Source organism: Talpa occidentalis, unplaced genomic scaffold, assembly GCF_014898055.3.
Source record: "Talpa occidentalis isolate TD23 unplaced genomic scaffold, MPIMG_talOcc4v2.1 talOcc4.2, whole genome shotgun sequence".
In the NCBI taxonomy this organism is placed as follows: domain Eukaryota; kingdom Metazoa; phylum Chordata; class Mammalia; order Eulipotyphla; family Talpidae; genus Talpa; species Talpa occidentalis.
Window position 1 is genome coordinate 122,648,365 of NW_023602073.1, and position 243,617 is coordinate 122,891,981.

The window sequence follows — 243,617 nt, forward strand, 5'->3', positions numbered from 1 at the left end:
CTCACTCTATCCTCTAAATACAACTACTCTTTACTCTGTGTAAGTACAACACTTAGTTTTCATGAAGTCCTTTAGCTACTACCAATGAAGCATGGATTTAAGGCTCTGCTCCAGGCACTGCAGTGTGAAATTTCACCAGTGCCCTTTACACATGCCTGCTGCGGCCAACTCAGGCCCCTGAGGGATGACTGCAGAGAGGGAGCACAACCCCAGGTGACCTGATTCACAATCACAGGGAGAATAGATTTGGGACCTTAACTTCCAGAGACAAACCTATACAAGAAAACCCAGGAAGAAAACAAAAGACCTCCAGCATCCTCGACTCGCACAGCCTTTTGTGGCACCAAGTCTTTATTAGATTTGGTGTGTGTTCTTTTGGAATCCGCACATGTTCTCATTGTCGTTTGTTTAAGCCTGAAGCGGTCTTGTCTCTCCCAGCTCGTTCGCTTGTCAGATGCTGATGGATGCCAGTTACTGTTTAGTTGCTGGTAGGATGCTATTTGAGCGAACCACATCTGAGGACACTGGTGCTGGTAAAGCATCTTTTTAGTTGAATAATGCAAGACAGCACATTTGGGGAGGTGGAAGGCATGCAGTGGTAGTTCAGAAGGAAGACAAAGAGGAAACAGACCGCTGACTCTGGTGGGAACCAGGGTGGTATGTGGCGCCCCTCACATAGAGACAAAGATCCCAGCAAATTACCACAATGCTAAACAGAGGGCCATGACAGACATAATGCAACCGTATCCCTCCTTTGTCCAACAATTAAGAGAAAAAATCACAGCATTTGCTTTTGTTGTTTTCAGTCAAGAGAATCAAAAGACATGTTTTGCTTCCCTTTAATACGTGTCCCAAAAATCCTCAGGTGAAGAGATGGAAGATGTACTTCCTCTGGGATGCAGTCACTAACTCAAGTAGCTGAGTGATTTCCTTTTGGGGCTGAATCATCTCTTATTGGCTGTTTCTTCTGAATCCAGCATCCAAAGGCCACCTGTAGATCTCCAAGTTGCTCATACACCTCTTTCCTCGTCAAATTTCAATTTCTTTTTCAGCAATTCTATCTCCAGCACAATGGGCCTCCATGTAACCCTTGGAACTTGCCAACTCTGCTCTGGGTGTTGCTAAAAGTGTGGGTTACAGCCCTCCCTCTGCTGATTCATCTGGTCACATGCAGTTGCCTGACACAGCCACAGGAAGTGAGCTCTGCATGTGCATGGGTTCTGCAAATTCCCTTCTGCTTCTTGTTGATTTAATGGGGAATAGGGGAGGAAAGGTAAGGCACATCTGGACTTTCCTATATTACAAAGGTCCTAGATATTTTATAAAAACATATTGCAGCTATCAAGAACCTTTTGAATGAATAGGAGACTATTGAATGAATTATAAGAATTTCCAGTGCTTATTCTAAACACCCCTTCCCTCTCCCCCTACCCCGCAACATGCCTCAGTTGTGAACTTGACGTCAGAGTGAAGAGAGATCAGGACACTTCAAAAGTCATTTAGACAAAGCACATACAAGCACATGCTGCAGGGAACAGTATTTCAAAGGCACTAAGACAAAACTCATGAAAAATTTTCATGAATAAAAGGATGTTAATGAGTTAGAATGATGTGAAGTCACCTTTGAAAAAATTCAAGTCATGGCATTGACACTAAAGCAGAAAATATATACTTTTTTTTTATAGAGGCATGTTTTATTTGTTTGTTTGTTTGTTTGTTTGTTTATACACGCACTGGGTACAGTCAGAGGCGCGGGAGGGTGAGAGAATTCACCAGATCCAGAGCGGGGAGCAGAGCAGGCAGAAGGACCAAAGTACACTGCTGAGGGGAGCAGCAGGCAGCAGGAGAGGTCTGCGCGCCATGTGGGACCCTCCTCCAGTGGCCGGGGAGTAGCCGGGGATCGAACCAGTGCCGCAGAGGCAGCGGGCAGCTTCGCAACCCAGCACTCAACTGCTGCGCCACCGGGGAGGCCCCAAAGCAGAAAATATATACTTTAAACCTATCCTGTCCCACTGGCAACCCACAGGACATACCTCTGCTCAAAACAGAGCAGGGCTCCACTCAAGTGGCTAGAAGTGGAAGAGTTCAGAATATTTCTCAAAACATAGTTTTATATTATAAAACTCTGGGATAGTCTTCCTTGAATCAGTCCTCCAAAGGCTCAGAATGATTTGGGGACATAGTGAAACTGAAAATAAAGGAAACCACATAAAATCTGCAGTGTCATTACATGGCAGGAAGCCTATATAAGGCTGAAATTTAAGAGCTTGACTTCTGCCATGTCTAATTCCATCCTCTGTCCTCAATTTCCTGAATCTTGTCTTATGTAACATTCTATCTCTGAGGTGCCTTGGTGAGAGTCATTCATTCATTTATGTTTTGAATTTACTCAAGAAATGCTTACTTGAGCACCCACTATTTGAGTTTATAGGGTTGGATATCGTTAGATTTACCAATGGTAATAATCATAGCTAAGATTTACCAGATGACTATTATCCACTGTGGTGTATATATGCATTTGGCACACACTCCCCACAACCCTAGCCTATAAAATAGGTGTTGGGCTGGTTGTTGTTATTTCAGCTTACAGATGAAAAAACCTGAAATTGGGATTGGCTGATTTGCCCAAGGACATAAATTTATTAAGGAATTTATCTGGGATACAAATCCAGTCAATCTGACCCCAGGACTCACATTTTAACATCCTCACTACATTAAACAGAAACATAACTGGCCGTCAAGAATATACATTCTGGTAGAGGAGACAAAAAAGTATGTCAATATGTCTATACTCTGGGCACTGTCCATAAAAGCCACTGTGTTGTAGGAGAGCAGGGACTTGGAATGTCATGGAGCCAGACTATAAAGGTGAAATCACCAAAGACTGTGGTACCAGTAAATAGCTTGAGAAGGAAGTGATATTTGAGCCACATATTGAAGGATAGGTAAGATTTTATAACCGCATCATTATCTCAACTCAAACCTGAATATATAAGAACATGCATTTATATATATATAGGAACATGCATTTATATATATTTATATATATATATTTATATATAAGAATATATAAGAACTTGCATTTTCCCTGCTCTCCTTTAGACCTTTTCGGTTCCTACAACTGCCACATTGATTCATGGCCTGGATGACACTTACCTGAACTCCGCCTCCACTAGGATGCTGCCCCCTTCTCTTCAATTCTCTTCAGCAATAGAGCAGGGAGATATACCTTCCTGCTCACTTCTGGATTCCAAGAACTGGAAAAGTGATTGCCAAATTCAATGGATCTAAAAGGTCATGGGATGTGCCAGGCACATGTGTATCAATCATTTGGGGGCCTGCCACATGATTCCTGCCTGGGTAAATGAGGGAAATACAAACAGCAGACTGGGTTATTGACCCCAAAGTCAGCATTTTGGGCCTAAGAAGTATTCGGAGTAGAAAAACACCCTGATTACATCTTTATATGATTTCACTATTGTGACCCAAAGCATAAACAATGGATGAAACACTGGTCTAAGTACTAGAGAAGCTGGATAAACAGCACACATTAAATCTAAAACAGTTGTTATGAAGAGAGAAGGTCAGTTAGAGCTTAGATGGCTCAGTCCCAGAAAATTAGGTTTAAACAAGAACTTGAAAGTCATCAGTATTTAAACACATGGAAGGAAGTATAAAGAATATTTTAAAGATGATAATGGCATTTATTCCAGTATCTCTCGGAATGATGTCAATAAGTATGACATTAAAAAATTTAAGTGTTCAAGGGAGTGAACACAAAAGTGAAACAATATCTTCCCCCAAGGACCTCTTAAAAGTGCCAAACAATAGAGCATTCTATGAGAGAAAGTTTTGTATGCAATGTTTCTGTAAACTAATGTTAAGTAAAATTGTGTGTGCATGTGTGTGTACAATTGGAATTGGCCAAATTGCCAATATGTAACATGTAATATATAGAACATTATAGAAGATAAAAAATAACTAAATGTATTATCACATGGAACAGAAAGTCCAGAGGGAGGTCAAGCTTCAGGACTGGTTGATTTGGTGACTCAACAATATAAGGCTCCACCCATATTCCCATTCTGGTAACCACAATCTTGAAGCTGATTTTCCTCAAGATCATGGGTTTGGTCATCAGCAGGATGGAGACACTTGATTATCTTTCCCAGAGGTTCAAATAAGCTTCATTTGTGTCTCATTGGTCCAAAGTGGCCTAGATTTTCATGGTCCTATCCTGACCCTGGAAAAGAGAAGAATAACCTGAATCACCTAGAAAATGTGCACACACAAACTTGGGAAACTAGAACCTTCCTTCATTTATTTTTTTACAATCTTTCCTCTCCTTCTAAAACATACTTGCTGAGTAGGGACTATGCTCCTAGGTTACCAGTCCCTTCTTTTAGGAAATTCACCATCCGGTGAGAAAGGAGAATAACATTGTACAATAGTTAGTGTGTAAAGGGCATAATGGAGTCCAGATGAGGGGACCTAATAATGACGTTAGAGGGAATACTTAATGAGGATTGAAAAGGAGAGTCTTATGAGTACAAGTCGTATTTTGGTGTTCTGGAGAGAACATAATTAATGAGGAGAGGTAAAAAGAAAAGATGTTGAGAACAAACACTCTTGCAAGAGGAGTGAAAGGAAGATAATGTGGTACTAAAAAAGAACGTTTCAAGAAAATTGAAGCTCCTAATACAGCAGAAAGGTAAATGAGAAGAATAGCAAATTTTGAACCTCTCAATAGATGAGGAAACTGAGGTTCAAGTAACTTCCCCCACAGTGCAGGGTAACTAGTAAGGGACTATTGCACCACAAGCTTGTGTCTCCCTGAAATTCACATCTTAAAACTCTAAAAATTCACATATTGAAATTATTTTGTGATGGTATTTAGAGCTGGAGACTATGGTAGGTAATTAGGTCATGAAGGTGGAGTCTCATGATGAGATTATTCCAGTAAAAGAAGAGGCAGGAGAAAGCTTGACCTTTCTTTCTACACTCCACCACATGAGGACGCAGCAAGAGGACAGCCACCTGCAAATCAGGCAGGTGACACTCCCCAGAACTGGTCCATGTTGGAAACTTGATCCTGTACTTTGAGGCCTTCTGAATTGTGAGAAAAAAAATTTTGATTGTTTAAGCCACCCAGTCAGCGGTATCTTGTTACAGTAACCTGAACTAAGACAAAACACATTCTTTTAACATATTACTCCAACTTCCAGAGAAAATGGTGAACGATGTTTGAAAAGAGGAACTGTAGTGTCAGTAAAATAGGTGAAAGGCAGAGTGGTGAGATTATGAAGACATAACTGCAGATACTGGAACAGAGTAACTAGGCATGTGATAAAGAAAGCAGAAAGCAATACATGATTTAACAGCACTAGCAATATTGCCATTCTTTCAATAACGTCTTTAAAATTTTCTTAGCACTTGTCTCTGAGAATCTTTCTTTTTTTCTGATGCAAGTTTCACAGTTTAGTGGCAACTCTCCAGCTACTCCTAGGCTTGCTTATTGGTGCTTATTCTTTAACTACATCCTTTTCAGAAAGTCCATCTTGCTCATACAGTAAGCATCTTTTCATTCACACATCTACCTATGTTTTGCTTTTTATTATTTTATCTTGTGTACTTTTGCTTCTTATTATTTTATCTTGTGGACTTTTTGAGCCAGAATCAACATTATAGCAGGAGACATTAGTCACTGAGCTCAGAATTTGTGGCTTCTAGCCCAGTTATAATTCTGGCTGCACACATGAATCAACTAGGAGCCTTTAAAAAAATGCAGTTTCCTGGTTCTCACCTCACATCTCCTGAATGGGAACCTCCAGAGATGGAGTCCAGTTTTTTTTAAGTCACCCAGGTAAACAGCTGCCATCAGAGCAACTTGCGTAGAACCAGTTGTTGGGGACCCTAACTCTAGTTACTGAGTCATTCTACTATTCTTTAGACTGCTATTTTCTGGACACTAGAGCAAAGCAGAGTCACCCTGACTATGGCTATTTTATTACTGTATTTCCCTTACTACAGAGTTACCTCCTGTGGCTTGGGGACTTTGTGGGAAATTATCCTAGGTTGACCCTGTGTTTACTGCAATTTTAAAATCATGTCATAATTATATCCTATCTGTCTCCTACACTTCCTTTGTCTGGAGCTCAAATCTCTTCTCACTAAACTACTGATATTTTGCCTGAATTCAGAAAGAAGTACTCTTTTGCACTGATCTATACTTATAGTCATTTAAAATCAAAGCCAGTTTTCTCATCTTTCATTCATTTAGTCTTGTTCATTTTTCTCATATTACAAATTCACATTCACATCATAGGGAGGAACCTGCCAAGTTTGGGTTGAAGGAGTAAGGAAGACACGACGGGATTTCGAAGGTCTTCAGTTTTTTTTTTCTAGTCAATCTTTAGTGTTTGTGAGAATGATGGTTAATTAGACCTTGCTCAGTTACCTACTTCCATTTCCAAATTCAGAATTTCTCTATCAATAGTTGTGATGTCTGTCTACCTCTTCTAAGTGACAATATAATCTTACGTGAGTCCTTATGTATATGAAAACCATAGAAAAATTGCCTTTTCCATGTTTGCATTCTATGTATTACCCCTTTATAGAAACCTCTTAGTGACAGCGCTGTATAGCATAAGTCATTTCAGCTTTATTTTTACCTGTTTCGGAATTATTTTTTTACTCAGCTTGACTTAATATAATACTAATTTCAATGTGTAAAATATATAGATATCTAATTGAAAATTACTAATACAAAGTGATGGTATTCATCTCATAATGCAAAATGATTATCATGTGTTAGAATTTATGCACAAATACAATATCTTTAAAAAAAATTTATAACTCCCACCTCCAAACTCTTGAGACCAGACTGTGGAAATGATTCCTTCTTTCAGTACACCAGTGGTGTGAAGATTCAAAAAAATGTGGCTGAAAAATTGAGAAATTGAACATCTAAAGTGAAAATGCTTCCTTTTTCCCTTTTAAGAAAATGCTTCCTTTTCTCTTTCAAGAAAATGTTTTAATACATTCAAATGGTACAGGGAATTCCTTTACTCAACCACCACAAGGCTCCTAATTTGTTAAAGATGTCTCTTCTTATGATCGGGAATCATCAGATCCAAGAAAGTCAAAGCTAACCTAGGATTTATTACAAAAATGAGAATTGCCCAATCTTTATTCCCACTTCCTCTCCTTTTGGTTTCTTTAAGAATGAACTCTTTGGGAAGAATATTGCAGTGATGTTCTCAGATCTCTTGATAATATGGAACCAAGCCACAAAATTATTCTCCAGCCCATAATAATTTTCCTCTATCTTAAAATTTTAGATAAAACCAGCAGATCCTTTGTATTTGATTAATAAAGGATAAGAGATCTAATGGTTTACAATTACTAGCAGAATTTAATTATTACAAAAGTTCTTTGTCTTTAAACGATGGTAAAAATTAGTCATTTTCAGTTCAGCAGAAGTAGATTCAGCCCAGCTTTACACATTCTACAATTTGGGCAGCTCAGCTTTTCAGACTCACATAAACTCCTACAGCTGAAGAGAAAATGTATTTGAGATACTCACTGGTAAAGTCAAGATTATCATCATCACAGACACAATTTCTGAAGATAAATATCTGTGGGCATAAAATGAATTTCACGACATTCAACAGGTCCTCTTCCCTTCCTCTATAGTCACTTCTAGTAGTCTTTTAAATGGAAGTTGGTAACTCTATTAATAGCAAGAAACTCACAGCAGTGAATAATTACAGTATTCAGTAACTTGAAAATAGGTATTTTAATTAAAGGATTAAATTTTATAACCTGTCTAATCAGTAGATGGTTTCAATATAATCAATGGGTGGTTCACTTACTATTGGTTTAATTACATCAAATATAGAAAAATATCAAATAAAATTGTTCTGTTTTAGGCTCCATTGTGAACAACACAGACAATACAATACATCCACATAACTGGGAGGATAAGCATTAATATGGAAAACATTTTATTGATTCTCCATTGCCAATAGAAAGATTTAGGTTGAAAATTCTAACTTCAATTTTTTTGCAGAAGCTCTTGAGTGGTGAAATAAAAATATACCCCTTTGTTTCCAAGACTATAGTAAGTTGAAATTTGGGGATATATTTAAGAGTAATGACATACAACTCAATTCATGGATGTGGTGATTTTCCTTTTCCTGTATTCTCAACACTTTTATTCTCTTCTCATTACATTTCCAGAGAAATTTGCACATGACAGCACATGCGCACGCTCTTTCCTAGCATGCCCGTTATTGAAAGAAACAAAAGATAACACAAAATAATTTACTTTAAAAAGAAGCTAAAATTGAGTTCCACTAGATCATTATTAAGAATATACTACATGGGGCCTCCCCGGGGGCGCAGCGGTTGAGTGCTGGGTTGCGAGGCTGCCCACAGCCTCTGCAGCACTGGTTCAATTCCCGGCCGCTGGCAAGGATCCCGCATGGCGCGCAGACCTCTCCTGCCGCCCGCTGCTCCCCTCAGCAGTGTACTTCGGGGTGTTTCTGCCTGCTCTGCTCCCCGCTCTGGCTCTGGTGGGTTCTCTCACCCTCCCGCGCTTCTGACTGTACCCAGAGCTTGTATAAATAAATAAATAAATCTTTAAAAAAAAAAAAATAAAAAATAATAAAAAAAAAAAAGAATATACTACATGCCTAGCACTAATATCGATGATGAGGAGGAGACAAGGATGGATGAGACAGAGTTCCTGTCCTCAAGTATTTCAGCAAATACAAGTGTAGAGTCTTAAACAATAGTGTGAGAAATGCTAAAATAGTTATAATGTCCTAATTTTATGAGAAGACAATGAGAAGTACTATTTAATCCATCTGGCAAGGACAATAAGAGTATTTGGTTGGGGGTAGTGTGGTGACACACATTTGAGGCAGTGTGGACCTATTTCCCAAAATCATATATGGGCTGTAAACTAACATTCACCTGATAAAAAAAAGAAAGACAAAATGAGTGTGTGGTTACATTTCACAGAAGAGGAGCTATCTCCTAGAATCTCAGGATTGAAAGGAAAGTCTAGTTAAGAGGTTTCCAGGGCCCCAATTTTATAGAACAAGGAGGTTAAGAAAAAAAAAAAAAAAGAGGGACATACATCAGGTCACCCATTTTTATTTTGCCAAGAGTGGACATTTAAACATTAAAACAACTGGCTGGGGTCTATTGTCATCAGATGCTTTCATTGTCTATTGCTATATAGTAAGCCATTCTAAAACTTAATGACTCACAACAGTAATTCATTATAATCCACAATTTTTAGGTTAGGTGAGAATTCATGCATCATATGTTGACACGTGGGTGGTTGGAAGATCAAAATGAGCCTCACTTACACATCAGTTTGGCAACTAGCAGGAGTCTTCTCCTCCAAATGGATCTCACCATAGGTCTACTTCAGCTTCCTCACCAAATGGTGGCTAGATTACAAGAAAAAAGATTTTATGAAATGCCAGAATAAGTTGAGATATCTTATAGCCTGGCCTTGAAAGTTAAACAGCATCATTTCTGAATGCAGTTTATAGGGCCAGACAGATTCAAGGGGAGGGGAAATAAATTCCACCCTTTGATGGAAAAGTGACAAAGTCACATTGCAAAAGGTCATGTGAGATGGGCAGTTATTTTTGTGGCCATGTTTGGAAATATTATCTACCATCCTACATTTTATAAAAAGACAGAACATTTAGGACATAATCTTAGACTAAAGGATGATCCTTTAAACTGAATAAATCTAGATTAGTGAAAAACACTAAGTGGTTTATATTTTTCTCTATTCACTAAAGAGAGTGTGTGGTTGCATTTCACAAAAGAGGGAATATCTCTTGGTTGGTTTAAAGTCCAACTAAGATTTGGAGACCAATTACTTAAACCAGCAACTTTTATATATACATAATTACTTATAAGAAATATGTCTTAGCAACCCAGTGAGCACACACACATACATTAAAAAAAAATTAAAAGTTTCACAAATGTTGTATTTCAAATAATTTCTCTTCTTCTTTTTCTATTTCATTTAAAAAATAGTACTGTTACTATCCCACTAAATATAATTTTATAATCTAATAATTGAGAAATAATCATGGTTTAAAAGAAGTTTTAAACCATTCCCTTCATATTCTTTCTCTATTGAACACCTTGAGTAATGGCAATTAGACTGTTGACAAAGACAGTTTCCTTAGCTTGATCAGTTCTCTGTTAGAAAATCATCCTTTCAGTGAAATTTGCATTTCTTATGGGTTTTCAAATGTTCTTTTCCTTTTTTAAAAAATATATATTTATTTATGCATACAGGAACTGGGGTACAGGCCAGAGGTGCAGAGGGGGGTGGGGTGGTGAGAGGATTCACCAGAGACAGAGTGGGGAACAGAACAGGCAGACTGACTAGAATACACTGCTGAGGGGAGCAGTGGGCAAGTCAGGAGAGGTCTGCTGCACCATGGGATAGCTCCCTGGCCGGGGGATCGAACTCATGCTGCAGAGGCTGCGGACAATTTCATAAGTTGCATCTTAACCCCTTGCACCACCATAGAGGGAGGTCCCTCTATGTTTATATACCCACATTAGTCAGGTTAATTACAGTTGTCATTGCAAAAAGAAAAAGGAGGAAGACAAAAAAAAAGGAAAGGAGAGGAATTAAGCAGAAATTCAAATCATCAGTGGCTTCATGCAATAGAGTGTCTGATTGGAACTGCTTAAAGCATGTGTCTCTAGGTAGTTGGGAGCTTTCTTCACTACTGTGTTCCCTGAATCCACAACAGTACCTTGAACTAGAGTTTTTCAACAAAACAGTTTATCAACAAGTACTTTTGGCATGCATCAATCTAAGAATGTCACTTTTTTGTGTAATTTTAGTTCAATGGTATCATTTTTATGAAGAACCTCAACCAGAAAATGAGGATAGAGCAGTCTCGCTCACAGAGTTGCTATGTGATGTAAATTTAAGGAAGAATCAGTGTAAGAATCAGGGCCAAATAGAACTTCTGAAGGTGTCTGTGTGGTCAGAGGCAAGTTTCTGGGTCTGAGTCAACAATTCATTTAATCTGAGTCACACATGCTAAAGCAGAGAAAGCACAGCTAGAAGACCTAGAACAGACCTGAGTTTATCCTGACCTACATCACTGACAGTTTCAAGTGAGATATTTGTATTTTATAATATTCAAAAATTCTTTTAATTTTAGGATAGCTTTAAAATTCCAGAGAATTTCTATCTGCCCCATTTCCAATTTCTTCTGTTATTAACATCTTACATTACTATGGTATATTTGTATATTTGTCACAACTTAATGAAACGATATTAACATATTGTTAACTAAAATCAGTTATGTATTTGTATTTTATTAGCTTTCCCCTTTTTCTCTTCCAGGATTCCATCCCCCACCCCCACACCACATTATATTTCGCCATTATGTTTCTTTCAGTTTCTCTGGACTGTAACAATTTCACAGACTTTCCTTGTTTGTGATGGCCTTGGCAATCTGAGGAATACAGGTCATGTATTTTGTAGAAAAACCCTCAGTTTGGATTTGTTTGGTGTTTTTCATCATAATTATACAAGGACTGTAGGTTTTGGGGAGAAAGACTACATCGGTAGATGTCATCCTCAACACAGCACATAAGGACATGTGCTACCAACATGACTTGTCAATGATGATGTTTACCAGGTTTCTCTTTAACCAACTCTTTAGAAGCAAGTCACTGAGCACAGTCCATATCTAGATTGGGCTGTTAATGCTCCATCTTCTTGAGGGTGGTGTACAAAAATTACATGGAGTTCTGTATAGATTTGTGTTTCCCACAGCTTCATAAATTAATTAGGTAATTGAATCATATATCTAGACTATGTGCAGTGGTTTTTTTAATTTGTTTTGCATGTTATAATTCAATCTATTTATTTTGATCCATAAATGGTACCATTTGGCCTTTAAATCTCCTTTAGTAGGGGCCTCTCTAGTGGCGCAGAGGTTAAAGACAGTGCTATCAAGCTATCACCAGGCACTGTAGCATGAGTTCGATCCCCAGCCGGCAGCAGACCTCTTCTATCTCGCTAACTGCTCCCCTCAGCAATGTATTTCAGTACATCTGCCTGTTCTGTTCCCCACTCTGTCTCTGGTGAATCCTCTCACTCCCCACACCCCCACCTCAGGCTTACACCTCAGGTCTTGAATGCATAAATAAATAAATCTTTAAAAAAATAAATCTCCTTCAGTAGACTCATATGTCCCTTTGACATACCCACATCATTTCATTTGATCATTCTCTTATTTATGGGCACTGTAAGATGATTCAGGTTATCTTGTATATTCCCTAACCAAGCTCTAGGACCAATTATTTCTCTAAAAGACCAGAGATTAATTTTTTCAGATAATAATGTTAGAAACCATGATTTGGGGGAGGGCTTTGCTCATTGATACTGAGATATAATGCTTCCATCTCCTCTTAGCAGACAGATCCTGGATCGATCTATCTATCTACACACTAAATATACACATATGTGTACATACACATACTAAACCATGGCTGCACGTGTCTATTATTATATTTACATGGATCCATCAATATCTATATTAAGCTAACCATGAGTTCATAATCATGTTTCTAACTCTAGTCCTGTTATCTCAGGGTTCATTCTAGTCTACAATGCAATGTTTTTAAATCTTAAGCTGTTCATGCCTATGTGGCATTGACTAGTAAGGGAAAAACAGAAGACTAATTAGGAACCTCATCAGCCCAGGAGAGAGAATTTGGGGTGTTATTTTGAGCAATCTCTGGAGATGCAGTGAAGGAAGTCAAGTTAGGAGCAGATGGAATTACTGATGGCATTCAGCAGTAACAGTGGCAGATACAAACTAAATGCCCACTTTATAGCATTGGCATTAAAAAAGAACTATGATAGATTCAAAATGGTAGACCTTACTTTCTTTCTCATTTTTTCAAGCATAGTTCTGCGTTTGCAATGCAGGCTTCTTGCCATTGGGGCACTAGACTATAATGAAGTGATGAGAAACAAATAAATACATGTATAAATAAGTATATGGTTAAAAACCCTGCTGTGGGTTGTGAAGAAAGAGATTACGAGTGAGATTAAAGCAGGAACCTAACTGGACTAGCAATCTGTTTTCATGTTCTTTGTTTCCCTGGAGCACAGAGGAAAAGACTTCAGCTTAACAGAAAGATTTAGATTTGAACATTTCTAACTATAAAGGATGCTGAATGTTGGAGTGTTTACCAAAGAGAAGTCGGGTGCTTTCTACTCTGCCTTTTTGAGGCGGGCTAATTGACAGAGATGGTTTCCTTTATTAATTCTTCTACTACAAGTCATTTTCAGTTCTGCATTTCCATGATGGGGGAGGGGTCCAGATGCCACTCTGGAGCCTGGGTTCTTCATGTGGTTTGTCTCAAGAAAACTCAAAAACAAGCTCTTTCTCCCCAGTGTTTACAGGAATCTCAAACTGGGTTACATAAAAGGAGCGATTTATTTACATGCAGCAACACAGGAATAAAAATGGCTGTCCTGTTTGCTGACAGGAATACTTTGCCTAATGTCACTTATTACAAACAAAATGCCTTTCGTAAACTCCCCAACACATTTATTAAATATATATCTTAGTGTTTTGAGAAAGCGTGGGAAGTGGTTTAGTAATTACAGCTCAGAGTTAACGCAGTTTACCCCCCACTTACTCAATTCCAGTTTTCAGATTCCCACTGCGTTGCTGGGACCCCTGTGGACCTCCTAACCATGTATGCCTCCTTGATAGTTATCTTTCAAACCTAGCAATTATCAGCCAAGTCTTCCCTGCCGCCATAGTGGCCAGAACCTCCTGACCTTAAAGACTTGCCAGGACCCAGCCTCTGCTTCTTCTTACTGTGTTGCTGACAGCTGTGTCCCCCACATTATGATTGTGCAAACCACATTCCAGAGAATCCGCTCTCCCAAGCTGTGTGCAGCGTGTTCCTATTCATAATTTATTTAATGAATCCTCTATCTCCTTTTTCTTTTCTCCCATGTCCTCTATCAAACTCATATTTTTTACCCACTCTGCTCTTCCAAATTACCTTTCCCTCTGTACTATTTCTAAGGACTTTTATCTACTCTTTTCAGTGATCACATTTGAGATCCCATTCACTGGCTTCCCTGTGCTATCTATCTTAACTCCCTGATTTTGCTGGAAGGCAGTGTAGTATGGTAATTGAAAGCATGGACTTCAGGGACAGATTTCCTTATTTGGAACCCTGACTTCTCAGTAGCTGTGAAACCTGAAGCCTGCTTTAGCTTCTCTGAGCCTCCATGTTCTCAACAGTGTAAGGGCAACAATAATAGAACTGACCTCAAGGTCATTGTGAGGATTTGCTATGTTGTTATATGGAAAGTGCTTGAAAGAGTGTCAGGCATATAATCAACCCTATAAAAATGTTGACTGCTGTTACTGTGTAACCATGCACTTCCTAGGAGCAAGATGACTTCATAGCTACAAAAGCTCATGGCGTTAGACTTCTTAGCTTTGAATTCTAGTATAACCAATTCACTGCTGTGTGAAAATTGGCATTTTCATCTCTTGCTGAGTCTATTTTTTCTCCTCTGAAAATACAGATAGTAATAGTAACTAACTCATAGGTATTCATAAGGATTCAAATGAGATAAGGGATATAAAGCGTATAGCATAGGGACTGCTACATGGTTAAAAAGAGACAAAAATGGAAATTCTTTCACTGAACAATAAAATCACAAAATCTGAGTACTCACAAGAAGGACTTAACAAAAGATGAGCTAGAGCTGAAGAGAGAATTTTTTTTAGCTAGATTGCAAGTATTAGAATGTATCAGAATGAGCACTTAAGAAAGAAGGATGGACTATATAGAAAAGCACAAAAGACAGATGGAACACAGAAAAAATGATATGATGCACATAATGTGGAATCCCCAATTGAGGAGAAAGAAGATAAGGCCAATTTAAATTTCTAAAACTGATGAAAGATGTAAAATCTCTTCAAGAAACTCCAGCAAGTCAAAGAAAGTTAAATACTAAGAAATTTAAACCTGGTCATCTCAGTAAAATTGCAGAAAAATCTAAGACAAAAATTCCAGTTAGTAGCCAAAGAGACACATTACCTCTACAGAAACAACAATAAAGTTTCTATTTGATTTTACAACAAAAATTATAGAAGTCCAGAAAATGGAATTGTATCTTTCAAATGAATTTCCAATCTGGAATTATGTATTTGGAAAAAAAAATTCATCAAAATTGAAAGGAAAATAAAGAATTTGTTACCAGTGTACCTGTTCAAAAATATAGTAATGGGGGTCTCCCTGATGGTGCAGCGGATTGAGCGCAGTGATGTGAAGCTATCCACAGCCTCTGCAGCACGAGTTCGATTCCCGGCCGGCCAGGGAGATCCCCACATGGTGCGGCAGACCTCTCCTGTCTCGACCACTGCTCCCCTCAGCAGTGTATTTCTGTCTTTCTGCCTTTTCTGCTCCCTGCTCTGTCTCTGGTGAATTCTCTCACCCTCCCGTGCCTCTGGCCTGTACCCCAGTGCTTGTATAAATAGATAAATCTTAAAAAAAAATTATAAAAAAACCCACAAAAATATAGTAATGGAATTCTTCAGGTAAAAAGAAAATTGTTCCACAAACGAAATTCAAGATAAGATGATGAGCAACTAATAATAGTGAGGTTAGAAGACAACACTATTGGGATATGAAGATTTATTTAAAAGATACAGTAATTTAGACAGGATGGGTGTGACAAGAATATAAAAGTAGTACAATGAAAAAAAAAAGTAGAAACCCTGGGGATAAAATAGAAAGTCCAAAAACAGGTCCACATATGTATTATCACTTGATTTATAACAAAAATATCTTTTACAGTTTGAATTGTGTCCCCCAAGATATTCTGAAGTCTTAACTCCTGGTATCTCAGAGTATGACTTGATTTGGTAAGGGAGAGGTTGAAGATGCAATCAGTTAAAAGGAAGGAATTCCTTACAGGAATGGGATGGGCCTTTAATCCAGGGCTACTGGTGTCCTTGTAATTATAGGGACATTCAGTCACAGTTATGGACATATGGTGGGAGAAAACCAGTTGATAATGGAGGCAGAGATTGAAGTGCTGCAGCTGCAAGCTCAGGAATGTCAAACACTGCCAGCGCATTACCAGAAGCTAGAACAGGCAAGGAGGGAGACTCTGTAATGCTTTTCAGAGGCAACCTGGCCCTGCTGACAACTTGATTTTGGACTTCTAGCCTCCAGAACTGAAACACCAGAGTTCTGTTGTTTAAAGTCACACAGTAGGTATTTTGTTAGGACAGTTCTAGGACGCTCATATACCACATGTGCAATGAAGTAGAAGCAAACATCTTTCAACAAATGGTGCTCAGTCAACTGAATATTCATGTTTTTTTAATCTATCTTAATATTACACTAGAGGATAAAAATTTTACTAAAAAAGATAACAGTGTATCTTGATATATGAATGAAAAATACAAATGTCAATAAACTTATGAAAAAGTGATCAATGTCATTAATTTTTAGAATAATAACTGATCTGCAATGAAAGTCTACTGCATAGACTTAAGATTGACTAAAATTAAAAATAAACCTGACAATACCATATGTGAATTGGGATAAGGACAGGTTATAATTCTTACACACTACTGATGATGATCTAATTAGTACATCCACCTTGGAAAACAATTAGATGTATCTCCTAAAACACAATACATAGACAAACATAGCCACTGGCACGTAAATGCTATTCCCAACAGAAATGCAAAATACATGCATCAAAAGGCATGTATAGGACTATTCATAGCAGCATTACTTTTAACAAATAGTAAAAAAGCAAAAAAAAAAAAGTAAAAGTAGAAACCAACCACCCATCAACAGTAGATGGATTAAAAATTGTGGCACATGGCAAAAATAGAAATGAAATATTGCTACCTCAAGCGACAAGGATGATTATCAAAAACAATGATTAGAGAAGAAAAGGCAGGTACGAAAGAGTATATAAGGCTTGATTCCAAATACATAAAGCCCAAGAACAGGCAAATTAACCTATAATGATAGACATCAAAATAATGATTATCTTACAAAGGGAGTTAATGATTTGAGAGATACAGAGAGGCTTCTGGGATACTGACAATGTGCTATTTTGTTTTATTTGAATGGTAATTATATATGTCCATTTCCTTTATAAAAATTCATAAAGTGAACTGTGCTCTTTTGATTTGAATACCTTTTTTTATGTCTCTGTTCAAAGATAATATTTGCAAAAAAAAATGTATATGTATTAACTAACTATTGCCCTATAACAAATTATCTCACAATTTCTATCAGTCAAAAATCTAGACATTACTAGCTGGGTCTCCCAGCTCTGAATCTCTTACAAGGCTGTAGTCATCTCAAGGCTCAACCAGGAAAGACTGGCTTCTAGCTCACTCCTGGGGGAATTGGCAGGACTCATTCATTTCCTTGCAGGTTGCTGGCTAGAGGCCTCCCTCCATTCTTTGCCCCAGAGATTTGTCTATAGGGCACCTCACAACAGGGCAACAGAATATGCCCATAAAAGAGAGTGCTAGCAAGATGGAAGTCACAGTCCTTTGTAAGCTAATTGTAAAGTTTTATTCATTAGAAGCAAGTCGTTCGATCCAGCTCTCATGAAGGGAGGGGATTACACCAGGGCACGAGTGGAAGGAGGCAGACATCACTGCGAACCATCTTAGAAGTCTGCCTACCACTGCGTTGGACAATTGCACCAAAGAAAAACAATACAATAAATACAAATATTTACTTATGAGTCGCTACACTGCTTTATGTGTTTCCTGGTATACAGGATAAGGTCAATCAAACAGAACTCATGTGTTAAATGGAAAAGTCTCTACTCCTATTTCGCTTTGGTTATTTAGATGGATTGTAACTTTTAACTGACCACTGCCCTTCTCCCCAAAGAAGTTAAATTAAATTAAATAGAGAAAAAACTATCCCCACATAAAGAAAATTTTAGGGGTTTTGAAGAGACTCTGCTCTAGTAACAAATGTTCTTAGTTATCCCACCACCCACTTGAAAAGCAACTGGCATTAGGGGGAAGAACAGAACTGTCTGGCCTATTGCAGGGAGCCTCATTTTATTGGAATGCAAGCTTTACTGGGAATATGGAAGAAGAGAAAAAAAATGGGAATATGGTCTTCAACAACTGCTTTTAATGGAAATGGTATGATGGCCCCTCACCCTCTTCTTCATGGTTTTAAGTCAATGATCCCCAGAGAGCATATCTGAGGTTGCAATGAAAAGACTTCATTTCAGAAAGCCCGTATGCAAGTTCTGTCTTCTTTGATGCCGCAGTGAGAGGGAATGTTTCCATTGTGTGTGGGTTTTTGATATGTAGTTTTGAAAAAGAATACTAAATCCTGCCACGAGAAGGTTGAATGTTGTGCTCTCTGCTGAGTAAAGAGAGTTGTTATGGAGTAAGTCTGAAATCACACTCAAAATTTCCTCAAGAGACATATGGTGTTTGCTTGCTGCTGGCATCCATGTATGTATGTATTTTTTATTTATTTTCCATGGGAGACATGTACATTCTAGTCTTGAGTGAGAACAGAATAATCATATTGAAAGAGGAAAAAGAAGGACGTGAAGGTACAATTTTTTAAGATTGTGAGACATGTGAGCCAGTGATGAATTCTATCCCGAGACAAGAGGCACGTTATGCTAGAACTGCAGGTGTTTTGAGACTGGAGTGCAATAGACACTTCACACCAAATTTTCACGCTCCCAGGTCAAATTTTCCAGTGCAAAGTTCAGAACCATATTAACACATAGAAATGTGTGGTAGTCAACTGGACCTTTCAAGGAACCGGAGTTGTTTGGTTTCCACTACTGCTAGAAAAATACTAAGAAAACAAATGAGAACTGGGGTTTGTTTAAACAGCCCACTGCATGCCATATCCCAGGAAAAGACAATGGTTTTGTGTTCCCCAAAGTTGGCTGAAAATCAAAATTAACAAACTTAGATTTCTTGTCTCATCCCAATCTACTAAATCAGAATCTCCAGGTATGAGGCATGAACATCTTTATTTTGAAAAAGGTAAGGAGTTTAGAGCACAAGGTTTTTCAGCAAGGAGTAGAAACACATTTTCTCTATGGTTATTTTTACCCCTGTTAAGTGAACAGTTTTCCAAATTCTGGTAATAGTCTAGGTTCAAAAATCTGTCACCTGAGAGCTCCGATAACTGAGGTAAGTAGAAAATTTCAGGTGTGCTGATAATTGCCTGAACTCGTCCAGTCACTTGATACATACAGGTCCAGAGGAAATAGAGCATTCCTCATTGCCAATGTTATGCTGATAATTTCTTTCACAAACAATTCTATGCAACTCAATGATATGTTGTTACATCTTCTACCTTTTCTAGAAGATATGTTAGAGTTTGGGCTGTCAATTAATGAGAACAATTAAACCTTCCTAATTATACTTTCTATACAGTTGTCAACTCTTACTCTTCCATTTTCCAAATGAAAACAATCTGTGCTTCTGTTTTCTTCCTGAGAGTAATTGGAAATGGGCAATCTTCCATTCCAAGAAATACTTCCTTTTCAACATTTAGACTTCAATCTCCTTACAGTATTAAGTTTGCTGTACCTAGGCTTGTGTCTTCAGGGCTGGTCAGAGGAGACCCCCTCTCTTTTCTCTCCCTCAGGGGGTGAAGAGCCATAAAACTGCAAAACTTATTCTAGGACATTTTTCTTAACACATGGGTAGGATCCTCTTTCTGTTAATCTAGATCACTGAGTTAAGGAAACCATCTCCTCTGCTTCCTCTAAATTATTCCCATTCTCAAGTAATGCACACAAAGCATTTAAACATAAGACACAGGGTTGCACCTGTTGATAAAGAATCTCCCTCAACATTCCCATTCATGTTCACTCATCATCAGATTTCTCCCCGCCAGACATTGCAGAATGTATCCTTCAATCACTGAAGAAATTTGTGTTCTGAATTACCGTTAACCCAAACACTCATCATTACACACACAGGCACTACCATAGTAGTGTTTCTACACCAACAACCACAATAAACCCCAGATCATTTTTCTCTTGAATTCAGCAGATGCACCATCCTAAATCTTTCTGGCAACTTTGGTTCAGCTGCTCAACTAAGAAAAGCAATAGGCTCCGCTTTTACGGAGCATTTTAATTAGTGTTCATGTGCTTGATGTGATGGGAGAAGGTAAGGAACTTGGGAGAGTCTCAGATCCATTTGAAGTTCTCACTTGTCATTTTCCGGCTGTGTGACCCAGTGAAGTAACTTTATCTGGCTAAACCTAATAGTCCTCGTTTTTAAAATGAGGACAATATCAGTGTATGCAGTTGTCGGTTTCCACCTGTTTGGTCTCCACATCCAGTGTTGGTGAATGCATTGCTTCATGTGATAGTCATATTTGTCAAGACTTTCTTAAAAATTTCAGCTACAAATCATGAATTGAGTAATAGGGTGAGACCTAGAGATATGAAGGTGAAAAAATATCCTCTACCACTTCACTATTTCTTTATTTTACAGTGTGTCCTCATCATGAATCTGCCCTTGATGGACATTCATTCAACAAATGCTTTATCGAACATTTACTATATGCTAGGTGCTGTCTTAGCTCATGGTTTGGGTCAACGATTTAAATACAAATAGTGGTAAAATGAGATAAGGCCAAAAATAACGACAATAGACAGTTCCACGGTGTTTGATGCAGGGTAGGTATAGCCGTCCTCTCTGACAATGTGGAATTTGAGCAGTCTATTTTTTCTTTTTGAAGTTTCATGGTTTTATTAACACAACAGAGGTACACACGAGCTTCCTGGCCATTCGTTGTCTGCGCTGCTCCGGCGTTGGGACAGTTGACTCAGTGGTCAGCTGCGCTGCTCTTTCCGGAATGGCTTTGCCTTGTTTGGAGGAGGCTTGGTGAGCCCTCTGAGCACATGAGATTCGTTGCAATCAACAATACTTCATGCTCTTTGATTTGCGCACCAGGAACCTGCAGAAGCCACTGAACAGTGTGTTCTTTGTTTTCTTGTTGCTCCCATCACCTGTTGGGCATCAAGATTTGGCTCTTGAACCTTCTGCACACCTTATTATGGGTGCCTCTGGGCTTCTGCTGGTGATACTTAATTTTGACATAATGGTCTGACTGCTGCTGGATGTACTTCTTGGTCCCGTCTTTGATGATCCTCTTCTTCCCGAGGTGTCTGAGGGCAACCAAGACACTAAATGAAAGATGGCAGCCACCTCCACAGGCAGCGCCCAGGAAAAGAGGAGAAGAAGGTGGAGTTTGAGCAGATGCGTCAAGTAAAGTGAGTGGGACAGCTACAGGCTATCAGAAAGAAGCGTGTTTAAAGCATAGGAAACAGCAAAGAATGGAGCCTGTTACCTTCAAGCATCTGTGACAGGGTTGTACTAGGGATGTTCTAGGAAAACCGGGATGCCTGAGGCTGGAATACAGTGAGTAAGGGGGCGAATAACAGGGGAGAGGTCAGAGAAGTAGCTGGCGCCCAACTGTGTAGGGCCAAATCAAACTGTGTGAAGCACTTGGTTTCTAATCTGAGGATGAGAAACCACTAGAGGGTTTAAGCAGAGGATTGATATGATCAGAGTCAACTTGCTGTAAAATCCCTCTGGTTGCTGGGAGGAGAATGTTTGGAAGCTGAAAGGTTAGTTAGGAGCTACTATAGTTATCTAAGCAAGAGGTGATACAGGTTTAGAATGGGGTGGTGGTGAAGGAGGTGATGAGCAGGTGTCAGACTTTGGATGCCTTTTGAAGAGTAGACGGGGTTTTCTTTTCTTTTCTTTTCTTTTTTTTTTAAAGATTTACTTATTTATTTATACAAGCACTGGACACAGTCAGAAGTGCGGGAGGGTGAGAGAATTCACCAGAGCCAGAGCGGGGAGCAGAGCAGGCAGAAGGACCCAAGTACACTGCTGAGGGGAGCAGCGGGCGGCAGGAGAGGTCTGCGCGCCATGTGGGACCCTCCTCCGGTGGCCGGGGAGCAGCCAGGGATCGAACTGGCGCTGCAGAGGCCGCGTGCAGCTTTGCAACCCAGCGCTCAACCGCTGCGCCACCGGGGAGGCCCAAAGAGGCGAGTCATGGGTAACACTGTGATTTTTATCCTGAGAATTGAAAGTTTGAATCTATAATTGAATCTAAGATACATAGATTGTAAGTCTATAAAGTGGAAGGAACCCAAAAGTTCCATTTGGGACATGTTGAAAATGAGATGCCTATATTCTCATCATGAGGAGTAAGCAGATAGATATATGAGTAGGGGTCTTTAGCAGGTGGACACCTTTAAAGCCATAGGACACAGATGATGTCAGCAAGGACTGAACATAGATAGGGAAGAAGATGCCCAAGTACTTTTTCCATTTCTAATTCCAACTTTCCCTTTAGCTTTTAATCAGAAATCTTTAGAAAACAGTCACCATGTACTCAGAGACCCTGTATCCAGCATAAGTCCTTCGCCACTTTGGTACAACCCAAGTTCCCAACCGTACCTCCTTCTTAATACTTGTTAAAGTATATTCCAAAAAACTATCATTATTTGCTCAATCTTATCATATATTTTTCTGCCTCTGAATCTTTGCACCTTTGTTTGTTTTATTTTCTCCACTGTGACTGGCCCCCACATTTCTGTCTATTGAGATATGATCATCCTCAAATCCCATGTTCACCATGGATGGAGTGGAGCCTATTTTTCCACAGCCAAAACTGACCTCTTACTCTTTCTTACAACCATCGTGTTCATTTATACCTGTGGCAGATATGCAGCTTGGATCACAGGGCACTCATTCCAGTCCTCTCCCAACTGCCTTTTAGAAGCTAGGGAACTAAAAACCACTAATTCCAGATTCCTCTTTACCTAGTTTTCTGCCTTTGTTCAAGTCCCCACAAGTAACGATCTGGACTCCTATGAGAATGAGACTTGGAAGGCAGAAGATGCCAAGGTGAGGTCATCGTGAGGTAACTGCTAAGCTCAGGGAGGCATTTCATTCTTCTGAGGCAGCTGTGTACAGCTGTGTGCAGTCCCTGGGATCCCAGGTGCTGAGTGGAGGACAGAAAAGCCATAAAAGTGAGATTTTTCACTAAATAATTTTGCAATATGGTCGAACAGTTATCCTAGCTTGTAGCATCCAACTTTGCTCCCTTGATCTTTCTAGAACTCCTGTAAGCAACACAATATTCTTTAGGGTTTTTTTTAAAGATTTATTTTTATCTATGCATGTAAGAACTGGGGTATAGGCCAGAAGTGCAGGGGGTGAGAGGATTCACCAGAGATAGGAGTAGGGAGCAGAACAGGTGGATCTACTGAAATACACTGCTGAGGGAAGCAATGGGTGAGACAGGAGAGGTCTGCTGCACCGTGGGGGTAGATTGCTTCATAGTGCTGGCACTTAACCCCTTGTGTCATCAGGGAGGCCCCAGAAACACAATACTCTTTAATAAACACTTTTCTTCTCAAAGTAGGTGGAGTAGATTCAGTTTTCTGCAATTAAGCACCCTAATTGTTATAGCATTGCTGTCACATGTTTTACAGTATTTTTATTATTTTCTCCCCCTAGATTGATTCAATCATTTAAAAGCAGCAATAACTCTGTCAAAGTCCCACTTATGTACAGTACTGCAACTACCTGTGTTGTTAGAGGCCCCGTGGTGCCACAGCAAACTCACAAGGATGCTACAAAGTTTGTTAACATAGTGACGAGCTCAGTGGTGAGCTCTGAGTAGACTACTATTATTAAGTTCTTTAGACCTTTCTACTTATTGAGCGAAGCTGAATTTTTCACATTATTAAAAAATGACTGAGACACCGAGAGAATCATGAACCAAGAATTTTCAATGAATTCTGTACTGGATACTGAATAGAATCAGCACCTCATCTGTGCTTAGAGGAGACTTTAGGAGTATAGTCATTCTCAATTCCCAGATGAAGGACTATCTGGCCCATATGAGAATCAGTCAATGAAAGAATGATTGAAAAATAGAACTTAATTTGGACTTCACCTGGGTAGCATCTCAAATATTGTCCTTTAATTTTGGTCAAAATTCTTGGGAAATGCACCAATGTCTACAGCAGGCAAAAGACCCTCTGCTTATCTCTGCATCACAGAAGCTATGATGTTAGCTCTCCAGGAATCTTCTTGTCAGTTCTCTCTTCATCTTTAATGCCACTGCATCTTAGCATTCTATTGGCTGAAAGGAAGCAAGCAAGCCCAGAAAAGAGGGCAAACAGAGAGAGACAGCCCCACTCAGGCGATGGTGGAGATGAAAGACTGTATTCTGATTGTTGGCATGCCAGCTCATATATTTTGCCAAATGATATTTATACAGCTGAAAGGAGTATGTTAGTTTCATGTTCTTTCTGCACAGGAGTCAGAGCTATTCTCAAGCACAAAGTCCTAAATGGAATGCATATGTTTTAAAGTATCCAAATGAACATCCCATCCTCAGATCCTTGAGCCCCTAAATACCACTACTTTGGCTAAGCTGGCAGGCTCCTTTGCGCCAGAACTCCAATTAGAATCTAAACTCTAGACGACTGTACTCTGGAATTAGACTTGAAGGACATTGGGATTTTGTGATGTGTGAATTCAATTCATTATAGTTACTCAGGTTTAAGATCCATCTGAAAGAGGACACATTTTATCAATTTTCAACTCAGTCAGATTTTCCTGAGAACTCAGAGACTGTGGTCCAGACCTGGGACCTCATTACACAGAGCAGCAATTAGGCAGCTGAAAGACAACCCACCAAGTCAACTTGGATTTGCCGAGTAGAACATGAGTTTATGTTCTCTGGGAAGCAGTGGTCAAGTCTGTGGGTCAAGGAGGAGATAGAATGAACATGTAAGGCCATGTTCATATCATGGAAAGAAAGTTACAAGCTCTTTGTTCTACTATTCAGAGATCTCCAAAGAGAAGTGGCAGCTCTTACAGCAATCTTTGCAGAGAGAAAAGAAGGGAGAAATCACATATTGTATAGAAATTAACAATGATATAAGAAAGTACTACATTAAAATAGAGAAAGAAAACAAACTTTAAACTGCGCACTTATGGCAAAAGACCCTGCCACATTGCACAATATTTTTTTCTCTGATAAGTAACTCATTTTTATTTTTACACTATTGGCCTGAGATTGAGTTCCAAGCCCATCTCTTATCTCTATCCAGTGTGTTCATCCCTGCCTTTACACCAAGGAAGTGGGAGGAGAAGAGGAACTGCCAGCCGAGGCTCACGGTAGACTTTGATGTGTGAGGAACAGGCCCTAAAACCAGTACAGGCCCTGAAACTGCTACATCCTGCCTCTATGAGTCTCTGCTTACAAGAGACAGGACACTTCAGGGGAGGCAGAACTGAGGAAACAGAAAAATCTCTCTGTATTCTGCAGTATCCTTATTCATATTAACAACAATCTCTTAAAAGGAATTTCTGACTCATTCAGACAATGAACTAAAGAATTACGAAGTTTGCTGAATGAATTACAAACAGAATCAAGATTACAGGAAGAGAGAAATTGTGTGCTTTTGAAGGATCTCTTTTAAAAGGCAAGTTGCGATATTAATATTAGCTAAAAAATTGTAAGATGTGTCATGTACTCAACGTGTACATGTTAAGTGATTTGTTTACAGCGTCTCACTCAATCCTCAGTTCTGATTTGGGAGAAGACAAACATAGAACAATCTGGAAGGTATAAGACTTGTCTAAGAACACAAATTTGATATGGCAAAAGTGGGATTCAATTGTGCTCACTGTAATACATGGCCTCCTGACGGCTATGCTAATATTGTAGTTCTTCTTAAACAAATATTGTTAATGCTTTGTAAATGATTCATATCACTATACATACTTGAAAGTGATACAACTGTTTTCATTTAAAAATGAATGTAATCTGGAATTTTCACCACTTCAATCTATTCTATTTAATTATTTAGAATTTGTATGACTTTACCACAAAATTCACATATGCTAGCCAAAACACAGAAAGAAAAATAAATGAATTCCATAGAAGTAGTCCAAAAATGAGTATTATCTTGTTTTTCTTTAAATTGTATCTCATTGGCTCTAATAGCCAAGTATAATTCAATTGTCCAAATACACACAGTGCAACTCAAACAGCTGTACTTATAATAGGAAGTAAAGTAGACAGGGTTCCTGTTCCCCAGCAGTTTAAAATCTTAAATTCAATATGGGGACATAACAATGCAAAGAACATAACCACATACTCCACCATTACAAGAAATGTCACAGAATAATAAATACACCAGCAGTACACAATACACTGAATTTAACATCTTCTCTGAGGTTTTCACTGTTGGGGGCATTGAACCAAAAAAACAAAAAGCAATTATTGCTCAGATCATGGAGGATCTAAGAAGAATGAAAGCAAGGAAAGGTCCTTTCCCAGTAGAAAGACTAGTGGATGACACCTGGGAATGGCTTAGATGAAAGAGTAAGGGCTGTTCAATAGAACAAGATGGGAAGTGAGTGCTGAGAAGAGATAGGTTTGAGCAAAGTGAAAGGAGTATGAGGGAAAGGAAGAGATTCATTACAGGCCCCAAGGATCAGATAAAGAGACCCATAATAGGGCCTGTGCAGCTTGGCCTACATAGGGAGAACTCAACTGAAAGTCACAAGAGATTTCAAAGGGGGAGATAACCTGGTGCAGGTGGTGAAGGCCTTGGCCTCACTCCATTACCTGGATTACCACTGTCTGAGGTGGACAAAAGTGGGCCAATGAGAAGTGGCATGGTCAAGCCTGGGAGCAAATTGTTCAGAAAATAGTTCTCTTTATTCACATAAGGCCACTTCTTCAGATGAAAAGAATGGAATTCAGCTAAATTAGGGCCCTTTTTCATCGATTTCAGATTTTCAGGCTACTGCCTGAAACTCTCAGTATAGGTTAGTGCAAAATTGGGGAGATGGAAGGATGGTATGGTTAAAGAGGAAGGAAGATCAAATAATAAAGGGGATGAGGTTACTTAGTAGAAACTGGCATAAAATAGACTCACTGCTATGTTTTAGTCTCTTCGCTATGGTTTTTGGTAATATTCTCTGTCTATTCTGGTGAAAGAAAAATATTTAAACTTCACCTCCAAAACATCATTATTACCAAATTGTGTTACTTTATTCTTTCTTTATAAAAAAAGATTCAGTCTGCACCATGTTTACACTTATTCCCATAACACTTGGACAGTTTTAATGCCCTTTGCTGTGGTTCTGAGGTAAAGAGGTGGGGCTGCATGCACATTGACCCAGGCTCTGGAGGGTATTTAATGTCTCTGTCTCAATTTCCTCAGTTTTAAAGTGACTAATGAAAATATCTACCTCCTGTGGTTGTTTTAAGAATTAAATAAAAACAATGCATATAAAACTCTTAATAGAATGTTGGCTAACAGGAAATGCTCAAAGAAGACTAAAGATTGCTGCATATCTCAGCAGATACATTTCAAGCTTCAAAGAAAATTCAAAGTTTATGTTACATCAAATATCCTCCTCAAATACCGAACCATACCTAACACAAGTAGTAGAGGGTTATGAAATATAAAGAATGTGACTGAATGTGTTTGTACACTTGACAATATCCAAGCAGACAATGAATAATTTTGCCCATCACTTACACAGCCATAAACACCCAGTTACATTTTTGACTGAACGGATTATTAGCTTCTAAAAAAGAAGTTTAGAGACTGTTATGGGTTAATAATCTCTCAGGAATTACATCTCTGGTGAAACTTACAGAGGTGGGTTGATATTCCTTATTGAATTATTCAAGCCCAATAATTCCTTCTTCCTCTACTTCTTTGTGACAATGTTCTATTTGAGATAACATTTCATCTGCCCATATGACCTGCTGATAAATTCAAGCATTTTCATCTCAATAAACTCAATTTTTAATGATGGTGTCCTATTTTGAATATACAGCATTGGAATCTCACTCTTGGCGCATAATGAATCTCTCTCTGTGGCCCTCCCAAGACTCTATTAAATCTTTGTCAGCCTCACCACAATGGTTCAGTTCAGTATCCCTCCACCACCGAATACATTAAAACCAAAACAAAACACTGTCATACATGGAAGAGTTCATAAAATCCAGCCTGTGTAAGACAGCCAGCAATCTGTCCAAGTCACGTCCTGGACTTTTTGTTTTACAGACTTTCCCAGAATATTGGCTCAATGTTAATAGAGAAACTGTACATAAAACTCTAAAAGGAATGGGTTGGTGAGTTCTTGGGAGACCAGAGTAGAATGCTGCCCACACCTCTGTGAAACACCAAGTTTGCTAAATCTGCTATTGTCAGCTAGGATCATATGCCTGATAAAAATCATGGGGCTCTAAAGTATGCATACTCAGCCTTTTGGGATAATTGCAAATAGGCCTATAAAGGTGCTTTTTAGCTTTTTTGCAGGAACTGCAAATGCACAGGCACCAAAAGCAGTCATCTGCTAATACATATTCCTTTTCCCTCTGGGCCATGATTTACTTGTTTTTAACCAAGAACAAAATTTTATGTAAAAATAACTATCCTGGGCCTCCCCGGTGGCGCAGCTGTTGAGCGCTGGGTTGCGAGGCTGCCCGCGGCCTCTGCGGTGCCAGTTCGATTCCCGGCTGCTCCCCGGCCACCGGAGGAGGGTCCCACATGGTGCGCAGACCTCTCCTGTTGTGCCCACTGCTCCCCTCAGCAGTGTGCTTCGGTCCTTCTGCCTGCTCTGCTCCCCGCTCTCGCTCTGGTGAATTCTCTCACCCTCCCGCGCTTCTGACTGTACCCAGTGCATGTCTAAACAAATAAATGAATAAATAAACATGCCTCTAGAAAAAAAAAAAAAAAATTTAAAAAAAAAATAACTATCCTAATATTCCTTGCTTCCCCAGTATCATTTCATGTATCCAGTGCTATTAACTATTTTTTAAAGTAAAAATTGTATAGCTTGAGAACTAAGAAAACTTCTTAAAGGAAACCCATGCTCAGAATTTAAGTGATCTTATCGAATCCCACAGTTAGTAAGAGGTAGATCTGTGATTCGAATTGTGTTCCCCTTCTTCCAAATGCAATGTTTATACCCCATCATGCAGCCCAGCTTCATACTGCACAGGAATGAATAATGGTCTTGCCTTTGCAGACTCACGAATACCCCAAATCTGTATAACATCCCTTTGTTTTTTATACAGGCATTTCCTGTCTTTATTCTGAACACCTTATATTCCAAGGTAATCAAATACAGTTCAAATAATTTCTTCAATACAGCTAAAATCCTAACTTTTCACAAAACAGCAGCCTAAAAGGCACAGATGTCCCAAAGCCAAAAAATATTGATGTGTCCTTAGCCTCCCAATCTATATGAGCATCACTCCCAATATGGGCCCAAGCCAGACACAAGAAGAGGGATCCTAAATTGATAGCATGCCTCCTGCAATAGACTTACTAAACTCCAGGAAAAGCAAGAGTCAGCCAAGGCAAGGGCTGGGTTGAGAAAATCACCCCTGCAACAGTAACAAGGTTTGGCTTTTATTTGATCACTAGCGAGCTATAAACCTGTGGACAAATTATATAATCCTTGAGCTTCAGTGTCTGCATCTGAAAATGGAGAGTCAATAGTAAGTATCTGAAAAGTTTTATGTGGTTTGAATTATACATTTTGAATTACACATTTTGTGTGGTTTGAATTGTGTGGTTTGAACATTACACAGATGTAATATTCTTATGACAGCATTAGGCACATTGCAGAGAGATCATAGATTTTAGCTATGATGTAGCACCTGCTGATGAACCAGATGACCAAAGAATCAAAGGTAAAAATTGCATAGGATTTTACTGAATGTTCCAGGAAAGCAAATGGTTCAGGCAGGCAGAAGCAAACAGGATGAATGCAGTTATACTGCAGTAACTATAGTTACTTCTCCCAGATGTGAGGCAGGCAAGGAATTAGACATCACCCCAACTAATATAGACTAATTAATACCCACCAAAGCTTATTTCACCTTTTCTTCACCTCTAAGGCAGCTCTCTTTCAAAAGGTGGATGGTGGGGTTATGGCAGCCTCATTAGAAGGTGTGTGTGAATGTAGAGTAGCAGCTCTAGAAGGACAAAAGGAATTAAGTGCTAAGAGAGTAAGTTGGAGCCCAGGGCTGCCATAGGGATGGATGGGCAGAAGGCACTGGGAAAAGGCCAGTGGATCTGAATGAGGGTAACTGGCTCCATGCCTGGGAGCAGATTGTATAGTAGTTCTATGGCCTGGGAAGCTCCAGGACCACTGACCCACAGAACCTCCTTGAGGAGCAGTATTTAAATGATCTGAATTTGTAGAACTCTAAAATGTACTCACAGCATGTGATGTAGGAATGAATTTTCTGAATGGGCTGTCACAGGTGAGTGAAACTTCCAGGGCCACCTGAGTGTCAGGCCTTGGGACAGCTCCATAAAGGGAATCTGGAGTCTACTTAGCCTGCAAATCCTGGAATGCCAATGAAGGGGCTGTTAAATGGACATGATAACATCACCTGTGGCATAGGCATAGCTGTTTATAAATAAGAGCTGATTTTGCTTCTAACACAGAAAAATGAGTGGTTTATAAATCAAAGTGAAATGCCATCTTTCAGGTGTCAACAATGCAATGTCAATTCTGCAACAATGCAGAATTTGGCCTAGAAAGCAAACATTTTACCCTCAATGTTTCAGAGCCATGGGGATTATCCTTTAGCAAGATAGAGTGATCAGTCCAAGCTACTTAAACAAGCATCTTCTCTTTAAAAATCCACAAGATTCCAAAGTCCTATGAGAGCTATCTGGTATAGAATAAATGTTTGTGTATCCTCCAAATTCATAGGCTCACACCTAACCTCAACATGACGGTATTTGGAAGTGGAGTCTTTGGGGGCAGTTTCGCTCATAAGGGTGAGTCCTTGTGGATGAGATTAATGCGTTTATAAAACAGACCACAGAGAACTCTCTAGCCTACTTTCATACAGGTAAGGACACAGTGAAAAGATGTGGTGTGGACCCTCCTCACACACCAAATCTGCTGTGCCTTCATCTGGATCTTCTCAGCTGCCAGAACTATGAGAAATGAAGTTGGTTGTTTAAGCCACCCTGTCTGTGGCATTTTTGTTATAGTCTGAAGAGACTCAAAGACCACCTGTCTTATAAACACCAAAGTAAACTTCGATCTTGCATCCTTGCTTAACCTGATGCACAGAAGGAGCTTGAACCATTCAGGCATCTGCAGGAAGCAGGTAAAGTGTGTCCATGGAAATCACACTTTGGCTCACATTCTAAGCTGATTCCTTCCACTGCTTATCCCTCCCACATCTCTTTATAAGAGTGTCTGGACTTCCTGTCCTGCTTTATCTTAAACTCACAGCAGATGCCCTACCTCCACTTGCCCCCATAAAAGGATTTTGTACTTGCGGCCCCCAGGTATTGTATTGAGCCATTTTTCACTTAATGAACAGGATGTGTTCATATAGCGATCCAGTGCATTATATAAAAGCCTTTATTAATCACTCCATGGTGCCATAAAATGACAGGCATTCGGTTCCCAAAAGCAAATACTGCAAATCAAGAACCTTAAGATAGTGGAGGATATAAAATTATAATAGCCAAGTGGCAAGTCCTTGGTGCATTTAGAGGATCACAAAAGGATAAAAAGAGCTTCTGGTGCCTCTCTAATTGTTTTTAAATTTTTATTTATGCTCATATTAAGAAGTTCCCTGAGATCTCGAGCCATTTAAATTATGGTGATTCTTTCGAAGGCTTTTAACTGTAAGGAAAGTGGGAATTAGTCCCTTTTCTGAGGAGACAAAGGTGCCTGAATATTTCTTAACAGTCTTCTTTAAATTTGCTGAGTGGATGCACTTCCAGCGGTTTACAATCATTAGTATTTGACAGAAGTTCCTGCAGAACTTATTAAAACTCAGATTTCTGGGTTGCACTTCAAGCATTTCAGATTCAGAAGGGCGGGGGTGGGGCCTGAGAATCTGCATTTATAACATGTTCCCAGTTGATGCTACTCTCCTGGTCTGGGGACCATGCTTCGAGAACCACTGGTTTAGAATGTATTTTGAGTTAAATGCACCAGGGAAGCTCCCCAGTTCCTCCACTGTCTTTATCCCCATAAGAAAGGAGCACTCTGTCCTCTCACTATGCTCTTCTAGCTGCTTACAGGTGAAATGTGAGGAAGGTGAAAACATCTCAAGTGTCCGTTCCTAGTCGTTACCCTGCAGTGAAGTCTAATATATACATTGGGCTCAGCCAAGTAATTGTGTGATGATGTGAATCCAGTAACATTTTTCCTGGAAAATAATTACATAGAATAAGTCTAGTAGTGTTTTTTTCTATTAAGTCCACACATCAACCAACATATTTCATTTTAGAGTAAATGAGGAATAACTGTATTTTATTTTATTTCAGCTATGAAGTGGCAAAAACGGTTTTGTTTTGTTTTTTTAAGATTTATTTATTTATTTATACAAGCACTGGGTACAGTCAGAAGCACAGGAGGGTGAGAGAATTCACCAGAGCCAGAGCGGGGAGTAGAACAGGCAGAGTGACCAAGTACACTGCTGAGGGGAGCAGTGGGCGGCAGGAGAGGTCTGCCACCATGTGGGACCCTCGCCCGGCGGCTGGGGATCGAACCAGTGCTGCAGAGGCTGCGGGAAGCTTCGCAGCCCAGCGCTCAACCGCTGCGCCACCAGGGGAGGCCCCGGTTTTCTTTTTTATGCCTAAACTCTGACATATCTTGATTTTATTTCAGTCAATTGTTCTTTATAAATAATGATTTTCCCAAAAGAATTTTTATTTATTTGTTTAAAGATTTATTTATATTTATTTATGCATATAAGAACTGGGGTGTAGGCCAGAGTTGCGGGGGTGGGGGGAGGTGAGAGGATTCACCAGAGACAGAGTGGAGAGCAGAATAGGCTGTTTGACTGAAGTACACTGCTGAGGGGAGTAGTGGGGGAGACAGGAGAGGTCTAGCTCCCCAGTGGGGATCAAACTCATGCTGCAGTGATTGATAGTGCTGAAACTTAACCCTTGTGCCACCAAATGATATCAGAATAATTTCCTTTATATTTATTAAACCTCAATCTTAGGTAATTGATTTAAGTTGATTTCCTATGTGTTGTACTGAAATTATTGATAATTAATTTTAATTTCTTATTTTGAAATACAAAATGTTGCAAGAATGGTACAAACCTCTAATATAACCTTGACACAGATTAGTCAGTTGTTCACATTTTATCTCCTCCCTCAATATATGTAACATAAGGCCTCCCTGGTGGCACAGAGGTCTCAGTGCTATCAAGTTATCACCATACACTGTGGCATGAGTTCGATCCCCAGCCATGGAGCTAACCCACATGTCATAGCAGACCTCTCCTGTCTTGCCCACTGATTCCCCTCAACAGTACTTCCGTTGATCTGCCTGTTCTGCTCCCCACTCTGTCTCTGGTGAATCCTCTCACCCCTAACACCTGTGGCCTAGATTCCAGTTCTTGTATGCATAAATAAATAAAATAATCTTTTTTAAAAATGTAATGTTCAAATGTGTACATATTCAATTCATAAATTTAAGTATATTATATAGGATATAATTTTATATATAATACATAAAAATTATAATTAATATATACAATTAACAATATGTTGTATATTTTAATATATACAATAATATATTTATGTATAACAATTCTATATATATTTTTCTGAATCAGTCAAGAATAAATAGCAGACATAATGCCCCATCATCTCTCAAGATTTTTTAGCATTTATTTTCTAAAAATAAGGATATTCTCCAACATAGGCACACCAGCATCAATAAATAAATATTGCTAAAAAAACTAGCATCAACTTCAAAGACTCCATTCAAATTTTACTGACTGTTCCAATAACATTCTTTATAAGGAAGGTCCAATCTAAGATTCCTTATTGTTTCATCGCTATGTCTCTTTAGCTTCTCCAATTTGGAACAATTCTTCAGACTTTCCTTCCATTTTATGTACTTGATTTTTTTTTTTTTTAGGAGCACAGGACTGTTTGTAGGAATATAGGACTGTTTATCTTAGTTTTCCTCATGACTTTATTCAGGGTAAGCATTATAACAGCAATACCATAGCAGAAATGCTATGTTATTCTTGGTGTATCATGTGAGGAAGCCCGTGATGTCAATTTGTCCCATTAAGTTTTAATGTTAAAAGTGCTATTAACTTTCACCTCTTAGTTAAGATGTCTGCCAGCTTTATGTACTATTTACTAATAGGTTATTAACAAGTATTTTGATAGGATATACACTGACAGTGTAAACATTATGATATTCATCAAACTATTTCCAGCTAATGTTAGCATTTATCAATGATTATTTTGTTTGAATAGAATACTACTATTTTACTTGCAAAGGGCAATTTTTGAATTCTATCATTCATTCTCCCTTAAAATAGAATTTCCCCCTCTGTTTCTTTGGTCTATCATTGATCTATCACATATTGATAGTTTTCTATTTCATTTAGAAATCGTTATAGTTCATTAATTTCATTATTTATTTTGATACTGAAATTGTCCTAGATTTGGCAAGTGGGAGCTTGACATAGAAGTAGCTGACATCATTTGAACACCTTCTTAATATCTGGCTCAGTGAGTTTTTCTAGATTCATGTTATACTCTTTTCACCCACCCCTGGAATCAGCCATTTCTCTAAGGAGTGCTAGCTCTTCTTAGTGATCCAAAAACTGGATTCTAGGTATGTTCTTTGGTACATATTGATGGTATGGACTGAGTATCTATGTCCGCCACGGTCATATGTTGAAGCCCTAATTCCCAGTGTGGTTACTACATTTGGAGATGGGATCCATAAGGAGGTAATCAAAGTTAAATGAAGTCATAAAGTCTGGCTCCAATAAGATTAGTGTCTCTCTAAGAAGAGATGTTGGAGATCTCTGTCTCTCTTTTCATGTACATGTACCAACAACAGGACACAAAGCTATATCAAGAAAGCAGCTGTCTGCAAGTCAGAAGAGAACTTTCACCAGAACATGATCATGCTGGGCCCATGAATTTGGACTTCCAGCTTCCAGGACTGTGAAAAATATGAAATTCTATTCTTTAAGTCACTCAGCCTATGGCATTTTGTTATGGTCGTCTAAGCAGACTACTACAGGTGTATCTTACTTATCTCTGTCTCTATAACATCTACATCTCCATAGACATAGTCACATCTGTATTTATCTATGGACTTCTATCTAGATCATAGAAAAAAACTAATGTGTTTTTTTGATAAACTGATAAAGCAAATTCCAAATGAAATGTTCATTCTGACCTTCTCCCTTTCCATATCTGTAACTTTGATCTCCAATAGTGAGAAGCTTGGGTCCCATTTGCCTTCATATATTTAGTTATTTCCTTAATTCCATATGTATAAACCAGTCCCCAAACTATATGGGCTAAGTCCTCAGTGCTGCCTCTTCTAAGCATAAATAAGTGGGTTACCTTTTTATTGAAGGCTAGCCAACCCCATTAAATGAATCCTCAGCCCCAGAAGGAGACTTCGCTAAAAGATTTAAAATTTTAAATGTAAATTTAACTGATATAGGGAATTTGACAAGTTTTATATTTTGAGGTTTTTCTACCCTCCCAACTTGTACAATACACAAATTTTGATAGTTATGCATTTTGTTCAACAATGAGATAATTCATCACTATATTTTTCATTGTGAGGGGTTTTGCTATTAGAATCAGTTTGAAGAAATGGAAGTCATGATAGAAATACATTAGAATTTTTTAAGAATTCATTGCATTCATTAAATTCATTAAAATTCAAAACTTTATTACTATTATTAATTGGAGTAACACTGGCTTATACCACTGTATATAATTTAGAGGTATTGGATCACACCTTCAAGGCACCAATATCCTTCACCATAATCCATTGTGCCCCTTCTCTATTAGAAACATTTTTAATCTCTTATAAAATATCTACATTAAATAATTTAAATTTGACGTTCAACAATGTTTAAAATTGAGAAGTTCAAATATTTAAAACTGGAGCATATCCATGATCAGAAGAAGTGACAAATGGTGAAAGAAATCGTGTCTCAAATGATGAAAAAAATAACAATGTCTTCTTTCAACGCATTTACCAAAACCCTCTTCCTGGGTACAAAAAAGCTGCCTTCTTGTTAACAATGAAGCAATTGTGAAATCTGATAAAATCTCACTCAGAACAAGTGGTATATTAGGTCCACAGGGCTGCAGAAAACCCATTTTGCATAACACAATGATACAGTCTATTCTGTGCACCTGAGAGTACATGCTAACAAAATAGTGTGAACTTAAATCCAATGAACTTGGACAAGTTAGACTTGTTCTAATAGTGATTTTGTGCTTCTCCAAGGTTTTCTATGTCATCTATTTAATGGAATATATGTGTCATCATCCAGACATTAGTATTTGGATCCTAAGACCTATCATGCATAATATAAATGAATATTTTATAATTCATCTTGATGTTATATCCAAACCAGCTCATTTTAAAAATATGGATCAAGTCACTTAGTCATTTTTTACAGTTATATTATTTTATATCTTCACCTCAGAGAGTCAAGTGTATAATTTGAAGGTGTGTGTGTGTGTGTGACAATTTATTATATTTCATTAAAATTCATCAGCTTGGGCCTCCCTGGTGGCACAGGTAGTTGAGCGCTGCACTGTGAAGTTGTCCACAGCCTCTGCAGTGCGGGTTCGATCCCGGCCGTCCGGTGAGAATACCATATGGTGAAGCAGACCTCTCCTGTCTTGCCCGCTGCTTCCCTCATCAGTGTATTTTGTCAATCTGCCTGTTCTGTTCCCTGCTCTGTCTCTGGTGGATCCTGCATCTCTGGCCTGTACCCCAGTTTGGTTCTTGTATAAAAATAAATAAATCTTTAAAAAAAATTTAAAAAATAAAGTTCCCTTTAGAAAAGAAAAAATAAAATTATCATCTTTATGGAAAATAATGCTAACAAATTAATCTAAAACAACAATCAACCCTTGAGTTTACCATGTAATTGGAAAATTCAGAAATAAATATGAGATAGAAAATAACCTATATGATGAAGTAATAGGCTGGTGGTGAACTAAAGTTCTAGAATCATTTTTTCAAAAAGATTTATTTACTTATGCACTTATGCATACAAGAACTCAGGTGTAAGCCAAAGGTGCACTGGAGTGGGGAGGTGGGGGTTGGTGGTGAGAGGATTCACCAGAGACACAGTGGGGAGGAGAACAGGCAGATCTACTGAAATACACTGCTGAGGGGAGCAGCGGGCAAGACAGGAGAGGTCTGCTGCGCCACATGCCCTGGCCGGGGATTGAACTTGTGCTGCAATGGCTGTCGATAGCTTGATAGCCCTGTCTTTAACCCCTGCACCACCAGGGAGGCCCTGAAGTTCTAGAACCATTGAGAAAAGTGTGACATGGAGGGGCAGGTTTAGGGGACTTGGTTTTTAAGCTGGCTGGGACACAATGAACATTTAGGCTTGTTAAGAGAGAGGGGAACTGAGGCAACTAGAAACAAAAATAATGCCGTCGCAGTGGAGATTTTTGTTAAGGAATTTGGAAAAAATAAGAATTCATGAAAAATAAAAGTTCATAAAACTGAAAATCTCACTGATTTTTAGGAACATGTGCCTTGACATATGATTATGATCACACAGTCATTGATAGCAGTCCTGGAATTAGACTACAAGTCTTGACATTAATCCAAAACCTCTTTCTTTATCTTTCTTCTTAGTTGAGGACTTTTTATAATCTAACTTGTGTTATTCTCCACTTTTCAATGTATTAATCTTTTTTCCCCAAGTATTCTAAACTCTTTGAGAAAGGGGATGTCATCTCCTTTTTTTGAATAGTAACAATACCAATATGTATAATGGCCCCTCAACAACGGACTCAGTGCTAAAAGTTTTGCAGACATTGCTCATGTAAGCCTTCCAACAACTTCATGAAACAGGTATTATCAGTCTCATTTCCAAATATATAGAAATGGTTATAAGAGATTAAATAATTTGAGATGTTAACATAGGTTTGATTAAGGGTCTGACTTCTCCAAAATCTTTGTCCTGCCCACACAGCTACATTGTCTCTGGAGTAGTCACTGAAAGATTTCTGCATTCCCCAACTTAGCCAGAGGATATAGTCCAATGAAGTTTTGAGGTCCTTTACCCTGTCTATTTTTTAGGAAGATAGAAGTAAAAGGAAAGCATGGGTATCTGTTTTCTGAAATCACTAGGTACTATAAAATATACTAAATTTATCACAGTGAACTTATGAGTCTCTTCTTTTTAATTTTACATGGCAGTTGAAATATATTGAATCAGAGAATTCTCATATTTCATATAATGTTCAGCATTTATCTCACTGTTTATTTTTAATCAATTTTGTCCTTTACAGGTAATTTTTCCTAAAGTAATAAGCTCCTGACTCACTTGGAATGATTCTGTTCATTGCAAAACCTAAATTGGGAATTTTTAATAAGCATGTCACTTCTTTTGAGGTTTTGAAAGGTTATCAGTTAGGAACAAGGGCACCGGGACTGACGTCTGGGGGACCATAGAGTGAGTTGAAAATCTTGTAACTTGAGTTGTCACTGAAATGCTAGCAAAGAGAGGGAGGCTGTGTGGGAAGGAGGGGAAAACGTTTGCACATGCAGGATTGTTTGGCCAGAGGAGCACCAATGGAGTAACAAATGTTGTCCATAGGTATATCATTGAAAGCTGGGGAATTTAATCCTGAGACATCTTGAGTTGGGGCTCACTCTCCTGTTTCCTGTCAGATTTGGCAGTGCCTTGTTGTATTATTGAAAAGTGTCCTGAAAGGGAGGTGTTTCAGGAAAGAGGGGGCATCTTTGCCTCATTGGTTTTTTTTTTTTTTTTTTTTTTTCAGGAGCTGTCATTAGCACCATAGAGGCCAATCCCAAAGGTTCCAAAAAGGCTTTCTCACAGTTACTGATGCATCCTCCCAAGCAGACTTCCTTCTTTTATTCCTTTCTTTTCTTTTTCTTTTTCCTTTTGTTTTGTGTCATGTATTAAAATCACTCCAGCATCCTGAAATTTCAGTCTGATTGGTCTGGAATGGGAAAGAAGCACCAGCATTTGTAAGCTCCCCAATTGGTGCCAACATGCAGCCTAAAGTGATTTGCAAACTGGAACTCCCAGGGATCCTCAGGAACTATTTTGAATATTTCAAAGAGCCTCCAGGATAAACTTCTTCAGGGTTAAAAGAGTCTCTCTGCCCTTGACTGGAATTAAGTCAACACCTTGTGGTAATAACTTAGCATTTTTCTCATAAGTAGAATTTCTAAAATAAAATATAGTTGGAAAATTAATTACTAGTCTATAAATACAATTTATAAACAAAATCATTCAAGAGCTGGCCATCCTGGGAAAAAAATAAATAAAAGGACACTTTCAGGTGAAAAAGTTGGGAAACAATCAGATTAGGAGATCTTTTAAAGTGGATTTGCAATTAGCCTTCGAACACACAACATATCAATGAAAGGTATACCATGCCAGAAAGAAAGCAGTGAGGGGACTTTATATTTGTCCATGGTAATGTTCACTCAGATTTGCAAAGTATAGAGTGGGTGATTTTGTTTCTGAATTCACTCGCATTCTCTCTCATGTAACAGTAGCCCAACATCCTCCCATCACCCCATCTCGCTTCTATCAATCCCATTACGACCAGACCCTTCAAGACCTGTCTGAGAAAAATCACAGAGGGAAGTACTAGAGATTATTTCTATTGTCTGCCAAGTTGGTCTCTTGCTATCATCCGGAAATGTTTAACATAAGTGAATCTTTAATTAACTTCAAAAAGTGCCTGTGCTTGGTTTCAGGTATGTAAACATGGCAGGACAAAAGTCACTAATGTTTGGCAAGGGGAGTTTTCAAAACATCAATTAAAAAGAGTTGGTATGCCCGATGAACACCCACCTCGAAAGTAGGAAAGAAATTAGGGCTAATTATGAGTGTCCTTCTTACTTCACCAAGCATTTGTTCATGATTATACACTGGGGAGGTGAAATCAAGCACATTTTTGTTGTTGTTGTATTTTATTTATTCATGCATTCACTAAATATTTAAAAAGAATAAACCATGTTGCAGACACTGCTCCAGGCACTTGAAATAGAGAAGTGAGCAAAATAAATAAAACTTTCTATCCCCATGAAGCTAAGATCCTAGAACTTGGTAGTCACCACTAGTGAAGAAGCGTGCACGACAATGCAGCTGTCACTTGACACTCTGTATTAAAACATTTGTAGTTCAGTCTTGTAAAGAAGAACATATGCCTCCTTTGGATAATGAAAATGAAGGCATTCCTCTCAACCCTTGACAAAAATAGTTTTAATTCTCAGCTTCCTGTTCCCTAAATTAATTAGGTCAAACCTATCTAACATAATTTTGTGTTCTTGTGCTCGCTGTCCCCAACAGCTTACAATTCAGCATTTAGCAGCCAGGAGCTTGGGTCATCCAAGTAATGCATGCTTCTTTACAGATATAAGCCAGACAATGCACTGAGTTTATGGACTTAAAGGTGAGAAGAGAAAGAAAAGCATTCTTAAGAAATCTGAAAAGAAGTTTGGAGAGCAGTAAAGTAATTTGGAGAACATTGACATTCAAATCAGATACTCCCATGTAATAAATATTTGCTGAATATTTCATTGGGGAGCTAGATTCCACAGATAGGCTGACACTGTGTCTCTTAAGACTTAGTGCTTTGTATGTACAATTGTATTGTATAAGATACATTTCAGCTCTCATTTCCAATTGGAAATCCCTTGAAAAAAATCGTATAATATGTCTGTAGCTGAGTGTAAAATTATCTTGGGTAGAGCTTCTGTGAGAGTAGTGAGGCAAATGCTTATTGTGCCACCTTCTTAGCTTGAGTGTTTTTCAAGGAACAGTTATAAAGCCTTTGAGACAGAGAAAGTGGTTGACAGTCACAAAGTATTCTAGCAGCTGAAACTCTACTCTTGAGATAAGACCTACCTTACCTAATAATACAGTGAATGGCAGCCTTGGGACAATGAATTAATGTGAAGAGGTCAACCAATAAGTCTCTGAAAGTCCTACAGCATTGCTACATTATTCTGAGTATTTATAAAAGCAGTTTTGCAAGAGTATAGATTTTTCAAACAAAGTTAACTGTGTAATTTATAATGGGGGCTCCATAAATATCTATTAAGGAATTGAGAATGCTTTTTCTTTAACTAACTTTCTCCATTTAAATTTATTTTAAGTAAAATACATATGTTTTGATATTTTAGGAAATAATGTAGTATAAATTACAAAAATGTCGTTGGTCAAATAAAAACAGAAACCTGCAATTTTGGTCCAAAAAATGGGAGAAATGACTTTTAAGGACTTACCCATGGAAATGTCAGACAAATGTAAAAACAAATTTTACTTGGATACTTTTGAAATACTTAATTGCGTTGCTCATATGTTAATTCAATGAACAATCATCTATGCTAGATGTTGTGCAAAACAATAAATAGGTAGGTATAATTCTTACATAGATGAAAAAGTAGCACTAGTGATTTTAAAGCATAAAAAGGATTGGCAAAGAATTTAAAGAACTCCAAGTATTGTATGGGGCACACAGTAAAAAAAATGGTTATTTAGCTTAAATTCAAATATAACTGGGCATTCTGTATTTTTATTTGCTAAATAAAGCAACCTAAAAGAGCACTTTCAAATTAAAAAGAAAATAACTAAAACTCTAATATTTTTTAAACATTTGGAGAAAATGTTCAACTAGACTCCGTCTTCTAAAATGTTCCCAAAAAGCTATGAGCTGAATTGCAATCCCCCAAATTCATATGTTGAAAACTTAACCTCTAATATGACTATTTGGAGACAGGGCTTTTAGGATGCAATTAAAGTTGAATGAGGTCATATGGGTGGGGTCTTCATCAGATAGAATTGGTGGTCTTATAATATGTACGCAGAGAAAAAGATCTCTCTAAGCATAGTCACGGAGGAAAGGGCCAGGTGATCACTGAATGAGAAGGTGGTCGTCACAAGGCAGGGAAAGAGTCTTCAACAAACCTGAACATGTTTGTACCCTGATCTTGGCCTTCCAGCCCCCAGATTGTGAAACAATTTTTTGTTGTTTAAGCTGCCCCATCTATGATATTTTGTAATGTCAACCTGAGCTGACTAAGACACAAGACCTATTGCATTTCTGCTTTGTAAAGTCATTACATGTGTAATTACAGCAATTTCAGGATTTTCTCTCCTGGCAGATGGTAATCTCCATGATGGCAGGAAGGGCAGAGCTTTTTACAATATTCTCTGGTTTTACAGTGCCTCTAGCTTAAATAGAGGCCAAGTTAGTATGTGTTGAGTAAATAAATAATGAGTTAAGTGACTAGAAAAGTGAATAAGAAATATGTTAATTGCAATGTTACTTTTAATAACAAAATATTAAGAAAAATCTAAACTCTAAAATTTCAGGAATTTTTAGACAATTGAATTAGTAACAGTGCAACCACATGACAACATATCATGGCATGAAAAGGGGTCTTAAAATGTTGTTTTAAATGGAGTGATAAAATTCACATAATCATGTTCAGTAAAACAAGGAAACACACAGCCACACAAACATATATATTCACAAGGCCAGAATTTTGGGAATTATATACCATTATTAACAGGGTTTTATTTTTTTTTTCAAATAGCAAAATTTTTTTTTTCTTTATGTTTTTCAGATTTGCTACAAGAATCCTGGATGCTTTTAATCAGAAGAGCAGCCATATCACATGAATTATATGGACTAAAAAGATGATTTCAGCAAAATTTTTATAGCAAGGGAAACAAAGCCAAGTTGGTCAGTCATTATTAGTGCAGTGTTTGGAAAAAACATATAGTCCCCATTCGGAAGACACCTCAGTATTGAAATTAAACTAAGCAATACCACCATGAAAACCTTGAGAGGACACAATTATTTCCTTTTCTTAAGTCCCATCCAAGTCTTCCAAAGTCCTTTCAACATCACACCTGATAGTATAATAATAACACATCACGGCCTACTTTATTCTTGAGTTTATCAAACTGGCTTGGTCACAATACCCTCCCCACCCCACTACCCTTCCACCAGGCAGTTCTCCCCTACTTCATTTGTCTTCCGAGCATATAATTTTTACAGATTCTATGACCTGAGGGAAATTTATTCAGGGACTAAGTCCTGGGAATTTAATTTACGATTAAATCCTCGTAGTTTAGAATTTAGGATTAAACCTTAGCATATAAGGCATTTCTGATTTTACCTCCAAAATGTTAGTATCTTTGGGAAACTTGGAAGAATCTAGAAATTGAGTTATTAATGAACTTCCAAGATATCATAAATATTTTTGGAGGATATTGTTTGACAAGAGCCCTAGAATTCTATTTGTGTTTATCAAAGTGTAAGGGTTTACAAATATGAAAAAAATGTATACTCTGCAACAGAAATAACTTGCACCTTAGTTTGTGTGTAGTATTTAATTTTTGTTTTGGAAGTTGATATTATTTTGTAGGTATACTGCTGACTTTAAGTCCCCACAAGATGAAGAGCTGTATATTATATTCTTACTACATCAATCATTTTATTGCCTTATTATTATTGGTGAGAATTCAAATCAACAAGCATCTGTTGAATACCTGCTATTAGAAAGACATTATCTTAGGTTTTAGGGATACAGAGATAAATGAATATAAATCTTCCTAGCTTCTCTGGAAAGAACTTTAGTTCCTATGATGATAAGATTGATGGGAAAGCATATGATCTTGCATAATATACATAACTAATGGAAGTATGTCATGAATAGATGAACTGAAGACTAAAGTCGGCCACCTCAATGGAAACTCATGATCCTTTGTTCAATTTTCAGACTCAAACTTTTTCTCAGAAGTAGTTTTATTTCTTGGAGTACTGGTCAAATTCCTATTAGGAAGGATCTTGCAACACCATGGAAAATTTATACCATAGTGATTCCCCTGGTCTTACAACAAAAGGACCAATGTCCATTTACTCTGGTAACCACACATTAGGTAAGGTAGTTGTGGTGTCTGGTGTCTGAGTATCCAAAGTACAGCCGTGATCCTATTGTTAGAGAAGAACTATATGTGGATCAGGAATTCTAGTACAGGTCCATGTCAACGTAGATTCACAGGATTCACTGTGTGATTATTTCCTGACTAATTAAATCTATAATCAAAATAGGTACACTTAATATTTGGGAAAAAATTCACAAGGATTAGTAGAGAAAGAGCTGTTACAGTGGGAAAGACCAAAAGAATATCCCTGAATTTTTCAGGATAATATATCAAAAATGATATTACATCCCAGATAGAAAGGAAGAGAATGGTTCCACTCTCAAAGATTTAAGGGATCAATCTATCAGTGTCTCCAATAGTCCATTTTTATTTTAAGAATTATTTTGAGGGCTTCCCTGGTGGCGCAGAGGTTAAAATCTCAGTGCTGTCAAGCTATTGCCAGCCACTGTGGCATGAGTTCCATCTCTAGCCAGGGAGCTGACCCACATGGCACAGCAGATCTCACCTGTCTCTCCTGGTGAATCCTCTCAACTACTTCCCCCCTCCCAACACCTACCCCCACACCTCTGGCCTACACCCCAGTTCTTGTATGCATAAATAAATAAATAAAAATGGTACAGAGGGGGTCTCCCCAGTGGTGCAGTGGTTGAGCACTGGGCTGCGAAGCTGCCTGCAGCCTCTGCAGCGCCAGTTCAATCCCCGGCCACCAGGCGAGGGTCCCACATGGCACGCAGACCTCTCCTGCCGCCCACTGCTCCCCTCAGCAGTGTACCTCGGTCCTTCTGCCTGCTCTGCTCCCCGCTCTGGCTCTGGTGAATTCTCTCACCCTCCTGCGCTTCTGACTGTACCCAGTGCTTGTATAAATAAATAAATAAATAGTTAAAAATAAATGAAATAAATAAATAAATAGAATAAATAAATAAATAAATAAATAAATAAATAAAAAATGTTACAGAGAGTGTGGGGAGCAGAACAGGCAGATCTACTGAAATACACTGCTGAGGGGAGCCGGGGGCGAGACAGGAGAGGTCTGCTGTGCCATGTGGATTAGCTCTCTGTTGGGAGGGAGTGGGATTGTACTCATGCAGCACTGGCTGGCCATAGCTTAATAGCCCTGAGAATTTAACCCCTGCGACACCAGGGAGGCCCCCCAATAGTCCATTTTTTTAACCAGTCATGAAATAAATGTGCACCTAATGACTTAGCCAGCTGATATCAGTCAGCCTCTAAACATCACCTCTATGGCTAATCAGATCCTGAAAATCCTGTTCCTGGATGCAATGAATTTCATGTGAAAAACCACTGGACATGAATGGTATGAGCCATAGACTGGTGCAACTACTCTTGGTACCTTGACACCATCCCTTTCTCCCAGGTAGTGTGCTCATCCCACAGCCACTGTGTTTTCTAATGCCTCACAGCTGCTCCCTCACCTGTGCAATTACCCTTGAGCAAATGGGAAGTTCCTCTCCTAAGAGGTCATGTAACCACTCTCCCTGGTAGGCAACCTGCAGTCGATGACTGATTAACACGCGGTGCAAAAGGCTAACTCAAATCTGCAGAGCAAATCATGCCCAAAACACTGCATGAAATCAGACAGAAGAAAGCCAAATGAGAGATGCTCTTTTTAGCTCATTCCCTGTCCATTCCAGCTTCTCTCACTCCCTTTCACCTGAGAGGACCCCCACAAATAAGTCATAGGCAACAAAATTTTTGCCTCTCAATTTTTCCATTGAGAGAGAAGGTAATCCAACTGTTCTTTTAGTGGTTGTAGGGACAGGAATGACACAGTGCAGGTTCTCTGATCCCATGCAGACCGGGTGAAGGAGGAGTCAGAGCCCTCAGGGAGTTTGCAGGTCTTTTATTTGGGGTTCACCAGGCATATGCAGGCAGGAGTGCTGGGGGGCCAGGAGGTTGGCAGTCCTCCCAGGCCCCAGCAAGTCTTCACTCTATCTGGGCTCTCCAGTGATCTCTCTCGGCTTCTCTTTCAGCTGCTTCTGCTTCTGCTTCTGCTGGCGTCCCCGTGACGCCGCCCTTAAAAGCCCAGTCTCAGCCCAGGTGAATCCCATCTACCTATGCCCACACCCTACTCCAGGTGCCCGCCATCAGGCACGCATTCAGGACCTCAAGGATCCATCATCTATCCTGATGGCGGGAGGGCAGAAAAGCCTGACATTTTTCCTTACCCTGCAGTCGTAGTCTGGGATTTATTTTTCAGTTAATTGCATTTTGTGGAGTCATCTTTCAGTCAGAAAACCAATTGACCATTACTATTCGTTTAAGAGCAACTTTCTGGACACTATCAGAGACAAACAAGCACTCTTACCTTTCAGGGACTCAAGAGAGAATCAAACTGGCTCCTGCGCCTGCAGAGCTCACAAACTAGGGTTTGTGTTAATTAATAATGGAAGTGGAATTTCCCATGTTCTACTACTCACCATCAATTGCCCCAAACAAGAAGTTTTCAATTACCCCCAAACAGTAAGAAACTAGCATCACAGATCCACTGGAAGAGATGGACCTTACATTGCTAAACAGACAGTGCAGCTACTATACAAAGCCAGTCAGTTTCCCAAGATGCTGGACCAAAGGAAGGGCTGCAGCTCAGCTAGTGAGAAGTTGTGCTTGCCTGAACGCTTCCTTTTCTCTGCTGAACTTTCATGTCTCTCTTGCTAATGACTTTCATGTCCCACTCTCCTTTATACAAGAGCTTTATATCTTACATAACCCCTTGGGATATCTCTCTGCTTGCCAGGTGAGTTGCTGCTTGATTTGTAAATTGTTTAATAAAGCAAATTCTGCTGCACCTCCCCCTGCAGTGACCTTCAGGGCTAATGGCTGTTGCCATGGTCCCTGAGGTCCGGCGTGGGCAAGGAACCATGCGCGCAGGGGGAGAACAGCAAACTCCCTGAGATGCAGAGAAGCCGAATGCCTGCCAAGAGATAACGACCACCAGAAGCTGCCACAAAGATGGTTAAAAGAAATCCTGACCACCTGGAACCTTATCTCGCTTTCTCAAGGCCCACAAACTTTATTCTGCTACAACTGCCTTTCTAAAATCTTTCCTTTTTCTGGTCATTGGTTGCTAATTAAAAAATGTACGTAATTTAATAATTAGGCTAATGCAAATGAAACATTACTAAACACTGTGTTATAATAGAATTGTTGGTTTAATAGTCTTTCTATTATGTGCTTGACTTTAGTACCTTTGATATTAACTGCATTATAATATAAATTCACCCATGACAATTAATTATGAGTAAACATGAGTAGGTAGTAGTAGTAGTAGTTAGTACAACAAAAATATAAAAAAGAGTTAATAGCCTGTCTACTTAGGAATGCGGCTAGGTCCAGATGTATTTCGGACATAGATCACTGCCCTGTCAATGATAAGCTAAACCTATGAGCAAGCTGATTGCGTTGATGCTCACTGTTTCTATGCTTTTAGAAAACATATATATACTGACCACTGACTCAAATAAAGTGCACTCAGATTTACACTCTCTCTTGAAGTGTGTCTGTTTGTCATTTCTTTAGCCGAATCCCTGACCACCCTGCGCAGTCTCTCAACCCTGAGACGGCCTCATCGTTCACTGCTGTGCTAGTCCGCGGCAAAATTTGATCTTCAAATTCACCCAGTTAAGCTTTGCTTTTTATTATGTAATTTTTTAAAAAATTTATACAAGTGCTGGGGTACAGGCCAGATGTGTGGGAGGGTGAGAGGATTCACCAGAGACAGAGCAGGGAACAGAACAGGCAGACTGACAAAATACACTGCTGAGAGGAGCAGCGGGCGAGACAGGAGAGGTCTGCCCTGCCATGTGAGATTCTCACAGACCAGCCCCCTTGGAACCCACGCTGCAGAAGCCGCGGACAGCTTCACAGTGCGGCGCTCAATCTCAATCGCCTGCGCCGCCAGGGAGGCCCAAGCTTTGCTTTTTTAATAGGTTGCATCTGAATCTCCCTCGGTTTCTCTGAGAGGGTAAGAACAGGCTATGCTTCTGGGTACAGAAAGGAGAAAAACAGCGGTTTTCTGAGAGGAAGGTGAGGAGAGTAGTTCCCCAAATACAGGAGACAAGTGGATGCACCATTTGTAAAGAATTTGAAACAGTGATAAAATCCAACTAAAAGTCAGTCTGCTTTTTACTGTGTGGTGTTAGTGCTTGCTTGCTCCCAGCAACCATGTGCCACTGAAGAGAACCCCAATATTATTCCCCTTGTGGAATCTCTGGCAACTATCTATGCTTAGCCTGTCCCTAAATCTGGCAGCTATTACAGCTTCAGTCACCACTTTAGGAATGGTTGGAAGGAGGAGTTTAGAACAACTTATCCTAAAATAACCTTAAACTCTCCATTCCTCAGTGTCCCCAGGAAAGCCCATGTAATTATGATCAGATTCTGCCCTTTTTGGTGTGCAGGGGCTGGGAGTACTGAACCAGCCCACGTAGAATTTGCCTCATTATGAGCTTGTGTATTTTATCTGGAGTGAGGATGCTGTTTAGATAGTAGAAGGAAGTGAATGAAAAGTGGGGGTGGGGGTGAGGGGGTGGGGACAAAATCAAACACCTTCTGCCTGTCAGAGGAGTTTGACTTCTGTGGGTTTTGAGAGAAGAGTTGATCTCTTAACCTGTGCTGGCAAAGATTTAAAGTCACTTATTCTGGCAGAGAAAGTCAAAAGACCAACTGTTCATTCCGAGGGATTTGGAGGCAGTTACCTGCTTAGCTTTGTCAGTAAAAAGAGATAATTAAAGTTCTAAACAACTACAGACTTCTTCCTATTCAGCAAGCTTACAAAACAAGGCTATGAGTTTTAAAATTTTTACAATGTACCTGAGGAATTAACATTCTTCAATCTGCATTCATCATCAGAATGAGACAGAAATGATCAACTACTTGATTTTTTAACCCTGACATTTATTATGCTCTGATTTTATACAGTATTAATTAAGAGACATTTAAATAATGTGGATTATTTTTTTTGTGTTGGGTAAATTTTTCATCATTGAAAATTTCCTGCAGGATCAAAGGATAACGAAGTGGTTATTTGGTAAACTGGGGATTGGCCCTATAGTCGAATACTGTTTGGCTATTTAAATTAATGAAAATTAGGGCCTCCCTGGTGGCGCAGAGGGTCCCGCATGGCGCGCAGACCTCTCCTGCCACCCGCTGCTCCCCTCAGCAGTGTACTTCAGTCCTTCTGCCTGCTCTGCTCCCCACTCTGGCTCTGGTGAATTCTCTCACCCTCCCGTGCTTCTGACTGTACCCGGTGCTTGTATAAACAAACAAACAAATTAGTAAATCTTTAAAAAAAATTAATTAATTAATGAAAATTAAACAAAACTAAGAATTCAGCTCATCAGTTGCTTCAACCACATTTTTAAAAAGATTTTTATTTTGAAATAATTTGTTTCACACACAAGTTGCAGAAATAGTACATTTACTATATGTCTTTTACCCAGTTACCTCCAGTACTAATTTTTTAAAAAGATTTATTTATGCAGACAAGAACTGGGGTTACAGGCCAAGGGTGCAACGGGGGGCGTGAGAGGATTCACCAGACAGACTAGAGAGCAGAACAGGCAGGCTGACTGAAATTCACTGCTAAGGGGAGCAGCGGGTGAGACAGGAGAGCAGCAGGTGAGACGGGAGAGGTCTGCTGCACCATGTGGGTACCTCCCTGGCCAGCCAGGGATGGAACTCGTGTTGCAGAGGCTGCAGGTAGCTTCACAGTGCTGACACAGTGCTGTGCTTACCCCCTTGTGCCATCAGGGAGGCCCCAAGGAAAGTATTTATTATATAACATATATACATTGGCTTTTTATCATGAAGCAGAATGTCCTAGAAATTCATCAAGTTGTTGATGATGTGTCAACAGTTTTGTTTTGTTTTTTTTAATCACTGAGCAGTATTTCCTTGTGTGGGTGTCTTAGCTGATTTGGGCTACTTTAATATATTAGTGTCATAGACTGCATGGCTTATAAACAACAGAGATTATTTTTTTCCTCAGAGTACTGAGGGTTAGCAATTTAAGATCAAGGTGCCCTTAGATGCAGTGTCTGGTGGGAGCCTGCTTCCTGGTTCATAGACAACTTGTGTCCTCACATGGAGCAAGGAACAGTAGAACTCACTGTGGTCTCTTTATTAAGGGAACTAATCATGTTCCATGTTCCAAAGTCTCCACCTCTAAATACAAATATTGGGCATTAGAATTTAATATGAATTTTAGGAGGTCACAAGCTTTCATTTTATGAAAATGATTATACCCCAATTTGCTTATCTATCTACCTGCTGGAGGACATTTAAGTTGTTCTTAGTTTTTCACTCTTACAAATAAAGCTGCTATAAATATTCATGTCGGTTTTTGTGCTGTTTTCTATTTTAGTGGTTTATTCACTACTCAGAGAAGACCCCATGATAATTGTGGATTTGTCTAATTCTCTGATCAGTTTTGTCAATTTTTATTTAATATATTTTTGAAGTTGTTGCTGAAGCATACTTAGTTGTGCTATGTGTTTCTGGTTAATTTACCCTTCAGATAATTTTAGCACTCCTTTTTGTTCTTGGTAATTTTGTTTGCTCTGAAGTCTACTTAATCTGATGTTAATATAAATACCCTCTCTTTTGATTGATGTTTTATAATATATCTATTTCAATTTGTGTACTTCTAAGCTATCTATACCATACCTATATTTGAAAAGACAGCATATATAGGTAAATCTTTTTTTAATTCATTTAATTCAATCTCTGTTTTTAAAATAGTGTGTTTTAAAGAATTTACTTTTTAAGTAACTAATAATAACTTAGAATATAGGTCTACTCTTTTAATTTTGTTTTTCTGTGCCTTCACTTTGAGTATCTATCTCCTCTTTCATACCCTCCTATGGGTTATGTGAGTGTTCTTTGAGGATTCCATTTCAATTTACATATAATGATTTTTTCTCTTTTTATAGTTTATAATGTCCATATTTAACTTGTCACAATCTATACTATGTTTTACTTAGAACATGAAGAACAAGGTGTGGAAGGGGCCCAAAAGACTATGTTGGAGAACTATGTTGGGTACCTTGGTGGTGGGTGTGATGTGATAATAAACATCTGAACAGCTATGATCCTATAACTTTGAATCACACAGTGCTGTGAACTAATGTTATCACAATAAAAAAATACATTAAATATTTAAGAAATGTGTGAATCTAAGAATTCAAGTGAAATGTACAAGCTTTTCCCTATTCACAACTTTTTGTCTTCCCCACCCATGACATCTCTGTAAAAGTTACTCCCATATATACTCTAATCAACATCACAATGTTTCAATGTTTTTGCTTTTAACTATCATACAATATTTTTTAATTCAAGAGAAAAATATCTACTATATTTTCTCAAGAGTTATTCTTCTCTTGTTATTTTTTTCCTCTTCATTTCTAATAGTAAAAGTTTTTTTCTGTATCCTTGTCTCTATCTGAAGAATTTCTGTCAGCAATTCTTTTTGAGCAAGTCTGTTAGAAACATATTCTCTGAGTTTCTTTCATCTAAGAATGTCTTTATTTCTCTTGCATTCCTAAGGGATATTTTTGTTGGATATATAATGCTAAATTTACAGGTTTTTTTGTTTTTAAATTGCTTGAAAGATGTACTATTTGCCTTTGTACTCCATAATTTCTGGGAAGAAGTCAATGTATTTCAAATTATTGACTTCTTTAAGTATTGTGTCTTTTTTTCTGGTTGGTTACAAGATTATGTTTGCCTTTAGCTTCGGAGAACTCATTATTTCATTGTCTAGTTGTGGATTTACTTGCATTTATTATTGTTTGAGATTTTCTGATTTAATTGAACCTGTAGGTTATTCACTAAACTTGGAAAATTTTCAATCATTATGTCCTCAAAAAAATTGTGCTTTCACTCCTCTTCACCTTCTAGGATTGACACAAATATTATACTATACATTTTGTTATTATCTCATAGGTCCTAAAGTTCTGTTCATCAGTGATTTTTATCTCTTTTGTTCAGATTGCATAATTTCTATTGTTATATCTTCAAGTTTCCTCTGCTCTGGTATTTCCATTATGTTTTTAAATTTTAAGTATGGGTTTTTAAATTTTAATTATTAGATTTTTCTGTTTTAAATTTTCTATTTTCTTCTTTATACCATTTTTTTTTCTGAGACTATTTTTTCCATTCATTTCAGTAGTGTTTGCAATTTCTTGTTGAATTATTTTATGACAGCTACTTTAAAACTTTATTCTTTAATTTCAACCTCTGTGTAATCTTGGTATTACAATTTTTTTTTCTCATTCAAGTTAAGACTTCCCTGATTCTTGGTATAAAGAATGATTTTGGGTTGATTCCTGAACATTTTGAATATTATGTTAAATAATCTAGTTTTTTTTTTTAAATTATGTATTTTACTAGACAGTCAAATGTAACACATATCTTGACTCACTTTTGTGGACTGTGGTTTGAATGTCAATTTAATTTCAAAGCCTTGGTATTGCAATTTTGGTCTGCCTCATCTGTGTTGTTCTCAGAAGCCAATATGAAACATGAGTGGTACTCCACATTATAGTTTATTTCTCAATGTTGTTGTATTGATTTGGGTGGAATTCAAGCACATGAGCCATGTTTTAGCAGGGTACAGTAACAATCCAGGAATGTAATCATAGAATTAAAGGATTCCTTTTTTCTAACTTGCTCTTCTCCATTATTCTGCCTCAGTCTCTAGTTTGCTGACACTACTTAGTGTCACCCTATTCACATTTTAAGCTGACAGTAATCACATATGGTTAGCGATCTGAAAGTGCAGATATAGAAAAGTTTCATCCTTTGAGGACAATCTATTGAATGAGGGCAATATAGATGAAAATCGTTCCTTTTCTGAGTTTAAATCATTCCTGTTTCTTTTTTTTAATAAAGATTTTATTTATTTATACATACAAGAACTGGGGTACAGGCCAGAATTGTGGGGGTGAGAGGGTTCACCAGAGACAAGAAGATAAGTTATAAAAAGAAACAGAAGTCAAAAAATAAAAAGAGAGAAAGGTAAAAAGAATTTTAAAACACGAAGATCTTTTAAAAAGTGGCTATAACATAAGATAGCTGAGAAACATTGAAAGTGCCCAAGTGGAATAAGTCTGACTGAAAAAAGGCAGAGCAAACTTTTATGCATTATCTCTCCCTGATGCTTCTGGTACTTAAATAGCTTTCTGTGTCAGATACCAGGATTTCTTCTCAGAACAGTATTTCTAAAGCAGTAGATTTTGACTTTACATTGTCATTCCCTTGCCTCATTCTCTGTAGTAAAAAGAGATATTTTTAGTCAGAACCCTAGACTTCCACAATGTGGAATTAAATGCTACTTCAAAACAATGTGGACACACATGCACACATTGTATATTGGGGTATGGCAAAGCTAATCTCCTTAATGGTTTTAGACTTGAGAGAATGTATGAAAATTAAGCCACTGCAGGGATGTCCATTTATCTATCCTTTGCTGGTTAATAAAGAGACATCCTGCAGGGGAGGAGGAGGGAGAGGGAGCAGAGGGAGGGAGGGAGGAGCACAGGGGACTGAGGTGATGGTGCAAGGGTGCATTGGTGAAGGAAATTCTATGGGGACTACACCTAGAATTGTGGTGGTGCGGGGGTGGTGCGGGGGAAGCACCTAGAATTGTGGTGGTGCGGGGGTGAGCAATGATATAAAAACTACATAATTATAAAGAGCTATCTTATAAAATAAAAGTTCTCATTGCAAACTAAAGAAAAAAAAAAAGATACAACCAGTGCTTTTCTGGTTACAGAGGAAGAAACATTGTGGAGCCCTGTTCCCATTCATTTTTTGGTAATGGATGAAAGAGAGCAGCCCCAGACAGTGGCCTGAGAGTAGGTCAAAGTGTGGGAGTCTAGTGCAGAACCAAAGGTAGTGGTAGCCTCCAGCTACAGGGGAAGAGATAAACTTCAGGCAGGGAACTGAAACTAAGCATTTGAAAAAGAGATTATCTAGAGGGAGGTGGAGAGAGTGGCTTAATGAAGTACTACTAGGTCAGGAGATAGTTTGGGGCTAATCTCACAAAGATAAATTTCCTTCTAGAGACTTTTTGGAGCTAGACATTGATGTATAAGTATGGTAGTGACAAAATTGCTTTCTTCAGATCATGCTAGACACTAATTCAACCCATGTAATTGCCCAGAACTAAGGTTTTCCTTCTCTAATACATAAATACCAATTTCTTAAAAAAAGATATTTAAAACATGGTCTCTTCTTATATCTTATACTAACATTTCTCTAAACTTCTCCAATTTTATCTCAATGCCGCTCTACGTTCATTGTCAAGACAGAAAAGACAGCAAGCTTTTTTTCTGATAAGCTTGTACTATTAAACTCGTATTTTAAACATAATTTGCCTTAATTATTGAAAGGCTAGGTTCATACACAGCTATGATTTTGGAAAAGAGAATATGACTACAAATAAGTGAAAGAAACGCATGAGGCCAAGATGAAAACTAATAGCATTATTTTGATGTGCTTATTAAGTCATTAAAAAAAGCTTAATAATATTTTTCTGGATCAACAGAGTTATTTCTCCAAATGGTGCTGGGATATGATATAAAGGGCTGGACTGGGAGTTTTATGAAACCAGGTAGGAATTCTTGTTCTATCATGAAGTAGTTCCATTACTCTGAAATAAGCTTTCAGCTTCAATAAAATTAAAGTAATCACAGTGCTGTTCCTATAAAGTCGTTATTGGAATTAAATGGGATAGTGCTTAGCATAATGTCCGGCTCAAAATTAGCACACACTCAATGTCATCTTTCTTCCTTTCTCCCTCTAATCTGTGATGCCATCACTTCTGTTGAGCCACCTCCACCCTTTCTCCTGTTTTTCATCCATGTTGCTGAGCAGGTACCCCCTTTTCTTCTGGGCTTATTCTATTGAATGAAGCCCCACTTACCATAATCATCAGTTGTAACTGAAAACTTTCTATTCATTAAAATAACATGTTTAAATAAAGTGCCTAGAGCAATAATGGGTCAAGTTCATCACTAGCTTGTCCTTTCTTGTAGTTTCTTCACATGTCCACTAGGTTTGCTGATGAACAGTTGATTTAAATTCACTTCATTGGACTAACTCAGGGTTCATGTTTATTTTGTAGTGTTTATCTTTATTCCCAATTATTCTAACCCACAGAAAGAAAGCATTGCCCTTAATAAAATGGAGCATGAAGTTTCAATTTTCACATGAGTCACACTTGTGAATAGTATGTTCTTTTGTCTTGGGCTCAGTGCATGTTGAAAATCAAAAGAGGATGGAAAAACTTTTGAGCATGTAAACAGCTGGAACAGAGTGTTAAATTGATAGTATGGAAGAATCTGAAGCTGTCTTTTCAGTCTGTGTAAGGAATAAACTAGGAAGAATCATGTTACACCCATGGGAAGGATTTACTGGTTTATAAATATGATAAACCTTTCTTAATACTGGTGCTTTGAACTTGCTGAGCGCCTTTCAACGATGGATTCCAAAGCACTTCACTGACAGTAAGCCCCAGACCCTCGGGATGGAGGCATTATTTCAATTTCATAGTTAGGGTAATCAATGCAAGGAGTGACTTGTTCAAGAATACAAAATAAGTCCCAATCAAGTTTATATCTCAAGAGTTCAGACCAAATCTAACCTCTAGGCTACTCTAGCTTCCACACATTTATTTTGTAAAAGGAAAACAATGATTTCAAATGTATACCCAGTTAAGCATAAGGATATATCCCTTTCCACCTGTTTTAACATGTTTTTGAAGTTTTGCTTGTTTTTACTTTGGCAGGATTTTCAGATGATTAGCCCTGAGTGTCTTTTGTTTAAAGTGTCTCGTGTAGGGGATGAGAGAGATCGGATGATCAAGGATCTTCCCACTGCTTAGTCACTAGTTCATGTTCAGTCTAGTTGGTTGGTGACCCATATGGTTAGAACGATTCTCAGAGAGGAAAATATGCTGATTGCCTTAATCTGGTCTTTGGTTAAAAAAATAAATAAATAAATTGTAGGTCAAGTCAGGAGAAGAAGAAGTAATAGAGGCAGATAGAGATTGAGAAGAGAAATATGACACCAGCAAGGCTGATACACCCAATGCCAATTTGCATACAGCTTTTAGAGGTATGTCACCTTGCTGGGCCAGGAGAGTCAAAGGGAATAGGCAACTAAATGATAGGGTAGTTGCTAGAAAACTAATTTTATTACACTAATGTTCTAGAGAAGAAGATAAATAAAATATATCCCTAGTTGCTAAGTGAGCATTTGCATCTACTTAATTGTCAAAAGGGGGTGCAATAGATCAGAAGATGACTGCAGGGCCTCCCTGGTGGCACAAGGGGTTACGCATCAGCACTATGAAGCTTTCCACAGCCACTACAACACGAGTTCAATGCCTGGCCAGTGAGCTACACACATGGTGCAGCAGACTCTCCTGTCTCCCCTACTGCTCTCCTCAGCAATGTATGTCTATCAGTCTGCCTGCTCTCTTCCCCACTCTGTCTCTGGTAAATCCTCTCACCCCCACACCTCTGGCCTGTACCCCAGTTCTTGTATGCATAAATAAATAAATCTTTAAAAAAAAGATTATTGCAAACATCATTAACATAAAGGTCAATATTCAAACTATCAATATGTTGATAGTTGGACATTATTTATCCATGCAGGGTACTGCATTAATAAAGGCTTTTTTTAAACAAATCTACCTCACCACACATACAAATGTACAAAAACCTTTCTGAAACAATGTATAGCCTCCACCCAATCTTCATCATCTAGGGGAAGCATCGGCTAAGGCGCTGGCTGCTTGTTCCCTATTTCTTCTTTCCTTCCTTTCAGTTTGTACAACATGGGAACAGGAAGTGGTATTTACTCCTTGGTGTTAATAGAACAATGATGGACACTGAGGATAAACTCCACTCTAAATATTAAGCACAGCAAGGAAACATTCCCACAGGAATATTTACAAAGTTGGTGCTTTTGTTTTTTGACATCTAAGTGATTTTTGTGTGTGTGATTTTAAGGAACCAGGATGAGCTAGGATTTGGGTTAAAGGATAAATAGCCTCACAAGACCAGAATCTAGATGACATTTGTCCAGCTACACATATGGTTTTGAGTCTAGGGAAACTGGAGAATGAAATCTGACAATGATTTTACAAAAGAGACTTTATGAGTAAAATGAGTAAATCATGATCTTCTAGAGACCGTCTTGCCCACTGTTCTCTATCACACCCAGTTGTATTATAAAACACTTCTGTCTGTGTTACTATGCAAAATACTTGTTTGGGGCTTATGTTTCCATTTTTATCTAGAAATGTTGAAAATAATACTGTTTTAAACAGAGCTTCCCTGGCACCCCAGCTACTTTCTGCCCACCCCATTTGGAGAAAATGACACAAGAAGCCATGGTTTCCATACTTGTTTAAAAGGGCTTTATGACCCAGTATATTAAAAAAAAATCATTTTATTAATGTATTTCAGTTATATAATTAATTTACAACATTGATTTATGAAATCAGTCATTGAGCACAACATATTAACATGGTTGTGTACTTACACAGTGCTTTGTGTGTGCTCTTGAATAGGCCTGACCTTTTCAAGAAACAGTTAAGCACCATTATATGCCTAACAATTTAGAAGTAAAAATATTTTTAGAAAAGTTTTGAGAAAGTGCAATCTGAGGCTGTATAAAAATAATGAGCCTGAGAAAAGAAGTTAAGGCATCAGTGGTACCTAAAGAGTTAAAATCTAATGTATAGTATTTTAAACATTCCTGTCATTTCCTTTTTTCAGAGAGTCCAAGTATAGTTCTAGAATAAAATTGAAATCAAACGTTTGTGGTTCCCTGAAGCTCTTTGCAGAATTCCTCTGGAATCTGACACAGAATCAGTAACAAATACTTATTGATGGGATAGTAGATTCTAGTTTGAAAATTCACTGGCATATTTAGTAAAGGCTTCTCAGAACTTCTTCAGTTTCTCAAGGGGAGGTAGAACGGAAAACAGAGTCATTCTGAAGTTACCTTTTCTTGATACTTACCCATCTTTATTTTTCATAACTACTTTATATGTGTAACTGAAAGTTTGTAACAGAGACTTCTATCTCAGTATAGTTTAAAAATCAAAGCAGGCCCTCCCTGGTGGCATAAGGGGTTAAGATGCAACCTGTGAAGCTATCCACAGCCACTGCAGCACAAGTTCGATCCCCAGCCAGGGAGCTACCCACATGGTGAGCGGACCTCTCCTGTCTCGCCCACTGCTCCCCTCAGCAGTGTATTTCAGTCAGTCTGCCTGTTCTGCTCCCCACTCTGTCTCTGGTGAATCCTCTCACCCCATGCACCGCTGGCCTATACCCCAGTTGTTATGTGTATAAATAAATCTTTAAAAAAATAACAAGAAATAAAAAAATAAAAATCAAAGCAAAGTAATACTTGTTGAGGTCTACTGAAGGCTAAGGTATGGAACTGAGATTGAGAAGCTGGGCCAGAGTCCTCTATTCCAACCTTCTATCTTTGGCTTTTTCTACCTTTCTTTCCTCTCCCTATCTCCCCCACAAGCTGAAAGTATTACATATTATTTGAAAGTCAAGTTTATATTTTGTGAAAATTTTACATGAGGCCGACATCAATTTTGTGGTTATTCAGGAAAAACCCCACTCTGTCTATTAGCTTCATTTGTCAATAGATGAAAAAATTAAAATAATAATGTATCTTTTATGTACTGTATAATAAAATATAAATATATTGTTATATTTACAGAGATAGAATGAGTTTCATAAGCCTCGGGATAAAGCAGACTTCTTATCCTATCAGACCCTTTCATAGTGAAAGTTTTCTTCAGAAATGAGAACATTATAGGCATTCCTCTAGCTTTTTGTTTAAAGAAAGTTACTTGAGTGTTTTCTTCCTGTGGAAAATAGATCCTGTGCTAACCAAATAAACAGTGTATTAAAATTGCCCTACTGATCATTTTTCTAAACCTCTGAAAAATCATCTCTGTGCATAAATAGGATGGAGACAATAGTCAAGGCTCAGGGGTTCTCAGTACACAAAGTAAGCTTTGTCCAGTGTCTGTTTTCGTTGGGTTTTTTCTCCTTGATAGGGTGGTAACAAAAGTATAGCTTTCCCACTTTGCCCCAGAGAAGGGGGGTTGAAGTCTATTGAGGGTAACTTTGTGCCTTATCTAAGACTTTCACCACGGGTCACTTAGGAGGGGAACCCCAGCTTCATTGGTCCCTGGACAGGAAAGAGGGGCCACAGTAGGGGAGAAGGAGCAGTTCTCTGCTTAACGGGATCTGGCAGTTTGCATAAAGGAAGATGTTTATCCCTGTTTATGGCATATCCCTTCTCCCTTTTTAATTCCCATGGCTGATGTTACTTTTTATAGCACGTCTGACTGTCTGGGAAGGAGTCACGTTGTTCCACGCCTTAGAAAGCAAAAGGGAAGGGTGAGAAACCTTCTCTGCAGAAGTTTCTTGCTGTTAGAATCTACAAAGCAGATAAACTCTGTGCATGCATGTGTGTGTGTGTGTTCACTCTAACACATGCTTTATAGATGATATGGAAGCTTTTCAAGTAGATAATTTAATTGAAAGAATCAACTTTTTCTTCACATATTCCCACATTTTTGATGTACTGATTGTACTGTCAAATGAATATTGATTGTTAGTAATCAGTTGATTTAAAATTATATTCTCATTGTAATTTTTGTGGTACAATAAGTTGGGAGGAGCCCACTGTTTTTGTATTTTAAAAATACCAATGGAAAACACTAAAATACCTGTGATCTATCTTTACTTTTATCATTGGTTCTATGATTTTAGTAAGAAAAAGAAACTTCCTTGAAGACCTTAATTTTAAAGAGGATGCAGGGTATCTTTTAGGAAGATTTTCTTAATCATCTGGATTAATCCTGACTTTCAACTCCAGATAAGAAATAGGATATCCCCTAAGGAGGATTTACAGCATGCTGGGAGTTTTTGTCAACCAGGGACGCTCCCGGGGTCTAAGTTATTAAAGTTACATTTATTGATGATTATGTATATTTCCTGTACAAAATGAAACTTCAGAACAAACACTTGAAAAGTCAAGAGAAATCAACAAACTGGCATGTTTTTTTGTTTTTGTTTTTGTTTTGTGTGTATGTGTGTAAAAGAAATCGCTGTTTTCAAAAGGCCTTGTGGATTGGCAGATTGAAAAAATGAACATGAGCGCTTAAGATTAACTCCTGACAAATGCTGACACAATTGTAGACACACACACACACACATTTTTCACAAGAAATAATAGAGAAATAGCCAGGAGATACACAATGTAATACAATTCATAGGTACATGTGGCACTGTAAACCAAGAAACTAGAGTTTGAGTAGTTGAGTCTGTCCTTAGACATTTCATATAGGATTAATTCCATGTAATTCACAATAACCCTGTCTAACTGGTTAAGATGTCTGGGATGGCATGGAGGACAGAATCCACTTAGCTATTTGCATCTCACACAAGCTAATGCAAATGAAAAAAGAACAATTCTCCTGAGAAGAGAATGGCCAGCAGTTGGTTCTGCCCTGCAGAAATATATTGCCTGCCCTTCTTCCAGACACAGAGAACACCAACGCTGTTATGTCACATCCCACCTCTGGTAGAAGGGCCCTGCACTATACATGAGCCTGCATGCTGCAGAACTGGGCGTCTCACTCTGTATGAGTTTTGATAAAAGTAAATACCAAATCTTGAGCCAATACACAGACTGGCTTCTCCTTCTATGATAGCTCTTCAATAACTTTAGTCATTAACAAAAATAGCATACACCAGAGATTTGTGCAACTGAGATCAGATATGCATCTGTGTTTCTAAATCAGCCTAGAGGCTGGGAGACAAAACATAGGGGTCTTGTGTCTTTGAGAGAGCTAAGTATATTTAATTATCTGGATGCTGGTTTTCTTTGGATTTGATGATTGGAAAAGGTGTGGGAGAAAGGGTAATTTTCTTAGCAAATAGGGCTGGAGGTTACAAATGACATGCAGGAACACGTAATAAGATAGAGGCAGGGGAATAAAGCCAAATTATTATTATTTAGTTAACTGTATGAAGGTCATTGTTACTCATAAAATTGAACTTCTATAATAAATGCATTCAAAGGAAGTATTTGAAAAATATGTTCCTTGAACCACAACTGTACTTACATTCCAGAGCTTAATATAGGGTCTAGCATTCATTCATGTTGAGTGAATTAATGCTGATTTTTTAAAGTGGAATTTTATGTGATTTCACTACTAATTTGAAATAGTTAATAGCATGGTCTCATATATAGAGTGGGTCTGACAATGGTGTATTGCACTATGGCCAGAATATTGAGGCAATTCTCACACCCCATTCATAGAGGGACAGGAAACCAGCATGCATCAGGCGCTAGCTATGCATGAGAAATGAGGATAGTGTCTCATTTAAGCCTTACAATAACACTAGAAGAAAAAATTGCTGTCCATTCTAGAGCCAAGGTAGTAGACACTAAGGAGATAGGTTGCCTATCCAATTTCTCAGAGTGACAAAATGGCTAAAGAAAGAACTACACCCAAGGAATTATCTGCCCACTATTGTTAGTTGGAATCAAATGGATTTTATCCATGCCAAAGTATCTGATTTGATCCTAAACCTGCCCTAGAATTTAAGAAAATCCCAAGACAGGGAAGCTGGTTCAATTCCCCATCTCCTGGATTTTCCAATTAGGTCAGGCAGACTCTTCAAAAGTAGTCATTTCCACAGCACCACTAGTAGAGAGAATGGTAAGAGATTTCCCTCCCCCAACCCTCATTAGTCCCACCAGGCTGCAGCTGGGTCCAAGCCAGAACACCAAAGGGCCACAGGGTCATTCCAGAGCTCCTAGCTTCAGCCAGATGGCTCCTCAAGTCTGACACAGAACCGAGATACCTTTCGCTGACTGGAGTTTTAATGGTCAAGGGTCTGTTACTCTATAAAGGAACAAAGAGACCATTAAATAGCCTGAAGCTATTTTCCAAAAGATTTGGAGAAAAACGGAAAGATGTTAGTGGTCATAAGCAGAGAAAAAAATAAAAGCTATATTTCTAGACAAGTATGTATGTATGTATGTATGTATGTCAGCAAAGATGTATGCACATGTCATGTATGCACACACACACACACATATTTAATTCCAGGAAGAGAAAAAGTTTCCTTCTTTTGTTTAAAACTCCTTGTTTGATGAACATGTAGCTGAATTATCCATTTATACTTGACACATTTCCTGACTGTCTCAAAGGTCCTAATATATATGGCCGAGATCCCTCATGGGCCAAAACAGGAAGTCTGAAAGTGCCCTAGGTGGTCCCGCCTATCCTTTGCAAAGATCTGTCAGGTGGGATGAGAGTGAAAGGAATGTACCCAAAAAGATGGGAAGAACAGAGGACAGTTTTTATGTCCCTTCTAAATGTCATTTTCCCTTATTGTCTTATGAAAATGAAATTAAAATATCTTTAAAAGGTTGATACTATAAAGAGAAATCAGGTTCAATCTTAATATGGACAATGACTCTTGAATTATGTGAAAACTTATTAAAAATTGCTTTTCTGGATTTAGCCCTCAGGAAATGTCTGTGATTCAAGTTTCTCAATTTTAGGAATACACCATATATCAAAACATGAGGCTCACTCCACTTACCAATTTTGCTGTGTACTTTTTTTTTAATTGCACATACTTTTTTGAAGTTATCCAACTCTATTTATATAGGGCTTTGGGAAGTAGTACACAATTGCAGGGAATGGAGAAATGTACCAAATTTTAACAGCAGTGTTTTAACAGGGATTTAACCTGCCAAAGAAAACTCTGATACTAGCAAATTGTTGACTAGTAAGTTGTCAATTTGCAAGCAAAGAGGAAAGATGCTTTCCACCCCTGTACCTGAAAGGAGAAATCTCCTTTGAGTTAATAATGAACTTAGTACAGGAAGGGCTTCCCATCACTAGCAATCCAACACCCTTTTAAAATTTTAGTCTCCTTCCAAAATCACTTTGAGTGTCATAGAAGAATTCTAAATAACAACTGTTTCCTAATCCTAGAGCACTCACCTAAATCAAGGCCTATAAGATATTTTTTTTGTAAATTTTGTTCACCTCCCTCCAAAGATGCAAAACCCAGAACTGGCCACCAAACTGAAAAGCTCCCAGCAGCAGCAGCACAGCAGCACAAAACCTCCCAGCCAGCACAACCTGGCACAGGACAAGCTCCAACACTGGCTTCCCTCTCCTGTCTCCTCGCCTCTGAGAGGAGGTGCAGCCATCAACCAAAAGCACTCCTGGCCATCCCTCCTCCTTGCACGTGCTATCAAATGAGTCACCACCCACGAAGGCAGTTCCCTCTTAGAATGCTTTTCCTTTACGGATGTTGCTGCTGAAATATCACTGTTATCAGAAAGTCCTTCCCTGACCTCTCTTTGTAAACTAACTCACACCACCATCTCTCCCTCTACTGTCTCACCCTGCATCATTCTTCCTCATAGCAACCGGACTTGCTGTATTTGTTTGTTTGCTGTTTTTCCCCTATTACAACTGCAGATTCTTTTTTTTTTTTTAAAGTGACAGTCTTTTTTTATTTATTTATTTGTTTGTTTTGTTTATACAAGCACTGGGTACAGTCAGAAGCGCGGGAGGGTGAGAGAATCCACCAGAGCCAGAGCGGGGAGCAGAACAGGCAGAAGGACCGAAGTACACTGCTGAGGGGAGCAGCGGGCGGCAGGAGAGGTCTGCGCGCCATGTGGGACCCTCCTCCGGTGGCCGGGAAGCAGCCGGGGATCGAACTGGCGCCGCAGAGGCCGCGGGCAGCTTCGCAACCCAGCGCTCAACCGCTGCGCCACCGGGGAGGCCCACAACTGCAGATTCTTGAGGGGGACAGGACTTTGCACATGTTGTTTCAAGCCCCATCCCCAATGTCTGGAACGATGCCTGCCATGCAGGATCCATCTGTGAGCTGTGCTTTATCAACTAAGACATGATGGCTGAGAGTTTCAGGAAGGGTCCAGACCACTTATTGAACTTCAAGGTGTGATGCTGTTGTAGAGCAACCCCGATACAAAACGGGGTGCCTGACTGTGGGTCCTCACCCGCGCGCTTAAAAGGACTTATCAATGCTCTACTGCAGGCACACGTGAAAGGTTAATAAAGGTTTATTTACAAGGGAAAGGGAAATGAGGAAATGTACAGCTCTGGGAGAAAAGTGGGAGACAAAGTTTTAAATGAGTCCTACCCGATCCGCCGATCAGGAATCCCAAAATGGCGCTCTGAGAGCTGGCCGCGAGCCAGGAGGCGAGCGATCGCGAGCCAGAGAGCGAGCAAGGCCCACATGTTTGGTTTTTATATCCAACCTGGCTGCCCAACTCCACCCTCCCAGCCACCCTCCCCTTGGTGGTGATGGGATTTGTCTTTCCCAATGTCCTGATGGCTTTAGTCTGGAGTGGGGGTGGAGTCCACAAAGCCTGTATGAGATTATCTCAGGACATCCTTTCCCCCTAACAATGCCTTCAAACTTTGCATGTGGCTCAGTAAGTAGCAGGGCATCACACAACAGGATCTGGGGAACTTCAGGTGGTGGGAAGGTCTATGGTTGGTAAGTAAGGAGTGAAAGGGTAAAACCCCCACTAACTGTAGCCTGATCCCAGATTTAAAGTCCTTACTGAACTCTAGAGAATGGCTCTACTTTATTTTCCAACATTGTCTCTCTCAGAGTAAACATAGACATTCCCAGTCACAGCAAACTGTTTTCTGTAAGTATGTTCACCCCTGCCACTATGTTCTATTTATGATATTGTATTTACCCACGGATATTCATTCTACCCTTCCCACCCTTCTGGACACATCTTGCCCATTGCCATTAAATTTCATCTCATCCTTCTAGGCCTCCTCTGGGAATCTTGCCCTCTGGGAAGCTCTTCATACTCACCCTCACAGTCCCCATCAGCCTGATTGAATGGACCTCTCCTCTCCCCTCTCACTGTTAAACATCTGCAACCCCCCCACTACAGAGCACGCTTTACTGTGCATTTGGAAGTTTTGCTTGTTTTTATAGTTGTTGTCTGCTTATTCGTTTGTTTTTAGATGGGTCTTAGCTTTGCTATTAACCAAACAGCAGCTTCCCTTGTTTTCTTTAATCTGCCTCTTCCCAGTTTACATGCCCAAAGCATTCCTAGTTCACAGCGATTCTGCACTGCAGGGCACACATCCCGAGTAGGGAAAGGCAGAGGGGCAGGCAGTTTCTGCAAAAATACACATAAGCCAAAAGAGTACTCCAATCTTTCTACTCCACTCTGCAGTTTCTGGCATCCTAAGTAACTTCCCCACACCTGAGATTCACTCATCAGGCTAGAAACAGTGTATGCATTACTCGCTGGTATAGCCCCTGCAGTGTCACGCACAGGGCCTGGAACGTACTGGGTGCAGAACAAATGTTTGAGTGCATACCTGGGAAAACATTCTGTTCCCTGTACCTAGCACCTTCTTGATTCCATGCTTGAAACATACATCCTTAAGGCAGGCTATAAAACACCTTCATCTTTAATCCTTATCCCCTTCCACAGCCACCCACACCCTCTGACCAGGCATTTATCTCAGGGCACAAAATGCCATTTGCCTGCTGATCAAAGGCTGTGGGAATGGGCGGCGTGAGCAGAATGGCAGCTGCTCTCAGATCCTGCCCACGCCCTTCCTGTTTGCAGCAGCCCACCCCAGGGGCTATTATGTTTTCAGCAGGCTAAGCAGAGCCCCTCCTCCCCCTCTTTGCTCCCTGGTCCTTGCAGACACCCACTCCATGGGTCTGAAGTGGCAGCCCCTCACCCGTGGAGCCTGCTCTCAGTGTTTCATTGTCCCAAGCAGGGCGCAGATAGCACACCAGACGCTCCTTTCCCCTTTCCTGGGACGCTGATAAGGCAATGAAAACAGTTCTCTATTTTCCTGCACAAAAGCTGACTTAGAAGAATGGGGTGGAGCATAAGTGATAACCAGCCAGAATTTGTTGCTTTTTGAAAAGAAATGTGGTAGGGAGGGGTAAAGGAAGACTGAAAGGGTTTGAGTTTTTGCTTTGGATGGTAAAAGGCACCTTCTCATGACTCTGTCCCCTTTCCAGCCTCAGAGCCTCATTTCATTTCTGTAATAGAAAACGCTGCCCTCCTGTTAGAGGGCCACCAAGTGTCTCCTCGTGAGGGTGACCAGGGAGCCTGTCTTATGACCTGCTTAGCCAGAGTGTAACTTGCAAGTCAGAATTAAAGGAGAGAGCAGAAGACGAGAATGCCTTCCTTGCATTTAACCCATTTCTTACCCTTTTGAACCTCCTACTTGGTCAATTTCATCTCAAGATGTATATGCATTCATGTGGGATATTTCATGAACTCCACATGATCTCAGTTTATACCAAAGTGTTCATATTCAAGTACTCTTTAAATAAAACAGTCTGGAGTTTCCAAGTTATTTTGCAAGAGGAATCCTTCAAAGACTTACTTGGCATTTGGTGAAAGCGGAGGTGAAGAAATGGAAGATAACCATTTCCATCCAAAACTGAAAAAAATGGCATGAAGGAGAAATATGGTACTTAAAATGTTTTCTAGTGGGAGCACACTTCCTGAGGCCCTGAGGTGGTGCTGACCTCCTCTGGAAACTGGTGCGATCAATAGAATCTGAAGGGCTGACTTTCTTTGTCAGAAAAATAAGACAGTTTCCATGAGGCCAATTCAAGGAAATTGATTGACCAAAGATAGAGTTCAATATTGTTCCTGTTATTTAAAGCAACCAAGATGGTTATAATGTGAATTCAGGGTTAAGAATCAGTAAGCAAGGCAATCTCTAAGGTATCTGCTGGTTCTAAAATTTTATGGTTCTGTAGTTTCAGGTCCAAAATTCTCTCTTATCTCTAAATCCTTCTCTCATTCATCTAAAGACTTGATTCTGAGTTTCTTATGAGCCCCAACATCTTTCCGAAGTTGGTGGGGAAGGAAATTCAGTAATTAACCCTTGCTGCTATTTATTTCAATCTGGGAACATATGAGCAGATGATTGAACATTGCTCAATCCCCAGGGGACTCCATTTAACAAGGCATGTAACTTGGGAGGGCTCTATGGGAGAATTAAAGCAGGACCATATTCATGGGCTGAACTAATCCAAGGAAAATATAAAACTCCATTGAATAGTAGCAGTGAGAAGAAGAGGACACAGCAGCAGAAAAATCCCACTAGGAAACTTAGACTCTAATCATCTTTTCACAAACACATTCATTGAACAAATTCATTTCATTGAACTAATGCAACCCACTGATCACAGACTCCCATGTCCCTCTTCTGCTTTACTTGAGAAAACACTAGTCTTTACAAATCTCACTGTCTTAGCTTTTGCTTCCTAAATTTGCAATCTACATCATTCCCAGATTCTACATGCCTCCTTGCATGAAATTCCCTGCATTGAGTTTCTAGTCCACCCAGGACTGGCTCACTGTCCCCTAGGGAGGTTCATCCACCAGGGAGTTGGCAGAAGCTTTTGGTAACAACTGCCTAAGATATTACCAATAATTCTCAAGTGGCCTTAACATCAAGTATGCAGCTACACAAACAGGAAAGGAATATGCACACAAAATAAATAAAATGCCAACTATCTCATACAAACAGAACAGACAGACAAAAAGGGCAAAAATAAATATGATTATGTTGCCTTAGATCTGTAGACTATGATCTCAGGCACTGAAAAGGACTCCTTGATTGGCCACAGCGCCCATCTCCCTAAGGATAGTCTCCTTGGCATCTTCAGCAGCCAGGATCTGGCTAAAAATCCAGTGACAGAGTTCATTCATTCACAAGACATCCCATCCAAGTTTTATCTATTTTATTTAAAGTTCAATCGAAGTCAAATACCAAATCAGAAGCACTGTAATAGTAGGCCTTAAAAAAAAATCAGTACATGGCACGAGGAAAGACTCAAATTGGGGAGGAAATTTGGAGAATGGGTAGTAATTGTTTAAGATATTTACTCAAAATTTTTCCTTATTATTACCTTAAAAACTGTACACTCCAATGGTCTTTGCATGTCTCCACCTGGAGCATCAATATTTGCATTCAGCAGTTTCTGCTGTTAGATAAAAAATGGACACACAGCTCTTCCGAATGTGAGTTTTTTTCTGTAAGGATTTGTTTTTTGACACTTCAACTATATGGCAAAATTAATTCATTTTTGTGTTCCCATTATTTAAATGCTATGTGTAAATAGGGAGTATCATTATTCTTTCTACTCCTTCCAAAATCTGGACTTGTAGAAAAAACATGATTATACCAAAACCATTGCAGTCATGCTGTATAACTCAATATGATCTTTAAAAATGAAGTTTCAACCCAAGATATTAGAAGGTAAATAATTTAGATAAAGAGAGATGGGAATTTGTTGAGGAATAATATTTGATCTTTGGGATTAATTTCAGATCTTGATGCATTTTACTCCTCAACCTGAAAAAAATACTTTTGGACTTTTGTATTAGTCAAGATAAAGACATCTCATGCACTTATTTTCTCTGTAAACTGAGACAGGTTTATGTTTAAATATATTTTCCAGTGCCCTCAATGATTGTATTTTTCAGCATGGAAAGAAAGAAGTAATAATTATAACAAATATTTATTGACCATAGACCTAAGACTATATAAAGAGCTTTATGTATATTATGTCATTTCCAGGAATATTCATGATTTGCTTAATATGAAAGCACTTCCTAGATACTAGAAAACTGAATCATCATCCACCTAGTTTTCAGAGACATGATATTTATGGGGTACTTTAACTTCTCAGAGTGCTTTTATATCTATAATCTCTTTAAAATCCTAATGGTAGGGCAGATACTGATAAAAGTAAAATGTTAGGTGGAATTGCTGAAGGACAACCAAATATGGACTAGCAGATCTAAAAATAGAAGCCAACTCCTTATTTATAAAATGAAAAAATCTTGCATGTTGTTTTTAAATTTCTTTCTAGTTTCGAAATCTCCACCCTATAAGTCTTTGGCTAAGACTAAGAGTAATCAACTTTATTAACTTGCAGAATTTTCAGAAAATGGTGCTGAGCTCATCAGCTTACCACCTGCCCAAATCTGGAGCTAGCTCTTTACTTCAGCAATTCACTTTAATTCAACAAAACCGGGCTGTAGCTGCTTTGGGAGTTTGGAAGATAAAGGAGCCAAAGGCCCTATGAATCCCAAGTCTCCTTTGAAAAGATGAAGGAAAGAGATAATTCCAACTGAGACAGGGAAGTTCTTAATAAGTCCAATGAATGAGTAGTCTATGGAAGGGCTGTTTCTCAGCATAAAGAATGAAAATAAATTTGCAGGGCTAAAATCTGTGGCCCAGCTCTTTAAATTTTGGAAACTAGAAAGGCATATGCTAACATGGAAGGTTTCCTCTATCTTATTCTCAGAGTCTGTCTAGTGCTCCCCCAGAGGTAAGAGTAGATGTAATTTTGTAGGGTTTTTAAAAAATGATTGAATAGTTAAATAAGAAACTATTAAATCAGCAGTGTTACAAATATATTTTTCAAATATATACTCTGCAAATATGTATTGAATATAACTCTGAACATAGTCCTGCTCACATGAAGCTTGTAATGTAATAAGAGAGACGTTACCAAAAAATTAATGATGCAATTATCTTGTGATGCCAAAGGCTTTTTTTTTGTTTGTTTTTTTTTCATCTACTTTAGGATCACTTTCCTTTGTCTTACACCTGTTTGCAACTCATTTATTTGATCACAGCTCCTTGAGCTGAGGGCTCCTTCCTGCTCCACCACAGGCCAGGAGCCAAGATTCAACTGGTTACTATTTACTGAGGATCCCTATAAAATTCAGCTTCCGCCTCCAGTGACCATGAGAACACCACCAGAGGATGAAGCAGGCCTCACCTGCATTTGCTGCCCTATCTTAACCTTCCTCCATAAACTTACCACACAGAGATGCATAGGTGTGTGGATGTTACTGAATAGTTGGGCAAAATTAAGGGAAATAAAAAAATGTCAAGAAGGCATGTCAAACTGCATGCTAAATACTGGTTTCAGAGTTCAAAGGGATATTAACCCAAAAGTGAAACCCTCTATGAGGTAATAAACTTGTTCTGAAGCACATTCTCTTGAGCTTAGCTAGCCTTTTTTTCCCTCTGAGTATGTTTTCTTCAAGTCTTCATCTGCCTTTTAGATTCCAAATTAGATTGTATAGATTGATATTGATACCACATTTAGAAAGCAGAAAACATCATACCAAAATAGTGCATATTAAAAATGTTATCTTTATTCCTGATGGCTTAAGAGAGAGGGCGGTAGAGATTATAGGTCTGCTCTAGCCATCGCCAACCCCCACAAGACACCCTTGGGAGCGGCCCTTGGCTGAGTCATGTCCTTTGGGGATAGGAGTGAAGGGGGAGATACCTTCCAAGACTAACCTCAGAGAAGAATGTTAGCAATGGCAAGAATCTCCAAACAGTGGTCCTATTCCTCCCCCCTTGCTACTCCAAAAATACTTAAGGAGTAGGCAGAAGGGTTTCTTATTGCTCATTAGAATCTCACTGGCCCCTTTCTGAAAGAAAGTTCTAGAAGAAAGAGCAAATGAATGCTACAAGTAGCCAAGAACTATCACCAGGAAAGAGCCAGCAACACTGACCCAAGGACAGAAGTATTGCATCTGGGAGCTGGAGGGCAGACAAAAAGTTCAATAAACTTTATATCAGCTTTCCTTTCTTGAGCACCTACTAAGCACAGGCCTGTGCAGAAATGATGGACCATAGTGATGGGCAAGGATAAGATAGCAAGCAAGCTCTGGAATGAGAATATCCACATGGATTATGGGAATGCAGACACAGGAGCAACTGTATTAGTCATTCATTGAAATGAGCTCCTGACCCAAGAAGCCCTAAGCAAGGAAATGGATAAGGTTAGAGAGGCTAAGAATTTCATCTTGTGCCAGAAGAGAACTACGAAGCAAGCCCAGTCTCAGGTCCTGGGCAGTAGTTGTGCACTGGGCCTTCCATATTCCCTGCTGTTAGAGGGAGAGGCAGAAAGGGGCAAAGCAGCTTATCCCAGCTTCTGCAGGGACTCCTGACACAGAATGTTAGTATGTTCTTCCGTTTCTTTCTTGGCCTCTCTACTGCCTCAGACTTCACAAGCCCCTGAAGACATGGTCACCAAAGAGCCACAGGCACGAGGGTCCCTGGTTCCGCTGCCTGGAGACCCCTACCCTGACCACATTCTCCCAGGGGCCCAGAGGCTGCCTTCTCTAGGTTTTACCTTTGTTTTACTAGCCTGCTCCTCCCTGGGTTTGTTTGTGTAAGAAAACTTCTCTCCCTGTTTCCTGTGTCTCTGTCATTTCCTCCCTTGGCCATTCTACATGATGGCACTGAGGGGCATTGTTTTTCTTTCTAACCACATTCTAGTCTCTGGGAACTGAATGACCAGTAGGTGCGCATAGAAAAGGCAGGACCTCCAGACTGTTTCAGAACCGCTCTCAAGCACCAGAATATCTCAGAACATTGTTGGGGGTGGTGTTTACTTGTCAGCGAGGGAAGGAAGAAACTCAATATCAGGAGACAGCTTCTTGCCAATTAATCCTCAGACACTATCTACATGACAACGCGTTCCCAGGAATAAAGACTGGAGAAGTCTGATCGTGCTGATAACCATCGCTGTGAAAGGAAGCTATGACTGTCCCATTGGCACTCTGTTTTTTTTTTTTTTTTTTTGACATGTTCTCACTGCTTTTAAATGAACTAAAAAATAACCTGAGTCTTATTGAAAGGTGGGCTGAACAGTTCCGAAACCAGGCACAGGGCCCATGGATGCCAAATAAACCTCATTTCGGAATGGACTTCCTTGTGGTTCTATTTAGTGTCCTGATCTGTTATCCCTTTTGATCAGCCCCATTATTCACCCAGCCTCACTGCAGTGTAAAGTAAACTACTTCATGTTTTTCTGGCAGAACTTAAGTCAGACAGGTTCTCACAGGAGCTCAGATCCTGGGTTGTCTTCCTAAGCACCAAGGGAAAAAACTGAAAAAGTAATTGGTCTGGAAAGAGAGCAGAGGATATCTTTTTATTTATCATTGAAATGTCATTGCCTAGTTTATGTGCTGATTTCTGAATATAAATGAGGAACACTGTGGTTCATTTCCCATTGAAATACTAAGAAACAAGTGGGCTCAGTTTTGTAATCCAGGCTGGGCTTTTTTTAGTGCAATCCCAACAAAGTGAACTGAGCAAAATTTGATGTAGGGCTTCAAGTTGGTTTCATAGGAAATGCTTTGGAAAATATTTATTTTGTTGACTGTCACCTAGTAGGAATTTGTGTTTGGGTAGCGTTTATTCCAGAAAACACTCATGGTTTTTGCCAACTCCTTTCATTACACTCTCCACATAATTTTGACAATAAGGGTCATTCGTCAAAGAGTTTTGAAGGACAACATGTACAGGAATACCTAAATGTCCAGCTTTCTGTTAAAACATTAGAAAATTATACAGCACAAATGTAATAGAAACACATCCAATTCCCTTACTTCAAATAAACTTGTTTTTCATTAAAGGATTTTAGTGTGCCCTTTGCCACTCCCACACTGCAAAGCTCCTAATCTTGGGGCACAGTTGAAAAATAGATTAGTCTCCATTTACAATTTGAGAAATCAACAGAACCTGCTACTTAGGACCAGGAGCAAATTTAGGTTTGTAAAGTCCTTCTCAATAACCTCTCTCCCAAAAATCAGATCTGTGAGAGTCAGTTGAAGGAGAGGGACTTTTTTTTTTTTTTTTTAAGATTTTTATTTATTTTTAAACAAGAGCTGGGGTATAGGCCAGAGCTGCGGGAGGGTGAGAGGATTCACCAGAGACAGAGTGGGGAGCAGAACAGGCAGACTGACAAAATACACTGCGGAGGGAAGCAGTGGGGGAGACAGGAGAGGTCTGCCACGCCATGTGGGACTTTCCCTGGCCGGCTGGGAATTGAACCTGTGCTGCAGAGGCTGCAGAGAGATTCACAGTGCTGCACTCAACCCACTGGGGCACTGGGGAGACCCAGGAGAGGGACTTTTTTTAAGTGGAAAGAGATTTCTTTTTCAAGGTTTTTTTTTTGTTTTGTTTTGTTATGTTTTGTTTAAATGATTCTTTTATTGCTGGAATGAAACTGTTGTCCTGTCTTGCGTTTAAATACCCTCTAGAACATACTGAAATATTTAAGGATGAAGTGAAATGATTTTTGAGTTCTGTTTCAAAGAGATACTAGTAGAAGTGTATATGAAATGAGACTGATGAGTTAAGTCTGGGACTGATGGATATAGGAGGGTTCATTATAGTATTTTTTATGCTTTTTCTTGTTTGAACTCTTCTATAATAACAATTAACAAAATAAAAAAGAGCAGCGGGAGGAAGATTAGGCATGTTTTCACCATAGAATATCAACTGGTACTAATTCTCCACTAGTTGCACTACTCGAGTAACACTTCGCTAACATGTGGCTCTGATTGATGTTTGCTTCTCACAGAGGTAAAATGTTGATACTATCAGAAATCTAGGCATCAGAGCAGGTACATCATTTTCTCAGGTACCCAATAACATAGATGCAGACCACATAACTGTATCCAAATGACATGACATCAACAACACAGGCAGCAGCCCATGCTAGACAATTTCCAATCCAGACTCTCACTTACTCCTTAGGCTGGGGTGACCTCTTCCTTCAAGATATTCCTTAAGGGTCTGTGATGACAATATTTTGAGAGTCAATTATTTTCATCACTTTACATATTTCTAGCTAGACTAAAGTTAATAGGGAAAATCTGAAAATCATAGTGTTGGTGAATAAATGTAAGAAATGGGGTTTTCCATCTCTGACTCTAACAAGCAAGTACACACAAGTTTTAGCTGGGAGTGTTCTAGAATTTGCTTCAACAGGAGAAGGCATTTCTATGAAAAAATAAAGCTTTTTATAAATATATGAGCCATTTTCCTGCCAGAGACCACAATTCTTGCTCTCTGCAAATCGTCATTTGCTGGAACTACAGCTCAGACTCTTGTCAATGTTTCTTCTCTCTACTGCTGAGGACAGTCTTGCAAAACAAAATTTTTCCTCCACCCTTTGTCAATTGGTTATTAGCACATCTCCCTCCTGAAATATTTCATTTTTCCCAGTTTATCTATTTTATTTTATTACAGTTTACATACACATATGCAAAGAAAGCATTTAATAATGAATCACTGAGATGATTTTCTTATTTTCAAATTGTCCCAATACAAAGTTCTCAAAAATTCCATTACCAGCCAATAAACTGCTGAGTAAAGTAAGTCAGCATCCTGGTCCAGAAGCAGTTAATCGATTTCATTATGTGGTCAGAGGATAAGGAGCAGATAACACAGTACAATATTTTTTAACTAAATATTTATGCTATTTAGAGTTTGCCCTCCCAGAGGAGGTTCAAGAACCAGCCTTGCACATTGCATGGGGAAATAATCATACTTTGGCATCTAAGTATTTATAGTTCAGGCCTTTAGAGAAACAAGCTGCCCACTAAACTGAGCTGAAATAGAAAAGAATCCCTACTTCTGTGTGGGTTAAAAAAAGAGCCCAAGTCACACAGTCAGTCTCAAAGGACTGAGCAGACCTCTCCCCAGACACTCATTCTGCTTATCTGGAATCTTAATCCCAGTCTGCACCTTTTGATCAGGCAAACCCCAGACCACCGACGACTTATCAAAAGGGCAAGAATTTGCACTGTGCCCCATGCACCCCATCTTACTGGCCACTTGTAGGCTGGATTATGGGACTAACACTTCAACACTCACAAGTGGAGGCCTGGGAGTGGCTCATGGTGTCCATCACAGGGGAGGTGCCACCAGTCAAGTGGGAGGTCAAGCAGAACTCACCAGAAGGCTTCCTGCCGCCCCTGTGCCTCTTCCCAGCGCTCAGTGTTAACAGAAACATCCTTCCTACTGCACAGCAACGGGGGTCATTTTCCTTTCGAATAGAGGCATGAAACAGTTTCTGAGTCTTCCTTCCCTTCTCACATCCTTTTCTGCTCAGGGTGGTCTTGTCCTGCTGGCACACAGACTTCCCATTTCACCCCAGGAGGTGGCTCCTACCTAGAAGCAAGTCTTAGAAACCTTCTAATCTGTCGCCTTGGGGAGGCAGCGTGGGAACAGTGCAGGATCAAGGAAAGACAATTCAAAGTCCAAGTAGAGAGAGGTCTGAAGGGGCTTATACCTAAAAAAGTGCAGCCCTGATCTATGAATTTATGGGAAATTTCATATTTATTTACAACCAGGTTCAGAGAAGGTGAGCTACCATTGTTCCTGCTAATCTAAGCATATTATCTCTATTCCATTGCCTGCCTGCTGTTTTCAGCAGACACTGGTTTCCAAGTATATTCCTCATACCAGGACTTTTGGCACTGGGAGAGGCCCCCTGCGTGATTCTACACCTAGCTGACAAGCAAGACCTCTGAGCACCAAGGCAATAGTCCCAAGAATAGTAACGGCTTCTGGTCTTGCCAAAAAAATATTAATTGAGGGGCCTCCCTGGTGCAAGTGGTTAATATGCAGCACTATGAAGCTATCCGTAGCCACTGCAGCATGAGTTCAATCCCTCCCCAGGCAGGTGACCCACACGGTGCAGCAGACCTCTCCTGTCCTGCCCACTGCTCCCCTCAGCAGTGTATTTCAATACATCTGTCTGTTCTGCCCCCCACTCTATCTCTGGTGAATCCTCTCAGCCCCCAGTTCTTGTATGGATAAATAAATAAACCTTTAAAAATATATTAATTGATAAAGGTGCTCTCCTCAATTGCTTTAATTAACTGTTGCTTATTATCTGATTTTAGATAATTTTTATGGCTTATTTGATTCTTGATTCACTATTAATATCTCATTTCACTTTAGAGTTGGCAAAATAATTTTCACATATATTATCTATTCTAATTTCTTTCAAAAACTCCTGTGGTAGGTTGTGTTTATATTAACCTTAAGAGAGGAGATGAGAAAATTAGGCCTAAGAAAAGATGTCATTTACACAAGAACTAAAATCCAGATCTTCTGCATACAATAAAAAAAGGAGCTGTTGCCATGATATAACACTGTCCCCTTTAAAATAAAGACATTTATAAAAGCATGACAATTTGGAAGCAGGTCTGGATCCATATGAACTCATTGTATGCAGTGTTGTTTTGTTTTTCTCAAATATGAAAAGTTCTATAATAATATGAACACAAAAATAAGTGCTGCATTCTACTAAATCCATCATAGTCTAGATTTTACTCAATTAAATTAAATTAACTTACTTGAGCACATAGGATGTATCTCAGATGCTAGGGAATCAAATATATTATATATGAGATCCAATCTCTAATCTCACATAGTTCAAATTAGGCCATCTAAAATAAAGAGAAGCAGGGCCTCCCCAGTGGCGCTGCGGTTGAGCACTGGGTTGTGAAGCTGCCCACAGCCTCTGCAGCGCCGGTTCAATCCCCGGCTGCTCCCCGGCCACCAGAGGAGGGTCCCACATGGCGCGCAGACCTCTCCTGCCGCCCGCTGCTCCCCTCAGCAGTGTACTTCGGTCCTTCTGCCTGTTCTGCTCCCTGCTCTGGCTCTGGTGAATTCTCTCACCCTCCCGTGCTTCTGACTGTACCCAGTGCTTGTATAAATAAATAAATAAATCTTTAAAAAAAAAATAAAATAAAATAAAGAGAAGCAGATATCTAAATAAATAAGTATAATAGAGATCTTTAGGAACACTGAATTTTAAATGTCTATTTACTTGTATTCCCTAGCCACCAGACCTCTTGGGATCAGGGATCCTGTCCTTTTTGTATTCCCATCCGTTCCCAGGACTGCAAACAGGTTCTGAGACAGAGTGCATTCTCAATAAGCATTTATAGAACAAATTAATGAAAAGATATATATATATATAATGAAAAGTTGACAGTTTTATTTTCATTGCTGCATCAAGAAAGGCTACATTTGACAAATAATAGGATGAGTTTTTAAAGAATCTGTGGAAAGGACTAGTCTGCAGGCTGGAGTTTTGCTGTGGACCCACATGTTCTTTTTCATGCCTATGACTGAGATGGTCTCAGCTCATCATCAGAAGGACATTCTTTGTCTTATAGAAAGTACTTTGTGTTGTTCTGTCACAATAAATATGGACATTCTTTGGCCTATAGAAAGTACTTCGTGTTGTTCTGTCACAACAAATATTTCAGTTATGCAAACACACACTTGAAAAAGTAGTTTTATTTCCTTTAAGACTACCTTCATATAACCCTATAACTGTTGCCTTTAAATCTAGTACTGCTCCAAACATTTCCACATTCTTAATTTTCTCAAATTGTCCATTTCTAACATGTAATTGGCAAACTGGGATATCTTATCTTTTCAGTTCTCATGTGATGAACACATTCATTTATTCAATAATTCACTAAGCATAGGGTAATTTACTATATTCACTCTGTGATTCTGAAAACTACACCCCTCCAACTCAAATATAAAATGTCCCTTCATTTCTCTTTAACTTATTCCCTCCCTTGGTATTAACACACTGATCATCAGCCATTCAGCCTATTGCCTGATAACTGACAAACTGACAGAAGTAGTTATAAGTACTACTTGTTGTCTTGGCTTCCGTCTAGCACAGGGCCCAAGTGATACATCCACTCCTTGGCAGTCAAAGGGGCAAAACCTAGGGAAGCTATAGAAGCAATTGAGAGTCACTTGAAATGGTATTACATCTGATGCTAGCTCACCAGGTAGAAAAAGGGTTTCTTGACATACCTAGATCTGGAAAGCTTGGGAGTCCCATCTATGGGATCCAAAAGCAGGCCACACAAAATTAAGCTGTCATTTGGACACACTTTGAAGGAAAATATTTCCTTTACATGGTGGTCGACTTAAATGTTTGTCTTTATTCAAAGGTCCTATTGATCCTAGGCTATGTTGAAATATGTGTCCTAAATTGCAAACAAAGCTGTTAAAATACCCAGGATGACTATGGGTTGGGGAGTAATTTTCAGAGGCAGGTCCAAAGGCACATATACAAGCAAAGGCCTGTGGCTACCTTGCAGAACTCTAATGAATCAACATCAACCCAAAACATAAGGCAACTCAGGGTATGAAAAAAGCCTTTCACTCACTGGAGAGATGCCAGTTTTCCACTGGTAGCACTGGGAAGCTCTGCCACAGGAGGGACTCATGGGAAAGACACAGTGGACTATGTTAAAACATTGGTGGTCTGTCTCCTTTCTAGTTGCCATATATATTAATGGTGAAAACTGTCCACTCAGTTGGCATGAGTTGGCATTTTATGTTGTCTAAAGAAGCTTGGAAATGACTTTATTCTCATCATTCAGATGTAAACCTTCTCATGTGGGAGACTATTTGGGGCCAAGAAAGATCCACTAATTAAGTAATTATTAATAAAAATGTAATTCCTTAAGTGAATAAAACTTGTAGCCACAAGATTGCAAGCCCTAAATGGTCCATAAAGATGGGAGACTGCTGTTGATTGGATCTTCTATTTTCACAGTTATGTATAGCCCATACATAGACCAGCAATTTCAAAAAATTAGAAGACAATATGCTCACCTAGTATTTAAACCATATTGAGCAAGCCATTCATATTCATAAGGCGCCTTAAAATGTAATGTGCCTCAGGTCACCATTAAGCACATCATTTTTAAGAGCTATATAAGAATACACTTACACTCCCCACAGACTTACCCTGGGATGTGCACTTTTAAACAAATTCCTCATATTAAATTAGTTACTTAGTATTTATTTATTTCTCATAAAATGGGGCTCAGTGTATGAAAAAATAAAAAAAGAAACCCTTTTGATTTGATTGTGGGAATCTGGATGTGGGAAACTGAGTTATGACCAGTCTTTTTTTTTTTTTTCCCTGTACATATTTTACATGGTTGATATGCAAAGAAAACTATATTCTCTTATCTTGTGTATGGTTTTAACAAGAAATCCAACTTCATTCTTTTATGTATGGCTTCCAATTATCCCAGCATCATTTATTCAAGATTTCCATTCTATGGTCATGGATGTTTTATCATGGATTAGGTACTGGTATATGTGTGGATTTATTTCTGGACTTTGATTCTGTTTCATTTGTCTATATATCTATTTTCGTTCCATTACCATATTATTTTTAAAATTGTTGCTTTATACTTTGAAGTCAGGTAATGTAATATTCTTTTTTCATTCAACTGACTATCATGAGCATTACTACATGTCATTGAAATCCTTCATTAGAAATTATAATTATGTTTCATACTCTCAAATATATCAGTTGTAGTTTGCCGCTTTCCACTTTTTCACAATTATTTAAATTTGTTCTATCATATAATAGCTATTAAGTAAATATTGTGATAATGTGGTTTTTTTTTTTTTTTATTTATTTATTTATTTGTTTGTTTTGTTTATACAAGCACTGGGTACAGTCAGAAGCGCGGGAGGGTGAGAGAATCCACCAGAGCCAGAGCGGGGAGCAGAACAGGCAGAAGGACCGAAGTACACTGCTGAGGGGAGCAGCGGGCGGCAGGAGAGGTCTGCGCGCCATGTGGGACCCTCCTCCGGTGGCCGGGAAGCAGCCGGGGATCGAACTGGCGCCGCAGAGGCCGCGGGCAGCTTCGCAACCCAGCGCTCAACCGCTGCGCCACCGGGGAGGCCCAATATTGTGATAATGTTAATGTTACTTTTTGATTATTTCCTTGAAATAATCCCCTTGAAATAATCAAAATATCTGGTTCTTAAATGTAAATAAACTTATCATAGTAATCATTTAATAGCACATATATACTGTAACTATAAACTACTGCAATGCTTTATGTCAATTATATCTTAATAAAACTGGAAAAAAGAAAGTTATATATATATATATATATATACACACATACATATGTATGTATATAGAGATATAAAATCTCCCTATAGGCTTGTTAATTTCTTTCTCTCTCTCATATAGATATGTATATATGATATATATATAAATAAATGTATTGTATATATAATTTTTCCACACATTTACTGATTTATTCTCCATTAGCAATATTTTTCAGAGTTCATTTTATGACTATTAACAGAACTAAAAATTCATTTTCATTGTTTTTTATTTTAAGTTTTAGTCATTTCCCTTAGGCTTTCCTTGTCTAATCACTCATATGATTGTTGCCAATTTCTTCTGAATGTAAACATTAAAATAATATACTATAAATATACAACATGCTCTAAGACTACATCATCTTTCTTCAATTAAGTTGAGTTATAATTCTATGTGACTGGGGAAGGAGGTTGTCAAATAAGTGGAAAACAAACACTCTGCTACTGTCTAAGTTTAAAACATGACAAGTAAAGACTATTACATTGTAGGGGGAATATATTTGAGTTTTCCTTATGCTTAGAAAATTTATCAAAAAATCCACTTTCTTTTCAAATTATTATATTCAAATATTTTCAGACAAAGAGAGAATATGAAAAACCCAAGAAAAAGAATCAAAGTAAATATGTTTCTTGCTTATAATTAAATTGATATTTCAGGGAGGAAAAATCTCAAACCAAAGACATAGCTTTGTATATGCTTTGCTTCTGTCTCAATCTCTGGCTTCTCCAAATAGGGTAGAGCTGGCTCAAAAAGCATGGAGAAAAAGTTCTAGAGATAAATGGTAGTGAGGATTGTACAACAATGTAAATATTCTTAATACTTTATACTTAACATGGACACATATAGAGCACTATACCTGCAAAAAACTGAATTCACATTTTTCTCAGGTACACATGGAACATTCTCCACCAGTGACCATGTAATGAGTCACAAGACAAGTATCAACAAATTCATGAAGATTGAAATCATACCATGTATCTTCTCCAACAATAAAGCTATCAAGCTAGAATCAACCACCAAAAAAGAAACCAGGAAAAACTTCTAATGCTTGGAGATTGAACAACAAACTACTGAGGTTTATGAGGAAATCAAAGAAAAAATTTAAAAAAGTACATCAAGACATCATGACAAATGACGGTGAAGATATAACCTTTCAGAACTAACGCAACACAGCAAAATCAATACTAAGAGGGAAATATGTAGCAATACCAGCCCAGATCAAGAAACAAGAATGATTCAAATAACCTCACCTTTTGCCTCTAAGAACTAGAAAAAGAAGAATAAACAAAACCAAAAGTCTATACAGGAAATAATAAAAGTTAGAGCAAATACAGATGAAATGGAAATCAAAAACACAGTCCTAAAGATCATGAAACCAAAAGCTGATTCTTTGAAAATATAAACAAAATAGACAAACCTCTAGCTAGGCTCACAAAGAGAAGATGGGATGGGAAAAACTTGAATAAACAGAGTCAGGGAAAAAGAGGAAAAGTTACAACAGACTGCAGAATTTCAGATAATAATAAGAGATTACTATCAATATTGATCTGTGGGTAAGTTTAATGACCCAGAAAATATGGAAAAAATTCTTAGAATCTTACAACCATGAAAGTCTGCATAGAGAAGTAGAAAACCTGAATAGATTGTTCACAAGCAAAGAGATTTAAAAAGTAATCAAATCTCTCCAAAAAAACCAAAAGTCCAGAACCAAACCTTTGAAGAATTAATAGCATGCTCCTCAAACTCTTTCAAAAAATTGAGAAAAAGGGAATAATTCCAATCACATTTTATGAGGCTAACATTATTTAATACCAAAACCAAACAAAGACAACACAAAAAAGGAAAACTACAGACCAATTTCCTTAGTAAACTCTGATGCAGAAATGCTCAATAAAATCTTAGCAAACTGAATGCAACAATGTTTAAAGGATTATACACCATGGCCAAGAGGGTTTATACCAGAGACACAAGGATGGTTCAACATATGGAAATCAATCAATTAATTCACTACATCAACAAAAGGAAAGATAAAAATCATATGATCCTATCAATAGGTGCTGAGGAAGAATTTGGTAAGATTCAACATCCATTTACATTGAAAACAGGAAAAGTGGAACATATGAAAGATTGTATGGATCTTCCATAGAGAGAAACATGCATTCCCACTTTCATTGCAGTACTATTTACAATAGCCAGACTATGGAAACAACATACAGTTGAGTGGATCAGGAAGATATGGTATATATACCCAATGGAATACTACTCAATTAGTATTAGAGTTGGAGTTGGAGGGGATTGTGCTAAGTGAAATAACTCAGAAGGAAAAAGATAAATATTGGATGGTGTCACTTACATGCGTAATATAGAGAACCCAAACAAAGAGACAGATAAAGTCAAACTAACAATAAATCCTTGAAAGCTGACTATAGAAATGAGGCTACTAGAAATGTAATGGGAGGTATGAGAACAAAGTGAGGATGAACAATGGACGATGGTGGTAAACAATGTGTGATTTGGTGGGTACAGTGTGGTAAACACATTTGAAAGGGAAAATCCTATACCTCTCAAACACAATGTTGTAAATAAATATTACCCCAATAAAAATAAGATAAAACTGGAGCAGGAAATGTTTAGGAAGAGTTGAAATTACTTCTAAGAACACTTAAAGCCACAGGTAGATTTAAAATTAAAATAATTTATAGCAATTGTATCTCAATAAAGGGAACTTAAAATTTAAATTAATGATTTTCAAATTAAAGGCCATTACAGTAAACAAAGAAAAATTCCAGGTTTAATTTTTTTTTGCCAAAATGCACTACTTTTTTAAACAGCCCCAGATTATTTGCGTTCAAACTACTTCAGATTGCTTCCACCTGTCTGGTGTTCATCTTGCTCTGAAAAACAATTTAGAGGAATGAACTGTTCAAGTAAAAAAAAAAAAAAAATCACATAACTAATAGTAAGAAGTACGTCTCTCATAACTTTGTAAAAAAAATCAATTAAAAAGAATTATCTGAGAAATGTTTGCATTAACCATATTCATATCCATAATTGTGTTATATTTTATTTTCTCTCCTTATTTAGAAATTTGGGTTGGTTCAAGGAAAATCCATGTTTATACATGAGGAATTCCTTTAACACTGATTGTGGTTAAAAGCTGGGGATCATAGGAAATCAGATAACTTGGATTTATATAGAGCTTTAGAAAATAGCTTGACTTTTGAAGAAGTGATACTTTTTCAAAAGGATCATGAAAAAATTCTTTAAAGGTCAAGAAAAAGATAGAAATTTCAGATTTTTCTCCAAGCACAATAATCTGGCATATGTAAAGGTATTTCTGTAGTCCAAGTAATATAGAAATCTGGAAGTAATTCTGATTTTAAAAGGCAACATTTTCAGCAGCTTAAAGTTTCTTTTTAAGTGTCAATTAAAAGCCATCGTTAATGTTTCAATTTAGTTGGACTTGTTATTCTGAACACTAATAGTGTGCTGATAATGGAAAGTACCAAAAATATTTAGTAGAAATAATTTCATATTACTTGTATATAATGAAAATGCATTGAATGTACATAATGTATTTAAAAATTACTATAATGCTATCCACCCAGTTTTCAAAGGCAAAGGAAACTTATTTTGCACACACTATCAAGAGAAACTAAATTGGAGATTTCAAATTATTTAAATAAACTAATTTATAATTACCAAATAGGAGTAGATTATAGATGAATTTATTTTTAAAACTGTAAAAACAGCCAGTTGTATACATTTGAAAAATTATTCCTAACAATAAATTTAGGGGCAAGCTATGCCATTGGAATGAATTCCTTTAACAGATGTAAAGGCCTTGATGACAGTTATTTTCCAGGGCTAGGGTCCCACAATCACATCTCTGAAAGATTTTCTACATGAAGTGTTTGAAGAACTGGCGGACGTGTCACTGATCTCTGAGGTCCATTCCAGGTCTCCTTTAAGGAGGAGGTGGGGCAAATAAGAGAGAAGAAAAGGTAATGCTGATAAGGGAATGTGAACCAAATGTTGTCGCATGCTAGAAATGATTAGATGCCCTTGTCATGGAGCTGTTACAGAGGTCCAGGGTGAAAGAGGGAAACAAGAGGTCAAGTGTGAGCACATGAATTAAAAAAAAAAAAAATGTGTGCTCTACAATGAAGAGAAAATGAATCCTTAATCTACTCCTAAATCCTCCCTCCTTTTCCTTTTAAAATGTCCTTTGCTCCTGTGATGGGAAGAATAGAGAGAATAGAGGTGGGCCTTGTTGCTATTTATTAACACATATCAGGTTTAGCTACACAATATGTTTGCAGTTAAAATAAAAGCTTTAGCAAGAATATTCTGTTCCCTTCCTTTGAGGTATTCACAGAGCCCTGCCCTGGGGCACTGCTATTGAACTGACCTTTGTTATTCGTTGACTATTTTTAAATGTTTATGTCTTATCACCATAGTTATTTTTTGGTGGGAGACATGTCTCACACATTCATTCAATAACTATGCATTGAGGGTCTGCTAGCTGCCAGGTTTTGCTGTAGATAGTGAACAAACAAACCAAAATCCCTTGTTTGAAGGAGTTTACATCAGAGTAGTAAAACCAGGCATTACACAAAATGAAACATCAGAGTCCTCATTCATTCACATTTTAACATGTAAATCAGTGTATGCATATTAAAATTGATTGCAAACCATATTTTATTTGGTGATTTTTTTCTTTAGGGTAGACCATAAAACAATACTACAAGCGATCAAGGATAGCATTTAAGATTCAACAAATATAGAAGCCTGTGAGCAAGTAACAAATACTTTCAGAGAAGAATAATAGATAATGGAATGCTGTAATTTTTAGTTGTGTGGTCAGGAACTGTCTCACTGAGAAAGAACCATCGGAGTCCAGTCTTAAAAGATGAGGAACAATTCATGTAGACCATTACTGCGGAGACTACAAGTGCAAATCCCCTGAGACAAGAGGGCATGCCACACTCTGGGAGATACAAGACCAAGGTAGCTGGTACTGAATGGGGGCAGGATGGCAGTAGTAAAGGGGACTAACTTTTTTTCATACTTAAAATATGTATTTCAGGAGTATTAGCTTAAATTTTGATAATGTACAACATGGATGAACTCTGAAGATTCTCTTCTTGACTATCTCCTGCATAATGATCAGGAAGAAGGGGTATGGGGAGTCTAATTCAAATATCTCGGATTCCACTCTGATTATTCTTGGCATAATATGATGGTCAATAATGATTGCCTTCAGCAACGTTTTCAGGACGGTGGAGATATTCAACAATATTTTACTTGATTGATTGTTAAAAGACCTTGGGATAGTTATCCAAGTTAAAAAAATAAGTCGCAAAGGAATGATTTGGACATTACAGCTATTCTCAAAGACGTAAGGACTAACTTTTACAAAGAGTGAGATAAAGAGTCATAGGAGGATTCAAGGTAGACATGGTGTGAATTGCAAGTAAAAGGTTAAAAAGCATATCTAACTGCTGTGTTGAGAATGAAAAAACTGAAGGGGAACGAAATGAAAACAAAAAGACCAACTAGTAATCAAGTATACTATGCCGACTTAAAGAGGATGGTTGCTAACACTAGGCTGTTGGCAGTAGAGGTGATGAAAGTGGTTAGATTCTGAATAATTCTGGAAGACAATATCAACACATTTGTTAATTTTGGATGAGGGGTTTGAGAGATGAGTCCTGGATTTTTGTCCAAGGTTTTTGATTTGGAAAACTGGACCGAGGTGTTATCATTAACTTTTCTGATTATAACCCAAAGAGTTCTCATTCAGTCACAAATTTTTAACTGAACAGGGACTTTTGTACTCAAAACCAAAAATTTCAAATATAGTAGTCCCCCTTTATCTGCAGGGGATGTTTCCAGACCCCCAGTGACCAGTGGATGCCTGGAACATGGATAATAGTAAACCTTAAATATACTGCTTTTTCCTATACATATCGTCCATAAAGTTAATTTATAAATTAAGCACAGTAAAAGTTTATAATAATGACTAATTATAAAATAGAACAACTATAACAATATACTCTAATGAAAAGTTACATGAATGTGCTCTTTCTCTCTCAATATCTTCCATTGTATATAATATTTTTGGATCACACTTGATTGTAGTTAACTGGAGCCCCAAAAAGTAAAACCACAGATAAAGGGGAACAAATGGAATAATGGCTGTAAGATTTCTGCCAAGTGGTTTTGTACATTGACTCAATAAATCCCCATAACCACCGCACAGTATTGCTATTATTCCCTGCATTTTACAATTAAGGAAATTGAGCCTGAGGTTGGTTTAGTAACTTAACAAGGGCAACTGAACATGTCTATGGCTATCCTTGGGTGTTCTGCCCTTGCAACTGGTTGCAATTCTTTAACTAGCCTTTCAAATCAGGTGCCCCCACTTTCAATTTTCTTACCGCTTCAGCTTTGTTCTACTTCCTCTCTTAGAGGAATTGAGGATTTTTTTCCCCAAAAAGAAATATTTTAGCAGGTACCATAAAAGTCTTCTTCCAGGGGCCTCCCTGGTGGTGCAAGGGGTTAAGCACAGTGCTGTGAATCTATCCACAGCCTCCACAGCATGAGTTCGATCCCTGGCCAACCAGAGAGCTGATCCACATGGCACAGCAGACCTCTCCTGACTCGCCCGCTGCTCCCCTCAGCAGTGTATTTCAGTCAGTCTCCTATTCTGTTCCCCACTCTGTCTCTGGTGAATCCTCTCACCCCCCTGCACCTTTGGCCTGTACCCCAGTTCTTGTATGCATAAATAAATCTTTAAAAAACAGTCTTCTTCCAAAAAAGCATCCTTCAGTTAATGTGCTTCAGTGTTCCAGAAAGGACTTCTAATTCACCAAAAGAGCTCTCTGCCCTCCCAGGGCAGCTGAATTATTATTACACTCAACTCCCCGTCCCCATGTCTCTTCACTTTTTTCACCAAAACTCTTCGTCTTATGAGTCAGACCTTAAAACCTACAGATTGTCTAACTGCCTAGTGTCCAGATCACCATCAAGTTCTCCCACCAGTATGATACCATGTCCCTTCAGGCAGTGGTTACACAAGAGATCTGCATGCTGTAGTGCTTCCCTTAGATGGGGAGGCCATCCCTCAAACAGATGTATAGAGTCTATAGTAGAGTTAAGGGTGAGGGCATAAGTGTCAGCTAGAATTTGGTTTAGATTTGCATTTCTGGCACATTCTGGCTCTATGTCCCAGGACATGATTTCCAACTTCCTACTTAAATAAATGAATGAATGGAAAATTCTGATTCCCTTTCCAGATGGAGTTGGTAGAGGTTGAACAAATGAAAATTATAAAATATTTCAAAAAAAAAACCAAACAGGAATTACATGAACTTAAATAATATAATTATTTAAGAACTTAATAATTTTCTTAAATTATTAAGAACTTATATAATTTTTAATTCACTGGATAGGTCTTATAGCAGAGTAGAAAGGACAAAAGATAAAATCATGGATTCAATGACAAATCAATATAATTTACTTTCTGAACAATAGAGAGAAAAATGGAGTAGGGAAAAAAATGAACAGAGTGTTGGGGACCTATAGGGCAGAGAGCGAGCGAGAAGAAGAGGGAGAGGGAAAGAGAGGGAGAGAGAGAAGAGAGAGAGAGACAGAGAGACAGAGAGATAGAGAGACAGAGAGAGAGAGAAACCAGTGAGCTAAGTGTTTTATCTTCTGAGAAGGAAAGGAGAGTGGGGCTGAAAAAATATTCAAAGAAATAACTGAAAACTTCCAAAATTTCAAGAAAGAAAGATATAAACTCATTCAAGCTGCTGGATCCCATATAGAATAAACCAAATAAATCCACATCAAATATGCCATAATTAAAATTTCAGAAAACTAAAGACAAAGACAATGTCTTGAAAGCATCTGGAGAAAGTGACACATCACTGGGACTCATCACCTGAGACCATAGAGACAGAAGAATGTGGAAATGGAAGGAAAGAATTGTCAATGGCAGATTCTGTACTCAGTAAAATGTCCTTTAGTAACAAGGGGAAATAAGGACATTTGCAGATGAAGAAAAACTAAGAAAATTTATTGCTAGCAATATTACCTTCAAAGACCAGCTAAAAGAAGTTCTCCAAGCATAAAGGAAATGATAACAGAAGACTTGGAATTTCAGCAAAAAAAAAAAAAGAAAAAAGAACATGAAAATGGTTAAAAATAAGTAAGTCAAAATGGTACATATAATAACTAGACTTCTCGTGAGTTATTTATATCATATTTGATGTTTGAAACCATAAATTTGGTTTCAAAGTTATCTTGCTCCCTAAAGACAGAAGTCATTAGATCAAGGTGGAAGGCTGCTGTGCACAGATCCCCACCCTACGTATGTGAAGGACAAAAAGACAATTGTACTTAAAAAGTAGAGAGGTAAAGAGACCTATGTGAAAGTATGCTTTCAATACTTAAAGTAGTAAAATATAATTTATACCAACAAAGAGAGCAACCACTAAGAAAAAAATATAAAACCATATACTCCAAAACTACAAATAAGTCATGATAGAATGAATGAATGAATGGAAATTGGTTCTCAAAATAGCAAATTTTTTAATATATTGTTTTCAACAAAAAATGTCATCACCTATAATATTTTAAACCATCACAATTATATTCTGAAAACATTAAAAATGTAACTGAAATAGGATCCAGCAATTATACTCCATGTTATTCACCATAAAAATGAAGAAACACTAATTTGAAAGATATATACACTCTTCTATTCATTGCAGTACTATTTACAAGTCTTGGAAAACACCTAAATGTCTGAGGACAGAGGAGTAGATTAAGAAGATGTTGTATATGTACACAATGGAATACATATTCAGACATAAATATGTATGTGTATATATACATATTTTAGATATATTTTATATAAATATATACATTTTCTATATATGTATATGGGTTGTGTGTGTGTATGTATGTATGATGAAAAGATAAAATCTTGCCATTTGTGACAACATGGATGGAACTGGAAGGAATTGTGTTAAGTGAAATAACTTTAGAAGGAGAAAGACAAATCCCAGATGGTTTCATTCACATTTGGAGTAGAGAAAGCAAAGGGTCAGACAAAACCAAACCAAAAACAAACCAGAAATCTGTGAAGTTGAGGGCACCTGAGTGGGGGCGGTGATGTGGGGAATAAAGCTGGAGGGGGGCAAAGGACTAGGTGCCTTGATGCTGAGTATGGTGTGGTGACATGCATCTGAGGAGGTGTGACTCATATACAATATTGTAAACCAATGTTACAACAGAACATAAAATAAGCCATCACAATTACATGTGATAATGATAAAAAAAATTAGATCACTGAATTAGGTGATTAAAATTTTAAATCATGAAAAAAATACAAAATCAGTGTAGATGAAAAGAAAATCAATCCAATGGTGACAAAAGCAGGAAATGTGGTCATTTCATCAAGATCATGTTGTAGGCCCATCATTTCATTCATGTTACTTTTGTTTTTTAATTTACTGCCTCTAACTTGATCCAAAGCAGCTGTTTTCCCAGTCTTATCTTTTCAACATGGAGAATAAAATGGGGTTAAAAATGCAACCAGATACAGCCCCATCTCTGTGAAACTTCAGGTCAAAAGAGGAGATGTGCAGTGCCAGAAGCTCATAAATTTGGTTTCAAAGTGGGATTATCTTGTTCCCTAAAGACAGAAGTCATTAGATCAAGGTGGAAGGCTGCTGTAGACAGATCTCCACAGTAAGCAAATGCCAGACCTTTTGTTGTCCTTGACTGCAATGAACTCTTCAAAGAGGGAGGCATGTGGGCCAGGCTGAGGTCAGTTCTGCTACTGCTCACCCAGTGACCTCTGGTCCGAGTGGACAGAGAAAAGGACACTGCCTCTGTGGAAGATCAAAGCCCCAGCTTTCTGCTTTTCTGACTCTCCTACTGAGGATGCTGAAGGTGGTTAATGGAGGGGTAGCACATTGTAAACCATCACTAGATCTATAAGAAACTTACGTAGGTATCATTGGTGCAGGTGGATTAAATAGTAACCAGTCAGATGTCTCTGATAATAGAAACACCAGTGGCTGAGGAGAACACAGAGTTGCCACAGGTAATGCGATGAGCAGAAGCCTGAAGCATGAGAGAGAACTGCTCTCCTACGGTCTCCCCTTCAACCTAAGCTAGTGACTTTCTCACCGTAACTGTCAAAGCAGAGGTCAGAGGAGGAGAGAGCACAGCTCCCCTCCATATTTGCTTTTTCCCTCATTGACATCATGCAATAATGACTTCCAAGCCTCCAGGTAGGGATGTTGGTCCCTCAGGTTTGTTCCACAATAGTTTAACCAAACACCCTAGTTTGCCTGGGACTCTCCCTCCTCTGTTTTAGCACTGAAAGTCCCACTGCCAACAAATCTCTCATGCAGGGAAAACCAGGACAGTTGGTCTCTGTAGCTGGGGAACTGTACTTTTGTGGAAAGGTGACCCCCCCAAAGATACACCGACACTCTTGCCCTCAGAACCTGCAAATGTGACTGATTTGGAAAAAAGGTGTTTGCAGATATTGAAGATCTTGAGATGATCCTCAACATCTTAAGGGATTTTTAATTTTCATGAGTGAAAGAGGAGTTAAAAGAGAGGACATAGACATGTAGGGGAAGGCAACATAAAAACAGAGGCGGAGATTGGAGTGATGTTAACACTCCCCAGGAGCTGGAAAAGGAAAGGAACAGGATCCACCCACAAGCCTTTGGAAGGAGTACAATCTTGCCAACACCTTCATTTTCAGATTTCTTGTCTCTAGAATTGACAGAGAATAAATTGCTATTGTCTTAAGCCACCCAGTTTGTAGTAAAGTGTCAGCCAAGGAAACTAATACAGAGAGCCCAAGGCTCCAAGTTATTTTTCTATGAAGGCACTAGATGCTAGAAGTATAGAGCCAATGAGGCCAAAAAAGACCTTTAAGATGAATCCTCAGGAATCTCCAGTGAGTTCCAGCAGATTAACTTTTATCATAAATGGTGATCACATACAAATTTGCCTTAAGGAAAAAAAATGCTGCCCTCGGTTGCCCTGTAACCCTTCCTCAGATGTACATATGCCCCCAAAGAGTAACACATCCACAGGGCTTCATCTTTGTGTTCAGTGTATTGACAGACTGATTTCTCAACTTTTAATTTCACTCATGAATTAAGCTTCCAAGGTAATTTCTCAAAATTATAGATTCTTTTATGACTGTTACTGTAAGAGAACTATTGTTTTCTTCTATTGACCACAGTAAAAGATAGGTGGATGGGTGCCTCCAGAAAAACATTTTTTTTTTAAGTGTTTCTATTACCTGGGAGGTAAATTAAGGATTCTAAATAGATGTCTCTACCCAGAAATCTTTAACCTCCTCACTATTGATATATGGGGCTAGATAAATTCATTGACACGCATGTCTGTAAAATGTTTAGCAGCATCCCTGGTTGCTACCCACTCAATGAAAGTAATGACCTTAGTTTTAACAACCAAAGTTCTCTAGATATTGTCCAATGTCTCTTGGGGAGCAAAGTTGTCCCAGGTTGAGAACCATTACTCTAATCCTTTCTCATAGCACATAGGAGGAAGAAAAAACTTAGTTATGTTCTTGTCACTTGAAAGATACTAAGAGTTTTCTCTGAAGTGGGTGGCCTAGTGTAAGCCCAGGATAGAGTACACTAGGACAAAATCTCCATTTTTCCATTCAGCTATCTCTACTTGGAACCTCCCATTTACCCTCCATTCCATGGGGCCCCACCCTCCTACCAGAATGTAGTAGAGCTAACCAGGCTGCCCACCTCCATGGTCTGAGCTTTCTCTGATTGGACAGCTTTTTTTGCCTCCACAAAGTGGTATCACATTTCTCCTCAATATGAGAAACACCTTGTTATATGTAAATTTTATTCCCAGCTCATTTGGCCCCTTTTCCTTTCTGGGTTCCCCACTGCAGATTAGTGCAATTGTCTTATACAGAGGGAACAATACTAGCACCAACTAAGACTATCAGAATTCTCAGTAAACCATTGTGAAATCCACTTTCCTTACTAAATTGCGTTTATTTGAAGTAACAAGTAACAGAACACTAAATTTCCACAGACAAAAGTACAATCTAACTTTAGTCCTAGATTGCAGCATGTCTTTCCTGATCCATCAACCAGAGCAATGAGCAAATAGAACATGTGACTCCTTTTCCTTTTGTCATTTTTCTTTCCATGTGTCTTATTCTGATGACTATTGAGGTAATCTGTAAAGTAGCAAGATACTAATAGATAAATAAAAAGGAACTAGAAGGCAAGGAGGACAAGACATCAAATGCCTGTATAATTTGCAAGGTAATGAATCAGTCCCTGAATCATCAAGATCTAAAGCTACAGGAAACACAAGTAATAGTGACTGAAGAAAGAAAAAATGAGCCAGTCACAGTGAAACTGCTGAGGCCAACAGGTCCTCTGTAGGGAATCTTCTCAGTACTATAAAATGACTTCTGATTTGACTCTTGCCATGCATCATGAAGTCTGAGAAACAAAATTTACAATAGGAAAGCAAACAGAAGACTAAGAAATAAGTAATCCTTTTCTCAGGTAACCGGCTGTCCACAATTACAGACATCACTGAAGAGAGGAAATAAAACTGAAAATTACCACAGAAGTTGCCAAAATCCCAGTCAGAATAAAACAAAGTCAGATGGCATGGAAGCCTTGCATGCCTGAATAAAAAATGACTAAATAAAACCAAATTTTGTCCCACAAGAAGAATGGGTAAAACTTTTAACCAATTAGAGAAACTCCTTCATGATCAAATATGAGCCACATAATTATTACATGGAACAGTAAACATTTTAATTATATAATTAGATACAAATGTAAGGTTTTGTTTTCTTCTTTTTGTGTGCTTGTATTTTTCTGCTTTCATGGTCAGCACTCTAATGTAGTGATTTAATTACCTCAGAGTCAGTCAGTTAAGCTTGCTGTCTGAAAACTGCCTTTTCTCAATGCCCTGAACTGACCTGAAGTGAAACTCAAACTCACCCTTTGTGCCCAAGGCTTTCCTGACAACAAAGGAGGTATTGGTTCTCCTTTCCCCAGATACCAGCCCTGGGCTTACTTCCCAGTCCCTTCTCCTCCTCCCTAAGTCTCCTTCCTCTACCCATTCTTTGCCCTTTACTCCACCCTCAGTTCATTCCCCACCCAGCCCCACGCACACACAGTGGGAAGGAATGCCAAATCCACCATCTTGCTTCTCTCACAGAAACAAGAGCATGGGGATTGTCCTATATTTCCCTGCACAAAAAAAATCCCTCAGTCTCTGCTCTCACCTTGAAACAGTTCTGACCTTGGCTGCTATATCTGTGCTAGGAAGGGAACATCAGGAGATCTCATGACCACATTTTGGAGACACAGAAGAGGAGTCAGAAGTACTACCTGGCAGAATGAACTGCACAACCACATGGCCTGTTAGAAGACCTTAAGATTAGCTCAAAAAAGTTTCGATTCTCCTCCTTTGATTAAAACCTTACTTAATTCAGGAGGAATAACATTGAAAGAATAGAGTTTTGTTGCACAGAAATAGATTCTCTAGTGTGTCTTCCTTGGCTTTTTCTCTGCAAACCACACTGCATAGGATACACGTCAAGATTCTCACACATTTGAGAGATATTTGATACTTTGAGGGTGAGGATACTGCTCGAGACCTACTGCTCATGGCGTACTCACTACTCACACCCCATTTTCAATTACTATACTGGTGCCTCCAATATCTCTATTAATAATTCTGGGAAAAAACCGCTGCTAATTATCCTTTTCAAAAAGTATCAATATATTATAATACTGATAATCTAATGCTAGTGAATGCCATGAGGTTTTGGTATAGAGGGGAGAAAGGCAGCATCAAGACTTTCTTGAACCATCTAAATGCTACAGGTATGGGTTATCCCTCTGAATGTTTATTTAGTTCAATATATTTTCTGTTTTTGTTGACTAGATTCTAAAAATATATCTAACTTAATGGTACTTTTAACAACCCAATTTTGAAATCTCCAGTTAAGATTCTTCCACATTAAAAAAAAATGAATGCATTGCATAGTGATTCAAGGATGTTCTTGATAACCCTAACACACTGCACAAATAGAAACTTCTCTACCAGTAACATCTTGGGAAAAAATTCAATAGCTGCAATCATTTTAAAACACATTACCATTAACAGAATTTTGTAGTTCGCTGCTGCCATTGCTCCTTCTTTAACTTCTACAAATTCCTTCTGTAACTTACTTCACAGAAAAAGCTGTCAGTGGATATATTTGGGATGCTCATTGGTCTGTGGTTCTCAACAGCTGGTGATAAGTAGGGGACAATATGCTTAGTGACTAATGACATAAGTTTTTTTTCTTTAAAGAGATTTGCAGGATTATCTTGTATAGACTGACTTGCTGCAGTGACTCAGTTTCTTCAGGTGAGAAAGGACAGTAGTGAATGTGTCACTCTCAGAGGGAAATGATTGAAAGTGAACATCATAATAAAGCTTTTGGCTCATATGAATTGGTGCTCTTTATGTTACCAGACAGGGAAAAGAACACCCCAGAACCCCCAAACCTGCCTGCTCTAGATAGTTTCTGCCATCCACCACATCAAGATAAAACATGTAAGACCTTTAATGAAAAGAAACTTCAATACAATTAGTGTGCAACTAAAAAATAGGGGGGGGGAGAATAAAGTTTCCAAATCAATCACCCAAAGTTACCCATCCCTTTATGGGTATAAGTCCACCCAAACAGGGTTGGCCCAAAGCAGGGCCAAAAACCTGCCACAGGTCGAAGGCACCTTCTGGTGGGGACCCACAGGAAAGATTCAGAAGTGACCCAACACAGCTGGAACAAAAGGAGCAAAATCAAGATAAACACTGCCATTGTTAACCTCCCCACAGATGTCTCAGCCACATCTGTTTCAACCAGTCCACGACCAAGAAGCAAGCACAGCTTCTTCACATATCTCTCAGCACCATATGCCTCCTCCAGGTCTCCTTCTGGCTCTCCATCCTGCTTCCTTCTTTCTTAGTCTCCTCTCCAGCTTCTTCTCTTCCCTGCTCAGCTCCACCCTCCTTGGGTGGGGCAGGGAACCTGGCACCTCCCCTTTCCCTGGGGACCACTCTGTTACATTTACAATGGAGAGAAGGGTAGGTAGTGACAGAGATATTTGGTATTCTTACTACAGAAGACACAGACCAACATATTCATCTCTATTAAGATCTGATGAAAAAGTGGTAAGGGATTTAAGGGATAGCATAGCATGTTTGATTATTGTCAAAGAAAATTTTGTGTTTCTTGTAGACATTACTTAAGTGATTTATGAAAATTGTACAACCTATTTCTCTTTTTTTAAAAAATGGATTCTTATCTCATTAATGTGGCTACAACTAAATAATAACAGGGTGAATTTTCAGAGACACTTCCAACACAACTGTTTTGTTTCAGTAAAATCATTTAAAATGTTAACATAATTCAAGACTATGTATAATCTTGAATTTCACATACTTTCAAACAAATATGGCTGTTTCCAATTGCATTGGAATTGTTATTGTAGAAATAGAGAACATTTATTTGTACTAATTGGTTATAAACTGCTATTTAAATGTTTATATTAGCTATTTAAGGTAGTGCAATATGACTCTCTGATAAGAGCTTATTTGTGCATAAGCACCTCTAAATATTCAAACATATGGCAATTGCTTTCTACCCAACACTGCTCAGCATTCATGTTTTCTCTGCTATCTCAGAAAGGTATTGCAAGATTTCTATGGCTGCTACAGATGTGTAAATTTCTAATTAAACCAACTAAAATCAGGAACTGCACTGACATAAGGTCATAAGAGAGTAAATTAGGTCTTTGGTCAACTTTACTTTACAAAAGAATTCAGCTTAAAGATGACATAGGTTTTACAATTATCATGCATTGCTGTTGTAAATTCAAGATATCAATAAATAAATGTGAAAAAATTACAATACAGTAGTCATGTGCTGCATAAAACCTATAGGTCAATGATGGTTCAAGTTTATCATAATGGCCTTAGTTGCTAAAATTTAGCCCTCCTAATAATTAGAAATAGAATAGTAAAACAACTTTTTGAAAATATAATAGAACAACCACAACTCTACAAAAAAAAAAAAAGAAGAAAAAGAAGAGCAACAGAAATAGTTAGCTGGACATGTAAGAAGTAAGTAAATTTCACTCCTTAAATTTCAAATAAATTTAGTCATAAAATAAAGATAAAAGTTACCCACCTTTGGAAGGGAATTGCTATAGAAAAGGATGAAAATAATCAAGATCCTTTATCTTATAGTAGCCAGTCTGAACAACTGCATAAGCCAATTCCTAAAATAAATATCTCAATCCAGATATATATGGAATCTATATAGAGAGATATATTCTCAAACTATACTATGGAGATTGATATGGATATTTGTTATATACAAAATTATCTATATATATAATTAAAATGTATATTCAGATATAGATGTATATGAGATACATAGAGATGTATATGAGATACATGATGTGTGTGTGTATATATATAAATATGACATATATGTGTATGTACACACACACATCCTATTGATCCTATTTGTTTGATGAACCCTGATTAATACATCCAACCTAAAAATTCTATAGTTTGGGTGCTCTTTTTCTTACACTACTCTTTTTTTTCCCCCTTCTCATTCATTCCTTTTATTTTTTTTAATTTTATTTTTATATTCCCCATACAATTGCAACCCCCTTATTTTGACCCCAATTTCTTCTTTCCCCACCCCCCACCCCCCATAGAGTGTCTCTGGTTCATAGTTTGTTGATTTTGGTTTTCTCTTTCTTATAGTTATTCTTTTTCCTGGTCCCTTATTTAGGTTTTCTAGATTCCTGCTATGAGTGAGACCATCCGGTATTTTTCTTTTTCTTTCTGGCTTATTTCGCTGAGAATGATCCCTTCCAGCTCCATCCATGTTGCTGCAAATTGCATGTGTTTATCTTTTTTGAATGCTGAGTAATATTCCATGGTGTATATGTACCACATCTTCTTGATCCAGTCATCTATTTTTGGGCATTTGGGTTGTTTCCAAAGTTTAGCTATTGTAAATAGTGCTACTATAAACATAGGGGTGCAGGTGCTCTTTGGAATTGATGTTTCTGTGTCCTTTGGGTAAATACCTAGGAGTGGAATTGCTGTATCATATCAAAGCTCTATCTTTAGTAGGTTGAGGAATCTCCACACAGCTTCCATAGTGGTTGGACCAGTTTGCACTCCCACCAGCAGTGCAGGAGAGTTCCTTTTTCTCCACATCCTCGACAACATTTGTTGTTGCTAGTTTTATTAATATGTGCCATTCTCACTGGTATGAGATAGTATCTCATTGTAGTTTTGATTTGCATTTCCCTGATTGCAAGTGATGCTGAACATTTTTTCACATGCCTCTTGGCCATTTGTATTTCCTCTTTGGAGAAGTTTCTTTTTAGCTCTTCTGCCCATTTTTTGACTGGATTATTTTCTTTGTTTTTGTTGAGTCCCATCTGTCTTACACTAGTCTTAACATGACTATGCTTGTTTGTACTTGAGCTTGCAGATGGCAGCACTGGCATCTTGGGCTCCTTTCTCTTGCAGCACTACTACAGTATCATACATGCAATAATACTCAAAAACACAAGTTAATTTGGATGCAATAGAACATAAAAAAAAGTCATATAGATTTGGTCATTTGACAATGTGATATTTATGACTTCCTGTACTCTAAGAGGTACAAACACAGTAAAATAAGCTCAGCATTCATACTGATATTATAGAACTCTGTAGTCTCCAAATACTTCTCCTTATAATAAAGGCATTGAAATAGACTGATAATTCCAAACTATGCTATAGACTAAAGACAATTCTACATGGTACAATCCCTGATAGAGGCACAAATTGTGTTGAAACATTGTGTTGTTTTGTAGCTAACAGTCCAAGGCAAATTTAAGAGAGGTTTTACCAGCTTGTCAACATTGTTTATTGATAGCAGTAAAATTGATGATCTATACCTGATCTTGGAGAGAGCATAGTGGGTTTGGGGTTGCAGAGCAAGAAACATGCCCATGTAGCCAATAAAGTATAAGAAACCCAGTCAAGAATGCATCCTAGGGCCCCTAATCATGATGTGCTCTTTGCACAAATTATTGGTTCCTGATCCATTTAGAATGGCCCTCACAGACCATAATTGGAGTCTGCTTCAGATTTTCCAGATCCCCTGATGGGAGACAAACTTTGGCTGTGATAAGCATCTTCATTTTAAGTATCTGGTAATTCATTATTCCATATGTCTGAACTCACTGTCATTGCCATATTGTATATTTTTGCCTGCAATAAAAAGTATATTCATAAGCACTGCTATTTTGGGTTTTGTGAATCTTCAGCAGAAATTGAACTTTGTGGCTGTCACCATTGCCACACTTGTGAACCAAATTTTATTCAGAATTGAATCCAAAAATGGAGACCAAATGTGGAACAATCTGAAACCATATCACAAGTTTTACCAGCTTGTCAGCCTTGTTTAAAGAATTGAAAGAAGTGGAGAAGCTTCACTTGGAAAAATGTACTATGGACCTGTATGAAATTGTACTATGTAATAGGGTTTTATTTATGTTATATTAGTCATCCTCCACATATCTCTAGAAGGCAAACAAAGCAGTAGACATTTGGAGACATTTAAATAAGATAATGTATTATCTAACAACTTTGGGGCTGTTTTAATTGCCTTTTTGTAAGGTTGAATTCCTTGTTTCTAGATGGTGTAAGAGACTGGATGACAAAAGTTCATGTCTAGATGGTACCAATATCTCCATTTTGAAATTAGCCATAATAGTTTCTATATTACATTCCATTGCCAAAATTTTTTAAAATCTGAGATTCCTGAGAGTACAGATAAAGAGTCCCTATTACAATGACATCAAGATTCATTCACTTTATTGAAGACATTTAAAAGTCTTTATTCCATGTGTCTGAACTCATTGTGCACTGTGTTTACTACACTCCCCTTTCACCTCTCAACAAAAGTGAGTGTCTAAGTTTCAATTTAGTCTTTAAAAATAAAGCCAAAATCTTACTTTCTCACAGATTTCCTTGTGATTAAAACAAGAAGGCAAAAAGGATAACTGTAATAAGAATAGCACCACCTCTGGGCTGCCTGTGAGAGCAGGAATGATGCATCCAAGAACCACATCTAAGGAGTGTGGAGCACATGCCAGGGGCACTAAGGGAAGAAACAGAGGTGCCTGCCATCCTCACACATCCAAGCATCCAAGGACCCAGCCTACTAGCTTGGTTCCCTGAGGAATACACCAGGTACACCCCACTGGGTTCAAGCACAGACAGACAAAAGGTTCAAGAACAAACTGTGCTGCAGAGAGGTTCTCTAACCTCACTCTCAGTGCAGTGGCACCAGCACTGATAAAGGGGTGCGGGAGCTGGGGTCCAGGATCAGCCCAAAGTGCCATCCAGAGCTTTACAGGGAAGTGGGTGGAAATCAAAACAGCAACCAGGATCTGAGTCACTGGGAATGGAGAAACCAGAGAGGATGATGGACCTAAACTAAAGCCAGCTCAAGGAATATTCAAGAAGGAGAAATGGATCCAGGGAGGGCCAAGACTATTGGAAAGGGGAGAAGAGGTATGACAGCAGAAGGTATGACTGAGACTCAGGAGGGACGTCTCTGATGCCAAGAAAGTTCCAGCAACAAACACCCACATTCCTACTCCTCTGGTAATGAAGAAAAAAGGCTTGGGTTTTTCTCTGCAAAATGATTTCTAAATGAAACACAGTTGCCCCAATAGGTTTCCATTTCACCCCAAAAATGTAGCAACTTGTGAAGGTGAGGACCTGAAAAGCCTGTCTGCACAAGTGCCCAGTGCAAGTACTATGTCTTTAAAAGAGGCCTGGGAAGAAGGGAGCCACCCCTCTTGACTTCTCTATCCATCATGATGTAACACTTCATAAATAACCAAAGAGGGAAACTTTCCTCATCTCATTTAAGCCATTGAGGTGTATATAGCTTTAACAGATCCAGGACACTTATCTCAAGCTGAGAGTATAATTTCATGGTAATAATTTGTTTAAAGTGTTGCTGATTGCTTCCTACTTCTCCCCTGTTAATGACTTTTGCACCTTTCCACTGTCCCTTTTATATGGGCTGCTATGGCAATTACTCTCCAGGAGGCTGTTTAGACAGCACAGGTCCTTTCAACAGGCTGCTAGGAATTATACTGGACACTCCCAAGATCTGAAAAGTCTCTTTCATATAGGTTCTTTCCTTTTGGGGTGGAAAAAGTGTTGTGTTTTTTGTTTTTTTTTTTTAACTTTCTATCAATCCCTTGCTCCCTCACAATTACTGCTGCTCCTGTAGTGTATATATTCGTGAGGCCACTGAGTAAAGCTAATTTTCTCTTCTTAAATTTCCTGGTGACTGAAACCAGCTTGAGAAAGGTGATGTGGAGTGCCTTGATTTGGACATTGAATAGCTCTCATTTAGGCTAGAAGTCTAAATGAACATGGAACATACTGGAAAGTGTGTTAGTGGTCAGGGGGTCATTTGGGAGCTTTTTAATCTTTACACTTTTAAAGCAACTCATGCTTGCAAATTTTGGCAAAGTATTTTCTTCTCCTATTGGCAATGGTTTCGAAGTTGAAAAATGAAGTTGCCTTTTCCATACTTTATGGACAAAAATAAATAATGTGTTCCTCACATCTCTTGGGAACTTAAGGCATGAAAATGCCAGGGAGCAAGGGCACACACAGCAAATGAACAACGCTATGTTCTCCCAGAACTTTCAGTCTGTCTTCCTCCCTTTCAATTTCAATCCATCTGTTCTTCCCATTTATTCACCCTCCCACCACTGTGAGCCCTTTTCTCCTCTCTTTAGGTTTCCCTCACATGTGTGTGCTTTCCTCCTAGTCTTTTCCATGTTTCCTGCCTTTCAAGCCTCACGCATCACTTCTGCCACAGGCAAGGCAGTCCTGGGACCAGAGTGGTGGCAGACAGCAGTCACCCCAGCACTCAGGTTCAGACTTTTGGATCCACTGAGCAAGTTCCCCATTTCAGTCCCAAGGTGAGTGTGAATGAGGCCCAGAAGAAGGAGTCAAGATACTGCATGTGCATGCATCAGCCCAGGCCCTGAATCACAAGGTGCTTTAATCCCTCAATAGCAGACCCACCTAAGGAAAGGGATATCTGAAACCAGACCAGGAAATATTTGTACAGGAGGCAAGGAACTCGATCCATACAGCCTTTCTCTGTCATTCAAATCTAAATAAAGACCCGGACAAGTTCTAACTACAAAAACAGAGTGTTCTCAACCCTGTGGTCAATCATTCCAAAATGTGAGAGTTGACCAGGGTTGTCATCTCAAGATTCCTTTCTATACTTTTTGGTCCACGTTCAGGAAAGTCTTCTCAGCAAAGTCCAATGCTTTCCCACTACCACATCTTTCCTGTCAGCAAAGTAACATCTATAGCCTCAGTCTCAGTAGATATCGATCATCCAGTTCATTCTATATTCATCAAAGAATCAAGCTCATCATGTGGAGACTTCATTTATTCATTATTTTAGCAAACATATTGTGCCTACTCTGTGCCACAGTGTCCTAGGTGGTTAGATACATGAATGAGTCTTGCCTTCATGGAACTTATATTCTAGTGGTCAGTAGGAGGGACAATAAGTTCGGTAAGTAAGGAAAGCACCTCACATGTTACAAGGCAACAAATGCTATCAAACAATTGAATCTGGTGACAAGGTAGGGAAGTGGGAGTACAAATAGGATGGTTAGAGTAGATCTTATCCAAAAAAAGCTGTTTGATCTACATCTTAAAAACTATGAGACAGCTACCCAAGTAGCTACCAAGAAGAAAGTACTAAGAACAAACTAAAGCAAATGCCCTATGACCAGAGCATGCTAGTGTGACCCTGGAGCACAAGGATGCTGTGGGGGCAGATTCTGAGGCACAGAGCAGTAGCAGTGAGATCAGAAAGGTAACAAGGGTTTTATAGGCCCTTATAACAAGTTGGAATTTAATTCAGAGCAAAGTGGAGAGGTTTTTGAGGAGTTGAATGACCTGACTTCTATTTAAAAGGATTACTCTGGCTAAACTGTTGAAGGGTGTGTGTGTGTGTGTGTGTGTATGGGTGTGTGTGTATAGGTGAGAGGCAGCAGGGAGAGGAGTTATTAAACCCCTTAATCCAAGCAAGAGAAGTAGGGAGTCCTAGCAGAATGGTAGCAGTGGAGGTACTGCAGAGGAATCAGATTCTGGAAAAATTCCCAAAGTAGAGCTGGCAAGATTCCCTGATGGGTTGGTTATGAGATGACAGTGGAAGAAAGGTCAAGGATGACAGAGTTTTTTGGAAGAAATCAGTGAGGAAAAGTCGTATAGCACAGATCAGAAGTTTCATTTAAAATACCACCAGATTCACATTGAGTTCAGTGGATTTGTAGTGGCTGATAATGGTGACAACATTACAATAATATTGCATGCTTTCCTATTATTTTACATATTTTGTAAACTTTGAGATTTGCACTTTGTACATGTCTAAAAAAACTTAAAAATCACCCATAAGAAGATTAAAGCTGAAAAAACAGCCAACGATCCACAGACAGTGACTTTCTATACTAATCTAATAATTAAGTAAAGAAAGCATATTATCTACCACTGAATTGTTAGACAAACTCCTCATTTGAGGAAATTGACCTGTGTGTTCTGATGACTGGGATTTCTTCAGCTCCCTTATCCCTCTGCCAGTCTCACACAGGATTTCCTGTGCAGAGTGTAGTAGAGATAATGACAGCATGACCTGGCTCATGGCCGTGCCTTTTGGGAAATCCTACAGACACTGCCAGATTCACAACACAGATTAGAGAGGTAGGGGCTTTTCCCCAAAACTGATAGTTTCCATACCAAAATAGTCTAACTTACGCTTCTAAGTAGTAGAACCAAAAAGCTTTCCAGGATGAAACATACAAGAAGGATGTAGAAACTCACACAAGACATTCTGTAGGGTGTGCAGTTTTTGTGGGGTTACAAGGAGAATAGAGCAAAGAAAATATCTAGCAGTCCTGCCTCCTCACACACTAATCTAATCTTAACCAAATCTGGAAATACAGTATGGACTGGCATTGCCAAGGTGCTCATTTGAAAGTGTTCATGATCCCCATTGTGTGTTATAGGACCAAAAACCCACAGAGCCAATTTTTTTTTTTTCTGTTCTTCTCTTTAGAACAGTAGCTTCAATAAAATAGATATTTGACCCTTTTTGAATAAACAAAAACAAATGAATGTTTTGACTCCAGAAATTAAATTTCATTTCAGGGCTACATTAGAAAAAAATAAATGGTTTTAAGAACAAACCTAATAATCATGTTGTTCAAAGAGCAAAGAAATTAAGAGAGTAATACCACTGTCTTAATTATTGACTCCAAGTTCAGTATTTCAGTCCAGCAGGCAGTTCTGATCCATGTGGTCATTCAGGAACCCAGCCTCATCTCAGCTCTGCTGTTATCTCATCCCAACCTGCATCCTAATCTTCCAAATGAGGTCACAATTCCTTAAGGTAGGCAGAAAAACTAGCATTTCATGGTCAGGAGGCTCCTCTTCAGCAAGTGAGGCAAAAGTTGTATGCTTCACTTCTGATTGCATTCCATCAACAAGAGTTAAGATACATGATCAGCCCACTTATCACCAGAAACACTGGGAACACAGCCTTAACTGGACAGTCATATGTTACCTATAATTATATTATAAAGGAAGAAGAAAAGAAAGAAGTTAGAGGAACAATTAACTGTTTCCATCCCAATTCTTAACAATAAAATGGGATGGGAAACAGACCCTGAGCTCTAAGGAAGGGAAGACATTTGTTTGACAAAAACTCTGTTCTGTAAAACTGCCCTTGTGACACACCACCACCATAACTCACCTAACCATAATTCTCTTAACTAGAACTACACAAAAGGTAGACATGATTTGAAATTCTGAGAAGAGATTTCAGATTATCAAGGAGTTTAAGAACCTGACTTTAAGCCATATAGATCAATGTCCCAACTCAGACCTAAGGATCCCAGGATCCAAATTTTGTTTAGAAAGTTGACCAGTGTCAATGAATATAACTTGAGTAGCTAAAATAAATTAGATAGATCAAGAGAAACTAAACACAGACACATGAGTGCACACACACACACACACACACAGAGGTATATACCCTACCACCACCACCACCACCACCACCTCCACCACATCACACAAAAATAAACAAATCTAACTACTAATAGCACTTTCTGAAAAATCTATTTTTGTAATACTTAAACATACAATAGGTCACTTGCCCAAGTACTATGGACTAAAGAAGTTTCTATTTTAATTAATTATCAGAATAATCTAGGCCTACTAAACACTTGAACTCTTTACCAGAAAAAAGACTTCACCTACAAAATAGCTAATATTTTTTGAGTGGTACTGTATGCACCAAAGTGCACTTGGCTGACTTTACTGCCTTAATCTCAGTCATCAGAACTTGGGAAGCTGGCAGTGAGGATATAGGTGGAGAGATCACACCTCATAGCACCTCATGGGTGACTGCAGAAAAATTGGCCTTATGGTTACATACATAGTCTCCCCAACTGCAAGTTGCAGTTGCTCATCTGGTAGCTATATTACTAATGTGTTTATAAACATCAACCTCCATTACCCTACTGAGCCCCACCCAACTAACCTCTCTCCTGGAAAGCAATGCATTGTAGCATAAAGGCCCTATTTTTATAATTCATGACCCATGGGACTTTGATGAAGTGACATAACCTCCTCCAACCTTAACATTCACATCTGTAACCTAAAGTAATGCTTCCTGATAGGATTATGAAGGTTTAAGGTAAAGCATATTACCACTTACCTTTCCTTCTAATGTCTAACATATGAACTCTATAAATTTCCTATTTCTGAACTGCATTGGCTTCTTGCTACATTACAGCTTGGATACACAAATACCAGCAATTTTATTTTACTTTCAACATTATTTCTTATGTGGAAATATTGTTTTTGAGGATTATCATTTTTCAGCTAGGACATTCCTGGATAATGCTAGAACCTCATCAGAGCTGTGAAACTCAACTGAAAAAGTGACTTTTTTAATTGTGGTGAAATACAATAACATAAAATTTATCGTCATAACCACTTTTAAGTGCAGAGTTCAATAATGTCCAATATATTCACATTATTGTATAACTAATGTCCAGAGCTCTTTATCTTACAATACTGCAACTTGATACCCATGAAATAACAACTCCCCACTCCCTTCTCTCCCAAACCCTAGTGACCACCATTCCACTGTCCATGAATCTGACCACCCTAAGTGCCTCATGTGAATGGAATCATATAGCATTTGTGTTTTTGTGACCGACAGTTCACGTAGCATAATGTCATCATGGTTCCCCATATATTGAATCCTGGCAGAATTCTCTTCCTTTTTAAGGTTGAATAATATTCCATCACGGACATATGCCACATTTTGTTCCATTAGTTCATCTGTTAATGGGTGGTTATATTGCTTTCTGCCTTTTTGTTATTGTGAGTAATGGTACTATGAACATAAATATAAAAACATCTCTTTGAGACTCTCCTTTCAATTCTTTGGGGCATATACCTAGAAATGGAATTGCAGGTCATATGGTAATCCTATTTTTAATTTTTAAAGAACTGTGTACTGTTTTCCTTAGTAACTGAACCATTTCTATGCATAGTTCACAAGGGTTCCAATTTGCCACATCCTTACCATTATTAGTGATTTTCCAGTTTCATGGGTGTAGCCATCCTAATCCCTGTGAGATGGCCTCTCCTGGTGTTTTCACTTTGCATTTCACTAGTGATTAGAGCTGGGAGCATCTTTTCCAGTGTTTTGTTGACCATTTGTATATCTTCTTTGGAGAAATATCTAAAGTTTTTGTCCATTTTGTAATCATATTATTTGATTTTTGTTGTTGAGATGTAGGAGTTCTTTATATATTCTTTTTCACCTTGTTGATTGTTTTCCTTTGAAACACAATTTTTAATTTGGATGCAATCCAATTTATCTATTTTTTTTCTTTTGTGGCCTTGGTTCTTGGTGACATATCCAAACCTAAGCTGACATTTTGTGCATCAGGCTAATAAGCCAAGAAGCACTTCTTCTTTACAGATTCTCTGGAAATGCAAAACTTTTGCCTCAAACATTCCCAAGGGACCCCTGTGGAACTGTGAATAAATAAACAGAGCAAACCCTGTTGCAGAACACCATTGAGGCTACTAGGCATAAAATTGGAACCCCTTGTTTGTTTATTCGACAGCCTGTGCATGGAAGCCAGAGGGCACTGAGATGCTGGAATTGTGCTGGAGAAGCGCCTGCAGCTCAGCCCTGCCTGCTGTCACAATAAGGACAGGCAGCCGTGTGGAGGGTCATGTGTCAGTGCGTAATCACTAAGAAAAGCAGCTCTCTGAAGGGCTGATCAACACGTCAGGGTCAGGACACATCACACAGACATGTGGATGCCTTTGCGTGTGTGTGCGAATTTTAAGTACCTATTAAGATCTGTCAAACATGATCAAGTGTCTTCAATTAGTGCCTGGGCCAGTCTGCATGCACACATATGCAACTGTTCATTTCAACCCACTTGTAACATGATAAACATTCTCTACGGAATTTCATGTTAACTTTTTTACCTAAGCAAGTAAATAAAATACATGTTGAACAGATCTTTTTTCTTTAGTCCGCTTTTGGTATTCCAGTAAACATTTTTGTATTTTATACAAAATGTAAAATTCTTTCCAAGTTTTCATGCGGCCAATTTAGAATTTGGACCCTGGAGGTGGGTGAACAGTCACTTAACTGTCAAGTATGTCTGCTGAATTATTTTTGTTTCAAATGCTCAGGCTAGCATGTGAAACAATGCACTGTGTTTAGCACTACATCTCTTAATTTTTATTCCTATGTGTATTTCAAGGGGAATTTAATCCATCTGGTTCTGATTCACTTACTCTTAACTCATCAAAGTGGGACTTTGTAACTGATGTTTGATGTCCAGAATGCCTTGTGGGTGTTTAGGTCATTATAAAGATTCCCCCCGCCTGTCCATCTATGTCTCCACTGCACTGGCCACAACCAAGAAGTTGTGGTTTATTTACCTGACATAGTTACAAATGACTAGAAATGAGTACTTGACCAAATAGGATAGCTCTCGGCCCTCTGCAGTCACGATTTTGGAGTGTGGCAAAATGCAAGCTCCTGGGAGCTGTGTGTGCTCAGCTGGGCCCAGCGACTCAGGAGGCAAAGCCACACACTCCGTGTGCCCCCTGGCTTGAGGTCTGTGTCCGCAGTGGATGCCCTGGGCGCCGCGAGCAGTGTTCTGGAACCGCTTTCATCTAGTGTACACACGAGGCCGCCCCAACACCCACGCCCATAGCGCACGCAGACAGAAGTGGCCTCCTCAAAGCTTTCCTGTCATGCGTGCAGCGTCTTTATGACTACTTCAAAACAAGCTTAACGCAATAAAGCCCTGCTGTATCAGGAAAACTGTATGCTCTGCTGCTCATGTTCTTGCAAATTCTCCAATAGGAAACTTTCTCAAGCCTTGGTGCTACTCTAAGTCTTTCAAAGAGGAGCTCAGAATGCTGCAGTCTCTCTCTCTCTTGATACGAAGAAGACTCAGACTATCATTTCTCAAAACTACGCAGGGGTTTTGTCCCAGAAAGTCTCCCTAGGAAAGAGTAATGTTCAAAATGTCAACTATGCATCTATCTGCGGTAAATTGTTCATTATTTTTCTGTATTGTTCTTTCTTTGAAATGTTTAGTGACATGTGGTCATGGCCTTAGTTGACTTCTCCATTCACTGGTGACTGAATAAATATTTGCTGACCACCTACATTGAGTCAGACACGCCGCCAGGCTCTGGGGCTTTCAGAGACAAGCCTATCTTTACAAGAGCTCTACTTGTCTTCCCTGCCCACTGCAAGCAGCAGCCAAGATTTCTTTCTCCACTGATCCTGTGTCCTTGTGCATCAAATAGCTTCATGTTTACACACAAGGACAAAGCATATAAGAGGTAAAGGACTGCCTGCTTATTAGTAACAAATGCCTCTTGCTTTCTCCTAAAACATGGTCTCCTAAGTTTAAAATGATTCTTCTTTCACAACATCAAAAACCAAATTATGAACAGTTATCTAAACTTGCATGCTCTAGATACCACCGTGCATCATTATAACTCAACTCTCTACACGGTAAAGATTTTCTGGTGCTTTTATATCTTAATGTGAATCTGGAATTCTTAAAAGTGCCCTTGGTGCTATTTACTTTTTATCAGTTTGTAGAAATAGAAAATGTCTTCCTTTTCAACTGAATTTTGCTAGCTTTTCTCTCTTCCTTAATAATTGCATTTTACTATCAACCATAAAAGTTTTCAGGCTACTGATCATATTGAGGTGATGTCATCTGAATTTTGGGGTCCTCAAATAGGAAACATATTGTGAAAAGAATCAGCCTAGCTCAAGTCAGATAAGCTAGGAGCTTATCTTAGGAGGACATGGACTCCCCAGTGGGTGGTAGAGATGGCCATCGCTGCCTTTTTATTTTTCCTTCTCCATTAGAGTTAAGCAGATGTGGTTAGTCACCGTGCAAAGAGCGTATGGAAATATAAGAATTCATGTTTATGTGTGGCTGCCAGGTCTAAATCAGCCAGGCAGTAATTTCTCTGGGAGCCAAATGTAGGCACTAAATTTTGCACTCACCCACCAAATTGGGTACACATGCCCTTTAATCTGTCTTCCTGCAGGACGGCTTCCCTGGCACCGTCCAGCCTGAACTTGGGGCCAACCTCTCCCTGGAGCCCCTTCCCTTGAATTGCAGCCTACAGCATGGGGGCTGGATAGAAAACAGGCTCCAGACACACAACTGGAAGGGCTGACCGGAATTCAACCTAATGTTGAGAATGGCAGGAAAGCTTCTATTATTCTACTCCATTCTATCTGCTGTGAGGCAGCGCGGCGCCTGGAGTCTGACTGAGCTTAACTCATTTCCCTGGATTTCCGAGTCACTGCCACAGCGCCTACTAAAACTTAATATCTCACTCCTGAGGCGCACTACACTTCCTGATATAGGATGCACTTGCCTGTCTCCTGGTGACCTTAAGCGCCAATAAAGGAGTCATAATATGACCTAGACAAGACTTGGAAGTCAACCAGAATGCAAATGATTGACGGCAGTGCTTTTAGTTATCTGCTGTTTGGCCTGACACTCAGGCGTGGCTCTTTTTATTATGATTGTGGGAGTAGGAGGCTTAAAAATACACACTGGCATTGCTCTCCACATTGTTGGAAGTTAATCCTGAGGTGTGGTGAAGAAAGTTTATGTTACCCACTGGAAGCCCATCAGCACCCACAATTTTTGCTCTATCTACCTCTAACTCACTTCAATATTTTGGAGACAATTTTCAAGCATGGATAATCTCTGATTCTGGGTTTGAGGTTAGGTGAGCAAATTTTCTCCCTGACTTTTTGTCTCACTGAGTGCTGTGATTATCTCTGTCCTCCTACAAAGTATGTTATCAAAGTGAATAGCATATTTAGAAAGATCCTGAATTCACCACCCAGTTGTTTCTTCTTTAATCTCTTGTATTTCTTCCAAAACAAGATAAATATTAACTCTAATGCATAACATTGATCTATGACTAAAATATCCAAATTTTGTATTCTCTTAGGTTTGCTGCTTGTCAATTTTCGGTCTTTAATTTTGAATTCCCTTTTTTTAAGATTTCCATTATTTCTATTTCTGTCTGCTTAAAACATTTAGCTACAGAGGTCAATTTATACTCAAGTGGGGAGAGGGAGAGGCTCCCAAATGTTAGTTGCCCTTTTGCATTTGGAAAGCATCTGCTAAATAGTGAACATGCAAGGAGTTTTTGTGAAACTTGCCCTGGATGTTTCTGCTACCATCCTCACACCAATGACTTTAGGTGATCGCTCATGGTCATGACCAGGAATGGTGATCCTCTGTCACCAAAAGCACATGGAATCAGCCTAAAATAGCTTAGTTAAGCTCCATAACTTCTAGCAGGTCATGGGTTTGCTGCAAACATCCCAGCTGCTGCTGTTAGCCTGTATGGAGTCTATTCCCAAACCTATGTATATATCTATTCTTTAATCCATCTTGGGCTAATGAACTTTCAATTTTAGTATGTACTATATGTAGGTTCATCTTGTCATTATCTCTTTCTATCTTGCAGTGGACATCTGGATTGGGTAATTTGATGAATAAGGGATGTAAACATTCCCTTTCAGATTTTATACACTTGTAATGTATTTCCCTTTAACACATTTCTATGTTGAAGAATCCCACCACTTCTTTCTAATCTGTTCTATTAGATTTGGATTTAACTAATATTTTTGAGTTTCTGTACACTCAGTACCATGTTAGGTCCATTCTAAAATAATAGTAATAATGATAATAATAACTAGCATTTATAATAACCTTACTGAATGCAGAGCATTATTGAAATTCACAATTCTATGGGAAACTTTATGTCATTTCACAAAAAAACTTAAGAATTTATATTGTGAGCCTTACAATATGGATGAGAGCTTCAAGCTCAAGGCCAAGGAGCAAAAACCAAGATTCATATATCATAGACAGTGACCATGTAGAGCAACTTCCATCCCACTTAGCAACATTGCATAAATCCTTAGAAAACTAGGTTAGTTCTATTGGATGCTTTCCTCATATAGCCCTAAAAACTGGGTTGTTTCTAGCAGTTACACAGATTTTTAAAAGTAAATTTCTGAATTATTCTCCTACTGGTCTATTTAGATTGACACTGACACATAAAAAAGTTAATACAGTGCCTGAACAATACATAGTTGTAGGACAGCAACAGCAACCACCAAATATATAGCAAGGGTGGGCATATTTTGATTTTCATCAATGAGAGGATCACAAAATTCTATGTTCTACATAAATCATTACTACAAAACCATGGTGGTATCTCTAGAACTTTAATTCATTTGTTGTATTTAGTTTCTCACATTTTGGTTATGGGAATGTTATAAAAATACTAGTGATCTTTTATTGAAAGAAAATGTTTCATGAAGCAATCTGGAGCAAGAAACTGAAATGAAGCCTTTAAAATTATTTAAATATGTGCATGTTCAAATGACTTTTCCTTTCACTTTCCTTTAAATTCATGCCCATTTCTTTAGTCTTTTCTTCCAGACTTATTTCCCATCCTGTTAGTCACTTTGGAAGACCCTCCAAGTTCTCTAGTTCTCTCAAGCTGTGAAACCCAGAGGACACAACTTCCATCACTAATAAAAGATGGAGACTAAAGATTATGTTTTCTTCTTATAGTCTCAATTCCTCACATCATATCCAACAAAGCTCCACATTTAACACACTGGAGCTTTGTGTGCTTGAATTATACCACTTCACTTACCTAATCTCAAACCTGGGTAATTTTGGTTTTGCCTGCCCCTTAGAGGCAACAGCATGCTCTGTCCCCATCTCTGACTTTCATATTTTTTTAAAAATTATGTTATTTTTATTATGGTAACATTGGTTTGCAATACTGTATATGATTCAGGGCTATAGGTTCACACAAAGCACCCATAATCCTTCACTACAGTCCATTTGGTCTCTGTCCCCCTGAACACCCCCACTTTTACCCTCCCAACTGGTAATCTCCATTCTACACTCAGATTTATAGGCTTTGTTTTGGTTTAGCTTTGTCAGATGTTCACTTTAAATATCACCCAGAGGGCCTCCCCGGTGGCGCAGTGGTTGAGCGCTGGGTTGCGAAGCTGCCCGCGGCCTCCGCGCTGCTGGTTCGATCCCCGGCTGCTCCCCGGCCACCGGAGGAGGGTCCCACATGGCGCGCAGACCTCTCCTGCCGCCCGCTGCTCCCCTCAGCAGTGTACTTCGGTCCTTCTGCCTGCTTTGCTCCCTGCTCTGGCTCTGGTGAATTCTCTCACCCTCCCGCACTTCTGACTGTACCCAGTGCATGTATAGGCAAAACAAACAAACAAACAAATAAATAAATAAATAAACATGCCTCTATTAAAATAAATAAATAAATAAATAAATAAATAAATATGACCCAGATCATAACCTATAGAGTAAACCAAATCTCTAAGATGCCTCCAAGATATAGTAATAATGTCTCTGAGTTCTTTGTAGCATAGCCTCCAATTGTAGCTGATACAAATTTTCATGTTGAAATAACATCATCTTAAATGTACTATGCCTCTTGTTTTTTAAATCAGCAAGCCCTAACGTAAATTAATGTCATTGACAGGTGAGAAGTTTGGGTTGAATGAGGTTGATAGCTTCAATGACACAAACAGCACTGCCTCAACTCTTCTCTATCTGGAGAGAGGAAGGTAGAGACCATACACACACAAGATACCCACAGCTGTATGTGCAGATGAAGAGAGCTGGTGACTCTCAGGTTCATGCAGGAAACTCAGCCTTGAATCTCCAATAGTTTGTCTTCATCCAAAAGTCTGATTTCTCCAATAGTTTGTCTTCATCCAAAAGGCTGATTCCAACACTAAGTGTAATTTCACTTCTTTTTTTAAAAAATATGCATCAGGGATTTCTCAGGAGCTATTTGTCTCTCAAATATATATCTTTACTAGAATTTCACCAGATTTTAATTGAAATGTTAAGTTCAACTTTGCAAGCATGGATAATTAATAAACTGATTTCTACTTTTGATCTTATAAACCTACCGGTAACAGTTATGCATTATGGAGCTTAGTTACCTGAATTATAGTGAGGAGATACTCTTAAACCATGATAAAGTATAATAATTATTTTATTCTTGGCCTTAGAGGTTATTCCAAGGATAGAGATTTTTTAGAGAATTTGATTTTCAAATATTCCTGAAGTCAAAATTGGATCTGTCATTTTTAGTTTTTTGTGTATGCTTATTTCTGTTGCATTTGTTTCAGATTGCAGCTCATGAAAAGCATAAAAAAAAATTTCCAGATAGGGAGATGTTTGATCACATTTGATTTCCCCCAACATTCATTAGTATAAGAATGTTACATTTTGCCAAAAAAAACTAAGATGTTTGAGCTAAAAGAGGCTTCAGAGATTATTTATATCTCTCATATATTTACATCTCAAATATATTTACATTTGTATTTATATTTATCATAATAAATTTTGAATTACTTTAAGTAAGATACAAATTGGTAAATAACTTCTTGCTCAATTTTCAGAGATAAAAATGACTTCTCTGCAAAATGAAAATCAGGTTGGTTATCTTATAAAAGCCAATCTTGGTGAATTTTGTTTTGGTTTAAGTGCTAAAAATAAAGAGGAATATATAACACAATTTCCACAAATATTGTCACGTGAGGTACACCAAAGCAAAATAATAATGTAAGACTTGGGCGACAACCTGTTCTTGCAAGATTTGTAGACCAATTTTTCAAGATCAGAAATGTTTATATAAGCACACAAATTTTGGCTCTTCTCCCAGACTAAATCTCCACACTTCTGAGGCTGGCTCATCACTAATATTTATAATTTTTTTTACATTTCATGGGATGGACTCAGAGGCCTTTGAGATAGACAGGTTCCTACTCTGATGTGCTGGAGCAACTTGCTTCTGTGAAAGGTAGTCAGACGGCACTGGCGTTTTCAACAGGAAGGAAACGATCTATGGGTACCACGAGCCTGTTGCATCTTGTCAGTTTTGTTAGTTGAGAAACACCATTGGGAACCCATTAGTGCAAAGAGGACCAAGCTGTCCACCTGAGAGCAGTCCTTGCCAAGTGCCTCAGACCTGTGTTAAGCAACATTCCTTCCTGTAGGATTACATTTCCTTACAAAAACTTTTAGAAAAAGGCTTTCAAGCACATGGATCCTCTTAACACTTTATACTATGACCCATCATTATGCCTTACACCTAGTAGGACTTTATAGAATTCTCAGGGCCTCCCTGATGGAATTTTCAGGGGTTAAGCACCGCACTGTGAAGCTGTCCGCAGCCTTTGCAGCATGAGTTCTATTCCTGGCCAGCTTCTGCAGCATGAGGTCGATTCCTGGCCAGCTAGGGAGCAATTCACATGGTGCAGCAGACCTCTCCTGTCTTGCCCGCTGCTCCCTTCAGCAGCGTGTTTCAGTCAGTCTGCCTGTTCTGTTCCCCGCTCTGTCTCTGGTGAATCCTCTCACCCTCTGCACCTCTGGCCTGTACCCAGTTCTTGAATGCATGCATAAATAAATCTTTCAAAAATTATTTAAAAAAAGAATTTTCAACAAATCCACGCATTTTCCAGGTTGGAATATGTAAGACAAATATATATCCTGAGCTCTCTGGTAACATACACCTCTAAGGATCCAGTCATCTATTCTTATTTATCATTTTTTCCCCCAAAGTCTGGTCATTCCTAATAGTGCATCTAAAGATTGCATAATTATTGTACTTTCATTGCTAACAGGAGTAACGGATAAAAACATAGGCACTATTTTACTCACCAAATCACCAAGTTTTTCCTCCAAAATCATTATTGTCATATGCCCCACTTTAAGAGATGTATCTCCCTGGGTTATGAGTCTTCACTTCTGCAATGTTTATGCTCAAGTCTCTTCAATCTCCAAAGTTTTCATGTGCAATCAGGTTTAAGAAATCTGTCAGGTAAGAGAACGATGAATGAGGGCCTCCCCTGGTGGCACAGGCGGTTGAGCGCAACACTGTGAAGCTGTCCTCAGCCTCTGCAGCCTGGGTTCGATTCCCTGCTGGCCGGCGAGGGTCCCACATGGTGTGGCAGACCTCTCCTGTCGCTCCTGCTGCTCCCCTCAGCAATGTATTTAGTCAGTCTACCTGTTCTGTTCCATACTCTGTCTTCGGTGAATCCTCTCACCCTCCCGCAAATCTGGCCTATACCCCAGTTCTTTACAAAAAAAAAAAAAATGAGAGAACAATGGATGAGATAGGAGACCTGCTCTCAGAGAACTTCAAACTAATTGTGGAATCAAGACAAACACAAATATAGGCAGTACCACTTATCAGTGATCAATCACCTATTAGTGGTATTTGAAAGTGTTATTATTATTATATTGGGATTTGGATGTTCATATTAACTAAAAAAAAAAAGACTTATAATTGTTTCTTTCCATCAGTTCTTTAGGGAATGAGGGATATAAATGAGGAACATACTAATCTACAGGCAAAATCCAGGCTCAGGACCTGTACCTCAGCTTCTCCCAATTTTGACATTGCTGCTGTTCTTCCTGAGGTATATGTATTTTCTCCTCCACCATCCCAAGCAGTGTCCAAGTCTTTAATTCCTTCTTTTTCTACCCTGACCCAGAATAACTCTGTATAGGAATTTGATCTTCTACTCCCCAGATTTCTGTAGCAAGATTAGAAAGGGGCCAATTTAATAGATAAGTGAGCATAACTGTAAAATAATCCTGATTGGGGGGCTCGTACCCCAATTGGTTGGTTACCACTGAGTCAATTAACGTGGATGTTAATTTACAACATGTAGTTCTGTCACGCAGGCTTAGACTATTTGCAAAACAGCTCCCAGGTGACCCAGGGCAGCTCTCAGTAGTGAAACATTTAAGATGACAAATAAGAACTGCCCATCTGGGAGTCCAGCCCAAAAGAATATGCCCCATGAGACAAAGCTACCATTTCAAGGGAATAATTACAAGGGACTGCCGAACTGCCATAGCAATAGAAACTTAACCCAAGTGCTTTCAGGTAACTGGCAGCCCAGGCCTGGCTGCCTTCCATGGGCCCTACCACATGGCACTGTGTGAAGTGGGTGTTTTACAGCAAGTTACAGCAACGCAGCTGTTTGCACTAGAACTTAACCCAGGTATGCCAGACAGCTGTGCCAGAGCACGTCTTTCTGTTTCATTAATTCAAAAGCAACTCAAATAGAAAAGTCATTTGACCCTAACTGCTGGTTCAGTTCCTTGTCAAGAACTGGTTATTTAATTTTATTTAATAGAATGTCTTTGAGTACCAACTATATATTTGACAACTGGAAATAAAGAAGATACAGACCCTATCCCAAATACAAGGATATCACCCAAACTCTTTTTTTTTTAAGGATTTTTGTATTTATGCATACAAGAGATGAGATACAGGCCAGAGGTGCAGGAGGTGAGAGGATTCACCAGAGACAGCGTGGAGAACAGAACAGGCAGATTGACTGAAATACACTGCTGAGGGGAGCAGTGGGTGAGGCAGGAGAGGTCTGCTGTGCCATGTGGGTAGCTCCCTGGCCAGGGATCAAACTCATGCTGCAGTGGTTGCGGATAGCTTCATAGGTTGCGTCTTAACCCCTTATGCCACCAGAGAGGCCCCTCACTCCAACTCTTATGCAGCATTCTATCTAGTAGACACACACACACATACACACCAATATTATAACAATGAGAAGTGCAAAACTATAAATAAATATGAACTAAGTGTTGATAAGATTTTTTTTAAGGTTGTTTCTGACTACGATAGTTAGAAAATAGCTCCCAAAGGTGATGCTAATTGAACTGGACGTTGTGGTATAAATAGAAGTTCTCTAGGCAGAAAAGGAAAGGACCTAACAGAAGGAAAATAATGCACCAAAGTACAGAGACATAATATATGATGGGGGGGAGGGATGATTAATTCAGAGTTAGTGGGGGTCAAGCTTGAGCAGATGAGTCTGAATGAGTAGTTCCTGCTTATAGAACCCCGAGTGCCAAGCTAGAAATCATATCCCATCAGGAAACATGTGGAGCCCGTAAAGGGTAGTCCATGAGGTATTGGCAAAGTCTGTTTCCTAAAATCTTACTCTGGCTGGAGCATATGTTAGGGTTGCTGGGAAAGCAGCTGAGAGACTTTGGCAACAGTCCAGGAAAGAGAAAGCGAGTACCTGGAAGGAGGTGATCACAGTGATGACAATAAGGAAAGGGTAATTCTGCTTGGTGTGCTCCAAGAAGCTGCTATCGGTAACCCACTCCTTCTTCAGCTGGGTTTTGGTCTACATAGTTTTATTAGTGAGTGAAAAGAGCCATCATGTTCTTAGAAATAAGTGTTAATGGAAAAAATCTAAAGTGATAGAATTATGTAACATTAAATTTGAAAAATATCCTACGAGTTCTATTACAATGGTTTCATTTACCTATAAGTTATTTAGCTCATTAATGGCAAATTTCAGCCTGGAAAGCCAGGTCTCCGAATGGTAAGACACTGGACTATTTTGTGGGGTATTGTTATGGATTAAATTGTCCCTCCACAAAAGATTGGTTTAAGTCCTAACTCGAGTACCTGTGATATGCCCTTATTTGGAAGTATAGTCTTTTCAGAAATAATCAAAATGAGGTCATTAGAATGGGTCTTAATCCGACATGACTGGTGTTCTCATTGAAGAAGGAGATGGCCATGAGAATCAGGGAGAAAACCACATGAAGTTGGAAGCAGAGGCTGAAATTACGAGGCTGTGAAACACAGAAGGTCAAATATGAATGGCTACCACCAAGAGTTCAGAAAAAACAAGGAAGATTCTACCCAGAATCTAAGAAGGCATTCAGCCATGCCAACATCTTGATTTCATACTTCTAGCCGTAACAGCTGTGAGAGAATAATTTCTGTTGTTTTAAGCTCCCTGTTTGTAATACTTTTATGGCAGTCATAAGAAACTAATACAGATATTGTTAAGGTTTGAATGTATGTGTGTGTGTTTGGAAGCCCACTCTTAAACAGCTTCAAAGGAAATGTCTAATGCAGAGCTGCATTAAAGAAAATTATAACACGCTATAAACCATTTGGTTCATAGTAAATCTCATTTTCAGTTTTCATACAATGAAAAGATTTTAGCAATTAAAGTTTAAGTATACTTTATAAAGCATTCCATCTACAGTCTTATTTAATCTTCACATCATTTCTCAGAATTGAGAGTAGTGAGGGGCCTCCCTGGTGGCACAGGGGTTTAAGATGCAACCTATGAAGCTGTCCACAGCCACTGCAGCATGAGTTCCAACCCCGGCCAGGGAGCTTCCCACATGGGACAGCAGACCTCTCCTGACTTGCCCGCTGCTCCCCTCAGCAGTGTATTTCTGGCAATCTGCCTGTTCTGTTCCCTGCTCTGTCTCTGGTGAATCTTCTCACCCACCACACCTCTGGCCTGTATTCCATCTCTTGTATGCATAAATAAATAAATCTTTTTTAAAAAAATTGAGAATAGTGAGAAAACTGTTGATTGATTATCCCAAAGTCATTTAGTCATAGGGCCAAAGTCAAATTACAAGGCTTTCAGCTCGAAATCCTATGCTCTTGCCTATATTCTGCCCCATTAGTGACTGTGGTGAGAACAGCTTAAGGATAGGCTGAAGTTGTGGATAAGGAAGATCTCTATCCTAGGATTGGTATGTATGCACTCAAGAAGTGTCAACTGGAGATATTTGTGCAAGTGCCAGCAAGCAGTGCCATTTCTACGAATGTCCTATTTCCATCACATTAGTGATATAAAAATGTAAATATTCTAATTACTTCTAACAAACACTTATATTCCGAAAATTTAGTTGACATGTTGCAACTCCTTCTTCACTGTCTCTTAAGTCAAAGGAAATAAGTTTTCTTTATAAAAGGAATATTCATAGCCTTGGAAACAAAACCAACTCAGCTTCTTTTAGACAAGCTCTTGCTCTTGTCTCTTGCATCATCCTATAATTTGTTATCTCAATTCTTACTGTGGGGCTTTTGTGGTTGGTAAGAAAAATCACGCCTTCAGCAAGTGACACAATTCTGATTTTGTTGTTTTTTTGATTTGGAGTCTCATTCACTTACCTGTTCCCTTATTTTCTTATTGTCGAGACACTGGAGATAAGGTAGATAGTTGCAGGGTGAGATATCATTGACCAACAATTTAACAAAAGAGGAGGAATCAATTGGAAAATGCCATTTATCAGAAATTGATCAAGAATAGTATGCTGAAATAAGCCAGAAAGAAAAAGAAAAACACTGGATGGTCTCACTCATAGCAGGAATTTAGAAAACCTAAATAACAGACCAGGAAAAATACTAATTATAATAAAGTAAAAATCAAAATCAACAAGCAACTATAAATCAGCGACACACTACAGGGTGGGGTGGGGTTAGAAGGGAGTAGGATCAAAACAAGGGGGGGGGTGGAATTGTATGGGGACTATAACCAAGATGAAAATGCATACTTTGTGCAAAAATGAAAAATGATGTAAAAAATATACAAAATTTAAAAAAAAAGAATATTACGCTGATTGCAGGTGTGTGTACATCTGGCCAAGAATGGGGGGAGGAGGAGAGGAGTGGAGCAATTTCTGTGTGTACAGGTCAATGAATTATCAGAGGTTTTCTAACAGCAATCTTATGGGTTTATTAAAGCAAAAAGAGAGCAACATCCAGTCTCAAGCAGGAGGAGACCACTGTGCAGCAGCAGCCTCGGCAGCAAAGCTACCAGCTTTTAAAGTTTAGGGTCATTCTCTATTGTTTTTTTTTTTTTTTCTTTAGGATTTTATTTATTTATTTATACAAGCACTGGGTACAGTCAGAAGCACGGGAGGGTGAGAGAATTCACCAGAGCCAGAGCGGGGAACAGAACAGGCAGAAGAACCAAAGTACACTGCTGAGGGGAACAGCGGGCTGTAGGAGAGGTCTGCGCGCCATGTGGGACCCTCGCCGGAGGCTGGGAATCGAACAGGTGCTGCAGAGGCTGCGGGCAGCTTCGCAGCCCAGCGCTCAACCACTGCACCACCGGGGAGGCCCTCTCTATTGTCTTTCATGCCCCCCTCACCCCCGCAAAAAAAAAAGACATGTTGGTTGATGTCCTAACCCACCACACCTTCCATCCAAGGAGATTTTAGATTTTCTTTTGGATCCTATGTTCTGCTTCCTGGGGGTGTTTTACAACGTTGCCCTATCTCACTGGCCAGGCATTCAGAGAGAGCATCACAGGGAAAGCAGGGGTTTGATGCTTCATGTTGTTAAAAAGTCAGGGATAGCACCTCAAAGATAAGTCTCAGCCTTTCATCTTTCTAACTAAGCTGAAGGCAAATTCACTACCAATCCCCCACCCAGGTCATAAACATTTGTAATGTTTGCTGATCGTCCTGACACCAGACACTAAAAGGAACAAATAATGCATGTCTCCACATCTGTAGCGCAGTCCCTTCACCGGGAGAGCTGTGATTCCACACGGCGACAAGTTCTCCAGGGTAAGGTTCCTTGCCCCCTCTGTGAAATCTAAGTTATAAACTTTGAGTGTTTTGACACATACTCACATCCACTCCCACTGAGTGGAAAAATAAAACTCAGGTGACTTATATTATAACTATAGAGAACATCCAAATCCTTCAGTTACAATCAAATGTCATGAATTTTTAAATAAAGACATCATGACTTACACATTGGAAATACTTTGTTTCCTTTCCTTTTCCTTCCTTTTTTTGTGACCGATTTTTCACTGCATTGTAAAAGGACAGGACGCACTCCATAGCTTTAAAGGAAAAATCATCATTCCTATGCATTATCCCCACATACCTGCAAATGTTTACAAAGATTATATTAAAAAGTCCCAAAGGAGATGGAAAGAGTTTCACATGGGTCATTGAGATTGGACAACTAAACCCAACAGGTTTTACACAGGTTTTGTGGCCTTAAGAGTTAAAACAATAGGACCCTCCCCTCTTTACATCTGTCCCCACTTTACATATGAGAAACCGAGAGCCCAACCAACCCTGGAGCTGTCTGAGCAGCTGGCGCTGGAATGCATGCCCACAATGGCCACGGCCAAGCGGCACCACACACAGCTTTGACTTTTGCCCTGTTAGTTCCTCTGCCCAGATTTTCAGGAGGACAAGTCTGCCTGCTTCCCCACCACCCAGCGCCGCCAGTGACCTCCCAGAAGCACAAAGAAAGTAGCAGGGCAGTTGCTGTGAGGTCCAGGACGACCCCCCAGCACTGAAGCAGTTAACTTGTAGGAAGACCCAGAGAAAGAAAAACAGACCAAGAGCTGCCTTGCGCAGGGAGGAGGGCTAGAAAACGGGGCTGTTGCTGTTGTTTTCATTGTGTGCACTCTAATCAGGGAGAGTAAGAACAATGATGCATGTAATGCTGATTTTGGAACGTGTCCATGCAGCTTTTCCCAGGCTAGACAGCCTTGGGAACCACTGATAGAGTGGCACACCAGGGGCACAGCCTCAATCACCAAGCCCAGGGCAGGGCAACCTTTTCTGTGGATAAAATATGTGAGGGATGACAAGAATCTTCCCAGCATGGGAAGTGGCAGAAACAAAAAATATACAACACAAGGGGAAAACAGTGCAGGCTTTGCAGCTCGCAGCCTGGTGTCCACAGGGCGTGATATTTGAAAGCTAGGAGACTTCTACCCACCCCATCCCATTTTTCTTTCTTGTTTGTTTGTTTCCCTTTTTGCATTCAATTTGCCCTCCCTTTCTTCTCCACTCCCATCCCCCAAATTCTCTCCACTACACTTTGAAGCCGAGATGAAAGCCCTGTGTTGTGGCTGCTGGCACCAAGAGAGCACAGGGAACTACTGAAGTGTGCTTTAGTTTAAGATGCTGTGCTTTTCTCCCAAGGAAAGGGGGCCGAGAGGGGGCGGGGGAGCGGGAATCATCTTGAAACAATACATTGCATTTGCTGGAAAGCATACTTTATGTATCTAGGACTCAAACATGGTCCTAATTTTTCAAAGCCTTTGTCTCCATGGATAAGGGAATAGCTGAAATGTGGCATCTTTCCTCAAAGTGAATACATATAACTGCAAGGGGTTTGGAGTGTTATTGTTTAATAAAGTAAAACAAGAAAGAGGCAAAAATCAGCCACATGGCACCTTTGGGTGTTGATACAACAGTAGATTGTAACTTTCTCAAGTGTTGTTGACACAGCTCCCTTGCTTTTAAATAGCACATACAAGCTGTGATGTACACTGAGCGATTTTGAAGGAACAACTTCCATACATTTACTTAGTTATTTGGTTACTGGGTTTAGCAAATAAAGGTTCAGCGCAAACCTGTAGCTATGAATTTCAGCTAAACAGTGGTAAATTTTTAGCATAAATATGTATCATACAATATTTGGGATAAACTTATGCTAAAAAATTACTTATTTATCTGAAATTCAGATTTAACAAGGCATCCTGTATTCTAGCTGGCAACTGTGCTAGTTATAACAGTTTGTAAATCAACTCAGCTCTTTTAAAGAATGTATGCTATTACATTTTAAAAGCTTGGTTATAACAATTTTTTTCAAGATTCAGCAATTTGAACATAGGAATATTCAGATACAATTCTCAGTACAACCCAGACTGACATGGTAAGACTTTTCTGTGCCTCTGTCATCTCATCCCTTAAACAGACACACACGTATACAACACCCTAAGCTCCCACTGACCCTCATACACATACAAACCACACATACAAACCATCATAAGAGAATTCTGTCAAAGGAAAGGTGGGCTAGAGTGTTGCTTAAAGCTATAGGCTATATTTATTCTCATTTAAAAAATGTCCCCAATTATCAACTTAATGCCCTGAAATCTTTTATTACTTTATTACTTTTTAAAAAAACCCATGTGTTTATAGACTATTCATACATTCATCTATGCTTATTCCCAGCTCTAATTCTCTGCTTATCTACAATGATACTATATTCACTTAATCAATTCACATATATGTTTAGCTGGTAAAGTAGCATGGTATCTGAAATTCTAGAGAATAGAGTTTAATTTTAGCTCTGGTGATAATAACTCTCTATATAGAGACAAGTCTTTCTCCATTCCTAACCACAAGGCTAAGAAATGATAAGATACTTAATTCCTTGGAAAAATGAAAAGGTAAAACTAGATGTACAATAATTTCTCTTACTCTGAAATTCTGATTCAATATCAGTTTCTATGAATAGGGCCTACTTTCTATGTTAAGCAATGATTATACCAACTAATTGTACTTAAACACTTTTATACCCTTAGACATTTTTCTTTGCATTTCATATTTTTAAAAAAACTTATACCCAACAGAGTAACAAAAAACATGTTGAAGAATGGAATTGTCTACCACTAGATCTATAAATCCTCTACTCTGGGATATTGCAATTTGTCAATACTGAATTTTGGCCACCAAATATTCAAATAAAGATAACACATGGATATAAATGAATATCTCTTCATTTGGACGGTTTGTCCATTTGTGGGTATCTAACAATTCAAAGATCTTAACTGCACTGGAGTGCAGATGGACTCTCAGAAGAAACATACACTTTTTTTTTTTTAAGAGAGCAAATGACACTATCATTGCTTTCAGCAGTATAATCAACTATAAAAGGACTTGGCTCAATTACAGGATTGATATGGCATATGGCAAATGCTGTTCTTTTAGAAAAAATGCAAAATATGAAGACTGGGAAGAAGGAACCAATCAAGAGAATATCTGAAAAATGAAACAAACATCTAGTTTGCTGATCAGAACCAGGACCCTAGGATTATTGTGGAGAAATCATTGAAATCATCAATCGGATCTAGGGAGAGTAAAAATGACAACCTGGATAAAGGGATAGAGGTAGAAACTGTGCAACAGGCCTAGCACAAGGGAGCAGTTACAGTTGTGGTGTTCTTTCTTCAGAACTCTAAGCCTCCCGGTCAGCTTTCTTCTCTCTGCAGCTCCCTGGCGAATAGAATCAGCTAGGTCCCTGCTTACTCTTCCCAAATTCAGACTTCAGAGATTTAGAGGCAGAGTAATATCAAAAGAGGGAATTTATGGCTTTCTCTGTACTTGAAGATCTCGTCCATTCCTGACATATCACACCAAAGTTTTTTTCTAATGAAATCACTTCAAAAAAAGTCATCATCTTCAAAGTTAGGATGCTATCCTAAAGTTGGTTACCTGAGCTTGGGACACTGCCTGATCTGATGCGGATGAAAGCAGCTCCCTTTTTCTCTGAAAACCTGGAAGTTACTGTCCTTATTTTGACCATAACACAGACATTCTAGACTCTGTGCCCCTTCCTCCTCCTGCTACTACTTGCTTTGAAGAACTAGAACTCTCAGAGATCCTTGAGGTCACAAACCACCTACACTGTCCTCTTCACCCTGTGCTGCTGGGAGAAACTTAGGTGTTGCTGCTTGCTTCCCTCCTTCTTATAGTCCCAGAAGAATAGAATTTGTTGTCTCAGTTAACAAATCTTTGACAACTTTTCCATGAGCAGAGTTCTGTGTGAGAAACCATGCTACTTAGGTCCAATGGTGAGCAAGAAGATGTGGTCCAGGTCATCAAGAAGCTTTCAATCCAGTAAGAGAGCTAACCATTGACCCACCATTCACTTAAATAAATGAATAATTTAAAACCAGTAAGTTCTGTGAAGAGGTGCTACAGCATGTCATGAGGATGCAGTGCCATGGAATTTATTTCAGGACAAGGGTACATAATATGAATGTTTAATGCATATCAATTAGGAGAGAAAAGCTTTCCTTCTTGAACTTGGTAAAACTTAACATATTCATTGTTTGTATGTGTGTATTGTTTGTGTCTATCACCATCCAGTAATACAGTATCAATATTTTTCAGCACTACATGTAGAAGAATTGATAAATGTTTTATGGTACTCAGCCTTATCAGCTCTCACTAACAGGGGTGTTTACATTATAAAAGCTTCATCCCCAAGTTCTGAAATACATTTCACTGGAAGTTTATTCCAGCTTTAGGAAGCTGTTTTCTTTATTTGTATCTGAATGAGATGACTAAGTGTCTTCTAAGTGGTTATTTTCCAATATCTCTACATGCTACATGCTTATGAAACTTGTAATTTTCAAATTAAATCATTTTTGAAAAATACTCATTTCACCAAGTAGGTGAAAGATCCAAAGTAACAAACTTTGGAGGCCAAGGTATATAAATAAACAAACCTTTTCTTTCTTTACCAAGTGGACAAATGAATGATAATAACTGTCAAATACTTGATTCTTGAAGAGATCATAGAAACTTCTAGCAACCTTAAAGCCTTTAGTCTCCATTTCATATTTTTAAACATGTAAATAAATTCAGTTACACTGTCTTTTCACATGTACCACAAACTTTTTCAAAATGTAGTGCTGATAATGATAGCAGTGCTTCTACTATTTTTTTTTTCAAATTCTACTACAAAATATTGCAGCTTAAAAAAATTATTTTCTGGTTATACTCATGCTTATGTTACTGGTAATACTAATAAACTCTGTCACTTGTTGGGTACATAACTTTGGGTAGGTAACTTCAGTTTCTTCATTTGTAAAATGAGTGAATCCAGGCCGATCCTACAAAATTATTGTCATGATTAAAGATAATAAGTGAAAAGTGTCTGATATTTATAAACACCATGAATTGGTATGGGTTGCTGGTGATAACTGTAAGATTCTGGTGGCTTCATTTACTGTCCAAATATTAGGAGGGAAAACCCCTAGAATTCCATATGTAAATTGTGTCATGAAGATAACAAAAAAAAATATTTTCGCTTCATATATTGGGTAGAGCATCCTGTCATGCAGTTATCAAAGTAAAGAACTTCCTAATGAAGTTATGTCATTCAGGTAGGATGAAGCACTGGACTCTGAGAATGAGAAAAAAGGAAATAGGCTTAAGATTGCCACCAGAAAGATCTCTGACTGTAAGACAACAGAGTTGAGAATAAAAGAAAACCCAGCCCTCTGCTTGGGTGGCTCTGAGTGTAAGTTATGGGTTTGGCTAATTGACAGCCCACCAGAGAGTGAAGAACTAGGGAATCCATCAGATCTCCAAGGATCTACTGGAAATGGTCCATTCCATCAAAAAATGAAACTGAATTCAAATTAAATAGACTTGTAATAAGTCACATTGCTTCATGTGGTATCACTTGATCCAATAGAATAACATTTTCTCAGGAGTTACTGCTACCAACTTGCATGAGATTGAGAATCTTGCAGCGCTATTGTGACTGGTTTAATATATTATTCTTATTCACTTTTCAAGTGAAATTTATCCCAAACTCAGTTTGAGTTGCAAATTGGTATGAACATCTTAAAGTCATTTTCAGAAACCGTGACACTGCCCTTTTATAATATAACCATCTAACACATTCTGCGCTGGATGAACAAACATTCATTGCTTAAGTGAAACTCAAAAACTAGCTCTTGAAATCTAACTACAGAAGTGAGACATTTGGAGGGAGAGGACAGAGAAAGAGGCTAGGACAAAGTGGTGCAGGAGCACAATGACCATGGTGGTGGACCATGGGTGCTTTGGTGACAGGGGTGCTATGGTAATAACACCAGAAGGAGGAATTCTATACTTCCAAAATACAAACAAGAATGTAAATGAACATCACCTCAGTAAAAATAGAGGCCAATTATAGAGTTATTTAAAAGAGATCTTGATGTGTTACTTATTATATTCTCAATGACTCCAATAAAATCATTGTTTAAAGTAAAAAAAAAAATGTATATTTACTACTTTATATTATCTATAGCCACAACCCACTGGAAATATTAAACTGGTACTCCAAGAAAATTGCTAGTACTTTAGATGCAAATTCTTCCTGATTTAAGAACTTGGGGGAAACTACCAAATTTTCATTCTCTAAAAGAACTTTTAAAGTGTTTTTGTTGTGAATTGTATGACATATGCCATGCATACAGGACTCTTTAAATAGGATTAGGTTAATCCACAATCTTAAAAAGTATCTCACTCTGTGTAGCATGGTCTCCAAATGTGTGAAACAGACATGTGAATGTGGATGGGTCCTCGTCACCATGAAATGCTTAAGAATTATCCATGAGGCAGTTGAATCTCAACTAGATACCAGGGATTTACATATTATAATGCATCTTCTGTTCTCAAGGAACTGTTGTTTGGAGGAATTTACAAGTTGGCAAGGAGACATTATAAAAATTCAAAAATATTTATACAACGCGTAAATGTATTAGTGTGTGTCTCAAAGGACAATACAAAGAAAACCAGCAACCCAATTTTAAAAATAGGTAAAATATTACAACAGATATGTCAAAAAAGATTTATGAATCATAAATGAGCACATGAAGACATGTTTAACATCATTAATCATTAGGAAATGGCAAATTAAAACTACATTGAAATACCACTACACACCTATCAGAATGGCTAAAATTAGAATAATTGACCTACAAAGTATTGGTGAGAATGTGGAGGAACTGGAACTCTCACACACTTGTGCCGGTGAGAATATAAAATGGTGCTTGGGAAAGTAGGATCTCCTGATAAATCTATGGGAATGGCCTGGGAGGTATATTAATGGCGCACAGTTAGCACAGTCATGTACAGCACACTCTGGAAGCACCATTCACATGCCAGGCCAGTCTGTGTGCATGGTTTGCCTCTAGATATGTAAAGAGCATACTCTAGGTAGTCTTATGTGGCAAATGTTACTTAGGAAGTCGATTTTGAGGTGATGAATAGGATGTGGCCAGGGCACTTGTGGGTGAGAACAATATATTTAAGAGTTGAAAAAGGAAGGCCATTCTGAGATACAAGAAATCAGTTTAGCCCACAGACTGCTGTATAAACGTGACTAGAAATGGAAAGAAGGCTATCTGTGATTCAGCAGACAGGCCCCAGTGACATTAGTTTCCAAGGCTGGAGATAAGAAATGGAAAAACTCATTCAGCAATACAAACCAATACAAGGGTTTTAGATAGAAGGGAATAATTTCAAACAACTGAACTTGCTATAATGACCAGTTTTTCTATTAAGCAACACTGACCTTCAGGAAAACTGAGAGCCATATAGGAAAATGACCAAAAAAAAAAAAAAGTGTAGGAATGGAAACAGAGTTGGTGCATATAGAGAGAGGGTTTCAGGTTTCTAAAGAGAACTCAGGTGGGGAGGAAAAATAAGAGAATCTGAAATTGTTGAGTATCTGTCCACTGTACATTGATTTCCTATAGTAGAAATGCTAAGAATTAATGAAAAGAGTAAGAGCTGCTATTTATGTTTCATTACATACAAACTCCTTCCTCAGTGTTAAACGGTCTTCATACAATATCCAGTTTAGTCTTCACAACAACCAAATGAGATAAATATTACTGTCTCCATTTTATCGATGAGGACATCAAAGACTAGAGATTTAAGGAACTTGCCCATTGACCACAGCATGAAAGAGGAAGAGTTGGGACTTTAACTCTGCCTTACATAGACTTTCATTTACCCAAACTGAGACCAAAGAGATAAAACATCATTCTATTAAAACTTCTACTTAGCAATTAAATTCTACTACTCAACAGAGAGGAGAAAGAGAGAAGTAAAAAGAGAGGAGAGTGTGGTTAGCAATTTCTGTTTCACAAGTCTTGTCCTTCCTTGCCATTCTCCAGGGTCATTGCAAAACAGAAATGTGAATTATCACCTCTTTTCTCTGCCCTCCAAGAGGATTTGCAGTCCTTTCTAAATAAGAAAGCAGTTTATTTTCTTTTTCAACTACAATGTGCTCTTGCGATGAAGTTTGATTTCTCCAAGGAATCCTAGAAATTTTGCATAGGTGAGAAGGAATGACATAAATTTAAATTTTTATTTTACAAAAAAAAATTTACATTATTTCCGGACTGAGGTCTCATGTTAGGATCAATTCAGGTACCAATGCCCAGGACTCACCCCAGATCTCTGTGGGGGTAGGCCTTGATATCAGCATATTTTTTATTTTTTTTTTCAGATTTATTTATTTATTTATACAAGAACCAGGGTACAGGTCAGATATGTGGGAGGGTGAGAGGATTCACCAGAGACAGAGTGGGGAACAGAAAGGCAGACTGACGAAATACACTGCTGAGGGGAGCAGCGGGTGAGACAGGAAAGGTCTGCTCGCCATGTGGGTTGCTCCAAGGCCAGCGGGGATCGAACTGGCACTGCAGAGGCTGCGGACAGCTTCACCACGCTGCGCCCAACCACCTATGCCACCAGGGGAGGCCCAAGTATATTTTTTAAATAGCTTCTCTCTTGGGTGTTTCTAAGGTGCAACCAAGTTTGAGCAAAAAGTTGGAAAGGGGCCTCCCCTGATGGGGCAGGCAGTTGAGGCAGCGTGGTGAAGCTGTCCGCAGCCTCTACAGTGTGAGTTAGATCCTGGCCAGCCAGGGAGAAACCCAAATGGTGTGGCAGAACTTTCCTGTCTCACCCGCTGCTCCCCTCAGCAGTTTAATTCGTCAGTCTGCCTGTTTTGTTCCCTGTTCTGTCTCTGGTGAATCCTCTCACCCTCCCGCATGTCTGACCTGTATCCCGGTTCTTGTTTGCATGAATAAATAAATCTTTAAAAAAAAAAAAGTTTGGAACCTTCTAGATTCCAGTAGATTTATTTAACTAGCATCCCGCAAGTCACATGTCATTAAAGAATCATGTGATTCTTGGTCCAAAAATTTGGAAGTGCCATGTGCTTCTGTGCCTAAAAATGTCACTCAAGAGGAGACTCACGTCTCTCAGGTGCTGCACATGGCCTACCCAAAGAAATGAAATGGGGTTCTGGATCCTAGTACAAGTAGCCTCACTTGAGTGTGGGAACAGGGACCCAAGGAAGTGGTGGGAGAGGCTTGTCTTTTCCAAGATCAGATCAAGTGACAATTTCCCAGTGCTTCCTATAAAAACTTCAAAGGGGAAAGATGCTTGTGCAACTTCTGCAGCAATATAATGTCCAGAATTCAAGTTTACAGAGCACTGGAAGGTTCTTCCACTTAAAGTTTTTAAGGAAAGGAAAAAGCATGTATCAGGAATTAATGGAGATCACTCAACTATAAAAGTGACTTAAGGTCTTGCTTTCTCCATCTTTCCCCTAAACACCCACATTGCATGGACTTCATGGGCAATGTCTAGGTGCAATGGTCTGTGTAATAATCAGAAGTCTGGTTCAAATTCAGGCTCAGGCAAAAGTGACCATGTGACCAGGTGCAGGGCACTAACTACATGACCTGTAGAATGGAGAGAGATAATACAAGTCACACCTACCTACCATTAGACACCAAGTCAAAGAAGAGGTAACACATACGAAGGCATTTTATATGAAAGCCTTATATATGCAAATTGTTTTCATTATTTTTTTCATTTGCATTACATGAGTTTTAGCACCCTGCCTCTAGGCAGGAATGAGGCTAAACCTCTTGCTAACCTCAGACTAATTGGAACCAACCTTCCACAGCTTCGCTTGGCCTGTTTCCATGTGCTATGGAGTCCTCAAACGTGCCTTCTCTTCCCCCAGGCCAATGGAATGTCTAAAATATAATGTACATAATCTTGTCTTCCATTTGATACATTGGATTTGTTTGACATTTGCAATTATTGGGAAACATCCTGTCTTTGAGGATAGGGGGCTCCCAACTCATAGTATTTATCAAAATCATAAATTATTTTCTAAAGAAATATTGCTTCTTCCTTGCATTCTGCAGCCAGGCATTATAGACTTTGGGGATCCTCACGAGCTTGACAAGCCTCCTCAACATTATTGTACATTGTTAAGCTCTTGGGGAGCAAATTTCTACCTGCCAAAGAAAGGTTGGAGAATTGAGACTATAAAAAAAGATAAATCACACTTTTTCTTGATATAACCAACCAGATCATAAGTTAAATAATTACAGCAAATGTGCTATAACCAGATTTCTAAGAGCTGGTTTTGAAAAGAAAAGATACAGGGCCTCCCCGGTGGTGCAGCGGTTGAGCGCTGGGTTGCGAAGCTACCCGCAGCCTCTGCAGCGCCGGTTCTATCCCCGGCCACCGGAGGAGGGTCCCACATGGCGCGCAGACCTCTCCTGCCGCCCGCTGCTCCCCTCAGCAGTGTACTTCGGTCCTTCTGCCTACTCTGCTCCCCGCTCTGGCTCTGGTGTATTCTCTCACCCTCCCGCGCTTCTGACTGTACCCAGTGCTTGTATAAATGAATAAATAAATCTTAAAAAAAAAAAAATAAAAGCTTTATAAAAAAAAAGAAAAGAAAGGATACAAAATAAATATTTCAAAAATTATATATTGATTACATGTTGAAATGGTCATATTTTTGATTGTTGGATTAAATGACATTAAAATTACTCTCACCATCTTCCTTTTATTCTTTTTGAATGTGTCTATTGAAAAATTCTAAATTAATATGTGGCCTGCATTATATTTCTATTATATGGCACCAATTAAGTCTTCACTTTACCCACAGGAAAATGATTCATAGTTTCTAGTTGCCTCTAAAACATCCACCTGCATAGAACTTGACATCTTTTTTTTTGTTTGTTTGTTTATACATGCACTGGGTACAGTCAGAAGCGCGGGAGGGTGAGAGAATTCACCAGAGCCAGAGCGGGAGCAGAGCAGGCAGAAGGACCGAAGTACACTGCTGAGGGGAGCAGCGGGCAGGAGGAGAGGTCTGCGCGCCATGTGGGACCCTCCTCCGGTGGCGGGGGAGCAGCCGGGGATCGAACCGGCGCCGCAGAGGCTGCAGGCAGCTTCGCAACCCAGCGCTCAACCACTGCGCCACCGGGGAGGCCCAAGAACTTGACATCTTAAGAATATAGAGCTGGCAATTTCAAGAAAATATTCATTTATAGGTGCAACTACATAGGGAAATGCATATAGAATTGTCACTGGTTGTTCATGTTGTGTGTGTGATTGTCTGTCGCTAAGAAGAAAATCTACATCATCTGCCTTTTGAGTAGCTCAGAATAAGACCTACTCAACTCCTAGAGCTGTGGTGTGGAATCACAGTCAGCAACTGCATCACCTGAGAACAATGTTCGCCACACAGTCTCCAGCCTGACTGCAGTCCCTACTGAATTAGAAACTAGGGAGAGATGGAAGCCTTCCAGATAATTCCAATGCATGCTCAAATTTGAAAACTACTGTCCAAGACAAATTGAGATCTGAGACAGAAATTTCCCAAATCCAATATGCATGATTTTACAAAAGCCCACCAGATTCTTCTACTACTTAGACTTTTCATCAATAGAATACACAGTCCAAAAGACCAAATGATGACTTAAAAAGAGACTGTTGGCTTTCATCAGCCTAACAAATGACAGATATATTGCTAGTATGTAACAAGGTCATTTTTTGCTAAATTGAAAGTAATATATTCCACATAATAGACACTCAACATACCTTTGATCATTAATTGTTCAAAGACATGTTACATTTTGAAATAGAATGAATTGTCTGAAATGTCATAGTAGGCATTTTTGGTGACTATCCCAGATCACTTATACCAACAATATGCTCTGTCCTCCAGCTGCTGCCCATGGTGAGCTGAAGGCTTACACCTGTTTCTTTCTCCAAAGATTAGCCCTGGGTTGACTAGTGTTACTTCACTAGGAAGCATTGAGAGGTTACACCATCACCACCTTTAACATAGTCACCACCATCACCACTTTCACCACCACCACAGTAATCACCTTCACCTTCACCACCACCCATCATCACCACAGTCACCACCATCACTATCATCACCACCTATATTACCATCATCACCATCACCTCTGTCATCACATCTCCATCATACCCATATCTTACTCCCCATCCCCAGCAGGTAGTCAGCGACTAATATTAAAATACAAAAGCCTGGTCTTTTTGCCTCAAATTGGAGCAGTTCTGCAATGAGATTTAAACGTCCCACACTGGAACCAAAACCACATCCTTGTCTGGCTCCTTTGCCATTCTTATCTACTTCACTTCCTCCCATACAAGAGCTTCCTGAGAATGCCCCTCAGTAAAGCACATACAACTGAATCCTGTCTGAGGCTCTCTCTTAGCAACCTAAGACAATCGTATTGGAATCACCTGTTTTATGAATTCTCAATTGATCATTTAAAATAGTTTATTTTTCAAATCAGTTTGCATCTTCATCATTTAAATTATGAAATTTTATTGTGTGCCTGACTTACTGAGAAGAAGACTGTATCTTAAAATTTTTCATTGATAATACATAGAAAGAGATCATTTTAATATAGATATATTAAGTCAGATTTCCTAGAAGCAGATTCTGAGCCAGGGACTCAGGTATACCTGATTGATAATAGAAACATTTTTAGGAAATTCTCATAAGAGAGAGAGTGAAGCAGGTGGGAATAGGGGTAGAATGAAACAGGGATGTAGTCTTTCCTGACTGTGAACATAAACCTCACTGCAGAGTTTTCCTACCTGGTGGCAGAAGCAGTCAGATGCCATTCAAGGTGCTGAATACACAGCAATAAATCAAACAGACAAAAAGACCCTTCCCTGGGGCACGCAGGATAAACAAGATGTTTAAAGAATGTTATGAAAGCAGCACGGAAGGTTAGGTATTAGATGGTAGGGGGCATTGCTTTGGATACAGTGGACAGAGAAGTCCACTGAATTATGAATTAAGGTGAATCAGACCTCAATGAAATAAGGATTTGAATCTTACAGGTATCTGTAGGGAAAGCATTTTCGGGAAACAGTAGAGGCAGAGAATCTGATCCAGAAGCACTTTTTATGTCTTTGTTTACCACTTTTTGAGAAAACTAGAACATATTTACACATCCATCTGAAGAATTCTACTACCGTCTTCTCTCTTAATCTTCCCTCAGAGAATAAGGATTCTTCATTCTCAAAGAATGAGCCAAAACTCCACCCAGTCTTGACCCAGTCCCCCAATCTATCCTTACCATTTACACTGAGAAATCCCATCTCATTCTCAACTCTTAAGAATCTCCATTCTCAGGGACCTCCCTGGTGGCGCAGGGGTTAAAGTCTCAGTGCTATCAAGCTATTGCCTGCTATTGCAACATGAGTTTGACCCCCAGCCAGGGAGCTGACCCACATGGCGCCGCAGACCTCTCCTGTCTCAGCGGCTGCTCCCCTCAGCCATATATTTCAGTAGATCCACCTGTTCTGCTCCCCACACTGTCTCTTGTGAATCCTCTCACCCCTCCACTGCCGCACCTCTGGCCTAGACCCCAGTTCTATACATAAATAAATAAAATAAATCTTTTTAAAAAGAGAGACTCCATTCTTGATAGTCTCCTTCTCCTCAGTCTAAGAGTATGCTCATATTTCTACCACCTAAGAAAGTGCCTTCCTTTTATTTTTATGCTGTATCCTCCAAATCTCTTCTAATTCCACAACAGAGCAAATTTGATTGACAAAACTTCACAAGTGAACTCAACCAAGTTTTACCTGGTTACCCAGCTATAAACTAATACTTGACTAATTTTTATCTAGGCCAGATTTTTCCCTATAGCTTCAGAATCATAAGTCCAGTACCTCATTGCATTTCAATATCTCAATTCACATGTTTGTAATAGAGTTTTCTCTCTCTCCCTCCCAACCTCCCTCAACCCCTTTTAAAACCTGTTTTACTCTCTATGCTCCTTATCTCACTTGTCATCACTGTGGGGGCAGGATAGGCACAGGGCAGGTTTTCCTATGATCCAAGCAGATGGGGTAAAGGAGGAGTCCTGTAGCCCTCAGTGGCTTTAACAGGCTTTTATTGAGCTGTTACATGTAGTGCAACAACCAGGTACACGGCAGGCAGGGGTTGGGGGTGGGGGGGGGCAGGAGACCAGAAGGCCTCCTAGACCCTGGCAAGTCTTCACTCTGGGTTTCTCAGGTCTCTTTCTCTCCTTCTCTCTCCTGCTTCTTTTGCTTCTGCTTCTCTAGGTGACTATCTCCATACTCCTCCCATGGCCCACAGAAGTAAACAAGTCAGTTTGCAACAATATAACAACTAAGGGTGCCCCATCTCCAGGGCAATCCTAATGGTGGGAGGGCAGAAAAGGCTGAAAAACCATTTACCCTACAATCACTGTCATCCACCTAGCAATTATTCTCTGCTGCTGCTAACTGTCTTTCGAAATATTTCTCAAATATGTGCTGTCTTTCCCCTCATCATCTATATCACTGCGGTAAGCATCTAAGGCTGGCCTCCCTCCACAGCTGCAATGATCTAAGGCAAAGGCAAATGTGTCCGTGCCACTCTGCCAAAAACAAACAAACAAAAAACTGTCATCGTTTCATGAATCTAACTGAAACCAAACAAATGTTTTCTGGGCATGTTCATTTTCATCAATAAGACACTAGTCATTCTCAAAGCAAATGGAAATTCTTTTTTTCCTTTTGACCAGTTTGAAGTGTCCATTGTCACCTTTATCCTCCATTAGAATGTCATCAAAGACTATATCCAGCTTTTGTCCATCAAAGGCTGAAATTGTTTTTGGTCCTTTCAAGTTCCAGTTATTTATTTCTCCCTCCACAAAGTTTAATGACCAATGTCAATTTAGAAATGAAGAAATGGGTTGGCACAGCAATGAATCTCAGTCTTAGATTTAGAATGAGATTTAGATTAATATGAAATATTCAGGGGTAAAACAGCCCAGTATCCAGTATTCTAGGTCTTAGTCAAACACAGCTTCTCATGAAACACACAAAACCCTTGAGAAGTTTCCATAAAATGGATTGAAAATGCTCTGCAGACTTCAAAGGCTATTTTAAAATGTTTTAATGAGTTACGTGTAAATGAACACGCAGATTAAATTTCCATTTCAGTCCACATGCTCTTAAAACATTGAGGGGAAAGTACTTTGCCACACATGTTCTGGAGTTTCTGAACACAAAACAGTTCACAGTATTCGACAAAACTAAACATGGCCAGGCTCACCCGTCCCTTCATCAGTCCCCTTACTAATTCAATGCAAGTGTCAATAAGAAAAGAAAATATACGCAGAGGATTAAAATATATGGAGACTGATTATCTGCACAGTTGAAGGAGAGGATGGCTATCCTGGAGCTATTAAAGTTATAACTCAGTCCGGATTTTGTTTACTCAATTACTAATTCGACTGACTAATATATTTTAGATCACCCACTATGTGCTAGGCACCAGAAAAAAATCAAGGAGTTAGATAGATCTTACCTTTCCTGGGCCACAGAAAATTTCTTTTGGAAGCCTAAATACAGCACCACTATCTGGAGGACACTAAGTACACATAAGCCACAAGGGAAAATGAAGGTAGGATATACAGAAGATGCCCACACACATATATTCCTGCCTACAAGTAATGAGTATACTGTGGTTTAGGAACTCCTGAGGTAGGTAAGAAGAAGCTTGTAACCACATCCCTAACCTGGTGTCCCGCTTAACATCCCCTGGTCTTTGCATGTCTAGGTCTCAGTATCTCAGCATCCTGGATGGAGCATCCCAGCTTATTGTGGAGATGCAAAGTCCTAGCAGCTAACAACTGTTGCCTGCCCTACATGGAGAACCACCTGGCTCAGAGACCCATGTTGCCAGCAGATAGCCTGGTCACAACTCTTAGAGGTGCTTAACTTAGAATATTCTGGCTTGAAGAAAATGACCATCTCCCCCCTTATTGCTGGTCAAAGTTCTGTTATCCATGCTCTTATTCCCAAGGCCATATGAGATTCTGCCTGATTCAACATGACTGCTGCTAATAAATATTTTTTAAAAGATTTATTTATTTATGCATTCAAGAGCTAGGGTGAAGGACAGAGATGTGGGGGGTGAGAGGATTCACCAGACACAGAGTGGGGAGCAGAACAGGCAAATATGCTGAAACACACTGCTGAGGGGAGCAGCAGCTGAGTCAGGAGAGGTCTGCTGCACCCTGTGGGACACCTCCCTGGCCAGGGATCGAACTCCTGCTGCAGTGGCTGCAGATAGTTTCATAGTGCTGCATCTTAACCCCTTGTGCCACCAAGGAAGCCCCATAAATATTTTTAAAGCTTCTGAATCCTCCTGCTTTTTTGATGAGAAATAAAATGTGATTGCCACACTGTCCTTCAAGGCAGATCCACAAAAGGGAGGAAGACAAGTTGAGAGACTATCCTTAAAATCATCACACAAAAAAATAAATAAATAAAAGAGAGAAGATTATAGAATAGGGAGTCCTTGGAGTAAAGGCATTCAGGTGTTCTGACAGCAGGAACCTCATATTCTAATTTTTTTATCCTTCCCTAATTGAAAAATATAGCATCTATTGAGCTAACAAAATCCCCAACACTAAAATTAAGACTAAATGAGGGGAGGGTGGCACAGTGGAAGAGATTGGGAAAACATCGGTCCCAGAGGGAAGACTCCCTGATGACAAACAAAACTGTCTCATCTTCTGCTCCTGGTTTGTGCTTTGTTAGTCATTTCTGGCAGGATAAGAAATGAGACCACCTTCCACTTAGCGAAGATACACATCAAACTTCAAACTCATAATATTTCGATTGAAAACAATTATGACAAGAGAATAAGTGATGGGAAAGGACCCTCCTCTGGAGTAAAAGGAATTTTCATGGAGGGCATTGCTCTCTGCTCCCTCTTCAGCAACTGGAACAGAGCAATTGAATTACATTAGAATTGAATTGTCATGCTGGCAGCAACCTCACACTAGAGAAACTTTCCTAGATGAAGAGTTGCAAAGTTGAACAAGAAGAGAAATGCATCCAAAAAAATCTCTTCCAGAATATAGATGTTTTATTATTTCCATTTTGAATGGTGCTGCATCTTTGTACAAATTTCAAGCTCACACACTGAATTCTCAATTTCTGACCTGCTTCTGAGTTTCACAGAACAAACACTCACCAAATCAGATTTTCCCAGTACATAAATTACATCCCGGGAGTAAATCAGTCACCTCTGGAAGCAGCACTGACTTTTTTAGGCCACCAGGACAACTACAACAGAATTGCTGCTTCTGTGGAATAAGTAGACTCTTGTCTTGATCTGAAAAAGCTAGTTCAGTTTCTTAAAGGGCCAAATCTGGTATTGTTTTATATATATACTGGAAGACTGTGGGCTCAGCAGCACGTGTCAGTGTTTTACCTGGGTTTACACAGGCTCATACTGGATCAAGGCCAAACAGTCTGGTGACTTGAGAATGTGCTAAAGAGAACCAATGGTCATTGATGTATATCTTCCTGAAAGATTAGTCCTATCTCTCTCCTCATGCTCTGGGTTAGATATTGAAGGGGATCAAAGACCTCCATTTTGCACATGTCCCATCTTGAGATCAGTTTGATATAAACTGAAGTTCTCAAAATGCCTAAATAAAAGAGGAAATAAGAGCAATCATATAGAATATGAAGTAAAGCATTAGAAACAAAGGATTCATATTTCATTCTGAGAACATGTTTGGGGTGATGTGTGTTGCTATCAAAAACTCACTACACATGCAGTTTGCAGCAACATGGATGGAGCTGGAAGGGATCATGCTCAGCAAAATAAGTCAGAAAGAAAAAGAAAAATACCGGATGTCTCACTCATAACAGGAATTTAGAAAACCTAAATAAGGGACAAGGAAAATGACTAATCAATACAAAGTAAAAATCAAAATCAACAAGCAACTATAAACCAGAGACACACGGGGCGGGGGGCAGGAAGAGGCAGGGAGGGAAGGACTAGAGTCAAAATAAAGGGGGGTGTAATTGTATGGGGAATATAACCAAAATGAAAATGCATACATTGTGCAAAGATGAAAAAAGATGTAAGAATTTTATAAAATAAAATATTTAAATGAAAAAAACAACTCACTACCAAAGAACAGGGTGAAGAGATAGCTCAGGGTCTCCTATCCAATGGAGGCCAATCACCGATCACAGTAAAAACAGAGGGCCTAAACCTAGCATTTTATTGCAGCCTTTGAGAATAGAAAACTGTTACTTTGAACTTTTCACCAGGTAGTTTGTTTATCTTTCTTTATAGTCTTTTCAGACGTTTTCTTGCTTTGTCATTTGGGATGTTTCTCTGTTCCTGTATTTTGGCTGATTCTCTGTGCTTGCATCTATGGATTAGTCAGTGTCACTATTTCTCCTGGAATTTTGAAATGGCCTCATGAAGGTGCTCTCTTGTGAATTTCAGGAGCACAGTCCCTTATGGCCCCCTAAGCCATATGCAAAGCCTATGTGGGCCATAAACTTCCTCCTGAAGTGTCAGTGTGACCAGGTATGTGGGGCTATCAGCCCATCCCAGATATGGTGCAGTGGATGGGGAGAATGATGTGTTGGGTGGGTTGGCGGGTGACTGGGTGGTACTGTGGGTCTGTGCCAGCCACAATGTGCTGGGTGGATTTAGTCCTTGGCCCATTTCAGTCACACATGTGTGGCTTTATAGGTATGGCTGTGACCCTTAATGATCCTTGGTCCCTGCAGCAACAGTAAGCACCAGACAGCAGCATGGGCCAGTTCTGGGTTGTTTGTGGTAAATGGAAGCCTTACTTATGATTTGGGTACTTTTTAGACCAGGGTCACTACCCAAGGTCACTGGGAACATGAGTCTGTGCATGGGCCCCTTAAGAGTGGGTTCTTCATTCCCTGCAGTTCTTAGAGTCTCCTGGGTGATTTTCCCACAGTCCTCAATGCCAAAATTCTAGGGGCCTGTCTATTCTGCACAGAATTAAAAGGTCTGGGCTCCCAATATAGGGCACCACCTGCCCCTACTTCCCAGGGAAAAGCTCCACATTGTCAGAGTATCCACACCAGCAGTGTCTTCCTCAGCAGCAGATTATCTGTCTTTCCTACTCATCTAGGTGCTATCCTTTTATCCTCTGCTGTGGGAATCTTTATTTATGTGGTTTTAAGGTCTCCATCCTTGTAAATTATTCTATCTGTTATTATAGATTCAGTGTGTCTGTGGGAGGAGGTGAGCGGAGATTCCTTTTACACCTCCATCCTGAAACATTAACTCCTATAGCTTTACAGTAAGTCTTGAAGTCAGAGTATCAGTTTTCCAATTTTGTTCTCCTTCAATATCGTGTTGACTGTTCTGGGTCTCACTTTACCATATAAACTTTATACTCAATTTGTTGATATACATAAAATAATTCATGTGATTTAGGTTGGGATTGAATTGAATCTATAGATCAGATTGGGAAGAACATCTTCAAAATATTGTGTCTCCCTCTTCATGAATATTAAATATCTCTCATTTACTTAGATTTTCTTTGATTTCATTCATCAGAGTTTTGTGGTTTTTCTCATATAGATCTTGTACACTAAAAAATTTACATAGATTTTTTTTAGATTTATGTCTAAGTTGTTTCACTTTTAGAGTGCTAGTGTAAATGACATTTTGTTTTGAATTTCAACTTGTACTTACCCATTGCTGACATGTAGAAAAATGATTAACTTTTATATAATAACTTTATATTCCTACAACTTTGCTACAGTCATTTATTAGTTTCAGTTTTTTGGACCACTTTTCCAGATTTTTGACATATATGACATGTCATGTGCAAAGACAGTTTTATTTCTTCCTTCTCAATCTCTATCCTTTTGTTTCCTTTTCTTGTCTTATTATAGTAATAAAACTTCTAGCACAATACTGAAAAGAAGTGGAATGTTCCGGCCTTATACATGATCTTAGTGGGAAAACTTTACATTACTCACCATTAAGTACCTATGCAGTCTTTATTTCTTTAAGAAAATCATTAATATCTACTACTTTTCCTAGGATGCACTATTGATTTTAACGTACTATCTTTGTGAAGAGAGGGTAGGAAGCCAATTTCAGAGACTTCTACTTGACATTTCCTACTCTGAAATCTCTTACCCACAGGCCTATAAATCAATTGAGAGTTCTAGTAACTATCAAGTGTGTGCATTCCAATTACATATGCAGGAAAATAAGCACCAACAGATTGAGTGAACTCACTGGGAGTGGACTTTGGTCAGAAAGCCTTTTATAACAAACAATCAAAACAAAATAAGAACACTTAAACTCTAAAAACAAAATGATGTTTATCACAGAGGAGGCGCTAGGGGGGGTAAGATGAATCGGTGGACTTGATTGGTTAGAAGGGGTCAGCTGATCAGTTAATGGTGGGTCAATTATTTAGTGATGACTGGTAATAGAACTTTGGTGGCAGTTGTATGTGTTGTGGTATGTACATTCATTCAGACATGAAGCTGTACTGCTGAAACACATACTGGGTTGAGGGGGAACAGACTTGGTGTGGACCACAAGGGAAGATCACAACCTGAGGACACCTCTTGATATTAGGTCAAATATTTTAACCTCATAAGGAAATAAAATCACTGTGATGGGCTATGCCTAATCACTATTTGTGAAATTAATGGACAAACTCCTTAAATTAAGTAATCATTCTCTGCATTTCGTGTCTGTCTATTGCTTGTCTGTTTCCATGTTGAATTTCACACTGGAAAGAGCTTTTCCTACACTTCATCCTCTGCCAGAAAACATATCATGCCTCAGAACACCAGAGGATGCCCGGTGACCTGCTGGGGAGCATGATCTAGAGCAGTTCCTGTGACAGCATGTGCCACTTTGCCTTAATAAAAATCACCAAACTGAAAACAGATGACAGCCGCATATGCTAAGGAGCTAAAATGTATAAACAGTCTCCTTTACTTGGTTGTTTTTTCTCATTTGGCCCATCTTTTTTCATCCTGTTGGGGGTGTGAATGTGTGTATATGTGTGTGCGTGTCTGTGTTTTCCATGTGTTAATGAAGGCATGGGAGATGCTTGGCTTGGTGCTATGCACAAGGTTGTAGCTTAAAGAAGCAGCTCCCTGGGACACTAACCAGAATTGATTAAATGGCAGGGTGGTCTGTTCTTTAAGAATCTACTTCACACAGGGAGTTTCCTTTGATTATTTCTACTTTTGTCATCAAAAAGGAACATGGGAATTCTGGCCTATTTTCCTAAATCTTCCTGTGTTGTACTACTCCTCTTGCCTTCAACTTTCTTTCCCCTTTAGATGATCCTACCAATAAATAATATTTATTAAAACCCTTTTCTAAGCAGAACAGCAGCATTAGATTCCATGAAATAAAAAGAAATGAGAGAAATTGTCTTTGCCTTTGAAGAGCATATAGACATGTTTAGGAGAAATCACACACAAGCATGAAACAACTTGACAATTTGTGAAAGCAACAACACACCATGGTGGACATTGTTATTACAAATTGAAAGGCAATAAATCACAGGCAAAAACAGAGTTAAGCAACATTCATGTGAGCAGGATTCCCTTCCCTTCTTGGGGGAGAAATACTTGTTTTCCTGCTTCTCCCTAACTGATAGTCAAATACACTGTTCATATCTGGATGTACTATCCTTTGACCCAAACCTATCACCTAGTCTATAAGTTGATAAGGTAACAAACAAGTGAGCTTCCAGGCTGAAAAGAAGTAGTATTTAAATTAACACTCTATTCCAACAATGGTAGTGACACCACCTTCCTTTCATCTTGGAAATCTTTCTTCATCTGACTTTTTTCAGAGATAGAAGTAAACCCTCCCAAGAACTCCAAGTGTCAAAAGAATCAAAGAAATAAGAGTGGATGAAATAAGAAAACTTTTCTGAATAACCAAGTAACATGGTGGGGACAAGTCCTACAAAACACTCTAACATATAAGAAAACAACACAGGTTCATGAACAGATATTCAGACTAATGAAACAAAATACCTAAGTCCAAAAATAGATTTTTATTATGTATGATAATTGAGTATATATGACATCTCAAAGCAGTCATGAAAAGACAGTGATCAGATGACTAGGTAATCACCTTGGGGAGGAAACTACCTGTTTTCCTGCTTTACGTCTAATTTCAAAAGTAAATTCAGACCAATATAAGATTTTAACAAATTTTTCAGTGAAACAATAAAAATCAAGGAAAATGAGAAAATATATTTAATAAAATAGAATAGAGGGGTAGCTATTTTGGAACACAATTTGAAGTTCGTCAAAAAGTTAAACATACCTTATGACCCAGAAATTCTAAACCTATGGCTATATCCAAGAGAAATAAAAATATATTTCCCACAAAATTGTTCATGTAAGTGAATATTTATAGCAGTATTTTTCATGATAGTCAAAAAGTGTAAATATCTCTATGACTACCAACTGATGAAAGGATTTGAAAAATATAAGATAGCCATATCAGAATATTATTCAGTCATAAAGTATAATGAAGTATTGAGAATTGCTACATGAATAAATCTGAAAAAAATATACTAAGTGAACGGAGTCAGACACAAAAGGCCATAGATATATGCCTCTATTTGTGTAAAATGTCCAGGATAAGAAAATTCAGAGAAACAGAAAGTAGATGGGCCTCCCTGGTGGCGCAAGGGGTTAAGCACAGCACTATGAAGCAATCCACAGCCTCTGCAGCATGAGTTTGATCCCCGGCTGGCCAGGAAGCAACCCACATGGCGCAGTGGACTTCTCCTGAGTCACCCGCTGCTCCCCTCAGCAGTGTATTTCAGTCAGTCTTCCTGTTCTGGTCCCCACTATGTCTCTGGTGAATCCTCTCACCCTCCTCATCTCTGGCCTGTACCCCAGCTCTTATATGCATAAATAAATAAATCTTTAAAAAAAAAAAAAACAGAAAGTAGATTAGTCTTAGCCAGGGGTTGGAGGGAGAAGTATGACTAGTAATGACACATCTTAGAAGTGGTCCCTTGTGGTGTCTGCTTTTTTTTCCCCCTTGATTTTGACATTTTTCAACAAGGGACACCTATATACTCCCCTTTAAACAGTAAATGTATTAAGTAAATCAAATCATTCTTTCTATGTACTTATGAAAATGGCTGTGTAAAAAAAAAGATCACTCCAGAACTGATGTGGGATATAAGTAGGGGTTTTCATAGGTGATTATTTCTTAATGTGAACCTCTCCATCTGATGAAAATCAGCAGAAGGCAGGCCAGTGTTTGTAATCTATAACACTAACCAGTGTGTATTGCAGGGATGGTTTATCATGCTCCCTCATTTTGAAGGGGGAGCGAGCGAACACACACACAAGCACAGACTTTATGGGTCTCAAGTTCTCAGAATGTAACAACTGTAATTACCATTACTTCTCACAGGACTTAAGAGAGTGACTTGTCCTTCTAATTTAATTGAGTTTTTAAATTCTCTTCCTTTCTCTAAGGTTGTGATAGCATGCACTTCATTCTATCTGTGCTAACATTATATTAATAGCTTATTCAATCATTATAGATATATATTATAAATCTTCCATATTCTGGCATTTTAAAAAAACAATGTTTTCAAATAGAATGACTCAGGGCATGAATTCCAGCATGAGCTAAAAATAAGAATCCAATGAGTGTCTCATCTTCTAGAGTAAAGGTAGCTAAAAACTTCAGGAGATTTACCTTCTTTCACTTTAGAAATCTCCGAAATAATTCCTTATTTTGAATAAGACTAGTAAACTTATGATAAAGAATATTTCACATATGTAGCATATTTCCAACAATGTTATCACTACTTAAAAGGCTCCTCTTTATAGTCGAATTCTTGACAGTACAATTTAGCATTAGAAGGCTATCTGGAGGACAACTCCTCATTGCACAAATTAGAGAACAGCAGGCTAGTGAGGGTGGAGAACTTTGCTGAGGTCACATAGCTATTCAGGGACCAAGCTGCAATCACGAACTCCAGGACTAGTGTTCTTCAAACCACCAGTTTGGCGTTCTATTGCCTTCGGTGTATTCATCTTGTATCCCTATCAGAGCCACAAGCAATGTAATCATAGGAACCACACATTACTCTTCCCTTTACTTTCTCCTACAACATATTCTATATCTTAACTCTTATTTCTTATGTCTGGAGCTATCATTATTCTAATAAGTGCTTGAAATTACAATGGTAATCAATCATCTTTCACTGTGAATTTAACTTGCAATTTAACTTTCAACATTTAAGACTTCAAGACCACAAGAACTGGGGTACAGGCCAGAAGTGTGGGGGGTGTTGAGAGGATTCACCAGAGACAGAGTGGGGAACAGGGGAACAGAACAGGCAGACTGACTGAAATACACTGCTGAGGGGAGTAGCGGGCGAGATAGGAGAGGTCTGCTGCACCATGTGGGTAGCTCCCTGGCCAGTTGGGGATTGAACTCATGCTGCAGAGGCTGCGGATGGCTTCATAGCGCTGTGCTTAACCCCTTGAGTCATCAAGGAAGTCCAACTTTGCTCTATTTTTTAAAAGTTTTTTCTACCTATTTTCAAACAATTTCAGCCTATGCCCCAATGCACAAAACAATAAAATAACTTAAGCATAACAAGTGGCATGCTTATTTCAAGGAGAGATAGTCCATTTACAATCACAGTATATGTTTGCAAAGATGAGATGAGGTAATTTGACCATTTGTGGGAAAATGTCTGGTTGCAAAACTTCAGGTGTGGGTTGAAATTTACTCTAGAAGCTTTGCTGTTAGAAAAAGTGGCAGAGTCCTTTGACCCAGCAAGTCCAAATCTAAGCAATTACACTAAATGTGTAAATATATATACACAAAAATGATCATTATAATAAATTTGCAATAGCCTCATGTCAGCAGGGGATTATGTAGATAAGTTTCGAATCATTCCTATAATGAACTAGCAAAAAGACTTTAAGAGATAATATTATATGCACTGACACAGAAAGATGTTCAAAATTATTATTTACTGTAAGTTATAGAAAATTATACATAGTAAACTACCATTTATGAGACATATGTGGACTTATACCCATGTATTTCTAATGTCTGAAAGGGGAGAGAATAAATGATTAAATGGTGGTGATATCTTGGGAATAGAGTTACTGAGTAGGTGGATATGTGGCACCACTTCCTCCTTTGGCTATTTCTGTATTCACCCTTTTTTAAAAAAGAATGTATACATTTATCTAAAAAAGTGGCTAAGCATCTGTTATAGCAAAACGTAGTGGAGGGTGGAGAGGTCCATTTGCCTCTACTGAGCACAAACATAGCACTTCACTTGAACTTAAGTGAAAGCTATGGCTTCTTGTTTTCAGAGTTGTAACCACAACATTGTGTTCTATGGGAGAGGAAGCACTAGAATGATTCACTTTAGTTTTCTAACTCTATGATCTATAAAAGGAGGGCAATCCTAGTAACTGGTTCATGATGATCATGATGTCATTGAGTTCACTTGAAATGCCAGAAACTTGACATATTCTGGATCCTTTTTCCATGTACCATTCCCAAGTTAATCATAGTATTGAATGCCAAAATATACAAGCGTTAATAGGCATTTTCCTTTGCCCAAGGATAGAGAAACAAATCTTTAAGCGTGACTATGGAGGAGAGGGGTGACTTGGGAGAATACCTTCTAGATTGAAACATCACTGCTATAAATATCTCATCAATTTAAGTAAAAACTGGTATCATAACTTTTAAAAACTATTTATTTTATAATTTTAAATGTAGACAAAATCATAGGAATAGGTAGGGCAAGAAATCTCTTTATATCTTTTACCCAGATATGCTAATTGTTTATATTTTTCCCATTTTTTTCCTCTCTCTTTCCCCATTTGAGAGTTAATTTGGAGACATCATGTCATTTTACCCCTAAATTCTCTACCATTCATTTACCAAAAGCAAGCATACATGCTTGTGTTACTATAAACACTAAAATCAGGACCTATAGGATTGATACCATGCACTAATTAATTGTAGATGCTTTCTGAGAATTAAATGCTGATATAATATACTGTCTTGAAATCTGCTAATTTTTAAAGTTATTATTGTTTTTAAGCACGATTTTTCTGTTGATTGGTACTAGATATCTGTCATTTTTCTAAATGGCATGCTTAATGAGTTATACTTTCAGTAGGATCTAGATAGTAGGTTCCTATACAGACTCATAAATTTCTGTACTCTCTGAGGTCACCTTACTGGTCTTGCACCAATTCTATTTACAGTAGAATACAGATAATATCTACTTACAGACCCCATAACAGTGGGAAGATTTGGACATAATATGTGAGCCAAGACATGTTAATTCACTGGAGATCTGTTGGCATGACACACTTGAATTCCCTGCTTACATTTTTTAAAGTAGGCAAAATTAAATAAGAAGGATAGAAATTAAACAAGAAATATGGCAGCTATGAAGAGGGTAATTAATATCAGGGAGAGCTGATTATAACTAAGAGACAGATTTCAATTTAGAAACGCAGCAATTCTATCTTTCCTAACTCCAGCATTTTTTAGTTCTCACACTACTGTATTTTTGGATTTTCAATTATACAGTTACAGGAGGTAATCCATTTACCAAATATTTTTACCTTTCAAATTATTGATTAACATATACCTAAAATTAGGCATAAGCAATCTCAGAAGCAATATTTTTCATTGTTATGTGCTTTATTTATTTCAAAAATAATTTCTTTCTGAATGCTTAAATACATGAAAAATAATAAAAAAAAGAAACAAAAATGATTAGATTATTAGAAGGGTGACAAAGTTAATATACAATCAAAGTGTAGTTAGGACATCATTGAAAGTTCCCTTCTTGACCTAGTGTTCAGCATATAGTATATATTCAAAACTTACTGATTGATATAAAAAGCAACACTTGACTGAGCATTTTTCATGTATTAGATCTAGTCAGTAAAGGCAAAATCTACATCATTTCACTTAATTCTCACATTCACATCTGAGGTGAGTTCTATCATTATTCTCACTCTATAGATGCTTACACTGAGCTGCAAAGAAACTAACTTGTCAAAGGAGAGAGTGGAGGGACATAGTCAACAGACTCCAAGAAAACAGATGCCAACCAAGAATACTCTATCCCGCAAAGCTCTCCTTCCTCTATGAAGAAAGAATAAGGACCTTCCCAGACAAACAGAAACTCTGGAATTTTATTACGACTAAACCCCCACTCCAAAAAATACTACAAGGAGTCCTAAAGCCAGAACCTCAGAGGGACGAACAACAACAAAAGAAGGCCAAAGAGTGTTATTAAAAGAATAAATAAATAAAATCAAAGGAAAGACAAACACAATGGCAAATACAGATGCTAACATATCAATACTAACTCTAAATGTAAATGGACTAAACTCTTCAATAAAAAGACACAGAGTTGCAGCCTGGATTAAGAAACAAAACCCAACCTTTTGCTGTCTCCAGGAAACACATTTAGCTGCAAAAGATAAAAATAGACTCAAAGTTAAAGGATGGAAAACAATTCTACAAGCAAATGGACCAAAAAAGAAGGCAGGAACAGCTATACTCATATCAGATAAAACAGATTTCAAACTTAAAAAGATAAAAAGAGACCCCAGTGGTCATTACATTATGATCAAGGGGACAATACTTCAAGAAGAAATAACACTCATCAACATATATTCACCAAACGAAGGAGCACCAAAATATATCAGACAACTATTGGCATCTCTGAAAACAGACATCAGAGAAAACACATACATAGTGGGAGACTTCAACACACCACTATCAACAATGGATAGATCAACAAGACAAAAAATAAGTAAAGACACTAAAGCTCTAAATAAGGATCTAGAGTGCTTGGGCTTAACAGACATATATAGAACACTAAACCCAAAAAATCTGAGTATACATTTTTCTCAAGCGCACACGGATCATTCTCTAGGATCGATCATATACTGGGGCACAAGACGAACATCAACAGATACACCAAGATTGAAATCATACCAACCATCTTTTCTGACCATGAAGGCATCAAACTAGAAATAAACCATAAAAAGAAGGCAAGGTACTCTCCTACCTCATGGAGATTGAAACCCACACTACTGGAAGTCCACTGGACTAACGAGGAGATGAAAGAAGAAATTAAAAAATTCTTTGAATTGAATGACAAGGAGGACACCAATTTCCTAAATGCATGGGATGCAGCAAAAGCAGTAATAAGAGGAAAATATATAGCAATAGAGACTCACATCAAGAAACAAGAAAGAACTCAAAGAAACAACCTAATCTTGAAGCTCAAAGATCTAGAAAAAGAACAACAAAAAAACCCCAAAACCAGTAGAAGAAAAGAAATAATAAAAACCAAAGCAGAAATAAATGAAATCGAAACTAAAAAAACAATCCAAAAGATCAATGAAACCAAGAGCTGGTTCTTCGAAAAAATAAATAAAATAGATAAACCCCTAGCCAGGCTCACAAGGGCAAAAAGGGAGAAAGCACAAATAAACAGGATCATAAATGAAAGAGGAGAAATCACAACGGACACAGCAGAAATCAAAAGAATAATTAATAACTACTATGAACAGTTATATGGAAACAAGTTCAACAATCTAGAGGAGATGGACAAATTCCTACAACTCTACAATCACTCAAAGCTAGATAAAGAAGAAATAGAACACCTAAACAGACCAATTACAATTAGCGAAATTGAAATGGTAATCAAAAACCTCCCCAAAAACAAAAGCCCAGGACCTGATGGATTTACAAATGAATTCTACCAAACATTCAGAGATGAATTGGTGCCTATCCTTCACAAACTCTTTCAAAAAATTGAGAAGGAAGGGACAATACCAAACACGTTCTATGAAGCCAACATTACACTAATACCAAAACTGAACAAGGACAACACAAAAAAAGAAAACTATAGGCCAATCTCCCTAATGAACACTGATGCAAAAATCCTCAATAAAATTTTAACTATCAGAATCCAACAGTGTATCCATAAGATAATTCACCATGACCAAGCAGGATTCATTCCAGGGACACAAGGATAGTTCAACATCCGAAAATCAATCAACGTTATCCAACACATCAACAAAAAGAAATATAAAAACCATATGATAATATCAATAGATGCCGAGAAAGCTTTCGACAAAGTGCAACACCCATTCATGATAAAAGCCCTTGAAATTCTTGGGATACAAGGAACATACCTCAACATCATAAAGGCCATATACGACAAGCCAACAGCCAGTATCATTCTCAATGGTGAAAAGCTGAAAGCATTTCCATTAAGATCTGGAACAAGACAAGGATGTCCACTCTCACCACTGCTTTTCAATATAATACTGGAAGTCCTAGCCAGAGCAATAAGACAAGAGAAAGATATACAAGGAATCCAAATAGGAAAAGAAGAAGTCAAACTATCACTATTTGCAGATGATATGATAATATACATAGAGAACCCCAAAAACTCCATAGAAAAACTAATTGAACTTATCAATCAGTTCAGCAAAGTGGCAGGATACAAAATCAACATGCAAAAGTCAGAAGCCTTCCTATACACTAACAATAAATCTGAAGAAGAAGAAATGAAAAAAACCATCCCTTTATTATCGAAACAAAAAAAATCAAATACTTGGGAATAAATCTAACAAAAGAGGTAAAGGACCTTTACAAAGAAAACTATAAAACACTGTTAAAAGAAATAGAAGAAGATACAAAAAATGGAAAGACATCCCCTGCTCATGGATTGGAAGAATAAACATTATTAAAATGGCCATCCTACCAAAAGCAATATACCGATTCAATGCTATTCCAATAAAAATTTCAATGTTATTCTTCAAAGAAATAGAACAATTACTGATGAAATTCATATGGAATCACCAAAAACCCCGAATAGCCAAAGCTCTCCTGAAAAAAAAAAGAAGGGAATGGAGGCATCACACTCCCAGACTTCAAACTATACTACAAAGCCATAATCATCAAAACTGCATGGTATTGGAACAAGAACAGACACACAGACCAATGGAATTGAATAGAAAACCCAGAAATAAACCCACAGATTTATGGTCAACTAATATTTGACAAAGGAGCAAAGAATATGCATTGGAGCAAAGAAAGTTTGTTCAATAAATGGTGCTGGGAAAACTGGGCCGCTACATGCAAAAGAATGAAGCTTGACTACTACCTCACACCATACACAAAAACCAACTCAAAATGGATTAAAGAACTAGACATAAAACCTGAAACCATAAAATACATAGAAGGAAATATAGGCGAAACACTACGGGATTTGCACATCAAAGACATCTTTACAGACACATCACCCAAAGCAGTGATAGTGAAGGCAAAGATAAACAGCTGGGACTACATCAAATTAAAGAGCTTCTGCACAGCAAAAGAGACAATAACAAAAACAAAGAGAAACCCCACCAACTGGGAGAACATTTTTGCACACAACACTAATGATAAAGGATTGATCACAAAAATCTACAAAGAGCTGATGAGACTCAACAACAGCAAAGAAAATCCAGTCAAAAATGGGCAGAAGAGCTTAAAAGAAACTTCTCTGAAGAGGAAATGCAAATGGCCAACAGGCATATGAAAAAATGTTCAACATCACTTGTAATCAGGGAAATGCAAATCAAAACTACCATGAGATACCATCTTACACCAGTGAGAATGGCACATATTAAAAAAACTAGCAACAGCAAATGTTGGCGAGGGTGTGGAGAAAAAGGAACTCTTCTGCACTGCTGGTGGGAGTGCAAACTGGTCCAACCACTATGGAGAGCTGTGTGGAGATTTCTGGACCTACTAAACATAGAGCTTCCATATGATCCAGCAATTCCACTCCTAGGTATTTACCCAAAGGACACAGAAACATCAATTCCAAAGAACACCTGCACCCCTATGTTTATAGCAGCACTATTTACAATAGCTAAGCTTTAGAAACAGCCCAAATGCCCAAAAATCGATGACTGGATCAAGAAGATGTGGTACATATATACCATGGAATATTACTCAGCATTCAAAAAAGATAAACACATGCAATTTGCAGCAACATGGATGGTGCTGGAAGGGCTCATGCTCAGCGAAATAAGCCAGAAAGAAAAAGAAAAATACCGGATGGTCTCACTCATAGCAGGAATCTAGAAAACTTAAATAAGGGACCAGGAAAATGAATAACTATAAGAAAGTGAAAATCAAAATCTACAAAAATCTATGAACCAGAGACACTTTTGGGGGGAGTGGGTGGAGGGAGGGGAGGGATTGGGGTCAAAATGGGGGGGTTGAAATTGTATGGGGAATATAAAAATAAAATTTATTGTAAAAAAATTTAAAAAAATGTAGGCCGAATAAAAGTGCTGTTAGTGGAAAAAAAAAAAGAAAAAGAAACTAACTTGTCAATAGTGGCAAGGTTGGGCTACAAGCTTAGATAGTCTAACTTCTAGAATGTTGATCACTGCACTATGCAGCCTCCAAAACTAGCCCTCCAGAATCCCTATTCATGAAAAACTTGGTAGAGGACAAAGAAGTTCATTTCATCATCACCTCTGTTCTGTTGAATGGAGGAAGGAAGGAATGAATGAATGTGGTAGACCTAAACTTTCTTATATCCAACCAAAAAGAAAAACAAATTGAATTCCATGATTCACAGTCTTTCCGAAAAAAAGCAAACCACATTCTTAGTAGAAGCGTAAACAGAAAATTATAGTGGCATACACAAGATCAGAAGGCAAAATGGAAAGTCTACCAGTGGAAATGCCAAGAGTATAAAAAAATATAACCAACCATATTATTCTTTAGTTATGGAAATTTTCAAACAAATATTAGAATAGAATAATATGAATAGAACCCACATGGACCCATTACCCACCTCAGTGATTATCAACTCACAGTAAATCTTCTTATTCTGTACTCACCCCATCTGTAAGTCTACCCCCACAATATGCTGTATGATTTGAAGCAAATACTAGACAAATAATTTCACTCATTAATATTTCACTATGCACCTCTTAAAGACAAGCTCAATATTTTTCTTAACATGACCATACTACTATGATCACATTTAAAAACATAATTCCTGAATATCTTTTCAGTGTTTAAATTTGCAATTATCTCTTCAATATCATCATTTAAAAAAAGTTATTTGCTTGCCTGTTTGTTTTTTGAATCAGAATAAGGTCCACATATTGCAATGTATAACCACTTCTTGACAAGAGTTGTTTTCTCTATAACACTTCATGGAAAGTACATTAGTCCAGGAGTAAGAAGATGTGGTTACAGAGATGTAGGTTTAGGTCAGTTTCATTTGCTGGACATTAAACTAGTCACATTCCCTCTGTAAAATGAAGGAATTACAAGACAATTTCATAGCCTGCTTTAATGTGATAACTTGTCAGATCATTCTAACCAATACATGAGTACTCAATATCAGAAAGTAAGTCACAGACATAAATTTACAATAGAAAAATTAATTATCTGATATAATTCATCAACTCATTTATAAATAGTACTTCAAGACTTTTCAAGCAACATCTCTCAAATTACTTGGAGTCTTACAATTTGCTTTTCAGTGACTAATTTCACCCAGAGGTTTTACAGGCTAGAATTGAAAGTGAAATTCCTTTCCATCCTGATTATGATCAGAATCAAGTTTAAAGACCCCCATTGCTTTTATCATTTAATACACAAATAGTGTTTAGGTACAGCTTTATAATTAATCTCTTTCCCCTGAAGTCAACCTATCCATTTGGGAAAGAGGAAATAAAGTACAAGAGAAATATGTATTAAGCTTATTTATTAAGCTCCTATTATGCACCAGACACTTTCTAAAGGTTATCTGTTTAATTTCCAGGATAAGATGGCAGAACAAGAATATGAACTCCAAAACCTGAGTTCTGTTCTTATTTAGAAAATAAAAATATTTTCTCATTTCAGCACAATGCTGTGAAAGTTAAATTAAAAAAAATAATTTCTTTAAAGTGTCTTGCACAACATAAAGTGCTGTGCCCACATGGTATCCTAAAGAATATTTCACTTGTAGCTTCTAAGATGTCCAGACAACACTAGCATGCAGGGCTTACTTGGTTGCTGTTGTTGGCCCTGAGAAACTCATTGGGACATCCTTCAACTCTAATTCCTGTCTGCATCCACCTGCCTCTCCATCACAAATAACAGCTCCAAACCACATCTGTCATCCTCTCATTTCCCCAGGACTTCCCAGTGCTGTAGAGAGAGGAGACCACCTAAACTGTCACAGCCTGCTGAGCTTATTACATGTGCCACCCAAGAAGTAATTTTCATGACATTTGATTGCATTAAAATCACCATCTTGCTCTCTCCTTATAAATTAGATTTCCTACACAAACAGCAAGCAAGGTGTCATAAAATTCCAGCCTCCATGTGGCAAGCCCAGCATTATGCATGGATTTCTATACCATAATTGAAGGGTATTGTCAGATTTGAACCATCCTGAGAGCAACAGGGATAAAGAACACAATTGGAGACAGGAGTGGCCCATGTTGATCCGTGGTGTTCATTCTAAATAAAGGACACGTGAACTTCAAAGAGCGTTTGACAATGCACACATAAAAGAATTCAAGTCAGGGATGGCTAGACAAAAACAAACATTTCCATTTGCTAGGTAGGGAGCAAATCAGTTGCAGTGAGCCCCCTTCTTAAACTCAGGGCCTGAAGTAAAAAGTGTAGTGAACATGCAGAGCTCATTATTGTGCTTCCTAGTAAAGTGGACAAAAAGCATATTTCTGAAATGATGTTTATTACCATACCGTGTATTCTCTTAAGAGGCTGAACAGCTGCTGTCTAACCACTTGCTTAATGGAAAGCAAATTTAGAACTTTGGAAGTTTTGGGTGGTGTTAGGGATGGGGGTACTGGTGGAGAGAGAGAGAGAGAGTTTCCTTCCTTTATTTCCTCTTTATTTCTTTCTGTAATTTTGCAAAGATTTTAATAGTGGAGTATTGACTGAGTATTTAACTAAATCTGTATGTAAACCTCAGGTCCACCCAGTATAAAAAGGTTAAAGTTTATGCATAGATGAGCAAGTTTACTTTGCTCAGATAACTCAATAGCACATTGCTGCAATGCATTGTCCTCAAGAGGAATTGTTTTACCATCCTAACAGATAGGAAGAGGAATTCAGTTTGTTTTTGCAAAACTCATCCATATTCACTGAATACTGAGTTTGTAGACTCATTTTGCAAATTCACTGAAACATACAATCATCACTAAGTAAAATCTTTACAGCTTATTTTCTTATCTGTTCAATACACAGAGATGTCTGGACACAATCGTCTTCTTTATTCTCTACATTAACCAAGAGCAGCCTGCTTACAGTATGCAACAAAGCTTCAGCAACAAAAGCCAAAAACAGACACACATCGAATCTAATAATGTCACAAGTCACAACAGAAAAGTGTTCAGGTGACAGCTGTGGGAGCCATGTCATGCTCAGCTGCCTTGGGGAGATAGCACAGCTCTTTGAAAGGATAATTGGCATGTGTGCAGAGAGTAAAGCACCCTCAACTTCCTTGTTGGTGAAATGATGCCACAGGGTCAACATAGGGAGAAGCAGCAACCCAGAAGTCCTCAAACTTTTAAAGAAAACACAGAATTTCAATTACATCTCAATAAAGCTGGAAAAAAGTTAATTAATCAAAAAGTTCTATCAGTCCATCAACACACACAACTTTTTTAAAACACAGAATCTGAATCTCCACACCCAGGATTAAATGTGCAGTTTTTAAGCACCAAATACATAAACTTATAAAGTGAAAAGTCAAAGAAAGAGCAAGGATGATATAAACCTAGCAACACCAAAAGAAGTCCCTCAAGGAAAATTAGCTTTTAACCCAGAATAATACCTTATATTCCTATGGATGATTATAGTGGTCATCACTAAGTGAGTATGTACTTGGGACTAACTGGGTGTTACTAGGCACTTGGGAGAAATTGAGCATCCCCACACTGTGAAACATTCATCCCATTTCCTGATTTCTGATGATTGGTTCTCTTTGTCCAACTGTAAAGACTTGGATCATCTCAATTACATTTTGTAGTTATAAGAAGCTGAGCACATCTGCAGCACAGCAGTGAACGTTGCAGACCTCAAAGGAAAGTCATCCACGTGAGATCCATGATGTGTGCTTCCAAAGTCAAATGCAATCAAGTTTTAAGTAGATACTTGGGTTTTAGAAGTATTCGCTCAAGGCTTTCACTGGCGATTGCCTGAGTGATGATTTCAGTTCTGCTCTTCCTAGGCAGCTGGCCCCTTCCATTCACTCACTCAGAACGACCTGACACCCATTCCAATCTGCTCAGTCCATATGGACAAGTGTATCAAGCTTATGCTTATTCAAGACCATCTCCCAAAATAGAAGGTCATGAAGAAAGAGGGACAATGTTTGTGAGTAACATCTTCCATTATATAACATTGTGATTAATACTGCTCTAATATCTCATTAAAATCTACAAATTTGGGGTATGATAGATATCAGACAATAGAGTTTAGACTTTTCTATTTCCTGTACACTTGTTCATCCACTGTAGCAACATGTTGCAATTGGTTGAGATTTTCATTAAATAGAATTCTCATCTATACTGAATGTTGACTTTTCTACTATCATCATTTAATCAACCTGAAATTCAGAAATGGTTTAGTTCCTTTTACTTCTCTGCTCCCACATAGGTATCATATCATTCATATATGAAAGTTTTTAGATTGCTTATATTACAACTTTTTCTCTAGTAGTTAAAACAGTTTATTGTTCACTTGGGAACAGGTAGTCAAGACCAGAGTTTGGGGCTTCCTTGCTCCTCCCTGGCCTGGTTCCACCCACATGGGAGTCCCATTTTATTTCTGTTCCTTTTCTCCTCAATAAACATTTTCTTTCTCTAAACAAAAAAACAAAAACAAACAAACAAAAAGACCAGTTTGCATCTAGGCAGGATCCCAATGTATTCAAGTATGTGTAGTAGGGAAAGACTCTTTGAATCCATTTGTCTATGACCCGAGGAGCCTCCAAGGAGTACGCCCAATCTGCGAGGAGGGGCAGGAGCACTTCTGGAGAGAAGACATAGTTGTGTCATGTCTGTAACTTCAGCTTCTCTGCCAGCGCATGTTCCCCAATCCTGAAAACAGGATTATAAAAGTTGAAGGAGACTTCTTTCTCTAAAAACTGTAAAAGTTGGGATCACTAAATACAGTAGGTTGCTTTAAGACTTCATTAACCAAGTATTACACAAATTCTCCCCATGCTGTAAGTTACTCTGTAAGTGAACACCCTCGGGATTCAGCACATCTATGAAGACACTAGCAGGGCAGCTGTGCAAAGGGAAGAGAGGCTGGGGCAGGCTAGAGTGGACTCACATACAACATCCCTAGTTCTCAAAGGCATTATGGGAAGATTGAGACACAAGTGAAGAACAAAACCAGCAAAACTTAAGCTCTGATGTTATCACAACCCACCCTTACCCACAGGTACTGAGGCTGGAAATATTTTCAGTTGTTGATGTTGGGTGGGAGTTTGCTCAATAAGTAAAAGAAAAAAAATTAATGCTCCACTTACATTCAACTGATAGTGAAGATTAGAATTCAGGATTAAGATTCAAAAGAACCATATGGAATGAGTAATGGTCCCACTATATTTATCTGGAATAAATGCCACAAAATGGCAAGTGGGTAGATTGATTACAGGTTTTCAAGGGTTCTGGGGAAAAAAAGTCCAGATAGATAAAGAAATATAAACATGAATGGATTATGAAGGAGGTTGTGCTCCAGGTGATCTTATGGTAAGATTCTGGCTGTTAGAAATATTTGAAGTTCACCTTATCATTGATCTATCAGCTTCCAAGCCCCTACCTCCAGATGTATTAGACAAGCTTATTTCCCTAGTGTTGGCTTCTGTTTGGCTTCCAGAACCTAGCTATCCAAGCTCTGAGAAGAAATACAGATCCAAAACTCCTGGGTCCCACTGTACTTCTGTAAGCATATTTTTCTCAAGGATCTTGTATGAATGTTAAGTAGGCAAACTTGAAACTGAGCTATAATCATAATCATTCCTATTATTTCTACCATAGGAAGCACTTTGAGACTTACCACATGCCACATACTGTGCTAAATACTTACATACTTATCTCATATGATCTTCTCATTCAGACTAGGAGGCAAACAGAGTTCTTTCTGGGAGAATCTAGAGTTGACAAATGGGAGAGTCTAAAACTGCATGAGGCTGAGTATTTTTTGCAGTCTTATGGCTATGTAGTAGTGGGGCTCAGAATCAGAAAGCAGATGTCTGTGTCCATAGTCCATGCTCTTGGGAATGAACAAGAGTTTCGAGCACAGGCCCTGGGCTTGGAGATCAATGCCGCCCCTTACAAATGTGAAAACAGCAACATAAACTTAACTTCTCCAAGCCTAAACATATCTGATAAAGATAAAACCTATCACAAGGGGTTATCATAAAGACCCAATAAATGACTGTAGTTTCCTTCCCTATGAAATTTTTAAAATTAGGACCATATCCCACTACTATTTAAATCCTGATCACCTAGTATATAGTAAACTCTGAGAAAACTGTTAGAGAAACAATTCAACAGGAATTTAATTTATTAGGAAATTCTATTGGATCAACAGAACCCTGTTGGATAAATTCTGTGTAGTTTTGTTACTCTAGATCACTTTACAATCTCCAAACATCAACATTATCAACACTGCTGCCATGTATTGACCAAGAGTCTCCAGAACCCGAATCGAAGTGCTTCTCCCAAACTCTTCTAATGAACCTACACTCCTCTACGATACAAGTGAATACCACTGCCCACGAAATCCTGATCTAGGCCTAATAATAGAAGACAAGTAGCTGGTCATCCTAATTACCAACAGATGACTTCAGAAATGAACTTTTTTTTTTTCAAAGAAGTAGTTGAAAATCATTAGAAAAACATTCAAAATGTGGCCAGCAGCAGGAACCCAGCATGAGGCTTGAAGCAAACAGTGAAATCTTTGGAAGCCTACTTTGTGAGCCTGAGGTCAGGGGAGCAGACATAAGCATATTGCAACACTTAGCCTCTGCGGGAGCCAGGAGCACTCCTTCAGCCATTAGGGGTTTGGCAAGAAAAAAAGATTATTGTATAAAATTAGGAAAGTGATATTGCCCATAACAAACATCACAACCATAGACCACATCAAATATGGCATCTCAGCTACTTAAAAGACTTACTTGCAAAACATAATTTGTCAAAAATCTATTCTGAGATGAGATGTTGAAATGAAAACTAATCTATAGCCCCAACACCCAAGATACACAAGTCACCCACCTTGATGCTGTGGTCAGCACATTTTAGGCTTTAGTTCCTTTGACTACACAGCAGATATTCTGAGGACTTGACCAAATCTAGAAAAGTCCCAGCCCCTGACCATTCTGTTGCATGAATAAATATGCCAAATAAGACAAAGGCTGAGAAAACATCAGGAGAAGTTCAAATCTATGAACAGAAATTCCTATTGCCCTGAACCCAAACTACTGCTTCAGAAAATTAGGAAGATGCATTTACTTCTCCTTTCATGGGAATACTGTATATTTCACAGAGAGTGTGATATATTTTCTTGTGCATGTGTTGATAGAGAGAATGCCAGCCTAGAAATCAGGTCCTGGAAGTACTGCTCCAGACTCCGTGCCAGCCCCCTTCAGTATCTTCATTGAAGACCACCATCATACCATCTCAAACCCAACATGTGTCACGTCCCATGCACTTCCAAATAGGTGATTGCATTTAATCTCCTCATTATCACCTGCATGTTATAGATAAAAAAGACTAATCCACAGGAAGCCAGAGGCAGAGGAGAGAACAGAGAATGTGAGGCAAGAAGATGGGGTTGAGTCACTACCCCACTACACAGGATTGTTTGGTCTCCAGCTTAGCTTGAAGTGCATCCTGGCACACCCTATAAACAGGGACTCTGTTTCCTTTTCTCCCCAGGCTCAAGGACATGAAACTTTTGCGTGTTAGCTCCTGAATTCCCATCTGTTGATTTAAACATTGATGAATAATATTTCTTATTTCTGTAGAAATAAGAAAGACCCCCTGTGAGAAGGTCTGCCCTGGGAGGAAGCTGACCTAGAGTGTGCTAAGAACAGAAAGTAGAAAGAGCTCAGAGTCTGCTCCTTTCCCAAACTGGCTTCCTCATCTATGAGTCTCTCCACTAAAGCCTTGCTGATTCAACTGCAAATAAAGAAGGAAAGAGCTGAGAGGCCAGGCACCAGCAAAAGACCATGAGGTCAGCCTGGGTCCATTCTTCTTACCTCTGATGAGTTCTGCATGCAAGATACTACTTAGAAAGCACATTATTTTTTCTACCTCTTTTTTGTTGATTAGAAAAATACATCTAGAGTTGAGTATGGAGCACCAAGACTTTGTAGTGACTTAGACAAATTTATTTGTTATTCAATTATGTTGTGTTATTCAGACTAATGTTTTTCAAAGCATACATTATACAGGTTATTTCACACGGACCATATCTCCCCAGATAATGAAAAATGCCTTCACAGGTAGTAGCAAGATGAAAGTAATACATGTTAATAACAGCAAAAGTATCAGCCGCCTTTAGAGAACCATTATAACATTTTGGTGCATTTACATGAAGCCTTTTTAATGCATATACATGGTATATTTTCATATATATATTCATACACACACATACACACACACGCACACACACACTGGGATCAGACTGTTTTGTATACTGCCCTTCCAAATTAAGTTAAATTAGATGTTAAGGATATTTTCCAGACTCTTTTTGTTGGATAGTTTCAATTTTTTTAGCATTATAATCAATCCTGCAATAGGCATCCTTGGACATAAAATTTGGCAAAGTCTTCCTCAACTTTCAGATAGATGTTCTAGGTAAACGTAGGCCATGCTATGAAGGTTTACTATGTGTCAAATGTTGTGCTCTAGCTTACAAGCACCACCCCAATTCTCATCAAAATTCTCAGAGATCTCTTTAGTTCATACTCCCTTTTACAGATGAGTAAACGGAATAAAAGACTTGGCCACCCAAGTTCACACAGAAGTAAAAGAGCCAGGATATGAATACCCAGTCTGCCTCCAGAATATACTTTAATAAGAACATTGCCTTTTCTTAATTTAGTAAGATTTGCCTTTTTGGGCCTTCCCTGGTGGCGCAGTGGTTGAGCGCTGGGCTGCAAAGCTGCCCGCAGCCTCTGCAGCGCCGGTTCGATCCCTGGCCGCCGGCGAGGGTCCCACATTGTGCAACAGACCTCTCCTGCTGCACCCACTGCTCCCCTCAACAGTGTATTTCTTCATCAGTCTGCCTGTTCTGTTCCCTGCTCTGGCTCTGGTGAATTCTCTCACCCTCTGGCGCTTCTGACTGTACCCAGTGCTTGCATAAATGAATGAATGAATGAATAAATAAATAAATAAATAAATCTTTAAAAAAAAAAAAAAGATTTGCCTTTTCTCCTAACATTCTTTCTCTTCAAAGGAGATTTCCTTCCACGTCAGATGTGGTATACAGGACCTGTTCAATTCAAGTCCACCTCAGGCAACCTGGGAAGATGCAGGGAACTCCCGGGTTCCCTGGGGTTGCTCTGGTGTATAATCAACCTGTAACCACCTAGCCTGTGAAGTGCACCAGTCCTGCTAATGCCAGAAAATTCGCTTACTTCAAGGTCCCGGAAAACACACAGCCTCATAAAGCTACACAAACACAATTCTATGGGCTCTTCCTTTCAAGTTGACTTTTCATCTTGTTACAAAAAAGCCTGTACCTTTCTTTACTAAATTTATTTTCCTCTCAATTCCACATACACTAATTTGTCTACGTTAACTTGTGAAGATTAAGCTGACTGAAGAAACACACAGAGCTTTATAATTAGTTTGGGGATTTTTGGGGGGAGAGGGGTAAGAATTAGTAAAGTTACAAAAACAAGCTGTTAACAACACCCCCATTTTTTGGGGGGAAAATCTGACTTGCTTGTTCTGTGCTCATCTGAGGAAAGATACAAACAAAATACGGTAGAGGGAATCCCAAAAAGCAACCTTGCTGTCTCCAGAACTGAGGACAAGATAGTGTGAGAGTGAATCACTCTAGAGGGGTCTTAATAAGTGTAGTTGAGAAGGCGGGAAATAGCACATAGCTGAGAGGGATGCTTGGTACAAAGGCAGTCCTAGCAGTAATGGGATACATCTGAAAGCGGGAAAACTCAAGATGAATATCAGAGAATACTTCCTGGCAGTGAGAATTGCTGGACTGGAGGTTGGCCTCCCCAGGGAAAGACGGTAAACTCCTTCACTCAGAACACTGACACCAGACAGAGCAAAACAGTCACAGCTCTGCTGAAGGCAGAAACTCTGCACTGACAGAGGATGAACCGGATAACCTGCAAGGCCTTTCTATCTGGAATTACTTTGATTACAGTAATATAATCCTTCAGGGATGCAGGAAAGGTTGTAGGGGTTGGGGCGCTTCAAATTTTTGAGTGAATGTGATTCTGATGGAAGGTGCTGGACTAACATCATGAAAGACAAAAGCTCTCTATTCATCTACACAAGTGAGATATATTTCCCCACTGGGATTTACCAAGTGTGTCCCCAATCTAGGCATTAAAGGAGAAGTTATCTGTGTCTTTTCGCCTTGAAAACACATTAGTTCTCATAGCTTCACAATAAAAGGGGTTGTTGTGGTATTCTTATTATTAATTTTTTTATTGAGGTAACACTGGTTTACAATATCATATATGATTTAGAGGGATAGGATCACACTCTTCAAGTGTACGTTACCACCACACCCACCACCAAGGCACGCAAAGTCCTCCACCATCGAGTACTTTGCCCCTCCCCCACTTTGTTCTCCCCTCTCCAGCCACCCTCAATTCTATATAGTCAGATTTCTAGGGTATGTTACTGATTTAGTTTGATTTGACCCTTTGTTTTGTTTCTTTCTATTCTACATATCAATGACACCATCTGACATTTGCTTTCTCCTTCTGTCTTTCATCATTTAGCATAATCCTTTTCAATTCCATCTATGTTGTTACAAAAGGCAAAAGTTTACCTTTTTTATAACTGAGTAGCATTTCATGTGTAAACATTGATTTTCAGAGTGAAACCCCTGCTTTCCCCACCCACCCCTAGCAATGGAAGTGTTACATCTTGAAGAGACCATGAAGAATTTTCTGAAAGCATCCATCTAGGAAGCTTTATAATGATGGTGTGTGGCTGCATTCTTTGGTCTCTCCTATTCTTTCCTACATGGATAGGTGTAAAGAAGGGAGAAGGATGTGGGTATATTCCTTCATACCTTCTGCTTCTAAATCTTGAACAGGAGATTTTAATGTCACTTCCTCTTCCCTCCCCATTCTTCTTTATCTTCTAACTCCTTCCACACCTTTCCTTCCAAAGAGTATTTTTTGTTCTTTTTAAAATTTGTTTGGAATATGCCTGAATAGGGGATCTGAATTATAAAAAAGTGGAGTACAGATGTCACCCATCAGATATTGTACCAGTTCATTCAGAATTCTTGCACTCTCTCATGAATCTCTCCTGAGCTGCTGATTTCTTATTTTCTTTACTTGAATTTTTGCAGACATAACCTCAAAGTTCTGGCATCTCCCTATTGTATGAAACCTTGGTCTCACTATATTTCCATGCAGCACTTTCATCTGCTTTTCTAGATAGTGTGAGAGCAAAATGCATACTGCCTTTTCATTTTGTTGCTTGAGCAGACCTGACTAGCCATGCCTCCCATCCACAGAGACAAACTCAGAGGCAAAACCTTCCATTCAAGGAATAGCATAGGAAGTGTGATTGAGTTTGCCCTGAATCTCAGCACTTACCTCAGGAATTTTAGGTGTAAAGGGAAAAGTTCATTTTTTGCCTGCCCTGCAATTTGTGTAGTGATTGTTAACAAAATTCCCTGCATGTTCTGACAGTAGACATATTCAATTACTAATTTCCTATAGAAAGTCTCTTACACTTCAGTGGAATTGGGTTAAAATAAGGTCTCACATGTGTGCCCCCTCCCCATGAGTTCAGATGGTATCCTAGCCGCTGATGCTCGCCCACAGAGGTTAGAACTTGTTTTTCTTCTCTATGTTTAAGTAATCAAATGAATATCTAGTCAATGAGAGAGTGAGAGAGCTGAATGTTTCAGGAAGTAGTTGTTGCCTTTGATTTCCTGCTCCTTCACTGCAGACAAAAGCCTGCTATACAGTTACCTCCGGATGGCGTATGGTGTACATTGCAGACCACAATGTAGGTGAGTAATGAATCCTGGGAGAATCTGAGTGACCTGACCGGAGACCCCACTCACAAGTGGGCAGACAACCTGGAGCCTGGAAACACTGTTTTCAAGTTCATGAAAAACAATATTAAAGAACTAAAATCACAGAAAAACAGAACCCGATGACTCTTCAATGGAGAGTGATTATTTTCATGGCCAATAATAAGAAGGTGACTCGAGACACACAATGTCCAAGGGTGAGGCGTGGTAAGATACAAGAAACTCAACTTAGTGAATAATTACCTCTCCTTTAGGTGTGTCTCCACATCTAAACAAGCTAGTGAGAGAAAGTTCCTTTGAAAAGGTAACTGACGTAAACTGGTAAGATAGTAAAGCTGTGATAACCTCCCCCTAACCCGTGGAATAAATTGTATCACTCTATCTGCAGACACTCAGCACATTGACTCCCTTGTATTTCCAACATTGCCACTGAATTATCGCCGCATTAGAGCCTCAGACCTTAAACATGAGCGCAGATGGGCAAGATTGCCCCTCCTGAAACAGGACCACAGCATCCACAAGGCACCACACGCCAACAGTGTGTGCACTCTCGTCACGGAGCTCTGACTCACCTAACAGGAGGCCTGGCCTCACACAAATGTGTCTAGTCCACCGGCCACGATGACGCTGAGAGAGTGTTATAGGTTTTCTACACAGGAACCATGTTCTTGGCCAAAAGAACCTGATGCCTTTCTTTATACCTAATGAGTTCCACATGGTTTTAATTTCTATGGTAACTCCCTCATAAGGAAACTTCCTATTCAGCTGTGTCTTCATATAGCAAAGCAGCACTTACTCTCAATGAATAAGGTAAGTCATAACTTTTAAAAAGTTTGCCTATTGCCCCAGGGCCTATTGTGTCCATATGTTGAATGCATATCAATGTAGCCCCATTGCAATGCAACTTGGAATGTTGGGGATCCCTCAAAGTCTTCTTGAATTGAACTCTGACTTCCAGGATCTATGAACACTAATTTAAACGCCTTCCAAGACACCACCCATTCCATGTTTGAATTTGAAATTGTGTCCCATGGAAGCTCAAGTCTCAGCAGAAGATCATGGCTAAAATATTCATAGCTGGCTGAGCAACAGTCCTCTCCTACTAGTATCCAACTTAACCATCATCTCAGTCCACCCATATTTTTTCTATATATCATTTCAGAAGAACACTTTTAAACTTGTTTTATAGAAATAACTTTTAAACTTGTTCTTTGAGACAATTGAAACACACACACACACACACACACACAGAATCTTCCTTTCCTTTTAATGTCACGTGGTAACTTAAAATAACTGCTATGTTTTGCGTATAGTTTTGTAGTGAGAGCCTGACCAGCGCTTCATCTGTGATCCCATGGTATCCCCAGGAGACAGCTGGGAACAAGATGCATCTGAGATGATGATCCTTCACTCACATGTCTGGTGCCTCTGTGCTCCTGACACCTCTCCACATGGTGGCTCCATGGCTTCTCTATGTACCTTAGACTTAACATGAACTTAGAGTTACAAGAAAAATCATGTCAAAAGACCAAACAGAAGTTACAAGTTTTCTTATGACTGAGGCTCAGAAATCCCTGAATATCATTTCTTTCACATTCTAATAATCCAGCAAGTCACTAAGACCAGTCTGGTTTCAAGGGAATGGAAGAAGTATATTCCACATCTTCATAGGGAAATGACATACATGAAGAAGACAGATAAATAGTAGCCATCTTGAATACAAGCTGCCAGGGAGAGAATGACAATCTTCCTGCATTAGTGTCACATTTTTCCATAAAAGAGTGAAAGTAATATTGTTTGTGCCTCAGTGTCTTAACAAACTTCTTTTAAAGAAATTTCTCTTTTCTTTCACATATAGCTCCACTTATTCATGGACTTCAGAGGTAACTCCATGAGAGAGTGGACTTGATTTTCTATATATGAGTGACAAATATATTTTACTGAGAAATATGTCCCTGCTAATAACATCTTTTAGAACTAACCTGTCTGTTGAACTTGTTCTTCCCTCAAGACAAGTTCTCTTCTAGGTTGTTCTCAGTTACCTCAACTTCAGGCAGGTCCATCTAGATACATCACCAACCATTACAAACCATTGAGACTCCAGACAACTCAGACCCCTAGTATGCAAGTTAACCCAGCACAGATTCTGACACCAGAGAGGTGCTCAACAAGTGTTAGTTTCCATTCACTTCCCTTCTCTGACTATATACTAAGACCTATGTTAAATATTCAATTATGATTCCCATTTACAGATAATAAGATAAAGTGCAGAAAAGTCAATAGTTTTGACCAAGTTCATAAACATAAACCCAGTATATAATGGAGTTGAAACTGAAGTCTGATGCTTCAATCTAGAGTTCTTTCCACTCCTCTAAGATTTGGCAGAATGTATTTATTCCTCGAATTCAAAGGTATAAAATAGAGGAGCAGATTCTTCAATGGATAGGGATATAGCAGTAAGAAAAAAGGGGTACCAGGGTGTGTGGAGACAGATATTGAAATAGAAGTAGTGTATCATAAAATCACACCACCCACTCACCAGTTTTGCTTGGAGTCAACCTTATTATGTGCCCCAGAAATATTCTTCCAGAGGACCTACTCTTGCAAATATATACAAGTGGTGCTCTTTTTGTTTTCAGGAGAAAATATCAGTGACTCTAACAGAAAATTTTTAGTCTTGTGCTGCCCACTCCTACTCCTTTAATCCCTCATATCCTGCTTACAGTTAATGTAATGCAGAATTCCATCTAGCCCTGCTCTGCAGATCTCCCAGCAGGACGTCACCACCATGTATCAGTTACTAGGTGTGGGTTTCCTTTTGCACCAGCTTGTCTGCTTTCCAGGGGATGAAATGAAGATCTCCCCAAGGAGAGACCCAACATCATTGCCTCCTGCCTGGTCAGCTTCCATGGAACACCAGTGGCAGTCTTTGCGTCCAGCAACAAAGGGCTTCGTATCCACAACAAAGGCAGCAGAGGCTGTGATCTGGCCCTCTTCGACCCTGTCATTTAGCCAGACAGTTTCCTGAACCTTGTCCCAAGCCTTAATCCTGTGGTCTATGGCGGCCCTACCACCTGGTGTACACCTACCGGTCAGCAGACAGGATGGGGCTAGGTTCCCTGTTCCTTGACTCACCATATCCCTGTAAGTCTCCTGAAAAAGGTTACTTTCTTTCCTGAAATAGCCAGAGGACATTTGCAAAGTGGGCAAATTAACCTTAAATCACACCAGATACTTCACTTTTGGGCACAAATGCATTATTATATACTGAGGACAGTATCATGCTATCCTGGAACAAGAAATAAACAAGTGCTTCAAATTCTGTGGTGATTTTCTTATATAGAGAAAGTATATTATGCTTATTAATATTAACATGTTGAAGTGCCAACAAAAAGTGTGAGATCTCTCTCCTTGAATTAATGTAACTCCTCTTTCCTAGGAAAATATACCAATAAGTCTTTGTATAATAACAAAAGTAGCTTCAACTCTGCAGAAAATGTATTTAACATTAATATCAACTATGTGGAGAGGGGTAAAAGGAAAACAGATATATTAAGTTCACTTATTTTAAACAAATAGCCTGAAAAATGTCAGTTGCATGCATTCCATATTAATAACTTTTAAAGTATACAAGTTATGTATTCATTATAAAAATTAAGAAAAATAACAAAAAATTAAAATTACCTGAGACACATAAACTTCAGACCCTGTCTTGTATATTTAAATGTGTGTGTATAAAATCTCTTTTAATAAAATGGGGTCCTTACAGTTCATAATTTTCTATCATATTCAATAGAACATGAACATCTTTTCATATTGATAAATGTACATAGGCAATTAAAAATATCAGGCCACTTTAATTGTTAAGGGGAAATATGCCTTTAAGATAAAGATACTCATCATCCCCACAACCAGATAAGCTTGGTTTTGTCAATAAATTGATTGCCCGATATTATGTGCTTCTTGATATGATGTAGGGGGAAGATACCTGTATGACCTGTGAAGTCCTCTTCATTGAAATATTTGATTTGAATCTATTATGAAGAAATAGATTAATCTAGAATGCAAGATTCTACAGTAAGACTTGTCTGGACTTTGCAAAGCAATCAATGCTAAAGAAGGACAGAAGAACAGTGTTCTAGATTAAGGAGAACTAGAGATTAATAATAGCCAATGCCATGAATAAAGCTTCATTGGAATTTGAGTCAGAAAAAAAAGCAATACAAAAATTTAGGACAATTCAAGTATATTTGCAAATAACATTACTGAGCAAGTGATGATTTTCTTAGGTATAGTAATGTGGGAAATAAAATACTCTTACTCTTTAGAGAGATATATTGACTGAAGTATTAAGAGGTAAACTATTATGATATTCACAGCTTCTTTCAGAAGAGTTAGCAAAAGGGAAAAATGTGCCTATACTTAAATAGCAAGAGGAAGAGAGACAAAGATAGAATATGGCAAGCTGTTAACAAATATCCATTGCACCATTCTTTCAATATTTCTGTGGATTTGAAATGTTTCAAAATAACATATATCTGTTTATATTTATTTATAAATACAGTAACACATATTTATGTATAACATATGATATATATTTTATTTCATCATATTTAATGACCAATAGTATTTCTATTATATGGATTATAATAATCCACTTAATAAATTTGTAGTTTTCTATACTTCATTTATCACAGTTTTTAGCATATAGGTACAAGTTTCATCAAAGATAATTTTTGTAATTAAGTGTTTGCATGTATTTTTCATTTATTTAGGAAGAAATAAATCAAGATTATGGACATTAAGTTTTCTGAAAATTTCTGTGATCCTCAAACCCCAGGACCTAATAATTCTCTTTATAGGATTATATTTCAAGTGGTAAGATTTCTAACTCTGTTATTCTATTACCCAGATTACTCGGTAAAATCAGAACTCTTTGTTCTAAACAATACCTAAAAATTTTTCTTTGCAAAGTCATCAACATTTTGATCTCTACCAAAAACTGCTTGAATGGCTGTACACTTCAAACCTACATAATGTTGTAAACCAACTTTATTTAATTTAAAAAAAATTGCTTTAATTGTAACCTCAAATTCACCAGCTAGAGCTTAGAAATTATCAATCCCCTTACCTCTCTTGTCCATCAATTCTAAAACGCAGTTGCTTAGATTCCTGGATCAACTATTTATTTCATTTCTAGTGGCAGAAAGTAAACTATATAAAGGGATTATATCTGTTTTTCTTAACTTTCCTTTCCTTTTTGGCCACTTAATCAAAGTAAGTTCATGGAAAATATTCCTCATGTGCTCAAGGGTGGGAAAAATAAGTGTGTGTTGTGTTTATCTTAAATTTTAGCAGCAACACATCTTTGGTCACTGTTCCCAACTAGGGTAACACTACCCCAGCCCTAGGGAGGGCAGACCTAGCTGTGTGCTACAGCTGTTACAACTTCCCTGGAAGAGATAGAGTCTGAGTTCTGCCATAAAGATATTGCAGTCTTGACCACTATCTCTAAGAATTCATCTTCAAACACTCACTATGTGATACACACATAAAATAATACTTTATTAGAGAACCCAAACTAAACTTTAGCCTATCTCCAAGCATTCAGATGCAGCTAACACACTTGGGCGCTCTCTCTTTCTCTCTCTTACACACACACACACACACACACACACACACACACACATTTTTTTCCCCAAACTTGAGCACGTGAAGAATATTTTCCAGGACCTCACTTTGGCTCAATGGAAATAGGAAAGTTGAGAGAAATAGGCATGATCCTTTAATGCAGTATATTTTTTGCCACTAGAAATGAAATAGTGACCCAGGAATCCAAGGACACACTGTTTTAGCTGGATCCCTTTCAAACAATAATAATCAAGAAAGCTTCAAATAACTAAAATGAAAGTTACCATTTATGGAATCATTGAGATCAACTCCTTTCTGTTTCATGCTTCCCACAAGTTACAGGATCAATATTTTCTGTTACTGGTTCTAATGTGGAACTAAACCTGGATCACTTTGAATAACAGAGAGTTCATCCAAAGAAAATAGATAATGCGTTCTATTGAAAATCTTAATCCCTTTCCAGAAAAATTATTTTTCTTAGGAACTCATGGGAGATCAGAGTTTCAATCCCTCCTTGCAGTGATCTTGGCTGCTCTTCTCACATGGAAAACACACCAGCCTGCATTCTTCCACTGACGCATGTAGTACAACATGCTACTTTCTAGATAGAGAGCCATAGTGGAGTGTTCCTTAGGGGAGACAGCATATAAGGAGCACACGGGAAATTCAGATCCTGGAAATGGGTGGTCAAGGCCTGGATCACCTTCATAACTGTGGAACCTCAGACCAATCTCATAACCACTCAGAACCATAAAATAAAAAATCCACAAAGCTCCTGTGTAGCAGAGGTGTAAAAATTAAAACTACAAAAGTTCTACAGTGTTTATTATTTTGATGTACATCAATACAAGAGAGTATTTAGTGAACTAAGATAGTTTTCTGGTCTTTTTCAAAGAAAAGATCACCTAACATGAGACCTTCTAAGACCTTTAGTTGAGATTACCTATAAACTCCAAGAAAAAAAGAAAACATTAGTGCCAGAGAAAATTGCTTGAAATTTTATTAATAAAGATAATTTTAAGTATGTGATTTTATCTGTGTTATACAAACTAAAAGATGCACATCAGACAATTTTATTTTTTTTAAGATTTATTTATTTATACAAGAACTGGGGTACAGGCCAGAGTTGTGGGTGGTGAGAGGATTCTCCAGAGACAGAGTGGGGAACAGAACAGGCAGACTGACTGAAATACACTGCTGAGGGGAGCAGCAGGTGAGACAGGAGAGGTGCTCGCCATGTGGGTATCTCCATGGCCAGTGGGGATCGAACTGGCACTGCAGAGGTTGCTGACAGCTTCACAGCGCTGCGCTCAACCACCTGCGCCACCAGGGAGGTCCATATCAGACAATTTTAAAGAAACCCGAGAGGCACATTTGTTTTATTTCTTAGGTCAGTGTGCAGTGGAAGACATATTCTGTTTCCTTCTGCCAGGGGTGATGTGTACCTGGCTGTTGCCATGGGTCTGGAATCTGGCCGTAGAGGAACAGTCCCCAACCATGCCACTTAGAAGTTGTGTGACTTGGATCAGTTATTCTCCCACTCTGAACCTGTTTCTTTATTTACACATAGAGACAAAATTCCTTTCTTTGTACATGCCATGAGTGATTTTTATTAAGAACTGACCTCCTCACCCTGTTTTGGATAACAGCTCCAGCTCTGGAACTTCCAGTAGGAGTAGCCAAAGTTTTTATTGCAAAAGCATTATAATTCAGTGTGTTTGCCTAATTCTTACCCCTCAAAGGTGTTGTTTCCAAGGGTACTTCCCAACACACCAGTTGCACACAAATCTCAGTTTCAGAGTTTGTTTTGGGGGAAGCCAAACTATGACACATCTCTTCTGTAAACAGAGAAAATATCTGTGTCATCGAGGTTTGTGACACTAAGTATACTTTCTAAAAGTCATCAAAACCAGTATAAACAACAAGAATGCCTATGTTTCTTGTTTCTGGTTTCTAGATCCTTCAATACCTTCTGCTGTGGACTGTTAAGTAGAACAACTTCACTTAAAAAGATACAACAGCATCTATTATCAATTGGTGGTCCTTGCTCCCATGAGCAATTTCACTATTTATTGTTTTCTCTAGATTTGCCTCCCTTTCCCATTATTTATTATTGCTTTTTCTTCCAAATGTGTGAATAGGGTCTCCCTGGTGGTACAAAGGGTTAAGACAGCACAATGAAGCTATCCACAACCACTGCAGCACAAGTTTGGATCACCAGTCAGGGAGCTACCCACATGGCGTCTCCTGTCTCGCCCGCTGCTTCCCTCAGCAGTGTATTTCAGTCAATCCGCCTTTTTTGTTCCCTACTCTGTCTCTGGTGAATACTCTCATACCTCTGGCCTGTACCCCAGTTCTTGTATGCATAAATAAAAATAAATCTTTAAAAAAAAAAAGCAAATGTGTGAACAGCATGTAATGGAATTTGGGCATATCCTCAATGGCAAGCATGGATTACATGCCTGATTTTGGCAACACTGGTTCCTACTTTATTTCTCTTTCAAGCTTTTAATGATATAATCAATTGATTATATCACTATCTTGATCCTCAAGTAGGTTGTAGATCTATGCAACACAGAGAATGGGAAAACTTCAAGGCTGAATACAATTGGTTCAAGAAATACAAGCATCTGGGACTTCCCTGGTGTCTTAGTGGTTGAGTGTTGGGCTGTGAAGCTGCCTGCGGCCTTTGCAGCACCAGTTCAATCCCTGGCCACCGGTGAGGGTCCCACATGGCACGCAGACCTCTCCTGCTGCCCACTGCTCCCCTCAGCAGTGTATTTCAGTCCATCTGCCTGTTCTGTTCCCTGTTCTGGCTCTGGTGAATTCTCTCACCCTCCCATGCTTCTGACTGTACCCAATGCTTGTATAAATAAATTAATAAATCTTTAAAAAAAAAAAAAAGAAATACAAGCATCAAACACTGAGTATGAATGATGTTTCCAAAAAGAATACCAAAGAACTGGTGTTTAAGGAATTTAAAGAAGCAGCATATAAAAATCCTTTCTCTAGAAATGGAGCCTAAAAGACTATAGTTAGCCCAGAAATTATCTCCTCCAAATTTACTGCTTGCTAGTTTATGACTATTGTCTCTAGAATCTGGTTGTTATCTACTATCCAAGAAAACAATTGCAATCTCACAAAGGGGTTGTTAATATCTACTTTCACCATTGCCTCTACATTTCTAAAGATTCCAAGTGCCTCAGCCAATTAGGTGATAGCAGATGGTGACCATCTAAACACCCTCTGCCACAGCTGCTGACTGGCCCAGTCATGGTTTTCCACATGAAAGTGAAAGCTCAGTGTGAAGATGAAGGCGTACCCCCTTGACTGTGCTCATGTGGGCAGAATAGAAACTGAGAAAACCATGTGCTCTCCAGTTGTGGTGTTCAATACCAGCACAGTCAAAATACTAGTACATTCAAACAGTTTATTAATGGGTGTAGAATATAGAAACTTCTAAATAAATGTCACGATGGCACGATCTTCATTTTCAAAGTGTCTTTGTAAACACTAGCTTGGTTTTCCTTTTGTCCTTGCCACACCAAAGGGGAGCTATCCTGCTGAACACACTTCATGATTGAGTCAGATCCAACCAAGAAGCAATACTTTTAACAATGTTATGGTGTGTGTTTTCCCTCATAACTTTAAACAAAGAAATTTCAATTTTTCTAACATATTTCAGGGTTTTTTTTTTTTCTGATTTGAATTAAACTCTTAAAAAATTTCTTAGGGCTCAAGATTTTTTGATCATTCCAGAAAGTAACAAAAGAAACTTGAGAGTACTTATAGAGTACTTTTTATGTTGGGTGCAAGTCACAGCACCTCTTCAATTAGGTAAATACTTTCTGCCTCTTGATATGGCTTTTTTCTAAATTTGTCAGTATTACATGATGTTATTCAAGAAACAAAAACAAAAAAAAAAACAACCAGTTGTTTGCATGGATTTGAATAGGATTTTTGAGCCATTATTATTATGCTTAAAAATAACTTGATCAAGAATCAAAATTGGCATACAGTTTCTTGAACTAAACATGGTTGAACAAGATGAACTTTTATCTGTAATGGGTTTTACCTGTACATGGATCTTCAAAATTCAGATAATTTAGATGAAACCTAAATGAAAATGAGCGTTCTAAAAGTTTAATTATATTTTGCCTCTAGTTTGATCAGAAATGGGTAGAAAACTTTTCCTTGACTCCAGTCCAAACCCTCTCTATGCAATTGATAAAGTATTAAAAATTAAATAAATGTTGTAGAGGTCTGACTCTGATAAATGTGAATTGATTGCATTTCCTATTCCTGCAGCATCTTTTAATGTAACATCAATACTTTTAAATAATAAACATTGTATTGTTGAACAAGATTTTATGCCCTTAGCTATTTTTAATTAAACCGAAAGTAGAGGGAAAATGTTTGAAATAATCTTTACCCTCCAAACCACTCCTATAATTGCATGTTTACAATTATAGGAAAATATTCTTGTAAACCAATGTGGGTGAATCTTGGGGAATTCTAGAAACATTTCACAACTTTTTGAAATAGAAATAATAATTGACCGTAAATGTGTATTTCTTCATTGCTGGGTTGTCTTTTTGAGCACAGAGCTATAGGGGGAAAAAAAACACAGGTTACAAAGCCAAAAACAGTTCATGGAGAAAATTATAAAACCTTTTAAAAATATTACCTATAGCTAAAATTTTTATGAAGTCAGCATCTAGCACATAAACTACCATAGACATACCTAAGAGAGGTGATGTGTTATATGAGAAAGAGAAACAGAAGAGGAATCTACGACATGGGAACGTAAGAGACCCTGCCATAAACAAATTAGGAAAGATGACTCAGTTGCTTAACTACTCTGGTCCTTGGTTTTCCATGATTGCCAATGTCCTCTCCAGTTCCAACATTCTGAAAGTTTTCGTTCATTTGACATACTTCACTGAGAACCTGAGAATTTACTTTGAAGTGATAATTTGTTACATTGCCCTTGCTTAATATGGTGCCAGTGCCAAATAGTACATGTTTATATAACACTTCACTTTTTGCATCAAAATAACCCCTGTGCAAAAGGAAAAAGAAAAATATTGGGTGGTCTCACTTAGAGGGGAATACGGGGAAACCAAAAAAAGGTTCAGGGAAAAGACAAAACTTGTAGGTAAACCATAGATCTGAGGCATACAGCAGGGGAGGGCAGGGAGCAGGGTCAAAACAGGGAAGGGAAAAGCATAAAGGACTGTAGTGATAGTCATGGGTGCTGTGGTGGTGGGAGAATTATGGGGACTACACAAGAGGGGAGAAATCAAATGTTATACAAAAATGAATAATGTAATAAATAAATATAGATAGATAGATAGATAGATAGATAGATAAAGCCCTGTTCAGATAAACAGGGCCCATTTTCAAATGGGTAAACTGAGCCTCAGAACAACTAAATGATCCATGAAGTTACTAGCACAGGTAGTAACAGAACTGGCTTAAGATTTCAGTCTCTACTTGATCACTTTTGCACAAATAAAAGTATCTGGCAATATCACAGCCCTCTTGTTTCTTTATTGTAAGATTATCTTGCATCTGCTGTCTGCATGTTTTTGCAGAGCTGCTGACACTTATTTGCACAGGACTAGAGATCAGGGCTCTGACTTGGTCCCAGCCTTTCCTTTAACACCCCTGGTGACCTTGGGCTAATGATCCACCCACAGAATAAAGAGCGACACGACACTCGTGAGGATTCTCTTGGCATTAGCCTCTGTCACTGTCTGGGTATGTTGTAAGAGAAAATATTTGTGAAGTCCTTGAAGTCATGAGGGAAGAAGGGATAATAGCAATATACTTTGGAAAAAGTTACTACCAAACTTTTCTTCAAAAGGAAAGTGAGATTTCTAATCCTTGCTTCCTCAAAGCCATTTTTTTACTAACACCTCTTGGTTGTCAAGGATACAATTAGGTCATCCAGACCATCATGTTAATTTCCACATTCTCCAAATGGTAGAGCTGGTGTCAGATTCCTGGAGATGATGGGGAGGAAAGAATAGTAGGAGAATTGCTTACAAGGTACAAAAATATCCTGTGTATTTTTTATGTTGAAAATATTTTTAAAAGTCTTTTTCTCTAGCAAAGGATTTCAACAGGGAAATTCTCTAGAATCTAAATTCGAGTTCTTAAGAACTCAGCCCATACTTTCAGCCTGTTTCAAACATAGTCTTTTTATGCCCCCTTCTTCAACCCCAAGTGGGGAAACTGATCAAACACATTCTGCACATACCACTGAGCCCACATAGTCAGCCTCCCAGCTGCAGTGCTAACCTCACAAATCCACAGATCATCTCCAGTTCCAAACATGGGGCTGCTTTCTTAATTGCCCCACAGGAAACCCCAACATACCCACTTCTTTCAGCTTGCTGGACACTTGAATTTCTGTACTTATAATCATAGACATTGTATTTTTCTATCAAATCAGACTATTTGGTTAGTTTTAGGAAAGTGCATTTCTTCAGTACTCTCCCATCTTCCTTCCCACCTCACAATTCCATTTTAATATTCAATACTGCCTTACGATAGTTCCTCATTTCTCTATCAAGATTCTGACAGGGATAAGGTGCTAGAACCTCATTGGGTTTTCAGTTGGGGGGAAAAAAATGACTATAGGTCATTTGTATGGGAAGTTTTGCAGATGAAAATTCAGAAATGCTCCCAATGAGGCAAATGTTTAATCTTGTAGAAAAGTCTTCACACCAACACAGTTGACATAGAGGAAAAGAAACCACAAAAACAACAGGGCAATAACATTAAAGACTGGTTTCACACATGCCAAGAGAAAAGGAAATTCAGAGCTGACTTCCATATCCCATCTTATAATTCATCATGACAGTATGAAATATGCAGACAATGTTTCCTCCATGACACTGGAAAAAGAGCACAAACTTCAAAATCAGATGAACACAAATGTAGTCAAACATCTGGTTATTTCAAGCAATTTGAGAGTTATCTTCCATTCAACATTCTCAAAATAGTTAGTAACAATTAGTCTCCCCATTTCATAGCCAGGGAAAATCCAGGCCAATAAAGTAATTCCTTTAAACAGAAAATCAGAGCCACAAATTGAATTGCAATTATTTTTCACAACCTGTTATAAAAAAACCCTTTCTTGATAGCATGATTTGCTTAAAAAGAAATTTCTTTTTATATAAAAGAATTCAATCAAAATACTTATAGTAAGTATTATAAGGTAGTGAATGCTGTGAGTTATATTGTTATAGTAATCTGAATAATGTTTTACATTAACCGTTATTTCCATTGTAAGAATTTGAAAATTATTTAATGATACTTCTTTCCCTTTACCAACTTACCTTCTAGTTCCAATGATCTAGTAAGTTTACCATTGCATCTAATTATTGAGAATTTTTTTAACTTCTTTTTAGTGAGATTTGAAAGTGATAAAACGTTGCCCAAAGCCTTAATACAGGAAAATCACTTAAATATTTCAGATATAATTCATATATACTTGGACAAGTTTCTCTCTCTCTCTCTCTTTCTTTCTCTCTTTCTCTCTTTCTCTCTCTCTCTCTCTCTCTCTCTGTGTGTGTGTGTGTGTGTGTGTGTCTCATTTGGTTTGTTCTAAGTAAGGCTTAAATTTCTACATTGATAGATTATGAGGCACCGTCAAGATCATCTCTGCCCTTTTCTCTATTTAATTTGTCATCACCAGAATCTGTATTTTTTGAACCAAACCACTGAAAGCTATTACCCATGGAAGTTGTTCTGCAGTCAGAGATTCTAGGATCCAAGTCAGACTTGGAGACAGATTTATCCAAAAACATAGCTAGAAGAGAACTTGGATAATAGTCAAGGAGGGTGTCAAGAGCCTAGCCAAGAAATGATGCCAAGCCTGGGTCTGAAGAAACAAAGCAAGAAGAGAATGTGAAATTAGGTCAGAAGGCAAGGGAAAGAGAAGTACAAGAAAGTTTAGGAGATCAAGATGTGACCCCTCCATATGGAACAGGGCAAGCCAGTGACGAAGAGAGACTGAGGGTGGTAACAATAAAACATGCAGCAAAGTTTCCATTTTTGGTAGAGCCAGATGAGTTGAGAAGCACAAAGAACCAGTAATGTAGGGCCAAATAGGTTCAAACAAATAACTCTGAGAGGAAGAAAATTAGATGAGCATTAATACACATTCCTGTGATTTTTTTTTATTATTACTGCTGATTCTCAGTGCAGGAAAAGGTAAAATAAGGACATTTTTAAATAATAAGAAAACCAAAATAATTAAACACTAGCCAACATACATCAAAGAAATTCTGTAGGGTCTTCTTTAGACAAAAGGAGAATGGTCCCACATGGAAAACTGAAGAATAAGAAGGAATAAAGAGTATCCAAAATAGTATGTTGGTTAACCTAAATGGTTACTGACTATATAAAGAATAGTAACAATGGTAACATTAAGCACAAAGTCTCAAAAAACATGGCATGTAAGAAACAGGGTAAAATTGAAGGAACTCTCACCAAAGATACAGAAGAGAGACCCCAGAATGACAGCGCCAATGGAAGGAAAAGGCAATTAGTTAAGATTGGAACAATGTGATTCAAGCTACCTGCTTATATTGAGGAATCAATGCTGCCATTATATCTCTTTTTTGTAAGTTGAGAATGATTGGGTGAGTACCCCAGACTTGGTGTGTCTTGACTCCCTACTGAGTAAGTCACTATTCTCAACTCCATGCTCTGCAGCCTAGAACAGCTGAGAACACTGTTCACCCACAGAAGTGTTCTGCTTCATCCTGCTCCTGAAAGCTAGAGGTAAGCTTAGAAGTTTATTAACAGTGGTCAGCTTGGAAGCAAAACTCTATGAGGAACTCACTCTTCCACCATCTAGAACCAAGCCACAACAAAGCCCTGATTGTTAGTGTAACTCTAATATGCCATCCCAACATTTCCTAAGATTTACTCAAGGATTTGCTCAGAGACTTCTCCAGACTTATTGTGGGAGGGAAGGTGGGGCTTCTTATAAACTTTCAAGGAAGGAGAATCCAGATTGTGACCACATGGTTACGTTCATTCATCTTTTCCCAGGAGTTTTGTCTCACAGAGGCATCACCATCATTTTCCTGCACAGTTGAGTCTGTGCTTGCTAGTTTCCCAATCTAAACAACAGACAGTGTAGGTAAGCCTATAAAGTAAATGATAAATTTATAAAGAAGAATAAGAGAATGATCAAATCAAGGCAAGATGATGATTATATCAAAGAAGCAGGAAAATGTGTTTGGAGAGGGAATCACAAAGGCTTTTTAGGTATTTGGCAGTACTTATACTGCTTCATCTGGTTGATGAATACTCGTGTTGGTTTTAGCATAAATCTTTACATTGTTTCTATAAATTCTCTTCAAAATTAATATAAAAGAAAAATTACTTAGCTGTTGCAAACATTCATTTCCCTCTCACCAACACAAATTTGTACTACTTAGTATTTCCCTTCTTCTAGAACCCTGCTTCCAACATGGTCCAAAACAGCACCATCTCTTGGAATATTAAATTGTTTGCTAGTCTGTGTCTCTGCTTTTACCTATGTCCCCTGTGGTATTGCAATAAGTCACGTCGGCAAAAATTGTTAGTTCACCAAATCAAGAGACTAGAAAGATACTGGTGAACTTTGAAAAACCCAAACCTGAATTGAGTGCTTAAAAATAAAATTAAATATAGCATAAAACATAATAGGAGAAAATAAATACAACTATGAACAATGCTTGAACTGTGTCACTTACTTAAGTTTAAATGTATACCTCTAGGGGAGAAGCTGCCCGCATAAATCCCCGGCCACAACATATGAACAATGCTCTTGAACTGACTGTCAGTGCATGTATACTTAAAAAGTTTAAATGTATACCTCTAAGGAAAGAGGTCATTTAATTTACAGAATAAGGAAGACATGCCTTCAGCTATACCTAGCCAATGACTATATAAATGTCTCTGAAAATAAACAGGAGGAAGGACAGAGAAGGGAATTTGAAATCTTAATTGCTGCAAATTTTAATCAAATAGCTATATTTAAGTAACTAAAAATAGAGGGAAAGGTATTTTGAGATCTAAATTGCTATAAATTTTAATCCATTTTATTGAAATCATAGGCTAGTAAAAATAAAGTGAATTTTAAGAAAAGCCATATTGTGAAAAATGCTATCACAAACTGTATTGCTGTATCTGTCCTTTTTTCTATTTGTCTTATTTTCATAGTAGAAAAGTTCATCCCAAAATGTAAATTAGTTGGCTTTAGCTAGCCCAAAGATCTTATATCATAACTTTCACTGAATAAAAAAGAAAAGAGGGTCTCCCTGGTGGCACATAGGGTTAAACACAGCATTATGAAGCTATCTGAAGCCACTGAAGCATGAATTCGATCCCCGGCTGGCCAGGGAGCTACCCACATGGTGCAGCAGACCTCTCGCTGTCTGGCCCACTGCCCCCCTCAGCAGTGTATTTCAGTAGATCCGCCTTTTCTGTTCCCCACTCTGTCTCTGGTGAATCCTCTCACCCTGCACACCTCTGGCCTATACCCCAGTTCTTGTATGCATAAATAAATATTTTTTTAAAAAAAGAAACCATTAACTCACTAATTGAAACTTTTTTTAATAAAAGTCTTTCTTGACATAATATAGCTGGTTAGCAGAAACTAGTTATTATATCAGTTATTTTTCCATTACATACCATTATATTCACATAGGTGAATGTGAATTTTCTTTCATCTAATATTTTTAAAATTCAAGTTTTCCACTAAGAACATAAAAGCTATGCTCGTTATTTAGCCACACTTATTCCCTGTTTAATGAATTTTTAATATTGACTATATGAAATTTTCCATTTTTAAGAAATTTTCCATTTATCCTGGAAAACTGGGTAATTTCTCACATATCTCTTTAGACTGTTTTCTTTTTAAAAAATTGTTTTTTATTTTTGCATGGAAGAACTGGGGTGTAGTTCAGAAGTGCAGGGGAGGGGGGTTAGACGGTTCACCATAGACAGAGTGGGGAGCAGAGCAGGTGGATTTACTGAAATACATTGCTAGGGGGAGCACTGGGTGAGACAAGAGACATCTGCTGCGCCATATGTGGGTTAGCTTCCTGTCTCGGGATCCAACTCAGGCCATAGTGGTGATAGTGGTAAGGCTTAACCCCTAGGCCACCAAGAAGGCCCCTAAAAAAGATCTTTCTATGGATTTGGTAATAAAGCAGCATGGGCATTCCATTTGAAAAATAGCTCCTGGATGCTAATAGAGATATGAGTACTTCTTTTGTGTCAGAGCTTAATTCTAACCCTGCCACTAGCAATAACTAGTAGCTTGATCACTTTGGAAAATCATTTAATTTTTGTGTAACTCAGTTTTTTCTCATATTTAAGAATGATAGTCAAGATTAAGGTGAATTCCTGCTTCAAAATGACTTGAGTCCATCTCTAATTGCTCTGTTTAGTACAATTTGATACATTCCTAGTTTGAATTGGTACAAATATAAATATATATGTTCCTAATATCAGTTTCTCCAAAACACAAAGAGCAAAAACTATCAGAACTGAAGTAAAAAATTCAACAAAATACTTGGAGACTTCAATACCCTACTTTTAAAACAGATCAAATAAACAAAAGATCAGAAAAGAAACAGAAAGCTTGAACAGCACTATAGAACACCTAGTGCTAACATAACTATAAGATGTTCTAATCAACAATAGCAGAATGTACATTCTCCTCAAAGGCAAATGAAAGAGTCTCCAGGATAGACTGTGATTAGACCAAAAAACAATAACTTCCTAAATCTGACAAAGGGCATCCATGAAAAACCCACAGCTAATAAAACTATGTATTTATATTCAATTAATTTTAACAAGGTTCAAAACACTTCATGATATAGGCTTCATGGATGTCTTTGGATTTGTCCCCAGCAGCAAGGAGATAAAAAAAAAAAAAAATCAACAACTGGGATGACATCAAACTAAAAAGCTTCTGCACAGGGAAAGAAACTAATGAAAATGAAAAGACATCTCAATAGAGAATATTTGCATACCATGCATCTGACAAGACACTGATAGCAAAGACCTACAAAGAAGACATACAATTCAATAAAAAGAAAACAAATAACCCAGTCTAAAAACTAGGCAGAAGCACTAAATAGGCACAAAATAGTGCTGGTGGGATGTGGAGAAAAAGAAACCCCTTACACTGCTGATGAAAATGTAGGCTGGTCCAGCTCCTATAGAAAACAGTATGGAGGTTTCTCAAAAAGATAAAGATGGATCTGCCATATGATTCAGCAATTCCACTTCTACAAGCCTACCTGAAGAATACAAAAACACAAATTTGAAGGGAAACACACTCCATGTTCACTGCAGCACTTTTATGATAATCAAGTCATGGAAACACGTACTACATGCCCCCAAACAGATAAGTGGATCAAGAAGATATAGCATAGATACACAATGGAGTACTACTCACCAATCATCGAATATAAACTCTTGTCACTTACAGCAACATGGAGCTGGAATTGTTTACAATAAACAAAATGAGTCAGAAGGATAAAGGTAAGCACAGGATGGCGTCACATATATGGGGAATACAGAGAAACCAGACAATAGGGCAGAAAAAGCCAAAGTGAAAAACTAACCCTTGAAAGCTGAGTATAGAACTGAGGCAACCAGATAAGAACGAGAAGAAAGAGGGTGAGATCAAAGTGGGGAGGGGGCACAGTGGACTATGGTGATGGACTATGGGTGATTTGGTGATGGGGGTGCTATGGTAACAACACCTGAAAGGGGGGAAGTTCCTTAACTTGTAAAACATAGGCAGTTATGTAAACCAACATTACCGAAATGAGATTTTTTTATTATTATTTTGGCAAGACTGCCAGAATCATTCAATGGGAGAAAGGTTTTTCAACATAAGATTCTGGGACAACTGGATATGCACATTCAACAAAATGGAGGTTGGCAACTATCTCATATCATATCCAAACATTAACTCAAAAGATCAGGGCAAGAATGAGGAAAACTTGAACTTTCATAAATAGCTGGTAGGATTATGAAATGGTACAGTCATTTTGGATCTGGCAGTCCCTCAAAAAGTTAAATATAGAGTTACCATATGACGCTGCAATTCCACTCCTAGGGATGCATATCCAAGAGAGCTGAAAATATATATTCGCATGAAACTTGTGTGTGAATGTTCATAACAGCATTATTTATAAAACTCAAAAAGTGGAAAGAGTACAAATGTCCATCAATTGATGAAAGGTTAAACAAAATGGGCAACACTCCTAAAATGAATGTATTATTCAGTCATGAAAAGAAATGGAAGGACTGATATATGCTACTCAATGGATGAATCCAGAAGGAAGCCAATCACAAAAGGCACAGATGGGATAATCACATCTATGTGAAATGTCCAGAACAGGTAAATGCATAGTGACAGGAAGCAGATTAGTGGTTACTTATAGCTGTCGAAGGAGAACTGCTAATGATACAGGGTTTCTTTTGGGGATAATGACATCATCCTGGAATGACATGGCAGTGGTAGTTGCACAACCTTCTGAATATATTAAAAAGCACTGATTTGGGGGCCTTCCTGGTGGCACAGGCAGTTGAGCGCTGCGCTGTAAAGCTGTCCGCAGCCTCTGCAGTGCCTGTTCAATTCCCAGCTGGCCAGGGAGATTCCCACACGATGTGGCAAACCTCTCCTGACTCGCCCACTGCTCCCCTAAGCAGTGTATTTTGTCACTCTGCCTGTTCTGTTCCCTGCTCTGTCTCTGGTGAATCCTCTCACCCTCCCATGCAACTGACCTGTACCCCAGTTCTTGTATAAATAAAATAAATCTTTAAAAAATATATAAATAAATAAAAAATGAATAAAAAGCACTGATTTGTACACTGTTAATGGGTGAATTTCATGATATGAAATTAAAACTTATTTTTTAAATACCTGAATCTGGGAAGTAACAAGTTGTACAAAATAAACTTCGTTCTGGGACATATTCTGCTGTGTGACATGCAGGGTGAAGGTAAGTAAGAGAGGGCAGGTGGAGGTGTGTCGCTAGGAAAATGAACAAAATCAATATTTTTTTTTCCTTCAGGCAGAAAAATTCTTATGCACCCATGACAAGGAGGTTAGTGACTATTTCCAGAACTGATGTAGACTGTGAAAAATGAAGTGCCTAGTGCTTAGCTCTGCCATTTGTGGTTTTAAGACCAAGAAATGCAAGGCGTTCCAATTCCTAGATCACACTTTTTTACTAAGCAAACAAAAGTCATGGGATAGTTATGTTTCATTTAAAATCTGCACCTCCTCCCTCCCCATCAGGCCATCTAGCCTATCACATTTTCCCCTGTCCTAGTTAGCACAGCATGTCACCCAAAAAAAAGTAAGTTCAAAAAAAAGACTTTATATTTTAAAAACCTCTCTTTGATTAAAAAAAATTAAAATTGCAATAGTTTTTGTACTTTTACTATAGAAACTATACCTACTAGTTCAGCATAGTAGTTACCTGCAGAGAGGAAAGCAGAAGCATCAGGGAGAGAGAGGGAAGAGAGAGTGGGAGTCTCTATCTCTGATACTATGTTTTCATAAGGACAGAGAGCTAAAGCAAAGTTTTTACATTTGTTTTCATTTTTGCAATAGGTATATGGGCATCTGTCATTTTAGTTTCTAAGCTTTTCAATATGTTTGAAATATTTCAAAATTTAAAATCTATTTGTATTTTTTTAAAGATTTATTTATTTATGCATACAAGAACTGGGGTACAGGCCAGAGGTGTGTGGGGGCGGGGTGAGAGGATTCACCAGAGACAGAGTGAGGAACAGAACAGGCAGAATGATTGAAGTACATTGCTGAGGGGAGCAGCGGGCAAGACTGGAGAGGTCTGCTGCGCCATGTTGGTCACCTCCCTGGCTGGGGATCGAACTCGTGCTGTAGTGGCTGCTCGTAGCTTCATAGTGCTGCATCTTAATCCCTTGCATCACCAGGGAGACCCTAAAATCTATTTTTAAATTGTTACTAAAATATGGCTTTTTCACCAGAATATTTTCTCAACATGAGCACATATTTTGCTTTGCCTTATTTTGTGAAAATTTTCTGGTTGTAGTTCATAATAGATACAAACTGCCATAAGCTGGAGAAAAGTGTTTCAAATTTTATCGGTTACTCATTGTTAGGACCTGTGGAGTGCCATAAAAAGGTACTAATGAGACAAAAATAAAAATAAAATCTCTCTCCTCAAAAGGTTCTTGTCTTCATAGATAGATTCAGACCAGAGGATGGATACTCCCAAAACAGTTTAGTAAATGCTGTGAGAGAGATATGCACACAGGCGTTATAGACTCCCAGAAGGGAGTGAAAAAATCCAAAGTAGCCACGTGTCCCCCACCCCATCCTCCCTGATCAGTTAACTGGATACAACAAACCCTGGGGGAGAAGGAGACGTTCACAAAAAAGTAAAATAAAATAAAATAAATAAAACCTGTTGATTTTATTTAGCATAATGACACAAACCACTAGATGTAGGCCACAAAACTGTTTTCCCTCTACTATTTTTAAAGCTTTAATTTTAAAAGATTGTTTTAATCAAATGCATTTAGACCACTAAGAAAATTCTGCTAATATTTATTTTTTACTACATAAAAGTCCTTGTACATGAACTACTTTATTCAATCTTCATCACATCTCCGGGAGATAGACGCTATCATTATTTCCACTTTACAGATTAGAAGACTAAGCCTTAGAATCACCAGAAATTTGTCTGAATTTGGAATTCCAGTTTAACTTTGCCCCTATCATGTAACCTCAATGTCAGTTGCATAAGGGAAAAATAAAAGACACATAGAACCCTCTGTTAATATGGGGAATAGTTACATCATGATGCTTGAACTTCCATCCAATTTTCAAGATTAAAAAAAGCCCTTGGAGTGATTTGGTTACTATATGTTAGTAACAGAGCACTTGTATGTTTAATCATTAACTCTGAAAATTGTACAGAGAGAAACCAATTTAATAGCATTCACTTTCCATGATTGAACAACTGGATTTTGTTCTGGTCAATTAAAATGGTCTGCCCAGAACTCTCAACAAGATAGTGATTGATGTTAAGAAAGAACTCTCATTGAGACCTACTGGCTGCTTTGTAAAGAAAATTCACAAAGTTGCCATTCCTTAGTGGTGCTTGGACCAGGAGCACACAGTACCATAGTGCCAGCAGTGTGTTTTAAAAATAATAAAAAGAAAAGGCACGTATTGTCAAATAGAGATCAGAGCTGACGCGACACTTGTCAGAACTCCATTGTTCCAAGACTAGAAGGATTTGCCACAGACTCATCAAACAGGAATACACACAGTGTCACACAGATAAAAATGCAAGAGAAACAACCAAGGAAGCCGGGGAGATCACTACCTCCATGTGATGGTGCAGAAGGATGATTATCTGAACAGCTCCCTAAGCCACACAGAGGTCAGACTCCCAGGACAGCAGGAGATGAAGCTTCGGGGCTGCCAAGGGATACAGAACTCAGGCCATTCAAATGAAGCTTTAGAAAGGGTAAAGATGCAACCTATGAAGCTGTCCGCAGCCACTGCAGCACGAGTTCTATCCCAGCCAGGGAGCTACCCACATGGCACAGCAGACCTCTCCTGACTCCCTGCTGCTCCCCTTAGCAGTATATTTCTGTTGATCTGCCTGTTCCCCCACTCTGTCTCTGGTGAATCCTCTCACAACGCCCCCACACCTCTGGCTTGTACCCCAGTTCTTGTATGCATAAATAAATCTTAAAAAAAAAAGGAGGGAAGGAAGGCAGGAAGGAAGGCAGGGACCCTTCCTGTCTTATCAAGTATGAGAACAGATGTGGTTGATTCTCCTCCAGGGAAATGTTGGCAATCACATAGCAGGTTGGGCTGCCCACATAAGGCATGTCCTTGGATTACTGTGACATTTCTTTCCACCCCTTGCTTCCACCCCTGTGTGTGTCTTCAGACACTGTGTTACTTGTGACATTGCTTTGTGGGCTTGGGAGAATTCTTCGATTCTTAATTGTTTGACTGAGGCTGTGGGTCACAATGATGACAGACCATCCCTAAGGAGACCAGGCCAAGGCTGGTCATCCAGCTCCCTCACAGTTCACTTCATCAGAAACAGTACAGAAAACAAGTGCACTGGGTGTCCCCTCTCTTTTCCCTTTTTTAAAAATTTAAAGAGAAAGCTAAGTTTGCTAGAGTTTTGGAAAGCAACGCTCAAATGGCAGATTACTTCAACAAAGTGACTTGTTTGTTCATGAAGACAACTATAGAAACATAAAAGGATGAAAAGTCATATAACATTGTATATCATAGATCAACTTGATATTCAGTTTACGTTCTCTACTTGAAATTCAAGAATCTACCACGGATACCTCAGGTCAGAATTTCAGGTTCTTGTTTTATATGGTAAGGTCACAATTCAGAAATTGATGCTTTGCATGTTCAACAATCTCAGAGATAAATGGGATCCCTGAGTTTCTGGTTCTTACAACAATTCTGTCATGGCTTAGGGTTCTATGTGGTAGTGATGTTTCTAAAATGAAGAATGAATCCTGGTGAAACCTTGAAAGACGCCACCAGGTCTAAATGTTTCAAAGCCAACACTCCAACTGCTAAATCATCCCCTCTGCTTTATAGGAGTGATTACTTGGTTGGCAAAGGGGGTGGGGAGAAATCCTTCACCAGAGATACACATAGGCAAGTCCTCTCCATGATTACATATGAAAGAGGATGGGATCTAGGGAAAACCTCCTGATTCATTCAGACACACAAATCATCGAAAGGAGGGGGTTATCCCATTTTCTCTTGAACTCTAGTAGGAAATTTCCCATGCCATAATTGTATTTGTTATAGTACAATGATCAAAGTTAATAAATTCCTCCATCTCTCCCCATTTAGGGAAACCATATGGCATTTCTAGGAGACTCACATGTAAGACTGGTGTGTCATATACATGATTAAATACCCGTGGAGGAAGGGAACACTAGGGAGAGCAAAAGAATTTTTAAAAAGAGACAAAAACTACTAATTCCAAGAGACACATGGACATATATTGTACTGCTGTAAGATCTAAAGGAGTACATCTATCCAGAAAACAACTGTGATCATGAAAGGAAAAGGGAAGATTTCTTAAAAAAAAAAAAAAAATAGGTGATTCAGCAGCTGTAGACTCAGAACAGTTTAGTTTGTATTGGAAGTTAGGGATTCTGAGAGGCAGATATGACCACTCTGAAGTCTACTGATTATCATAGACAATCCTACTATCCAGTGCTCTATTTGGTGGCATGAAAAATATTACTGTTTGTGAGAATGGCACATGTTAAAAAAACTAGCAACAACAAATGTTGGCGAGGGTGTGGAGAAAAAGGAACTCTTCTGCACTGTTGGTGGGAGTGCAAACTGGTCCAACCACTATGGAGAGCTGTCTGGAGATTTCTGGACCTACTAAACATAGAGCTTCCATATGATCCAGCAATTCCACTCCTAGGTATTTACCCAAAGGACACAGAAACATCAATTCCAAAGAACACCTGCACCCCTATGTTTATAGCAGCACTATTTACAATAGCTAAGCTTTGGAAACAGCCTAAATGCCCAAAAATAGATGACTGGATCAAGAAGATGTGGTACATATATACCATGGAATATTACTCAGCATTCAAAAAAGATAAACACATGCAATTTGCAGCAACATGGATGGCGCTGGAAGGGATCATGCTCAGCGAAATAAGCCAAAAAGAAAAAGAAAAATACTGGATGGTCTCACTCATAGCAGGAATGTAGAAAACTTAAATAAGGGACCAGGAAAATGAATAACTATAAGAAAGTGAAAATCAAAATCAACAAAAAACTATGAACCAGTGACACTTTTTGGGGGGTGGGGGCGGGAGGGGAGGGATTGGGGTCAGAATGGGGGGGTTGCAATTGTATGGGGAATATAAAAATAAAATTTATTATTAAAAAAATATTACTGTTTAATAAAAGACAAGGAGGTAGCATTTTCTTCCTTTTCAGATTGGTGAAGATTAAAAAATTTCGTAATTCTTAGAACTGGTGGGGTTACAAGAAAAAATAGATACTACTGTAGTAAGTGAATAGTATTTTGGAAATGCAGTTTGACTATAATTACAAAATATTTTACTTCACATGAAGAATCATCCCACAATTCCATGACTAGGAATTTATCTTGCAGAACAATTACAAGATAAAAATATATAACACATGAGTATCCATTGCAGCATGTTTCATTCTAACTAAATATAGAAAAAAATCTGAATATCTAGCAATAGAGGAATAGCTAAATAATGACTAGCCTATTGAACAGAAGAATATGCATGCTGTAAGGAGAAACAGTAACATAAACCTATCTATTTAATTGTTCAAGATTTTTTCATATCATACTACACGAGTCATCTTGTGGGGAGAGAGAGAGAAGAAAAAAAAATGATTTAAGCATAGCCATACCAGTACATTTTGATTTATAACAAACAATAAAAAGCATAAAAAATTATTTCTGGAAATTTACAGAAGAAGCTTATTTAGTAATATGCCATAAGCAATTGGGCTATTGAAGATGAAAGGATTTATAGTTCTCATTTTATACCTTTTGTCTGTTTCATTATTTTCTTGTAAAAAAATCGTGCAAACATGTGAAACATCATCTGTAGCCCAATTTTCTCTTTTTCCTAGGCAACATTTATTGCAGTACAATTTATACATATATAACAAAATTTACTAATTTTAAGTGAAAAATTCAATGAGTTATGACAAATACAGTCATGTAACCACCATCATATACATGATAGAAATTATTTCCATCATCCCTAAAATTTACTCCTACTCTTTTTATTACCAATCCACTAACCCTTTCCCTAGATCCCAGAAACTACTGATCAACTTTCTATCACTGCTCTTGCTTTTTCTAGAATTTCGTATACTAAAATTGTATAAAATGGAATTTTAAAATTTGCATTTTCACTGATAATTAACTTTTAAGATTCATCTATGTTATTGAATGCACCAGTAATTTGTTCTTTTTTTCCTGCTGAGTAGCATTCCATTGTGTGACCATCCCAAAATTTGCTAATTCATTCACCAACTAATAGACACATGGGTTCATTCCAATTCTTTACTACTATAAATAAAGTTGCTCTAAATTCTTATATTCAATTCTGATTTGACTATGTTTTTTATATTTTCATTTTTCCTGTATAAGTAACTGGGAGTGGAAATACTATGGAATAGGTTGTTTCATTGATTTTTCTATACCTCTTCTCTTCCATTGATTTCTGCTCTAATAATTATCATTTCCTTTCTCTGTTTATTGGTATTTAATTTTTCTAGTTTCTTAAATTGTAGTATAAAACATGGATTTGAAAATATTTTCCTGTCTTTAATAAAAAATAGTAGCTTAGACTTCCACCTAAATACTTCTTTTACTGCATCCCACTTTTCTGATACACTGCATTTTAATGTTTAGTTGGTTCAAAATAATTTCTAATTTTCTTTAGTCCATGTTTTTTCATTTCAATTGTGTTAATTTCCAAACATTTAACAGCTCCTCAAATATACATCTTTCTAGTGTTTTCCAATATAAAGTCATTGTGATTAGAAAACATACTTTATATGATTTCTCTTTTTTAATTTATGGCTTGATTTATAGTTCAGTATATGGTCTACCATGGTGAATATCTCATGTGCTCTTGAAAGGATTTATAGTCTACTGTTGAATGAACCATTCTATAAATGTCAAATAGGTCAATCTGGCTGATAACATTGTTTGATCTTCTTATCCCCACTGATTTTTCTCTCCAGTAATTTATATCAACAAAAAGAACTGTTAAAAACAACAGCAACAATAAAGAGACAACTATAAATCAGAGACATTCTGCAGGTGAGAGGAAGGGGAAAAGACCAAAGCGAAGGTGGGAAGAGCACAAAGGACTATGGTGATGGTGCATAGGTGAATTGGTGGTGGGAATTCTATGGGGACTACACCTGAGAAAAGAAAGCAAACATTGTAAAATAAATAAATAAGGAATAATGATGTAATATAGATACAAAATACAATTTTAAAAAAGAACTGTTAAAATCTCCAACTATAGTTAAGTTTGCCTCATATCTATCTGATTCGTTTCATATATTCTGGAGCTGTTTTACTACAGGTGCTAAAATTTAGGATTGTTAAGTCCTCTTAATGAGGTTACCACTTCTATTATGAAGTGTTCCGGTTTATATTGCTATATTCCACATTCCGAATTTACTTTGATATTACTATAGGAACTCCAACTTTCTTTGAGTGGGTGTTTCCATATTTTTTCTCATTTTTTACTTGCAAATTATTGTGCCTTTATATTTAAAGTGACCACCACATACAAAAATGTGAAACTAGACCACTAACACCAAACAGAAAAATTAATTCAAAATGGTTTAAAGGGCCTCCCCAGTGGCACAGGCGGTTAAGCGCAGCGCTGTGAAGCTGTCCGCAGCCTCTGTAGTGCCGGTTTGATTCCCAGATGGCCAGGGAGATTCCAACATGGCGTAGCAGACCTCTCCTGACTCACCTGCTGCTCCCTTGAGCAGTGTATTTTGTCAGTCTGCCTGTTCTTTTCCCTGCTCTGTCTCTGGTGAATCCTCTCACTCTCCCGCGCATCTGGCCTGTACCCCAGCTCTTGTATAAATAAATTTTTTTTAAAAATGGTTTCAAGACTTGAATATAAGATCTGAAACCATAAAATACATAAAAGAAGACATAGACAATATGGTCCTTAACATAATCTGAGATGTGTGTTTGAGTACTCAACTTCAACAGCAAAGGAAACAAAAGCAAAGTAAATAAATGAAACTTTTAAACTAAAAAAGAATCTGCACAAAGAAAGAAATTTGCATCAAAATAAGAAAGCATCCTACAGAATGGAAGAAGATAGTTGTATGTCATGTCTGACAAGGGGTTAATATATAAATAATTTATAAAACGCAACAATAAGAAAAAAAACAACCTGGTTAAAAGGTGAGCAGACCACCTTAATAGACATTTATCCAAAAAATATATACAAATGGCTAACAGACAAATGAAAAATGTTCATCATCACTTCTCACTAGAGAACACAAATAAAAGCAACAATGAGATATCACACCTATGAGAATGAATGTTATTGCACGAGAAAAAACAAGAGTTAGAGAGGATGAGGAGAGAAAGGAACTCTATTACTCTGCTGGTAGCAATGTAAATTGGTGCAGCCATTATGAAAAATGGTATGAAGATTCTTCAAAAAAAAAAAAAAATAGAAATTCCTTGATCCAGTTGTCCCACCTCTGGTTAGGTTTAACCAAGAGAAGACCCAAGGAGGCCCAGGAGTGGGACCAGACATGGAAGCCAAGATTTTGGCAATGGCTGCAGTCCTGTAGTAAACTCTCTCTAGGTAATACTTCAGTGGCTTATTTGTTTTCTGTTGAGGCCTTGACCACCCCAGACCATACTATTGATGCTCCGCCACCGAAATCATCAACATCCCGTTCTCAGTCCACAGCATCCCATTTTTTCGATTCTCTACTTCCATTACTTTTAATCTATCCATTTTTCCCTCCTGTCCTATAGTTAATCTTTGTCTTCTCTACTTCTCACAATCCTTCTTCCTCTTTCTGGCTTATTTTCTTCCCAATCCAATGCATAGTCAATAATCATTTACGTCACCCACTTTTATTACTCTACCCTTTTATGGTCTCCATTTTCAAAATTTCTGAATCCTCAGCTTAATATGAAAAATTTAAAAAATACTCTGGGTCTTTCTTTGTCTATAAAATGAAGAACTGAATAACATAATCTCTCAATATACTAACCACTGCCTAATCCAGTTGTTTTTTAAGGCAAAAGGAAAAGCTATTAATTATTACAACAGGACAGTCCCAAGGAAATTGGATATATGACCAATGATTGCTAGAGCCTTTTCCAGGTCTAGAATTCTTTAATTCTATTAAACACATTAAAACCAGAAACTAGATCTCAGTCTTTTTCTAGATCTTGAGATTGCAACTAGCAATATATTTTGCTTAGTAAGCACAAAAAAAAATAGAAAAAACAAAGAATAAGAAATAGACAACAAAGAGGTAGAGACTGTGTACAAGACAAAAAGATACACAAGTAAATATTCCCTTGCAAATAGCAGGTCCATCAGACTGTTGCCCTCAAGAAAAGGCCCTGTTTTTTTCTAACAAATAAATGGAAGCAAGCCCACAGAACAATCTGTTCATTGGTTGTAAATGAAAAATCTAGAGCCCTCTTGCCTCCTTGTCTCTTCCATTTTCAGTTTCCATCCCACAGAAGCTGATGCTCTGCCCTGTGTGCTGCCTCCTATATCCCACAACAAAAAGACTCCTCAGTCTGAATAGGGATGGTCGCCATGGCAGCTGGGGGCAGTAAACTCCTGAGCTGTGGGTCTTAGCACAATTCCATGCATTATGTGCATCCTGGTGCAAATCAGTCCCTTTATCTAATTAGTAGCCTTACAAATAGTCACCTGCCCCAGAGCTTAACCATTAAAGATGTAATATTGGCTGAATAGCTTGAGACAAGGGGTGAGGGTAACAGAAGACTGAAAGCTGATCTTAGTGAGTCCCGTCTCTCCTGTCTACAGACATCTGCAAGGCCTGGCCCACCCACATAGTGGGAGTTCAAAAAAAAGACTGAGTAAAAATTGTTTCTGTCTTCTTTTCACAGCTCACCTTGAGTGTCTTCTATCTACTAACTTCCCACGGGCTGGGCCTGCAGACCATGCTTGCTCAGGGGCCTAGCTGCTCCCTGCCCCAGAGCTTCCTACCTGAGGTGTCAAATTATGTCTCCAGCTCTAGAACTTGACCATCTGCCCCGGCCTGCTATCGTCTACAGCTGGTCTGGATACTTCAGAGCTGTGTCCTGATTTGCTTGAAAGGCTGCGTTCTTTCTAATTGGTTAAAATGCTACAACTTTCTTGAGCTAATAGGATCAGACTCCAGACTTTTCCAGATATTGCACAGTTCATCTGTTTTACTTGGCAGTGAAGTATTCTAAGAGCACAAAATTATTTTTACTTGACATTCACTCTGTAGAAGTTTCCTACATTCATTCTACAGATAATGATGAATCTAAACATTTAAACTGTGTAGTGTGATGAATCTGACATTTGGAAACTGGGAATTACAGAAATGATCATGAGTTCTGGGGATATGGGGAGATAGAGAGATGACAGAGGAGCCAGCTATGATTGATACCAAGGTACACCTTTTGAGTGTTTCTATTATGAATGCAAACGAAAAGGGTATCTACTATAATGCAGTGTATCTACCATAATCTTCTGAAATTAAAACAGACTGAAAGCTCACCTAATATTCTCCTTTATGCTCAGTAATATTTATCCCATATATACGAGCAAGTACGTGTCTCACTGTAATAATATTGTTATGTAATGATTTTTAAATTTCTTATATTTATAAATTGCACTACATGTTTATAAGAATATAAGTAATAAATTGTTAAACTAGGAAATGATCATCCTTTCCAGGCTGGCAAGGGTCAAGTATGAAAATGACAAAAAAAAAAAAAAAAACTTAAAGAGAAATCTTTTCTTTTTTTTTTTTTTTTGGTGGGACCCTCGCCGGCGGCCGGGGAATGAACTAGCGCTGCAGAGGCTGCGGGCAGCCTCGCAGCCCAGCGCTCAACCGCTGTGACACCAGGGGAGGCCCAAAGAAAAATCTTTACTAAGTTTTCATATGCTCTTGTTAGTGCAAACTAGGATTTCTTTGGTTTTGCAAGCAGATTCATCACTCCAGTTTGAAATGCTATCAAGCAACTTCTTTTCTCACACTTCCTTACATGCTATGCCAGAGCTAGCATGTCTCCTGCAGCCTTCTTGATATTCAGATATTTTTTCTTTACTTGACATTTCTATTATTCTTATTTATTATTTACATATTTTTTAAAGATTTATTTATGCATACAAGAACTGGGGTACAGGCCAGAGGTGTGGGACAGGGGGTGGTTAGAGGATTCACCAAAGACAGAATGGGGAGCAGAACAGGAAGATTGACTGAAACACACTGCTGAGGGGAGCAGCAGGCGTGTCAGGAGAGGTCTTCTACTCCATGTGGGTCAACTCCCTGGCCAGCTGGGCATCAAACTCATGCTACAGAAGCGATGGATAACTTCATAGTGCTGTGCTTAGCCCCTTGTGCCACCAGGAAGGCCCAATTAAAATATATTTTTTAAAGAAAATATCTTCAGAGTCTCTGAAAAGAAGTTAGTGTTTTGAATCTCTGTAAGAAAAACACAAAACCAGGGCAGACATTCCCTCCCTGCCCACTGTGACTCCCCAGGCCATTGCAGGAACAACCAGATTAAATAGTTGTGCTCTGAACCAAAACCTAAGGGCCATTGTCTAGGTTCCTTTTGAGAAAGGGAGAAACTGCAAACTCAAAAACAAGAGCTAGCTTTGAAAAATTCCACTTTTCTTCTCCAACCCTTTTAAGTAAAGGTTGCCAACCCATCACTACTGCATTCATCACAGCTTGAAATGCTTCTTCCCATGTGCGTTTGTCTCTTTGCCCACTTCTAATAAGTCTTACCTAGTGTAAGATTCAATTGTAATCTTATTAAACAGCAGCATTCTGTACTTAAGGAGGCGATGACTTCCTGGTATATAATTGCCTCTTCGGTGACTGGTTTCTCTCCAAACTTTAAGCATGAGGGCAGGGACAATTTATTCTTTAATCACCCCTCCATCCTTCTGAATGGATGTTTATAACAGGGAAAAAAGTGTGCAATGACCTCTTTAATGTTTAGGAAATATGAAGAAGAGTAACTTAAAATTCTATGGCTTTTGAGAATTACAAAGTAGCATTTATAGTCCCAGTAATCTCTTAATAATATAAACCATATTGTCATCAATTAATGAGGGAAAATAGTGTTTGGGCTTCAAATAACAATGGAAAAGATATGTTTGCTGAACCTGGAACTGTAAAAAGGAAAGAAAAAAATTTCCCATGCTACCATTCCATTGCAAGGATAACCAATTTGACCTGTGCTAAGTTATTCAGAGGAAGTTGTATAAGCCTAAATTGCACAGTTTCGAAACACCTGAGATAATCTGTAATTTCTCACGTGCATGGTCTTTGAGATGTAGTTTTTTTTTTTTTTGAGATGTAGTTTTGACTTAAAGATAACCTTTCCAACTTGAGAAATTTATCATTATGATTCATAAATACAGAATCATTTTTTTCCCTCCACATTGTCTCATCCTTCTCTACAAATTCCACAGAGGACACGGGAGACAGGACAGGAATGCAAAGGAGGTCTGTGGTTTGGAATTGGCCCAAGCCAAACTGCATTTTTCTGAATATACATTAAACTGTCAGCAAAAAGCACAGTGACCTAGAGCCTGAACAAAGGGCAAACACCACAAACCTGTGAAGTCACTGGTTCTGTGAGTTGTTTTAGGGAGAGACAGGTCATCGGGAATTATTCACATGATTAAAATGTGTCCATTCAAATCCTGATAAAAAAAATTTTTTTTTAAAGATTTATTTATTTATACAAGCACTGGTTACAGTCAGAAGTGCCGGAGGGTGAGAGAATTCACCAGAGCCAGAGTGGGGAGCAGAACAAGCAGACTGTCGAAGTACACTGCTGAGGGGAGCAGCAGGCGGCAGGAGAGGTCTGCGCACCATTTGGGACCCTCGCCCAGCAGCCAGGGATCAGCCAGGGATCGAACTGGTGCTGCAGAAGCTGCAGGAAGATTCACAACCCAGTGCTCAACCGCTGCACCACCGGGGAGGCCCTGATAAAAATTTCTTATGAGCAGAAAACTAGAATTGCTTCCACTTCCCCATCCCAAAAAGTGAATTCCCTAGCTGAGCTTTGAGAGCACTTGATGCACCTATAGGTACCCATATCTCTTCTGAGCTGCAATGTAGTTTCCTGCCCTCATCCTAAAGGTAAGCCCCAGGAAACTGATATCAAGATCTGGGATTACAAGATTGATGGCACCTGAAAGTAAGCAAGCAATCCCTTAGAGAGACAACCTCGCTAGTGGTGTGGGATCCATGGCAGAGATGTGAGGAGAGATGAGAATAGAGATGAAGGTAACTTCCTGCTCAAGACTGTACCACCTTCACTCATTCTGGGGTGATTAATGTGACTTTTCTATCACATTCACCTCCAATCCTGACTAGAAGTGGATTTGTATATCTGGATGTAATTCTATCATGTGAACTGCCATATTGCTTTACAATTACCTATTGTGTCTGTTACTACTCACAACCCATCACAGTGAGATTCATAAGGGGAAAAATAGTCCATCTTCTTTTTTTATCTGCTTTCCACTCATCCATCCATTTATTCACTTCTTCATTCATTAAACAAAGAAAGTCCATCACATATGCCAGAAAGTGTTTTGATGATACAAGGGTAAATAAATTTTCTGGTCTCTTGGAGCTTATGAGTTGGTGGTTTGAATAGACAATAATAAAATAAAATAAATATTCACTATTTTGTCCAATGAAAGGTGCTATAAAGAAATATCCCAGCTAAGCTTAGGATACATTTTCAATGTTTGTTGAAGCAAGAGAGAGAGAGAGAGCGTTAAAATGCTAATAAGACATTTAATTGTCATTTCTGCTCAATTCAGAATGGAAGAGCTAAATGGGACGGCGCACATGACTAGGATAGGAGACATTTCATCCTCTGCAGCTTAGCTTTTGAGAAGTTGAATAAAGTGAAATTAACATAGAAGAGCAAAAGAACTGTAGATCATTCAAAGAGGAACATTATTTCCTTATTTATACTACCTTGGTGTGCTGCTTGCACATGGGTTTTCACTCTGTAAGAGGTAGGACAGGCCACAGTGCAGGTTTTCTGATCCCATGCAGATCAGGTAAAGGAGGAGTCAGAGTCCTCAGTGGTTTTGCAGGTCTTTTATTGGGATTTACCCGGTACAAAGCAGGCAAGGGTGCTGGGGGGCTGGGAGGCTGGTAGGCTTCCCAGCCCCCAGCAAATCTTCACTCTATCTGGGCTCTCCGGCCTTCTCTGCTTCTCTCTCGGCTTCTGTTCATTCTTGGCTTCTTGGCTTCTTCTGGCGTCCCCGTGACGCTGCCCATAAAAGCGCCCTCTCAGCCCAGGTGAATCCCATCTACCTATGCCCACACCCTATTCCAGGTGCCCGCCATCAGGCATGCATTCAGGACCGCAATGATCCATCATCTCTCCTGATGGTGGGAGGGCAGAAAAGCCTGACATTTTTCCTTACCCTACACACTCCCAGATTTTTTTCACCCTATAAGGACAGGAATGGACATGGTGCAGGTTTTCTATGATCCAGCAGACCAGGTAAAGGAGGAATCAGAGTCCTCAGTGGTTTTTTGCAGGTCTTTTATTGGGATTTACCCAGTACACAGCAGGCAAGGGTGCTGGGGGGCTGGGAGGCTGGCAGGCCTCCCAGCCCCCATCAAGTCTCCACTCTATCTGGGCTCTCCCGCCTTCTCTGCTTCTCTCTTGGCTTCTGCTTCTGCTTCTCTGTCGGCTTCTACTGGCATCCCTGTGATACCGCCCTTAAAAGCCCAGTCTCAGCCCAGGTGAATCCCATCTACCTATGCCCACACCCTACTCTAGGTGCCCGCCATCAGGCATGCATTCAGGACCTCAAGGATCCATCATCTCTTCTGATGGCGGGAGGGCAGAAAAGCCTGATATTTTTCCTTACCCTACACACCCCTACGGTGATGGAAAGATTCCATCATACCAGCAACATTGGAGCTCAAAGTTTCCAGGGTGTCTTTCCATGAATCGTCATCATCGTCATCATCATCATCATCGTCATCATCATTATCATCCTATAACGAGCAATGATTATGTACCCATCTTAAGTAACCATGGCGCCAAAATTGCCATTGCTATTCTCCAGGAACACTTCACCTCTTTACATCATTAATTTGAGTGTTTCTTTAAGAAGAAATAAAATAAGATTCACTCTTAAATGTAATGATTAGCAAATTCTACCTTTCTGATGCCAACTGAAGGAAAATACTAACTACCATTAATTAGCTAAATAATATTAAGTTGTTCTCATAAAACCTTGATCTACAGAAGCCTCTTCTCCCTTTCCTAAGGATGGCTCTTAAATTTGAATAGTTTTTCAAGACACAGTGCATTTGTTTCAGAAACATTGACAGGTTTTCATTAAAGTGTTTATCCAAAGTAGTTTTACTTTTCTATGTGTGTCTACAAAAGCACAGGAAATTGGAAGAAGGTAAAAGAACTATAAGAATTTTGTGCTTCTGTTTACAATAGCTAAGCTTTGGAAACAACCCAAATGCCCAAAAATAGATGACTGGATCAAGAAGATGTGGTACATATATACCATGGAATATTACTCAGCATTCAAAAAAGATAAACACATGCAATTTGCAGCAACATGGATGGCGCTGGAAGGGATCATGCTCAGCGAAATAAGCCAAAAAGAAAAAGAAAAATACCGGATGGTCTCACTCATAGCAGGAATCTAGAAAACTTAAATAAGGGACCAGGAAAATGAATATAAGAAAGTGAAAATCAAAATCAACAAAAAACTATGAACCAGAGACAATTTTTGGGGGGTGGGGGGCGGGAGGGGAAGGATTGGGGTCAGAATGGGGCGTTTGCAATTGTATGGGGGAATATAAAAATAAAATTTATTATAAAAAAAAAAAAAGAATTTTGTGCTTGACCATATCTGCTTTCTTCTCACTGTTGGAACAGTGGCTGGTGATGTTTTTATCATCTTATTCATTCCTAAAATATTGTCTAATTCCCTGAATCCATCCTCTACCACAACCACACTATCATCCTCTTGCCATTCTCTATCTATCCAATATTGCTTCCTACCAATGCATAGTTCTGCTCCTCCTTCTCTGATACTAGAGTTTGAAAAGAGGAGGTTTATTTGCCTCCTAAGTATGTACTCTCATTTAAAATCTCACCCCACGTCCCCTTGTTCTCACTCACTTACCACATCTGCAGTTCACCCCTGACCTCCACACCTCCCCAGCCATTTCATCACTAACTTGGCTTGAGTCAGAGAAATGATTCATAAAATCATAAAACTCAGGGTGGAAGAGACCTTAAAGGTCAAGTAATTCAACCACCCAACTAAGTAGAAAAATCTGCTCTTATATTCATTCTTTCTTCCCTTACTACCCAAACTACATTGCAATTATAAGAACGGGCTCAGATGTTATGGAATTTCCTACTTTTTAACCAAGGTAGACTCCTCTTTCTCTGGTGTGGTTTTGGTAGAGTACTGTCAAGGACGGACAATGGATTATAGATGAGAAACTTTGCAAGTAGACAATGATTCTAAAACCTAAAATTCACTGAATATAGAGTTTATCTCTCTTTCAAAAAGTGTTCAGAGGTGAGCATATTTATTTTGCTTCTCTCATTTAATCCACAGGATATCTAAATATTTTTTCTCAGAAAATATTGACAATTCATCATAAAAGATATGAAAATGGCCCATACACATATTAAAATATAATCAACCTCATACACAATACAATAGTCAATTACAATAATAGTTCTCATTTATCTTATGGCAAAATTTTAAAACAGGCATACTCACACATTGTTGGTGGGTACACACAAAATATTTATGGAAAAGGATTTGAAACATCTAACAAAACTACATTATTTACCTTTTGACCCAGAATGTCAAACTGTAAACGTATTTAAAAAAATTATGTTCATACCATTGATCCCTCTACTTGTTGGCCACATATCACTTTTCTCTATTGCATTTTGTTTTCCATTCTCTAGTCCTCCACCTACTGGTAACAAAATTGAAGGCTTGTGGGGAGTGGGCAGCCTTTTGATTCTCCTAACTCTCATAAAGAGCAGATATATTTCCATTTTTGTTTAACATTTGCCAAGTCCATCCTTCACATATAGTAGCAGTTATTATAGGTACTTATGCTGCTCTCATTATGTCATCTACTAAAAGTGGCTATAAGAATATGATGTGACACATTTGAGTCAATGCCAGCCCTTTTCTATAAATCCATATAAAGCAAACTGGCCATGGTTAAGGCAGGAATACTTTTAGACACCTATAGTTGGTTCACAGAAGTCTAGGGGAGACGTAAATAGATCCATTTGTACTTTTTTAAGTATTTACATATTTGAAGACAGTTTCTATGCCCTGTATTTAAGTGTGTACTACACTTCAGTTGAGCAAATGCGTGACTCAGTTGTTCACATGCATGCATTCAGAAAGCCTTTTTGAAAACACTAGCATTGCCAAGTTTTATGAGTAACTTCTCTATATTTCAACGCTAACGGAAATGGTCCTCTTCTGCAACTCTATTTTCAGGAAAGAACATGTGGAAAATTCTGTAATTGAACTATAGACTATGTATTATGGAAATGCAAAGGAGAGCATGACTAATGTTACAACAATTGATATTAAATAACAGAAGCATGAATCCAAAAAGCCACAAAGAACGCTTAAACAAACTGCCTTTGCGAACCAAAATCCTAAATCTTGTCCATGGTATTCCTTACCAGTGGGCATGGGGAATCAGTCCTCAGCCTTGGAGCTGACTCAGAGGCAGAGAGAAGGAAAAGGCAGTGCCCTGAGGTAGTAGGTAGTTGGCCACGGAAGTGATGACCCAGACTTCTACTTTCACCCATCCACATAATAGTAATTTATTTGATAGAAAGGTAGAAGAGCTTTAAAAATTGAACTGATCTCACTTTTAGCAGATGATCTCATATTGTGTGTGTGTTTTCGAGTGGAATGTAATTTTCTCAATAACTGTACACAAAAGGATAGTTCCAATACTCTATACTAACAATAGTTCATTTATGTAAAAGGGTATTTATTGCTGCAACATTCGTAAGAGTGAAACACTGATACTACATAAGCATCCAGTCATGCAGGGTTTAGATAAATGCTACACTGTCATTTTAGGAAGAAATGTTTTATTTGGGTATAATTAACATAGAATGGGGCCTCCTGGTGGTGCATCGGTTGAGCACTGGGTTGCGAAGCTGCCTGCAGCCTCTGCAGTGCCAGTTCGATCCCCGGCTGCTCCCCGGCCACTGAAGGAGGGTCCCACATGGCGCGCAGACCTCTCCTGCCGCCCGCTGCTCCCCTCAGCAGTGTACTTGGGTCCTTCTGCCTGCTCTGCTCCCTGCTCTGGCTCTGGTGAATTCTCTCACCCTCCCACGCTTCTGACTGTACCCAGTGCTTGTATAAGTAAATAAATAAAATAAATCTTTAAAAAAAAAAAGTTTAAAAAAAAACATAGAATGTTGTATCAGTGTCAGCTGTACAAACATGAGTCAATATTTGCATCTATTGTAAGATGATAACTATAAAGAGTCCAGTTAAAATCTGTCACCTTACATTATTACAATTTTTTACCTGTGATAACAATTTTAAGAGCTGGGCTGCCCTGGTGGCACCAGGGGTTAAGCACAGCACTATTAGACTATCTGCAGCCTCTGCAACATGAGTTTGATACCCTGCCCACCAGGGAGCTACCCACATGGCTCAGCAGACCTCTCCTGTCTCACCTGCTGCTCTGTTTAGCAGTATATTTCAGTCAATCTGCCTGTTCTGCTCCCCACTCTGTCTCTGGTGAATCTTCTCACTCCCCACCCCCCGCACCTCTGTCCTGTACCCCAGTTCTTGTATGCATAAATAAATCTTTTTTAAAAAAGAATTTTAAGGTCTATTCTCTTAGCAACTTTTAAATGTGCAATGCAATATTTTAATTGTAATCACCACGCTGCACCTGACATACAAGGATTTTTAGGAGGTACATTCATATGTGCTAATACAGAATATTGTTCTGGATATTTTGTCAAGTAGATGTGCAATTTCACTAGCATTCCAGTGTAAGTGAAGTATATGAATCATGATTTTCAAGCTCAGATATACAAGAAATGTAACTTTTAAAAACAAAAGAACATCATACCTGTTTTAACCTTTTTCTTTGCAATGATAAAATTTAAATTTTGATATTGTATTTGAGTTCCAGGAAAGTTTATTTAGTGTCAATATGTGGGTAAAGAGACCTGTAATTCTTGGTTTTGTCCTCTGTCTATACTGATGTCATGTTGGGCCACCCACCTTGGAATCCCTCAGTCATTCCCACATTCTCGTTCCCAAGTCTGGCTCTCCTAGCTACTTCCACATCCTTTACGTAGATACAAGGCTGTAGGAAATTTTGAGAGACTAAAGTCCAAGGGGTCTAGACACACTCAACTGGCATTTTTTCTGCTCCTAGGACCTTGCTACCACCCGTTCTGAGGCTCTGTCTTCAATTTTCCAAAACCTATCTATAAGCTGTCTTTCCAGTACCAAGTTCACCTGAGTTGGGGAGGCTAAGTGTGGACCTTTTTTTTGGGAATCCACAATAAAATTTATCTCATGCAGTTGTGTGGTTTGAACACATGCTTGGGCATTTGGAGGATTAAAATCTAAAAAAGACCCCTGGCATGGGGCCAAGACTGCTAGAAGAAGGAGGAGCTTTTTCTTTATACAAAGGTGTCATCTGCTGTCAAGGCCATAGCCCCTGGGGAGGGTTCACTCAACAAAGCACCTATTATAATTCACTCAAACTGCGGCCTTTTCTAATTTTCAAAGAAGAGAGCATAATCTACCAGGAGTTTTTTTTTTTCCCCTTCCTCTCTGAATCTTTCTCTTTTCCCAAGAATTAAAATCTTTTTAAAATCTGGTCTTGAAAACTCTTAAGATTTCTTCTGACTTATCACATATGCTTCTTAATTTCTTTTTATGCCTTGTTTCTTTCTATCTCCTCAAGGGCTAGTAACTCAAAAATTTGACACTCAAAAGTTATTGACCTCCTTTTAAAAAAAAGTACATTCAGTTTGGTCATCTATTCCCTGTGGCAATGAAGGCAGAATGTGCGAGCTGATGGAATGGGTGAAAGGCCAGCACCACTAGGAAATACAGTGGGGAAAAAGAAAACCTCAGTTAATATTTCAAAATGTCATCCTGCCATTGTGTGTACATACAATAGCTCTGGAAGGCTACATGCTTGTCTAAACTGTTAGCAGTAATTTCCCTCAAGAGTGAAATTTGGAGATGAGACTCCTATTTTTTTGCTTTATAAATTTCTGCATTTGAATTGTTTGTACAGGGAGCTTGTATGACTTTCGTAAATTTTTTTGAAAGACAAATGTTATTAAAACTGAGAGTAGATGCTCTCGTGTACTCTCAGTGATAGTGCTCAGAAAGAAAATTCATTTATTTTCCCTTCTTATGAGTGCTTTGTGGTTCACTCCCTCTGGTGAAGTTAAAGTATCTTTTTAAGTTCTTGTTTGTTGTTTAAATGATTACATCAATGTAAGTTATGGAAATGACAATAATAGCTGATGGAAAGAATACGGTTAAAATGTACATAACTTGCCTAATTTAATATGATCCCCCTCCCAGTAGGGGCCACAAAGTGTGCCATAATTGGAATGTGGGTTTCCTGTTTTCTTTTGCAAATCAGAGAGGACCAACACGAACAGTTAACAAGAGTAAATCCCAGAGGGTGGCCCAAGAAACAGAGCCTAGAAGAACAAGGAGGAAAACCCCAGTACTCTAGATCTAGTCCAGTAGTCTTTCTATCACAGAACACTCCTCCTCAGTTTGGTTATTTCTCTGCCTTTGTAAATGTAGACAGAATGGTGAGCAGAGCAGTCATTCAGTGTATAAATGACATTTATTTAAGTAAATGAACATTAAATTTCAAGCACCTACTTGGGTGCACCTCTTCTAGGGCCCTGGTAGGGCCGCAGCATCTTGTTTATATGAGCACATGATTTTGTAAAATGTGCAAAAGTAACATCTTTAAAATATAATGGATTAAAATAATAATAATAAAATAAAATAAAATACAATGGATTAAGGCTATTGTCTATTTCCATTCTATCTTCCCCGCATGCTAGATGACCCTGGATGATCGCAAGCCTTTTGAGGGTATGATGAGGAGACAGCTGGATAAGTTGGAGAAACAGTATCAATAAATTGTCACATAACTACGTGATTCACAGTGATTTGCATGAAATCTACTGCCAGTTACCCCAGTGTAGGAGTAGATGCTAAGAAACTCCCACCCACTGTGCCAACTCTCCTGGTCTCTGGACAGGAAGGTGCAGGATCAGAGGTTAATGCTTATAAAGCTCAGTTCTGACAGCATGTGAGGTAGTGAGATGAAGTTGAAGTGTATGGAGTCAGCTAATCTATAGAAAATTCTTCCAATCATTCAGTGCATAAAATTTTAACAGACAATATGGTTCTCATGAAGATATAGCCAAAATAGGTGTGTTCTCCTGTCAGGAATATATTTGGTAATACAGTATATGCCATTATAAAAACTCCATCATTCTCATATTTTATGGTAATTGTGTGAAACAGAATTTATCCAGACTGCTAAGTTTGAAGGGAACCAACCCACAGTTATACTAAAAATAAAGAGAAGATTTTTAAGAGTTGGACAGCATTATTAGATGACAGTTATCAAATTTTATGTGATATAATAATGAAGATGTTAAAATTTTGTAAACTATCAATAAGTTTTTAAATAACCAATCAATACTGGAGTGAATTATCTTTGTATTCTCTTTACAGAACACAAAATTGATACTTAGTAAAGAAATAATCAAAGGGCATGCAGGAAAAACAATATCTTTTAAAAAGTAGTACAGAGATGTAGTAGTTTATTAATGTAAACATTGATTTTCTGTATTTTTTGTTTTTGTGGTTTCATGAACTTTTATAAAGTTGTGATTTGGTGAGTGTTTTTGCACCTAACTTTGTATTCATTTCTTGTGTAAGCTTTAGGATTCACTAAACCCAGATTGATGGTGAGTCATTGTTTCAGATTCTCTTTGGGTACTTGTCACCAACTGCTTCATTAATCCCTGAGTTTTAGTGGCTTCCCATCCCACTTCCCCTACTTCTCATCCTCACCCTTGAATGTAACATACACAGAAATCTTCCCCATCAGAATTAATGTTGCTTTTTTTTTTTTTTTTCAGTATCCACAGCGGCCAGAATTTTCCTCTGTTATCATATCTATGAGAACCTGCCCTGAATTCATTTATCTGACAAACACATACTGAAGACCAGTTATATGCCAGGTTTTGTGTTGAGTCTTAGTCCTTAGATCACATCTTGCCCAGGTGCCCTATTTCAAAAGGACCCCCACCCCCCAGCCACATTTCTCCAAAGGGGCTTAAATATCAAGGGAGCACACTCATGTCGAGTCCTGCTTTCCTTTCCTAAATCACATTCTAGAGTGGAATCCAGAATTCCTTGCATAAATCCCAATGAGTTTGTTTCTGCGTGGGGTTTTCCTCCTGTCTTCCCTCGAGAGTGCTGGAGAGCTCACTCCCAAGGAGAAACTGATATTGTAATGAAGAGAGAGGTTCAGAATGTGGATATAAAGCAGGGTTGTCCATACACAGGCATATGATGCCACAAAGATAGAAGATGTAACAGATAAAGAAAACAACTAACTAGCAGCTCCATTTGTAAGCATGCATCCTGTGTCAGTTATGGGCCTGCTGAGAATGTAGCTGAATGTCTATTACTTGTTTTTATCCTCCCAGCTGCTAAACTTTCTCTCTATATATAATTTTTCAATGTCTGTGTATTTTTTTCATGGCATAACCAGGACAAAAAAAAATGTCAAAACATTTCCGTTTATTAAGTAATTAGATCCAAACACTTAATAGTGGTAATTAGTATTTAATAGTAGTCTGACAGATGACACATTGTTTCCCTCAAAAATGTAAAGTATCCTGCACTTACTCTCTGAATTTAGCATAGAGACCAGGGTATGCACAGTTTGAGAATAGTTGTTTTATACACTAGATTATGAGCTTCTCTGGAAGAGATGGTGTGTCTCATATGCCATCGCAAATTGTATTTTCTAAAGAACATATCTCCAGCCCCACATGTGTTTCTAAAAACTCACCACTCCCTAAATGAGGTATGAAGTTTAATTCTTTTTCCCTTGAATTTGCAGAATCAATAAAATGCTGCAGCAGAACAAAAAAATCAAAAGCTGACAGAAGGAAGAAAATAAAAAAAACTTAGAGCACAAATGAATGAAATAGAAATCAAAAAGTCCAAAAGTCCAAAAGAAACCAAATGCTGTTTCTTTGAAAAATAAACAAAAGTGGCCGATCTCTAGCTAGACTCATTAAGAAAAAAAAGTCAAATAAATAGAATCAGAAACAAAATAGAAGTTACAACAGTCACAGGAAAAATTCAGATGATAACAAGATATTACTAACAACAATTATATGCAAACAACATAGATGAGATGGACAGTTTCTTTGAATAATACAATCATCCAAGCCTGAATAGGGAAGAACTTGAAAACTTGAACAAATCAATCACAAATAAGGAAATTAAACAATAATCAAAACTATTCCAAAAAACAAAAGTCCTGGACCACAATAAAAGGTAGCTCCACAAGTGAGTTCTACCAAATGTTCAAAGATGAACCTATTCTGCTCAAATGCTTTCAAAAAATTGCAAAAGGGCCTCCCTGGTGGTGCAAGTGGTTGGGCACAGCACTATAAAGCTATCCACAGCCTCTGCAGCATGATTTTGATCCCTGACCGGCCAGGGAGCTACCCACATGGCATGGCAGACCTCTCCTGTCTTACCTGCTGCTCCCCTCAGCAGTGTATTTCAGTCAATCTGCCTGTTCTGTTCCCCACTCTGTCTCTAGTGAGTCCTCTCACCCCCCACACCTCTAGCTTGTACCCCAGTTCTTGTATGCATAAATAAAAATCTTTAAAAAATTTTAGAGAAATAGGAATACTCCCAAGCATATTTAATGAGGCCAACACTACACCAAAACCAAAAATAAATAAAGACAACACGAACAAAGAAAACTACAGACCAAATTCCTAATAAACACAAATGCTAAAATTCTCAATGAATTCTTAGCTTGATCAAGTGGAATTTATACCAGGAACACAAGGATGGCTCAACATCCAAAAAGCAATCAGAGTAACTCACCACATTATCAAAAAGCACAGTAAAAATCATCTGATCATGTCAATAGATGCCCAGAAAACATTTGATAAGATTCAGCATCCATTTATGATCAAAAGCCATGAAAAACTGGGCATAAATGCAACAAAGAGGTAAAACAATGGTACTTCATTAATTTAAAAAAAAAAGTGCAGCCACATGGCACTGCATGACTCTCAAGGCTAGGTCATAAAAGGTAATATAACTTGTATTTTTTTAGCTGGAACACTTGCTCTAAGCTGCTACATGTGCAGTCCCTGTCCAGAGCAGGCCGTAATGTAAGAAAGACCAAAGTAGCCCACTCAGAGAAACCACATGAGCAGGCGAAAGAAAGTCCTTGGAGAAATAAAGTCCTCAGTTCCCTACTCTTTCAGCTACAACCACTTTTGAGTGCAATCATACGAGACTCAAAGTTATTAAAGACCCATCCGAGCCCCTCCTGAATTCCTAGTCCACAGATCCTGGGACCACAATAAAATGACTGCTGTTATTTTAAAGCCATCAGTTTTAGGGTATCTTCCTAAACAGTGATGGTAACTGAAAAACTCTTAAAAAAAAATTGTTTTATTGCCTTGACACACAGTATTTTGAATACTTTGGAAAGTCAATAAATGCTCACCCAAATGAATGGGAAAATGGAAAATCTCAAAATACTGTTGATTAATCTAAATGGCAATGATAGAAAAGAAGAACATTACAGATGTATATGTTGAAAATATAGGAACTTAAGTGAAATGTACACTGACATTAGAGCAAACCTGGGATATTAGGATTTGAGGGTTTTTTTTTTATTTTTAACATTTTAATAAACCCCTAGATGTGTCTGTTTCTTTGCCTTTGGTTTTTGTCTCCTCACAAGAAAGGGCAAGAAAAGAATTTAAATAGTCATTTGCAAACCCACTATATCATGAGGTCACTGCAAGAGTCTTATATGCTGAATTATCAATTCCAGTTAATTGAGGATTTTAATTAGTCAATCCAAATTAAGCAAGGTACTACTATAATTGGTGGATTTCAAAGGCTACCATCTGTTCCTTTGTGAGTAGTAATATGTCATGTAGAGTTTAGCAAGGAGAATTTGTGAACTAGAAATTTTCTCAACATTAGCAAAAAGTGAATACTTGGGAAATAAAAGGTAAAAGCCGGGGAGCAAACAGACTAAATATAAGGAAAAAAGAAAGGAAAAAAGCTTAGGAAGAAAGGAAACAGTCCAATTACTTGCTGTGTTAAGAGAATCAATCTGAATTTAACCTTAGACATCTGTTTGTGCCTGGTGTTGTTTTTCATTGGTGTGGAGGGAGGTAATTAAAATGCCATGTAGCTGCTTGCCTTGTATGCATTTCTTAGCATAATTCAAACTCTTATGTATCTGCCCTCTCAAAGAAATAGCTGATTATAGAAATAGAACAAAACCTCTTTGATCCCTCTTGTGATACAACAAAGTCATAAGAAGTAAAATTCTAAATATATTCCATTTTGGGTGACTCCTCATGGAAAGTCTGACTTGGGTAGGTTTGCAAATGAACAATGTTGGAAACAAAGGCAGACTATAAAGCTAAGTATCACTTGCACAAAACCACCAAGTCTGCAATGGTTACCTGCAAGGACTTTTTGTTATTGACTTTTTATTTTCTAACTTCCCTCATGAACACTGTCTAAAAGGTACAATGATAAATATCAGATTGAGTAATTGAATTGGTCATGCCATGCAAAAACAAACAAACAAACAAACAAAAAAACCCATAATATCTTGGCTACCCTTGAAAATACAAAGACATTTTGTGAGTTCTCATAAATTACCTTTGTCTTCTAGTCTTTGTATTTTAGTCAGAGGAATAATTTAGTGCTTTTGGAATTAGTTGTCTAATCAAAATATTTTGTGGCTAATCTAATATTTTTAATACATTCTTGTAAAATAATATGGTTAAGATAAGAATCTATATCAGTCAACTATTTTTTCTCTTTTATGAAGAATAGACAACCACAAACAAACTAGCCAAATAAACAAAAAGGACCTTGTGTCTCATCTAACAGTACAGTTCAGAGTAAGCATGGGCTTCAGGTAGAGCTCGATTGCAAACCTGGCTGTTCAGCTACCATTTCCTTCTTTTTTGCCCTTCTCCAATAATATCATCTTCAAATTTCCCTTGTGACTCCACAATGCTTTTTGGAAAAGTGTATTTAGTGTGTTTTCACTCACTTCTCTGTTCACTGAACTTGGCCTGCACCAAACCCAGAGCAGGATCCATCCCTCAGTTCAGTATCCCCTCAACTAAAGATTTCTCACAATGAGGAAGGGTGGCTCTTCAAAGGAACATTTGAATACAGCTAGAAAGTAGGGAAATAGGTAGCATGTACTGGGAAGATAATCAAGAGCCCATTACAGGTAGTTCCTATTATATGTCCTTTTTTTGGCAAGTATAACAACGGGCCAGTATAATTTTCACCAAAAATAAATAAATAAATAAATTCCTTTCATTCTGAATTATGTTTTAAAGATAATCCACGAGTTTATCAAAAACAAATCAAACGATCAGATCAACAAGGATTTTAACCAAAGCAAATGGTTTATAACAGTGGTTCTGAGTCATTGAGCAAATATCAATTGGTACTTATATGTACTAGATGCTGTGTTAAGTTTTGGACACCAAGGATCGCTTTAATATTTTTCTGCACTAATCTGTATTGAAAAAAAAATCCTATCAAAAAAGCTACAAAAGTGTTAATTTCTTTTCCCATTTTAAAAGTTATGAGTGATAAAAACTATAAGAAATTCTATATGGCAAAAAATGGTTCGTGCTACAGCAAAAGAGACAATAACAAAAACAAAGAGAAACCCCACTGACTGGGAGAACATTTTTGCACCCAACACTAATGATAAAGGACTGATCACAAAAATCTGCAAAGAGCTGATGAGACTCAACAACAACAAAGAAAATAACCCAGTCAAAAAATGGGCAGAAGAGCTAAAAAGAAACTTCTCTGAAGAGGAAATGCAAATGGCCAACAGGCATATGAAAAAATGTTCAACATCACTTGTAATCAGGGAAATGCAAATCAAAACTACCATGAGATACCATCTTACACCAGTGAGAATGGCACATATTAAAAAGACTAGCAACAACATTGTTGGCGAGGGTGTGGAGAAAAAGGAACTCTCCTGCACTGTTGGTGGGAGTGCAAACTGGTCCAACCACTATGGAGAGCTGTGTGGAGATTTCTTGACCTACTAAACATAGAGCTTCCATATGATCCAGCAATTCCACTCCTAGGTATTTACCCAAAGGACACAGAAACATCAATTCCAAAGAGCACCTGCACACCTATGTTTATAGCAGCACTGTTTACAATAGCTAAGCTTTGGAAACAGCCTAAATGCCCAAAAATAGATGACTGGATCAAGAAGATGTGGTACATATATACCATGGAATATTACTCAGCATTCAAAAAAGATAAACACATGCAATTTGCAGCAACATGGATGGCGCTGGAAGGGATCATGCTCAGTGAAATAAGCCAAAAAGAAAAAGAAAAATACCGGATGGTCTCACTCATAGCAGGAATCTAGAAAACTTAAATAAGGGACCAGGAAAATGAATAACTATAAGAAAGTGAAAAATCAAAATCAACAAAAAACTATGAACCAGAGACACTTTTTGGGGGGTGGGGGGCGGGAGGGGAGGGATTGGGGTCAGAATGGGGGGGTTGCAATTGTATGGGGAATATAAAAATAAAATTTATTATAAAAAAAAATGGTTCGTGCTAAAATTTTGAAGAGAGTTGACTTTTTTTAGTCTATTCAGTATCATCATGTTATAAATAGACATATTTCTGGTAGCCTAATAAAACAAAAATTTAGGACATTCACATATACACACATACATACATAAATACATACATATCATAAATCCTGTGCACTGTTTCCATTAACTTCTAAGTTCAATTCCCTACTAAATCATTTTCTAGTCATAAGATACAGTTGATAAGGGGCTCTCAGATATCTTATTTACCATTAATCCCCTACAAGAGTCAGAGTGAGCCACTCTGACTCAATCTAAACTCAACCTGCATTGTGTCTTCATGACTCTGAGGAACTCAATCCCAGACCTCAGAGATGCTACTAAGTATGTGCTATACAAAATTACCCTTAACAATATCTTTAGCTTTCAAGTAGCTCATATCACTCACAGATTTCTCTCCAACAAAGGAGAGCCTGTATTTTGTATATTAATTGAAAATCTAGCAGAAGTATACCTAGAACTGACTGAGCACACAACTGACTTACCAGCAATGAATACACACTGAGCACCTGCTTCTCATAATTCCATATTTGCCCCACCCAGCCAACCTCTGCTCACATAATCCTTTTTACTAAACACTTCACCTCCCACAAAGCAATAGTGTATAAGATTTATATAATTAATGTTTGTAAGGGACTCTTGGAGCCTTGTCTGAAAGATGCCTTTGAAGAGGAAAGAATTGTTGATACTGTGATGTCCTGGATGTTATCCTTATCAAGACTGCTTCTATGAGGAAACGCTATAGAAATGATAGATGGGCCCATTTTTATTCAGCACAGTTACAGGTGGCCAAACACTGCTACAGGGTTCAGGCAAGAATATGTCCCTGAGCAACGTGGATTATATAAACACATATACTGTCAATCACTAAAAGTGCAGGTACAAAACTTTACAGACCAGGGGTAATGTTAATCTCATCCTGCTTACACTGTGCTTTGTACTGGAAAAGTTCAAGGCACTTTGCAAGCACCATAATTTAGTGAAGTGTGAAGTGAAAACTACACATAGGAAAATTGAGCATTATGAAAAATTAAGACATTATCTTTGAGAAAAAAAAAAAAGACATTATCTTTGTTCAGACATTAATCCCAGCATGGTGAACAGTCAATGTTACAAACTCTTTCCCCCATAATTTTATTGACATTTTGAGAAGGAAGGAAAAGGAAATTGATCTTCAATAAGTGTAGACAATAAACTATATATTGTAAGGAGGTTTCACAGTTATTTATCTTTAAAACAATTGAGTGAAGTTTAGTTTACAGTTAAGGCAACTAAGACTTAGACAAAAAATTAATATGCCTGAGATAACATAGGCTATTAAGTGGCAAAACTACGAACTTAAGCCCAGTCTACATGATTTCAGAGCCATTGTTCTTTTGAATACACATAAAACATTGGAAGAATAACCACCAGTCTGATAGTTTGTTTCTTCTAGTAGCTTGTCCTTACCATTGTAGAGAAAAGTAGAAACATAATTAAGGTTTCAAACATTTATCCTTGGAAGTCCTATGAAGCCATCTATCATAACAACCCTCATTTCTCTTTTCCATCTAAACTGTGGACTAGAATACACCGTTTAGCACTTAGTTATCTATAGGAAGTTTCTGTTTTAAAAGTGTACCTGATCTATCACTACCCTCTGCCCACCATATACACAAACCACATCCAACACTATCACTGGGGTTGGTAACATCATAATAGGAATCCCAAAAGGAAAGAAAATTAATGTGTTCATCAGTGAAAAGAGAAAACTCCTAGCAAACAGGAATGCCTTAAGATAGCTTGTTATGGGCAGACAGACTCAAGAAGCTGGCCTTCAAGTCAAAAATTTCACCCTCCTGTAGAGCGAAATGTCAAAAGATACTTTGTTATATTATTGGAATTTTAAAAATTGGATATCTTTCTAGTTCTACTGAAATACTTATTCAATCAGAGTGTTACAGGGCAGGGAGGGGGCACCCTAGAGCCCCCAAACCTGCCTGTTCTAAATAGGTTCTGCCATCTGCCACATCAACACAAAACAAGTGAGACTTTAGTGGGAAGGAACTTTAATACATATTAGTGAAAAATACAGAAAAGACAAAGAATATAGTTTCTAAATCAAGCACCCAAAGTTACCCGTCCCCTCATGGCTAAAAATCCATCCAAATGGGATTGGCCCAGAGCAAGGCCCCAAGGCCTGCCACAAGTCTAAAGCATCTTCCAATGGGGACCCACAGAAAAGGATCAGAAACAATCAGACAAGTCTGGAGTGAAAAGAGCAAAATCAAAATCAAGACAAAAACCGCCATTGTTACCACCCCACGGGTCTCACCCACATCTGTGTGTCCCAGTCCATGACCAAAAGGCAAGCACAGCTTCTTCACATGTTTCTCGGCTCCATGTGCCTCCTCCAGGGCTCCTCAGGGCTCTCCATCCCACTTCCTTCCTCCTCAGTCTCCTCTGCAGCTTCTTCTCTCCCTGCTCAGCTCCACCCTTTTTTTGGGTGGGGCAGGAAACCTGGAACCTCTCCTTTTCCTGGGGACCACCCTGTTACAAATGGTATGAGAAGCATCTAACATCACAATTTAGGGACAATAAGTTCAGATTTGGGTTTTTTTAATATTTATTTGTTTTTTTATAGAAGAACTAGGGTATAGGACAGAGGTGTGGGGGTTGAGAGGATTCACCAGAGACAGAGTGGGGAGCAAAACAGGCAGATGTACTGAAATACACTGCTGAAGAGAACAGTAGGTTAGACAGGAGAGGTCTGCTGTGCCATGTGGGTCAGCTCCCTGGCTGGGGATCGAACTCAGGCTGCAGTGGTGATAATGATGGGGGACAAGAATAGAAAAACTGGAAAGGAGGCCTCACAAGACTAAAAACCTGACTCACACAATGAGGTGGGGGTGAGTGGAATAACATGACCATTAACCCAGCTGTAGAGGTCATGACCCTTAGGCACCAGTGCTTTATCACAAGGCATGAGCCCCAAGCAGGATCAGATGCTATAGGGAGTGGAGCACAAACCTGAGGGTAAAGATATGGAGATTGGGCCCACCCTGGAATCTCTAATCCCTTCCTGGTTTTGCCTAGTTATCCCAAATCAGAAACAAACAGGCCACTCCACGGAAGAGTGACCCCTCCCAAACAGAAGGGGACTATATCAATGTAGTCTCTGGACAGGCTCGGGGGAGCACTCCCACTGCCCACCTGTGACTATGCAGGTGTTTCTTTTCACCAACTCTCTCCCACTGCAGGATAGCAGCCTCCTGCCTGCCTGTGACCTGTACCATGCCGGTACTTCTCTTTACTGGCTTCCCTCAGCGGAGGCCGCTCTCCTCAAGGCTGCCTGCCTGCAACCATGCAGGCCTCTCTCAGCAAACCTGTCCCTTTCCCTTTCCCTAATAAACCTATTTTTTAATATGACTAACGTCTCTGTCTCATGGAGAAACTTGCCTGGGAAACTCGCTCGTGCCGCTGAAATGGGAGCTCTGGTGAAACCTTTCCCAGAGTGAGCCCAAGGACCCCGCAAGTCTACAGAACTCCATCTATAAGGGCTGAGACTTGGCTACCAAAGAAGCCCCAAGTTGCTTTTCCAATATCTCTATCAGATCAATGGCACAAGAAAATGTTCATTTTTATTAGGAGAATGAAGGTGGAAGTAGCTAATTTTGAAGAATAGAGATGCATGAGAGGAGGCGGTACAAGGATCAGAATACAGTGCTGGGTTTGAGCCAATATGAAGGTAATTGGTACTAGTACTGTATAGAGAGAGCATTAATAGAATGAAAGGTAGATTTTAAAAGGAACTAAAGAGGATGTGTAGGGTAGGGAAAAAAATGTCAGGCTCGTCTGCCCTCCCGCCATCGGGATAGATAATGGATCCTTGCGGTCCTGAATGCATGCCTCATGGCGGGCACCTGGATTAGGGTGTGGGCATAGGTAGATGGGATTCACCTGGGTTGAGGCTGTGCTTTTAAGGGCGGCCTCACGGGGATGCCAGCAGAAGCAGAGAAGCAGCAGAAGCCGAGAAAGAAGCCAAAAGAGAAGCCGAGAACGAACAGAAGCCGAGAGAAGCAGAGAACGCTGGAAAGCCCAGATAGAGTGAAGACTTGCTGGGGGCTGGGAGGCCTGCCAGCCTCCAGGCCCGCCAGCCTGCCATGTACTTGGTAATCCCAATAAAAGACCTGCAAAAGCCACTGAGGACTCTAACTCCTTCTTTACCCGGTCTGCTGGATCCTAGAAAACCTGCACTGTGTCTTCCTGACCTTTACAGGATGTGAAGAAGACATTAGAGAATTTGGCAAAAATTATTATAAAGTTCTTCCAGAAGTATAAATACAAGGGACACCACTCACAGATGAATGGATAAATAAAATGTGATATACACAGACTATGAAATATTGTTCAGCCATAAAAAGGAATGAAGTTCCCATCCATGCGACACATGAATGAACCTTGAAATCATTTTGTGAAGTGAAATTAGCCAGACAGAAAATAACTAGTATTAAAATATATAAACTAGGGAAATTAATTGAAGGAAAAAGTAGATTAAATGTTACCAGAGGCTGGGGGAAGGAGTTTACGGGTAATTTTGTTTAAAGAACACAGCGTTTCTGTTTTAAGTGATGAAAAGTTTTAGAAACAGTGGTGATGGTTGCACAATATTGTGACTTGTTGTGTTGACAATACAGCACTGACAAACGGAGGTCATAGAGCAAGCTGTAGGATGAAGGATGCAGCTGAAAGCAAGATCCTGGCCCTTTACTTTTAGAATAATCATACAGCATCAGTTGGGTGGGGAAGGAGGACAAAGAGAAAAGGGAGGGGTGAAATTAGAAAATGTGCTGTTATCTATAGTATCAGGGGTTGTGAGTCTGCCCCCAGGCACTTCTCATCTGCTTGGTAATTTGGTATTGTGATTGAAATCAAGCATTAGATCCCCAGCCTTTGTTTCAATCTTATCAAGACATTACACTGATTAGCTTCCAGGGTGCCTTGTCCTGCATCTGTCAATGGCCCACAGGTGTTCCCTGTCCTAATTCGTGATGCATACCCTTCCCAGGGTGATCATGCTTTCTGCTCTTGATTGATTTGAAAGGTACCTTGTAGGGTTGGGCTCCTGTAACTGACCAGGCAGTTCTGAGCTTGTACAGGAGTGCAGGACTGCAGGTAACAAAAATGGTGGCCGAACAGGCGGCTTAGGATTAGCAGACCCACAGTTGTGAATATAATTAACGCTGTTGACTTGCACACTTTAAAATAAAGAGGCAAATTTTATTTTATGCTATATTTATAGTATACTGAAGCACAGGGCAAGTGGAGAGCCTTAGGGTCAGAATAAAATAGGAAAATCCTAGGAGGAATAAGGAGGGCTCCAGAGATAACGGCAACAAATTCTAAAGGGGTCTAATCAAACACCCCAGGACTAGGAGCAACAGGGCATTCCTGGACAATGATGATAAAGAAAAAGAACTCTAAAATAAGGGCTGGGACACAGGGACTTAGTTCTGGGCACAGAGGCATTTAGGCAGTGAGTGAGACCTCCAAGAACCAACCAATCACAAAGAGACCGGTGGAGGTTTAGAATAATTAGGGAAAGAAGGTGTATATTCCCTGAGGCACAACTCCACTTTGGCTTCCTTGGCCCTCCCTGGCCTGGTTCCACCAGCCTGGGAGTCCCACTTTATTTCTGTTCCTTTTTTCCCTAATAAACTTTTTCTTTCTCTAAACAAGTCTGCCTCTTTTCTCTTGCTTGCCTGAGCATCCCCGAAGTTTCTGCTGTGGCTTTGTGAGACACCACCCCATGGTGGTGTAGTGGCTGGGACTCAGTGCTGCCCCTGCAGCCTGGGATCTTCTGTTCCTGGCTGGGAGACTAGGCCTGAAAACCTGCAATTACCATATCAATACTACAAGAAAAAAAGTAGAAGCTACAGTCAGGGAAAATAATATTTTAAAGCAAAGAGGAATGCAAGTAAGACCTTGCTTTACTATTTATTAAAATATCCATTTTTAAAGAATTATAATAATTTAAACAGTGAGATACTGGCACAGAGAAAAAATAAACATCAACATATAGAAAGTACATAAATAGACCTGATTATACACATGGATTGATATATAATGAAGGTGGAATTTAAGTCAGCAAAGGGAATATATGGGCATCATTAGTCAATTCTGGGACACAAAAGAACCATTTGTAGGAGATGCAACCCATATATATACACATACACAAACATGTATATGTACATATATACACATTATATGAGACAAAGAGAAAGCACATTTGTTTATAATTAGCACTTTCAATTCAAAATTCAAGACAACTATTTTAATAAAAAATTAAATATATCGGGGCCTCGCCCGTGGTGCAGCGGTTGAGTGCTGGGTTGCAAAGCTGCCCGCAGCCTCTGCAGCGCCGGTTCGATCCCCGGCCACCAGCGAGGGTCCCACATGGTGCATAGACCTCTCCTGCTGCCCGCTGCTCCCCTCAGCAGTGTACTTCGTCAGTCTGCCTGTTCTGCCCTCCCCTCTAGCTCTAGTGAATTCTCTCACCCTCCCTCACTTCTGACTGTACCCAGTGCTTGTATAAATAAATAAATCTTAAAAAAAATTCAAAAAATTAAATATATCAAGTCAAACAATTGCAAATGGACAATAAGAAAATGACAAAAATCTATCATTTTTGATAATTTAAAAAAAATAGATACTATATTAACTCTCAGATTGGCAACTATGGAACTATCTAGTATTGGAGATAATTAAGGGAAATGAGTATTTCACACTATGCTGGCAGGTAACTTAGCATGAAATAGCATTTGATCACCTGATTATATTTTGCACTATCAGAAAAATGATTTTATAGACTAATAAAATTAGGAAATGTTCATTCTACATATCTAAATTTAAAAAGCAGTTTACTACATAGCATTAGGCAAAATGATTCCATGGTCTGTGAAAAGGAAAAATTACAAAAGGTGTAAGAACAATCATCAAAGTACTACTGGTGTTTGATGGAGTTGAATAGCTATTTACTGTTTCTGCTAACACAATTCATTAATTTGTATGCAATGGTCATGTATTGCTAATATAAGATAAAAATAATAAGAGATGGTTTTAATTTTAAAAAAGAAACAAAAAAGTAAAAAGGAATTCTTCCCCTACCCCCAGGATTAATTAACCAATTCTCTTTTCATGTGTCAAACATGTTACTAAGCATTTGAAACCCATTATTTTATTTGATCCTTACACTTTTATTAGGTATAATTAACCCCATGAATGAGGGCCCAGGTTCAGAGAAAGGAGTATGTTCAAGGTCATGCAGCTAGATAAAGATGAAATGGACCCCCTGGTGTTACATGCCAAAATTTATGTTCTTAACCACAGACTTTCCTGGGGTTTTTTGTGGAGTAGTTAGGCTTTTTGAGAAAATGTTTTGGCACTCCAAACAATACATGTGCAAATGATCTTTGGGAAACAATTTTTTTTTTAAAGTTTTTTTTTTTTTTTTTTTTTTTGTGTGGGACCCTCGCCTGTAGCCAGGGAACGAACTTGTGCTGCAGAGGCTGTGGGCAGCCTCGCAGCCCAGCGCTCAATCGCTGCGCCACCAGGGGAGGTCCAGGAAACAATTTTTTTTAACTGGGCACAGTTTCTACGTGTTTGCACTGTCTGTGTCTCGGTCACATGCAATATTCTTGGAGGCAATATTCAGAAATGGTTAAGAACACTGACCCGGGATTAGATGCCCTGGGTCAACCCTGACTCTACCCTAATACTATAAAACTTTGTACAGTTATTTCACCTCCCTGAGTGTTTTCTCATCAGTAAGCTAAAGTTGTACCCACCTTAAGGAGTTCCTGTAAGAACTGAATAAACTAATCCACATTGTGCTTTGTTGGTTAGGTGTCTGACAAATAGCAAGTATTTGATAGATGGCAACTATTCCCATTGATAATTTAGTCTCTGGATAGCAAATTCCACAAGGGCAAAAATTACATATGGACTTGCTTTTCAAGTTCCTTAAGAGCTCAGTAGATGATTGCCCAATGGATTGAAGCCTTACTTCTGATGGGAAATCTCAACACTGTAAGTAATCTCCTCTGATTCAATGAGAATCCTATGTTGTTAACTCTTCTTCACCAATACAAGCCTTTTTTTATGTTATCTGCTATGTAGTGACTAAAAGAAAACCACTATTTTAAGGCTGTCTTATAGTGCCTTATTTAAAAATGCTTCTCTTTACTCATTGAATAGCCAATATGTAAATTGTAACATCCTTGAATGTTTATTTATGGTATCTTGTAGAAAAATAAGTGAAACTCATTTCTCTCGTTCAACAAGAAAGAAGCAGGAAAGAATCATGGCTCAATCTTTCACTGAAAGTGTTTAATTTGGGTAAATCGAGCTCGCTAGCAATGTTCATGTACTATGTGTTACTTTGAAGTCAATGAAGCTGAAACTCTCACTTTAGAAAGTTCTCTTAATCCTTCAGAGTATAATGCGTGTTGATTTTAATTATGACATGGCAATTTTAAAACAAATCTTGTAAATATTGATGTGCAAGTCCTGGCATAAATCTGAATACTTCACTAAACAGGCAGAGAATTCTTTCATATAAATTGGGTCATATTAAATAAACCCCAGGAAACGAATTAAATGCAACTAGTTTCCCAAAAGATTAAGTTGATAGTCCTACCTGACAATGCTCCTTGAGTGGCTAAATTACTTGCACTGAGAAACAAAGAATATGAAGATATTCATTATAAAGAATTTTTCTTCTGCTATAGTGTTTCAATTCAAATTAATGACAACTAAAATAAGGGGAACTTGACTGGATCGATCTAATGAATTTTAACTGTGAACATGTCACACTTCTCTTAAACCCCCTGATGATGCTCAAATGACTTCGCATGTAAGCTCCTCCACGACTGACACTGACACACTGACGACAGTTTCATTTTCCTTCCTTCTACCCAAATTCCTGGCACTCCAGCTAAGGATCACCCATCTTTCTTTAAGAATCACCTGCATTCTGCATATCTTTGCAAATGCAGGTCCCTCTTCATAGGGAATAGATTGTGGCTATTCTGAATATCCTTCAAGGTCCTGCTCAAACATCCACATATCCTTCATTTCTTGATTGCACCAAAAGCTAAAATAAAGGGTTAGCCATACCTTCCCTTCTGATAATGTTTAACAGTAATATAAAGACACCTAATGAGTATAATATCTAAAGGCCTTAAATACATGGAAATTTAAAACAAAAGTGCTTAGACCACCCTCACCCCACCCTTCCATTAGGATTGCTGTTTCTCAGCCTATCTAAGAATCTGGGAACTGCCACTGATGAAATTTCCCTTTAACAATGAATCTTCTTTCCCTTCATGCCCTCAGCATGCAGTTTTACTTTTGCTTTGGCCTTGAATCCATCCCAGTTTGTATAATGGATATTTGTGTTTATACTTCTATATCATAGCCCCTACTCTTTCCTTAGAGCAAAAATTGAATCTAATTCACCAAATATCACCCACACTGCTTAACAGGGAACATTGCTTAAAGTGAGTGTTCAATATTTCAGTGGCCTAGAAATGAGAATGAACAAATGAAGACAGGTACAGTGTGAAAAATCACGCTATGATCAATGAATTAGTCTTACCACCACGTACACAGTGTAAAGCTCTGCCAGTGATCTCTGTCCATATCACTTTGGTTTCACTTTCAGATCAGGTCTCTTTGCCTAGTCCTCACTATGATGTCACTAGCATTTTCATCCTTAAACTATATTTTTGAGAGAGAAGAGTGTTTCACTGTTAAAATTGGGTAAGGAAAACCTTTTCTCAATTCACATCCAAAGAAATAAATGAATTAAAATTTTCAATTTTACATTTTGCAGAAAGCTTTGTTACCAAAATTTGAATCTACACACACACACACACACACACACACACACACACACACAAATCTATAGTTAATTAAATTATCAGTATTTCATGGATTCTGATATTTGTCAGGTGGTCCATCTGAAAACCAGAAACATTCTCTCAACTCTTTAACATAACATAACCCATTGCACCAAGAGGTGTGAAGTATTAAAGTCTGCTTTGCTAAGGGTTTACACTTTTTAAATTGCATAAACTGATTTTAAATGTAGACAATAGACAAAGGATAAGGTATTTTAGTAACTAAAATAAACTGAAATAGTGAATGCAATTTTCAAAAATCAGAGAGACACAAAAATATATAATTTAAATTCTATTTTATAAATGGTGGTTTACTCACAAAATTCACATTTTCCTCTGACTTGAGCTACTCGCCTGTGTCACATATTACTGTTAAGTCATGTCAATTTCAAAACCTTTATTTTCTTTCTTTCATGGCTATTTATATAGAGATATTTCTACCTACTTGCAGATAAACATACACATATATAGCCACATACATCATTTATATTGCTTTTCTACTTTCTATTCATATCTTGATCTTCTATTTTCAGACTTTATTAATGTTCCTGTTGAGATTGTTATTCTAGCAAAATCCTGGTAGTCAGCCTTGACGTTTAAATCCTGCAGTACTGTTAGTTTCGATGCATGATGCAATAATATCCTAGATTAATCCTAATCCTAATGTCAGATTAAAAGTACATGGAAATGTCCAGTCAGGGTACCTTTCTTACACACTCAAGACTCTGCATGCTGCTGCTCAGCATGATTACTCTCTGCTAAGCATCACGGCACTCTGTTTCTAAAGAGACTGCACCGCCCTGATGAACATTGCAGTTCCTCAAAGACCTGTTATTTTCTTTAAAGTATTCATTTCCTAGAACTGGAAGGAGCTATTATTTAAGAGCAAAATCTATCTCTTTAAAATGCTTAGTCCAATGTTCCAAACATATTATTACAGTATTAAATTATTTTGAATGCTGATGTCTGAAAAAAACATATTTCGGTGTTTCGCCTTTCAACCAATAAACACCAAGAATTGGTTAAATTCTTATCTTCTGAAACCAGTACAGCACCATCTAGGGAGAAAATGGTATTTTTCTGTTTCTTGTAAAGTACATACTTCAATCGGTTTGTAGAGCAAAATGATCCAAAAATAGTTTTTATTTTTTTCACCACAAGTCTAAAATTAATGACATTTCTAATCTATAGAGGTCTCCCACCCCCAGAAACCCATCCATCAATTCAAAACTAAGGAGAAAAGAGCATAAATGTATACAATCTGATAAAAGTATTCTAATAAAAGCGTTAAGAAAATATAAATGTCTACTTAATGCTAGTAGGAAATACTTTGTCTTAAAATTTTTCACAGCACTACAGGGACCTGTAGAGCTTCTCCTTCTTTCACTTTCATCAATTAATGCCAATCAGATCCAGGAATCTTTTAAAAATATTTTTCTAAAACTGAAAGCAAGGAGAATCCAAATTTTGTAACTTTGGAAGGCTTTGATCCTATTAATGTTAATTAATTAATCTTGAGAGCTTAGTAAATGGTTTATTCAGGTATTAGGAGATAAATAATTACTTTCACTTATGCATAATAAAAATGCTGTTGTTCATATTCTAATTATACTCAGAAGAGATGTTTAGACAAAGAAAATAATTGTTTTAAATGAAATACAAGTCTGTGAACAAGGCAATCATGTTGTTCTTTTAGAATTTAGTGACTGGGTAAAGGTGTTTTGTTTTTTTTTTTAAAGTATGCTCCCTCTTCACTGATTACAATATTTAGAAAACTGTATCTTTTTTTTGTTGTTGTGGAGGGGACATTGGTTTATAGTACTGTATATGATTTAGAGATATAGCATCAGATGTGTGTTACCACATCACACGCACCACCAAAGTACTTATTGTCTATCTCTATCTACTCTATCTCTACTAGGAAGCTAGGGTTTAAAAAAGGGCCCATTCATTAAAAATACTTTCCTGCTCCTATTTGAGCACATTCCCTTCATTTTTTTCATGGTTTGTAGCTTATTTTTATTATCCCAATGTATCTAAATTATGTATCTAGAGATATATATATAAATTATGTATTTTGATATAGAGATGGAGATATAGTAGTTCATTGATTTCAACAAGAAATTCATTCCACGTCATGTATTGTGCATCTACTATGTACTAAACACTCTTCTAGAGGATGAGGATGTGGTTAGTTAAAATATGATTTTCATGAAAGAAGTGAATACATGTAACTGCATTCCTAAGAGAAGGGATAAAATCTGCCAATCAAATCATCTTTAAGAAAGTGGCAGTCTAAAGAATTTCCTTAAAGAAGAGCCTGCCAACACAAATTTAAGTCTCACAGAAAGGAAGTTAATATAGTGGCTGTCATTATCTTCTGACTGTTGCCTCCAAAGGTATGGAATATTAGTTGCTTAATTATACCCTCTTCTCAAGGGTCCTGCAAAAAACTAACCTTCATCCTCTGGTATGTGCTAAGCACTAATAACACCACTCATAAACTGAAAGCTTTTAAATAAATTACCCTTAATAACAGAGATGAATTTAAACATTCCAACTTTTAAGAAAGGGGGTTTTGGGTCTTAGATTTCCTATCTTGTAGCTTCTCACTTAATAAGTAGCACCTACTGGGTCAGGTCAAGAAATAGGATGCACTTTGTGAGGCTGACCAGGCAAGAATACTTGTTAACTGGTAAAACAGTTCCTTTTTGTCGATTATGACAAGGTTGGTGGGCCTAAATTTGCCCTAATAATGTTTCAGCTTTGTTTTCCTGTTCTGCCTGGCAAGTATCTCTTCCACAGTGACCATAGGTTTCCCTGCCTGCTGCCAGCCTGACATTGAGAAAGGTATTGAAATTTACAAGGATCTTGCCCTTGGCCTCCACTCTCAGGGTTAAGCATTCTCACACACTTTAAAGGGTTGTCTGTTCACAATAGCTTGTAGTCAAAGAAGGTGGCCCAACAAGCCTGCTCACAGATGCTCCTGCTTGTCACCTGCCCCAGCTATTGCAAATTGACCAGCTCTTCTCAGGGCAACCTGCTCATCTTCCCTTTGCTGTGAAAGAGAAAGTTAAGTGAAAAATTATATTTCAAATAGGGCAAAATATCGGACTTCTCAATTTGAACTATTGCACTAGCCATTTCGCATTAACATGCTAGGATAACCTATGTCCTAACAGATAACAGAGCTGCCTCTGAGAAACTAAGTTAAAACATTTTAAGAAGTTGTGCGATGTCTTCCTCACCTTCTAAGAGAACCCAATACTTTTAGTAATTATACGTAGCAGGTCAAAGAATTCAGAGAAGCAACAAATAACAAAGTGGATCAATTGATCTTGAAAAATCAGGACGTTTTAGTGAAAAAAGCAGATCGGGAAGAAGTTTAAAAGATCCCAGGTTTGTTCCCAAAATGCTTCAAGATTAATCTCTGGGTTACAGCAAAGTACTCAGTTCATCAGTATAAGGAAAGAAGTGAATACATGTAACTGCATCCCTAAGAGAATTAGGAATCCCTAAATCAAAACTCAAAATTTGAAGGCTAAATTAAGCCTAGTTCAAGATCACCTAACTTACAAATAGAGGTAATAAAGCTGTAACTTTATATTGAATGGGTGGGTGAAGAGGGTCAGGACCCACAGAGTCTCCTGTTTCCCAGGTCGCACGCAGTATTCGACCTCTCACTCTTAGGTTCTAAAGTGAGTAAAATCAAGTTAAGGACAAAGCAAGAGCGAGATGACCCAATGGGGGAAGGCATCTGAGTCTCCCCTCCTCCATTCCTTTTAGATCCGTGGTCATGGGCTTTCTTTCCTAATGGCATTTCGTTTCTCGTAAAGTCCCGCATTATCTTTCGGTCTAATTATCTCATTGTACACATCTTTGAAAAGGAAAGGAACTACGATTTGCTCTGCGTGTGGATATCTTTTCTTCTGCGGGTACTCCCAGTAAGCCTTCAAGCAACTTTCTCATAAAAGATGTTGCAGAAAGGCGACGAGGCTTGAAATCCCGTGCTTCTCTCATGCTGTTTTTTCTTTCTTTCCGCTTACGCCACCCCTGCACTCTCCAGCCAGCCCCCCTCCACCCCGAAAATCCACCACCGTTTTAAAATGCTGGAGCGTTTTAAGAGTTTCCTCCAAGTTTCTCCCTCTGACCCGAGAGGCGCTTTCAGTGGGAGACAAACAAGGCGCTTAGCCATCGGATAGGCAAACGGAACACTTGAGGAAAAATAATACCTAATTGAAAGATCTCATGCTGCCTTAATTGCGATTAAGTATTTTGCAGATAAGTTAGTATATTATTTTTGATAGTGTTTAAGACGCCGAGGTCTTTTGCCCAATGCATTGCTGTTTATTTTAAACAGACTTTATATAGTGCTTGCCGTGTACCAGGCACAATTCTAAACTCTTGTAAAATATGACTCTCTACTTAAAATAATTTTGAACTATATTAAACCCGTGTGTGCTTTTCCGACATCCCTACTCTATATTTCTGTAGACCACCATACGGCGGTTAAACCTTCAAAGACAAATATGGAAAAACCTTAACAAGTTGCTACTTTATTGCAAGGAAACCATTTTCCTCTTTGCGATTTTTTCACAATTATTGTAACTAAATACATTAGGACAGTAAGAAAAAAAATGTTTCCCCAAGTTTGGCCTCCAGCATCTGGAAGCGCCAGCTAATTTGCTCGCGTGGCAAACGTTAATTGCTCATATAGGCATTCACTTTCAGAAAACCGTGCAGCCCACTCTCAAAGTTTGTGAAGGTCGAGCTCGTGCCAGGTCTGCTTCGGCGCGTCCGTCTGTGGCCTGTGCGGACTCGCCACCGGAGCAGCCAAGCGCGCGTCCGGTTCGCGGGTCCCAGGGTTGCGGGACCCAAGGCTGATGGCATCGCGGGAGGTCTGGGTGGGTGGGTGGGATGCGGGCCCGCTCAGCTCAGCGCAGCGCGCAAAGTCAGCCTGCGTCGCGGCGGAGCAGAGGCCGGGGAGCCGCGCGGGTCGAGCGCCCGCCTGGAGGCTCACTGCCAACTGTGGGGTCACGGCCCCCAGCAGCTTGGTCGTCCCGAGCTGACCCGGTCCAGCCCCACCAGGCCCCGCCCGGCCCGGGCTGACTACAAGCTTTGCCCCGGGGTGAAGTTTCAGAAAGTCTGGATAGAACGTTTCGGGTTTCTGTTCGCACGGTTATTGCAGGCACCGCGGTGGGGGCAGCACAAAAGAGGCCAGGGCGTGTGAAGAGGTTTTGTGTTTTAATGAAGACTTAACACGCGGGCTGCGGGTCCTTCCAGGGCTCGCTCTGCCCAACCCCCGCCCCAGCCCTGTCTTTTCACGTCCATCTTCTTCCCTGTCCCGCGCAAGTCGTGCTTGTGCGCGCGCGCGCGCGCCGGGGGGAAGGAGATGGCGTGTCAAAGGGACACCCTAGGCAGATCTCCAGAAAAATACAAATCCGTCCCTCGAGGTGGGTTGTGGTGATTGATAGACGCCCCTTTCCCAGAGGCGTTTCTCCACTAACTACTGAGCGGTCCTGGAGCAACCAGTGGCGTCTCTAGCTCCACCTTGGCCAAACCTCCGCCCGCCAGCCCGGCTGCCCACGCTCGGTCAGCTCAGCTCCTGCTCTCAGTCGCACACAGACAAAGCCGGGTCAAAAATATCACAGAGCATGGAGAAAAAAGAGCAGCTGAAAGCGTGTCTGAAAGCACACCTGGAGTTATACAACCCACGCTCGTGCACACACAAAAAAAGGCACCAATTCGTACTTTAGAAAACAAAGTCAGTTTCCAAGAGCAATTTTTGCTCACCCGGGAATCGAATTTACTCCACTGCTACGAGTGCACACAACAGGGAAAAGTGGAGAGCTGTGGTTATCTGGATAATTCAAGCCCCAAATCTCCTACTTGAGACTCTATTCAATGGTGTGCTGCAACACCCGCGTCGCTGGTCTAGCACTTTCTGCCGCCAGTGTAGACGCAACTCCAACCCACGGTGCCTTGGCGGGCTCAACTGTCCGCAGCCCCTGCGGCCCAATGGAAAGAACTGATTTAGACCAAGTTGCAAATCACTTGGCGGCCGCCCTCTCGGACCCTCCGGGAGCCAGCGGCGAGGCCCCTGGTCGGGGAGACGCGCGTGCTCATCTGTCCACAGCCCCGAGGCCGCGGACGCAGCCTTGGGAGTTGGCTGGGAGCAAAAGCAACTTTGATTTAAAGTTTTCAAAGCCCCAAGAGGGCGAAAGTGACCGCCAGGGTCAGCCAGTCAGCAGTTTTGGTGCAGACAAGGGACAGCCGAGTGGGGCGGCTCGGTGCAGCCACGGCGCCCCCGGACCTCACACGCGCCCGCTCACACCCAGCCACGCGCGCGGGTCACTCTCTACAGACGGCACCGGCACTTCACCGGCAGACGGCGGGGCGCGGAGAAGGGCCCAAGCGGCAGATCCAGGGCCCGCCCCTCGCCGCCCGCCCCCGCCCCCGCCCCCGCCCCCGCCCACGCCCACGTCCGCTCGCCCCCCTAGCCCGAGTTCGCAACCTCCAGCTCGCGCCCGCGGCGCCGTCTCCCCGCCCGCGCGCGGCTCCCGGGCCCCAGGTGCACCGCGGCGTTCCCACGCCGGGACCCGGGGCTCCCAGCGGGCTTCGGCGTACGCGGCCCCGCCCCTCCCTTGCAGCCAATCGCGGGCCGCGCCCACCCCGAGGGGGCGGGGCTAGGCGGGGCGGTGGGGGCGGGAGCGCGGGAGGCGGCGAGGTGGCCCCGCCCGCGCGCGGGGGGGGCGTGGCCGGCGCCGGCTCTTGCGGCCGGGCAGGGCTGCGGCGTGGGAAAGAGCCCCGTGGAGCCGACCGCGCCGCCGCTCGAGTCGCGTCTAGCCCGGTCCGAGGCGGGAGGAAGGGAGGAGGCAGGCAGGGAGGGCGCTGCGCCCCGCTCGGTGTTGCTGGTTCCGGCCGGGCTGCGCCCCGCGCTGCCTTCACCGCGATGAAGCGCCCGTGCGAGGAGACGACCTCCGAGAGCGACATGGACGAGACCATCGACGTGGGGAGCGAGAACAATTACTCGGGGTGAGCAGGGGTGCAGGGGAGCTGCGGGGACCCCGAGGCGTCGGGGATCGCTGTGCACTGGCGGCTCCGTGGAATTCCCGGGGCTCCTCTTGGCCGCGTCCTAGCAGAGCGGGGAAACTTCAGCCGGGGAGATTTGGAGGGGTGGGCGCCCCGGGAGCCCACGTCGGGTGTGGCGAGGGATGTGGGTTTCCACCCCAGGGGTGGGGCGTTGAGACCCGGGGCGCCTCGGCGAGGACGTGCGGGAGCTGGCGGGGGAGGGTCCCGGGCTGTCAGGGTGGGAGCGCGGGCTGGCACGTCGGGGCGACGGGTGACGCCCTCCCCACCGAACCTGTTTGAGAGCACCTTCCAAATGGGCTGGGCCCAAAGAAAAACGAAAAAAGATGGCTTGTCTTTAGGGGAAATTAAAGCAGTTTGCTATGTCAAGGCTAAGTAGGCTGAGCTTTACGGATTTACCGTGTGTGACTTGGCAGACAGGAGATTGACAGATGGAAGGGTCGTTTGAGGCATCATCTCTTTTACTGCTTGAGCTTAAGTCAGGTGAAGATCGGGGTCGTGATCACAGAAGCCAAACCCCCACTTTCCAGTGACAGGGAGATTACCGAGGTATTTTAATGCTAAGGTGGTCAAATGATAATTGCTTCTAATTGGCATCCCCAGAAGCATCTTAATTATTTCTCTACAGCTGTCACTCAAAGAGCGCAATTCTTCTACCTTTGGAAAACTGGTTTTCTTTCACATTGTTATTCGAATTGTAGAATTAGCTACCAACGAAGCCTGCCTGCAATCTCAAGAGTAAAGATATTTACATCCAACCTTGTTTGCAGAGAATCTTCTAAATAGTCAAGTGTATTGTCTTAAAAATGAGATCTGAAAAACAGAAGATGTCATGTGAAAGGTGAAACCAGTTGAAAAGGGGTGGGAATGAGATGGACAGTTAATTCAGAAATAAGATCCAGAAGTGAGAAGGTGAGATAATAAGAACCTGGTGTGTGCAACATTTCTAAAATGAAAGAGAACAAATAGGGACCTGGAGAATCCCGGAATGTAAGGCGTAGTACCCATACGTTATCAAGGGAAACAGATACACGCTAGAAAGGATCATAAAAATTATGACAAAATAATTTGATTGAACTTTCAATATCAAATACCTTTTCATTACCAAACTCCAGAAGGATTGCATCTCCTGGAGGTTTAAGGTTAGATTGAACACCGAGAGATACTCACCACAGTTCCATTTTCAAAGCGAAAGGTTTATCTAGTAGTTGGTTTAATTTTAATTTCCATATGATTGGTATATTTAATTTGAGTGTTCATTTAGTATGCAGAATTATAAATTTGTCACAGTTTTTCATGTCCCTGAGGTATGACTGAAGTTTTAAAATAGTTACATAACTTATGTTTCTCTTAAAGATTGCATCTAGGGACAACAGTTTGACACGTGATGGCTGTATATCTATTTGATAGTGGGGCTAAACATGGCCTTTATTTTAAAATAGCTTTGCTTTGTTCAGTGTGTCTGATGGGAAGGAGGAGGAGGGATGCTATTAGAGATTAGTTGACTTTTAAGAAACATTATTATCGAAACTCGGAAGTACTGATATCTAACTTTTCACCCTGACTGACCCTAACTATTTCACTGGGAGACTAAAAAGTTCAGGGACTTTTTGCCAATGGATACAACATCTGGATTACTCATTAAAATTTGAAGGAGAAAAAGACATAATTCCATGATTCCTGAAAGGAGATACAAATCTGAAAGCATAGTATGGTAAGAGTATGAAAGCAAAGTCTGTTAAGCAAGAATTAAGAGTAAAATAACACAGACTTGAACTGTGCAGTAAGTCTGAAGTATGCAATGGGGTGCCATCAAGTACCCAGAATAAACTATTGTTATGTTAATGCAGCACCTGACAGAGTCTTCCTGTTTCACAGGCAAAGTACTAACTCTGTGATTAGATCGAATTCTCCAACAACAACATCTCAGATTATGGCAAGAAAGAAAAGGAGAGGGGTATGTGATTTTTTTTCCTTTTTATTTTATGTAATTCAACCTAATGTGTAACAGTTGTATTTTTCCATTATGAGTAATTTTATCATTTGTGCACTCATAAACTTTTGCTATTGTTGTTTTGCTTTTTGGGGGACAGATTATAGAGAAAAGGCGTCGAGATCGGATAAATAACAGTTTATCTGAGTTGAGACGACTGGTGCCAACTGCTTTTGAAAAACAAGTAAGCTACCCCCAACCCTGACCACCCCATTAAAAAGCTCAGAAAAATCTGAATCTCTCATCTGGGAATGTCGGTTCTTGTTAAAGCTCATTAAAATAATGGTGTATATGCCCTGATCTGGCACAGAGCAGCTATTTCAATAAAATGCTTTGTTGTGGCAGAACTATTAAAAACATAATCCATCATGAAGTTGAAAAACATTTCTATTCTTTTAGTTTATTTTCCCCTTAAGGGGAACAGTGTTCATGCTTTCTCTGTTCTTTCTATGAATAACAGTAGTGGTTTTCTTTAAAACCATGCTGTATTCAGTGTTCTTCCAAAAAAAATAAATAAATAAAAGATATCATGTGTGAAATTTCATTTTTGTCTCAAACTGTTAAAAAAAAGTAAGCATGTATATTTTAAAAATAACCAAATTCCAGTAACATTTCCAGCTATATTACCTAAATCATAATACCAACAAAATTTATTTACCAAGCCACTTGCTTTCATTTTAATCCCTAAGTTAATAGAATGATGTTCTATTTGGGACACCTTTTTGGTAAATTGTTAAAAAAAAATCCTTTAAAAGTTTAGTTAAAATCAAATAAGCCTTAAATGTCCCAGTTCAGAATTCAAGTATTCCTTTACAAAAAAGATTTTACACATGTAGAAAAGTAGGAAACCAAATGTTTAAATCTTCCTTTATTGTTTTAGAAAAGTCATGTTTCTTCTCCTGCTGAAATGGCTAATAGTACAGATTTCTAAAAGCATCTTTCAAAGAATATGGCATCATACCCTTGCTGAAAATATTTTCAGTTTATTTCAAATAGGGTATAAATTGGCAGTTGTTTGTTTATTCCATTCTGTTGTTTACTTCTTGAGCCATAAGCATGAAACTAGCTCTACAAAACCTTTGGAAATCATCCAGAAACTTCAGTTTAGTCACTTTCACTGAAACTATTATACATCTTCTTGAAAAAATTGAACATTGATGGAAGTACAAGATGTAATATGATATTGATTATGTATTCTTGAAAGAATAAAAAGACACTCATTCTATATGCCAAAACTGCTTGGGATTAGCTAAATGTAACATGAAAATTGTAGTTTTGGTTAGTGTACTTTCAGTGACAATAAGCTGAAAATGAAAATAGCCATAATCAATGATGTTTTCACTGTGGGTAGCGAAATACCTACAGTGAAGACGAATAGTCAGTTTGGTGATTTTTTTTTTTAATTTGTTGCATTTTTTTTTTAATGTTGACTTAAAACAAACCTTAAAAGCAAACTTGAGTTGTTTGGCAGCTAGTTACGGTAAATACAGGCTTTCCCATTTTCAGAGCTTGGCTACCTCCCCTAATGAGCTGGCCCTGTCACAATACGATTAGGAGTATTCTCTCAAGCAGTTCAGTAACTCTGGAGCTCTCACCCTCTACTGGGTGCTGGTAATTTTTACAAAACAAGTAAAACATAGGAACCTGAAATAAACCTCAGTGTCCTTTTCCAAAAGACACTGATTTAATTACCGACCTCTTCCAGGAAATTAAAAACCACCCACAGCCCTCTGGGACAGTTTGAGGTGGCACATTTGTATTTCAATTGGTTTCCAGGGATTGCTTTTTTTTTTTTTTTTTTTTTTTTAATAAAAGGGGACACAAAAATGTTTTCCAAGACTGTTTTACTAAGATCTATTTAAAGGAATCAGATTTCCTTAAGCTCTTATCATGCTTTCTAGATAAGCAGTAAATTATGCTTTCTTACTTATCGCTGTGGAATTCACAGTGACACCTGCTGGTAATTATTGGGGAAAAAAACTTTAAAAGTTCTTTTTTAATTTCTGGTTCTGCTTACCCGTGTTCTAGTGTGATACATCTTAAAGACTTACTAGGATTTTTTATTTTTGAAAAATATCAGTTTTTAACAATCATTTGCTAAGACCCTATTTCCTTACCCTCCAGAGTTGGATTCAACCAATGTAGACTTCATTATGCTTTAAGACTATGGGATGTCCCCTAATAAAGCGTATTATTAACCAGGCTAGGGATTGGATGCGAAGTTTGAGTTTTTGCAACTAATACAGTTCTGTTGGGGTGATCTTAGGAGGAGATAATTGCTCATATGATTAAAAAAAGAATTATTATGTATTTAGTTTTTAAAACGTAAAATGGCAAAAATCTATCAGTAGTTCATCTAAAGTTTGGAAATAATTCTGATTTTTTGGTGAATAAATTAAAGTTAGAATTTTTTTATGAGAGGGAAAATTGAAGATTCAGTATAAATCAGTAATTCAGTTTCTGTAGGCCTTACAAGGTTATTATTTATTTATGAAGGGATCTGCAAAGTTAGAAAAAGCTGAAATATTACAAATGACAGTGGATCATTTGAAGATGCTTCAAGCTACGGGGGGTAAAGGTAAGTGACTTTATTTTTCTCTTCTTTCCACCTTTGTCTTTTCACTTCTTCCCTGTAAGATGGTAAAGAGATCATAGTTGGACAGTTCTTTAACAGCTGAGATAGGAGGGCCTAGATTAAAGATGTGGAAATCAATGCTAATGGCAGGATTGAACTCGTGGGAAATAACATCTAGAACAAAAGAAGTACTTGACCCTGGAGACTTGTGTTTGCTTTCATGATACTGTGAGAGTAAAGCCTCATTCACAGCAGCCTGGTCAGGGATTTGTTTGGGACTTCAGAAGTGCATGCTGGAATCTGTACAGAAAGACAAAACAAACACACAAACATCCAAACAAAAACAGGAGGTTAGAGGCAGTCTGTTTCTCTTCTTTGCCCTTCGCTGAACCTCTCCATTAAATCGGAGCCAGGACTCAGTATATTGCAGCTATTCCAAAGGAAGTGACTCTAGAATTATTTTCATTGTTGTTTTCAGATTTTGGTTAGTCTTGGACTTAGATCAGACAGAACATTTAAAGTACAGGTAATGAATCTCTGTGCTAGATGCTATTCATAGAACGGTCATTCCTGTGGAGGGCAAACAGGCACAGGTGTCCTTGGCCCAAGCCCTCAAGAAATTTCCTTTTTTTCTGGATAGTGATTTAGGAAAAGTTATCCAGGGGAGTCAGGGACAGGCAGATCCTAATCTCATGCTAAAAGTAGGTTGAGATCCTGAAAGCTGTAGTATTTAGTCAGAGCTCATTATCCCGCTTCTCAAACATCACTCACTTGATTTGCCCTTTTGTACCTTTTTCACCCTTCAAGCTGGTCTTTGCTACCCATTGTCATCAAAGGTGGTATGCATTATATTTGACAACTGGGCGAGGAGAGGGTACCACATGGAGCTAAGTGCTGCAGCTAGAGCCCAGAGACTTCTCTGTAATGACAGCCAACCTTTTACTATAGAACTTCATAATTTGCCCTAATCCAGGCAGGGGCAGGACATTGCAGGGAAGGAACTGTTGACCGATTGGCATAGAAGTATTTTAGTATTTAATTCCAGTAGTCGGTACTCTGCGGACCTGTGGGACATCAACCCTGATCTCCAGCATCTTTTTTCTGTGTCACGTGGGAAGGGGGAGATCATTGTCTTAAGAAACTTACACGGTGTGACTTATCCTTTGTTGTACCTTCTCAAGGTGCATCTGAATGAACAGCCATCCTGAGTTGGCATGGAATCATGATTTCCACACATTAAAATATAACCCTATGCCTAGGATGCAAATCCTCTTCTCTAATAGAGAAAATAACCAGATGAGATTATAGTAGCCAGTGTTCCAGCCCAGCTTAGCTACTGCCGCAACTTTAACCTGAACAGAAGGGCTCTTCTGTACTGCAAGCCCTTGACTGAGCCTGTGAGTACTCCATGCAGTGAGGGCCCCCCAGCCTCTTGATTCTGTCTTTATAGTTGGCTATCCCAGGATGTTAGGAGATTGTTTGAATTTTCAATTCTGCAAAAAAATGTTTGATTGCGCTACCTCCCTGGGCATCATTAGCTACAAAGCTAAGAGCTGTTATCAGGGTCTCAGACATTTGGCATGAACTATACTTCTAAAGAGCAATATAGTGCTTATGCTTTATTATGAAAACTAAGTTATATCTTGGTTGCTATTCTTGGCTACCTGACGGTCCTAAAATTTGTCCCAGAGTAGCTTATGAATAGACATTTCCAAGCGAGCTCCCTGCAGGTCGCCTGACTGCCAGGTCAAAGAGAGGTCACTGAGCAGGAGAATGTGTGGGCCTTGAAAAAGGAGGGCTGTCTGTGCAGGCTCACATTGTTGAAGACTCAAAACCCTATAAAGGCCTGATGGGGTAGTGGTGAAGGGCATGGACTCTGCAGTTGGGATGCCTGATTCCAAATCCTGCCTCTGTGACCCTGGATAAATTACTAACCTTCTCTGAGCCCCAGTTTCTCATCTGTGAAATGAGGGCAGTGTTGTAAGTTTATTGACATAAAGCTATAGAGCGGTGCTGACACAGAGGAAGTGTTAGGCCCCTGTGTTATGATTATTGGCCCAAGATCCAGTCATAGGAGACAATAGTTCATTGTTATTTCCCTCTGTATTCAGCAATAGAATAAAAATTAAATAATTTATATTCCTTAAGATGCAACAGAGAAAGACGTATACAGCAACAAACCTCAATTACTTCGTGCCTACTTGTGAACATTTTTGGAAGTTTCTGGAGTTCCAGTTGTGTTCATTGATTCTTTACAGTTGAGTGGTATTGCAATAATTTCTAGAGAGGGTCTGGTAGATTAACTTAAATTTCTAAATCTCTCTGGGTTTATGGACTCTGTCTATTCTGATGATTACCTCCCTCCTTCTCTCATAGAAACCAGAAGTCTTCAAAACCCCAGAGAGAACCCTGAGGACTCTCATGTGAAATTTTTCCATGGAGCCTCCTTCTTCAGGAAGAGTTCTCCCTTCTAATTCCAGGGGCTTCATTGCTAACTGTGCTCAAGTCCTGGGATGCTATTTTTGTTGCTGCTTTTCCACATTTCATGATATTCTCTTATATCAGTTTTGTACTGTTGTCATTACTGTTTTAATAGTATATATTTTTGCCTCAAATGTCTTTCTGGGACTTAAAAATTTCTGTTGGAATTCATGACTATTTTTAATATTGTGAATACTATTTCGCAAAGTGTTTTTGATTACAGAATAAGATAGTCTCATTTTTAATAGATAATAAATGAAACAGGTAATATTTTGACCTGTATAAACATAAAAAAAAGTAATATAGTAAATACCTTAGGTAAAAATAACCTTGGTTACTGTGGTTGTTTCTCATCTGTGTATACACACATCCCCAAAGTAAGTCATTTAAACCTTCAAATTGAAAACTTTCTAAATTCTGAAGAGTATGTATGCATATGTTGGCAATCATTCATTCAAAGTGGTGATATTTTCCCAAATGTATTATGATTATTGCACCCTGAATTGATGCTGATAATAATCAGACATTACTATTTTCTATGCCAACATATTATCTTGGATAAAGCGGGGCCTTCAGCTATTTTTATGGTAGCAACCACAGTATGTGCATACACACTATATGTATTTATATGTGTATGTGTGTGTGTGTTTGTGTGTGTGTGTGTGTATGTATATATATCTTCTTGAGTGAATGCCAGGAAAAATCAAGCTAACTAATAAAGGAACTATATATTTGAACTTCAAGAAAACTTGGAGTTATTGTAATCCCATATTAGTAAAGCAGCCTCATAGTGCCTGAAGATCTTCAAATTAGTAACTAGATTTTCTTTTAAATCATTATGCTTTCACTAACTTTTGTCCAAAGTAATGCCAAGACGTTTTCACTTTATTAATTAAAAAACACTATGAGTCAAAAGCATTTATGAATTTATGAAGAGATTCTGACACATTTTTAAATAAAGTCCTCACGTTGCTAACATGTATTTTAAATCTCTGTTCTAAATGCCAATGAAGTGAGGATGTTTCAGATAAGCCTTAATCTGCAACTCATGTGACAGAGACAGAGAGACTGAAACGCTGTATTACTGTGAAAAAGTTTACTAGGGAATTTCATATCCCACCTTTCAAGAGGAGAGACACTTTTTTTCTGCAAGTATTTGAAACATGGGTGTTCTTAATCCCCCACCCCCACCCCGCCTACTGTGCTATTTGGTTGCAAAAACAACTGTAGTGTAGAGCACTGGCAGAGATGTGACACATGTGAATTGCAAAGTATGCTCTTAACTTCCGTGAAAATTAAAACCATAAATAGCTGAAGGATTATCAAAAAGGATTATCATTCTTCTCAAATCTTCTGAGGAGCAGATTGCAACATAGATGGTAGATACTCTTAGTAACTGTCTCACTTTCTCTCATTCTCTCCCCTTGCCCCTACTTTGCTCAAACCCCCTTTTAGGCTACTTTGATGCACATGCTCTAGCCATGGACTTCATGAGCATTGGGTTCCGAGAGTGTTTAACAGAAGTGGCCAGGTACCTGAGCTCGGTGGAAGGCCTGGACTCCTCGGATCCCCTGCGGGTGCGACTAGTCTCTCATCTCAGCACATGTGCCTCGCAGCGGGAGGCTGCGGCAATGACATCCTCTCTGGCGCACCACCACCACCCTCTCCATCCTCACCACTGGGCCGCAGCCTTCCACCATCTCCCCACAGCCTTGCTCCAACCCAATGGACTCCATGCCTCCGAGTCAACACCTTGTCGCCTCTCCACGACTTCAGAAGTGCCTCCTGCCCACGGCTCTGCACTGCTCACGGCCACATTTGCCCATGCAGATTCTGCTCTTCGGATGCCATCGACGGGCAGTGTCGCCCCCTGCGTGCCACCTCTTTCCACTTCTCTTTTGTCCCTCTCAGCCACTGTCCATGCAGCTGCTGCAGCAGCCACTGCAGCTGCACACAGCTTCCCTCTGTCTTTTGCAGGGGCATTCCCCATGCTCCCCCCAAATGCAGCTGCTGCAGTGGCAGCCGCCACCGCAATCAGTCCCCCCTTGTCGGTATCAGCCACATCCAGCCCTCAGCAGACAAGCAATGGAACAAACAGTAAACCTTACCGACCCTGGGGGACAGAAGTGGGAGCTTTTTAAGTTTTCATTGAACTTCTTGCAATAGTAACTGAATGTCCTTCATTTCAGAGTCAGCTTGACACCTCTGCACCCTGAAAGTAGCCATACAGATGTCTCCAGATCCACAAAGGAACAATAAAGCTATTTCAGACACAAACCTCACAAGTGGAAATGTGGTATTATCTTTTCTCTCTCTCTCTCTGTCTCTTTTTTTGTTTGTTTGTTTTTTTGTTTTTTTGTTTAAGGCAGCTTGGCAAGTGACATCAGCAACTTTTGAAAACATCACACTTGTTTCCATTTACAAGTTTCCTGGAAAATATATGGACTGTACCATCCAGCAGTACATCAGTTTATGAATTAGGGAAGAAAAATTCTGATTAAATTCTCTTGACACTAGATGGAAAAAAATATATTCCTGTTTCATAAGTGCCTGAGCTAGTAAAGTTTTCTTCTGAACATAAAACTTGCACAGCATAGAAAGTTAAGGGACAGAAGTCTTGCTTTTAGGCTGCAGACCTTTTAATACAATGCCAGACAAGAATACTCTGTTGATACCAACAGGATTTTATTGGCAAGAAGGATTGCTGAAAATAATTTTCATGTTGAAAGACCTAGTTTTATCTTAGTTTGCTTTCTTTGTACGGACTTGCTAGTGGTGATATTTAGCAATGCATTGGTATAAGCAATTATTCCATCAGTGCTTAGATTAACAACCATTTCTGCCCTTCCTGCAAGCCCTCAGGCACTTTTTTTTTCCATTGCTGAAAACATGGTGCTTCTTTATGGTGATCATACACTTATAGAGTGCACCTAGAAGTAGTTGCCTGCTGTGTAACCCCCAGATGCCTATTTGAAAACTCTTCAGTTTGTAAAAGTTTGGATTAATTTATTCAGTTGCATTTGAGCTATTTTTATGTATCCTTTTCATTTGTCCTGATAACATATCATATCTATTCTTGTCACCTCTTGAAAAAAGTTGCATTTCTAGAGGTGATGAGACAGGGAGAAAGCATTGGGAAGAGAAAAGCCACAATTTTTAAGTGCTCTTTGTCAAACTCATGGTTGTGTTTAATTCCAAATCAAGATGAATGTATGCAATGGATGTATATAAATTATTTTTGTCCATGCCTAGATTAGTGCTTCGTAATGGTGTTTTGTTTTTGTTTTATTTTGTTTAATGACAAAATTCTTAATACATTGAAGTTGAGCACATGGGATTTTATGTTTGAAAGATAAAGACACAGCATGTATTATTATGCACTTCATTTCTCTGCTGTGTGGAGAAAGCAATAAACATTATGAGAATGTTAAACATTATGCAAAACTATACTTTTAAATATTTGTTTTAAAATTACTGTACCTAATCTTTTTTGCATTACTTTGTAACCTTTTTCTATGCAAAAGTCTACATATCACTAATTAAATGAAGTCCTTTTTGACTGCTTTTCTGTGAATGAGTTGCTTTGCAGAATGGAAAGTTGACATGATTTTTAGGGGAAGGGCTTCCTTTGTGAACAAAAAGCCAAAGATTTTCTTTTTCAAAGTCATTTAATATAATTCACAATGTGCTTAGAAATAAGATTTATCTGAGGTGGCAAATCAATTAAGCTTAGGCAGGTATGACATTATTTGAAGGCTGGAGGTGATCACTTTCCTATGCCTTGTATTCTTAATCTTGTTTCTTCGAAAGGTACAAATACAAGATTTCTAAACGAGAGTATATCTAACATAGAATAAGCACAATTGTGTCATATATTTTGTAACAACAAATTTGAGTGTTCTAAAACATCCTATGTATATGTGGTAGGTGTATACTATATTCTGATGATACTGTGTGCCTTAATGAAAATTTCTCTGTTGCTGTGGAAATCTTACAGCTATCCCTAAGCCTAAAAGAGACTGTTTCAGAATTCCTAGAGCTATTGGGCCAAATACATGAAAAGAATGAGAAAGAATGCTTTTATTATGCTTATCAACTATGCTTAAAGTTTAAGGAAAAAATGGGAAACAACTTACATTATTTTAGTTATAAAAAAATCAAGCCTATAGTTTATCTAATTTCTTCCATCTGTTGTGTGGGTAAACCAATAGGCAAAAAAATGTATCACCTGTTCTTCCTATTGGTAAGCTCTGTGCTTATATCTAAAATTAGCTATGACAGAATTAGGTAGCTTTCAGGAAAACAAATGTAGTAGTATTTGAGGTTTTCTAATCATGATTTGTGGACAAAGGGCATATAAATTACTTTTACTTTTAAGATCTAAGCTGATTCTGTGCCTATTGTAATATGTCAGCATTCAGAGAACTTTTGTTTTTGGAATGTAAAAGGAATGATTTTGGACATAAGAGTTTTTCATTGGATTATATATTTTAGGATAAAATTTCCTTTCTCCTTCCCTTTCTGTTCTTTTTCTTTGTTCTTTTTCTTATATATTTTTTCTTCCCAATTACATACAGGTTATTATCTTTCAATTGAATTGATTAAAACATTTGCAAACCAACTTATCACATAATCACTAAAAATTGTTAGCCTTCCTAAAGGTAATAATAACTAAGTCAATTTACGCTTGTTGTTCCTTGGTCAGTGTTTCATATCAGCTTTTAACATCACATTTAATTGCTTCTATCCGCTTTCCAGTGAATATTCCATCTCTAATCCAAACATTTGTGAAAATGATGCCCCTCTTTTGGGTGTGGAAATTTTCAAATTTGCTTCCAAAATAGAAAAAGAAATGGTTCTATAGTTCAAGGAAGAAAAGAACTTTCAAGATTTTACTTATCAATGACTTTTATTTGTGCAAAATTTGGTCCCAAAATTAATTTATAGGGGTTTTAGCAGTATAAAAGAGGGTGACAATTTTAGAAATTTTGCCCCTACATTTTAAAAGCTAAATGTATATCTAGTTAGAACAGTTTTGTGCTTCACATTAGTGAGCCAGAAGTATTTACTGAATAGCCACTGTGTGTGAGCTCTGTGCTGTGTGTAGGCTTGGAGTGGTAGTACCGCACATTGCCCAATAGTGCTAGATAAGGCTGCCACCCTAGCTACATGGGTACCCTCAAAGGGAGTCACCCTGAGAGTGAGGGAAGGGTTTCTGGGAGTCAGTGAGGGAGGTTTTTGGTCTCCCTCATCTTTTGCTACTATAAATATGATACTTTCTATCCCATTTGGAGAAATCTAAGGAGCTTTGAAAGTAATGGCAAAACAAAAAAAAAATCCATTATTAATTAGACTGATGATTCCACAATACCTATATAAGTATATATCATTCATTTTAATAAGGCTTTTTTGATTATCTTTCTTATATATTCAACTTGTTTTGCTAATCATTAAGTTATCACAAAGTAAAAACAGTCATCCTAAAATAACATCATTACAATGATTTTAGAAACCCTGATTTCCATAATTCTAAGCCTCCATCATTGCAAGATAGACTACTGGTTTAATGTTGGTTCTAAGAAGAGAACCACTGCACATAACTTACAACAGAACAGCCAGTTTCCAGGATGTAAAAAATGAAAAGTGCCTCTTGCATTTGAGACAACTTTGGTCACATAATTTTGTACTTCAATGCAATTTTAAAAATCTGTGACTAGTTACAATGATCTATACAGACTTAAATTGTGGCTAACTTAACTTTTAAAATTCCCCTCAGTATAGGGTCCTGGTCAAATTGAAAAAAATCTGCATTGACTTTGTAAATATAATGATCTAAAGATAGATAAGTTTTAAAAAACTTTTTATGTTTTTATCATCCAATATAACTATTCCTATTTCTGCACTTTACTGAAGAATGGAGTTGCCTTCCTCTTGTAATTCTTTTGGGATCTAAACCATAACTGAGGTTGTGAATATTTCAGCAACTATACCAAAACATTATAGCAAATATGACATTATAAACCGTGACTATAGCTCATATCTTTGGAAGGATAAGTCTCTGAATTGGATGGCAGACCTTAAAGTGAAAAACTCCTTCACAAATGACAGTCTTGCATGAAGGGCAGAAACCTATGAGAGATGGTTCTCTAGGTCCAGATGCACTTTCTCCATCACTTCTAACTTCAAAAGTAGAGACAAGAATAAGGTTGATCAGGGAATTGGGGTTTTGCTGTAACTGACAGGACCAGCAGTCACTGATAATTGCAGGTCTAAAAAAGAAAATAAAAAGTAATAATAACCAAATCCTGTTTGGCCGTTCTCTATAAGTTCTATGTGTTTGAAATGTTATTTAAGCCTTGTGACTGTCCTGTAGAGTAGATAAACTATCTTTATACATTAGGAATTGGAGGATAGCTATGACTCAACTTGAGCCTATCTGACTTTTAAGCCCGTACTTTTTACTTTTGGGCTGTGAGTTTTGATACTGGCTTTTTTGGGACTCAAGCTCTTTTAGACTGAGCAAGAATTTCAATATTCTGAAATAATTTTGAACAAATGACAGCTAAATCTATCTATGGAGTTAGCATAAAAACCTCTACCATCTTATCCTTTTAATATAGGAAAGGATAAAAAAAGAATAACTTTACTTATAACACAACCTAAAAGGAAGTTAATTTAGCAGGTCCTTCATTTTAGCTTTCGGTTTTCAAGGAGGTCACATCTACCTAATCTTAATCAGTGTACTTCCTCTCTGTAGAGACTATGGGAGAATAGTCTCTAATCTTCTTCAAAGTGGTTACAAAGGTGAGGCAAAATAATGAGGCATTAAGATTAGGGAACTAGGTAAATTGAGTTGGAAAAGAAAAAAATTTCGTCTTTCATGGAATATAAAAACTAGTTTTTTTGAGGGACAAATGCTAGATTATTATAAATGCTTATACATTCCAGATCCGTCATGTTATGAAACAACATTCTTCCTTTGGCCTATGAAGTCCTGTTCAGTTACACATTCACTTTAGCAATTCTCATCACCAGGAATTTTTATTTTATTTTTTAAAAGATTTATTTATTTATTTATACACGAACCAGGGTACAGGCCAGATGCGAGGGAGGGTGAGAGGATTCAACAGAGACAGAGCAGGGAACAGAACAGGCAGATTGAAGAAATACACTGCTGAGGGGAGCAGCGTGAACGATTGGAGAGGTCTGCCACACCAGGTGGGACCCTCGCCTGCCAGCCGGGATCGAACCTGTGCTGCAGAGGCTTTGGAGCTTCTGCAGCGCAGCGCTCAACCGCCTGCTCCACCAGGGGAGGCCCACCAGGAATTTTTAAATAACAAACAATTTGGCTTATAGTTAAGCTTGTTTTCTATAACAGAGAGCAATTCATAAGTGTATAATTTTTCAAAAATTTTATAACCGGGGCCTCCCCTGGTGGCGCAGCGGTTGAGCACTGGGCTGCGAGGCTGCCCCCAGCCTCTGCAGCGCCGGTTCATTCCCCGGCTGCTGGCGAGGGTCCCACAAATAAATAAATAAATAAATAAATAAATAAATAATAACCAGAAACATTTTTATATGCTACCAAGTTCTCAGTCTTCTGATAACTGAGAATTCAATTTCCTTGACCTTTGCTGTGATTGTTAGTCTGTGAGAATGAAGAACTGCATGCATATGGAATGGTTTTGATGGAGGATGAGAATAGAAAAACTGGAAAGCAGGCATCACAAGAATCACACTAGGAGGTGGGAGTAGAAGGGATTAACAAAACCATTAATACCACTATAAAGACTGTCAGACTGCTGTAGGGAGTGTCAGCACAGACCTGAAGGTCAAGATATGGAGATTAAGGAACAAACCATCCACCCACAAAGATAAGCCCTTCCCTACTGAAAGAAGACAATAAAACCTAATGCTGCCCCCACAAAGGGGCAGCCCTGCCCACCTGTGACTATACAGGTGTGCCTTTTTGCCAGCTCTCTCCCTCTGCGGGGCAGCAGCCTTTCTGCCTGCCTGTGGCTTGTACCAGGCCGGGGCTTCTCTTCACTGACCTCCCTCAGCAGAGGCAGCTCTCCTCAAGGCCGCCTGCCTGCAACCATGCAGGCCTCTCGGCAAATCTGCCCC

The 243,617-nt window shown here is 38.7% G+C and overlaps 1 protein-coding gene and 1 long non-coding RNA gene across 2 annotated transcripts; one reads left to right on the plus strand and one right to left on the minus strand.

The window, feature by feature from the left end:
- Positions 1-6,870: 6,870 nt before the first annotated feature.
- LOC129146236 (uncharacterized) lies at positions 6,871-114,790 on the minus strand. Its single transcript, XR_008552771.1, has 3 exons — positions 114,656-114,790; positions 9,381-9,464; positions 6,871-6,942 (listed from the first exon to the last, which is right to left on the minus strand). It is a non-coding gene; the product is annotated as an uncharacterized LOC129146236 (long non-coding RNA).
- A 113,359-nt stretch (positions 114,791-228,149) lies between these two features.
- Positions 228,150-237,773, plus strand: HEY2 (hes related family bHLH transcription factor with YRPW motif 2). Its single transcript, XM_037520356.1, has 5 exons — positions 228,150-228,393; positions 230,326-230,404; positions 230,541-230,624; positions 232,937-233,018; positions 236,952-237,773. Exons 1-5 carry the CDS (start codon positions 228,311-228,313, stop codon positions 237,635-237,637), a joined length of 1,014 nt encoding a protein of 337 aa, XP_037376253.1. The 5' UTR covers positions 228,150-228,310; the 3' UTR covers positions 237,638-237,773.
- Positions 237,774-243,617: the final 5,844 nt, after the last annotated feature.

Excerpts from the sequence above, each read along its gene's own strand:
- HEY2 (XM_037520356.1), top strand. The coding sequence starts at position 228,311 with ATGAAGCGCCCGTGCGAGGAGACGACCTCCGAGAGCGACATGGACGAG. Across the intron at positions 230,405-230,540 it reads CAAGAAAGAAAAGGAGAGGG|ATTATAGAGAAAAGGCGTCG; the intron begins GTATGTGATTTT and ends TTTGGGGGACAG. Across the intron at positions 230,625-232,936 it reads CAACTGCTTTTGAAAAACAA|GGATCTGCAAAGTTAGAAAA; the intron begins GTAAGCTACCCC and ends TTATTTATGAAG.